The sequence below is a fragment of the Erpetoichthys calabaricus genome, chromosome 9 (assembly GCF_900747795.2).
Source record: "Erpetoichthys calabaricus chromosome 9, fErpCal1.3, whole genome shotgun sequence".
NCBI lineage: Eukaryota > Metazoa > Chordata > Cladistia > Polypteriformes > Polypteridae > Erpetoichthys > Erpetoichthys calabaricus.
In genome coordinates, this window is record NC_041402.2 from 119130848 (window position 1) to 119419205 (window position 288358).

At 39.1% G+C, this 288358-nt stretch overlaps 4 protein-coding genes, 1 long non-coding RNA gene and 1 other non-coding gene across 12 annotated transcripts in view; 1 reads left to right on the forward strand and 5 right to left on the reverse strand.

Moving 5' to 3' along the window:
• Positions 1 to 3721: 3721 nt before the first annotated feature.
• LOC114658070 (cocaine esterase-like) lies at positions 3722 to 32182 on the reverse strand. Its single transcript, XM_028810101.2, has 13 exons — positions 32020 to 32182; positions 31646 to 31850; positions 30959 to 31097; positions 28549 to 28682; positions 26329 to 26482; positions 20330 to 20434; positions 18625 to 18723; positions 15783 to 15926; positions 14734 to 14808; positions 9346 to 9493; positions 8930 to 9079; positions 4914 to 4986; positions 3722 to 3973 (listed from the first exon to the last, which is right to left on the reverse strand). The coding sequence occupies exons 1-13, from the start codon at positions 32078 to 32080 to the stop codon at positions 3787 to 3789; spliced, it is 1674 nt and encodes a 557-aa protein (XP_028665934.2). The 5' UTR covers positions 32081 to 32182; the 3' UTR covers positions 3722 to 3786.
• A 12365-nt stretch (positions 32183 to 44547) lies between these two features.
• On the reverse strand, positions 44548 to 213652 carry LOC114658069 (fatty acyl-CoA hydrolase precursor, medium chain-like). Of its 6 annotated transcripts, none has more exons than XM_051931461.1 (14): positions 213460 to 213650; positions 211675 to 211879; positions 206151 to 206286; positions 197603 to 197736; positions 196836 to 196989; positions 196526 to 196630; positions 195368 to 195469; positions 194269 to 194412; positions 193998 to 194081; positions 193432 to 193579; positions 193072 to 193221; positions 185623 to 185695; positions 45233 to 45474; positions 44548 to 45167 (listed from the first exon to the last, which is right to left on the reverse strand). In XM_051931461.1, the coding sequence occupies exons 1-13, from the start codon at positions 213533 to 213535 to the stop codon at positions 45288 to 45290; spliced, it is 1698 nt and encodes a 565-aa protein (XP_051787421.1). In that variant the 5' UTR covers positions 213536 to 213650; the 3' UTR covers positions 44548 to 45167; positions 45233 to 45287. The 6 variants fall into 6 exon arrangements, with proteins under 6 accessions (XP_051787421.1, XP_051787422.1, XP_051787423.1 ...); XM_051931462.1 differs by having other exon boundaries at positions 44548 to 45140; positions 45205 to 45474; XM_051931463.1 differs by lacking the exons at positions 185623 to 185695; positions 193072 to 193221; positions 193432 to 193579; ... (7 more) ...; positions 211675 to 211879; positions 213460 to 213650 and adding exons at positions 48962 to 49034; positions 49924 to 50073; positions 58636 to 58783; ... (7 more) ...; positions 98320 to 98524; positions 98808 to 99032 and having other exon boundaries at positions 44548 to 45474.
• On the forward strand, positions 104625 to 104836 carry LOC114658286 (small nucleolar RNA U3). The gene has a single exon (XR_003717336.1). It is a non-coding gene; the product is annotated as a small nucleolar RNA U3 (small nucleolar RNA).
• Positions 113987 to 156906, reverse strand: LOC114658074 (cocaine esterase-like). The gene is made up of 13 exons (XM_028810104.2): positions 156692 to 156906; positions 141928 to 142132; positions 140053 to 140188; positions 135052 to 135185; positions 134238 to 134391; positions 133939 to 134043; positions 131104 to 131205; positions 127196 to 127339; positions 126916 to 126996; positions 126270 to 126417; positions 125906 to 126055; positions 114440 to 114512; positions 113987 to 114320 (listed from the first exon to the last, which is right to left on the reverse strand). Exons 1-13 carry the CDS (start codon positions 156765 to 156767, stop codon positions 114149 to 114151), a joined length of 1680 nt encoding a protein of 559 aa, XP_028665937.1. The 5' UTR covers positions 156768 to 156906; the 3' UTR covers positions 113987 to 114148.
• Positions 162619 to 164505, reverse strand: LOC127529072 (uncharacterized). The gene is made up of 2 exons (XR_007935738.1): positions 163228 to 164505; positions 162619 to 163191 (listed from the first exon to the last, which is right to left on the reverse strand). It is a non-coding gene; the product is annotated as an uncharacterized LOC127529072 (long non-coding RNA).
• A 43153-nt stretch (positions 213653 to 256805) lies between the features above and the next one.
• fbxo31 (F-box protein 31) overlaps positions 256806 to 288358 on the reverse strand; it is a 124174-nt gene continuing 92621 nt past the window's right edge. For both annotated transcript variants that reach the window (XM_028810107.2, XM_028810108.2), the window contains 3 exons: positions 287142 to 287295; positions 268180 to 268568; positions 256806 to 257282 (listed from right to left, as the gene is read on the reverse strand). In XM_028810107.2, the coding sequence (XP_028665940.2) occupies positions 257060 to 257282; positions 268180 to 268568; positions 287142 to 287295 (766 nt within the window). In that variant the 3' untranslated portion in view covers positions 256806 to 257059. The remainder of the gene's footprint in view (positions 257283 to 268179; positions 268569 to 287141; positions 287296 to 288358) is intronic.

Genomic DNA, 288358 nt, shown 5'->3' on the forward strand with positions numbered 1-288358 from the left:
ATTTTTAATATTTTTAATAAATCATATATCCAAACCCTGACACCATCAACTCTTCAAACAAAACCCAGCTCCCTGGATGCACTAAGTTCTTAGTAAACACTAAAAGGAAAACCTGCGTAGACTGAGATGTGAGGAGCTGCACCATGGCCAGCTCTGCCAACAACTGTGTAAAATTATATAGAAGAGATCTAATGCTAGGCCATTACTTGAGAGGGTGTGAGAGTGGTAGCACTAATACTTTTTTTGATTGGGGGGGGGGCAGTACTCATTTTAATAATTACTAATGTAAATCTGAATGACAGTGGAAATGTTGACCAAGATGCTAAATCTTTTTGACCAGCAAACTTGTGTCTCAGCCTGTCTGTGTCGGGTTTATGGAAAGCTGTACGCGTCCTGGTGGTTCACAATACATTATCAAGAAGTGTATTCAGCAAAGGTATGCAAATGTGCATATAAGAAAATGCAATTTGCATTTACAGATCAGCTGAATACATTTTTGGTGTTCAATATGCTGCATGAAAAGACTAATTAAGTATTGGATAAAAAAATCAAAACTCTAATAATAATATAGCCACTTCATGCATGTTGTTTGCTGCAATAAAACATATTCATCTAAATTGAGTGTAACAGTACAAAGTTACTGCGGTGGGTTGGCACCCTGCCCTGGATTGGTTCCTGCCTTGTGCCCTGTGTTGGCTGGGATTGGCTCCAGCAGACCCCCGTGACCCTGTGTTCGGATTCAGCGGGTTGGAAAATGGATGGAGTACAAAGTTAGAATTAGCATAAGCTGCCTTAATTTGGGGTGTTCATAGGAAATGTAAAGATTTTCTTAATTAGGTAAAAGTACATAATAAACAAGAATAGTCTCGAATATTTGAAAAATTAAAGGGCGCGCTTCAATGTAAGTGTTTTAGAGTCCTAATATTCTCAACTGTAATAAAAATGTGTAATTGTGATGACATTGCTTAGGAGTGGAGAAATGTCTATAGGCTAGAGGATTTTATGGGTGAAGGTGCAACATTTACAGTTGGAATGTAGAGCAAGGAGTGCTGATTTTGACATATTTGCTATCCAGAGAGATGCTTATTGGTATCATACAATTTTAGAAATTCGAGGGACCTCTCCATTGGCTTTGCCAAGGAAAAGCAAATTTAATCGACATATAGCTATAACTTAAAGGAATACTTCCTCCCAATATTTTTTCAAGTGTAACTTACCAAATGTAGTTTGTAGTGATGGCCAAAAATTTTTTTTTATCTCATGTGTTCATGGAGAATGGAGATAACAAATTTTCTGATAGACTGGGCAACAATATAGACCAACACTGGACCACAGCAAATAATTCATTGATTCATTCATTTATGCCCATATCTCGTAAGGTCCTGCCATAGCATTTCAACTGATTTGAGGTGTGGAGTTTGACTGAGCCATTGCGACACACTCATTTTTTTTCTTTTTTTGCCATTCTATTGTAGATTTGTTGGTGTGCTTGGGATCATTGTCCTGTTACATTACCCAATTTCGGCCAAGCTTTAGCTGTCGGATAGATGGCCTCACATTTGACTCTAGAGTACTTTGGTACACAGAGGAGTTAATGGTCAAATCAATGACTGCAAGGTGCCAAAGTCCTGCGGCTGCAAAACAAGGCCAAATCATCACCCCTTCACCACCGTGTTTGCCAATTGGTATAAGGTGTTTGTGTTCGTATGCTATGTTTAATTTTTGCCAAATGTGCATTATGCCAAACATTTGCACTTTTGTCTCGTCTGTCCAAAGGACATTGTTCCTGAGGTCTTGTGGTTGATTCAGATGCAACTTTGCAAACCTAAGCCATGCTGCCATGTTCTTTTTAGAGACAAGAGTCTTCCTCCTGGCAACCCTTCGAAACAAGTCATACTTGTTCAGTCTTTTTCTAATTGTACTATTATGAACTTTAACATTTAACACCCTGAGACCTGTAGAGTCTGAGATGTAACTCTTGATTTTTTTTGTAATTTCTCAGAGCATTGCATGGTTTGACCTTGAGGTGAATTTGTAGGAATGTCCACTCCTGGGAAGATTGGTGTTTTCCACTTGAGAATGATCTTTCTCACTGTGGATTGAAGGATTTCAAATTGTTTGGAAATGGTCTTATAACCCTTCATAAACTGATGGGCAGTGACAAATGCTTTTCTAAGATCATTTCTGATGTCATTTCTCCTTGGCATTGTGTTAACACACACCTGAATGCTCCAGACCAGCACACCTCCTAAACTTCTACTTTTAGAGAGGTGGTCACACTTGCTGATCAATTCATCCTTTTAATTCCTATGGAAGCAATAAGGGTGTGCTTAATTTTTCGCATCTTGCTTCTGAATTTTGGCTTAGTTTTTGTTAAATAAATAATGACAAGATGTAATATGTCATGTGTTGTTGTTCATCTGAGGTTGTACAGGGAGATTCACTCGAAAGAAGTGCTGAATATTCTGTTGTAACTCACATTAGGATGAAGCAATCTGAACCAAAAAAAATACGCTATATACCTTGACGTATTTGTAATTGATTGCATTACATGCAGTGCTGGAAGTGGTTTCCTTTTTCTGCCAGACACATTTCGACGCGGCGCTCCATGTTCCTGTACGTATTGGCATGCATCTCAGGAGGAATAGCAGCAATTCCATGTTGGATGTCTTCCTTCAAATGTTCTACAGTGCGAGGCTTGTTCTGATAGACTTTTACTTTGAGCATACCCCAAAGGAAGAAATCTGGTGGTGTCAGATCCAGCGACCGTGGTGACCAAAGCCCCTTTGAAATTACCCTGTTGCAGAAGAAGAACTTAGTTTCTGCCATGCTCCTTGCCGATGTGTAACAAGTTGCTCCATCTTGCTGGAAGTAACCTTCCGTTAACGCACGATCATCCAGTTGATTCTGACATCGCTTAAACGAATTGGTGACCCAATAGGTTCACACCATGAAGACATGCTGCTCAATACTGTACACCACCATCATGATGAGAAGTCGAGTGACTGAGTGAAGGGGTACAAGTGGTATGCACCCAGACGTTGCAAACGGAGGCTAAACATTGCAACGGCTGTCCAGCGCCTACCTCATTGCTCCTATGCAGGGTCATTCCGGCTTGTTCAAAGCTTCTTATACTGAGGAGCACATTGTACGTTGTTTCATTCAGATTGTTTCATCCTAGCAAGAGTTAAGATAGAATATTCGGGACCACTTTCGAGTGAATCTCCATGTATCTTCCTAAGTCCAGCTAAGGACCAGATTATTTTTTTTATGTCCTGATACATAAAACCTTAGAACTGAAAGAGAGTGTTCTTTCTTTTTCACATGACTATATATTGCACTGTGGTCCTAGGGAATGTTGTTTTGTACTACTTTATGCTGATATACGTTGTACGGATGGTATGACAATAGAGACACTTAACTTTCTGGAAGCTATGGATACACAACGTGATAGTATTTGTTATACAGCCTTGACACATCACCTTCCAGTCTCTTGCAGGGAAGCAACATGTACTTTTTATACCACATCTAATTAAGTACATCTTCTTTTTTAACATTTGAACCAAAACCCTACACATTCCATTAGGCAACAGATTAGCCATCTTTAAAAAACAACAGGGGATTAATAACTTTACTTTACTTTAAAGGAACCTGAGTTAAGCAGAAGCACATAAAGAGCCACATACATACAAACAAGAAAAAAAAACTCACAGATTCTTACTTTGTGTAATACAGTAGTATTTATTGAAAAAATATCCAAAAATGTAGTCTGGAAGAGCAGAACATCTACAGTTCACCATGGCCTTCATTTGGAAGTTTTAGCTTTTCCAACTTTTCAGGCAAAGTTTTTGTCAGAAACTCCATTCGTGTTTCCTTTAGCTTTCTTCCAATGCTTTGCTTTAAGTTCAGAACCATGTACTTTTCACTGGTGTCATATACTGGCCATTGGAGCAATCCTGCTCCATTTGGATCCCTGGTGATCAAAAACTAAAGTTAGAATTGTGCATGTTGTCACATAATTTAATTGTAAGCTAAATGCATATAAAAGTCATTATTTTATGTTGTACTCCTTTCATTTAAATGAATTGAATTATTTTTAATGAATAAACAAAAACAAGGAACACAGTGTGTAGTGGGCTATATGTTCATTTTCTAATTTAGTTTACTGTTGCGTTGCTTACAAAGTGAATAACTCTGTCTAGTTCATAATTTTTAAAAAGTCTTGCATTTTAATTGTTACAATTTAAATCTAGTTCATTCACACACCACTGTACTTGTGCTGGACTAGAATGACTGACGGACATACTATGTTCTGAGAATGTGCAAAGATCCCATAGTATGTAGCTCAACTAGGTGTTGTACCCATTTGCAATAAAACTACTTATTTTGGAAACTCTGTGGTATTTAGACTTTTAATATGCCCCCTATTGTAACCTTCATGGTCAGATTAGCATATGTTTCACCTTGTGGTTGACAGATTTCATTTCATCCAGTGTGCACAGTGCTTACAGCAGAACAAAACTTGTTCCGTGTGGATCCATAAATTAATTGAATTCTTAATCAAATAATGTAATAGGCCTAATCTGTATCCAACTAATTGTTTGGATTCAGTAATATTTGCAAGGGCAATTACTTTCAACAAGATGATTAAAAATATAATATATAATATTTAAGTAATTATATGATATATCTATTTACAGAAAATAGTCACTGCACGTAACAGAAAAAAAAGAGAGCCGACATACGTCAGATGAGTAAGAAGTTACAAACACAAATACATGTTAATATTATCCATAATGAATGTTTAAGTTAGTAGGCTGCATTTATATCTTTTTTAATCTCTTTCCTTATCATGTAGGTGTAAAGGTATTTAAGAGTTATTAAAAGTTATTATTTAAGAGTTTAAGCCTTACCCATTCCGAGCAAAATTGGCCCAGTACGACATCACAGTCCTACAAAGCTGGTTTTCTTCCTCCATTAATGATCCTGTCAAAGACATAGCTATTTATTTCTAAGCAGCATATTAAATAAAGTCCAAAAACAAAACATATTACTGCTGCAGTCAAAAATACTGACTAAAACACATTTTTCATTTTCAGAAGATTTAACTTTTTATATATACAGTAAACTTTCAAAGATCAATGTCGCAAAGAAAACATTACAAAACCCATTAGCCAATACATAAAAAAAGAGAGTTTAAATATATTTTATATATATTCCCCATATAGTCTTTTCTCTGTATTTGTGGGATCTGTAGTCATGGATTTGAATATTCGTGGAAGACAGCTGATGAGTTGACATCAACTTTCTCAGCCTTCAGACGATGAATTCCAAACCAAATGAAACCAAAAGAACAAGCCAGGTATAGAACATGGAACACAAATCCATAAAAAAATAATCATTTAAGGTAGTGGTAATTGTAATCCAAATGATAATCCAAATGAATGAGTTTCTGCAGCTGTGAAGCAAAATAGTAACAGATACACAAATGATCACAGTTCTCCCAGCTTCTTACAGCTTCTGTTTTAATTCTAGCATCTCATCTTCCATCTCCCAGCAGCCTCAGAGTGAACAATTGAAGCTACCTGGTGGTGCAGTGAGCCCAAGGCTGCTGGAAATTGAAGTCCTCTTGAATTAAAAAAAAAAAGTTATCTTTTTATCACAATGTTTCTGCAACATAAAAATACACCAATCCCGCAAGTAGAAGTTTCGGTCTTGACTGATCTTCATATACTGGAAAAGAATCTCCTACAGCAAGCAATTAAACTCGTATGGAACATTTTTTCCTACAATATTTAAATTGTATATGTGTAATTTTTCCACAAGTGTTAACTTGCATTTTTTATTTTTTTTTGTTTTGTAAAATGTATCCATGTATGTAAATTTATAAAGCCTATTAAAAATATTACTTTAGATGTAACTATTAATTACAAATCTAAATCTTTTTTACATATTATTAAATATCTTGTTTATCTCTTTTAAATACTCCATTATTTGGATTCTCTTAGGTGAAAAACAGTGAAAATTACATGTTGAACCCCTTATACATAAGGTGGTTTTGGCATTATATTGAGCCTAAATTCCATCCCCACAAATAAAAGGCTATTACTCTGTTTATGTAATAAAGGAGTTGCAAATGGCCGAAAAGTTGCAAGTACAACACATAAAAGTTTTAAAATAAAGTATATAACTAAAAGCTTTTTTTACACCCCATTTGGAAACATTTAGTCTCTTGTATTTTTTTATTTATTAGAAAAGATACACAAATATACAAACACTTTTTTCACTCTGAAGCAACAGTTTGTAACTGTATATGTATAACTATGTGCTCATCCAAACCTTACTTTCAAAATAATTTTTCATGCCAGTCCTCGGGAGCTTATATTTTGTACATTAGACTGAGGTTTTGGTTTATCAATTCACCCATCTTCTCCTGCCTTCTCCTGCTGTTGCCCAACAAAGGTTTATATATTTATTTTTCTTGATGTTGCTTTTTTTCTTGCATTTCACATCTGAAATAAACTAAGTACATACATACACTTTCATAGTAGCTCCTTTTAGTGATGGATTATGGTGAGGGGACAATGCCTTTGCTGCTAGCCCTGGGCACAGGGCAGGAAACAGGCAGTCTTGAACAAAGCTAGTCATAGAGACACATACTCCTAAACCAGAGTTTCTCAGCCTCTTTAAGGTCGCAGGTGGGGGCTGCTGTATTGTGAGCACATAAGACTTGTTCACAGTATAATCTGTGCCCCACGTTTTCCCTAAGATGCTATCAAAAGGATCGATATGGCCTTGTGAGACTTTTTAACCTGTGATACAGCAACATTTGGCATCATGCTTGAACAGTAAAACTTTATGCTGCGATGCTTTGAAGTCAGTCAGTCATTATCCAACCAACTACTGTATATCCTAACACAGGGTCACGGGGGTCTGCTGGAGCCAATCCCAGCCAACACAGGGCGCAAGGCAGGAACAGATCCCGGGCAGGGTGCCAGCCCACCGCAGGACACCCACACACCAAGCACACACTAGGGACAATTTAGGATTGCCAATGCACCTAACCTGCATGTCTTTGGACTGTGGGAGGAAACCCACGCACACAAGGGGAGAACATGCAAACTCCACGCAGGGAGGACCCGGGAAGCGAACCCAGGTCTCCTTACTGTGCTACCACTGCGCCACCATACCACCCTGATTTGAAGTCATATTAAGCAATACTTATAAATCAAGTGTAGCCTTGAGTCCTTCATCAAACATGTCATTCTCAATACTGTAAAGACAATTTTGCTCAGAATCGGAGCAAGCTTTGTGTGTAATGATGTGCAAAGATGAGCTGTTACATACACAATATATTTGCTGTCATTTATGTACAACTGTGACATGTAGTACAAATGACCACTTTTCTCTAAAACTGTGTTTTGCAATTACCATCCACAAAAGTAAGTCACTAGGAAAAGCAGGAATTCATCTATTGCAGGAATGATTTCTTCATTGACAATTATATATAGCTTGCTCAAGAGTTAATATTATTGTTACTTATATAACTAACAACTTTATACAAGGCAATTTACAACTTAGATACAATTGATTGCATTTGTTTTGTTTTTCTAGTTGGAGTACAGGCAGGTTAACTAACTTGCTCATCACACAATGACAGCAACAGGATTTGAGCCCACAACCTCAGGGTTTCAAGTCATACGTCCAGAGCCTTAATCACTAGCACATACTGCCTGCCGATAATATTAGCCATTGGTTTAAAAAAGAAAACAAACAAATATTATATACAGAAAATCACCTAATTACATAATATTTCTACTACACCTGACCAATACTACACCTGATTAACCAACAGCACTATAATTAATGCCTTCTGTCTAAGGAACTTTCCAGGGTGAAGCTGGCTAACACAGCTAGTGTTCTTAATAAATGTGAACAGGTTTGTGCATACTTGAGCAGTTTTATTAGTATTAAAACTGAAAACCGTGACATGTTCATTAAACTCTCTTTTTTTATATTCCAAGATTAGATGCTCAGTGATTTTCTCTGCTATACGCTCAACAACTGCTCTTAAGTTAAAAAGACTGGGGACATGACTGCGTACTGTTGTCTTTACTTTGAAAGAGTGCCAAGGACTGGTACTAACTGCGTGGCACTAGTTAAGTATTCTTCCCAAATTATAGAGCTGGCAGTACCTACACTTACACTTCCTTTAAAGATTTTTTCATGACTTAGATGAGAGAGGTACTGTGTTCATCTATTTAGGGCTGTACTTGCTGTACTATAGGGCTTTCCATTTTTCAATTCCATACTTTTATTACTTCAATAGTGTTAGGTTTTTGCAATTAACCATCCAATTTGTAATATTTCTGTCTATAACCCAATTCATAGTGTTTTTGCTTGGTAAGAAGAGAGGTACACAGGCTAGCTAACTACTCCGCCTCCAGATCAGTGACCTTGAGCCTCCTGAAAGCAAACCTCCCAAAAGCCCTCAGATGACTCTTTTAGTTTGTTTTAGCTCTGGGCTGTGAAAGAAGAATAACACTGTGAACAGTTCCTGCACTATATTATTGGACTCACTTTCAGTGGCAGGAGGAGGAGCTTTGCAGTACAGGAGGACTTTCTTGTACAACTGCTGCTTCTCTGGATTTACAGAAGTCAGGTGTAGTGATTTTGGCATTCAGCGAGTATCTCCCACATGAGGCTTATCAGTCATGGCCACTGAAGAACAACCCAGGATACACTTAAGGGATTATATCTCTTGAGTGACCTGTGAGCACTTCTGGAGTGTGACCTAATCTATCCAGCATTGATAAGGAGATGGATGGAAAGAAAAATGTACTGAAGGATTTTATTCTACATGAAGAATTATAATGAATTTTTTAAATAACTGACACGTTATCCACATTTTCTCTGAAACTGTGTTTACCATTGAATTTCAGGTGACCATCCCAAAAGCAGCCTCCAAACACAAATCCAATTTCATCAGCATGATCTGCTTTCACAAAGTTTGGTCTTGAATCCCCATACACACTTGGACGATGGCTAAATTCGTACAAGTACACTGGCAAACCAGCATCTAAATAAAGAGAAAGAAGACCAAGAAATTTAGAATTAAACTTATTTTTAAAAGAGCCATATATTTCCTTCTTTATAACAACACATCATTTTAAAGCAGTGTCAACTGATTTAATATTTTCACTACTGAAATTCTTTTTTCTTTTTAGCTCAACAAGTCTATGACCCAATGAGAACTGATGATAGATATCATTAATAGGCAATTTTCACAATAGAGCAATCACAAATTAGAAAACATAAAAGCAAAATTTTAAAAATGTGAAGCACCTCTGTGTAAACTGGCTGCGAATAGAGTTGGTTTAACAATCACTACATCACCAAACATTTCAGTGAGTCCATCTCTGATGGTCTCAGGATCCTCTGTATCTCCAAAGTACTCATCAGCAATAAAAATATTTTTCTTTTGATCTCCCACCTAAAAGATAAACTACATTAACAATTACTCCTGTAATAGTGAGAACAGCATTTCAGAAGTCCAGTTTATGTGACATTGAATACATTGTTCCTAAAGTTTCCATGTTCTGTTACAATAAAAAAAATACCTTTAGTATAGGTCTCTGGTTATCATTTACTACAATATCACCACATTCATGCAGTCTCTTAGCAGTATGCTCTTATTGAGTATCATTTTGCATTTTATTGTTATTTGATACTACATGTTTTATAAAACCTCCACCTTTCAGAGTGTTAAAGAAACTTGACCCTACCTTGGCAACAAATGGATGAAGTGGGTCTTCAATGAAGGTCCAGTTTGAACAATAGCAAACAACATCAAAACATCCATTAAAATACTTGGGTCACATAATCCAAATCCGTCATTTGTTTGTTGTTAAGCAACAAATGCATTCTTTGCAGGTTTTTCTTCAGCAGTTTGTGGACCCTTGAAATAACCTTCCTTTTGCTAAAGTACATGAGATATGCACCAGTACAAGGCAGACTTTTCACCTGGTAATGCTTTCATTCCATTTTTTCTAATCCATAATATTAAGGCTTTCTCAGATCTCACTTTGGAATGTTGAATCATGTGAGGCACTAAGGTAGCCAATGAATGAGCTATTACTGGGCAGAACTCCTGGAGATTGAATTTTGGGATTGGCATTCTTTGAAAGCTCAGTCTCGTTGGAACCTGCTTCTCTGCTGTGCACAAAAACATTCTCCAAAAGTTCACAATATTTTAACCAAAAATACTGTACATGGATTTGTTGAGCATACCTGTAATTTTGATTACAAGATAGGAGTAATTAGAGATTTTTGTTATGGATGTTTTGATATGGTTTGCTATTATTATATAGATGGATCTCCTTTGAGGTCCACATAAGCATGAGATTAAATGTTTTTCTTGGCCATCATCACAAACAACACAGCTTAATTAAGGATTAAAAAACTACCTTTTTGAGTTGAGCATTCCATTAAGAATTATCAGTACTGTCTTGCCCTTTGCAGGGTTAAATTCAGATTTCAATTACAAGAAGACCTGAAATATCATGACATCAACTGACATTACACACCAGAACCCGTGCAACACATGGCAACAGAAACAGCTGTGTTAAAGTGATTGAAGACCATGGTCAAGGAACAAAATCAAAACAAAACAGTAAATAAAATTAGTCTTTCATTTGAAGAAAGAGGAATACAATAATATAAGTACAAAAATCCAAAACTTAAAGGTTGTTGCCAGATGTAATCTGAATGGATGCCACCTGCAACTGTACAAAGGGATAAAAGTGTACAATAATAAAAATAATTCATGCGCCAAGAAATTTGCCTGGCAGTCCAAATAAATTTTTAAATCAGTGTTATATGACCATTCAAGTCCAAAAGTTGCTTTTAAATGAGTTAGCATGATGACTTGGCAATTACCTGTATGAGCTATGAATGTATCTGCTCAGCAACTCATGTGAAAGGTAAAATGATTTCTTTATAAAGGTTGCATTTAAGATAAGGCTGAAATTCCTAAATTATCATTTTCTCAAAAAGTTAAAAAGAAATGATACATATGAAATCCAACTAGAATTCATATATTCAAATCTATTTTTGTTTTATTTTTTATTTTTTAGGGGCTTACTGTGCTAGTCAATTAAGTACTACAAATGTTCAATAGATGCTGTGAAGCTGCCAATTAGCTTTTTAAAACTCATTGGAACTGGGACTAAGGGCCAAGTGGTAGGTTTCATTTTGGACACAGATAAGGGAAAAAACATAAGCATGTTTAATAAAAGATCCATCCATCAATTTTCTGAAGATGTGTCTTCCGTTATAGGGTGGCACAGAGCTGGAGTGGAGCCTAGATGAGAGAACACACTCAAGAACACAAGTATTTGTTCTACCAGACTTTTTGGTACTTGTCAAGTCAAATACCCTAGCATTCATGACTTTCTAGTGTGTAAGAAACCACATTACACTGAGAAATCCCTCACAGACATTGAGAAAATGTGCAAATTCTATACTTACCGTTTGTAGGAAGGGAACTGAAACTGAGACATTGGAGCTGCAAGACAGTTGTACAATTCTTTGCTCAACTGTGTCTCATTACTAAACATTCAGACCATACAGTTGCCTCAAATAATGTACTTGTAAATTGATTATTAATATTAAAATGTATATTCACTCACCGGCTACACTATTAGGTACACCTTGCTAGTACCTGGTTGGACATCCTTTTGCCTTCAGAACTGCTATAATTCTTCGTGGCATAGATTCAGCAAGGTGCTGGGAACATTTCTCAGGGATTTATATCATATAGATATGATAACATCATGCGGTTACCGCAGATTTGCTGGCTGCACATCCATGATGTGAATCTCCAAATCTACCACATCCCAAAGGTGCTCTATTGGATTGAAATCTGGTGACTGTATAGGCCATTTGAGTACAGTAAACTCATTGTCATGTTCAAAAAACCAGTTTGAGATAAATTGAGCTTTGTGACATAGCAGGTTATCCTGCTGGAAGTAGCCATCAGAAGATGGGTACACTGTGGTCATAAAGGGATGAACATGGTCAGCAAAAATGCTAAGGTAGGCTGTGTCATTTAAGGGATGCTCAATTGGTACTAAGTGGCCCAAAGTGTGCCAAGAAAATATCCCTGATATCATTATACCACCACCACCTGTCTGAACTGTTGATACCAGGCAGGACAGATCCATACTTTCACTTTGTTGACGCCAAATTCTGACCCTACCATTCGAATGTCGCAACAGAAATTAAGACTTATTAGACTAGGCCATGCTTTTCCAATCTTCTTGCTTTTTCCAATTGGACAATCTTCTATTGTCCAATTTTGGTGAGACTGTGTAAATTGTAGTGTGAGTTGCCTGTTCTTAGCTGAAAGTGATGGCACCTTCTGTGGTCTCCTGCTTCAAGGTTCGACATGTTCTGCATTCAGAGAAGCTCTTCTGCATACCTCAGTTGTAACAAGTGGTTATTTGAGTAACTGTTGCCTTTCTATCAACTCAAACCAGTCTTGCCATTCTATTCTGGCCTCTGGCATCAACAAGGCATTTTCACCCAGAGAACTGACGCTTACTGGATATTTTCCCTTTTTCAGACCATTCTCTGTAAACCCTAGAGTTGGTTGTGCGTGATAATCCCAGTAGATATGCAGTTTCTGAAATATTCAGATCAGCCAGTCTGGCACCAACAACCATGTTATGTTGAAAGTCACTTAAATCACCTTTGTTCCTCACTCTGTTATTTGATTTGAACTTCAGCAGGTCATCTTGACAATGTCTACATGCCTAATTGCATTGAGTTGTTGCTAGGTGATTGGCTGATTAGATATGTGCTTTAACAAGCAGTTGAATAGGTGTACGTAATGAAGTGGCCGGTGAGTGTATATAGTATTTATTAAAAACTTAATGTGACCAGTCAGTGTTTCATTATATTACACTTCCCTAATAGAATGGTGCAGTGACGTGGTAATTTGTGCTCCTGCCTACCCAGGAGACTGAGCTCAAATCTGAGTCCGGTTACTGTTTGTTTGGAGTTTGCACATTCTGTGTCTACATGGATTTCGCTCTAGGTATTTTATCATATATCTCCAAAGATGTGCAGGTTAGACGGACTGGCGACTTTAATTTTGCCTTGTAAAAATAAATATGGACATGTGTGAGCGCTCCTTGTCACAATCAGATCGATGTAATGTTCAAGGTTGATTCCTGCTTTGCATTAGATGGACAAGTTTTAGCTCTTTGCAACTCTAAATTTGTCTAAGAAATAGATAAATGGGTGGACTTTTTCTAGTAAAGACCCTTAAATACTTTGCAAAACATGCTACCATAATTCAATACAATGTGGCACGCGGCTGGGGGTGGTGCCCAGCCGGGACGCCCAGGAGGACAGGAGGAGGAATCATACCTCCTCCAGACCACAAGAGGGCGACCGCCCTGGTTCCTTTAGGGGCCACGGGTGCAGGGCTTGGAAGCCCAACCCTGTAGGGGCCCGTGGTCTCCACCAGGGGGAGCCCCTATGCCTGAAAACCCGGAACCCCAACACTTCCGCCACACCAGGAAGTGCTGGGGGGAAGAAGATTGGGAGCACCCGGAGGGCTTCCGGGAATACAGCCGGCACTTCTGCCAATAGGGGAGTGTCTAGGGAGTGTTGGGGATCACCTGGAGCCCATCCAGGCACTTATAAAAGGGGCCGCCTCCCTGCAAAGAAGGACTGGAGTCAGGTGAGGAGAGGACAAGGTTTTGGAGGCAGGAGAGAGGAGGCGGCCTGACGAGCAGGCAGAGAGAGTGAGAGCCTGGACTTTGGGGGAGATTGGTGCTGGAGGCACTGGGGTTGTGCACTTTATTGAACTGTATATACTGTAAATAAACGTGTGGTGGACTGTACAATGGTGTCCGTCTGTCTGTGTCCGGGCAGCTTATCACAACAATATATGCTAATTAATCACCAAGCTCTTTACCCACTGGTACTATGACTTAAATTTTATCCTAGCAGTAGAAAAATGCAAGACTTCTCAAGGATTCTCTTCTCAAGAACTCTGTAACAAGTTTGCAGGTAAAATGCACTTAGAACATTGTATTGTATTATCATCTTAATTACTACAGTTGTTAATGATTTGTTAACAACATATGAATGTGCTCATTACACACCCACATTGACTATGAGCATGGCATTGTAAATAAACATTCCAAAGCATTCTATAACTTAAATTCATAATTTTATATTTTGATGACTTTATCTCTTTGGGCACTTTTAGCACTGTAACACTTTAGGATAAGCAACAAACATTTCTAAAATTATAAATATATGTACCTTCTTTCAGAAAAATGTACACCACATGATCCTAGTAACTCAGAGAATCTGCAATATTAATCTCTATTAAAAAGAATGTGCATTCTGTAAGTCAATTTTTCTTCCTGTCCTCCTGGTTGGGTTTTTTATAGTATATGCAACTCCAAGTGGTTCAAATCTGGCACCAAAATAGGTAAAAACCCAACCAATTGTAAACATTCTGTGGTGGTGTACCAAGATAAGAATACATCTCCTTATTCCAAACCAGACAATGGTGACCTTCCTTCTACGGCCAGAAATCCAAAAGTTAAGGTTAAGTCTCCAGTGCTTTCCCTAATGGAAATACCCAAAATCCCTATTTGACTTTCCATATGAAACAGGACAATTTAACACTAATGTTAGGCCCTACATTACCTGGGGTATTGAGCTTAGAATGTTCGTGACTGTTTCTCGATCAATCCCTTCATGCCATCCAGGTGGAAATGCAAACTACAATGAAAACAAATTCTGTATGTTAATTTAGAACCTTAAATAGACTTAAACTGAAAATGATTGCTTATTCTGATATCCAATGTACTTTCATTACATATTAATAATTCCACATCTTAAAGGATTTATACTTACTGATCATAACCACAGTAATTTGGAAGTGTTTAATTGTCAGGATTACTGCAAATGCAGGGTGGAATATCATACAAGTTGCTGGGGGCTTTTTCAGTTTATGAATATTAATCTTTGCAAATATTGATGTAAGTGATGGAACCTTACGAAATTAGTTTCTTATATTAGTTTTGTTTCAAAATGATTTAGCTTTGTAGTCCGAATTGGAAAAAATTCTGACAAAAAGTATCCTAGTATATAATACATGGCATAAAATGGAATCATGTAAATGCATACATCAATTTTACATATTTTTTTTTTGTTTTAAGTATTAAACTAAATAAAAACTTTATGAGCAATCACCTTTCCACTAAAAACATATTTTTTGAAATTTACTAAAGCTCGCTATTCAAGAAACTATGCTAGCTGTAATTTGCCAGTACTACACCTCTAAGCAAGTAGCATTCTGTAAATAAAGCTGGTGCAAGACAACTGTAATTCTGTAATCAAAAATCTAAATCTTAGGCTGCTGCTGTTGTATGATAATATTTATTTTAAAAGGATGTACTGTATAGAAATTAAAGTTAATATTTGCAAACAAACCTTGAATGCTTATACTAACATCTTATATAAAAGAGTAGTTAAATGTGAGTATAGTCTGTAAAGAATGGTTGTCTAAAGTATTCTGCCTTGATTTATGGTTTTTGATAGATTCCCAAAGTTGTATGTACCTTGTGTAATTCATGATTACTTAAAGAGTTTTCAGCACCTCAGGCATCAACCTGATACTCTTAATAAGCCGGATGCATTTATCAGGAAAGAAAAACACTCATAAATAATCCCATTAAAGATTTTTTACTCACGTTTGCAAGGAGCCAGCCAAATTCATTATTGGTGACACCTAACAGATAGGGAATTTGTTGAAACTGTTTTTCTTTTATAAGCTCTTCAATTGGTCTTGGCAAAACAGTCCCATCAATTGTGATTAAAGTGTGGTGAAAATGCAACTGAAAGAGATCAACAAATTCAAGAGGTGAACTTTGTAAATGCATTATTCCCTGCCATTTCATGATACAGGCTTTGTACACATAACAACCTAACTGAAGACATGTGGCTTGGAGGAGATGATTCTGCTCACAACAGCACCTCTTACAGTGTTTCTCAGTTTGGTATCTGTTCTTCTCTCTTGAGATCATGACACATTCATATTCATGCCAACAATCGTAACAAAATAGTTGTCTGTTCAATATCACTATAAAATTATTGTGCCTCATATTTTATCAACTGTTGCATTACATGCGTTTATTTAAAACCTTTGATAAGAGTACATTGCAAATATTTACCAAAGTGGGACTTTACTCAAAGTGTAACATACCGAGATTTTCTTGAAATAGAATGGAATAATGACAGTAGAAATGGTATGAGATGACAAATAGAAACATTTTCATTTGCTTTAAAAAATAAACAAGTCCTTTTTTCATTTTATATCATAGCATAAATAAACAATATTTTCTAGATACACTGAGCATTCAATACATCTCTGCACAGGTCAGGTTAGGGAGCATGCACTGGTACAGCGCGTTGCTGCACCCACCACACGACGAAACAGCTTGGGATACTGGTTGGCAACCCCCCAGGCAGACACGCGGTCCAGTCCCACCTTCCGGAAATGACCATCTATCTGCTGCAGCCAGGTGTTACATGGGCATCCCCTTGGCCTGGTCCAGCCACTCGGGTCCTCAACAATGAGGATCCTGTGAGCTGGATCACTCAGGGTGGAATCGCACCACATGGCCGTAGTGCCATAACTGACACCCCCTCACAATGTGGGTAATATGCCTTATTCAAGTCTCTGTGAGCAACCGCTGGACCTCATGGCCTTGCCCAACACACAGTCCATGCAAGCATTGAACAGAGTAGGAGCATGAACACACCCCTGGCAAACCCCAGAATCTGCTGGGAAAAATGCAGAGGTTCTGTCTCCACCCTGCACAGCACTCACAGTACTGGTGTACAGGCTGGTTATGATATCCAGCAACCTTGAGGGGATCCCGCAAAGTCTCAGGATGTCCCACAGGGCAGCTTGATGAACTGAGTTGAACACTTTACAAAAGTCGACTAAGGCTGCAAAGAAACTCTGCCAATATTCACGTTTGTGCTCTATAGGAACCCTCAGTGCCAGGATGCGGTCGATGGTGGACTTCTTAGATGTAAACCAGACTGCTCCGGTCTCTGGAAGGTGAGCACGTGATCACGGATCCTATTTAGGATGACCCTAGCAAGGACCTTACACGGCACTGAGACCAGGGATGCCATCAAGCCGTGTGCTGCAACTCCTCTCAATGATATCCAGAGTGCCCTGCAAGATGAAACACCTCCTTCTGGGAACACTGGTAACACAAACACCAACACATCTGCATGACTAACAGAAATATCTTAAGATGATCCCATACAAGCTCATCATTGCCAAAGCCACAACTTTCAAGAACTGTCACGATTCATCTTTTGAAAATGTTCAGTTGCGTTTAGGCTGTTTTTAGATATTCTAGTTTAGCTCTCACTTTGCACTACCCTATCTCTAACCTTCGTGAATATAGTCATAAACTTTAAAATGGGTATCTTTTAAAAAGTTATTACTGCCATTGATACAAACAGGTAACTAATTTATATTTATAAAATAATGTAACATAATATTATTAGACCCACTTAATCCAGTTTAGTGCATCGAAGGGTTGGGTCCAATCCTGGCAGCCCTGGAAGCAGGGCAAGAAACTGCCCTACTCTCATTCATGCACAAACTCGCACTCACTCACTCAAGCAGAGACAATTTGGAATCACAAATTAATAGTCCTATTATAAATTAAACATTGTTTATGTTTTCATAATCAGGTTGCAAAATACATGGACATAGGTTGTAAGGAATTTCAAATCATTACTTAAACCAGCAGGCCCAATTAAAATTAAACTATGTACATAGAGAGCCATTTTCCTTCTGACTAAGTTAATCTTTTTTATATTTTGATCAATATATTGTTGGATGTGTTTGGCCTGGTGTGAGGAAGTATAGGCTTGCACATGAATGTGCCCTGTGATTAGCTCGCTTCATGTCCCAGGTTGGACCCTACCTTGTTCCAGTGCTGTTTGATTCAACTGTCTGTATCTGGATAATGTAGATTTAGTAATAACACGAATGTGTTATTCCATGGTCATCACCTATTCTATTTTCAACTTTGAAAAAGGTTCTGTATTTACAGTAAGAAGAACGCATTCATCCTATGGCAGATTAAAATCCATTAATAGCATAAAGACAGGTGAGCATCTACCTGAACAGAAGTGTTCATGTACATACCATAGATACTGGCAAGATATTTTCTTTAACAGAAATATTTTAAAAAGTGAGTAAAAAATAAATCACACATTAGCAGCCTATATGTTAGTGGGGTTTTTACTTGGTAGATTTTTTCCAAGGTTTTGTGAGGTGTTCACTGTATGGATTCCTTTAAGAAAAATAAAACAATACAAACTGATATTGTTTTGTTTTCTCCCTTCTTCATGCCAAAATGGCAAAAAATATATTGATGAAAATTCTCCTGAAGCAGAAGATGTAGAGAGACTTGAATAACTGCCATGCAAACTTTGCAGAATATAACTTCAGGGGTCCTGTGAAAAGCTTTGGTCTCGAAAAGACCAATGATCAGTACTTACTGTTGACAGTTCGTTAATGGCATTTCCTGTCTTTTGCCTCATGCAAGCAACAAACAATGCAGAGTCCGTGTCATCACATGCCGTGACATTAGCAAGCACCTGAAAGTATAAAGAATACATTTTTCATTTGAGTGTCTGCTCCATAGATAATGGTTCGAATCACACCCTGTGTACTGTCTGTGTTTAGTCTGCATGTGCCTTCCATGTCTGTTTGAATGTTCTCCTACTTTCCAAAAACATTGGGTTTTGTCTGGATATTGTGTATTGCCCTGGCATGAGTGAGGGATGGTATGTTTGTGAATTTCTTCTGAGATGGACTAGCTCTCCATCTAGAGTTGTTTCCTGCCTGGTGCTCAGTGCTGTTGGGATAAGCACTAGTCCTCTGTGACCTTGAATTGGACTACATAGGTTTAAAAAATGGATTGATTTATTCAGCACTTACACATCTGATATATTACAAGAGAATTCTAGAATTTCAGATTTCTAAAATCAGCTTTATTAAATGACAAACTTGCATTACACCATAAAGATGCACATTAATTCTGACTGAATATTTTATAATAAAAAGTAGAATAAATTATACTTCTGATTTGTTTGATCTAAGTGATTTTACATGTACAATACAGACTTTACCTGATTAAAAAAACATTTTCTAAGGGAAATCTACTGTATGTATATAAAGGCAGTACCTACAAAACCTCTTCCTGGAATAATATCTGGAATACGATCACTGTAATATGGTGACTGTCAAGGTGACATCACTTGGCATAAATAAGAATTCCTCTCTATGTCCATTAGTTTTCTGATCCTCTCCCAGGCACATTAAGGCCCAAGTCAGAAAACAACACTGCACATGATGCTGACCAACTATTGAGTACTTGTACACGCTGTTGAGTACTTATGTCACATATGCAAACTGCATGAGTCGCTGCCAGGCTTTCAAATAATAGGTACAGGAAAGGAAGATGGGTTTGTAGTGTCCTTAACCAATATCCTTTTTATACCCTTCAGCTCGGAGGACTGGTACAGCAGTGAACAATGACAACACTGCCAGCCCTATGATTTTGGCCCCATCCCTTCTGCCCTGGGACCAATTTAGCAGACAAGGCGAGTGAATGCCTGTCATCACTACCAACCTGGCCCTCAAAGAAAATGATACCTGCAAAAAGCAAGCCATAAAAAAGTAAGCCATGTAAAGAGAATAGCTCAAGTGGGCCATAAGTCCTATATTTTTGTTCTGTTTAGCTCCCAAGTGGGGCCAAAGTCTGATATATATTAACATGGGACTACCAATCACCCCAAACTTCTAACACTGTCCCTTGATTGTTCTCTACAACACACACTCACAGTGAGACAATTTGAGAAAGGAATCTAAGGAATCTAATCTGAGGAAGGCCTAGCTAAAACTGGCACCTCACAAATAGTACACTACAGTATAGGTATGAAACTTTGTAGACATTAAGCAACTTATCACATTATTAATTGCTCAATATTATATTGTAAACACTAATTTTGTTTCACAGAAACAATTTATTAACTTTTCATTTAGAAAATATTAAAAGTATTCTGCAGATCAACTGTCACTACAGCCATTTAACTACATACTCTGTCCAGGATGTATTGGTGACAATGATTCCCTGAAGATGAAAGAAACACTTTTATAATTGACTGGTTATTTACAATAAAATAATTGCTGTGTTGTGACCTTATTGTTTTGTTTGACGTCTTTTGTAAGAACTCCAGGGAAGAACAGGACTCCACTTTCAGATATTGCCTTGTGGAATAAACCCCTGGACAAGGGAGAAAAAATCTGAAAAAAATCAGAATACATAATTTTGATTAAAATTAACCAATGTATTAGTTAAAATGTATTTACTGAATCATGGTATGTTGCTTCTCATTTGTTGATTTCAAAACCAAAAATCTCCCTCTCTTCCCCAACTTTTAAAAAACTGTTTTTAAATAAATCAACAATTTATTAAAACTTCCTCAAAAGCATTCTTTATACATCCAAAAAAAACTGAAAACATTTGTTCAGAAATAATGCACAGTACCTTAGTTGTAGTTTATTTCAAGAATAACAAGTGTCACGCATGCATGCATGCACGTCGGAGGATCACCTTCTGGGTTTATTAAAGATAAATAAAACCAGAAGGTGCAGCTGCTAACATCTTTGTTTCTTCTGTCATTTTCAGCAGCGAGAAGAGGCCCTCCGACGCCAATTAACCCTGGCCGTAATGACTGGCAGGCAATAAAAGAACAGACGCCCAGGAGAATGCCATCGCAGATCGGACCTGCATTACGATTAACAAGAATGACTTCCGTCACAAGAAGACTAAAAGTTCTATTGAGATTCCTGTTTAGCTGAGTGTTGTTTTTGTTTAAAGTTATTGTGTTGGATTAAAGGGGTGACCCAGCTGGCACCCCAACACTTTCTATACATGATGAGTGCCCTTCCAAATTCTCCACTCAACATTAAACACAAAGAGACTGTCATGTTTATGTTGCTGTTGACATTTTTACAACATTTCCAGAAAACCAAAGTCAAACCACCTAAAATGTCATGGAGGCCAACTATAATGTCATTAACATGGTGCTAATAATAATTAGCAGTGTCTAGCTTGTCAAATTGTAAAAGCATTGCAATTAATAATGTGTTTTGTGCACTGATCAATAAGCAATTTTATATAAAAAAAATAATTAGCTTGTTATGAAATGCAAGTATGGTTGGAAGCTCTGAAAAACAGTCTGATGAAGTTCCCGTTCTGCCACCCAAAGGTACAAACAGGTAATTTTTTTTAATTAAAAATATTGTGAATTGAAACAGTAAAAAAAAAATCAGTAAACCGTGATTTTTAAACCCCAAACACTAAATCAAAATTCTTAGTCAAACTGTATACAGAGAATTGTTAATAAGGAAAGCAAGTACAGAGAAAAAAATGCACTAACAAGTGTTTTGAAATTGTATCTGCAATCTCGGACAACCAGGCAGTGCATGATGCTCACCTTTATGCATTTGACCTTGTGATGTCACCAGTCACACACATTTCCAGGTGACTTGGCCTAACAATGGCACAGCAACTGTTAACAACAATTCTTCAAAATTACGGCACCGGAGAATACAAAAAAATGTTTTACGTTATAAAAATTAATCTAAAACAAATGTCAGGAATAGATCATTTGGGCTTCAGAAACCATGTCTACACATAGAAGTTTTGATTAAAACCTAAGGAAAAATTAAACAAAACAGCTAAATATAACAGTTCCCTGAAAACCACAAGGCTGAAACAGATTAAGTGGGCCTGTAAATAGAAGTGCTTTTAAGTCATATGGGAAAAGAAAATTGATACTTTTACAAACTGAATGTAAGTTTCCGCAGGTTAGTATTTCTTTTTTGAACATATGTATTCAACTCATGGCCAATTTGATTGAGAAAATTAACTTCGGAAGCTATAGAAAGTATCAACATACTTTGACAGGTTTAATACTGGAATGCCTTCTGATGTCCTGAAGAGACAATCATTTGTTCATGAGCTTGTTAGCTGTAGTTTCTGACCATCAGTATTAAAAATTCTGGGGATATTATTTTGATTACCCTGTCACTAATAGATAAGGAGATGCCACTACAGGAAAGAAAAATACTTGGAGCTGGTAGGCAGCATGAGCTACAACTAGAGAGTTTGCACAGTTTGACATTTGCTTGTCAATGATGTCACCCTGAATGTTCTAACCAGTCAGTGTTTTAAATGTATAATTGTGTACTGTAACACTGGAAGATTCTAAACACCCTCTTTAAAATAAGTACAAAAAAAGTGTGACAAGTCAAGCTTGATTATATATTGTATGTTTCACAGTGAGTGCTATAGTAAAGTGACAAATGTTCTTTTACATAAGGAATGAAGAAGGGCATCGAATGTCCACAGCAGCGGACTGAGACAGCAAAACTCAGAGTAGTGAATTGAAAAGGTATTACATCCATCCATCCATTTTCCAACCTGCTGAATCTGAACACAGGGGTCTGCTGGAGCCAATCCCAGCCAACAAGGCAGGAACCAATCCCGGGCAGGATGCCAACCCACCGCAGGACACACACAAACACACCAAGCACACACTAGGGCCAATTTAGAATTGCCAATCCACCTAACCAGCATGTCTTTGGACTGTGGGAGGAAACCCACGCAGACACAGGGAGAACATGCAAACTCCACACAGGGAGGACCCGGGAAGCGAACCCGGGTCCCCAGGTCTCCCAACTGCGAGGCAGCAGCGCTACCCACTACGCCACCGTGCCGCCAAAGGTATTACAATAATGTGTAAATATACAATTTTTGAGGAAAAAAGTCAGTTTCATATTACTACAAGAAAGCTAGAGGTTCATAATCTAAATCTGGGAATAAAAGAGCTTTACAGAAATGTAGATATGGAAAGTGGGTTCCAAAAAGCTTCCTAAGCATTTATATAGGTTTAAGTAGTATTACACTTCCTGGGCTGTAGCAGTATGAACCACGACTCTAGATTGAGGCAAACCACACGAAAACTTCATCCTGCCCAATATCATGAAAATTACTAGCCAAAATGAGCAGAGCTTTTCACAATCATTGATAACAATTCATGAAAAATACAGGCTTAGAGTCCTTGGTTGAAATGTGGCAGATAATAAAATATGCTTTACTTGTTGTCAGCATTTAAGACCAAACACTGAAGTTGCTCTCAAGGATGATTCTGAGGTTTGTTGTGGTGTGTGTTTGAAAGTAGGTATGCATAATATCAAGAGGATTAGTGATTTTTCTTGAACTGTGCATAAAATGCCATAATGTAAGTACATAATAGGTTTACTCTGTTTGTGTATTTCTAACCCCAGTTTTGCCTAAGCTGTACCATTTTAAAAGCTGCATCGATAACTATACCCATTCTGCACAGGCGCAACGTACATCCCTATCTTGACAGTGTAATTTAAAGTATCCATGTTTATAGACCTGTGCTTGTATGCTATGTTCTTCTCTAATTTTTGAAGTGGATTTTTTTCCATCAGACTTGTGTTCCTGACCTCCAGTGTTGTGTTTGTTAACCCATTATGCTCTGAAGGGTTTTTGGTATTATTGCATCTAAATTACATACCCAAAAATAAATGGCTATTATTCTGTGACAGTGAGTAGTGAGTGCAACTCTCCAGATTTTTAAAAGAAAGTATTTATATGATTAAAAGCCCTTGTTTACACCAATATCAAAAAAATAAAACACATATAAAATTACTCTTTAGGGATTTTACAGTGCATAACTGCAAGACATTTTATGATGCACAACCCTGGAATCTGTCAAATTTCAGTGTACTAAGTTCAGATATCATGTCCCATAGTTTTCCAAAGTACTGTTTTGCATAAGGTGTCTGCCTTTTTGGAAACATTTAGCCTCTTGGACCTAAACAATCTTTCAAAACAAATATTGTAGCTGTATTTTTTAGAAAACAAATATATATATATATATATATATATATATATATATATATATATATATATATATATATATATATATATATATATATATATATATATATACACACACACACTATACTGTATATCACTCTGAAGCAACATTTAACAATTTGTAACTATGTACTGTAGGTGCCCAAGAGGACGGAGGAGCATCCTGCCCAGGATGGAAGAGGATTCCTTACCTACCCGGGATGCCATAACAGAAGGATGGAATAAGTGGAGGCAATATCCAGCTAAGACATCTTAATATTCCTGTCCTAATTGGGGTGCCCAAAGTCTGCAGAAACCAACATGGGAGCAGTTCATCCGACACCATTCTAGGTGGCAGTGTCCCTCATGTAGAGTTTCAGTCTGAACACCCGCAGAGCTGCATGGGAGTTGGAGTCTGGAAGTGTAGCACTGTTAGGATCCCTGGGGGACGATAGAGGGCGCTGCCGGGGGAGGACCTCACTGGCTTTTGTATAACCCGGAAGTACTTCCAACCAGCCAAGTCACATCACCAGAAGAGTGCCCAGGTCCACTTTAAAAGGAGCCCACTGCCGCAGCTCTAGGAGTCAGAGTCAGGAGGCAGTGGGCAAAACTCAGCAAAGGTGGAGAAAGAGGAACAATTGTTGGTTTACTATGCTTTATTTGTGGCTTATACCTTTGAGGTGATTGTAAAATGGGCTTTGGTGGAATAAAAATCCTTTGTTTTATTCACTCATCATCTGTTTTGTTACTGTGTCAGTGGTGTGGGTCTGTCTGGCACCCCCTTGTAGTCACAGTATGTATAATTATGTACTTATCCAAAACTTTACTTTCAATGTGATTTTTCATGCCAGTCCTTGAAACAATGTCTGTTTACCACTATACACACAGAAACTTTGCATTTTTTACAATAAATTGGAGTTTTTGTGCTGCAATCAACCCATTGTCTCCTGTCTTTTGTCGTAGTGGGTGGGTATGCAAAAAAGTTAAAAGTGGAAGAGCACTGCTCACAAGGCATTGAGAGAATGTGAAATAGACAGCGTTTGGATATGGTAATTTAACCTATGATGTTTGAATTTTTAAAATGCACACTGCAATGCTTCAAAGTTATACTAAACAGTACTTAAAAATTGAGCATAGCATTGACTCTTTCAGAAAACAGGATCTTCATATTTGTATCACTAGCACTGTGTAACTTTTATAGGACTTCCTCAACTGTATGTTTTCTTTTTTGAAGAAAAAGACATTTCCCTAACACAAACATCAAGACTTACTGCACATCAACCAAACAATCTGTATATATTCTCACTGATGCTTGCATTTAACAATGCATAAAAATGCGTAAGGACAAGCTGTTGCATAAGCAATATATTACCTATTTTGTACGCATGGCTGTGACACAAGAGCCAAGATATCAAAGGAGTGGCTTCAGGACAACTCTGTGAATGTCCTTGAGTGGCCCAACCAGAGCCCAGACTTGAATCCGATTGAACATCTCTGGAGAGATCTTAAAATGGCTGTGCACCGACACTTCCCATCCAACCTGATGGAGCTTGAGAGGTGCTGCAAACAGGAATGGGCGAAACTGGCCAAGGATAGGTGTGCCAAGCTTGTGGCATCATATTCAAAAAGACTTGAGGCTGTAATTGCTGCCAAATGTGCATCGACAAAGTATTGAGCAAAGGCTGTGAATACTTATGTACATGTGCTTTCTCAATTTTTTTATTTTTAATAAATTTGCAAAAACCTCAAGTAAACTTTTTTCACGTTGTCATTATGGGGTGTTGTGTGTAGAATTCTGAGAAAAATAAATAAATTTAGACCATTTTAGAATAAGGCTGTAACATATAACAAAATGTGGAAAAAGTGATGCGCTGTGAATACTTTCCGGATGCACTGTATATTATATATACACAGTAGCAGTCACACTAGTAGTATTATTGCAGGTACATAATGCAGTGAAATTCTGACTTGCATGTCCAGCCAACATGCAGCAGCTATTTGTTAGAAAAGGGTTTCAAGATGGAGTATTTCAAAGCTGTTGTGAGACTGAAAGGATTAAAAAATAAGGTTATCCTTTACATTTTAGGTGAGTGGAAACTAAATAAAGAATTAAACTATTTTACAATTGGTGTTACAAAATAGGTGGACACAACCCATTAAATTAAACAGTGACGAAAGGAGCAGCATGGATATTAGGTTAACCTCTGCTTTTACCTAGAAATATTAACATGTCACTACATACCAGAGCTGAAACACTGCATCCTCCAGCTGACTCTCCAAAAATAGTGACAGAGTTTGGGTCACCTCCAAAATTATTAATATTTTCTTGAATCCACTGTAGTGAAGCCAATTGATCAAGTAAGCCCCAGTTACCAGGTGAATGGTCATCTCCAGTGCTGTAAATAATACATGATCATTAGAAAATAAGGGGTATACAATATTTCTATAATTTTTTTTCTATAAACTTAATCATACTTTGTTAAAAACAGGAATACTGGGACATGCTTCTAGGGCAGATCTGCCAGGTGAATCATGTAGAATGGTTAGAAATAGACTGAAGGAACATGCAGCCACAGTTTGGGTTGACCTCATTTTAAGTGAACTGTATGTTTGGGTATGATGCCATTAGGTGCCCTTCCTACCTCATTAACTGATCTCTAATGCACAGAAGATTGGTGATTGAATTAAGAGGGTGTGATGGTGCAGCTTAGCTCCATGCTTCCACTTCTGTTTGGGAGCCTCTTGAACCCGCCACCATCAATAACATAACCAAGGAAAATGAGGACACTCATATAGCAAGGGTTAGGTATAACAGTGCTCAGTGCTTTAATTTAAAACAAGCAAAACAAAATCAAGCAGTGTTCAAAGTGCAGTCCTCAAAAAGTCTTCAATAAATAAATCTATAAAACAAAGTGCTTGTGGAGGTTAAAACTCAATCAAATGAATAAAAATATGGTTAAATATGTCCCCATTCCACCAAAATGCTCAGTGACAGTGATTCTCTTCAGCCCAAAGTGTTGGCCACACACTCTCCCAAGGGCTCTCAACCTGGTTTCCTGTCTGTCACTAGCTCTCCCACATTCTTGTCTTCTTCTCTCCCATCTTTTAACCTCTGTTCTTTCTCTACTTTTGTTTTCTTTGCTTCCCCTTCAACCATGCCAGCACCTCAATTGCCAACCGCAGAAAGCCAATGGAACAGTGAAGACAGACCACACCCTCACATGCAGGTGTGCTCCGTCTCAATCACCCTACCAACCTCCTGCAGCCACATGAACATGCACACCATTGGAGATTGAGCTGGCTAGTTATTTATTTATTTATTTAAAAATGGACCTCTCCTGCTAAGCCGCGGACCCACTATTCCACAGAGGGAAGTAGCTGCAAGAGGGGTGTAGCTGCCCATGTAGACAAGTTCAGTTATCTTGGGGTCCTGTGGATAAGTATCAGGATGGTTAGGCAATGGCAGTACTCCTCTCATTGGACTGGATCATAATATTGAAAAAGGAGCCAAAGTCTTATTGAGTGGTTAGCCCAGAAGTGACTCAGAGTTTGAGACTGTGGGTACGTGATGTGGAAGTTGAATATTTTTGGTCTCAACCTCTGTAAATAGGGTGAGGAGATCAACAATTGGGGAGTGAACTACAGAGCTGCTGCTATTGTGGATCAAGTAGAGCCACTTTGGGGGCCGGCTAGGAGCACCTGAATATGTGGTGAGTGCTGCTCTGGATTGGGAACATTAGGTCTCACTAACTCTACCTATTTCTACCATTAGTCTCATTGAGACATGTATGTACAGAAAATGGCAATACAAATCACATATTGAGCTGAACTTAAACGTGATTTTTTCTAGCCAGTTTATCATTTTGCTTGAGTGTTAAAATGTCTAGTTTATGTTAACAGTAAAATATGTCAGGTATCATATTTGAAACAATTAACATTACCATACACAATTAAGTCAATAATATACATAGAACAGAAATATACAGCAAAATGAACATAAAAAGTAAAATTTAATAAAGTCTAATAAATGAAGTATCCTAGATGAATTGGCATAAATGGAATAGAGTCTAGATTTAGATGCAGAAATTAAAGAAGTGTTACAGACACTGGGAGAGAATTCTAATAAAGGACAAAGAGAAAATTCTTTATGCCTAGGTGTGTGAATTTCCAGAATGAACAAACTTAACTAAATTGCCCAAAAACAGGCATATATGGGATCCATACTGTAGAATGACATGCAGGTCAAATAGCAATACCAGAATGGCTTTTAAAGTTTTGTAAGTTTTAATTTTATTTTAATACAAATAATCTTAGATTAGCTGCCATCAAAAGTAAACTCCAGTGTAAAAGTAAACCTGTAATTTTTGCATGAAGGTCATAATGAACATTATTTAAAGTGAATGTGAAGCTTATATCAGAATTTTTATTCTAGCAGCAAGCATAAGAGGAATTGATGTCTTACCTGAAAAATCCCATAATGCCCAGTCTGTATTGTATCACCACCACCACCACATTCTCATAGGCAGCAAGGGCTGATCCGTCATATTGAACAGCCCCACCAAATATGAAACCTCCTCCATGAATCCATATCATGACCTGACAATTTAGAAAGCATTCAAAACATTATGCTACTACAAACTGTACATTCTGATTTTCAATGCAATAAAAATATTGCTGACCTCTTTACTGTGAAATGAACACATTGAACATAAATACTGTATATTAATTTTCACATGATTGCTGACCTCAGCTGCATGCACAGGCTGTGGCATGGTCAAAGCATGGCAGGCTATGCTCAGACAGTGTGTTGTAAATGTGATGACTGTGAGGCACAGTTTGAATAATAGGTAAGGAGCAGACTTTAGACTTAGTTACAGCAGCAGCTTATCCTTCAGTAAACCTGACACCTTCTATCTCCCCTTCCCAAATCTCATTTTGTCTCAGCGGAGAAGCTTGTATTGTATGTCCATTAATTCAGAAATTTGATTAATAAATTAATTCAGGAATTTATACACGAATATGTATCAGCACCTAGTGGAACAGCAAACAGGATATGAGTGAAAAACGTAAAACTTTATTGACAAAAAAACATACATATTTGGTAACAACAGACTAACAGTGCCAAAACAGAAAACAGAAATGCCTGAAGGACTTCTAAATTTTTATAGATTTAGTATTATTTACATAAAATTACATCTCAAACGTAAGCAACAAAAAAAACAACACCTGTCTGAAATTAAAACCTTGCTCTCTTTCCCACTAACAGGTTTATAGCTTTATAGCTTTATATATCACTTACCAGCATGTCACATGCACTGTTTGTGCAAGTATAAAAGCATAATGCTTGGATTTGTAGAGCCTACCAGGTCCATAAATTAACTGTCAAATCAGCTGTTTTCATTGAGTCTTGTTTTAAAAATACCAGTGAAAGAAGTAGTAAATAGCTACAGAAACAAAATGACATATTTTTTGGATATGGATAACTAGATCAAATTACCTATTACTCAGATACCCACTGTTTGTAATAACATGCATATAGACCCAGAAGCAATCAATTTTCTCCAGAAATCAAATACTTTGTTAAAAGTATATATAATTAATTTGCGCTCATGGTAAATACACTGTAAATCTTTGTAGAACAGTCCATTATTCAATTCTATTACAGATAAATCTAATGCATGTGGCACTGTGAATCACATAACACAACTGTGTTATTGCAGTGAACGTTTCACAGCACACATAACGTTGTAAGCACCATCCACTATCACGCAACACAGTGACAGCTGAAGCTTTGTGCCATGGAATTACCTCTCAGTACTTAGGATAAATACTGGAGAAAACCTTAAAACCAATGTCACATTACACGGCTTTTTGTTGTGGGGTGTGTCAGATTTGCTGATTGCAGTTGCTGATCTCATCACTGCACCATGTCAAATTACATGACTGAAAATCGCAGCCCATGTCACATTTACTGACTGAGCGCCGATTCTTCAATGCAGTCGTCCTCACCTCTTTTTATGATAGCCTATAGTGTGTTGCTTGAAGGAGCTTTGCTTTATGAAGGGTTAGCAGCAGTAGTGAGTACAGCTGCAGTCTCTGCCCTTTAACTCTTTTTTCCATTCTGTTATGACATGTTAGACCGATGAGCTTCTCTTTCTGCTTGTGAGGTTCAAATCATACAGTATGTGTTCCTTATTCCTTGTTGCTACATTCTGCGCATTGTACTTCCGGATGAATATTGATTGGTTCATTTGGTTGTCAGCTGTCCTGTGTACACAGCCCACCCCACCTGATTGATTTCGTCCTAGCCAGTTGCAGACTAGTTTGTCACAGTCGTTAGATATGTCACATTAAACTATCAGCTTCACATGAGCATGCTGCATACGGCCTCAGATTGTCTAAGATTATATAAATGAAGGCAAGACTGAAAATCACTGAAAAAGTCGGCTAATGTGACATAGGTTAACAGGAGTGTGTAAGAGACAGAAAAGTAACAATAGACAGATCATACAATAGGTCAATGACTGAGTTCATTGAACCCATCTAATTACAGGGAGATACTAATCTTGACAGGAATAATTAGCAGAGAACACATTTTCTGTTTATATTTAAATAAGGAATATATATATATTAATATATGTGGTGATCAATGAAAAATAATTCAAATTACACACTTAAATGATTTAGAGTGACAGGTCAGTTTTTTACAACTACTGTGCGTTGCCTTTGTCTTTCAGCACTCAAATTCAGCACCTTTTAGGTAGCAGAAAATGTAACAGTTGACAATGGTGTATACAGATCAACAAAACTGATTTACCACTGTGCCCATATGCCAGTGTTGAGAAGAACTATAGTAATTTTTTCATACTTACAGGTAATCTTGATTCCCTTCCTGCTTCCGCTGGGGTGTAGATATTTAAGTACAAGCAGTCCTCAGAAACAGCTGGCTTTGGGGATGTTATTTTTAAATCTTCTATTAACTTAAGCATGATATCCACATTTTGTAAACATCTGGAGAAAGGAAATAAATATTTTCAATTAAGACCTTCTTTGTAAGTTTACTGTGTTTGTGGTGAGGATAATAGTTGCAATAAACTGAACAGGATTACCCAGATTTCCCTTTTTTGTAACTCTGAGTAGAGCATCACTATATCAGTATTTTAGGTCACTCTGCCTAAACGGTAGTTGTTCAGTGACCAATAGGTACTACTCAGGAATTGGACCAGGCAGTCGGTGCTACTTACAACTTTTTACATCCTGGTCCCATGCAGGGGTCCCAAGGTGTACCATAACTCAGTTATTCCCAACTCCTCCGCTGCAGAATGGCAGATGAATCTCTTAAATTGGTCTTCATGATTTATTTCCTTCTGATTTTTTGTCACTAATCCCCCTTCTAAGCTGTTCAACAGGCTAGTCCACTACACCATTTTATTTCCTGGTATTTGGGTACTGCAAAGAATACTGCATCCCCTTCATGAAGCCCTTTAACCCCGACGAGACTACAATCGTGTTCGGCAAGCTCGTTTAACGGTGTGAAAAAACACCCTGTTATTTCTCACACGGCAGGCTGCTGAGTCGCATCTTGGACTCCAGTCCACGGCTCGGGAGGCTGCGGAGCGGAGAACCTCAACGGTCCAAGCGGTGGTTTGGCAAATGGGATTCCGAGGTACTGGTGAATTAGTCGCTCAGTTCCTTTCACCCGGGTCACACTGCCCATTAAGAGACCGAAGCGTGTAGACACCACTGGGTTACCAGAGTCGCCATCTAGGAGACAGACAATCAATAAAGGCGCTTGAAGAGTTTATAAACACATCTGACTTCTACAACATGAGAACACACATCGCTATGAGACAGATCACAAAATTCGACCTTTTTCATTGTTATTTTTAAACATTCCCGTAAGTATTAAATATTCTAAAATGGTCCCCCTTACCTACAAGATTAAATGCAAATGCTGTCCAAAAAATAGTTAAAAGCAAAATAGTTCTGTCCATTGTTCACTTTCCAATTAGTCTCCAGTTGCGCGAGAAAGGACAAGAAGCTTTTAGTTGCGGTCGGACACGCCCACCTGGGTTGAGCTCCGTGCGCGTTAAATTTTAATCCTCAAATACTTGGAGAGTGGTGGCAGTACAGAAAAAGCGTCAGACGGCTGCCGCGCTAGTCATGTCCACAGAGCAGAGAGTTCGTCAACGTAATAGCGCCTCTGCGTTAAAAGTATGGACGAACACAATAAAATTTGTAAGGACAAAAAGCAGATGTTTGAGAAATGCATGCAGTATTTTATTGGTATCAATGCGTTTATATATTAAATTGAATTAAGTCGATTCGCTTAGTCTAATATTTGGAGTCTTATTTGGCGGAACTCAACGTGCATCCTGGGTTTTATTCCATCAGTGACGAATCACATAGCACTTTTATGAAGCTCGTAGGATACTGGACAAACGTTTTACAATTTTGCCAGTAATTTAACAGTTATGGTAAATGGGTTATCATATATTCACATTCAAGTATGTATTTTTCAGTTTTAAAGTTTGCCATTGAACATAAAGTCAAAGGCCAGGCCTTCGGGATCAATGTGCCCTGGACAGATGACTTAAAGAAAGTTATCTGACCATAGTAACAGAATACATGTTTACCACAAACCAGAGACAGGATTTCAGGAAAACAATCTCATAGCAGCTGCAAAGCTTGATGGTGGAAATGTTATGGTTTGAGGTTGCTTTACTGCAGTCATCGAGTTAATATGAATTCAAGTGTACTTGAACAGAACGTGAAGCCCTCTGTGAGAAAGTTGAAGATGAACCTCAAGTGGACCTTTTAGTATAATAATGATCAGAATGACGCTTGCAAATCCACCAGCGCACAGTAAAAAAAAAAAAGAAATGGAGGGTTATGGACTGGCCTTGTCTAAGCCCTGATTTGAATCCCATTGAAATGTTGTGGGAGAATTTGAAATTGCCAGTACATGCTAGAAAACCCACAAACATCTTATAGATGAAGGAATTTTGCATGGAGGAGTGGTCAAAAATATCACCGATGATGTCAGAGACTGGTGAACAGTTATTCAAAATGCCTACCAGAAGCTATTTCTATTAAACGAATCAATAACAGCTTATGAGGCCAAGGGTACAGTTATTTCTTCTCTAGTAGACCATTACATACTGTATGTTGATATTTTTGTTAAATAAATGATTGAAAAGGCACATTTACCTTGTGTTTTTATTCAAGTATATATTCATTTGCAGGCATTGTCTGCCTGCAAATCTACAGTTTGGCTGTTCAAATGTGTTGAAAAAAAAAAGTTTTATATGAGGTATACTAACTTTTTTTACATTACATTTATAATGCAGGTGCCAGGAAGGAAGGACACGCAGCATAGGCTACGATAAAGGATAGGGTCATATCCGGCCAGGAGTCCATAATGGTTAGGCTAGGCGAACAGGTTTACCAGGAGCAAATCATTTCAGCACATGACAGGTGGTAGTGTTTCTCAAGGCTGGATCAGATTAAGTCACCTGCAGGGTGGCATTGGACTCGGAGTCCGGAAACTTAGCCCTGTCTGGGTCTTTGGATACCGCTGCCTGGCGAGGACTGCCCTGGATTCCACATGACCCAGAAATGCTCTTGATGACCTGGACAGGAGACCAAATGCTCTTCCTGGGTCTAGTTTAAAAGAATGCCCACTGCCTCACTTTAATTGAGTCAGAGTCAGGAGGTTGTGGGCTACACTCTTGGAGGAGGTAGGCGGAATTGTGAATGGTTTATTTTGCTGTTGATTGTATGTGGAAGGCATTTTGTTCAATACAGATCATTTATTTGAACCTAGAATTATTTTGGGTTTTACTGAGTCTGTCGTTTGGGGCAAAGTGGTGCCTCCTAGTGGGTTCAATATATATAATGCAAAGTTCTGCTAAGGAAGGACATTTCAATATATACAGTATATCAATATTTAGGGGTAAAAAAGCCTTTTATAGAAAAATTAAATAATCCAAAATTTCAAAAATTCCTTGACAGATTTGATTGAAATTTGGTAACATTATAGAAAAACAAAATTAGTTGAAACACATCTTTTTATTTGTTGATCTTTATTAATATTATGTTAACTTACGTGTTCTTTGCAGTGCTGAAGGATGCAGCAGAAGTGACTAATGGGCAATACTAATACCACTACTAAATAACAGGGTGGATGGATAGGAAAAAAGACACATGATCATGTTGTAAAACTCAAGGAAGATGCAAAACTCAAGTGTTAGAAAGCATCTATCATACTGGCTCTCATCTTGGTGGCCTGTTCCACTTTCTTCAATTGTAATGCAGCAATCTCCAAGGGAGAAACTTAGATAATGGTACTTGAATTTTTAATGCTCCTCACTCATGTTAATACATCAGTGTAACACATAAGGTATTGGCACATCTGTATATTCATTTGAAGCACTGCTTGGCATATACATTCACATCTGTGAACTTTAAATGGGAACCACATACAACCGATCAAGAAATGATCTAAAACAGGGACGTTTTCCTCATGGACAGTTCTGTATAGCATGTTCAAGACTAAACAGCTCCAACATTACAACATTTGAGATACGATTGTTTACAGTTTTCCAATTCTAGCACAGACAGGTGAAATGACTTGCTCACAAGTCACAGTAGCAGAATTTGAATCCGCAATCTCAGGGTTTGAAATCCAAAGACTTAACCACTGAAACACACTGCCTGACAATAATATTAGCAAGCGGTGTTAAAAAAATGTATAAAGAAAACAACTTAGTCAATTACATATTACTACTGACACACCTCAAAATGACAGTTGGTTCTTCAATGGCCTAAATCGTTGTCTCGTTACTGTGCCCCCAATGTATTGTTGCCTCTATCTTCCGGGGCTCCTTCCTTGCAGCTCTATGCTCTCTTGGCTGCCTCGCACACTGCCTGCACATTTATGCCTCTGGCTGTCTCTAACACTCAGACCACCTGGAGTCAGATACAGCACAATCTGCCCCATTTTCCTCAGTTCCATGAAATGATCAAATGCCAGGATCCTGGACCAAGGTCAATGGATTTTTAGCAGAGATGAAGCACCTCCAAATTGCTTGTAAATAAGTGATTTCTCTCTCTGCCCCCTCAACAGTCTGCACTGGCTCATTTTATATTGGCTTCTGCTGTTCTGATATACCACAGATACCTGAACATCTTGTCTCTGTCAAGTCTGAAAAGCAAACATTACACTACGACACTGTGAAAACTATTAAGAAAAAGGATATATTTATACATTAAATAAGTAAACTGATTAATGCAGATTTTTTTTAATCAAAACGTTTTTTTTAAACCATGTAGTTGAATAAGATTTCTAATTAAGGATTCTGAAATGGAAAAAAATGTTTTTGCAGAATTTGAATATATTTTAATATGCAATTTTCTGTGTTGGAATTCAGAAGCTGCTTAGATTTGTATAACTGGCTGCATGGAATAGTCGTCATAAACATTATCATGGATTATGTTGATTATTTAAGTAAATTATGATTTAGCACTTTGCTGATTGAAAAAAGACTGGAAATGATATGTTTGGGACAGGCCTGAAGAATTTTCAACCATCCAAGAAATAAATGAAAAAAAAGATAATTTAACCAGTAAAGTACTTCATTTTGTAAAGCTTTTTCTAATGTGGATTCAATTAGTTCCTCTCAAAATCATAGCAGTGACATTGTACAGTTTGTATGACCCGGGCAAGCAAAGTCTAGAGATAAGAGATAATGCAAAAACAGAGAGAACAGGAGGTTCAGAGACATAGATTTAGATTGACATTTACGAAGATCTCACCCACAGGGAGCTGTGCACAAAAGGTGGCAGATGCCTGACATAGTGGCATACCTTGGAGCCGTTGGTGTAGTAATTGTCTTGTAATATTAGTAAAAGGGTATCTAGATTTAACTGGAAGGGACAGAAAAGTCAAAAAGGTGACTTCTGTGGCAATAGCCAGTGAAGATCCATGTGTGAAAGGTATTCGGTACATCAATAGACAAAGAAGTTTGGGTGACTCCAGAGGATTTCTGGGAAATCATTTGGTATAAAAAGAAAGGATGGGGGCATTACTAAGGCTGGTCTCAGTAAGAGTTGTGTGCCTGCTGATTATGCCTTCAGAGCTGGAGATAATATTAGAAGCATTAAGTCGGAATAGGTCCTTTTCTGTTGTAGTGTTAATGGTAAAGAATGGATGAGATCTGGAGGAAAATATTTAAAACACTGCATATTATAGGGGTTAACACGGTTCTTCAGTATTCTGCGGAAGGCAAGTTCAGTGTTCCAGGATTGTCATTCTGGAGTGCTCCTGAAGAATGTGTGAGTGTTCAAATTTTAATTCATAGGTTGTTAGAGAGACAGCGCTTATGTCAGCGTTAAAAATTTGGCAGAAAGTTGAACCTCAGATCCAGGTGGAGCACAATGAATTCTGCCCTGGCTCTGATTACAGGATAAGAGTAGTCAAAGTAGTGAATTCATCCATTCATCCATCCATTTTGAAACCTATTTAATTCATTTGAACTATATATAGTCTGGCACATACAGATACAGTATATAACCATCACAAGAAAAGTACAAAGTAATTACAAATGATATATTACCAAACTTCATCACATCTAAATTTGATGCATCAAATCCCCGTTATTAGTATTACAGAGCTTCTTTGTATACAGTATTCTTGTTTTTTCCTTGTGGCACACAGAACCTCCAATAACTATAAATAAACAATATGGCCCCACTTGGGGAGGCTTGGGGCCATCATAAAATAGTGAAAGGAAATGCTTGATTAAAGAAAAAGTGAAATGTAATAGGTAGGTATCAAACTTGGATTTATTTGGTTAAAACGCAAGTAGACTAACCATCACACCACTATCACAACATGTATAATATTGATCACACAGTATAGTATTTTTTGACACTTGCCTTGAATCCGAGCCATCTGTGCCACCTCAGGGTGTTGGCAAGGCCAAATGTTGTGTTTCTGTATTAGAAAGCTGACTTATGGTGAGAAGTACTGTATGTAAGTGCTAAACATAAAGTAAGTGACATTTAAAACAAGAATGAAAACTTTGACCTGTAGGGGGCGTATCGGGGCCCAAAACCCTAGACACAACTAGACCAGACATTCTCAGATTCAAAAATACTTTTTTTTATTAAGCTCTATGCCTTTACAATAAAGAATTGTCCTTCTACTCCTTATTTTTCTTATTCTCTATGTTGTTCTTTTTCTTTGTCCTTCACAGCTCCTAGGTAAGCTTTACCCAGCTCCACTCCAGACTCTGACTCTACGAGCAACTCTGTACAGGGTAAGCAACTATGTACAGCAACTAAGTAACTCTGTACAGGGTAGCAGTCCATGTCAGGACCCCCACTTGCTCCCACCCACAGTCTAAAGTCAAATGGTGCAAACTAATTAGACACGAGTTGGGAACATGTGTTTATATATATTGTGTAGTGCATTAGAAAGTAAAGATATAACAAAAGAACTGAATGCATTAAAATTGTTATTGAGAATACAGAGGAAAATACAAAATAAGCTTAAAAATAAGGAAATAATAAAGTTTCTTTTCAGTTAGAAAATGCAAAATGGTGACATACATTAATTACATCATAGTGAGGTAAAAGCTTTCCTGAATGAGAACTTGTACAGATGACCTGGCCTTGCAAATCAAAAAGGGGTTGCATCTTAACGAATACATTTAGGAGTGACTCATGTTGATTTTTATATTGTTTATTTTATTCACAATAAAAAGCTGAATATTTTGATTCATTTTAGATACCATTGGTTAAACTATATGCTACACTTGTATAATAAAATTAAGTATAATGTTCTATGCAGTATATTCCTGTAAACTATAACATAATACTATTTCTGCAAAGACTAAACCTTACATCTGCTTCACACAGAATTAAATATACTAATATAAAAACTGTATTTGACATTGAAAATAAACATTTTTGCCAAAATATTTGTGATTGCAAGCCCATCTGCACATTCTGGAGATTCAAAGTCCAATCAGCATTCATTTTATTGGTGGTTTTTCACCTTTATCTCTTCTGCCTCACCTAACAGTTGTATTCTTGGAAGTAAAGTTAAAATTGTTAAGTAAAACAAATGTCTTTTGGTGGAAAAACTGAAGCCTGAAATAATAAGGAATTTCCCTGTGCAGAAGCTTTTGACAGTTATACACATGGGTTTCATCTCATGTTAGTGCATTTGATAGATCTTTCTGTTTGTATTTTTCTTTGAACATTCTGTCTATTCCATATCAAATAATTAGAAAGGTTAAGTATATTTAACAGATTAAACAAGTTCTGTAAACATACAGTATATAAGGATGGACAGACTTATAAATGGTTGTTGTATCTTTCTGGTTAACACTTAACATTCTTCACAATTTAATAAATCGGATTTGTCAGTAACTTCTAAATTACAGTGAAATGTCTCTATTTATTACACACCAGTCAGTTTTCTACAACTGCTTTTTCTACATTTTAATGGAAACCACTTAGACTTAAATCCATCCATTTACCAACCCGCTGAATCCAAACACAGGGTCACGGGGGTCTGCTGGAGCCAATCCCAGCCAACACAGGGCACAAGGCAGGAACCAATCCCGGGCAGGGTGTCAACCCACCGCAGGACATACACAAACACACCCACACACCAAGCACACACTAGGGCCAATTTAGAATCGCCAATCCACCTAACCTGCATGTCTTTGGACTGTGGGAGGAAACCGGAGCGCCCGGAGGAAACCCACGCAGACACGGGGAGAACACGCAAACTCCACGCAGGGAGGACCTGGGAACCACTGCGCCACCGTGCCACACTTAGACTTATATATATTGTGAAAAGGACATCTCTGGATTAATCAACCAACCAGATATCTCCTATTGTGAACTACTTTTTACAAAGTACCCATTCACAAGGTGTTTCCTGGAACTGATAGAAAACAATGCTAGACAGTGCTCTATTGGTTCTGCTTCAGCCTCACTACAAACCAAGAGTGAGGGAGCTACCTACAACCACACGCTCATTCAGAAAGTGGTCCCCTGAGGCAGAGCAGGCTCTGAGAGACTGTTTTGGAACTACAGACTGGGATATCCTGCAGGAATCATATAGTGAGAACATTGAGGAGGTTGTTGACTGCACTACTGACTACATCAACTTCTGTATGGACATTGTAGTTCCAGTAAGAACTGTATGCTGCTATGCTAACAACAAGCCATGGATTACAAGTGACATCAAGGGCCTTGAACCAGAAGAAAAAGGCTTTTAAAGGCGGTGATTAGTATGAGCTCAAGCGCGTGCAGAAGGAACTCAGAGTCTAGCTCAGGGCGGCAAAGGAGCAGTACAGGAGAAAGCTGGAGCAGAAGTTGCAGAATAACAGCATGAAGGAAGTGTGGGATGGGATGAAGATCATCACTGGCTGCAGCTCGAAGCGGGGTGCCACCATCGAGAGAGACGTGAAGAAAGCAAACCAAATGAACAACTTCTTTAACAGGTTTGACCACCCTAACCCACTCTCACCTCGGAGTACTGCACCCTCCACCCATCCTTCTGCTGATACCAGCATAGGAGATACTGCTGATACCAGCATAGTTTCCCACCCACAATTACAGCAGCGCAGGTGAGCAGAGAGCTGAAGAAACTTCGTGCCAGCAAAGCAGCGGGTCCAGGTGGAGTATCGCTACGACTGCTGAAGGTCTGTGCGTCGGAGCTGGGGGGTCCTCTACAGCGCATCTTCAACCTGAGCCTGGAACAGGGGAGAGTCCCGAGGCTTTGGAAAACATCTTGCATCACCAAAGTCCCAAAGGTATCACGTTCTAGTGAGCTGAACGACTTCCGGCCTGTCGCTCTGACGTCACATGTGATGAAGACCATGGAGAGGCTGCTGCTTCACCACCTGAGGTCACAGGTCCAACACACCCTCAACCCTCTGCAGTTCGCATACCAGAAGGTGGGAGCGGAGGATGCCATCATCTATATGCTACACCGATCCCTCTCCCACTTGGACAGAGGCAGTGGTACTGTAAGAATTATGTTTCTAGACTTCTCTAGCACCTTCAACACCATCCAACCTCTGCTCCTTAGGGACAAGCTGACAGAGATGGGAGTAGATTCATACCTAGTGGCATGGATCGTGGACTATCTTACAAACAGACCTCAGTATGTGCGTCTCGGGAACTGCAGGTCTGATATTGTGGTCAGCAACACAGGAGCGCCACAGGGGACTGTACTTTCTTTGGTCCTGTTCAGCCTATATACATCAGACATCCAATACAACAGGAGGAGGAGTATAGGAACCTAATCAAGGCCTTTGTTTATTGGTGCGACTCAAACCACCTACAACTGAACACCAGCAAAACCAAGTAGCTGGTGGTGGATTTTAGGAGGCCCAGGCCCCTCATGGATCCCGTGATCATCAAAGGTGACTGTGTGCAGAGGGTGCAGACCTATAAATACCTGGGAGTGCAGCTGGATGATAAATTGGACTGGACTGCCAATACTGATTCTCTGTGCAAGAGAGGACAGAGCCGGCTATACTTCTGTAGAAGACTGGCATCCTTCAACATCTGCAATAAGATGCTGCGGATGTTCTATCAGACGGTTGTGACGAGCGCCCTCTTCTAAGCGGAGGTGTGCTGGGGAGGAAACATTAAGAAGAAGGACGCCTCACACCTGGACAAACTGGTGCGGAAAGCAGGCTCTATTGTAGGCATGGAGCTGGACAGTTTGACATCTGTGGCAGAGCGACGGGCGCTGAGCAGGCTCCTGTCAATCTTAGAGAATCCACTGCATCCACTGAACAGTATCATCTTCAAACAGAGGAGCAGCTTCAGCGACAGACTGCTGTCACTGTCCTTCTCCACTGACAGACTGAGGAGATCGTTCCTCCCCCAAACTATGCGACTCTTCAATTCCACCCAGGGGGGTAAACGTTAACATTATTCAAAGTTATTTTCTGTTTTTACCTACGTTTTTATTACTCTTTAATTTAATATTGTTTCTTTATCATTATGCTGCGCTGGAGTATGTGAATTTCCCCTTGGGATTAATAAAGTATCTATCTATCTATCTATCTATCTATCTATCTATCTATCTATCTATCTATCTATCTATCTATCTATCTATCTATCTATCTATCTATCTATCTATCTATCTATCTATCTATCTATTAAACCACACTATTTACTGTATATATTTTAATTAAATCAATAGGAGTAGTTGTAATATTACTATTTTCATGTGTGCAGAATATTATAAAATTCTTACTCGTATGTCAGACCACCATGAACATATCACCATGCTACTCATAAAAAAGAATACCAAAACACGTAACTTAATTTTAATTAATAGAAAACAAATCAATTACCTGACTGGCCTGTTTATTCTCATTTTGCTAGGACACATTATGACAAAGACAAACTCCCAACAACAGCTTATTTGCATATTAGAAAACTGGATATTGATTAAGAGAGTACTAATAGTAAATAACATGTTAATATGGCACAACACAGCCTTGCTTACCCTTTGTGTGCCTCACTCTACATGGCTGACACTGTTCCCGCTGTCAGGTCTTACCCTACTTTTTAACAAAGCAACATAACTACTCCTTCATCTGTACCCTTGTGTTCTTTCTCTTCTGTGCAAATGTCTACTGTTGGCTCGGCAAGTGCTGTCCTTCTCTTACTGACTTCACCTACATCTGCCAGGAAGTAGACATTTATACCCCTATCTAGGTGTTAGATTTCATATTACTGCTTTTGGGACTATTTTAAAGAGTACACAGGGGAATGATATGGGTATCACTTATCCATCTTCCATTTCTGCTCTCAGACCCAAGGAAGATGACCTTGATTTAGAGCAGTGATCATGCCTCTTCAGTCTTCCAGTTCAAAGGCTTGGTGCAACCTAAAGTTCTTGTCATTCTTTGTTCCAATGCACAGGAAGGCACAGTGGTGTTGTTCTACACAGTTATTTTTTCTCTAAAAACAAAAAACCCATATTATTGACAATTAAGTGGGGTTACCCCAGCTCTATAATGTAGTTTTTGCTTACTTTATTTGACTTAACTGGGTATTTGATCACCATGAGACAGCAGAGACGCAAATGAAGAAGAAGAAGAAGCCGTGGCAATGCCAGTATTGGGCCCGTGGCAATGCCAGTATTGGGCCCAGGCATATGTTCACCCACTTTCCTCATTGGCCAACCCTATAGCTTAGCATTTTCATTTTTTTCCTCAAATGAAAATTTGCTTATACTGAATATGGGCATTTCAATGCACATCTGTCTTCATTAAAATATTAGTTGATTTATGATTTACACGGCAACATCACCAGTGTTAACTTTATCACTAGAGAAGTTCATTAAACTCGTAAAAAACTATTTGGAAAGAGCATATAGATGGTGATTATAAAGCTTACGTCTGCATAACTAGGTTTATAAATGAAGACTGACTTAGATTATTGCCAATCACAGTTACACAAAGCACATAACTTTAACAGGGGCTATTTATCAACTACTGAAGTTACTTTAGCACCCCCTGTGAGCGTCACTGAATCGATATGTATTGTTAATGACCCGATAGCAAGGAAGACTTTCTTTATTGTAGGCCCAGCTGGATGCTAAATCACCATCTCGAACTCCCGTTGTATAGCTATAGGAGATGCCACTCTTCAGCAGTGCAGACCCAGTCACTTAATCTCTCTTTCACAGACGCTCTTCAAGGGTTCACTCCAGGTAGCTGTGCTGGTCCCCTTTTATGTCACTGATCGGTCACAACTCTGCCCCCTTCCTCAGCTGTTGTACGAACCTTACCTGTGTAGTTTCCTCGGAAATCCGGCATTACACTATGCTCCACTGAAAAGAGTCATTTAAAAAGAACAAATCATTTGCAAATCACCCATCATTAACGCTTGATGCTCGGCTTTGTCTTGTTCTAGAACAGGGGTCCTCAATCACGGTCCTGGAGGGCCGCAGTGGCTACAGGTTTTCATTCTAGCCAGTGTCCTGATTAGAACTCAGTCCTTGCTGATAATGAAAGTTGATGTTTAACTCTATGCCTTGTTAGTGTCTTCATTCATCAAAGACAAATTTTAGTTACTTTGTAGATCAGAGGTCCTCAATTACAGTCCTGGAGGTCTGCTATGGCTGCAGGGTTTCACTTGAACCAATTTCTTAATTAGAACCCTTTTATTTACTACTAAAACAAAATGTTTTTTGGGCTTAATTTTAGTTTTCTTGCTTGTTACCATTCAGAACCCTTAATTGCCTATTCTAGATTTTAGCAGCTGCATTTAAGTTTTAATTGTTTTCTTAATCAGACATTAGTTAATAATGAGATGCAATAAACCAACAGCTCTCCAGCTAACGCGCTTACCATGAAGTATCTGTGATAACAATGTTTAGAAATGAATGAGAGGGGAATTGGAAGGACGGTTAAGTTTAAATCTATTCTATCCACAAAACACATGGATAATGTTCCCACAGAAGGAAACTCTACAGTGCAATTCAAATTGCTCTTGGATGAATGCAAGCATTAACAAGCTAAATTGTTCAACACTGAGTTTCATTATCAGCAAGGATTGCTTTCTAATTAGGAAACTAGTTGGAATAAAAACCTGCAGCCACTGTGGCCATCCAGGACTGTGATTGAGGACCCCTGCTCTACCTTGTTAGTTTAACTTTGACTACAATTAACATTGGGATTTGGTTATTTTGGTTTTGGTTTATTTTCCCAGTTTTGACCTTGGTCTGTTTTCCGACAAACATCAATATTTCATATTTTTATTTTCTTTCTGTCCTTTCTAATGCAGAAGTATAACGTGAGGACTGTTGAGATACTTGAAATCCATCCATCCATCCATTTTCCAACCCCCTGTATCCAAACACAGGGTCACGGGGGTCTGCTGGAGCCAATCCCAGCCAACACAGGGCATAAGGCTGGAACCAATCCCGGGCAGGATGCCAACCCACCGCAGGACTACTTGAAATCCTTTCCCCTATTTAAAACACATACAAGTGGAATGATGTAACTGAAATATTTTTCTTATGTGGTGTAACATATTGACATTTTGCCCATTAGGATATTGTGTCAACTTTGGTCCAATATAAAGGGAAAATTGCTGAACTGAACAGAATACTTAATTTTACAAAATATGAAGAATGAACGAAATACCCAGGGGTTTAGGAGTTGGTATTGCCTCTTATCACTGTCACCTGAAAGTTTTTTATTTCCCTCTGTTCCAATATGCTGTCTTGCCAATTTGCTTCATAGCCAGTATTTAAAAGTAAATGTTGCAATGTTAGCTTAAGAAAAAAAATTCTTTACACATCTCCCTTTATATACTGTTTGTTGGGTATTGCAGCCTGTGTTTGGAGCCTAATTGTTTTTATAAGCAGAGTATTGTGCTAAGAAAAGAGCATTAAACATTAATAAAAATTCTTTCAATTAATAGACACTATTTAATTGTAAAAATAAACAAATTCTTCAGAGTATTGCTAAACAGGGGGGCATCTTTTATGCACTTTTTTGATAAATGGGGGAATTATTGTGAAATGGAAATGACAGTGTTTTTGGAAGACATTTTACTTCAGTTGTCAAGTTAACATTTTTTGTGTCAGTAACCCCTACCTTAATTGTTTTATTTACAAAGCCAGCATACCCTTTGGACAACAGTGCCTTTTTTCATAATGCATATTTCTTTATTGCAACCCAGTCCCATTCTGTTATCAGCCTCCGTTCAATCTGTAGCCTTTTACCTGGGATGTTCAGTTATATATTTTTTTTTATTTTAGATGCCTTAAACTTTTTAATTCATGCATAACTACAATATGTGACTGGCTGGAGACATTTTCTGAGAACTAGACTGAGCAAGCTAGAATCTGACATTAGCATACTCATTCTGCTGAAGGCCTTAGTACCAAGGCATACAGAATGAAAATAACTATGAATAGCAGAAACATGATAGACAATAAAAATTTAGTCTGTTTTAAAATCCCAAATGTAATAAAAATTATACTTTCAAAAAGTTACTATATGAAAATTGCATTTGTAACTTTTTTGAAATGTAATAAAAATTATACTTTCAAAATGTTACTATATGAAAATTGCATTTTTAACTTTTTTTCTCTCCCAATATTTAGTGATATCGAAGTGCACCCTGCTTTTCTCTTCATTAAAGATCCATGTGAACTTCGGTGTTTTTCTTGTGTTCTTTCATTAATTCAGGCAGTTTTTCTATCAAGAAAGTCATTTTTTCTTTCTTCAGTCCTCTTCCGCTACTCTGTTTTAAGTTGAGAGCCATGTACTGTTCACCATCATTATACAGTGGCCATGATTCCAGCCCATCTCCATTAGGATTCCTGCACATTCAAAGAGAAGCATTTTTGCGTCATGAGTAACTCTATATAGTATTATAGAACATCTTACTTTACATCTACAATGTCCACAGTAGTACAGACCCATTTGTGTAAAATGTAACTAAAAACAGAATGCAATGATTTGCAAATTATTTAAACCCATATTTATTTGAAAATAGAACAAAGACAACTTATCAGATATTGACACTTAGTACTTTCATAATCTCTAACCTGCTCTGCATGTGGTATCGCGCCCACGTTTTTGAACCTCTTTACGACGTTCTACTTTGTCTTCTACTCTTTGTCTTTTATTTCCAACCCCGCTAGGAGCTGAGAGTGCAGGAACTGTGTCTGACTATAGCATTCACACGAATGAAAAGTGATTGGACCATGGGCATGGTTGTAAATGTTTGAGAGGAGTGCGGGACTTGAAAAAAATCTCTTGGCAAAAAGTCTTGTCTTGTGGGATCTGAAATTATCTCTCGCCGGAGTTGAAATTATCTCTGAGAAAGTCTCGTCCCAGGATTTCCTTTTATAATAGAGATAAATATATGCTCATTTTGAAATTGATACCAGCAACACTTTTCAAAAAAGTTGTGACGGGGCAACAAAAGACTGGACAAGCTGTATAATGCTAAAATAAAACACCTGGTGGAACATCTCACAACTGTTGAGCAGCTAAAATCCTATAACCAGTTGGAACTGTACAACATTTGACTTTCAACACAACAGCAATTGGTCTCCTCAGTTCCCAAATGTTTACAGAGTGTTGCTAAAAGTGGTAAACAGGCCCCTGTCCTAACTTTTTTAAAAATGTGCTGCTAGCATTAAATTCAAAATGAGCATTTATTTCTCAAAAACAGTAAATTAATACATTTCTCAGTTTCAATATCTGATATGCTGTCTTAGTTCTATTTTCAATGGATTTAAATGACTTGCAAATCATTGTACTCAGTTTTTATTTACATTTTACATAGCGTCACAACTTTTGTGGGAACAGAGTTGTATGCTTTAATTTAAAACTGGCAATTTTAAATAAAAAAAGATCCCCAATCCACACTAGCGTTTTCACAGCATTTACAAAAGTATCTTCACTCACACTAGAATGGCCGAAAATACAGGGTGTTTGTAATTTGTGGGGCCCCCGAGTTATAATGTATTACTGTCTTAATAATGATGCAATCCAAACGAAATAAAGATCACAGTATTCCTGGACAAATGTACAAACAAGTGAGTCTTCTGTCGAGACTGTTGGCAGGCAGCAGGACATCAGTGTTTGTCTGCCCGACTGTCACCTACAGCGAGCTCCTGTGTACACAAAGTTAATGCATTGGCAGTTCCCCTCTAAATTTAGTACAGGGAAGGATGGCATACACAGAATGTGATTGGATTGTTTACACATCTATCAAGGTATGCACTGTATTTATTTAGTTTCTATCACTTCATTATTATGTGAGTAGCAGATCATAACTCTGGGCCCATTAGAATCTCCCTGTACATATGATTTAGCCATTTGGTTATACTGGGCATGCACACAACAAATCCTTAAAAGGAAGGTAATCGTTCCAGCCATGAGATTATCGCAAAACTGGTAAATTATTTGCCTTTTGTGTCAATGAACTGTACATCGTACAAATTAGATGCATACAGGAATGCAACACGCAAAGCATGTAAAGCACCTTCCATGTGTCTGTGATGTTGGAATATGCTTTTCTTCCATGAAGGGTGACCAGTCAGGGAATGAGATACCGTAATGAGCAGAATTCACTCAGGGTGAGGTATGTAATAAGCACAAACAAATCAGAACGAGATTAAAGTGTGCATTTTCATCCATCCACACTCCAACACTGAGCCACAATTTTTATAAGAGTACGGCTCTGAAGGGCATTTTCAAAAGTCTCTGTTTTGGAGGTTTAAAACACCTGGGTTGTGTGGACAAAAGGCAAAAACAGAGACTAATATCCACATTTTCAAACAAAAATGTGTTAGTGTTGGACATAGCCCAAGTTATTTGTCCTTTACTCAATTGACTGGTTTAAGGTAGAACACTGTAGATGTTTAAGATTCTTACAGTATACAACAATAAAGTGAAGCAAGTTATGCAAGGCAAACGTCAGGGGATGGATTTAGTGTTAGGCAACCTGGACATGTTAATGCTTGGTAATGGAAACGTGATCTCCAGACATGGAACATAACTTCTTAGCATTAGCTCTTTAGCCAAACTTGTCACTTGTCTCTTCAAAGTGATCACTGTCTCTCTTATCTGTCTCCTCTGCACTCTTGTTCCACCATAGGAGAACCACAAACTGGTTTCTGTACAGATGGGGTTTGCACTGGTGGATAACAAGTGCCTCTATGAAACTTTTAAGTGCAGTGAAGAAAGTATTGACGACGTGTATGTGTCTAACAACTACTGTATAAATAGTACTCTGCCTTCACACAGACAGTGGGCTTGGTACCCTAAACGATACTGCCACTGATTCTCCAATTTTAATTACAATTTTTGAGGTCATTTGAAAAATGATATAGCTGCCTAGAGGGGTGTTGCTGGGAGAAATGGCCTACTTAATTCAGTTTGGAAAGCTAAATCACTGTTGAACTTTTGTGCTAGGTATTAAATGTCTGTGATAACATATCTAAACGTAAGTGCAGTTGGAGTCATACTAATACCATCGGTTAATGATCAACTTTGTAGTTGTGCTATATGATTTGATGCCATTTATTCTGAACATTTAGGTTAAGGCAGGTGCTGAGCTAGAACAACCTTTCGAAAAAAGATGAAGTGAGAAGCCACTGTCATGAGCATAATGCCACATAAACATACATGTCTTTCATGCCCAGATGAAGGAACTGGATATCTGGACATCTTTGTAATTGGTTTCTTTGGTGTCCTTCATAGTTATCTTCTGAACATTGACTTTATGTTTGTATTGTAGTTAAATATTAGCTTCTGTTTACAATTTACTTTAATGATAAAAAGTGTACGGACAATATCTTTGTTACATTGTTGTTCTGGTTAGTCAGAATAACATCAAAACAGAGATGCTCTATTGGTCAAAATAACTATTCTGTTATAATGAATTATTAATTTAACTCTGTAGCACCTCAGTAGTGGACGGGAGCAATGTCAGTTTGATGAGCAGAATGCAATCACTTGGCAGAATCATGCATGCCCACCTGTTATCCAATACCTGTTTATGTTTGTACTATTAAGCAAAGTGCTGACACCTATAGCCAACTTTACCTTTTTATGCAACTGCAAGAGGAGCTATGACAGAACTTGGGAACATGCAGTGGGGGACTGAAGGATCCGATGTCTAGTAGGAACAATCTGTCCCATTGTACATTGTGGATGTGAAGAGCAAGTGTGCAGTCCCCTGATAGTACAAGATAGAGGCCATCCATTTGGACAGTTTGTGGTGGGTGACCTTTAACTCCATTTAAAGCCATGAGATTTTTTATGTTGTTACAGAAAAAAGATTTTTCTTACCCATTTCGAGCAAAATTAGCCCAGTATGCCATAATTGTTCGACATAGTTGATTCTCTTCTTCAGTTAGATTACCTGTGACACATTTATTGTACATTATGTAGGATTGTTGTTTTTGTTATAGTTAATTAATTTATTTATGATAATGTTATGTTCAAATGAAATGATTAACAAAAACAAAATAAACTAACCAGAACAAAACAAAACAGTTCCTAGTATTTGGTCAGACTCACTCAATATACCCCATTACTACATTACTAAAACTTAATTTTACCATGTTAGACATTAATGACCACATTTATGTTCTCTGTAGTGAGCGGTTATAGCAAACGTCACTAGTGTTACTTGTCTGGTAGCCACATATGCACTAAATATACAAAACACTGAAAATTATTTAGTGACTAAGTAGAGTAAAATTCATATTTACATGACCGACCACATTTTGACAACATGATCAGTGAATATTACCAATCAAGTTTGGACTGTCCCTTGAAATATCTAGATATTTCTTACCCCCAAAAAGATTTTTAAAAATTACTGACATTTTTAGTAACATTTACCATAAATTATTATTATTTAGAGTAATAATTCATTAAAAAATCATTACATTCTAAAACTTACAACTTGCTTAATCCAATTTATGGTCACAGGGAGCTAGAGCCTATCCCAGCAGCACTGGATGCAAGGCAAAAAACAGCCCTAAACAGGACACCAGTGATCACAATAATCATAATTTTTGGCAATAGCATGTAATTAAAATTAATAATGATCAATTACATATTCAAACTTAGCAATGGTAAGACTTGCACTTACTGCTGCCACTATCATAAGGTCTCCCATATTAATAATTAAGTAATTAAATATTACAGTAATTTGCATTTTTACTATATTGACTCTAAACTTTGTCTATAGAACTTAAAGATATATTCTTTAAACCATGTACAGTGAAAAGGTTTCAAATTACCAAGCAGTTTAATGTGTCCATTCCAGAAGCAAGCACCAAAAACGAATCCAATGTCATCAGCATGATCAGATTTCACAAAACTGGGTCTTATATCTCCATACAAGCTTGGCCGATGCTGAAACTCATACAAGTATACTGGTGAACCAGCATCTTGGGAAAAAAGAGAGATAATGTTGTATGTTTTCTTCATCACTTATAACACTTTTTTGACTGTTTATTTGACAACAAATGATTTAACTTACATATGATCTTGGACATTCATATGCATAACACATATGCTTGGAGACAACCATGAGTGAATTTGGCTTAAAAGTGGATGGGAACAATAAGTCGTTTAATGACTGTGACATTTCCAAAAAAAATCCAATGCCCCATGAAAGTGGTGCTCAAAGTAAGTGTTAATATTTTAAGAAGCAAAGTGCAACCGTGTTCTTATTAACATGACTCGACCAACGGCAGGCCTATGGTTACACTTGCTAAGCCTTCCATGACTGAACAGTCTCCTAAAAAGGCCACAGTTAAACATGTAAATGCGTGTGCACAGGACATATTATATATGTTAAAAATAACCCTAACCGTTTGCAAGGGGAAAACATTATGCAAAACTAGGTAATCCTTCAGCATTTGAAGACTTTACTGAGTGAGCTAGTGGCAAAGTGAATGATGCATTCCAGCCAGTTAGATGTGGTCTGTGTTGCTCTCAGTTACAACAGTAAAATCAAAGACAATGTGCGACTGAAAGAATTGGCAGCTATATTTATGAAAAGATGAACTGTAAATTCAACATTAGAACACTGGGCTTTGGATCTGACACCCAATGAAAAGGAGGTGAAAAGAACTGCCGGGATGATAACAAGGAGCTACAGGAGATGCAGTTTTTGGTACTCAGTAAACCCAAAACAGGAAACGTACCTAACAAATCTGATACCATCAGAACCATGGACGAGGCTGCATAGCATTCAAGTTCTGACTGCACATCTAAATGAATAACTAAAGGAAATTAACATATTGTCTAACTGTAAATGCCAAACATGCCTTATCAGAAAGAAGACCACAATGATTCACTAAACTATGTGCTGTTGTTATGCTATAAAGTTATATGATAGTCAAAACGTCAGCAAGACATTAAAGCAGCCAGAAGACAAATGGATTTCTCATTGTGTGGGGCAAAGTACCTGCAGTGTTACTGCAAGGTGATGACGCTTAGAGATGATATGGAGCTTCCTGATTGACAGCAAACTCTCTAGCAGTGTCCTCTCTGTTAATAAGCTTTCTAGGGAGGCCTGTCCAGGGTCTTTACACCCAGTGGTACAAAGGTCAAGAGGTTAGAGTGTTCTAGTGGCAGAAGGTAATGGATGGGAAAGCACAGCCTACATGAGGTAGACCTCCATGTGGATGATAGGAGCTGAATGGAGTAGCTGAAATGCTGTGTATGGAAGAGTGGACGAGGAGGCAGAAGTAAGGAGTGTTGATGATTCATGCACAGGGAAAGTCATCATGAGGAGGCAGGCTGCTCAACTACGTAAATAATGATCTGGCTATCATCATTGTGGGTGGCAAGAATCTTTGTTGTTTAGAGTGGCATTCCCCATGCCCCCTAACAAAAAGAAGGCTTTCACTGGCATGCTAGGGTTTAGCAATCTGCCTGTTCTGTTATGTTGTTATAAATACACCTTACTGTCTGAGGTATCAAACTTGTATATCCTGTATGGTCTCTCTGCATATGTGTGTCTATCTCTTCCATCATTGTACTCATTACAATATATAAATTACAATATATTCATTAAGTATCAGTTAACTTATGTTACTGAGCTGTTGAATTGATAACAGCAATTTGTGCAGTTTTCAACATTGTGGTGTGCATAGCTGGTAACATCACTTCAAAGGAGGCCCACTGAATTGTGATGGGTGTCCTGTCCCACCTTCCAGAAATGACCATCTATGTGCTGCAGCCAGGTGTTACATGGGTGTCCCCTTGGCCTGGTCCAGCCCCTCTGGTCTTCAACAATGAGGGTCCTGTGAGCCAGATAACCCTTGGGGAATCGCACCACATGGCTGTAGTGCCATAACAGATGCTCCCTCACAATGCAGGTAATGCGGGACTCCATTAGCAACTGCTCATTCAATACACAAACCAACGGTACCCAAGGATTCTGTGAAAAGACACAATACTGAAGTAGTCCAGTCTTTGTCTCAGGTCACTAGATAGTGTCCAGTATATATAGAAAAACAGGAAGCACCAGGACTCTAAAAACTTGGACATTCATCCTTTTGCAAAGGTATCAGGAGCGCCACACATCCCTTTCCAGAGACCTCATAACCCCCCATTAATCTACTGACTTCATAGAAAGAGTCACCAGAGACATGAATGTTGCTGCAGAGGTAAGTAAGCCTCTCAATGCAGTCGGCACTCTCTCTGCAGACAGACACACTGTTAATGGCTGTGCCCAAGAGGTCATTAAAAGCCTGGATCTTATTTTTTATCCACTACACTCAAAAGCCAAGACACTCAGACTCCTCACTCAGTCTCTTGAGAACCCCGATTAGAGCCTCCATTGACTCTGTGAAGATCACAGCATCATTAGTAAAGTCAAGATCAGTGAGTCCTTCTTCACCAACAGATGCTCTACAGCCACTGGACCCCACAACCCTGCCCAACACCCAGTCAATGCAAGCATTGAACAAGGTAGGAGCAAGAACACACCTCTGACGATCCCCAGCATCAACTGGGAAAAATGCAGAGGTTCTGCTTCCTTTCTCCAAAGCACTCACAGTACTGGTGTACAGGAAAGGCCATGACATCCAGCAACTTTGGGGGAATCCTATGAAGTCTTAGGATGTTCCACAGGGCAGTTCAATCAGCTGAGAGAAATGCTTTATGAAAATCAACAAAGGCTGCAAAGAAACTCTGGCAATAATCGTGTTTGTGCTTGATGAGAACCCTCAGTGCCAGGATGCAGTCGATGGTAGGTGTAAAACCAGACTACTCCGATCGCTGGTAGGTAAGCAAATGATCACGGATCCTAATGAGGATGACCCTAGAAAGGACCTTACCTGGCACCGAGACCAATGTTATCCCCCTGTAGTTTCCGCAATCCAGACAACCACCCCTCCCTTTCCAGATAGGGACAAGAAGTCCCGTTTTTCCAGTCACTTGGGATGACGCCCACCTCCCATATTGAACAAATGATTGCTTGCAATGCCAGGAGGACAGCCTTACCACCAGCCTGGAGAAGTTCACCCCAAATACCACAGATCCCTGCAGCCTTCCCTACCTTCAGCTGGTTGACCAACTGTGTAATCTCAATGAGATTGGGTGATTCACAGCTAATTGGATGATCAGCCTAAAAAAAAAATGTTTAATGATCTTGCTTGAATTCAGAAAGCACAGCTGCCAAAAATGCTTCAAATGGGAAAAAATGTCAAAAAATCCTGTCTAGGAACCCAAAGGTCCAAGACAAAGCTTTATACAAATAGCTGGTTTATTTTAGCAAAAAGGCTGTGCAAGCCCCATAGCTCCAAAGAGCACAAACGAGATGCCTGAAAAGGTAAGGCAATAAACAGTAAACAAAGTCCCAACCCAGAATCCAAAAATCTTAGTCGAAAACAGAGCACAGGTTTAACAAATAATAAGAAAACAGTCCCAAAACAAAATCCAAAGAAGAAGTTGAAAAACAAAGCACAGAGTAGAAAATCCAGAAAAAAATCCCTACCTTAAATAGGGTGAAGGGCTGTTCCTGGTGGTGATTGGCATGTGGCCCCACCCCTTGGGGAGCCACCCACAAAACACAAGGATTATAACCTAGGCAACACCCCTTTCCCAACACACACACAGTAAAATGTACTAAAGAAACATTAATATAAATAAATGATACAAAATTAAACAAAATAGACAAGAAACACAACTATGAACACCATCCAGGGTGAAAATGCTGGCTGAAACATGACATTGTGGACTCAGAGATGTCCAATGTCCTAGCAGGAAGATCAGGAGGACCCGACTATGCCACCCAGTTTTATCAAGAATCTGGGAACTCTTGAAATTTAAAGATAATAGTATACAGGTTTATTTCAATCAGGTCATGAATAAACACAATGAAAGACATGGCAGTAATTTAAAAAAACAACAGTAACTTTTATTACACCAGACAATATAAAATCCACCAAGAAGATAAAAGTAGATAAGAGTTTAAAAATATCAGGACCGAAAACCTTTTAAAAAGAAAGCGCACAGTCAACACTCATTAGCCCATTGTGGCACTTCTTGTATGATTATGGGCTATACAAAAATAAATTGTATTGTATTGTAACACTCTAAAAGTCTGTTGAAACATAACAGTGCAGGATACAAACTTTGGTGGTGTGAAGTCCAAGTTGCACACTGTGTTAACACAATAACTAGTCTTCCAACTGTCTCCACTGAAACAATCTGTTCATCTTATGCTTATTTCCCAACAGAAGTCTTGCTATCTTGTCGAGTCCCTGTCGGCATCTCTCCCTTGTGGAGTGAGTGTTCTTTTTCACTTCTGGGTTACACATGTTGCTACAACTACCTAAGCACACCTCACTTCGTGTCCGCCAGCTTCAATCAGTCCTCTCATGAGTCTTCCCTCTTTTGTTGGACCTACAACCGGCAACTCTTTGGAGAAACTGTCTCTTCCTCTCTAGAGTTATGTGTCACTGTCTGTGTACCTTGTGTCTTGTCAGCCACATACTCTTGTCAGCCTGTAAATCTCTGCAATCTGTGTGAGCAATGCTATCTCCCTTGCTTCACACAGTCCTCTGGTCTTGCTCTGTCCCTTCTGCTTGCGCTCTTACTTTTCACATCATCCGACAACATTCCACTGCCCAGAAGTATATAAATGCTTCACTCCCTATCTAGATCAACATAACGATTAATTAAACAATGGTACATACCAATTTCCATTGCTTGACAATAGTGTAAACACATCTTCATTGGTTAAACAATAGTATTGTTGCCTGCTATCAAGAAGTACCTATACCACTGTATGCTCATTAGAAACCAATGTACCCAGAACACGTTAAATTTCAAAGGGAACAGGCAGTTCTGCACCACAATATTGCATGTTGATGAGATACCAATCAAAGCAGTCTGATCTTCAAAGGAAGTTACTCTTTTGCAAGACAAGTAAATAGCTATGTCCTGTTGACACACCCATCAGCAATAACCTGAAACAGAATTATTCAGGATATTTGCCTTTTCACTTACTGTAACATCCAAATCTCAAACAAAGGGTGCCTATTGCCCCTTCATCTATTAGCTTTTACATTCATTATTTACATGTTTTTTACCAAAGGGAAAGTGAGCAAAAATGTTCCCCTATGACAGAATCAACAAGCTAATTAAAAGGGCAGGCTCAGTTATTGGACAGACTTTCAGCTTGCTGGAGGTAATAGTTGTAGACAGAATTAAAACAATACTGAGTGCTATTATGAACAATGCAGCACATCCTCTATCTAACATAATAACACTGAGTACATTGAATTATTTAGCAGGAAGTTTGTCAAGAAATGCTACTGGGCTCCTTTATACCAAAAGCAGTATGCCTTTAAAATGCCTCTCTGTGGCTTTTTTATTGTTAGCCAAGTGAAAAGTATTATTTTTTTTAGTTTTTTGTCTTTTTATTCAATTCAGTGTGTATTTGAGAGAGGGGGTTATTGTTTGTTAAAATATAATATTTATTACAGAGCTTATGTCAAAAGCCAAATTTCCACTTCAGAAGAAATGAAGTGTGTGCTATCTATCTATCTATCTATCTATCTATCTATCTATCTATCTATCTATCTATCTATCTATCTATCTCGGTATCCCTAGGCCAGTAAAAAGACAGTAAAATGGCTCAGGATAATAGCATTCACAGGATAACAGAATGTCACAGGTGTTCAAGATTTTTACTGTCACTATGATGTCCCATTGTGATATTTAATTTTCGACAAGAAGAAGTAAGCTGTGAAGGATACGTAAAAATGGCATACATTAAATAGTCGGGGACAGAAAGGAACTCCTGTTAAAGTGCTGGAAGTCCCCCATTTTAGTAGGTAGTTGTGTGGAGCCATACCTCACCACAGAGGTATGAGAGTGTTACAGAGTTCTTCTAGTTGGACAACATTGGGGAAGAGGCTACCAATGAAACTCAAGGCTATATTACATACCCTTTTATTAGGATGGGTGTTGTGCTGTGGATGACTCCTTAATCTGTACTTTGGGACAATTTAATTGTAGTATCGTTGTAAATAAAGCAGATCTTTTTAAAAAGAAACATATTTTTCAGGTTACTGAAATCTTTGCCTGTATACCACATTTGCCTATAGCTTTGTTTTTGTTTGATGTTTGACTTCTGGAATTATGACTTTGCCTAGTGTTTAGTTATTGCTTGAATCCATTTTCAGACCTCTTGCCTGTTTTTGGGATATGGTTGCTTAACCTGTCCGTCATCCTCTGTATGACTATCTGCCTGTGGCCACTTGGGTTTTGCCTTTGTCATGAGGCATTGTAAGCATGCTAGTCTGACACATACCTCATAGTGTTACATGTCAAGTGCAGGGAATTTCAGTTAAGAAGGAAATGCATATTCTATTTTTAAGAGTGCATTTAATTATACAGACATAAGGACAATGCTACATGCAGTAGTATCAGATTCTTAATAAAATATAAACCACTAAATATTTGCTATAGCTAGATGATTTTGTCAGTAATAGGACATTCACAGTAAGTGTATGCAGGGATTTAACAATGGCAGATATTCTCTTCATAGCCATTTATGCTAGTTGTTGCTGAAATACATGTAGCTTACACCAGATATTGCACTGGCTAAGCACTAACTAATTCCAGAGAGTTCAAAGTCATCCATCCATTATCCAACCCACTATATCCTAACTACAGGGTCACGGGGGTCTGCTGGAGCCAATCCCAACCAACACAGGGCACATGGCAAGAAACAAACCCCGGGTAGGGCGCCAGCCCACCACAGGGTGCGCGCACACACATACACCAAGCCCACACTAGGGACAATTTGTAATAGCCAATGCACCTAACCTGCGTGTCTTTGGACTGTGGGAGGAAACCGGAGCACCCAGAGGAAACCCATGCAGACACTGGGAGAACATGCAAACTCCATGCAAGGAGGACCCGGGAAGCGCTATCCACTGCGCCACCTTGCCGCCCAAGTTCAAAGTCAGGCATTGCTAATCCTCTATTTTAAATCAATACAGCAGCAATTTTGTCTAGTAAGGATGAGAATATCATGGCATCCAGCTTCTGAAAGAGGTATATAAATAGCAATATGAGAACAACTTCAAATGAGCACATAAAAGATGTTCTTTTCAGAAAGATTTTGATTCATTTTCATTTACTTCCATTTTTTATAAACTTGTGATTTAAGACTTGTGCAAAACTGCAGCCAATCCCTCTTATATTAAAGAACTATCTGTCTAGAAGTGTTTCATCTCTGTAATTGAATCTACTCTAAAAATTGAGAGTACAGGTTTAGCTACAGGGAAAGCACACTTTCAGACAGATACTGGATTAATAAATACAGAATCAACTGTGGTTTCGCACAATTCTCATATCTCATGGTAGGAAAAACCTTTAGATCTGGTTATTTGCCAATTCTAGCATTTCACTGCCTGGCTGACTTTCCGGTCTTACAGGCTGTCCACAGAGCTTGTGGTGCCACACTTCTGCAGCTCGATAGCACTGAAGAAGACACCATTGAATTGTTTTAATTCCAGGATCTCACGACTGGAGTCAAATGAGTTGAAGAAGTTTATTATGTTTTCTGGATGCCTTTAATGATTCCAGTATTGTTCCTTCAAGTTCAAGAATAAAGTATGCTTAAATTGACTTTTCTGAGAGTTATTTGCGTAACTCTGAGCCTAATATGCAGCGATATGTATGGAAAAGGCTGATCTAAAATGTAATTTGTGAAAAAGCTTAAAATTTACAGTTTTTGAGTGTATATCCAAGTTCATAATAAATGTGTTTTGCAAATGCTGCTGGACTATAACAGGCCCTAATAATTGTGTAGCAAATTTTGAAAAGACCTTATTTTTCTGTGCTGACGATGTCAGGAATGTGATTGTTGATTGCTCCAGTATGCAAGAATGGGTCAAGGGAACACTGAGCAACTGTGCCACTGTGAAAAGCACAACTGACGACATTTACTAAAATTACGTTGTAGATCTGGGAGAGCCAGTAAACATATTGGTTAAAGAAAAAAATGTGATTAATTTAGATTCAATATGCAGAACAAAAACAGGTAGGTGATCATACACAAATAAGCAGATAGGAATTTCAACAAATCCTGAATACATTTCAAAAAAGGGAAATCTGAAGAAGGCGGCTAGACAAAATGCTAAATTCAAAGTCAAAGGTCACAAGTGAACTTAGAGATAGAGAACACACAAACTGGTAAATAACTGTAGGCTGTTCCAGTGATGTGAAACACAAAGCTCTAGCATAGGTCCATCTTAGCTGTCCTGGTTTAGGCCTGCTCTCCTAACATCAAAAATACTGCTTCATAATGAAGACTACCAGGCAACAGACGCAAACAGGGGTGGCCAGGGGTTAAAGACAGGTATAGGGAAAGAATAGGAGAAGAGAACTGGCCTATCCTTTACAGTGATGATAATAACACTGTCTATACAGGAATACTCTGATAATCCTTACATTTGACTCTTACTTTTACTTACCTCTGTGAGCATTAGCTGCAATAATAGTCGGCTTCACCATTAACATATCTCCACTTATTTCTGTGAGCAGGTCTCGAATTAATGTAGGATCAGTGATGTTGCCAACATATTCATTAAAAATATATTCATTTGCATTTTTAATTCCAGCCTGTAAAACACAGCATACTCTTAAAACAGTGCTAAGCAAACACCACAGTCTTCCACAAAAGTAAATCTGCCAAACAATGGGAGTGAATGTATAAAATGTAGGCAAACATTTCTATGTAGTCAATGATTGGTGGCAGTAGATCAGTCACTGTTGACTATTTCAAATTGTATTTTTAATCAAAGTTTTTAAAATGCAATCTGTATTGTTGTATAAGGCAGTACTTTTTATAAGGGAAAGCAATGCAAAAATATGGCAGCAGTGTGATTTAAATTTAATCTCTTAGTGCTGCTTCTGATAGCCAGTACCTTTAAAATTGTTGCATATGATGAAGCAAACAGGAGCAAATTTATGAATTAATTCGAAAGCTAAATCCCACCAACTAAAACAAGAAACTCATAGGACTCTTGTTATAAAAGTGGAGTTTTGGAGGTAACCTCAAAGGTAAAAGTGTTGACATAGCTTGCATCTTAGTTGCCATAGACCAACGGCTGTGTGTCACTTCTTCTATCATGGCTTCCACAGAGGATATGTCCTAATTGAGGAGTAATTCTTACATTAGTCCATTGTCTCAAAAGCCACCAACTTTCATAAAAAAGCAAATGTTATTATTTTTGTGAACATCTTTTATAGACGTATTTCACCAGATCATTCACTTAATGAGGAGAGTCAGTGTCATAGTCATTTTTAACAAAAACAAACTGGGTGTCTCTAGAGTTTTAACATCAGGTATAAACTTCCAACAACAAACAGCTTCTCTGAGTAGGTATGTGATCTTAGAAACCTACAAATTGTGTTTTTTGAATAGAGAATGTCTAAAAATATCTTACAACAGCTTGTCTACTTCATTTCTGAAGCAGAGTACAGGCAAGGCTAGATTAAGACTCTATGGGCTCTAGAGTGACCCGAAAAAAGGATCAAGACCCCCCTTGGAGATTTGAGTGAAATGTTATCTGTCCATTTCATTAAGCTATTGTGAGTCTAGAATTTTGGGTTTCAATCACTCAGTCATAGTCTGTGGAATCTGTACAGTCTGTCCATGTATGCATGGAGGAACGTCTGCAACACAAACACCTCTGTGTTAGGTTAACCACCAGTTCTAAATTGATCCTGTGTAACTGAGTGGATGTGTGCATTGAAGAGTGGAAACTAAAACATACCAATGGAGGGAGCATAGCCCTTCGCAGGAAGGTCCAAGGACAGAAGTGACCTATCCCTTCCTCTCACACCATTATTTTGGACATACAAAAGAATGTGAAAGGTTTTGTGTGTGAAGAAACAGACAGAGGTGTTTTGGACATGTGACATAAATGGCAAAGGATGATTGGGTGAATAGGTTCACCAAGGTGAAGTCCAGAGGTGTGAGATTATATGAAAAGAATGGGTCTTAGCCCAAAGGATACCCAGAACTGCAGTGATTGAAGGAAAAAGATTTGGGGTGCAACTGGGTAAACATGGAAAGTCGCTGTTGAACTACTGATAAAAAGAGACAGCCAGCCAGTAGCATCAGTTTGCTTACATTCCTTCAAAATGTGAGGAATTTTGCTTGCGAGATTTCACCAAGCATCCTAAAAAGTACTATAGTGCCAAAGACCTGACTTAAAGGATATTTTTCAAGTTGAAGTCATTTCTTTACAGTCGTGGTATATATTAATTTAACACATAAAACTGTGTTCTAAATTGAAGTGTTTTTGAATTTTTTTTTTAAAATATACCTTGTCTGCTTGTACAGCTACAATAAAAGTAACGGCTATATGGGTTCATAGGTGAATAAAAAAAATCTTAAAACTTACCAAATAAGTCTACTTTTGAAGCAACAAAGGTTTTAATTTAAGAAAATATTCCTTTCACATTTATGAGGTATCTTTGTGATAAGAAAAGGAAACAGATTCATGGAACTATTTTTCTCGATGTAAGATTACATTTTCTTGTCTTTTATCTGCTCATAGACTCCATCATGGGTGAAGTTATGACAACCCAACAAGCCCCCAGCGCCAAGCTATATTCTTCTTATAATGCTAATTTTGCCTCTGCAGTTCTGTTTTTTCAACAGTTATGTCCTGCCATCATACAATTATTTTTGCGTAAATGGTGCCTACCTTTTATTCATTACATTCTGTGCTGTGATTTTATATAGCCTACAGAACAAGATTCACAGTGAGTGGCAGTGCAGTGAAAAGAGCACATATGAGTTTCATTGCACTTTGTGTATTGTTCGGTGTCCTTGAGTGATTAGAAAGGTGCCTACAAATAAATAAAATGTATTATTATTATTATTAAATAACAATTAGTCTGTAAATACATGGGGAGAACATGCAAAACTCATGGAGACCCTGAGACAGGAATGACAGCTCTGAGCTATCTGCAGAAGCTGGCAGGAAAGAAGCTCCCCAAGCAGTGACAGCAGCAGCACCGAGGGTCAGGGGGCAAAAATGCAGAGTGCAGACACAGCACTTACTGAGCTTATAAACTATCACCTTGTTTGAAGGCTCTGTTGACCGTACCTCATGTGACAGATTACTAGTACAGTTCACATGTTTGGTAGAAAAAGGCCATCTGAGATTGTGCTCCTGATACATAGCTGCATAGGGTAGCCATGTGAAAGAGTGGCATACAGGGGGGTGAGCAGAATGAGGTGGGAATGCATGTCGCCACATGATGAAAGAGGCCTCCTGGTACAGTAAAAGAATATAAGCAATTGTAAATGTTCCTTTTTCAGTTATTACTGCCTCAATGTCTACAGAAAACAGACAGCAATTCACATCACGGTATCAATATTCAGTGTCAATAGCAGTGCTTGGTGCTGACTTTTTGAGGTAAATCCATGGCCCTGGCCCTGAAATATGCCACAGAAGATGATGAGCAACGGAGCAAAGCCTGCTTTTAAAATAGCTGAATCTCGCAACAATGGGTTGCTGTTTGCTTTTTTACCTTCTTTAAATTACATAGATACGCTGTTTTGCAATATGTGCGCAATCTGAAAACTTGGATCGATACTCAGTAACATTTTTCACTCAAAGAATTATTCAGTTTTAAGGTTTTTTTATTTACCAATGGACCCGTGTATCTATTAGCCCCATTGCAAGCTGCAAGAATGTCAAAGAATTTTAAAAATATAGAAAAAATGCTTCACTTTAGAACACAATTTTTTGTGGCAAATTAATACTGTATGTAGCATAATTGTGAAGAAATAACTGACTCGAAAAAAAAAAAGAACTTTAAGATGCAGTACTAATACATAACAGTATGGCTAGAATTATTCCATTATAGAGTCCCTTGTTTTAGCATCCATCACAGCAGTCTTACCAGCTGAACTCACATTATTGGATGGTTTTTTGATTACAGAAAGGAGCCAAATTGACTCACAGGAACACAGGGAGAACATATACACTATATCTAAGCAGACATCATTGCCATCCATTATAATGATTACATTTAGAATACAATGTGGCTAAAATAAAATGATTTACACATTATAGCTATTTCAATAGGAAACCTTTCTTGAATATACAAAATGACTCACTTCAGGTGGGAAAATTTTATTCAGGAGTGAAACTGCCACATCTTTCTCAATTCCCTCTTGCCAGCCAGGAGGAAAAAGGGTCTGCAAAAGAAATGAAAATTAGTTTATTCTTTAAGTGTTGTTGGTTGGGAGAGGACAATAAGTAGGCACAACATCCACAATGTATAAGAATGATATTTTCTTGAGCTGAGTCACTGGATGAATATCTGAATACCTGAAGTTATGTTACAATGTGATAAACAAGAACAGTTAACTAGAATAATGTGTAATTAATAGTTGGTGAAGGCAACTGTGAAAAGATGAGATGTACTACTGTACAAGGACTAAGGCAGATTGTTGTAAAGAAAGGTAAGCACTAAGTGTAAAAGCACAGGGGACAGAAGAAACATAAAAGGCTGGATAACAGAGTGTAGACTCATTTCAAGACTGAAAAACAGATGAGAATCAAAACCTTATTTAAATATTCTCACATAGTAATAGTTCGCACTCTGCTCCGCTGGGACAGGACAAAGGAATCTGGTAAGAGCAGGGAAGGGGGGCTCTGTATTTACATGCATGAGAACTGGTGCAACAACGGGACAATTATAGACAAACACTGTTCCCCTGACCTCGAGTACATGTCTGTAAGATGCCGGCCTTTTTTTCTACTGAGAGAGCTAACAGTAATGATTGTCATGGCTGTGTACATTCCACCCGATGCCAATATAAACATGGCGCTCTCTCTCCTGCTGACACCATTAATGAACAGCAGCGAGCCCACCCTGATGGTGCTCACATAATTGCAGGAGACTTTAACAAGGCCAACTTGAAGACTGTACTCCCGAAATTTTATCAACATATTAAGTGTTCTACTAGAGGGGAGAACACTCTGGATCATGTTTATTCCAACATCAAGCATGCGTACAGAGCCATACCCCTCCCCAAACTCGGCCAGTCTGACCATCTTTCTCTCCGGGTCTCCCCAGCCTACACCCCCCTCAGACACAGTGCCAGGCCCACCATAAAGACTGTTACAACCTGGCCTGAAAATGCACTCTCCAAACTACAGGACTGCTTTGAACAGACAGACTGGGACATATTTGAACACAAAGAGCTGATAACATTCACAGGAACGGTACTGGACTATATCAGGTTCTGCATCGGAAATGTGACTGTGGACAAAAACATTCGCGTTTTCCCAAACCAGAAACCCTGGATGACCAGCCAGGTCCGTATACTTCTCAGAGCCTGCGACGTTGCCTTCAGGTCAGGTGACACAGCTCTGTACAGGACTGCCCAAGCCGCTCTGAAAAGTGGAATTAAAAAAGTCAAGATGGACCATAAGAGGAGCATAGGGTTCCACCTGTCCAGCCACAATACATGGGAGGTGTGGCAGGAAATACAAAACATCACAAACTACAGAGGCTGTGATGCAACAACAGGAGAGCTGAGTGCACAGCTAGCAGAGGAGCTAAACTGCTTCTTTGCTCACTTTGAATCATCACAACAGCAGCACTCACCTGCTCCAGCCCTGCTCCCACCCTCATTCCTGCACCACTCCACTCACTGTAAAGGGGCACAATGTCAGATGGGTGCTCCTGGCAGTGAACCCCAAGAAGGCTGCCAGCCCAGATGGAGTACCTGGTAGAGTGCTCAGAGCGTGTGCCCACCAGCTCACCCTTATCTTCACCAAAATCTTCAACATCTCCCTAGCCCAGGCAGTCATTCCGTCCTGCCTAAAATCAGCCACAATCATTCCAGTGCCAAAGAAGTCTCCCATCACCAGCCTAAATGATTATCGCCCTGTGGCCCTCACTCCAGTAATCATGAAGTGCTTCAAGAGACTGGTTCTCCAGCACATCAAGGACTATCTCCCTCAAGACTTTGATCCCTACCAATTCGCATATCGTGCGAACAGATCCACAGAAGACGCCATCGCTGCAGCTCTCCACTCTGTGCTGAACCATCTAGAGCAGCAGCAGAGCTACGTCCGGATGCTCTTTGTGGATTACAGCTCAGCTTTTAATACAATCATTCCTGACATTCTCATCACCAAACTGGTCACTCTTGGCCTCCCCCCTTTCACATGTGTCTGGATAAAAGACTTTCTTACCAACCGGCTCCAATGGTTGGACTCATCTAAAAGGGAGATGAGGCAGCTTACAGAGAGGAGGTCCTGAAGTTGGCAGCCTGGTGTTCAAAGAACAGTCTGGCTCTGAACACCAGCAAAACCAAGGAGATCATTGTCGACTTCAGGAGGCACAGAACCGACTTAGCTCCACTTTACATCAACGGCGAGTGTGTGGAGAGGGTCCATACCTTCCGGTTTCTCTGTGTCCTTATCTCCGCTGACATATCCTGGACAGACAACATCACAGCAGTCATCAAAAAGGCTCAGAGGGTCCTCAGAAAGCACAACCTGGACTCCAACCTGCTACTGACCTTCTACCGCTCGTCCATCGAGAGCCTGCTGACGCACTGTATCACAGTATGGTACGGCAGCTGCACCATAGCAGACAGGGAGAGGCTTCAGAGAGTAGCAAAGGCAGCACAGATGATCATCGGCTGCCCTCTCCCTTCCATGATGGACATTTACACCTCCCGCTGCCTCAGCATTGCAAAAAACATCATCAAGGACAGCTCCCACCGTGGCTCTGATCTGTTTGACCTGTTGCCCTCAGGGAGGCGTTACAATTGCATCACAACAAGGACAAACAGACTCGAGAACATTTTTTTCCCAAAAGCAATAACCATTCTAAACTCACACATGCACTGACTACACAGTCTAACCCCCAAACCCCTGGACTTCCTTCTGTACATCAACTGTGCAATATCCAATATCTAAATGGTACTGATAATAACTGTGCAATATCTGTATACTGTACAATATCATTACTCTCAGGATCCAACATCCACTACACACTGCACATGATCACCATTATTGTGCAATATTTTTTTACATTATTTAAATAATGTGCAATAGTTATTTATTCTTTCCATACAGGGTATGTATATAGCGTTGCAGATCTTTTTTTTGCAACTTTTTGCACCATTTGTTTATTTATTTGTTGTGTTCTACATATATGTCTGCACTGGAGGAGCTGCTTTTAATCTCATTGTACATGTGTATAGTGACAATAAAAGGCATTCTATTCTATTCTAATGGATTTTACAAGCTTATCAAGACAGTGTGAAATTTTAGCCTAGCACCTAAACATGAGCACAGTAAGGGTACATTCAATTTGACTTGCTTATTATTTGGGTCACATCAGAACTGTACTTGTGGAATTCTGGAGCATGGTCATTAAAAGTGGGTCAGATTACTAATTTGTGTAACTCCGGAATTTGTAAGAAGGGGTCAACCATAGCAGATTACATAATGATTAGATACTGATGGATGGTTATAAAGCTGCAGCTCTGCTGATCAGCCGAGAGTCAGACATCTATGAAAGGTGCGATGTTACAAAGAAAAGTGCCAAGAGTTTTAAAGTAAGAAAGCGATTGAGAATCTCCTCTGAAACTTAGCCATGAAGCTATAGATTGTGACTAAACAGGTCTCTCAATATGTTTCTCTTTATAAATTGAATTTACTTTAAAAAACTGTGTTCAAATTCTTAGTTTTTCCAAAATGTTGACTTTCCATATTAGTTGCTAGGAGAGGTAAGTAAAACTCCCATTAGTTTTGATTAAATGTTAATCCTTTTAAAAAATCAGTTCTGGAAATTAATTTTTTAGATGAAATATTTGCTAAACAGGAAACAGTATCATGATATTGTTTTCAATATAGTGCAACATTATTTTTTATTAATTCAGGTATTTTGCTGTGTAAGTGTAATTGGTTCACGGTAGTGAATGGACATCATACAATTAGGGGAACAGTAAGAAAAGAATATGCATAGTTAAATAGAGGATTAACCTAAAAACAATTTAGAAGAACAGCTCCTGTATATGAATGATATGACCTAAAACTAAATTCCCTTAGAGTCCCATATTGGTGAGGTGGCATGGGAGACTGGGATGCTGTCTTTACTCATTCAGTTCACTAAATGGAAGTAGAAAGCATCGGGAATTCTGACTTCCATGCAGGCAAGAAGACTGTCCAGGATCAGATTAGAAAGTGTGGTGCTTTACCAGTAAGACAGACATCAACAGTGCATAAAAAGCAGGCTGATCATGGCTCTTTGGTCTAGTAGCCTCTGTGAAAAGAGTTACCTTAGAACTAGCAATCAACACATAGAATAACTCCCCAAAGGAGCTCTCTCAGCCTAAGTTAACAAAGCAGAATTGATGAAAGCCTTGTGAGTAGACGGTTATTATGGCCAAACAATAAATAAGGAGAATGTGCAGTAAAAACAAAGTGTTTGAGATTTTCCTGTTTGTAAAATACTCTACCTCATTAGCTAAGGGATAAGTTTACATTGTAATTAGGTTCAGTGGGATAAATAAGAATCATGTGTTTTTATTTGACATTTTATAATACTCCCTGTGTTCATCCAGCTCCTCCTCCTCATGGTATTGAACAAAATTACATATTCTGATATTTGTGAGCTCAGTTTGGTGAATTGCCAAGAAAGCCCTTTATTGCACAAGTATAATTTTTAGGTAGATGTAACTCAGAGGAAATAAAATAAATCAGGAACTACTTTGCCTGTTCTGACAGGTGAATCACCTTTGTTTACATTTACTTCAAAACTTTTTCATGAGGGTCGAGAAGGTTGGATCTACAGCCAGCTTTGTCTTCATCTCTGATGTTCTTTATTGATTTAGAAAGGAGAGTCAAACATCACAATCTTTTATACATACAATAATGGTAGATTTATTGATTTGTTTATTTTTTAATCTTAGCAAATAATAGACAGAGAAAATAAAAAGCTAAAATTGCTGTTCAGGAGCTCAGTAGCACAATGTAACTTAAGGTTATGAGCACTACAACAGTTGAGGACATACAGACAGACACACACGCACACACACATAGACCACCGCAGCTACACATGTTAGAGAAGTGATTCTGTGTACTATGATATCTTTCTGCCATTTTAACTAATACAACACTATATGACATAACAAAAGCAAATAGAGTTTAAATTAACATTGCTGTCTATGGATATACAACATGTTAAAACACGGTGGCTATTTCGTCATGGCATGTTTGCATTTCCAATTAGGCAGTAATGTTAAATTTATTTATTCATTCATTTAGACATGAAGATTGATGGTGCACAGCCTCATTTATGCACTTACTGGTGTTGTTAGGCAGATACGGGTATTTTGAGTACTGCATCTCCTGGGGCTCTTTGTTATCAAATCTTTTAACAGCAGTCCTTTTGATGGGGTGTGACACCCTGTTTACTTCAAATGCATATTTTACAGTTCGTATTTTCAGAAGAATAGCTGCAAATACTTTCAATTTTTCATTGACTTCTACACTAACATTGTAACGGTGAACAACAGAGAACACCCGTAGTACCTATGTCAACATACAGTATCGTTCATTTTTATCTCTCATCCTTTGATGCCACTGAATGCCAATGTAACAGGTTATGTTTATTTTTAGAATAGGTTATGTTTATTTTTAAAATGTGTGATGTGTTCCTTGCACACACAACACACATTTACTGTATATGTCTAATAGGGTTTTTTTGTTTAGAAAACTTTTCGACTGTAGACATTTGTCATAAACTGAAGCTTGTCATCTGTCAAACCAGGTTAACGAGAACACCTCTGATCTTTGCAGTTCAAAATCACCTTACCTTTTTTGAGTGCATCCTACATGAGGCTTTGGATTGGTTTAGGATAGTGACACTCAGTGAGCTGTCTAATTGTTCCAATCTAGTTTTAAGTGAATTTCACTCATGGTTGTCTCCAAGTGTATACAGCGCTGGTGCCACCATTAAAGGTGAATTAGACACTCGCCTAGAGTGCAGATCATAAGGGATGTTAGCTACAGAACAGTCGGTTGGTGCACTAATAAGCTTGACTTAAGGCACAAAATAACCTTGCACCAGCACTGAGTGTGTATTTAATATATCAGGCTTCAGCAAGACTAGTGCAACCATAGCAAAGCACAGTAAAGTACATTATATTAGGACAATATTAAACCCATCTCCCAGGGAATCATGTGACATCTGAGGGTGATTGCTGTGTTTTAAGTTTGCCCTCTGCCTAAACTCCATAAAAAACATCAGAACTTTATCACCTCTTCAAAATCAGATTAAAATAATAACTCTGACACTTACTTGAACTCAAATGTCCCTGCTATGAGTGCTTCGAGAAGGTCTCATAACAAAAACGGTCACATGTTGCCATGTAGAGAAACTCAAAGTATATGAGCCAAGATCACTACTCTCACAGTTATGTTCACTGAAGCTGAATACAGGGATATTTTCCATATTTTTGGTCTAATGAAGTCACACTATCCTTTTTGAAAAAATGATGGTTGACTATCTTTCCAGACTTAAATGACTTTGATTCAAAGATAGAGAGATGCCAGAGGATGTACACCAGGCAAGACACCTCACGTACATCCATGGTCTTTTATTTTAAATTTTCTGAATTACAAAGACCGGACTAATTTGTGAAGATTGGTCTTTGTGCTTTCACCTATCTTTCATTCAAGACTTCAGTAGAATCACTGCAAATACGAGATGAGCAGTGAATGTGCCAAGTCAGAAAGAGAGGGAGTTAGGCATTAAATTCTTTCTAATATTTCCATCCTATTTGAAATTATCTCATGGGAAAAACCATGTTATTTACAACTTCTAAGCTTACCAGCGTTTGTATGATTTCCAGACATCTGGAGTATTTCCCTTATAGTGCGGTCTTGTCAGTGTGTGTGATTTTTATGCACCAATCAGCCTTCAGATGCCAGGCGCCACTTTAGATCACCACCCTCCCCATTATGTTCCTTTTACTTTCTCGTGCAACAGTCGGTTTCTGGATTATGCTTCCCAGATTTCCCTGCACTATCACCTAACTTCATATTTGTGAGACAGGGTTAGGAAGGATGAGTGTTTCAGTCACTGATGTGCATTTTGAAAGGTGTGATTTTATATTTTTAATGTTAGTGGAATGGTTAGTAAATGGAGCACATATTTTTTATAATTTTCAAAGGGTTTTCAGGATGACAGTAGGAGCCCTGACAGGTTGGAGACAGAACGTAAGAGGGCAGTGTCTGCGGACTATGATTATAGTTTGGAAGAGATTTTATCTACCTTGTTCTCTCACTTACTTGCTTCTTCTCTTTGCATTTTTTATTTTCCCTCTGAATATGGCTAATCTGACCATTGCACATGGAACATTCAGTCCATTACCACAACACAGAAATACATAGCTGACTTTCTGTTTACAGTACAGTAGAAAGAAACTAGAAATTATATTTCTGCAAGAAACACACTTACTACATCCTATCATTCAGCATGCTGCTTCCAGATAATACACTGTGGTTACTGTATCTTCAGCTCATATTAATAGATGTGCGGTTATTATTCTTGTAATAAGGTCCTTACAGCTGAAAATTAGATGATGCAAGAAGATTTGTTGAGACTGGAGGGAAAAATCGCTTTAATTGTAATGTATGGCCCTACACTGTTTCAAGGTTCACTTTATCATACCCAATCAAAATCTTAAGTTTCAGGGCAATGTTTAGATTGCTAGTGCTGATACTAAATCTGTATTAGACTCTCTGTTGGACAGATCTCCTCCATTCTTTGGGGCATCATAACTACCGTTCTACGTCGGCACTCTGCAAATTCACTGCTGATCTTATCTTAATTGAGTAATTTGGATTAATGAATTTAATGGCTAGAGGTCACTGATTGTTTTTCTCCAGATACCAGTCTCAACCAAACTATATATTTTTTTCCCAATCAATGGCACCCTGTGTAACCAATGCTGACCTCCTCCTTTCTTCCTTGTTGGGTCATAGATCTATCATTTTAGAATTACACCTGCCTTCTCTGTACCCACAAGCACCACAATGGAAGTTTAATAGATTCCTCTGCAGAATTCGAAGTTTCATGACTACTTAGAGCCTAAATTAGAGGAGTTTATCTCAATTAAGACTGGAAATATCCAGCACTTGGCATTTGTGTGGCTTGCCAACAAGGGGTTCCTTTGTGATGCCACAATTGCTTTTAGTTGTGACTTGGCGCACAAGTCCTGTCAACTTGCTTTTTCATTTAGAGAGTTCCTACCGTAATGTGGTGGATTGGATGTATGAGACTCTCATTGACAGTGCCAGAGCAGTGAACTGTTTGTCGTTGTGCTGTGCAAAGTTTATGGTCCATCACAACTGGGCCTATTATTACATTTCTTGTTCTAAACCAAGTACATGTTTGGCTCTTAGACTGAAAAACTGTGACACTTTCTTTTCAGTTTCGACCATCAAAACCAGGATGGGACTCCTTTCTAAATAACCCTAGTGAAATAAGCAATTGTCTCTTTCAATTTTTTTTTTATTTATATACATGAAATTCTACGCTGTCTCCAGTTATTGACTCCTTCCTAAAGGGTCTTTACTCCTTGGACCTCACTGACAATGAAGCTATCTCCCTTGACGCCAGTAGTATAAGGTGAAGTGCAGGGGGCTTTGCACTTGATGAGCTCTCTGAGGTCTTCAGGTCCTGATGTGTTTCTACAAGAAATGTTTTCAGCGGATGACACAGTGGCGCAGTGGTAGCGCTGCTGCCTCGCACTTAGGAGACCCGGGTTCGCTTTCCGGGTCCTCCCTGTGTGGAGTTTGCATGTACTCCCCGTGTCTGTGTGGGTTTCCTCCGGCTGCTCCGGTTTCCTCCCACAGTCCAAACACATGCAGGTTAGGTGCACTGGCGATTCTAAATTGTCCCTAGTGTGTGCTTGGTGTGTGTGTGTGTGTGCCTTGCCTGGGGTTTGTTTCTTGCCTTGCGATTGGCTCCAGCAGAACCCTGTGACCCTGTAGTTAGGATATAGAGGGTTGGATGATGGATGGATGATTTCTGCTTTTTGGAAGCACCTGTCCACTGCCCTCTTCCGTGTGCTGAATTCTGCCATCTCTCTCTCTCACCCTAACCCTTGCAAACAGCAGAGAACAAAATCAGGAGTTTTTAGAAGTAATCGGTGACTGTTTTTTAACACAGTATGTTAAAACACCAACATGGGGGGGGAGGGGTTGGGGGTGTCTAGATTTAGTATTTTGTAATAATCAGGACAGAATTGAGGGAGTAGTGGCAATTGAACCATTAGGGTCAAGTGATCATAATATAATAAACTTTTCTGTGTTTTTGAAGAGTGCAGAAGACTAAAAATGTTTAAGTTTAGTAGGGCAAATGTTGAGGAGATGCGGCAAAGTGTAATGAGGATGGACTGCAATAAGCTTTTTTATTTGTGAAGATAGTCAAGGAGCAGTGTTACAGGTTTAAAAAGGTTTTATAATGCAGGAGAGGTGCATACCTAAATTTGAAATTAGTACAAAATTTAAAAAAAAACTGTTAAGTGGTTTAATAAATAGTTCAAAAAGAAGATGCAAAGGAAAAAAACATCTGTATAAAGTTTATTAAGATTAATAACTTCAATGTGAATCATAAGGCATATGAGAACATGAGGGCAATCATTAAAAAGTATATTAGGGAAGCTAAAAGCCAGTTAGAGAGGAATAATATAGCAGATAAGGTGAAAGATGACCCAAAGAGATTATTTCAATATTTTACTAGTAAAAGAACAGTCAAGGAGGAGGTGAATCAGGAATAGGGGATTTAAAAAAATACGGACAGTGAAATAACAGATGCTCTAAACTTGCATTTTTCTGAGGTCTTTACATGTGATGAAGTAGATAACCTCCCAGCGGTAAAAAGGGCTACTAAGGAGGTACTGAGTGATTTGGAAAATGTAGAGAAAGAAGTACTGCATAGATTAAATAGGCTGAAATTAAACAAATCACCAGGACCAGATAATATTTACCCTTGAGTTCTTAAGGAGGTACCTTGACACATATATTTAGGAAATCATAGCGCTGGGGAAATTCTAAAGGACTGGAAATTGTCAAATATTATCCCGTTATTTAAAAAGAGTGACTGAGATGATCCACGTAAATATAGGCCAGTACATTTAACAAGAATCACAGGAAAAGTAATGGAAAGAATTATTAAGGAACAGATTGAGCAACACATAGCAAGAACAGGTGTTTTACTGAACAGTCAGCATGGGTTCAGAAGAGGGAGGTCATGTTTTACCAGCATGCCAGAATTCTACTACGAAGCAACAGTTATATGATCAAATTGAAGCATATGATATTATTTATCTTGATTTTCAGAAAGTATTTGATAGGGTGCCACGTGAGAGGTTGGTCATCAAACTAAAAGAAGTGGGAGTTCATACTTTTGTTTATAAATGGGTGCAAAAATGGCTCAGATACAGCAAATAGAGGGTCATAGTGTGAGGAACCCTATTGGAATTGGCTGATGTTATGAATGGGGTTTCACAGGGGTCAATGCTAGGGCCGCTGCTATTTTTAATATATATGCTCAAGCTTTATAATGTACTGCCTCATCTGGAATACTGTGTGCAGTTTGGTCTCCAGGCTACAATAGAGACATAGCAGCACTAGAAAAGGTCTAGAGAAGAGTGACTAGGCTAATTCCAGGGCTACAGGGGATGAATTATGAGGAAAGATTAAAAGAGATGAGCCTTTTTGGTTTAAGCAAAAGAAAATCAAGATGAGACATCATTGAAGTGTTTAAAATTATGAAGGGAATTAGTACAAAGAACTGAGGCTGTTATTTTAAAACGAGTACATCAAGAACAAGGGGATGAAGTTAGGAATTTGTTAAGGGTAAATTTCGCTCAAACATTAGGAAGTATTTATAGAACCATAGGCACACGGAATAAGCTACCAAGTAGCATGGCAGACAGTAGGACTTTAGGGACTTTTAAAACTACATTTGATGGTATTTTACAAGAATTAAGTGGATAGAACTGGAGAGCTTTGTTGGGCTGAATCATCTGTTCTCATCTAGATTGTTCTAATATTCTAATGTTAACCAGTCTATTAGGATGATCATGATCTCTCTTCTGCTCAAACAAAGTAAAGACACAACAGAATGTGAAAATTATCAGTCAATTTCATTAATGAACTCAGACAAACTATTGGGTAAAGTACTTGCTTGTCAGATGTAGTTGGTGATGCATAAATTCATTCATCTTCACCCAACAGGTTTTATTAATTCCTGACATGCAACTGACAACACACGCCACCTTTCCCATGTCATTCACACTGCACGATCTTTTTCACTACCACCTGCAATACTTTCTTTAGATGCAGAGAAGGCATTTGATAGAATGAATCATAGCTTCCTGTAGTGGGTCTTGAGTAAAATGGGTTTTGGGGACAACCTCGTTAAAACCATCTATTCATCCATGTCTTCTGTGAAATTTCCCTGCCTTTTTGTATTTTCAAAGAAGCCAAAGAAGGCCCCCTTCTTTTCAGTCTCTATCTGGAGCTTCTTGCTGCAGCTGTCCGTAACTCTAAAAATATCATCCCCATACAGTGTATACTGTATACAAAGAATTACCAAAAAAGATTATTTATATGCAAATAATGTTTTGTTATATTTTGGAAATATACCACCTGACATATCCTATGTAGTGTACTTAACCTATTTCATACCTATGAAGCCCTGTCTGGCTACAAAATCAACTAGAATAAGATAGATAGATAGATAGATAGATAGATAGATAGATAGATAGATAGATAGATAGATAGATAGATAGATAGATAGATAGATAGATAGATAGATAGATAGATAGATAGATAGATAGATACTTTAATAATCCCAAGGGGAAATTCACATTCTCCAGCAGCAGCATACTGATACAATAACAATATTAAATTAAAGATTGATAATAATGCAGGTAAAAAAACAGACAATAACTTTGTATTTAATAGATAGATAGATAGATAGATAGATAGATAGATAGATAGATAGATAGATAGATAGATAGATAGATAGATAGATAGATAGATAGATAGATAGATAGATAGATAGATAGATAATCCCAAGGGGAAATTCACATTCTCCAGCAGCAGCATACTGATACAATAACAATATTAAATTAAAGAGTGATAATAATGCAGGTAAAAAACAGACAATAACTTTGTATAATGTTAAATGTTAACGTTTACCCCCCCTACCCCCCCGGATGGAACTGAAGAGTCGCATAGTTTGGGGGAGGAACGATCTCCTCAATCTGTCAGTGGAGCAGGACAGTGACAGCAATTTGTCGCTGAAGCTGCTCTTCTGTCTTGAGATGATACTATTTAGTGGATGCAGTGGATTCTCCATAATTGATAGGAGCCTGCTGAGCGCCCGTCGCTCTGCCACAGATGTTAAACTGTCCAGCTCCATGCCAACAATAGAGCCTGCCTTCCTCACCAGTTTGTCCAGGCGTGAGGCGTCTTTCTTCTTAATGCTGCCTCCCCAGCACACCACCGCATAGAAGAGGGCGCTCGCCACAACCGTCTGATAGAACATCTGCAGCATCTTATTGCAGATGTTGAAGGACACCAGCCTTCTAAGGAAGTATAACCGGCTCTGTCCTTTCTTGAGTCCTCCCTCCTTCCCCTTAATCAACTATACTGCTTCTTTCTCCTTCTATACCTCGGGCAGGGACTTTCAGATATCTGGAAATTAACATCTCTGTCTCTCTGTATAATCTTACTGCCTCTAACTATTGCTGCATTTTGAAGGGCATTAAAGTCTCCATAACCTCATGGCCTTCCCTTTCCCTATGTTTTCATTTTAAACCTTTATTAATGATAACAAAAATATTGCCCCATGTTAACTTTATAAGTTCCATGCTCCCTTTATTTCCATGTTCCAAGTTCTGGTCTGAAATACAGCCTATGATTGCTTTTTTTATGGAACTCCAGAAGGCTCTCTGTAAAATATTCCTCCTTGCTCTGTGACATATTGGACAGAAGGATCTCTTATCCTGATTTTGAATTTTATCACTGAATCAACTCTCTGTCAAATCCCCCATCCTTGCTACAAAACAAGCAAAACTGTGTCTTCTATAACCCTGTTTCTTAACTCCCTTATGACATGCAGATTAAAATCTTTGCCCCACAAAACAGCCCCCCTTAATTCCAGTTCTCTTCAGCTATGGCATCATGTTGAGACAATATTGGGACCACTTCCATGATGGCATCTCCATACACCTCCATTTAATAACCCAGCATTAAATATAGGTGACAAGCCAATTCTCTTTCCTGGTTGGTCTAGAAGTGGTATTTGCAGATTAGAAGACATCTTCAATGACTCAGGACTCAAATTGTTCCATCTCTTGAAAGCTGAGGTCTGTGCTTAGAAGGTATGAAATCTCTCTCACTTCTTTCCTATCCGTCATCCACTTTACACTTTTGCAGTTTTCATAATCTCTAAAACTAAATCTGTAGCCTCTATCTACTCTTTGCAGTACAAAGCTTCTTATAAAGCCCCAACACTTTCCAGTGTATCGTCTCATGATTGTCCTTCCCATACAACAGTGTGCTGGAATTATGTATTTGGCATAGTTATAAAGCCATTCAATAACTCCAGAGACCAACACACTGAGATCAAAATTACACATATATTATATCTAACCCCCCGCATGAGCCATTTAATTGGCTTGGCTCCAGACCCACTTTGTCATCTCTGTTCCTGAAATGCCTCTGACACTTTCTTCTAAGGTTCTGGCACCTAGTTGCCACGAAGGACGGAAAGGTGGGTGTAAAGGGGTTGAATATTTGTTTTTTTTCGCTTTTCTTTCTCTTTGTTGTTAAAAAAATTAAAATAAAGTTTTCATATTATTTTGCTATGAATCTATTGAACATGTTTAATAAAAATTTCATTGGAAAAAAAAATAACATAGATCCAACGGCACTAAATCCACTGGCCTGAGTTCCCACACCTAGCCTATAAACAGAGATAGCCTTGGGGTGGAAGGCACAATATATTAAGTCAGAAGCAAAGAAGAAGGCAAAAAAAATTTAAATGTTGAGAACGCCATTAATCTATGCTGCAGATAATTTAAATAATACATGATTAAAAAAGTGGCTTGCCATAAAGTAAAGGATAGCAACTAGGAGATTTCCAGAATAGGCTAAAGTCAATTTAGCAGCAATTGTGCTTGGACCTTTGCTGAAAAGGAGATAGAGAGACAGCAAAAAAAGTTAAAGAGGAGAAAAATATGAGGCGGGGTGGGGGATATTGTGGCAGCACATGAAAGAAACCTTTAGACATTACACTTGAAAGGCCATAACTGTGGGACATTCCAAGAAAGGTACCTATAAGGACTTAGATAAACAGAGAGTGCAATGGGTCAGCAGAAATGTCCATAGCAAAGTGCCAGGATATCAAATATAAGTGGTACTGTATACAAATTTAAACTGTTTATTTTGATAATTGGGGTTCTTAGATACTGCGGTGGGTTTGCACCCTGCCCGGGATTGGTTCCTGCCTTGTGCCCTGTGTTGGCTGGGATTGGCTCCAGCAGACCCCCGTGACCCTGTGTTCGGATTCAGCGGGTTGGAAAATGGATGGATGGATGGATGGGTTCTTAGATACTAAAGTATTCCAATAAAGAACAGTGAAAGACAGAAAATCGCACTCATTAATCAGTCAGCCATTGTCCAACCCGCTATATCCTAACACAGGGTCACAAGGTCTTCTGGAGCCAATCCCACCTAACTTGTATGTCTTTGGACTGTGGGAGGAAACCCACACAGACACGGGGAGAACATGCAAACTCCACGCAGGGAGGACCCAGGAAGCGAACCCAGGTCTCCTTACTGCGAGGCAGCAGTGCTACCACTGCACCAACATGCCGCCCTACTCATTAATCAATAAGAATATTTTAATAGTGGCTTTTCGCAGGGTCGCATTTAATACAGAGACAATCTTTATTTTAGAGGATGGAGAACAAATAAAGGATAGCAAAGCATGAAATTACACAGAAGGCAACACATAAAACACAGTGAGCCCTAAGAACAGACCTAATTTGAGGATAAATGAAAACAGAAGAGGAAGAAATAGAAAACTCAGACATTAGCAATTGGAACATCTGAAACCCTGGGTCATCAAAAATGTTGTCAAGTGTGGTAATACCAAATACCATCCAATCTGGAAAAGAAATAGGACTGCCCTTTATAAACAAGGCTGGATTATGAAATATGGAAGTAAAGGAATGTAGGCATTGACAAAGGCCTAAATGTTTCTCCATATTATGCCATATTTTTAGCAAAGTTGTTATTAATGAACCCAATTTAAGAGAAAACTGTTTCAGTCTCATAAAAGTTAAAAAAAAAACTGGTTGCCTCCAATGCCAATGTTAAGAGACACATAATCTGGTGTAAGTAACACCAAACATGGACCCAGGGTGTTTCTAGCTTCAGCACGTATTGGGGGCTTAGCCCCTGCTCCCTTGGAGTTTTTGCTCTGTCAGCGGTCATTATCAGGCAACCCCCCCCCCAACAATCCCACTGCCTGAATTCCTAAGAAAAGATAAAAATTATAATATATATATTATTATCCCTGCGGTGGGCTGTCGCCCTGCCCGGGGTTTGTTTCCTGCCTTGCGCCCTGTGTTGGCTGGGTTTGGCTCCAGCAGTCCCCCATGACCCTGTAGTTAGGATATAGTGGGTTGGATAATGGATGGATGGATGGATATTACTATCCCATTATCCCATTTGCAGGGCTGCACAGTAAAATGGTACTGGAAAAATACTGAAAACCCCAACTTTTAAAACATTACGGTACCAGCTTTTCAGGAACGTCTGTACTGAAAGTAAACATTACCTTTCCACTCAAACACCTTGTTCCTTCAACACTCACCGTTGGATTTAATGAAACTACATGCTTCAAAGTGAACTTCATGGAGACCCCAAAGACCTTATTGCTTCAATGCAAATGGAAATTCACAGCTATCAAGAGCAAAGTGGTGCATAGAGTGGCAGGATGACGAGGCTGGATTAAGATTTAGGGATTTGGCGTATTGATACCGATGTCAGAATTTTAGTACTGATTTACAACACTACTCATGAGTGATCTTTAATCACATTTTCCACATCTGGATGGGTTTATGTTTGGAAAAAGCCAAAAATTATACCTTCAGCCTACAATGTCTCTTTATGTAAAGGTACAGCCAATCATTTTATGGGAGTCATTAGGTCCGGCAGTTACTTTGCATGGTTTAATAATGACCCAAAAGTATAAGGCCATTTTACATGACCATGTGCTCCCTATGATGGAAAAATGGTTCCCTCATGATAGTTCCCTATTCCAGGTTAGTAATGCCTACATAAAAACTGGTAAACTACCTCAAGAGCACCTGCTGGTACCCCCAACCCTCTTTTAGCATAACTTTTCTTATGTTCTGTATTTACAGTATATACTAAGAAATTAAAGGTGGAAATATGTTAAACTACTGAAATGCTCACCTAAAATGGCAAATGTGGCATTACTGCCCCTTTTTTCTTGTTGGAATGTTATTGTAGTTCTTTAAGTTAAATATCCTCATCTGAATTTTGGGATTGCTAAAATATAAAGTGCAATATAAATAAAATTTATTATTATTATTATTATTATTGAATACTCACGTTTGCAAGCAGCCAGCCAACTTCATTATTGGTGATTCCTAAAAGGTATGGAACTTGATGAAAACTCTTGGATTTCAGCATCTCAGAAAGTGGTTTTGGCAGAAAAACACCATCGACTGTCATTGGAATTATCATAGTTGTAAACTGAAAAACATTGGCAAATTGTCCAAAAATGCATTACACAAGTTGAATTACCTGCACTTATTTGTCTTAAATATATACAAGACATCACTCCAACATGCAGCCTACTAAAAATCCAATGAGAGTAAAATTAACGGTACCGTATATTTCAAAGTTTTAAAGCAAGTTCAATGCAAGTAGTTTGATTTAAATAAACTTTACAAAATGGTAGCAGTTTTTCTTTAGTTAGCAAGTGAAAATGAAAAACACAAAAATCTGTAATGAAATATTGATGAATGCGCATGGATATGTTTATTTACGATGAAGTATTTATAAAACAAAATAGTAATAATGAAGAAGTAGTACTTTTTAAATAGAAGTTCAATCATAATGCTAACCTGATTAGCATCTGTCTTAATGAAGAGGAGGAGGAGGAGGGGGTTGGGAGCATGCACAGATAACAGTATGTTACAGTGGAATAATAAATATATAACAATTATAATAAAAATAAAGGAAGGAGATCTGTTTGTAGAGTATGTGCTTTGTAAGTGTAAAGTCTCCATTGGTTAGGTGATAAAGTGTGGTGATAATCTGGCACCTATGTGTAGGCAGTGTGGTGCAGTGGTAAAGTACATATAACATCAATCAAATAAATGATAAGAAGGTTTATTTAATTTGTTATGTTATATTCAAACATTTTGTAATACGAACAATATCAATATAAGCAATGGCAATAATATCAATGCTCTTATTGTTATTAGGACCTACCTTTTTTGTTATTTCTAAAAGGTCTTCTTCAGTCTTCTCTCGCATGCATTTCACAAACAACCGTGAGTCTGCATCATCACATGCAGTCATGTTAGCAACTGCCTACATAGTAAAAAATATAATGTTAATTCTAAGCATGCTTTTTTGTCTAGAAACCAATGCAAGATAAAGAAATTAAATTTATTTAATCCTGAATAATACTGAGAGTGCATTTAGTAACCTAGCATGTGAAAAACTGATGGTTCATAAATATGATTCAAGCCAAAAAATGCATAATGGTATCACATTGACCATGCCAACAAAAATGGAGTGCCAGGAAGTGTGTTAGTTTACAGTATTTAATAAAAAAAATAACTCACTGAAAGATCTCTTGTAATTTTTATGAATATCTTGGAAAAATATAGTACTTTTTACAGACAAAGTATTTCTAAAGAAGGCTAGTGCCTTGTTTCATTAATTATGTGAACTGACAATAATAAATCCTCTGACACATTTAATACAAATAACAAAGGTTTAAAATCTGATGAATACAAATTAAAATATGGGTTTGAAATGCCATATTTTACCTTTTTTACTGGATCTATATTTTCATTTAAAATTCCTAATACCATTGCAGTTCCACTCTGAGATATTGCCTTATGGAATAAACCAGAAGATAATGGGGAAAATATCTGCAATAGAAAAGGACAGACATGAAGTTAACAAAAAGAAAAATGAAAAACACAACGGAGGTTTGTCTACCTGGCCAGAGGTTACTAAAAGCACAAGTGGAATGGAACAGGGTAAGGAATAAGCAAAAAACAGGGTCCAGTCTCAAAGAAAGAGAGAAAGAATGAGAAACACACAATAGCAGTGACAGACCAACTGTTTATTAGTCTTGATGGTAAGTCTTCCTGTGGTGGTAGGTCCAGTTATGACAAGAGAGACCCCTGGAGAGAGGGAGGTTATGACAGTCAGTATATGACTATCTAATGGAGAAAGGCCTGGGACATAATCCTCTAGAGGCTCCTAACTCTGCCTGGGTAAACACTGGAAGCCTGGCTATTGAAAAGCAGATTGGAACTCAAGGATGTCACAGGAGCAGCCAGTAGATAACTTGACCTGGCATCCTGGCAGTGTTGAGATTTTGTATAATTCCAAACTCTTAAAGTAAATAAGAAACTTGACATGGAACTGCCTTAGAGGTTAAATGTTACTCTGTACCACACCCTGATGAGTCTAGAACAAACAAGTGAATTAGGCAAATGCTGACTGGTAGAAACGTCAGAGCAGAAAGAGAGATAGAAGTTGATTTATATTTACACATACAGTACATACTGTAAATGTGAGAGTGGTGATGTGTTGCATGTTGATTAGCACATGCAAGCAAGCATTTGACAGTAAATATATATATTTGCTCTCTTTGCATTATTTTGAGTTTGAGAGATGCTCAGGGGTTTTCTCTCATTGCAAATGTTGAATAGATTTTATCAAGTTTTGGGAAGTCTCAGTACATCAGAATGTGAGCAAATAAATCTCATCACACTACATGTACTCCTGATGCACTTACACTTTTAGGGGGAAACCTTCCAAGTTATAATCCATCCAGAGAAGTGGAGGGGGTGCATGGAGTCAATGACAAGAAAGCTGGTTCTAGTAGTGATATGAAATCATACTGGCCAGTACAGGTGTGTGGTATGTAATACATTTAAAACACTGAGAAGTGATTTCAAACAGAGGCAATCAGGGAGGTGAGGCCTCATGTATAAACAGTCCGTACGCACACAAATGCTGAGTACACCCGTTTCCACAATCACATTGCAATGTATAAAAACTAAACTTGGCATAAAGCCACACACAGTCTCATGCTAGCTCAAACCATAGTATACCCAAGTTTTCGGCTCGGTTTTGCAAACTGGCAGCTTCCAGCGTCAATGCAGTGCTATTGTTCCTTGGTGGCTTCCCTTTATTTTTTAGATTCACATCCTTGATGTGACTTTATCAAACACACTGACATTAATCACATATTGTTTTTTAGTTTAAGGCATCTGATTGTAACCAACCCGTAACCATATAATGGTGCACGGAATGGCCAAACTATTCCAAATACAATTGCTGCTTTAGTGTTGTTACCCTCAGTGAATCACGCAGAGTATTTTAACCCACTGCATTTGAGTGTGGAATCACAGCTCTACAGCAGCTGATCAGAAACCTCTACCACAGATTGTGTCAAGAGCGGAGAGAATTATCGGGATACAGCTTCTAGTACATGCTGCCTCAGCCATGGGCACAATCTATTTGAACTTCTCCCATTTGGCAAACACATCAGAGCCTTTCCTGCATAAAGGCTATAAATGCACTCAATCAGTCCATCAAGTGCTCACGGTAGAACTGTTTGTACTTACAAGTACAATTACCTCACTGTAAACATGCATTACTGTTGTAATATTGCACAACCTGAACCACTTATGCTTTCATATTGTATATTTTTTCATTTTTTTATCGTATTACATTTATTATTATTATTATTATTATTGTTTTGTTATTTTACCATTTTATAGGAAAATAAGTTTATGGAGAATGTGCTTATTGAATCTCAATGTACCATACAACAACAATAAAGGAACTAAATTCAATAGAAGACAGCACATATTTACAGACGATGATGATTGGCTTCTAAGTCGATTTAGATTTCCAGGCGCTATCTTCTTGGAGCTCTTGACATAATTTTTCAAATGAAATGCAGTAAAGTATATATATATTACATTTTACAGATACTTTTTTAACTTCATTTAAATAATGTATACTGTTATTAAACATGTGGACATGGTGGACAGCGGTAGCAATGAACTGGTGCCCTGTTCAGGGATTGTTCCTGCCTCGCACTGTATGCTTCCTGGGACAGGCACGAACCCTGGATGGATAGATGAATGGAATGATTAAACATGTACTACAAATATATTTCAATGTTCCTTAAATGTTTTGAAGAATTTCTTTAAAGAGCTGACTGTGTGGCGATTGGTTACTTGGAGAAAGAAAAGGAAGGACAGGAATGGGGAGTTAGTACGTTTGAAAGAGACAGTACTGCTGCAATAAATTATTTCATCGATGACATCACTTCCGGCTCCGGGGATTCTGATGATGTCACTTCCGGTTCTGGACTAGATGACATCATTTCCTCCCCAGCCCTTAAAACTGCCATCTTATCTCCAAATATTCAGTTCTGTTTTGGACTCTGTCTTGTGGATATCTCTGTTCACCTATTTCAAAACTTTATGGGTGGCTGCCCCAAACCTTTATGATGTCTGAAGACTAATTCTTATCACAAGTACATAGAAGAACACATAGAATACGAAGCATTTAACATGCTACTTTAGCTACGATGGGATTTGAAAAACTAGTAAATTCAAATATTTTAAGATTAAGTTTATTATGTTCTATTTTAATGAAAAAATAAACTACATGATTAAAGAGGAAATTTCAAGATTAAAGTTGACATTTTGAGCTTTTTTCCACTGTATTCCTATTTTTTCTTTTCTCTGTACCCTAATAAGCTTCCATATGATACCCAGATGATGGGCTACTACTCGCCTTTTCACAGCGACTTTGATATCTGACTACTTCTTTTTTATTTCAGGCACTGACTGACTTTCTGAACTTGAACTTTCAATCAATTTCCTTTTGTTGTTTATACAACTGCTTAAACCAACAAATAGTACTTTTTCATTGCCTCCACTTGGCATTCACTGATATTCGTCTTTTTTCCCCGTGCTTTTGCCATTGTCTTTTCACAGAACGCTGAACTTAAGGGAATATTTATATTGATTTGCATATTCAAAGAGGCGTAATTCTGGGAGGAGTCTGGGAGGGATGGCAGGCGCGTGCACATGCATTACATTTCACGCAGACCAGGAAATGGAAGTGCATGGAAGTTGGCTTACCCACGGTTTTCTGCATCTGAATTTTTTTGTGCGTACAGACATTTCAACTTTTGTCGGTATGCCATGTTTTAGTATGAATTCTACGCACGGCGTTATGCATGAGGCCTCTGGTGTTTCAAAATATAGTCTATAAATTTGAGACACAAACCATAACAGGACAGCAAGAAGTAAATGCCCTAGTCGGTAGCTGCTGTATATTCAGGACAATGTTGCAAGACTACATCTTAACTAGCATGGGATGTGATATTTACCCGACTGCTATCAGTCAAGTGTGCAGTCACTTAAATGCATCCCTTCACTGGTTAAATAATAGTCCACAGCTGTCAGAAAAGGACTTTCTGGTAATACTGAAACCTGTTTCAATGGTGGTATTTATTTGTCATCACTGATCCATCAGCATCAAGTTACTTTTGTAAAATGTGAACTAATTTAAGTCACTTGTGCATCCTTACTCTAATCCCCAAGCGCTTGTAGGGGCGTCATTTACACAGAAATGGTTTGAGTGCAAAATTAATTCGGTCTTGTCTGTTTGTCAGGGAGGGATGCTTGAAGAACTCTCTTTTAGCAATTCTTCAGTTAGCTGAGATATCCTATACTCTGGTATTCCTGGTGAGATTTTTACTGCATACAGTATATTAGTTTCAAAAAACTACATGTTCTTAAAGAACTGCCAAAGAAAAAAAAAGTGAAGTGAAGTAATGAAAGTTGCTATAGGCCAATGTGGATAAAGAGTAGACAGGCACAGATCTCGTTGCCGGCTCTGATATGCCTGGCACATGCAGTTGCAGTAGGAACCCACCATAATAATAATTCATTACATTTATATAGCGCTTTTCTCAGTACTCAAAGCGCTATCCACACAGGGAGGAACCAGGAAGCGAACCCACAATCTTCCAGTGTCTCCTTACTGCAAAGCAGCAGCACTACCACTGCGCCACCTGTGTGGCACACCATGTGTGCTCTTCATCTGGCAGTGGATGAACTCCTAGTCCAGCTGCTAGTGAGGCCAATTGGAAATATTCCTTGCCTTCACTGCATTAAACAAAAATGGAGACTATTTTGTCATCCCCATCTAAAACTGCTATATAAGCACCAACTATAAAGTATCACCCGAGAGCTGTGCAAAATACAGAAAATTGGTCCTAGTTTGAAGAAGCTGATAATTAAACTTGAAATGGATACATAAGAAATGAATGAATGAATGAATGAATACAAAAGAGCATGAATGATACAGAGTAAATAATAAAGGATCAAGTGAAATGCTTATTCATATATATTAAACATATGGTAGAAAAAAACAAAGTCAAATTGAGAGTAAAATTAACATGACTGGAGCACAACTGTATGGCATAAAACACATCTTCACACCTTGCATTAAACAGCTGGAACAAATGGCAACAGCCTGACAAAAGCATGAACACCTTTTAAAATTAAATTAAAATTCTTCAGAATATACTAACAGATTTGGAAAACAGAGGAAGAAGAAAAAAAAATGTTAAAATATTTGGAATCGCTGAAGAGCAGGTGTGTAGTATCTTACAAAAAGAAAATCCATGAATTGAAAAACCACATTGTTTACTTGGTAAACCTTCCCTAGTGTTTTTTTTTAATTGTATATGTCATGTAAATGTCTTTAATCCGATTTATTTAAAATATGTGTTTTTCTGTAATTGATATGACCATTTTTTAATGTTATATATACTGTATATATATATATATATAATATATATATATATATATATATATATATATATATATATATATATATATATATTATACCGTTGGTGTTACCTTTTTTGATGTTTTGCTATTTTGGTCATTATTTAGTCTTAAACCATCATTCTGCATCTTTATATTGCACTATTGCTCATCTGTTTAACATTATTATATTTAGTGATAATACATAATAATATCTAGTTTAACTTTCATTTTTCTTTTCCCCATATTTTTCTTCCTACTTTCTTCTCTCTTGTTTAACCACATGTTAAGGTATAGTTTGAATGGTTATTACACAGAACTGTGGTTTAATTCCATCTATCTAGTAAGACAATATTTGGCCTTTTTTTTTTTCCTTTTTTCATAATTTTATTTACAATTCTAAAAACTTCCAGATGTTGGGATAGGATGGGAAATGTTAATAGAAACAAAGAGGAGTGATTTGTAAATTGTATTCGACATTTACTGTCCTGAGAACAAATCATTGGGTGTTTAACCTTGTGAATTTAATTGTTATTTTGAAAATATGCACTTATGCCAAGTCTGATGACTACAACATACTTGAACAAGTCGAAACAGTCAAGTGTTTATCATTGTGAAACATCGCAATTCTTTTAAAATTTGGACACTGAAGATACTACTTGGTTAAGTTTAGCATGCAGAGTTTTTCGGCACTCATTCATTACGCAGATCTTCAACTGCACAATTCCTGCACAAGGTCTTCATTGACGCATTTTATTCTTCATAATGCACTACACCTTCTCAGTCAAAGACAGATTATGACTGCAGGCAAGCCGATCTAGTAACTGCACTGTCTGTTAACTAAAGCCTTGCATTCGAGACCTGAGCTGAATGTGGTTTAGTGTTGTCCTTCTGAAAAATGCAGGAAACACAGCGTGTAGATGGAGGCATATATTGGTCCAAAGTTTGTACATATCTTTCTGCATTAATGGTGCCCTCATAGATGTACAAGCTACCCATGCCATTAGCACTGACACAACCCCATACCATGACAGATGTTGGCTTTTGGACCTGAAGCTGGTAATATTTTGGATGATCCTTTTTCTCTTTGGCCTAGAGAACACAACTGCTGTTTTTCCAAAAACAATTTCAGATGGTGACTCATCAGACCCCAAAACATGATTTTTCTGTGCTACTTTCCATCTCAGATAAGACCAAGCCTAGAGAAGATGGCGACGCTTCTAAATGGTTTTAATGTATGACTTATTTTTGCATGTTAAAGCCTTAATTACACCTGTGGAGGCAGAGGTGAATGGTGTTGACTAACAAAGGTTACCGCAATATTCTTAACACTGTGTCGTAATATTCATGACAGTTTTTATGACAGTGGCATCTGAAGGATCCGAGATCATACATATTAAGAAGTGGTTTTTGGCTTTGCCCTTTATGCATTGAGTTCTGACTGTATTTTTTGAATCTTTTAATTATACTGTGCATCAGAGAGCATGAAATGCCCCAAATTCTACTGATCTATCCTTGGGAATGTAGTCAAAGTGCTAGAGTAATTGCTGTTGAATCTGATGGCAGATTGGCAAGCCTTGGCCCATCATTGCTCTCAAAGGACTAGGCCTTTTTTGGAGGCTCCTTATGTACTGTAACACAATTGCCTGACCTGTTTAACATCACCATTAACTTGCTATTTCAACTTGTGACACTGTTATTAGTATTAAGTAACCCATGCCCCATCTTTTCTGGAATGTGTTGCAGGCATAGATTTTAGGATAAACATACATCTTCAAAACAATGCTGTTGATTAGGTAAACCATGAAATACTCGATCAAGGTCAATGTAAACTTACAAATCAACTGGCTTTGTTTTTATTAGCATTTTCCATACTGTCACAACCTTTCTGAAGTGGGGGTTGTATTATTTTATTTTATCCTTTGATTGTCTAGTCAATAATTAGTTGACTGTTTTAGAATAATTAGTCATCTTTATATATAATACACTACCGTGGCTGTTCGTTTGTCTGTCCAGGATTTTAAGTCACCTGTAGCACGTAAACCCTTTGACCTATTGACCTGAAATTTGGTACACATACACTATGTGACGTCTGCTATCCGCTTTTGGGGTGATGATTGACCTCCAAGGTTATTCATCTTTTTATTTTTATTTTATTTTATTGTAGAATCAATGTGCCGTTCTCATCCCTACCACCTTCGCCGTCACTTCCCCTAACTCTTCATATCTTAAATCATTCTTGAAGTGGATTGGAGACTTAAGTACCAGCTTAAGTGAAAAATTAAAGAAAACATACTAAGTAATTGCAACACAAACACTGACTTAATCAGTTTTAATGTGAAAAGATGCCGACAAAAGAAGAGAAGAAGCGGGCCGCTAGGGTGGAGAAAAGAAGAGCTGCTCAGGAAGCAGCAAGCGCATCAACCTCTGAGCAAACGAATGCTAAACATACAGAGAAAGAGTATGAAAACTATGAATACTCAAGTCAAGTGTATTCACTGCACGTTATCATGCAGTGTGCCGTTACTGGTTATTTATATTCTAGCCATATATTAGTAACTGTTTTCAGGAGGAGTCTATGTGTTTTTGGGAGTGCCATGCTTTTTCGTGGTTGTCAGAAGACAAACATTTTGCTGTGGTTGATCTTAGCCTAATGTAGGAAGACGTGATGGGTGGATGTAAGGAGGGAAGAGGGAGACAGCAAATCATATCCAGATTATTTCCAAAATACATTTCTCAGATTTTATTGCAAGCATTACTGGTGGCAGTCTTCCAGTGGAGAATTTGAATATTTGCTGCAAGTAAAAAATTCAAATAGATGTTATTTCTCTCTTTATCTTGAAAGACTTACTCTAAAATTAAAAAAAATCTGTAAAATTATTAAATAAAATATGAGCTCATTATATTTTCTAAAGTGGAACATTTAAGGTCTTAGATAAGAACTTAACAGAATGAGAGTGCTTTCACATCTCAGCTCCTTCAAGTCAGATATAATATTTTTGTAGGAATACCACTTGTGGTGGATTGCCGGTTTTCCATTCCGGCCCTCACCCCCAGACTGCCAGGAGGAGCTCTCCCGACAGCATGATCGTGCCCCGAGTTCCAGCAGGGCCTCACTGATTACCCTGACCCGGAAGGAATAAAGACTTGTGGGGTTTGAACAGGAACCACTTCCGGGTCAGGGGGTATAAAGGACTCCAGGGAAAGCCCAGACATTGAGCTGAGCTGGGAGGTAGGAGGGCAAAGTGTCTGGGTGAGGAGGAGAGTATTGAGTAATTGTGAGAGTTTATTGTATGAGTAGTGTGGTGTATAGGGTGCTTGGTGCACAGTTAAAGTATAAAATAAATAGTTGTTATACTTTCACCTGGAGTTCAGAGTGGTACCTGAGGGTGTTAGAGGTGGCTCCACGCCTCTACTGTTACACACTTTAATAATAAGGTTCAATCGTTTTTCAAAAGAGATCAGCGAAACTTTTCATTCTGTGTATCATAGGAATTTGAATTCAAAATTCAATCTCTTTTGTAGTTAGTAACATAATACCAAAGCTTGAAAGGCACAACACTATAGTGGCTGAGAGCCATACAAAGTTTAATTATAGCCAATATATATGCACTGATGTTGGATAAATAAGAATTCATGGTTAGAATCTCATACTCTTATAATGATGGGATATTTTACTTGTCTATTAAACCTCAATTTAGGTAGATCACTAACAACTGCTACTACATTATCTAAAACCACTGTGGTAATTTGACCACTGTCACATCCAGATTTCTTTACTAACTCTACATCAGTTACTCACAAATATTGATAATGACTTAATATCCTCTCTCTTAATATGCAGTGTGCTATCTCTGGCTATGCTTCGCTTATTCTAGAACTCAAATCATTATGTTTCACTAATAGAACTCGCTACTGTAAACTCAACCCACTAAAAATTCTGGACAAAAGGTTTATTGTAATGATTTTTACACAGGCTGATATTTTCAAATGTATTTCCAGAAACCTATGGGAGCACTCTGGAAAACATCCATCCATCCATCCATTTTTCCAACCCGCTGAATCCGAACACAGGGTCACGGGGGTCTGCTGGAGCCAATCCCAGCCAACACAGGGCACAAGGCAGGGAACCAATCCCTGGCAGGGCGCCAACCCACCGCAGGACACACACACACCCACACATCAAGCACACACTAGGGCCAATTTAGAATCGCCAACCGACCAAAGACTGCATGTCTTTGGACTGTGGGAGGATACTTAAAAGTGTATTTCTGGGGGCAGATCTGCTACACAGAAGACTAAACCTGCAGGTGTCCTGCTATGTAGGGAATTTTATCATCTTGGATTTCAGACAGCTTCAGTGTTTTGCTTGCTCCTTTACAGTGTATTGTACTCTAGTATTTGTATGTTATTAAAGACTTTATTAGTATAAGCCTTACTCTTGTTACACTCTAATGCATATGCAGACTTAAAATATTCCTTAAATATGTTAGTATTTCAAGAAACATCTGTGGGAATACTCAGGAAAATTCCTAAAGTATACTTGATGGGACAGATCATTTCCTATATTGTGCTTAAAAATAAAGTGAAAACTAGAAGGGCATCTAAATGAATTACTGTGATTTAGGCAAATGATCTAGAATATGCAAGATCAGCCAGTAATCAAAATGTAAAATTTTGACTAAAGGAGATAAAAGACAACTAATTTTTAAGGCATGTCATTCCACTTATGAGCATTGAGAAAAGGCAGATAAGAATTTTATTTCAACATAAAAGAGGATTTAGAATACAATTATCAATATTATATAGTCAGAACTAAAACGAGCAAACACATAGAAATTCCTTAATATACTGGGTCTGTTCATGCATCTCTCTCTGAACAGGGTTGGGTCAGGTTGTTGAATGACTTTGTTTATTTATATCATGATGTTTGGAAAGTTGTATCGAGTGTATTTATGACTAAACTGTGTTTTATATACATGTGCCTTACATGTGTTTGTTAAGCTCAATTACATTAATACAAAAGTAAACTTAATAATGTAAAATATCACATATAGTTAGAATTATATATGTACATACAAGAGCCGATACACTGCATCCTCCAGCCGATTCTCCAAAAATGGTCACAGAGTCTGGGTCTCCTCCAAAAGTCTTAATATTCCTTTGAACCCACTGTAGAGCTGCTATTTGGTCTAGGAGGCCCCAGTTTCCACGACAATGGTCATCACCAGTGCTAGATATTAACAAAAGGTATAAAAGATAAATAGATAATGAAAAGTGATGAACACTACTTGTTATTCTTGAATTCTATAATATCAATTACAAATGCACAATTAAATATTTAGAAAATCTACCTCAAAAATCCTAAAATTCCCAACCTATACTGGATCACCACCACCACCACATTCTCATAAGCAGCAAGTGCTGAGCCATCATAATGGGAGGCTGCGCCCATCATTAATCCTCCTCCATGAATCCACACCATTACCTGGAAAAGTGAAACATTTCAGTAGTATTTCAGCATAAATAGAAAGAAAAAACAAGCTTTTTAAGGCTGAACATAATAATGCAGGAGCACTGTTTTTCAATTGTGGTCATTAGATCCTGAATGAAGACATCTTATACACCTGGAAATGTTACTTCACAGAAAAAAAAATGCATTTTTAAACTTTTCACCCTGAAAGGGAGATTTTATGAGTATGGCAAAATAAAGAAGATGACAGTGGCTTTCAGAAGGTCCAAAGCTTCTCTGTTATCTGTAACGATGGGGAGATTGTGAAGGTGGTGCAAGCATACAATCAGCAGGAGTTCATCTGGGCCACATGCTGGAGTGAACTACAAACACTAAAGCTGTGTACAAGAAGGAACAGTCACTTCTATGTTTTGCAGGCCTCTGTTATAGATGCTTTATTAATCTATCATCGCAAGTCCAGTATTCTTTTGTGGTAAACAACATTAATACAAGTAAGGCAGGTAAACTCAATAAATTGATAAGGAAGACTGGAACTCTTTTTTAGAACACTCTAGACGAGAACAGGCCATTCAGCCCAACAAAGTTTGCCAATCCTATCCACTTATTTCTTCCAAAAAAACATCAAGTCTAGTTTTGAAAGTCCCTAACATCTTACTGTCTACCACACTACTTGGTAGCTTATTCCAAGTGTCTATCGTTCTTTGTGTAAAGAAAAACTTCCTAATGTTTGTGCAAACTTTACACTTAACAAGTTTCCAACTGTGTCCCCATGTTGATGAATTCATTTTAAAATAATAGTCTTAATCCACTGTACTAATTCCCTTCATAATTTTAAACACTTCAATCATGTCACCTCTTAATCTTCTTTTGCTTAAACTATATAGGCTCAGCTCTTTTAATCTTTCCTCATAATTCAACCCCTGTAGCCCTGGAATCAGCCTAGTTGCTCTTCTCTGGACCTTTTCTAGCGCTGCTATGTCCTTTTTGTAGCCTGGAGACCAAAACTGCACACAGTACTCAAGATGTGGCCTCACAAGTTCATTATAAAGGTTGAGCATAACCTCCTTGGACTTGTACTCCACACATCTTACTATATAACCTGACATTCTGTTAACCTTCTTAATTAAACTCTTAATAAACTACTAACAATTACTGACAATTACACCCATCGTCTGCATGCCATTCTGGTTAAATGGAGGAGCACCTTCAGCGATGGACTGATCCAGGTGCTCTGCTACAGCAAGTGCTATATGAGATCATTTTTGACAACAGTCATTATAGTGTATAACGAGTCCGCTTACTGCCAGACTGGTGTTGACCTCTCAGTGTCTGAAAAGGATTACATTGTTTCATGCACCAAGATGAAGCTTTTACATGCTGGACAGGCTATGGATTCATGTAAACCTGTTTCTTTTTTTTAGTATTATTATTAATTTTATTTGAAAAAAATAATGTTCCATACAGCCAAGTCTAACTTAACTAAACAAAGTTCAACACCCACCCAAGAGAAAGAGAGAAGAGCCAACAGCTACAGCAAACCTTTAAAAAACTACAAAGAAAAAATGTCCTTTACCTTGGTATAAAATGCTTATTCTAAAATGTTATTAATTAGGTCTTGCCATACTTTAAAAAAGTTTGAACAGACCCTCAACGCGAGAATTTGATTTTTTCATCTCAAATAGAATAGAACATCTGTTACCCACTGACTTATAACAGGGTGGGCTGGGATTCTTCCAGTTAAGCAGGATACGTCTACGCGCTAGAAGTGTGGTAAAGGCAATTACAATCAATTTGTCCTTCTCCACTTTAAGCCCATCTGGGAGTACACCAAACACAGCTGTTAATGAGTTAAGAGTGATTGTTGTCTAAAGTGATGTTAATTTGGTGCACGTCCAAAACATGTGGCTCAGTGAGACTGGAGCTAAATTGCAACGTTCACAGGTTGAATCTTGCCCTGGATATGTTTTGGACAATTTTAAACGAGTGATCAATAAAAGATTTTAAGTTGAATGATTGAATGCTTTGTGCATATGGAGCTAGAGTGTATTCTATGCATGGTTGCCTTCCACTCATTTTCTTAAGATATTAAGTGAAAGATCCTTTCCCTACCTCCCCCTGGGATCTTTGAAAGGAAGAGATTTTAATATGTAAACCTGATTCACAGTTCTTTTGCCCCACCTTCAGTGAAGTAAGATGCTGTTTGATTTCTAATCTGTATTAGTTAAAGTTAAGACAGTGATACAGGGTTTTAGAGTTGGTGTATCTGTTACTGTAGAGATTTTATACCCCCCAAGCTTATTTCCAGGTACTCCACTTGTTTCCCCACAAACGACATAAGTGTTCAACTAGGTCAACTGGCCTGTAATGAGTGAGTGTGAATGTGTAGCTGTGACTGTGCCCCATAATAGACTAGCACCTGGTACAGAGATGGTTACTTTCAGGTTATGCTATGGCTCCTCTTAAGTGCAATAAGCAGGATTATAAAAGAGAGAAATATATTAATTAAAGATGGCAAAGTGGTGTGATTATTAGAGCAGCCAGTTGGAATCTTGAAGTAGCCACAGTTGGTTTAGACTTCTCCCATGTTCCTTTCCTCCCTGTGCCCAAAGGTTCATATGTTAGTTTAACTGGTATATCTGCATTGTCCCTGTTTGTGTTAAAGTGTGACTCCCCGTGCCTCAAATGGTGCTAGCATGGTGGCCCTGTATTGGACAAACTGGGTTCAGAAAAGGAAAGAACAAACTAAGGAATTTATTGTGTAAAGCATAAACAAAATGAGATTGTGCAGTGATATCACACAATAAAAAAGTGCAGAGCGAGGCAGATACCTGTAGTGGTATGTGACATATGAGAGCCTGCACAGACTTTACACAAGCCCTAAATATTAAAAAGAAAAACAGACAGTGGGTAACTGAGTTTGAATCCTTTACACTTACAGGTAATCTTGACTCCTTGTTGAATTCTGCAGGGGTGTAGATGTTTAAATACAAACAATCTTCAGAAACAACAGGGATCTGGAATGTTAGCTTCACCTCCTCCAATAACTTTTCTATGAAGTCCACATTTTGGATACAACTATAATAAAATTAAAACCAAGATTCAAGATTATACTTTGAATTAAAAAGGAAAGTACATAAGTAAAAAGAACAAGGTAATGGATTATAGAAAGAACATTGTATTATACAAAAAATGAAATGTGCAAAGACTCAATCGGTTTAATGGCAGCCAACACATAAACAAATCAGAAAGCTAATGCTGACAACATAACGGTTTAGACATTCATTATACTACACATACGCTTACATTTAATCAAACTACTCTTTTTTTACAAATATTTCCAGATTTATCAGCATTAACTGAATATAATTTTTCACCAGGTGTCCATTCACCCATTTCTACTTGTTTCACATCTCTGTACTGTCTGTTTGTTTGGAATCAGTAGCGTTAGCATCAGCAGAAAGTTGCATTTAAAGTAGCTGCCAGGGTCACTTCAAAAACCCCTTCACTAGCAACACAAAGTAGAAAAAGTTTAAAATCATGAAAGGTGGCAGGTTAGGGAGTACCTAAGAGTCCTGGGTTCAAATCCCAATGAATGCTATGAGTAGATTAGAAACATGCTACATAAATATTATTAATCTAAAAATTATCTGTGCACACTCTTATTGAGTGTTTTACAATGGGATGGTAATATAATGGTTATTGTTACCACCAGTGTCCTATGATATCCTAGGCTAAATTTATTGCCTTTGGGAATTCTGCATGCTCTCCCTGTGTCTGCACTGGTCTTTTGTCCAGATTCTCCATTACTTTCTCACAATTTCAACAGCCTGAAGGTTAGCTGATGTGGCAGCATTCCAAAATGGCTTTGTATCTGAGTCTGCAGTGAACTGCCACCATATTCAGGAATTCTTTTTGCCTTGATCCCAATACTGCTGTTAAATGTTCAACCCCAGTCCATCCAGTCCATCACAGGAGACAGCCCATCATGGTTAACTCAGACCCTCAATCAATGAAACAGCATATATCAAGACTATTGGAGGAAACCACACATGCACTGAAGGTTCATGCAAACAGCACCCAGAAAACAGTCTGGTGAGGACTTGAACTGGGTTTCAGCAATGCCACCCAGTGTGCCACCATGCCACTTTAGATATGTGAAACATGTTCCTCCACCATGCTGTTTCGTTACAGACAAATACAGTAAACATAGAAATCTTCTTCTTGAACAAACTCAATTTGGAGAATATTGATAGATTTTGTTACATAAAACAGGCATTAACTGTTTAGAAATAACTCAGTAAAGTGATGCCTTCAGAAGAAATCATCCCACACAGCATGAAACTGACAGAAAGCACAAGGGCAGACATTCCAAAAAAGATAAGCAATCCTTGGCATCGTTCGTTTAACCCATAGTTAGGCATGGCTCACATTTTCTAAATTTAGAAATTTAAATTTCACCAAAGTCAAAAAGACAAAATATCAAGGTAAGATAACTAGCAATCATGGAACTGTTGCCCCAGATATTGGTCACCCAGAAATGCAAAACCTAGTTATAGATTATGTGGTTAATTTCTTATTTTACCCACCTATCCTTCCATTGTCAAAACCACCAAATCTCATCCATGGACCAGTATTCTGGAGTCTATACTGGTAGTGTTGAGTGCTAAGCAGAAATCAGCTCATGATGATATGCCAGTTCTCTTACTTTATAAATGCATATTGTAAATAAGCAGTAAAGTTTGTCCAGCCTACTAATTATCAGCACCTGTCAAGCACTATAAATACCATGAGGTTCATAAATATTTCTGCACTCAACGTGTCATCTTTAGACCTTACAGTGTTGGTTTTACATGATACTTTACACAAACAGACGTTCCAGTTACTCACTTAATTAATTGTAAAAATAATCGGCCCATCTAGTTGGCAATAATTTACAAGAATAATTTTAAAGGCATTTTTTTTGTAAAAATGCATGCTACACATGACATACTCCTCTGGTTGCACTTGACTGCCATTTACTAGCACTTCATAATAATCACTGATAATCAGTCAGATTTGGGGATTTGGGTTCATTTCTCACTCTGATTATCTTTTACTGGAATTTGTATGTTCTGTTTATGTTGTGCTTTTCTCAAGAACCTGGTTGTTACAAATGTCCCCAAATACATATGGTTAAGTTAATACCTTCACTGGACCCCTTACAGTTTGTGTATCATACCAATCGAACCACAGATGACGTGATCACACTTGTCCTCCACGCCATATTATCCCACCTGGAGGAACAGTATAGTTATTGCAGGATTTTGTTTATTGACTTACAGTTCAGCCTTTAATGCAATCATCCCACAACAGCTAATAGTGAAAGTTTCTATGCTCAGATTGAACACTTTACCTTGTAACTGGATCTTGGACCTCTTGTCAGAAAGACAACAGACAGTATGTGTTGGCACTAAAACATTGTACACCATCAAACTGAGGACAGGGGCCCCTCAGGGCTGCATGCTCGATTCATTGCTCTTTACTCTGCTAACACATGACTGTTCTGCCAAATGCAGCAAAAATCAACTCATTAAGTTTGCTGATGATACAACAGTACTAGGACTCATCAGTAATGAAGATGAAACAAAGGCTGAATATCCCCCACTACATATTAGTGGTTCTCCTCTGGAAAGGGTAAGCAGCACAAAATTCTTGGACGTCTGCATCATTGAGGCTCTCTCCTGGACTCTTAATGCCACACACCAGGTCAAGATAGTTCAGCAGATGTTGCCGTTCCTTAGGAGGCTTAAGTGAGTGAGAATCCCTCCTCCCATCCTCACAACCTTCTACAGGGGCACTACTGAGAGTGTCCCGATTCAGAAACTGCAGTGTTTCTGAGAGAAAGACTCTGCAACGTGTGGGAAGGATGGCTGTGAGGGTTATCAGGGTCACTCTCCCTTCCATTGAGGACATTTTTAAGGACTGATACAAGAAGAAAGATTCCTGTATTGTGAGAGACTCCTCACACCCTTCTCATGAACTGTTCGATCTTTTGACAACTGGTAGGAGATATCGCTCCAGAAAATCAAGAATAGCCAGAATGTGCAATAGCCTCTTTCCACAGGCAAAATGACTGCTAAACTCTCTGTAATATGCACATAACAAGCCAGTTTTTATACACATAATTATTTTTTTAGCTGTAGTATTTAATTGACTAATTTACATAAGTATTGATTGAACTTTGTCTTGATTTACTTTTTTGTGGGTTTTCCCTTTTTCTGGTATAGAATAACACAGTTTCATTCCACTGTATTTTAGATATGGCTGGAATGACAAATAAAAACTGGAACTTATCTTTAAAATGTCCCAGTGTGAAGCTAGGGACTGGGTTACTCATTAGGATAAGCCCCTTCCTTGTCCTTGAACTGCAGAGTTTAGGCTGCACAAACATAAAGGTTTGCTGAAACACTGAAGGGTTTAAAGGGGCTGTCCAAGAAATCCAAACACTGGCTAGCAGTGCCAGGCACAAAGAAAATTTCCCAAACTCCAAACATAAATATCTGTTCAGATAAGAAATTGCATTGTGCTTATCGTGGTAACTGACTAAAACAGATTATGACAGGTAAGTTGAATTTTCTAATAAAAAAATGCAATAATATACTGAGACAAGTTGCTTACTTATTCAATTTTTGCAAAACAGTCTAATCTGCTGGGAATGGGGGCAGTGCCACACTTTTCCCAAATATAGAGACACTACTGCGCATGGTATATGCAACTGCAAAGCATCTCTAGTTTCACAGCTATGGATATTTGGGCAGATAGATAGATAGATAGATAGATAGATAGATAGATAGATAGATAGATAGATAGATAGATAGATAGATAGATAGATAGATAGATAGATAGATAGATAGATAGAACGTCATTGGCAATCAGAACTTATATAAATTAAAGAAAAAAAAGAACTAAGTGCAAATGAAAACAGAGTTTCTCTAAAAGGGTGAGAAAAAATATTGGAAAAAAAGATTCAGAATTTTCATGTCTATACCCTACTGCCTTTTCTATACACAATTTTAGGAAAGCTATGCTCTGCGAAGAATTAGCGCTCACAATATGCTTGATCCCCGCCTTGAGCTTTCGTCTGCAATGTTCTTGATTCCCTTCCAGGGTTGGTTCCAGCCTTGAGACTGATGGTACGCGGGTAAGGCGAGCCTGAATTGGGCCAAATGAACTGGAGCATTGGATGAGTGTTGATATTTTACTATTAAACATTACAGTGTCTTAGTGTACGCAATACAATAGCGATTAATTGTAAAGTTAACGTTAAAAGTAAACATTGTTTTATACCCCCCAGCTCCTTTTTTCTACGTAGCAATTATTAATTTATTCGATAGGCTATGCAAGATCAACTCAAATTCATTAACAGCTACACAGAACTCATAAAGTGCCCCCCTAGTCAGTATACGTGCTCACATGGCAGGGTGACGAGTGGCATCTCGGACTCCAGTCCACGGCTCCGGGGGCTCCGGGGCGATTAGCCTCAGCGATCCCAGCGGGGGTTTGGCAAAGGGGATCCCGAGGTATTCGTGAACAAGCCGCTCAGTCCCCTTCACTCGCGACACGCTGCCTTTTAAGCGGCCGTTTTCTACGGACACAACTGGGTTAACATGATCGTCTCCTAGAGAAAAAGAAAGAAGGAGAGACAAACATTTGTCAAGTCAGTAAATGCATGTATTTGGCGACACGTCCCTCCGTTTTTTAAATCCTCTACTAGAAATTACATATAACGCAGATGCCAAGCCCTGGTTAGAAGCCAGAAAGTCTCACAATCTTTCTCACTCTTTTCTGATTGGGACAATACCCTCTCCGAGCACGCTGAGTCTTTCGATTAAACGGGACAATTAGGGTTTTTAAAAGGTAGTACCGAGTATTACCTTGTCTCAAAATTTTCAAAATAATACCTGTTGACTGTGATGCCAGTCCGATCCATATTATAAAAGAAATAAAAATAAAAAACTGAGTAGTCTCTCCCATCGTTCGTGTTAAACTTGCGCCTAATTCCTTGTAGAATGTAGAGAAAGATATCTTGGCACTGTGTCAGTCTCTGACTGTGGGCTCAGTTCAAAGTTCATCGAACAACCGGCAATCTGCGGCAAAGTGCTGAGATAAGAGCTTGTGGTCCCAGTCGGGCAAAGGCGGAAATTTAAGGGCAAAAGGTAATTGAGCAAGAGCTCCCTGTTCAAGGAAGCATTCTGCAATTTCCCCGGATGTTCTAGCTCAACTGATATTAAGTGCAACTAAGGCATTGGGTGATTTCTTAATATAAAGTAAAAGGAAAGATGAGATTAAATTATATAAAACACGATCATTATTCACAGAGCACAGCAATTAACAGAATAGTTTATATACTGTGTTTCACAACAAAAAACACACACACACACACAGCCGACATCTGCTTTAGGTAAACAGCTTGGGTGTGCATAGTTACATGTAACAGGAGATTCTTGAAGCACGGCACCTGTCAGACCAATGTGCGGAAAAATCAGAAGCAATACGGTAATATGCTTGTCTCTCCCTGAATGTAAATAGCAATAATATGGAAAAGGGTCTGGCTGCAGGTAGTGTTGATAATATTGTATGTAGGAGGACTGGGAGGAGCTAAACAGCAAAGTGCGTGTTTACACTCCGAAAACCATGTGAAGGGTCAAAATAAACGTGACCTGCAGATTTTGAGAACATCTATCTATCTATCTATCTATCTATCTATCTATCTATCTATCTATCTATCTATCTATCTATCTATCTATGCAGGATATGCTGTATGTGGGTATGCAGTATATTGGTTTCTGACGTTACAGTATATTGAACCGTCATTAAAGTTTCAAAAATGCTGATCATCACTGTGTGTGTCCAACAATACATTTAACATTCCATAGCACTTGAGCATTTATTCTGCGTGGATGAGGGGATTGCAGGGCAGTCTTAAATTATGGGCACATTGGGCACTAGCCGGGGTCTCCAGGAGCATAGGGGCCCACAATATTTCTGATGTCTATGTATGTTTCTGTTTTCCTTTCAAAACAGGGGCCCCAGTGCACTAGTTTGCCCGTGGGTCTATGATGTTGCTAATGCAGCCCTGGAATATCATTGATTGAATTCGGCAAAGCCCGGGGGCGGCGAAAATGTGTATTGCCCTGAGTAGTAGAATGGTGTGCGCTGCCTCTGAACTGGTAACATACTGTAGGATTTGACTCAGTGTTAAAGCCACAGACAGAAACACGGCATGACCAACAGCACAACATGCAATATATGAAATCATCACAACAATATTTATTCAGGGTCGTCTTAACGTATGCACCATGGGCACTTTATTGTGATGTCCTGCACTCACTTTGTCTTATCTCACTTAATGCTTCAGGTCTTTTCTGTGATTCCTCCAGTAAAACTCCACACCTTTATTTGGCAGCTATCACTTCAGCTTTGACATTGCTTATTTGATTTTTTTTCTTCTTTGGTGTGGCGCCTTCCTGCATGCTTTTTGCCTCTATCACACTTAATACTCTGTACTCCACAACACAGCGGACAATATTGCAGTCGTCATTTTGAATGGACTGAGACAGGCAACAATTATATGTGGGGAGAAAGGCTTGCAATTGGGATTACATTGAGTGTGGATTTAGGCAGAGACAGAATCAGCTCAGCAAGAGGAGGCATCAAATAAATGACTCCAGCCATCCATTTTCTGAACCACCTTCTCCATTACAGGGTAGTGGTGAGCTGACAGCAGAAATCAGGAACCCAACTCTGATTGGGGTGCCAGTTCATAGCAAGCCACAAGTGACATAGCTCTCATTGTCTCATCTCCTTTTGTAAGGAACATTTCTATTTTTATGTAATTTTTTTTAGTCTGATCAATTTCTTCACTTTTCTTTTCTTTTAATATAAATACATTTGCTGTTCCAACACCTTTTCTTGGTTTTTGTCTTTTTCTTTTTTATATCCCAGTTTATGCTTCATAGGGTATGATCAGCGCCACAAATTCAACGAGCATCTGACAGTGAACTGGAATTTTAACCTGGTTCTTAGTTTGACGCACATTTGTAAAAAGCATTTCTTAATAAGTAGACAGATGAAAATGACAGTGATATCCTTTGCGTTACACCAAAGTAGAAGAAGTGAATGAAAGCCTAGCTATTTATAGCCGGCATATCCTTTTGTAAATAGTTAAACGGTTCACTTACTTTTTTTAATTTATTTATGTTTTTAATTTCATCATAGGTGAGAGCACGACACGCGCAGGAAGCATAATCGTCAACCCCGCAGACAGCCTGTCCGGGAAGCGCGTGTTTCTGCGTGGCCAGCCTTAACGTAAGGCACCAGGGTTGCAGTACTGTAGTCACCACGGCAACGTGACGCGAGTAAAACTGAGACGCCGCTCCGGGAAGAGCAGGGGCCCACTGGAGAAACAAGCCGCTACTCTACGAGCACGGAGGTAGTGCTGCAATTGTCGCGGAAGCGCACAAGACTAACTTTCAGAGTATTTTTTTGAGAGATCGACAAAATGTAGATGCAGCTAGCCTATGCTAAGCAGGGTGATGTTTTAGAGCAGGGGTAGGCAACGTTAGTCTTGCCGCAGTGTCTGTAGGATTTCGTTCCATCCCAATTGCTTCATTAGAATGAATTTACACAGGTTCCACATTAAACATGGCAGCACAGATATTTCTGTAGCGGCCCACCTCAACAGCCATGGACGCTGTGAGAGGGACTTTAAAGTCACAGTGCTTATGGGCAACTTCAAAACACAGCAAGAGAGAAAAGAATGGGAAGTTAAACTCATGCTAAAATTTAATACATTACAACATGGCTTGACTAGAGACAAGAGTTTTATGGCCAGATATGAGGATTGTTTACATCTCTCAGAATGACAGACAACCTGTCTACAGATCCACATTGTTTTGAAAAAACTCACTTCAAAAGACTTTGTTGGACAGTTATCTTATCCAGAGATCTTGACAATACATTGTTCTTTTCTCTCTTGTTAAATTAACCCTAGCCTGAATGAATCTATTAATTTTTTACATTTAAAATTTTTCATTTAAAGATTTCCCAATGTTGTTTCTTGTCCTAGAGTGTGTATATAAACATAGGGAACTCCAGTTTCTGTATTACATCTTGCCTGAAGAAGGGGCCTGAGTTACCTCGAAAGCTTGCATATTGTAATCTTTTTAGTTAGCCAATAAAAGGCGTCATTTTTGCTTGGCTTTTCTCTACAACTGTAACTACAGTTACTATTGAAATCAAGTGGCTGTGTATCAGGGTCCTTGTCCTTTGCCCTGAAGAGTAAGTTCTAACTCCTTCATGAACACAAATTAGGGTTAGGGTTAGGGTCAGGGTGCTGATTGTCTAGAGATACTTTTGCTATTGAAGATTGCATAATATGTTGATGAAAAAAAGAAATGGAACACTTGTTGTTGGACAGAAATATCGACTTTCAATGCTGAAATAATAATAAATAAATGAGAATAATTGAAAAAACAAAACAGTACAAAAACAAAAAAAGAATAAAACAGGAACAACTGTGACCATTAACAGCAGTGTGGTTGTGATCCTTCAAGGTCTTATGTGACAGCCTCTTGCAGCCCACCACTGCTTCACACCTCTGGTTCATATAGTCAATGACCTCTTATTGAGGGATGTTATCCTATTCCTGAAGAATGGCCTGATGAAGTCGCTGGTTATTTTCATGCTGAGGGTGACTTCTGTAGATGCTGAGATATCCAGGGTATCATCCCAAAGATGCTCTATTGTGCTTACGGTCAGATGAGAAGACATTCCTCAAGACAGTTAAGACCCACAGCCTCTATTTGTAGCCAGAAATTGTACTGCTAAGGGGTCTCACATTTTAGTAATAATAATAATAATAATTCATTATATTTATATAGCGCTTTTTCAGTACTCAAAGCGCTATCCACACAGGGAGGAACCAAACCCACAATTTTCCACAGTCTTCTTACTGCAAAGCAGCAGGACTACCACTGCGCCACCTGTGTAGTAGTGACCAGAGGACCTACTCTACACAGCTTGTAGAGCATGTCTTGCTCTCCCTGATCTTGGTGGGTAAAAGTACATGTACCGAGCTTTTGGATATTTAGTAAATTTTAGTGCCCTACGGCACAAGATGTATCTTCTTCTTCACCAACCATGACGTGCCAATTTGTCTGATTTGTATAATTCTTTGATTTGGTAGGCAAGTTTTTATATACCAAATATGCTGATATTTTGCAATGCATTTTTTTTCTTATCCTGAAGCCCATTTAATCACTTAATTTATTTCAATGGCCATGTTGTAAATGTTTATGTATCTTTTCAAATCAGCAAATTCCATTAAATATCTTTCACTGCTATCTCTAGTTCTTGGATGACTCAATTTTTAGGATGCATCAGCAATATAGATAAGTGGTGGCTCTGAGGCTAGGGATCTGCACTGGTTGCTGGTTCAAATCCCATTACTGCCAGAAGATATCCTATTCCATTGAGCCCTTGAGCTATGCCCTTAATCTGAAAATTGTTCCAGGGCACTGTACAATAGCTGACCCTGTGCTGTGGCCTCCAATGGTCTGTGAAAAGACAGGGTTTACTACAGTGTACCAAATACCAAAAAAGTGGAGGAGGACTTCACCATGGGCTGCAAGGATAACCAACTACAACCAAACATTACCAAGATGAAGGTGCTGGAGTGGACATCTAATGTGCTATAGCCTCCTCAGATGAGTCTCCATATTGAGGGCTGGGGAAAGTAGTGCAGCCTTATTAACATCTGAGGAGGTCCATTGAACACTAGATGGAGTTAGGTGGACAGCAAAGACATGCTGCAGAAAATGAACCAGTTTTGAGTGCTACGTCATGTTTAATGTGTGAAATAAGATGGAGAAGCTAGGGGAGTTCTACAAGTCAAATGTGCCACTGTGCTACAACACCAGTTTAGGGTATGCCAGGCTCCTGAATAAACCAATGAAGAAGGTCAGTTGTCATGCAGGACTCATACTGGATTTACTGGAACAGAGGTAGATTAAGGAATGAGGGGAAACTGCCACATCAAAGTATCATGACTAATGCTACCCCTCTGCTTCATAATGTGATGTCCACCCTGGTGTGTTAGGAAGCACTGCTGAGGCTGTCTTTTTGCTCCCAGCCATCAGAGGGTATAATAGCTCCTTCCACCATATCCATTTTCACCTTTGTCAGTTTTAAGAGACTCACTGAAAATGCACAATATTTCTTTAGGGCACTACACATTAAATGTGCACTGTGTATACTATGCTCACTGGTTTGGGCTTTGCATTTAGATAATATCTTGCACTTTGGTTTTTACTGATTTTATGTACACTACAGTTGTGCTTGAAAGTTTCTGAACCCTTTAGAATTTTCTCTGTTTCTTCATAAATATGACCTAAAACATCATCAGATTTTCACTCAAGTCCTAAAAGTAGATAAAGAGAAACCAGTTAAACAAATGAGACAGAAATATTATACTTGGTCATTTATTTATTGAGGAAAATGATCGAATATTACATATCAATCAATCAAATAGCATCTTCCTTTATCTATCTATCTATCTATAAGGCGATTACATCTTGCCTGAAGAAGGGGGCCTGAGTTGCCTCGAAAGCTTGCATATTGTAATCTTTTTAGTTAGCCAATAAAAGGTGTCATTTTGCATGGCTTTTCTCTACATTCATAATGGCTAACACGGTACAACACCCTAGTACTATATCTATAAGGCTATATTTTTGGGGATCATTTCTATAGTTTGTTCCTAGAGAAATGTGTTTCTAAAGTGATTGGTCTCGCTACCAATGATGAAGATTTACTTTGTTTTCTTCTGAGCGTGATGATCAGTAGTAAGGGTTTGTTTGTAAGACTACTTGCTAAGTTTGATGATAGTTTCTCTTCTTGAGAAGTCGAAAGAAGGAAACATGTTCTGAGTGGTATCTATCTATCTATCTATCTATCTATCTATCTATCTATCTATCTATCTATCTATCTATCTATCTATCTATCTATCTATCTATCTATCTATCTATCTATCTATCTATCTATCTATCTATCTATCTATCTATCTATCTATCTATCTATCTATCTATCTATCTATCATATAGTACACTTTGTTATCTACGTAGAATGCACCTTTATTGGTAATCATCTGGCTTTTTCTGGTCATTAGGTTATTATTAACTAACACCCCATCCAGCTCTGAAAGTTTCACTTGGTTGTGTTAACTGAGGGCCAGAATTTTCCAACAGTTACAGAGGCCAGGAATGGGGAGAAATATTTGAGTAAGCACCAGACCTGCATGAATCTAACAAACAATATGATCCATTGTGTTTGGTGATACAACCAATTTTGGAAAGAGCAACATAAAAAAATACAAAAATGTACTAATGATGGGATGTTTGATCTGAATGTGTGAGAAACTGTGGATGGTGTACAGATACATAGCTTTAGCTGCAAGCATTCTTTTAAAACATGGCTGATAAGCAAGAGGACTGTTTCAGTGACCCTAAAACCTTCTATTAAACAAAAGAAAAAAAATTGCCATACCACTTTATATTTACATTGTATTAAGTGTAGCCTAGTATACTGGGGTTCATTAATTGTTTCATTGTTGATCAAATCCTGCAATAAATCCACTTGTTACAACCACTCTTTCCCATCTAAGGACCATTCTAGACTTATTATCTTTGAAATGTATTTAAAAACAAAAACACTGTGACTAAATAATTGGAATGCACTACTTCTAAATCTGTCACTCATTTTATTATTGAACATCACTTTTTATAGTGTCTTAGCAAATGTGACACATGTTCAGAACTTAATTCTAATACTCATCACACATATTCCCACTGGCAGGTCATTGAAGGCACTTTCACTCTAGCACTCTAAGCACAGTTGTTCCTCACTTTTTCCAGCTCTGTTAAATTCAGACCACTTTTGATACAGCATACTAAATTAGATTAGATTAGATAAACTTTATTAATCCCATGGGGAAATTCAGATGAATGTGGCAAACGAAACATAAAAAAACAAGGATACCGACTCATAGGTCAGATGATACAGAAAATCGATCAATCAATAAATCAACTGATAAGTAAACAAATAAATAAAAATAAACCTAAAGAGTACATTGGGTGGAGGCATTGAGTTGCTTGATAGAAGTGGGCAAAAAAGATCCCCAGAGATGTTTGTAAGTACATTCGTGGTTGAATGAGACTGTGGCTAAAAGCGCTGCAAGAGAGCACCTCCAAGAGGAGAAGGAGGTGATTTTTATGACAGGATTCAAGTTTGCCATCATCCTCTTTTTCACAAAAGCTTCTAATCCAGATAAGCAATACTAAAAATGCTGGTTTCAGAAGACCCTTAACCTGAGAGAACATTAACATGGTGCACTTGGTAGCCCCTTCTGCTGCCAGTCATTGTATTTTTGTGCCTCACTGATCGTTGAAGCTAATGTTGATTTGCTAATAGTGTAAGCCATGGCAAATTGTCTTTTTCTGGCCCTTTGGATCAATCTTAAAACAAAACTCCCATGATATCGCTAACTAAATTAAATTACGCCTGGTCCAATACAGGAATAGTGAGAGTCATTTTTGGGGCCAGGCTGTGCATTTGCTTTGTAGACACTTGGCGTTCAGGGTTTCTAATGAAGTTAACTCAAGATAATGAAGATAGCTCAAGCTCAGCCTGAAAAATCTCTGTGGTGACCTTTGGGGTAGGTCACATGTGAAGACAGTCACTTTGCTGACATGAGTAGGACCTGCCCAGGACATATTTGGGGCTTGGCATTTGAAATTGGCACTTGGTTCAATGAATTCAAATTCTGTGCTAGAGAAGTAGCTGCAGATCCCATGCAAATTCAATAAATACTGGGTAGCTATAATCCAGCTCCTCCATGCATAGCATCTAATGGACAGAACCAGCCTAGGTGGATGGTGAGGATCTACTGGGAATGATCAGAAGATGCCCCTCATTAGGCTTCAACTCCATCTCCTGGGCCCTAGGGCAGGGCAACTGCAAGAATCTGGAGCCAAAAAGAGACCTGTTACTTTGTTGGAGCAACATTAAGACATGTAGGTAGACAACAATGGTAAGAAAAGTTATTAAGCAGAAGAAGCTTTTGGTCCAAAGTGAGGAGGGTGGAGGTAGGTGCTAGCTGATCATAAATGAAGCAGTTCAGTGAGACCATTTGAGACTGATTTCCGAATGGCCTTAAAAAAGGTTTTGGCAATCCATTTCATGGATTAGGAAGAGTAAGTAAGGTTAGTGTTGAGGGGATGGGGGTGGGATTGGTCTTTTTTGGTCTCTTTTGGGCCAGTGTTAAAAGATAAAACCAGTGGATACCTTCAGGTGATGGAGGCCGATGTCTGAGGCTGCTACAGGGACTAAAAAGTTCTGCAATGGCAAAGGCCACAGATTTGAATGAGATCTGGATAGAAGTGCTAAAACACTGGTTATTGCAGTAATATTCTAGTTAAAACATCTCTTCAAAGTTAACAGTGCCTAAAGAATGGCAGTCAGACTATAGTGTTCATTTAATAAAATTGTAGTGGTGCTACTAGAAGTTAAAACTGAAACTCCCAGCAGTCCCTGCAGTGGCTCTGATTGGTCTTCTGTCAAGGGTGCAGGGGCTGTTGGGGTCAAAAGAGGTCAGCGTAGCTTTTAAAAGGGGGTCAGTGATCATAAGAAGGAGAGGTGTTTTTTTGATCTGTGTTCCAAGTTCCTGTCTGTCTGCCTTCTAGTACCTGTACTTAATTGTTTTGTCCTAGATCGTTTTGTTGTTGGGGTCTGTATTGTCTGCTGTCTGTCTGTACACATGGCCATCCTGTAAGGAAAGGAGCGCTCCTGAACCCATCCACCTGTCTTCACCCATTCAGGAACTACCGGTAGGACTAGGTTTACATTCCCAATCAACGTGCGGATCTCTGGACTATCTATCTTCATCATTACATTTCATCCGTTGCCGTTTTTCATGGACTTTGCTGTGTGTGTTTTGTTTGTGCTTTGTGTATTTAATGTAATAGAGCCAATAGGGGAACACGGGGCAGTATTGTTGCTTTCATTTATTTCATTTGTTTTCATTACATTCATTAATTGTTGTTTGATAACCAGTTTGCTTTGTTTTGTCTCTGTTTGTGAGTGCGTGTGGGTCCAGCCAAGGCTGGGTGCGTCCCTGGAATCTCCACCATAGAAATAAATAAATCACCATCTTCTCAATGGTGTGAATCTTAGCGGCACTGGAGCACTACAGATTAATACAGAGAACATACTGTATGTCAATATCCAAATCTTTGTCCTTGCATAGATATTTGAAGTATCAACCTGTACACTGTGAACTTTATGTCTTATGATTCTGTGCACCATCTCATGCAAGGTGCTACAAGTATACGGGGTCATTGCTACATGCTTTTCAGTCCTTGGATTTGGGGATTAAGACTTGTGTTTGTATACCTACTGGTATTACTTTTTAATTGGGATGAAGCATTCTGGAAAGGATAATCTGATTTCTCTGCAGTTCATTGTTTTCATGGGCAGGACATCAAGGCACAGTAAAAATTAGACAAGTATTCAACTTGAGTTTCTAAGTGTTGAATCTTTGAAGTTTTGTGCATGATGTCTTCCTGGCTTCAGACTGATTAGCAGCACAAGTATGATGCATTCAAGTCCTGGTTTGTTCCTAGTAAGACTGGCTGTTTGTTTCTGTGGTAGACAGGGCTGGGCTGTACCAGAATTCAAGTACCGGAATTACATATTCAGAGGATTCAGCTCAGGGTAAGTTTATAAATGTGCACTCAAGAATACAGTTACTTTATGAAATGTAATTCTAAATAGTTTTAAACTGCATCTCCTATTCAAATCATGTACAGTCATCTCTCCTTTTCCATTTATTCAATCAACCGAGGATTGAAAATAAAAAAAAAAAATTAAAAATCCATAAAGTTTCAAAAAGTAAAACTTGAATTTGTCATGCCCCGAGCACAACACTGAACCCACGTGAATGAAGTGAGGTGTAGGCAATGGCACACCCAAGTATAGCCACCTGGCACAGACCCTCAGTCTCCAGCACTGGTTGTTTGAGCGTCAGTTTTATGTGAGATTCAAGTCAGGGCCATTCAATCCATTAGGTGACATAGGTGGCCACCTAAGGCACTGTCATCTGAGGGACACCATTTATGAAAGTTAAGGAGTGTGAGCTCCTGTCTCTGATGATACTGAGTAGGCGCTGTTACCCACTGGGTGCTGTTTATGAATGTAAAAGTGCACAGACTTCGTACACCAAGGGGCACTCGCTCCTTAAGACTGTGCTATATACACAAAGGACACAAAGGGGCATGCACTCTGGATGCCAAGGCTTAGGCCCCCATAGTCATCGAAGTCTAATACCTACTACCCTGCCTAGGGCTCCAAATGGATGTCGACCAGCACTGTGCATTTTCTGGTCACAATATAATTTAAATATGTTTAACTTGTTATACCATTTTTATGAACTAGGCCTAGGGTCCTCAATCATGGTTCTGGAGGGCTGCAGTGGCTACAGGTTTTCATTCCAGCCTGTTTTCTAATTAGAACTTAGTCCTTGCTGATAATGAAACTTGGTATTTAAATATATGTCTTGTTAGCACTTTCATTTGTCAAAGACAAATTTTAGTTACATTGTAGATCAGAGGTCCTCAATTACAGTCTTGGAGGTCTGCGGTGGCGGCAGGATTTTACTTCAACCAATTTCTAATTTAGAACCCATTTATTTACTACTTAAACAAAATGATTTTTGGGCTTCTTTTTAGTTATCTTGCCTGCTACAGTTCAGAACCCTTAATTGCCTATTTTATAGCAGCTGTATTTAATTTTCAATTGTTGCCTTTTTTCTTAACAAGACATTAGTTAATAATGAACTGCAGATAACCAGTATACCAGCAGCTCTCCAGCTAACGTGCTTCCTTTTAAACCTGAGCATATGCACAATGAAGTATCAATTACGTATATACTCGCGTATAAGTCTTGAAACTTGAATAATCAATCATAAAATCAGACCCAGACTTATACGCCCATTCAAAATTACGATACTTACATTTTTTTTTTTTACATCTTCTTGCTTCCTCCAATCTTGCACCAGTTTCTCAGACACATCGAATTTTGTTGCAGCAGCACAGTTACCAATTTCTTTCGCCACTTCAACAACTTTTAATTTAAAACCAGCTCCATATGTTCTTCTGATCGAACATTTCATCGTAGATAAGGGATGCTCTTACGCTAAAGGTGTATGAGGGTGTGAGATACAAAAAATACAACTCAGTGCAAACGTCGCTTCGGAATAGTTTGGGTATTACCTTGTTGTCATGTAGGCACAGTAGAGAGAGAGGGGTTAGGAGCACACGCTGATACAGCACATTACCACACCCATACAGGAAAAAAAAGGCAGTGTTCTCCATGGTTACTCTCTCAGGTGGGCGTTACCATATCATAATCTCGTGGACCAATAGCATGAGTTTTCCGCATTCGACTTATACGACCGACATTACAAAATACCAGAAATTATACCGTAAAATCAAGCCCCGACTTATCCGCGAGTATGTATGATAAGTTTAAATCTGTTCTGGTCCACAAATCACATGGATAATGTTCTCAGAGAAGGAAATTCTACAGTACAATTAAAGTTTCTCTTGGATGAATGAAAGCACTAACAAGCCAAATAGTTAAATATCAAGTTTCATTATCAGGAAAGACTGTCTTCTAATTATTAAACTAGTTAGAAAGAAAACCTGCAGTTGTACAGGACATGTATGAGGGAAGTGTGACCGTGGTGAGGTCTGCGGTAGGAGTGATGGATGCATTCAAGGTGGAGGTGAGATTACATCAGGGATCAGCTCTGAGCCCTTTCTTATTTGCAATGGTGATGGACAGGTTGACAGATGAGATTAGACAGGAGTCCCCGTGGACTGTGATGTTTGCTGATGACATTGTGATCCATAGCGATAGTAGGGAGCAGGTTGAGGAGACCCTGGGGAGGTGGAGATATGCTCTAGAGAGGAGAGAAATGAAGGTCAGTAAGGTCAAAACAGAATACTGTACATGTGTGTAAATGAGAGGGAGGTCAGTGGAATGGTGAGGATGCAAGGAGTAGAGTTGGTGAAGGTGGATGAGTTTAAATACTTGGGATCAACAGTACAGAGTAATGGGGATTGTGGAAGAGAGGTGGAAAAGAGAGTGCAGGCAGGTTGGAATGGGTGGAGAAGAGTGTCAGGAGTGATTTGTGACAGACGGATATCACCAAGAGTGAAAGGGAGGGTCTACAGGACACTAGTGAGACCAGCTATGTTATATGGGTTGGAGACGGTGGCACTGACCAGAAAGCAGGAGACAGAGCTGGAGCTAGCAGAGTTAAAGATTTGCACTGGGTGTGATGAGGATGGAAAGGATTAGAAATGACTAGTGAGACCAGCTATGTTATATGGGTTGGAGACAGTGGCACTGACCAGAAAGCAAGAGACAGAGGTGGAGGTAGCAGAGTTAACAATGCTAAGATTTGCATTGGGCGTGACAAGGATGGATAGGATTAGAAATGAGTACATTAGAGGGTCAGCTCAAGTTGGACGGTTGGGAGACAAAGTCAAACAGGCGAGATTGCGTTGGTTTGGACATGTGCAGAGGAGAGATGCTGGGTATATTAGGAGAAGGATGCTAAGGATAGAGCTGCCAGGGAAGAGAAAAAGAGGAAGGCCTAAGAGAAGATTTATGGATGTGGTGAGAGAGGACATGTAGGTGATGCATGTAACAGAAGATGCAGAAGACAGAAAGATATGGAAGAAGATGATCCACTGTGGCGACCCCTAATGGGAGCAGCTGAAAGAAGAAGAAAAAGAAAGAAAACCTGCAGCCACTGCACCCTTCCAGGACCGTGATTGAGGACCTCTGAACTAGGCTATATATCGGTTCCTCAAAGTGTTCAAAAAGTATTCATAAAGTATTCAGAATAAGTTGTACATTTTGAGCATTCAATCAGAATACAAAGCTGAATACATTAAGGACTGTATATGCCATATTTAGTATCTAAATACTTGATAAAGAGTATTCTTCCAAACACTGGTGATAGCTGGGAAAGCCTCAACTCTAGTGAAGACAGAGTCTTCATTCCAGCCACTTTGACTAGTAGCCTGTTACTGCTGCTAATGGATTAGACTTCTTTTGGCTTAATTTAAGATTCAGAACTCTTGCTTCTTTTTTGAATGAAAAGAAGCGAAGGTCTGAGAAATAAAGACCTGTTCAGTTTCACAAATCATTTTGATAGTGTACTCTGAAAAAAGAAAATCAGTGTAGTAATGTCTAGTGTAGCAGAATAATAATAATAAAAAAGTGGATTTCAGTAAAAATGAGAATTGACTTCTAATTGAGAAATTGTTTGGGAAAAAAAAAGTAGCCCACTTGGAACTGAGACCGAGATTCATGAATTAGCTGGTTATGGGCTCACTTTGCATCTCATTATTTGGCTGCTGGTTAAGAAAAAAGAAACAATTACTAAATCTTAAAAAGCATGTAAATTTAAGGCAAAGAAAGTCTGTTTCTTTAGCAGAAGTCATTGGTTCCCAATTTAATGGATAAAATGAAAATCTGCTGCCACTGCAGACTTCCAAGATCTAAGTTCCACACCTCTGCCTTAAGGTCTTGGGTCATAAGTGGAAACAGTTGAGATTGTACACTCTTAAAAATAATGCTTCTTTATAAATGGCACTAGATGGTTCTTTACTGGGTTGTGTGGAATCTCATAGAGCCATTGTTTGACAATGAATAAGTATATTCTGGGAGAGGAACTTTGCATATAAAGATGGTTCTTTGTGCATGGAAAACGTCCTGATATGTAGAACAAGAAAAAAAAAAATCTTTAATGTATGGTAGGCAACCTTGCAGGTTATGAAAATCTGGACTTAACCTGTGTTGCTGTACATATGCAGTAAGAGTCCTTTGGTATTTGCATTATTGGTATTTCACAAATCTGTTCACATCTGTTTATGGTTATTTACTGTATGCAGCCTGTTATGGATCTAAATAAAGGTTCTTTCTGGAACCTTCATGTAGATGGGTCTTTTGGGAACCAAAAATGGTTTCTCTATGGCATCGATCTGAAGAACCACTCTGGCAATTTTATTTTGAAGAGTGTACGACTCAGATCTGTGCAGTGATGCAGTATTTGCCAGCTTTTTATTACATTTTGGTGGTAAAGCAAGAGCTGTGCCATTGTCTTGAACCCTCATCTGTGGTCATGGGCTCTGGGTAGCAACCTCAAAAGTGTGACTGTGAACATTGCAGGCCATTTTCCTCTTTTCTTCAGCGTGACATGACTTGCAGCTGCAAACGTGAGTTGTGGCCCCCTGTTATTTACAGCTAACACTTAATTTCAGACAGTGTGCAAGTTCTCTGCTACAACAGCCTTGCTTTTGGTATGCAGCAACTAGATATTTGTCTGGTAAGTCATTATTAATCAAAGTTGAATTCAATTGTGCTTGTATATCAATAAAATCATACATTTATCTGTCTTGTATAGTTTATCACTTTGGTCAGAGACAAAATGAGTAGAATTCAGCCTTTCCCAGTCTTGATGAAAAAAGCTTTGCACAAATAATTTGCCTAAATGTTGGGCTTATATGCACCCAAGAAACCAGTGGCAGAATGTCCCCTCCTTCCTTAATAACCCATTGTCAGCATTAGCTCCGCCACAGCACTAAAGCCTTGGGTTTAACTTCAGCTTCAAAGCAGAAGCTCTGTTGCCTACAGCAGTGCTTCGCAAACTCAGGCCTGGAGGCCCCTGGGACTGCAGCTTCTTGTCCCAATCCATTTCAACATTTGAGCGTCACTTTATCTTGAATTGATCTCATTATGTAATTAGCTATTTTCTTTTCTTATTCTGCATTTAGAAAAGACCATTGGTGTGAGATTACCCACCTTAGAGCCACTTCCACCTCCACCTCCATACTGTGGATTCCATTAATAAAGCAAGGGGATAAAAGTAAACACCTACAATATAATTATGAGTCATCTTAGGAAAAACTAAGACACACAACTAATACAAACTACAAAAAGTGCCAAAAAAGACTTCTGGTGAGGAATATTAATTTTATTTAAATTTACTTTGTTTAAATTTTAAGTCAAAACTAATCTTTCACAAATGCATAAACCCTTAAAGCTTAAGCTGTTGAACCTTGACATCATTTTTTTCAAAGGTATTACTGTAGAATGGTATTTACATTTCCAGAACTTAATGGTCATTGTCTTTCAGGTGTTTAATTTTTTGGGGTAGAGTGTGGAGTAAGAATTTCAATTTGTCTCCCATTAATTTCTGATGAACACTTTGGGTTAAATTCAGTACCATGTAGCTTTCAGAATCATCATAGAGAGGCCAATGCAGCAGCCCTTCTCCATTTGGATTTCTAATGGTTAAAATACATAAATTAGCATTTCAGTATACATTACATTATATGTAACTTTGATAAATATTTAATACGCTTAAAAGGGAAACACAAGTAGCATCTAAAGTGTAGGCTCTTACCCATTTCGAGCAAAATTAGCCCAGTATGCCATTAACACTTTGCAAAGCTGATCATCCTCTGCACTTGATGGCTCTGGTGAGACAAATGGCATATATCAGTTACTTTGTGATCTTTTACTGGTGTAAGCTATGCAGATATATTTTAATTTACCACAGAACAAAATGAATATCCCCTCAAAAATATGCATTTTAAAGCTGTTCTGAAATTCTGAATTAAAAATAATGCAATCCTTAAAAACTGTGAAATGACCAATTGAGCACTAGTGGCAGTGCAGTATCCTGGTTTGTGTATCAGTACACAAATATTCATGCATCCAAAGTGCTGTGCCTCCTTGAGGATTTAGCTGCTAGCTGACCCCATGTCTTGTTACTTTCAGTTCCCATTAGACGTGTAGTAAAAAAAGAGGAAACATGCTGGGGGCTTGTCTTCAAAAATAAACAGGAACAGCACAATATTTTATTTAAAAAAAAAAAACTAACCAATTGCTTCAAAACTTAAAAAATTCCTGAAATACATTAACTGTAGTTTAGCCAGTCTGTGAGACCCCACTATGCTTCTATTTAGTTACCAGAAATGTCAAAGAATGCTGCAATAGAATTTGGATCCAAACAGCATACGAAGTTACAGAAATGATAAAATGCTTGATGCAGCTCTTAAACATTAATCATGTAACCTTGTTCTTATTTCGTGAATTGGGGCACGTGCATTTTGAATTATTTTTAAACATATATAACAATGATCAAAACATCTTTTTTATCTTGGAAACCCAGTTAAATTTTACTGAGGGTGGAATGGAAATTGTATGTAAAATGTGCACATTTGATATTTGCTTTGGCAGATATGCTGTGGTCTCTCCTGAAAGTAGTGGTGGAGATATTTTTGTAGCATAATTGGTGTCATTTTCTGTTTAATCTTCACAGTTTATTATTTTTAACTCTGAGAGAACATTTGTGATACAATAGCAATCCATGTTGTCTGAAAAGACAAACGTGTAGACACAGTTATGTGCAGCATGTTATGTGCATCCTCAAATTTAATTTTCTTTACACTAGTTTTTCAGTCAGACTACCTCAACTCAAATATTCTGGATGAGATTTTCTCTTATGTAGATTTTGTTAATTTTTTTTAAGGTAATGCACTGCAATTGAATATAACTGAGTGTGTTAAGTTCTAACATCTCACTCTGTGCACAGTGCTTTTTAAAGTATAACATACTTAGGAATTTGCATGGTCTACATGAGTTTTCATGGGTCATCACCAGGCATGTTTGCATGGTATCTGAAGTGGCCATTCATTTTGGAAGTTGTGTTGCCATGCTTGGGTAAAGAACTATTTACCATCTAATACTGTCCAACAGACATCAGTCTAATCCCTCTTCCACTTAGACAGAGGCAGTGGTGCTGTAAGAAATTATGTTTCTAGACTTCTCTACCGCCTTCAACACAATCCAACCTCTGCTCCTTAGGGACAAGCTGACAGAGATGGGAGTTGATTCATACCTGGTGGCATGGATCGTGGACTATCTTAAAGACAGACCTCAGTATGTGCGTCTTGGGAACTGCATGTCTGACATTGTAGTCAGCAACACAGGAGTGCCACAGGGGACTGTACTTGTCTCCGGTCCTGTTCAGCCTATATACATCGGACTTCCAATACAACTCAGAGTCCTGCCACGTGCAAAAGTTCGCTGATGACACTGCTATTGTGGGCTGCATCAGGAGTGGCCTGGAGGAGGAGTATAGGGACCTATTCAATGACTATGTTAAATGGTGCGACTCAAACCACCTACACCTGAACACCAGCAAAACCAAGGAGCTGGTGGTGGATTTTAGGAGGCCCAGACCCCTCATGGACCCCGTGATCATCAAAGGTGACTCTGTGCAGATGGTGCAGACCTATAAATACCTGGGAGTGCAGCTGGATGATAAATTAGACTGGACTGCCAATACTGATGCTCTGTGCAAGAAAGGACAGAGCCGACTATACTTCCTTAAATGGCTGGTGTCCTTCAACATCTGCAATAAGATGCTGCAGATATTCTATCATACAGTAGTGGCGAGCGCCCTCTTCTACGAGGTGGTGTGCTGGGGAGGCAGCATTAAGAAGAAAGACGCTTCATGCCTGGACAAACTGGTGAGGAAGGCAGGCTCTGTTGTTGGCATGGAGCTGGACAGTTTAACATCTGTGGCAGAGCGACGGGCGCTCAGCAGGCTCCTATCAATTATGGAGAATCCACTGCATCCACTAAATAGTATCATCTCCAGACAGAAGAGCAGCTTCAGCGACAGATTGCTGTCACTGTCCTGCTCCACTGACAGATTGAGGAGATCGTTCCTCCCCCAAACTATGCGACTCTTCAATTCCACCCTGGGGGGTAAACGTTAACATTTAACATTATACAAAGTTATTGTCTGTTTTTTTTTACCTGCATTATTATCAATCTTTAATTTAATATTATTTATTGTATCATTATGCTGCTGCTGGAGAATGTGAATTTCCCATTGGGATTAATAAAGTATCTATCTATCTATCTATCTATCTATCTATCTATCTATCTATCTATCTATCTATCTATCTATCTATCTATCTATCTATCTATCTATCTATCTATCTATCTAATCATACGTGACAAATGCCACTATAATAAAGCATATTAGATTCATTAGTTACCTCCCCAAAAGTAATATTTTCTAAACTAAAAGTATTTAATGCAGATTGTCTGGGATGGACTGAAACAAAATTACATGACATGACATGAAAATTGATTAGCTCTAGACTTAAACTAGCAAAAGAGTAGCCTTTCCTGCCAAATCAAGAAATTCAAAATATACTGATTGTTAATATTTACATAGCCATTCTGCATAATACATTGCCAGAATTTATCTACCTAGGTGGATTGGCGGATAATCTAGACTTCATTGAATCATTACAGAGGGAATTGGACAGGATACAGGTTTAGGCAGATATGTGGCAAATTAAATTTAATGTAAAGAAATGTAAAATATTAAACATAGGAAGTACAAATGTTAGGTTTGAATACACAACAGAATGTGTGAAAATCAAAAGTACACTTTGTAAGAAGAATTTAGGAGTTATAGCAGACTCGACACTATCAGCTGCTACAGTGTTCAGAAGCCATTAAAAATGCTAACTGAATGTTAGGTTATATAGCACAGTGTGTACAGTACAAGACCAAGGAGATTCTGCTCAACCTTTATAATGCACTGGCGAGGCCTTATCTGGAGTACTGTGTGCAGTTTTGGTCTCCAGGCTACAACAAGAACATAGCAGTGCTAGAAAAGGTCCAGAGAAGAGTAACTAGGCTGATTCCAGGGCACAGGAGATGAATTATGAGGAAAGACTAAAAGGGTCTGAGTCTTTTCAGCAAAAGATGATTAAGAGGAGATATGATTGAAGTGTTTAAAATTATGAAGGGAATTACTACAGTGGATCAAGACTGTTTTTTTTAAAAACAGTTCATCAACATGGGGACATAGTTGGAAATGTATTAAGGGTAAATTTCACAGAAACATGAGGAAGTTCCATAGACACATGAAATAAGTTACCAAGAAGTGTGGTTGACAGTAGAACTTTAGGGACTTTCAAAACTAGACTTGATGTTTTTTTATGGATAGGACTGGTGAACTTTGTTGAGTTGAATGGTTTGTTCTCGTGTAGATTGTTCTAATGTTCTAAAGTTTTTACTTTAGATTCACTAAAACTGAAAATTTCACGTGGTTCAACTGCAAAAAAACAAAAAAATAAAGGGAGACTAGAGTGTATGGATACATGTCTAAGTCAGCAGTTCTCAAACTGTGAAGTAACAAAAAAGGGGGGGCGAATGTTGCCATATGTGGCGTAATTTCACTATTTGTAGGGAAATTTTAAACTTGTAGCGGTGTATCAGCAACAAAAAATATAAGAATAAATTTTATTAGGGTTTCAAAAAAACGATTGGCGTGATTAAAACTGTTATGAAAACTCGGGTCGCAAATACTTAAAGGTTGAGAAACCCTGGTCTAAGTTAAGGGATCTATACAGCACCATCTACTGAGGCACGATAGAAATATAATGTATTTATTCCTTGGTTAGTCAGGCTTGGCACCAAACTGGAGAACTTCAACAGGTCCAAGGAGGCAAACCTAGAAATGTACAGTTCAGGCAAGAAAAAGTAGCAAATACTATCAATCCATAAAAGTAACTGCTCTTTGTGTGTAGCTCGTGAATGAGACTGGATGTCTTCATTGGGGAAACACTGCACAAGACTAATGGAAGAATGGAAATACTACATTTGACAAATAGTTAGCATTTTAAATCAACATTTTTCTACTTCTACTAATTAGGATTAAACATTTTTAGTTTATTAAATAAGACTCATAATATTTAATATGAGTGCTTTATTTAGATAATATGTAGCTTTTAAGTGAATAAACTCTGTGTCCAAGACTATAACTAAAGTATTGAGCTTACGAAGGAAAACTAGCATAACTTTTAATTGTGTGTGTTTGAAATGGAGTTTAGTATAAAGGTTTGGAAATGCAGGCACAGGACAAAGAAGAGCTGGCAGGCAGGCACTTTATCTCAAAGATTCCATCTTAGTGTTTGGGGCAGCAGGGGTGAGGGGGGTTTGGGAGCAGACAAGTACTTGAAGGGCTAGCAAGACAAGTAAAAGGTTTAGAGGACATTGTGGGCCAAGTTTGAGACTACTTTAGAAAACAGATCCACTAGATATATTCTGCTTTTGAACCATCAGCTGAAGACATTGCCAGGGTCAAACTATGTATTTGAAAAGAGTAGAGAATTCTTGGATAGAAAATAAATATGCAAACTAGAAGAGAAATCTGGGAAATATGCAAATGTTAGGAAGAAGTGTATTATCTATGTTTAAGCTCAGACAAACTAACAAGTGTGTATCTGCTTATAAGAAGATGTGAAATTAGTGGTTTTAGAGACTAATTATTTGCTTGAAATAACTTTAGGTTGACAGGTAGCAAGAACTAAGGGAAATTCTCAATTGTTATTTTTCGACTGAAATAACTTAATAAAAATAGCTATTAAGCCATGGTATAAAAAAGCACAGCTATTGAGAGGGGCAGACACAACTGCATTTGAGGGAGGCATATGTGAAATAGATGAAATGGAAGGCTGTCAAAACAGCATTGATATAAGAGAGGGGATCATAAGCAGTTCTGTAGCAGCACCGAACCATTGTCCTATTTGAGAAGAAAAGTGCAGCGCCCCAGCGAACAAGAAATGGACCAAGGCTGTGCAATGAAGAGGCATACTTTTAAAGAATGCCTTAGCTGGATTAAGAAGAATGAACTCTTTAAATTACGTGGACATCCTTCTCTTGGTTATATTGAAGCAAAGCTTGATGTTTGGACTTTGATTTGAATCACTCAGGTTGTATTTTTAATGCTACTTTTGACTTCTAGCATTTAATGACTGGTTTCTCTGCAAATAAACATAAGTATTAATTAAATTAAAGTCTGAATATTTACTCACTGAAACTTGCCTCGTTTATTGATATCATCTGCCCCAGTGTGCTTGTTTGAGTGGTTTGTTATTTGTTTAGCTTTATCAGAGGGTGTGACCGGGCCTTGTTGGAGTATGTCTGTTCAAGTGCAAGCTGTGCTTGTTCTGTTAGAATTCTGCAGCCTTTTCCGGGTAATGATGAGGCAGCTAGTTTCTGGCCCCTGCTAAGATTTTGGAGCTGAGGTCACCAGCCTTGGCCATATTGCTCTGTTTGGTTTGTGCAGTCTTTCAATGGTAGCTTATCTGGTAAGTCCAAGTAGGAGTGCAGCTTTTGAAGCAGGAAGGTATTCTGAAGTGTAGTCCTATCAGGGTAAGTCACCTAGGAGCAGCAGTAGGCCCTTGGCCTCTGTTAAGATATTCTTGCTTTGTATGTGATCTGTAGCCTGACAAGGGAAGTGATAGGCCCTTAGGCACCATTTGTGTTTGAGATATGAGTGATGAGTGAATCTTACATATATGGTAAGTAGTATGAGGTGTTCATGTAAATCAAAATTAATAATTTAGGAATTTCCAGTATTAATTTGTCCACCATATAAGAGGGGTTAAAGTTTATCTTGTGAACACTTTTAAATGACAAAATAAAACCCACTTTTTAATCCTTAATATGACAATTCGCTCAGTAAATGAAAATTGTTGTTCTTACAATTAAAAGGCAGGATATGTTTTTTATTTATATATATATACATATGAACACAGCTGAATGAGCGTATGGAAATAGAAATAACAAATTTATCAGGAATGAGGGTTTGTGTTTTGTATTAATAAAACTGAAATTCTGTATTTTAACACGTTCTTTTTTATCATTGTGCTGAAGAGTGGCTGTGTGTTGCATACTTGTCAGACATGCAAGTAGAAAATTTTCATTTTACTTTGTACAGAACACTACTACTACTACTACCACCACACTTTTAGTGCCCTGTTCACAGTTCTGTTCTATAATGCATGTTTTGGTTTTTTTTTCAGCAACCAGACACAATTTTGTATCATCAATTCATCCTGAATCTATAGGCCAAAGAAATTTAGTTTCTTCAACATGCAAATATTATTATACAGAATGTAGTAAACCTAAGGTTAAAAGAAAAGAATCCAGGAGGTTTATTGAAGAAGCAAAACCCACATGCAGGACCACTGACAGAAAGTGAAGGATAGTGCAGCTGAGATATTAATAGGTAGCAATTCTTTACGAATAGTGAGGGTTTCCGGATGAATACCACATTTTCTGACTTCTAAGATTGCTCCAAAGCAATAAATGATTTGCTCTATTTAAGAATTTGAGTAATCTGTATAATGTGCCACTTAATTGTTAATTAAAATCTAGAAGAGTAGGGTAAATGAAACATACCCCTTCTGCTTGCTTTATGATTCAATACACCAATCAGACACAACATTAAAACCACCTGCCTAATATTGTGTAGGTCCTTCTTGTGCCCCCAAAACAGCTCTACAATATTGAGGTGTGGACCCCAAAAGACCTCTGAAGGTGTGCTGTGGTATCTGGTACCAAGATCTTTTAAGTCCTATAAGTTGCGAGGTGGGGCCTTAATGGATTAGACTTGTTTTTCCAGCACATCCCACAAATGCTCAATCACATTGAGATTTGGGAAATCTGGAGGCCAAGTCAACAACTTGACCTTTTTGTGATGTTTCTCAAACCATTCTTAAAGACTTTTTGCAGTGTGGCAGGGTGCACTATTCTGCAGAAAGAGGCCATTTCCATCAGGTAATACTGTTGCCATGAACAACAGCAACAACAACAACATTTATTTATATAGCACATGAAGGGTGTATGTGGTCTGCAACAATCTTTAGGTAGGTGGTACATGTTAAAGTACCATCCACATGAATGCCAGGACCCAAGATTGCCTCTGCTGGCTTTCCTTCGTTCCACAGTGTATCCTGCTGCACTAAAACAGAAATTCTGTTAAACTTTTATTTGAATGTCAAGAAGACATTAAAACATGGACGTCACTAAATTTTCTTAGTCTAAATGACAAAAAAACAGAGATTGTGTGTTTTGGACCTTCCGATCATTCTTCTGCTAAAGAAATTAATCTTGGCAACCTACTAAAAACCCTTTGCAAAAAATCTTGGTGTAATTTGATAAACAAATTAACTCCATTGTTAAGGCCAGTTACTATCAGCTTATGGTATTGGTTAAGGTCAAGCCCTTTCTTCTGTACATGATTTTGAAACATCCATTCATGCATTTGTCTCTTTTCAGCTTGACTGTTGCAACTCATTATACAGTTCAAAATAATAGCAGTCCGACATCACTAACCTGATCAGTCACTTGCTTTTGGCAGAAATTAAATTTCTACATGGCAAATAATTTACTAGTGGGTGTAGTAGAGTAATCGAAAACCAACAGACCCAAGAATCATGACACGCATGCTGCTGATTCTGTGTAATTGAATCATTAATTGATAGGTTTGTGTTCAAAATAATAGCAGTGTGGAGTTCAATTACTGAGGTCATTCATTCTGTGAAAATACAGGTGTCAATTACGGGCCTTATTTATGGAAGGAAGGCAGCAAATGTTGTATATGCTGGTTATAGTGCATTTCTCTCTGAAAACCTGAGTTAAATGGGTCGTTCCAGACATTGTGCAGAAGAACAGCATACTTTGATTAAAAAGTTGATTGGAGATGGGAAACATATAAAGAAGTGCAGAAAATGATATGCTACTCAGCTAAAATGATCGAAAATGCTTTAAAATGGCAACCAAAACCTGAAAGACGTGGAAGAAAATAGAAAAGTACCATTCAATGGATCAAAGAATAGCCAAAATGGCAAAAACTCAGCAATGATCAGCTCCAGGAAGATCAAATAAGGTCTAAAGTTACCTGTGAGTACTGTTACAATTAGAAGACGCCTATGTGAAGCCAAGCTATTGGCAAGAAATCCCCAAAAATTCCCATTTTTCAAAAAAAGAAATGTGCCAAAGAGGTTCCAGTTTGCCAAAGAATACATTGACTGGCCTAAAGAGAAATGGTGCAACGTTTTGTGGACTGATGAAAGCAAGATTGTTCTTTTTGGGTCTAGGGGACGCAGACAGTTTGTCAGACGACACCCTAACATTGAAATCAAGCCACAGTACATTGTGAAGACAGTGAAGCAAGCATCATGATATGGGGATGTTTCTCATACTATGGTGTCGGGCCTATTTATCACATACCAGGGATCATGGATCATTTTGAATACCTCAAAATACTTGAAGAGGTCATGTTGCTTTATGCCGAAGAGGAAATGCCCTTGAAATGGGTGTTTCAACAAGACAATGACCCCAAACACACCAGTAAACAAGCAACATCTTGGTTACAGACCAACAAGATTGACCTTATGGAGAGACCAGCCCAATCCCCGGACCTTAATCCAATAGAAAACTTGTGGGGTGACATCAAAAGTGTTGTTTCTGAGGCAAAACAAAGAAGTGCAGAAGAATTGTGGAATGAAGTCCAATCATCCTGGGCTGGAATACTTGTTCACAGGTGCCAGAAGTTGGTCGACTCCATGCAAGACAGATGTGCAGCAGACAGTTCTCAGAAACAGCGGTTATACAACTAAATATTAGTTCAGTGATTCAAAGGTAAACAAAATATTGAAACATTTTTCAGTTTATACAGGACCCCTGTGATCCTGTGTTAGGATATAGTGGGTTGAATAATGACATGACATGACAGTGAATGTTTGAGTTTGTAAAGAAAAATGCAGACGCTGCTATTTTTGAACAGCCTAATATTCCCTTTTCTTCACTTTCTGTAATGGAATAACACAAATTCGATCATTTTTTCTTCATGTTTTGATTTGGAATAGAATGTGCAGTGTTCTCAATTCATTTGAATGTATGGAAATAAAAGCTGCTATAAGGATTTTTAGCTTTATTCACTTTTTTAAAAACACTGCTATTATTCTGAACACAACTTTATATTGGAGTTAATCAGTCATCTCTTGCTTGTCTTCAGCTCAACCAGAACGCTGCTGCCGGGCTTCTAACAGGCACACAAAAAAAGAATCACATCACACCAGTCTTACTTTCTCTTCACTGGGTTCCTGTTTGCTACAGGATTGAGTTTGAAATTTTACTGTTTATTTTTAAAGTCCCTGAATGTCTTATCCACCTTTTATCTCACTGACTTCTTACACCCTTACTCTCCTTCACAATCACTAAGGTCCTCTGACCAGAAGTTATTGGTCCTGCTAAATTTTAGACTTAAGCTTACTGGGGACCATGCTTTTGCAGTAGCTGTCCCTAAGGTTTGGAATAGTCTACCTTTTTATATTAAGTTATCACCAACTTTGGTCACTTTTAAATCCCATCTGAAAGCCTATCTTTTTATATCTATCTATCTATCTATCTATCTATCTATCTATCTATCTATCTATCTATCTATCTATCTATCTATCTATCTATCTATCTATCTATCTATCTATCTATCTATCTATCTATCTATCTATCTATCGAATATACTTCATGAATTTATGGAAGCTGTACAGCACTTTGGTCGACTTCTGTTGTTTTCAGATAGATAGATAATTTATTAATCCCCAAGGGGAAATTCACATACTCCAGCAGCAGCATACTGATAAAAACAATATTAATTAAAGAGTGATAAAAAACACAGTGCAAGTTAAAAAGTGCAAGGTGGAGAGTGCGAGGCAGGCATAACAGTCAATAACATTGTATAATGTTACCGTTTACCCCCCCAACCCCCCTCCCCCGTGGAATTGAAGAGTCGCATAGTCCAGGAACATAATTCTTATTGCACCACTGCCTCTGTCCAAGTGGGAGAGGGATCGGTGTAGCATGTAGATGATGGCATCCTCCGCTCCCACCTTCTTCTGGTATGCGAACTGCAGAGGGTCGAGAGCGTGGTGGACCTGTGGCCTCAGGTGGTGAAGCAGCAGCCGCTCCATGGTCTTCATCACATGTGACGTCAGGGCGATAGGCCTGAAGTCATTCAGCTCACTAGGACGTGATACCTTTGGGACGGGGGTGATGCAAGATGTTTTCCAAAGCCTTGGGACTCTCCCCTGTTCCAGGCTCAGGTTAAAGATGCGCTGTAGAGTACTCCCCAGCTCCAACACACAGGCCTTCAACAGTCGTGGTGATACTCCATCTGGACCCACTGCTTTGCTGGCACGAAGCCTCTTCAGCTCTCTGTTGTAATTGTGGGTGGGGGAAACCTCTCTCCTATGCTGGTATCAGCAGAAGGATGGGTGGAGGATGCAGTAGTCTGAGGTGAGAGTGAAAGTGGGTTAGGGTGGTCAAACCTGCTAAAAACGTTGTTCATCAGGTTTGCTTTCTCCCTGTCTCTCTCGATGAAGGCACCCTGCTTCGAGCTGCAGCCAGTGATGATCTTCATCCCATCACACACTTCCTTCATGCTGTTATTCTGCAACTTCTGCTCCAGCATTCTCCTGTACTGCTCCTTTGCCGCCCTGAGCTGGACTTGGGAGTTCCTTCTGCATGCGCTTGAGCTCATGCTGATCACTGCCTTTAAAAGCCCTTTTCTTCTGGTTCAAAAAGCCCTAGATGTCACTTGCAATCCATGGCTTGTTGTTAGCATAGCAGTGTACTGTTCTTACTGGAACTACAATGTCCTTACAGAAGTTGATGTAGTCAGTAGAAATGTGCTCTATAAATAAAATTTGACTTGATTTTGTAGCTAAATATGCAAATAAGTGGCCCACTTTCCCCACCCAAGTCCATGTCAAAAAAACAGGAGGAGTAAGCAAGCGCTGTATCATCTTAGTTTTCAGACAAAAGAAGAAAAACAGTACACTAAAAGCCCTGCAAAGAAAGTCTACTGTCAACCAAGTGAAGTTTCTGTTTAGACTTCATCAGTTTGTTCTTGTTTGGAATGATAAGAAAAAAATGTTTCTAAAAAGATTTCAATTACAAATCTGATTTTGACTCAAAATGTTATTACCTTTGAACTGAAGTGTGCCATTCCAGAAGCATGCTCCAAAAACAAACCTAATCTCATCAGCATGATCAGCTTTCACAAAGTTGGGTCTTCTATTATTATAAATTTTTGATCGATGCTGAAACTCATACAAGTACACTGGCAGACCGGCATCTAAAAAAAAGTTGTATGAACAGAAATGTGGATAACAATTTCAATAAAGGCATAGAAAATGGATGGATATCTGGAGCCTGAGTCTCTTATAACTTAGTTCATGATGGAATACACAGTCATTCAAAAATGTTCTTCAGTGAGGAATACATACAGTATACACATACATCAAAAAGTTTTGGGGAAGAAACCTTGACTTGAAACTGGCATTACTTACCTCTGTGACTGTTAGCCATCATTATAGATGGCTTCACCACAAACAGTTCACCAGCCATTTTAGTTGAAAGATCTCGGATATTTACAGGATCTGTGACATTTCCAACATATTTCTCATAAACATATTCATGTGCCTTCTTGACTCCACCCTACAAAAGAGAACATTGTCTTAATCATTGCAAACCAGAGGACTAAAACATTCAGAGAACATACAAAATTTAAAACAGAAAGGCTCCAGCATAGAAAAGGTAATCTGTACATGGTGCACTGAAAAAAGTGGTAAGAGTCCTCCTGCTGTAGTGTTTCACAAGCCATAATGTCTTTGGGTAGGTTGTTTAGTACTGTGCATAGACAGCTCCAGTGTTAACACATCAATTGTAAGCACTCTCTTACATGGGTATTAAATCCTACCAACAGTTTCCTAAATCTTTTTAGTGGAAGGCCAACCATGTCAACAGGTTTTCAGTGACTAGGAACGCAACAAATTGAAGGAAATCAAGTGAGGTGGTAAGAACAATTGGTCATAACAACTTTACTCTTTTTAAAGTTCCTGTCTTTTTAATGCAATTCAAAATGAACTAAAGCTTTTTCCACCCAAAATTATCATTCTCCTATAAAGTATCTCTATTTGAGAAACTTAGTCTTACTTCAGGTGGGATTGCATGATTCAAGAAAGTAATTGCCATTTCTTTATTCATTCCATTGCTCCACCCAGTAGGGAAGTAAGCCTAAAATACAAAAAGAGCAATTCTTGGTCACTTGCATGTAGCAGAGAATTAAGATCATCTGCAAATAGACACTTTACAAAACCCCTCTGAAGTGAAATTGAAATATCTTACTGTTTGCTGTAAATAAGTAGACATTTATAAACACAAACACAGATATACATGTACACTCATGAAATTTCACCTTTAGGAAAACACTCACATTTGCAAGCAGCCACCCAAACTCATCATTGGTAACTCCTATAAGATATGGAACTTGTTGAAACTCTTGAGCTTTTATCAACTCTTCAACTGGTTTTGGAAGAACAACGCCATCAATTGTCATTGGAGAAATTCCAAAACTGAACTAAAGGAAATCGGAAATACCAGAGAATTACGTCTAAGAAAGTCATCAAGGTTAATCCTGCTATTCTTCATAAACAGTCATCATTGCTCAGTAAGAAACAAATGAAGATTTTATGGTTTAGCCAATCAGACAACATCCATCCATCCATTATCCAACCAGCTATATTCTAACTACAGGCAGACAACATTTATTGGCTTAAATTTGTTCTTTCAACTAAGGTTCTTGTTATTTTTCTGATCTTTCAGCAACATAACTTGTATGTTTTCATCCATGCATTCAGCATGTTATGAGCAGGCAGTCCTTATGGTTTGCTCAGTCACAAAAATATTAACTTAAATTGTTTAATTAAGTTTGTCTACATCAACCTCACACAGAAGTGGAAAAGATAAAGAAGGAGAAGAAGAAGCTTAATGAGGTTTCTCTCAGTTAAAATTACATCAAAGAAAATTTGTTGCATTTATTGCAATTATTTTAAAAAACTGAATGCCACACATTTCTACATAGAACAGTTGAAGATATTTCCATCTTAAATTGAACTGGAATATTTTGTGGATGGTCATTTGTGCTATCCAATCACTCCAAATATTCTGGGAAAAAGGACATTCCATTAATTAAAAATAAATAAAAACTCATCTCTGAACATCAGTGGAGCATGGGGAGCACAAGGTGAAAAAAAATCAATGATTTTAGGGAAAGGGTCAGTAAAGCAGCACAAAAATTAGCCTCACCATAAAATGTGTAGACAGAAGGTTATTATAATCCAGTAATTAAACTTTGCTGTTTCAGTGGCAGATGAAGAAAGTCATGAATACATTCAGAAGCATGAAATAAAAATAGATTTTCACTTGGAAAATTCTAAGAAACTTTGATTAAATTTCTACTCAGCCATATCTGGGGCCTCATGCATAACGCCGTGCGTAGAATTCGCACTATAACATGATGTAAGCACAAAAGCCGAAATGTGCTTACGCACAGAAAAATCCAGATGCAGGAATTTGTGCGTACGCAAACTTCCACGTTCTTCCGCTACATAAATCCTGATCGGCGTGAAAGTAACGCTTGTGCGCGCACCTGGTGTCCTGCCCCAACTCCTCCCAGAATTACGTCTCTTTGAATATGCAAACAATATAAATAGCCCTTAAGCTCAGCGTTCTGTGAAAAGGCAATGGCAAAAGGAAAAATAGAAGAATTTCAGCGAATACCAAATGGAGGCAAAGAAAATCGTACTATTTGTTGGTTTAAACAGTTATATAAGCAACAAAAGGAAGATGATCGAGTGACATAGCGTGTCAGAGAAACTCGAAAGCTCAAGTTCACAAAGTCGCACAGTGCGCGAAATAAAAAAGAAGTTGTCACATATCAAAGTCGGCGTGAAGAGGCAACTCGTATCCCACCGTCTGAGTGTCATATGAAAGCTTATTAGGGTACAGTGAAAAAAAAAAGGCACACAGTGTGAAAAAAACACGAAATGTCAACTTTAATCTCGAAATTTCCACTTTAATCACGTAGTTTATTTTGTCATTAAAGTAGAACATCATAAACTTCATCTTAAAATCTTTTAATTTACTAGTTTCTCAAATCCTATCGTAACTAACGTAGCACGTTAAATGCTTTGTTGTGTATTTGATCTTACAGTATATGTGCTCTATGTGCCTGAATCACTACGTGCTCTTCCTCGGACAGGACACAGAATCCATTACATTCGTAATATTACAGCTCTCTGAATAATTAAAATACAGAGAAGTATACGTGATATCATTTTCATGATGATATGAGGTAAAGCATGTTATTAAACAATGGAACATGGTGGCGCAGTGATTGTTCATGTCTTATGCAAGATGATTGCTGCGCCATGCACGACCTTCGATGAAGTGCTTTATTACAGAAGTACTGTCTTTTTCAAACGTATTAACCGCCAATTCCTGTCCTTACTTTTCTTTCTCCAAATACCCAATCGCCACACAATCAGCTCTGTAATAGACGTTAAGCCATCTGTAAGCTTAGAACGGCAATTCTTCAAAACATTTAAGGAACATCGAAATATCTTCGTAATGTTTAATTATTTTATCCATCTATCCTTCCAGTGTCGCGCCAGCCACAGCATGAATACAGCGCGAAGCAGGAACAAACCGTGAACGAAGCTCAAGCTCGCTAGCGCTGCGGCACTGTGTAGTCAAAGTTAAAGTTTTATCTGTATAATATAGTAAACATATTTTGCTGCATTTCATCTTAAAAATGATATCAGCATCATATGTCAATACGCGCTTTATAAAATGGCTCAGGTTGTGCAATATTATAACTGTATCATAAGTACAATTACCTCACGGTAACTTGCAAGTACAAACAGTTCTACAAGGAGCACTTGATGGACTGATTGAGTGCATGTATAGTTCTTGGGATGAAACTGTCTGTGAACCGCGAGGTCTGAACAGGAAAGGCTCTGAAGTGTTGGTCGGATGAAAGCAGTTCAAATAGCGAATGGCTGAGGCAGCGAGTGCTTGATGGTGTATACCAATAATTCTCTTTCCAATCGCTGTAGATCTGTGATTCACACTCAGATACAGTGATATAAATACTCCGAGTGGTGCAGTGAGAGTAATATGGAAAAAGATGATCCGCATTGGCAACCCCTAACGGGAGCAGCTGACAGAAGAAGAGGAAGGTGCAGTGAGAGTAACAACGCTAAAGCAGTTATGGTATTTAGAATAGTTTGACCATTCTGTGGACCATTATATTGTTACAGGTTAATTACAATCAGAGGCATTAAACTTATAAACAATATGCGGTTAATTTCAGTGTATTTATAAAGCCGTGTCAGGGATGTGGATCTAAAAAAGAAAGGGTAATCACACAGGAACAGTAGCACTGCTTTAACGCTGGGTGCCGCCAGTCTGCAAAACTAAGCAGAGAACTTGCGTACGACAAGGTATGAGCTACCATGGAAATGTGCGTGGCTTTATGCCAAGTTTAGGTTTTATACATCGCGATTTGAACGTGGAAACGTTCTTACGCAACATTTCTGTGCGTACACACCGTTTATACATTTGGCCCCTGGAGATTAGATTTTGCAGCAAAAGTGTTGAAGAATGTGCTGGAAGGCAAGAGAGCCATTTTTCATAATGGGGAAAAGGACTTCTGTAATGTTTTGTCCATTTATGATTAAATATAGCTAAATTTAAACATCATGAAACAGAGTCTTATCCCATGCTTATATAAAGGGCTGCAAAATACAGACCAGAACAATGGTGAGAACACCACTAAGATGTCACTCTTCCTTCACAGCCATCATCTAAGTTGTTAATTGTATTGTAGACTCAAAATATTTGCTAGTGTTTAAACTTTTAAAAATCAGATCAGGATTCTTGCATAATAAAACAAATACTATTGCAGTTCATACTTCTGCCTCAGTTTCATATAATTGCAAGTGTTTATGGATTCATCTTGTAAATTAAGTTCTCACTGTTTATTTGGATAATTCAGAAATGTATTATTCTTTAGAAATGTATTATGTCACTTGTTGTTTCAAAAGTAATGCATAGCAGACAATGCCAATTACAAGTGTAATTAGAACTGTGTACAGTTTCAGAAGTTAAGTCTCATGCAAACACAAACAAGTTCAAATAGTTAAACGTAATGGAAAACAAATATAAAGAGTTATACAAAACAGTTACCCAAAAATCTACTTTTACCACATTGGCTTTGAACATGCTGTGCGCTTGCACCAAGAATTGCAGTATTGTATGAAATCAGTTCTCAGAACTAACCGATCTGGCTACATTTAAATGGTCCTCTTCAGTCTTCTGTCGCAAACACTGGACAAACAAGCCAGAGTCTGAATCATCACAGGAGGTCAGGTTAGCAACTTTCTGCATGCAGAAAACATTTTACTTTCTCTTAGTCTTTCAGAATGATTACATCATGTATGCAAAAATCAATAAAACAATATTTAAGGCAAGCCAATCCTATTCATTTGTTAACCATCACCAATATAGTTAACTGTACAAATGCTATTTAATCTGATAATACAATTTCCTTAAACACATAGTTACCAATCTACTCTCTATATATAAAACCCTAAGATTTTGTGCAACAAGTTTATGTGATGTTTTCTGTCACGCTTTAAATCTGGCTTATTTTAAAACCTACATATATATGTTTGGTATCATTCTTTTCAGAATTTATCGAACTTTAATGTGATGTTGATAGATTTTCAGATTCTTATTCCATTTTTAAATTATAAACTAAAATATCAAGAAAGTTGTGTATTGAGCATAATGGACCTCAGTTTAACGGGAATGCTCCAATCGGTAAGAGAGTAAATATTTTATTCTCATTTCATCATTTTTACTCTGTTAATTAATAATTAATTTTTCTTTTATGTATTTGTAGAATTTCGTGATGCTGACTCCAATAAAAAATAAATTTTCTTTGGTACATTTACAGATTTTACTAATTTTCTAGCTGCAACTGGGGGTTGGGCGCAGAAGGCGCCAGGGCGCTTGGCCCCCCTAGTTCCACTATACATGTTAAAATAACAGCTCCTCATCCAAACAGTGTTGTCCATTACCTCATTTGTTATATCAAACAGATGTAACAAATGATTATTTAATTTGGAATTCAATTAAACTAACACTGCTTTCTTGCAAGAAATTGATTATTTTTGCTTTAAAACAAGTAAACTACTTTCAAATATGTAAAAACTGACAACAGTTAGTGTAATGAGCTGCAAAAATTAGTTTCTGGGATTACAAGAACTTAAAAAATCAGTACCATATGGAGAAGTGGGCCCCAAGAGACAGAGACCCCGCATATGCAATTGAAGAGATTGTTGACAATTGAGAACCAAATTGTGATTAGTCCCATCTCTACTGAAGGTGTCCTGGAAGGAACTTGGGAATTGCCAGAAAACTGAATGAGCAATAGATTAGTGACATAAACCTTACATTATAACTCTAATCAAAATGGTTAAACCCTGCTGCTTATTATGGAAAGCAAGTGGCCCAGCAACTGCTAAGACCATGTCACCCTTTGCAGGAGACCCTTTCTTCTAGTTCAAAGACCCCCAAAGCCATCAGATGGAACTTTGACAGGATGCCTCATATATAAGGTATAATCTTGAAAGTCAATCGGGCATCATTTTGCATTTTTGTGGTTAATCTATCCCACTAGATAGCTGGGACGACTGTTTCAATAGATGCTCAGTGGGACATTAGGATTTACTTGTTCTGAAAACCCTTTGTCTTCTGTTCTTCCTATAACCACTCCTAAGAATTCTCTTGTTTTAGCAAATTCAATCTATTTTGAATCCTCTACAGTATATCCTGGGAGGTTTGTTGTTAGAGTGGTCCTCTGCATTGCACTAGTAAACTACAGTACAAAAGTACTTTAAAAACTAAAAGCAGTAAAGAAATAGGATGCTTACTATCATAAGAGGAGTTTATGGCTTTGGGTAATTTAATAAAATAAATACATAAAGCAGCCCTTCAGACTTATGTGGCTACAAGTGTGTGTGTGTGTGTGTGGTAGAATGGAAGAGTGACTCCGGGTTGTAAATTGCGATGACTGGCTGAGCGTGCATTCACATGAAGATGCACATGGTTCAGTTAATTACCTCATTAAACCTCTGGCATCTCTAATTAGTGCCAGCGCACCAACATCCTGAGAAGTATAAGAGGAGACTGAGCAGAGAGAAAAGGGGGAAATCACAATGGAAAGAGTAAGCTACTTTGATGGATGGATGGATGGATGGATGGATGGATGGATGGATGGATGGATGGATGGATGGATGGATGGATGGATGGATGGATGGGTGGCAGAGACAGAGTGACCTAATGAGGAAGCAAGGAAAATGGCACTTGAAGTGCTGATCACTCCTGCTGATCATAGACGTAGTGGAGTGATCGAGTTCTCCAAGGTCCCGCAGATGCCGATGTTGGCAGCAGGAAAAGTGAAAGTTTGGCTTTGAACATACCAGCAGACTATGAAGAAGGCATTGGGAACTGTAGCTGTCGGTGTCTCTGCAAGCAGCAACATGGGAAGAGAAAGATGTGCTGGGCTGACGGGTGATTGAAAGGAAAGGAACTGATGTCTGCAAAGCTTTACTTTTGTTGTTTAATGGATTATTTATTGCAGATTTTATCTTCCACAAGCAGTGGATTGTATTATGATTCATTTATTGAAGGAGCTCTGCACTTTTATTTAAGAATAAAACCACTAATCTTTTCACCATACTCTTGCTGACTGTTTGTGTCCACATACAGTATAACCGGCTCATCCTCGGTTACTTTTTCAGTGGTTCTGGGTTTAAGCTGCCAAAGGAGATGAAGCCAACCTGGACCATCACACTTACTTTAATATAATTTACTGTATTAAATGAGATTTTTGTGTCATAGAAAACAATTAAGAGACAATTTAATTAAGTGCTTGTCACTGAAATTTAAAATTTATGATAAACTGTATATAGGAACTTTCAACATTTTCTCCCCATAAATGCATACTGTACGTTACTGAACTAAACTGAAATTCAAAATCCTGTTAAATGACTGTACATAATTCTTCAAGTGTAATGTGACCTACAACACAACCTGAAAGTCTGTTACCTTTTTTATTGGATCTATATTTTCTGTGACTACACCTGGTAATAAGATAACTCCACTCTCAGAAATGGCTTTATGAAACAAACCAGATGATAAGGGGGATAAAACCTGAAACAAAGTTAACACATTCAAGTTAGCATTGACAATACAGAAAAAAACACATACACAGTACAAGGAATTGTTTGTTAGATGTAATTGTAGGAGAAAACACCATGTGTCAAAATATGCTATACAAAGCTTCTGCCTTTGAGTACAACATAGTTTTCAGGATATAAAACCCTCAAGATGAGGCAAATACATACGAGAGCAGACACACTACATCCACCAGATGATTCTCCAAAAATAGTAACAGAGTCTGGGTCACCACCAAAGTTTTTAATATGCTTTTGAACCCACTGCAGTGCTGCCACTTGATCCAGAAGACCCCAGTTTCCAGAGCAGTTTTCATCAAAAGTACTGAAAGTAAATAAAGGAGAAGACAAATAGGTTTTTAGAGTAGGGTAAAGAGAAAATGTTTATTTTAGAACTGTCAATTGCATTTATACTCGGCTTGACAAAATATTTGAAAATTGAGGATGTAATGAGGAGTGGGAGGTTATTAGGAATGCCAAGAATGCAATTTAAATGAAATACTACTGGATGTGAATAAATGGTGAATCTGAAGGCAAGATTTCAAACCTTCTTGGAAACATTTAGGTTGAAAGACATTGGATAAAAATTAAATATGGCTACCGAAAAAACCTAGACATTAAAACCAACAAAAATATAAATGACCTGGTTGAACAAGGCAGGTGTAAAAGAAGAATGCCAAGTGAATTACAAATCAAGTGCAGGACTAAAGGGGAAGGTCATGGTCATGGTTAAAAGACAACATTGAAACCAAAGTAAGGTGTAAATGACATGCTTATTGAACTCTTCAGTTACATAGTGATTTAGTGGGCTTGAGTCTGTTACAGTGGAATGGCAATATGATCTGCATATGCTCCTACTTAAGATATAAAGCACTTTGGTTATCATGAAAGATAATGTATAGGTTACAAACATAACTATAAACAACTTTCAAAAAGAATACAATCATAAGGCATTTAATATAATATAAAAGAGCAAAAGGCTTACCTTAAAAACCCCAAATATCCCAGCCTATACTGAATCACCACCACCACCACATTCTCATAAGCAGCAAGGGCCGAGCCATCATACTGGGAGGCCGAACCCATTATTAATGCTCCTCCATGAATCCATACCATTACCTGGAAAAGAAAAAAAAAACACCATACTCAATGGTTATCAGAAGCATCTCAAACTGACTTGCTGCCAAAAATTCCAAAAAAGTGCATTTAATCACTTGTAAAAATACTATTAACAATATTTTTCCAGTAGTATATCTGAATGAAGATGTTTTCAAAGCAGCATAAGTGGAATTCCTTATATACAGCATAACAATTTAAATTTAATTTTATGGCACTGCAAAAGTTCCAAACACTCTACATTTCCACAGCACTCCATGATATGGTTAGACACATTTAATTTTATGCTCTTGTTTCTTTGCAGTAAACCAAAATGCAATAATTCGGCCATGGTGTGAGGTTAAATTAAATGACCAGTTGAACTAAGACAGAAATATAATGGAGACTCTCAATAGCAGTATAAAAGGGAAGTTAGGGTGGGGGCACCCAGTTGACCTGACAATAACCCAATATAAAGTGGTGTTAAAAGGAAGCTCTTAAATGTAGGATAGGGCAGAAAAATAGTTATAGAGACAAACCCACTTCTGACTTATATCCAGTCCTAAAAGCCTATGGACAGACAGACAGACATGGCTATTGCAATAGGTGCTTCATGTATTATATGCAAGCGCACCTGAAAAGGTTAGGGAAAGGCAGGAGGTGACAGAGGTCCTTTAAGTACAGTAGGCTAAATCTATAGAGTCAAACAGAAAGTAGTCTAGTACCTAAAGTGTGAAGTGGTAGATTCATACACAGAATTAGTATGTGCGTCTAAATCAATACTGTGGTGACAGGATTTACTAAGTTGTGGTGCTGGCATGAACAGAACTAAAACAAATGCATGTAGTCAAGAGGACAGTGAAAGTGCTTTGGAAGCCAAATATTGGGTTTCGAGAGTATGGGTAGAATGTTCAAGATAGTTGGACATCTGTAAAATGATTTTCAATGATTGAATACAGAACAACATTTCAAATTTGCTTTTCTTTTTTAATTAATTTAATTTCAAATGAGAGTTTATTAAAAAGACTGGAGTCTGGAAATGGTGCTTTGGGAGAGACATTGGAAGCAGTGTGTAGAATTAAAAAACCCTGTCAGCTGAAGTTGCTCATCCTACAGTTTGGCAAAGCATAAATAACGATGAGTAATGAGTGAAAGATCAGAAAATTGCAGTCTTTTTGGCAAGCATAGACTTAAGTCAAAAAAGTAGGAGCAAAAATACCTAGTCAATTGACAATAGATTTCAGTATTTGGGAAAAGATCCATCATTGCTTGACAAATTTAAGAATGTTGACAGTTGTTAGCAACCATTGATAATGGAAACATATACACACCATGATACCAACTTCATTTTTTCATAGCACATAGTGTACATGCCTTTATAAATAAGAATCGTGTTGATTTTCTTTTAGGCAAAAGGAGTTGAAGTAACTTGGGGTCAATACAGAGAATGCATAAAAAGTTGGACTGCAGCCACCTAGAAATGATTTTTTTTGCCAAGAGTGTAGTAGGGCAAAATATTACGAGATATGAAAGTGAGCCAGAAGTAATACAAAGAGGTGAAGCACTTGTACAATACGTTAAGCCCCTCTTATATATTCTCTCTTGGGAATGGATTTTATTGCACAGCTAAATTCATAGCTGCCATTTTAAAAAGGACATGTTACTAGTAACTTAGTCTTTTTGCAAAATGTTTATAGAAAAATGTGAAGTTACTCCATAGGAAAAAAAACTGTCGCTTTGTTAATGTTAGCAAACAGCCAATGAATGAATAAACTGGCTTTAATGATAACCCTCTTCTGCATCAGAAGCACTATCCAAGCCCTAGGTGGAATTAAATCTGCAGTAGCACAAATGGAGAAAGATGATACCCACCATATAATAACTCTATATAACCAGTCCCAAAATCCAATGGTTGGAGGTTAACTATAGATTACTAAGGTTTGAATAAACAGGTATATGTATGTTAATACCACTAGTGGCTGATCCTTCCACTTTGAAATCTCAGAACGTTCTGTTTTTGGTAATCTATAAGTCTAATGGTTTTTGTTTTACATACGATGAGCAACACTGAAATACAGTATGTGACCTTTGAGAAATATTTAACGATTTAAGCTAATGAAACACTGTCATCATCTAGGTGAAAGCAATTAAAAGGCAAAAAAAATAATGCTATATTGCAAAAGCTGTTAAATACCAATCAACGGATGTAATGCTCAAACTGCAGAATGTACTAATGAGATTGAATCTGGAGTACCGTGTGCAGTTCTGGCCATCACACAAAACAAGACATAGCAGCGCTAGAAGACTGAAGGGCATCTCCTACTATGATAGGTTCAGGGAGTTAAACCTCTTTAAACCCAATATTTCTAAGCTGGAAAAAACACATTTTAGAAAGCACAGAAATCAAATTTAAGGTAACATGTTTCAAAAGAACAACTACATTTTGGATGGATTTAACTGAACTTATTCCATCTTTTTGAATTAAGAGACCTACTAAAACCTTTTTCAGAATTCAAAAACAAATCATTATTTATTTATTTTTACCTCAACAAGTAGTTAACACTTTTAAAATCCATCATTATCTGATAAATAACAAAGCACAATGGAGTTCCACCAGCACTGTTTTAAAAAAATGTTAAATTTCCCAATTGCAACATACTATATATACAATGAAAAGAGAATTGGTTCTAAGGGATACCATGTTGGAGAGCAAGAATGAGAGGTGTAGTCTTCAGAGTTCCGAACATGTTTAGGCCTGTGCTTCTTAGGAATATCTCATTTATTTTTTGCATTACTTTTAAATTTTTATATTATTTGTGTCACAATTCTAATTCAGTATGGGCCCCACTATTTGTTTACTGTTTCCACAAGCAGTTGCCAGTTGCCAGATGGTATGTGTCATTTTGCTTCATCTACATAAGATTGTGGTGCATCAAAGTTTTTGGATTCAGTTACTTAAACTGAGCCCGGCGTTTTTCTTGTTAATTTATACTACAAGTCTTAACGTCCAGTTAATGTTATTTAGGCTTTGATTGGTCTGACCTCCTGGTTTGACCTTAATATCCTTCAGACCAGGGGTGGGCAAAGTCATTCCTGGAGGGCCGCAGTGGCCGCGGGTTTTTGTTCCAACCCATTTGCTTAATTAGAAAACAATCCTTGCCAATAATTACATTTCTGGCTTGTTAGTGCTTTAACTCTGCTATGTCAAGTCATTCTCATATCCTAGATTTTTTTTCCCATTCTAAGGATATCATCCAAATACTTTGAAGTGTAAAACGGATGGGTAATTCTCAATCCTTCACTTTTTTCTCTTCTCTTTCCTTTGAAGTATTTAATTAAACCAAATAGTGCACGATAAATACACGTGTAAAGGGTAACAAGCAAAATGGATAACTGCTGGTTTCTTTTGTCATTTGCATCTTATTGCTAATAAGGAGCAATTAAAAACCAAGAATACAGCTGTTTAAGACAATAAGCAATAAGGGTTCAAAATCTTAATGAGGGAGATAACTAAAATGAAGCAGAAGTGTTTCTAGAGCAATAAGTGCTTCTTATTAAGCAATTGGGTTGGAACAAAAACCTGCAGCCACTGCGGCCCTCCAGGAATGACTTTGCCCACCCCTGCTTCAGACTATTTTAATATTTTTCTCTGATTTTTATCTCCTGTTCCTTTTTAATTATAAGTCTGTTTTTTCACCAGTGCATATGAAATAAACAGACTAAAGCACTTGATGGGCCAGCTCAGTTCTCAGTAGAATATTGTAATCAATAATTATGAAAAGCAGCACATAAGTGTTAAAGAATAAATAAGGTTTCCTTTCTTTCATAGAGGTATATTAATATTAGAATATAATGCTGATGAAGAGTCTTTACACAATATACTCCATACTGTAGTGCAGTCATTTTTAGAGTTATTTGTTTTCTTTTAATTGTTGGATTAGCATAGCTGATAGATTTTTTTTTTTGCAAATGTAAAAAACAAAAAATCTTTTAAAACATTTTCTAACAAGTTAATGGGTGTCTTCTCATTAGTAACTGCTCTAATTTCAAAATACAAGTGGGGTACACTCAGAGATCGGGTCCCATTAATTATCTTTTGGCGTCAAGTCAAGTCAAGTGATATTGTTGTCATACCATCCATACCAAGTATTGCAGCATAAAGTAGCATGAAATAACATTCCCTAGGACCATGGTGCAACATATACATAAACACAGGACAAGACAGATAAAGAACTATACTATACCCTTCTATAAATAGATACATAAATAAATAAATTACAGGTAAATTAATAGATAGTAATAAATAAATAATAAAAACAACAACTAATAAACTACTAGGAGTATATCTGAGGGGAGAATGGCATCACATAGTTTAGAGACCAGACAGGCAAGAAGTAGAAGTTGTTAAGTTAACAGATTCATTTCAAGTTCTTAAAGTTATAATTATTGAAGCGGATGATGTGAATTTCCATAGCTTCTATTTAAATGAAGTCAATTTTATGTTTTAACTAATAACTAGCCCAATCACTAAACAGATAACACATACTTTTACATGCACATGTGCAACACTGTCTTAGACCGAAATTCAGGAGACCAATTGCATACGTATGCCAGACACTTCTATAAGAGGCAATGCAGGATTAGCTACATATTAGTGAAGTTTAGTCTGATTTGTTGTCAATTGTTCACTCACAAATCTTTGTCCCATTCTAGTTATCTCCAGCTTAGTAGTTTTGCCAAGATTGTTATGAGCGTAGACAAGCTGAAAGACTTGCTTATTATGATCCATTAATACCCTACTGCAAATAAGCATTGTTCATACACTTCAATTATTAAATCAAGACTTTCCTCTACAAAAAAGTAAATAATAATAATAATCTTTTTTACTTACTGGTAATTTTGATTCTTGTTTAGGCACTGCTGGAGTGTAAATGTTTAAATATAGACAGTCTTCTGAGACAATTGGCTTTTGGGGATCTGCAATTTCAGAGAATGATGCGAAATACTGTTCCACATTTTGTAGACAACTGGAAATTAAATAAAGAAAAGACATGGTATTCTGACTGCAAAAACATTTAATAGATGCACAAAAAGTTCATGAGAATGGTGTACAGCTGATGTGGAGCTGAAAATTGAAGAAACAAATGCTCTCTAACAAATATTTCTTTTTTTAATCAAGATTCATGTTTAAACAAAGAGCGGAATGCTAACTGACAAATTAGATTAATAATTTTCATTTGAAATTTGAATGAGACACCTGCAAGGTAGGCTGAACTGATTAAAACTTAGAAGGAAGTTTCAGATTTAATAAAAACTTTAATACAATGAGAATACAATTTAAAAGACATTAAGCTAATCATCATATGTATTAAAAAATAATGGAAACAATGAATAAAAGTTCTGCAAATGTGAGACTAGGTGGGTTAGGAGGTGCAGCAAATCGAAGAGACCACTTTGTCAATTTCAGATTCCCCATAAATTGTCAGTTATTTAAAGTGGGTCTCATACCCAGTCAAGAACATTTAGAAACACATTTTATAAATATGGAACTCACTCCTATGGCAATTCATTAAATCAACTGCCACATAATTGACAAGCACCTCAGTTTTGAACTTTTCTGAAGTGCTCTAGTTGATGCAAAACTCTGAACATGCTAAAATGTCATCATTTTCAAAAGTTAATCATTAGAAAAATTCAATTTAAATAACAGTCCATATCAACATTCTAATATATCCAAGATGGATGTCCTTTATTGTAACAAACGTAAGGGAGTCCTGCATTAGAACAATGCAGTTCTCTATGACAACACTGAATAAGGTTGGAAAAGCATTCAGCATTCAGTTTATAAAGCCTGTATACTCTGTTAAACATCCACTTGAAAGACATCAGTTTACACCAATTAACATACAGATAAATAATAATATCCATAACACACTCTATATCTTTGTAGATCTAAAGGCCCCGAAATAATTAGATGGATTAAGTCTTTGGCAAGCATCTCATCATTAAATACAAGGTTTAAATGTCATATGATCTCATCATATCTATGGTAAATGTGCTCGAAATGCATGATGCAGAAAGTGTTAGTTTGATGGGAAATGCACACTCAAAATCCTTCACAAAAATCATACAGATGGTTTTCACCAATATTAATACAGAAAATTAATTTTGCATAGAAAAATAAACCTGTTTTTGTAGATAAGACTTGTATCCATCAAATAGCCCAAGGCTGTTGTCTATCTTGAGACCTACAGTTTGTTGTCTACTTTCCACCCCCTGCATACAGCTGATAAACCTCAGTATGTGAAATTTGTTCCAAATCTAGGTATAAATTTCTGGTTAACACTATTATATTAGTCAAATTTCAGTCCTTAATCCAAACAGTTGTGAGCAGGCAGCGTGACCTAAAGGACAAGGCATTTCAGTTCAAGACAGACCTTTGCCAACACATTATGTAGATAATTTACAACACAACACAAGTAGATCATTTACAGAATCATGCAAACATGTTTATAACCTTAGCAGCTTTGATAAATGTCTACAAATCAATTTGCAGAGTTAAGTCCAACCATGTACTTCAAATTAAGAGACTGGTTGCAGTGATACCTGCCATTATGATATGAGCTGAATGCTGATTTAACACAAAATGATTCAGAAGTTACTCTTCGTAGCATATGTAACCAGATGGAAGTTCTTAACACTCTCAAGAAACAAATAAGCATGCCTATTGCAGGGCTTCATCTTTCTCAACCAGTGATGTACTTACATGGCAGGTGAATGAGTTGCATCCCGAACTTCTGTCCACGGCTCAGGTGGCTGAGGGGCAGAGAACCTCAGAGGCCCCAGAGGTGGTTTGGCAAAAGGAACCCCAAGATATTCACGAATCGCCCGTTCACTTCCTTTCACTTGAGACACTGTGCCTTTCAAATCACCAAGTACTGTTGACACAACTGGACTTGCAAAATCATTTGCTAGTTAAAAAAAGAAAGCATTAATTTGCCAAAATCCAACTCTATTCTTAAATTCCAATTTTTTTACTATAATATATACTATAATGTATGTTACAGACAACCAGGGCATGGCACTTGAATTAAAAATCAATATGTGAGGAGAACCAAGTTGGGGCACGTATATTAAAATGCCCAGATGGCACCTAACACAGTAATTAACACTTGTTCCAAGCACTCTGTTGTGTCCTCATGCTAAATTTGTCTTGTATACTGGTATTTTGGCATTTAGTTTAACATGGCAGCGCGCATAGACACAGCGGCTCCTCAAAGTATGTAAAGAGGTGCATGTTGTCGTTATTGTTGTGTTCAACCTGAGTGTCTCATATTAAGGTATGATTGCGAGATGCTGCTGACTATAAACAATCTTGAAAAGCTTGTGATAGATTACAGACTTTCCATATTGAAAGAGGAGCTTTACAGCATTGGACTGCTCTGAAGATCTCTGGAGTCGTCTGATAGAGCTGCCCGGTGTAGGACAAGCAGGAAGCGGTGGGTGCAGAGACAAAAATGGAGGAAGTGGGCTTGTGTCCATGTGAGGTCAAAAGCAAATCTGAACAGACCGACCATCCTATCATTTTTATTTGCTAACGTTTACTCCTTGGAAAATCAACTGGAATATCTATGGCTGCAACTACATGTGCAGCACGAAGTGAGAGGCTGTTGTGCTGTTTTGAATGAAACCTGACACCACAACAACATCTTCGACACAGCAATCCAGCTGGACGAGCTAACATCCTTTTGTGCTGATAGTCATGTAGAGAGCTTCAGTAAGACTCAAAGTAGAGAACTGTGTGTATATCAACAATGTATGGTGCAGTAATAGTGCAATTGTTAAAACTCACTGTTCATATCTGATGGGATATTTGATTGTGAATAGCTGGCTCTTTTTCCTAATACAAGAAATTGTATAAGGCGAAATAAAGAACAAAAAAATATACAATGATTTTCACATTGCTGTCAAGAATTATACTGATTCTGTTCTTGCCAATATAATGAAGTGCACAGTTGTCAAAACCTTCACAACTCAGGCAAATCAGGAGTCTGGAGAAGGTTGAGAATCAGGCATGCTTCCTTCAGATCGGAGGACAAAGTAGCCCTCTGGCTGGTAAGAACTGACCTCCCCTGAGCCATTAAGAAGGCTAAGCTGGAGTACACAGGAAAAATGAAGGGAAAATTTTGTAACAGGCGATTCAGGCCATAACGGACTACAAAATAATACCAAAGGCTAAAGTCATCAATGGCTCCCTCCCTGTCAGACTAAATGAGTTCTATGGCAGGTTTGAGGCACTGAAATATATACCAGGGAAGAAAACCACCCCACCCCCACCCCACCCCCTGATGGTGAGCAGGTGCTTAGACTGTGTACAGCTATTGTGAGGAGGAAACTGAGCAGCATCAATTCACATAAAACTGTGGGACCTGATAACATACTGAGTCGGGTGTAAGAAGACTGTTCTGCTGAGTTAGCAGGTGTTTTTACAGACATCTGTAAAAATCTCCCTCCAGCAGTCTGTCATATCTACACAGATTAAGACTACCACCATTGTTCCTGTGCCTAAGAAAACAACTGTAACCTGCCTCAATGACTACCAGCCTGTGGCACTGACCTTTGTCATAATGAAATGCTTTGAACAACAAGTCATGCGTCACATTAAAGCTAGCCTTCCACCTTCGCTGGACCCCTTACATTTCATGTATTGTGCCAATCAGTCCACAGGTGGCACAATCAAACTTGTCCTACTCTCCATACTATCCCACCTGGACTTCAGTTCAGCCTTTAATACAATCATCCCACATCAGCTAACAATGAAACTTTCTATGTTCTGATTGAACACTTCACTCTGTAACTGGATCTTAGACTTCTTGTCAGAAACACAAAAGAAAATATGTGTTGGCACTAAGACATTATGCACCATCAAACTGAGCATAGGGACCCCTCAGGGCTGTGTGCTCAATCCATTGCTCTTCAATCTGCTAACACATGACTGTACTGCTAAATACAGCACAAATCAACTCATTAAGTTTGCTAATGATAGAACAGTAGTAGGACTCATCAGTAATGAAGATGAAACATCTTACAGAGCAGAGGTGGAACACTTAGTGAGCTGGTGTGGGGACAACAATCTGTCCCTTAATGTCAAAAAGACACAAGAGTTGATTGTGGGCTTCAGAACAAAGGCTAAACATCTCCCACTGTATATCAAAGGCTGTGTTGTGGAGAGGATCCACAGCACAAAATTCTTGGCTGTCTACATCACTGAGGATCTCTCCTGGACTCTCCATACCACACACCAGGTCAAGATAGCTCAGCAGAGGTTGTACTTACTTAGGAGGCATAAGTGAGCGAGAATCTCTCATGCCATCCTCACCACCTTCTACAGGGGCACTACTGAGAGTGTTCTGGCAAGCTGCATCAAATCCTGGTTCGGAAACTGTACTGTATTTGACAGGAAGACTCTGCAACATGTGGTGAGGATGGCTGAAATGGTTATCACGGTTACTCTCCCCTCCACTGAAGACACTTTAAAGGATAGGTACAAGATGAAAACTCTCTGCATTATGAGACACATTCCTCTCATGAACTGTTTGGTCTCTTGACATCTGGTAGGAGATATTGCTGCATAAAATCAAGAATAGCCAGAATGTGCAATAGTTTCTTTCTATGGGTAATGAGACTGCTAAACTCTCTGCAACATGCACATAACAAGCCAGTTTTTATACACATAATTATTTATTTTTAGCCATAGTATTTAATTGACTATTTTACATAAGTATTGGTTGAACTTTGTGCATATTAGCACCGTTGTTGTTTACTTTTTTATGTTTTTTCCCCTTTCCCTTTTTGCATATTTTCTGATCTTGAGTAACGCAATTTCACCCCACTATATTTTCATATAGGTGGTGTGAAGGACAGCCGGGTCCCATGCCCGGCTGGGACGCCCCTGCTGCATCTGTTCCGGGGGAGCCACCATGGGCAGCTCAATACCTCCCCCGGGACGCTTGGTGGCAGCCTCCCTGGTGGACGATGATTCCCCAACCTGGCGCAGGGCTCCATGGGAGATGGAGTCCTCCACAGACTGGTTGGGGGCTTGGATGGCCGCCAGGGGGAGCTGCATGGACTTTCCAGCCCAGCTGGTCGACTCGTCAGCCCCACCCGGAAGGTCAATTAGGACCAGGTAATCAAGCACCTGGAACGCTTCCGGGTGGGGCATAAAAAAGGCCAGCCACCACCACTCGAGAGAGCCAGAGTCGGGAGGAGGAGGAGGACTAAGCCTGAGGAGGAGTGGTGGTGCTGAGGTGGATAGATAGATAGAGAGAGAGAGAGAGAGAGAGAGAGAGTGTGTTAGTTGTGATATATTCAAGAAGTGCTTTTGGGACTGTGTTGGGCCTGTGGGACACGGGGAAGGCATGCCCCATGGCTGAAGAGAAATAAAAAAGTATTTATTTAAGTATGTGCCTCTGCCTGAGTCTGTGCCGGGTCGGGCGCTATAAAGCGCCTTTTACAGTGGAATGACAAATAAACCTGTACTAAACATCCATCCATCCATTATCCAACCCGCTATATCCTAACTACAGGGTCACAGGGGTCTGCTGGAGCCAATCCCAGCCAACACAGGGCGCAAAGCAGGAAACAAACCCTGGGCAGGGCGCCAGCCCACCGCAGTGTACTAAACATCTTCCGTGAAAACCACATTTACAAGAAAGACTTAATACTTTTAGTAAAGTGTCTCAGACAGGTTCAGATTCATTGTGAAGTTTGATTAGGAATTATTGTAGATCATTTCAAGAACAGCGTATTGAGTCCCATATTGTAAAAGTTGAGAAATTTGTGAAATCTATTCATCCATTACTTTATTTCTGAGCCCACTTCACAGCTACCTAGGGCTCATCCAGTTAGCACAGAGCTAATGGAACTAACTGTAGAGGCATTAAACAGATGTAATGCATACAAGTCCCATAATGAAAACTATACAAATTTACAGAAGAGAGAAACCAATTCTGTTGAAAATGTGAAAGCACAGAATGATTATAACAGAAAGACAGATAACAGGTTGTGTACTGGATTTCCTCTTCCACAAAAAAAAATGATCAGATCAGGTGCATTTTAAGATTGGCATGGGCTTAGATATTAACAAGTGAACATGTAGGTTTGCTATATTAACAAAACTACACTCTGTTAAATAACTTGTTAGCCAAATACCTCATGCTTCGCAATAAATTCAGGTTCTTCTGGTCCCCCTCCCAGTTTTAATTAAGTACATTTACAGAGAAAATACCAATGTCATGTGGAGTTATAGAAGTTACAGGATACTCTTTAAAGAGCAGAGTTTGAAATATGGATGAATGATCACAGTCATAACCTATGTGTTTAATAAAATACAAAAACAAAATGACATTTTAAGACTTTTTAAAACACCTTTTGTCATAATGGGTTACAGAGTTCTTAGATGTACAGTATGGCATGCAATAGTGCTGGAGGTGACAAGATGATTACCTCATGATGGCTCAAATTCATATCTCGTTGTATATACACAGTATGTAAAAGGACCAAATTGGGCCTGCCTAGTATTCTGTAATAATCAAAATAGAACTGAACCATTCTTTGCCATAATATAATAGATTTTACAGAGTTTTGGAAGAGTACACATTCTAAAACAAAAGCAGTAAAACTTTGAAAAGATGTGGCAAAGCCAAAGTAAGATAATTGGGTCAGGGTTTTAAGTATGGAGAAAGTTGAGAAGATACAGGATATCTTTAAAAGTGTTTAGTGTATAATGCTGGACAGGTTCGTCCCATAATTTAGAAGCAGTAAGAAATTAAAGAAACTCTTAGATGGATAAACAAGAGGCTAAAAAGGATGTCACAAAGGAAAAACAGCTGAATAAGGCATGTATGACTAGTAACTCCACCTCTAGCTGGAGAACATATGAGAGCATGAAAGAACTTTTAAAAGAGCTATTAGGAAAGCTAAAAGACAGTTGAAGAGAAATATTGCAGAAAAGGAGAAAAATGAATGAAAGTGATATCTATATATATAATTCACTAAGCCACCGACAAGTAGACACCCATGGAAAGCACACAAGATAGCCACGCCCACCAACTCTAAGACCATTGGATACAACGACAACTCGCAGAGCCACGCCCACCAACTCAGACGCAGCAACTCACAGAGCGGGGCGTCATTCGCGTTTGTCTCTGTTACACTCCACATGCACCTCTGAAGAAGTATGTTTGTCGCAGATGTGAATCGCTGTATGCGGCGTGTAGAACAGTTTGCAAGGGGTATCCCATGGTCTTACAGTTGGTGGGCGGGTCTCTGTTGCTCTTGCGAGGTTAAGTCTCTCCCTGTGCATTTCCTGTGCGACACACACACACACAGGCAGCGCCAGAGAGAGACAGAGGTACACACACAGGCAGCGCAAGAGAGAGATAGACGCACACACAGGCAGCGCCAGAGAGAGAGAGCCGCACACACACACAGGCAGCGCCAGAGAGAGAGAGCCACGCACACACACAGGCAGCACCAGAGAGAGAGCCGCGCACACACACAGGCAGCGCGACAGAGAGACAGAGGCACACACACAGGCAGCACGAGAGAGAGACAGAGGCACACACACAGGCAGTGAGAGAGAGAGCCGCGCACACACACAGGCAGCACCAGAGAGAGAGAGAGAGAGGGCTGGACTCATAAGGTAGGAAGGCAGTAAAAGAATGCACTGGGCTTGATTTTGTTTTCACTTCTGTTTACAGCGATCGGTTCGTAGTATGCATTTTTGAAATGTTACTTTTCTTGGTGGTTTATTAAATTACGGATTTTTTCAAATGTTCATTTTTTGTTGCTATAGCGCAAACTATTGCAGTGTTAGTTTTCTCTGTTGTTCAAGGTTTTCTCAGTGTTATTTAATGTTTTTACATCCATCCATCCATCCATTTTCAAACCCGCTGAATCCGAACACAGGGTCACGGGGGTCTGCTGGAGCCAATCCCAGCCAACACAGGGCACAAGGCAGGAACCAATCCCGGGCAGGGTGCCAACCCACCGCAGGACCCACACACCAAGCACACACTAGGGCCAATTTAGAATCACCAATCCACCTAACCTGCATGTCTTTGGACTGTGGGAGGAAACCGGGAAGCGAACCCAGGTCCCTAGGTCTCCCAACTGCGAGGCAGTAGCGCTTCCCACTGCGCCACCGTGCCACCCATGTTTTTACATTTAGTTTACTATTACGCAGTGCATTCTATGGTTTAATTAACTATATTTGTGCTTAAAAACTTACAAAAATATATATTTACATACAGTTTGTATGGTCTGGAACAGATTAATTGTATTTCCATACAATCCTTTGGGAGAAATTGCTTCGGAGTTTTGGAACGAATTATGGTCATGAACCGAGGTTCCACTGCATTCTTTTCGGTTTTGACGCACAACTGTGTCCACCATCTCAAACTGTTTTACACGCCATGGTCTTAGAGTTGGTGGGCGGGTCTCCGTGAGTTGCTCTTGCGAGCGGGCACATGACCAGGCGGTGTGTATGCTTCGAGAACGAGGGTGGACGCTGCAGGACCATCTAAGAAGAGACATGTTTGTCGCAGATGTGATTCGCTGTATGCGGCGTGTGAAACAGTTTGTTTGTCGTGGATGTGAATTGCTGTATACAGCGTGTCAAATAGTTTGCGAGGGGTATCCCATGGTCTTAGAGTTGGTGGGCAGGTCTCTGTTAGTTGCTCTTGCGAGCGGGCACATGACCAGGCAGTGTGTTTGCTTCGAGAGCAAGGGTGGACGCGACAGCACCATCTAAGAAGAATCATATTTGTCGTGGATGTGAATCGCTGTATGCAGCGTTTAAAACTGTTTGCGAGGGGTATCCCATGGTCTTAGCAGTGTCTATGCTTCGATGTGAATCGCTGTATGCAGTGTGTAAAACGCTGTATTGTATGTTACCTTCTCCAGAGTAACATCTTTTCATTCACCTACAGTTGTATCCTCAAAACCAACCCCATTTGGACAACTGTGTCTTTCAGGAAGTGTTCACCCATCAATACATAATTATGCGGTGTATGCTACGCCGCGGGTTGACTAGTTTTTCATATATTAATTGCAATAGAATGGTCAACGAGGTAGTGAAAAGTATTAGTAATGGTAAAGGTTAGCTATAATATATGATAAAATAGCAAATGCATTGAACATGCACTTTATTCAAGTTTATACATCTAAAGAAGTCTTAAATCTCCCAAAAGTAACAGGGACTACTAAGAAGGTAATTAGTGACTTGGAAATTGTAGAGGGAGAAGTACATCTTGAATTAAATAAGCTAAAATCTAAATCACCAGGAGTACAGTAGGTGGCATTTATCCTCGAGTGCTTAAGGAAGTTATTGTATATATACAGTATATATAATCTCATGACACATTTTTCTAAAATCTCTGTGCACTGGGGAAATTCAAAAACACTGGAAAGTAGCAAATATTATTCTATTGTATGAAAAGGGTTATTGGGGTAATCCAAGTAATATTAGGCCAGTGAGTTTAACGTGCATCAAAGGGAAATTAATGCAAACAATTATTAAGGAAACGATTGAGCAGCACATGTCTAGACAAAGAGTACTGTATTAGCAAATACTGTAGTCAACATAGGTTCAGCTGAGGAAGGCTGTGTTTCACTAATATGCTCTAACTCAATGAGGATGCAACAAAAGCATATAATAACAGAGGTGCATAGATATTATTCATCTTGATTTTTAAAAGTCTTTTGATAAGGTACCTTATGAAAAGTTAGTGATTAGTCTAAAATAAGTGGGAATTCAGGGCATGGTTTCAAACACAGGAAGCAAAGGGTAATGGTGAGGGGAATATGTTCACAATTAGGCAATGTTAAAAGCAATGTCTTTCAGGGATGAGTGCTGGGGCTGCTGCATTTTTTATTGTAAATGCAAGAAATGATTGAGACCAGAATATAATCAATAAGCTGGTTACGACTGCAGATAACACCAAACATGGTGGAAGGGCAGATAATGCAAAATCACCTAAATTGTTACAGAGGAACGTGGACAGATAGACGCTTGGGCAGATTTGTGGCAGATGAAATTTAATGTAAGCAAATATTAAATATTACGTGTAGGTAGTAAAAATGTTAGATTTGAATACACAACAGGAGGTCTGAAACTTCCAAGTACACTTTTTGAGAAAGACCTAGGAGTCAGAGTGAACTCATACTATCTACAGCCAGGCAGTGTATAGAAGTGATCAAGAAAGCTAATAGGTTAGGTTATATATGAAAAGGTGTATAAATCAAACCAAGGTTATACTCAAGTTATATACCACACTAGTGAAGCCTCACCTGGAGTACAATGTTCAGTTTCTGGTCTCCATATTACAAAAAAGACATAGCAGTGCTAGAGAAAGTCCAGAAAACTTTACACCTTAATGCACCTGCACTAAATTAAAGCTGGCACTAAATTCCACGATACATTGACATTGTTATAACACCTCCTCATCCCACTTGAGCAAATGGGGAAAATGTTGTGCAGAAAAATTAATGTGTGGGCTTACCATTTTTTATGGATCAGTGTAATTCCAAAATACTGTTGTAAAATTTCTTGTCTTTGCAAATGGGCCACCTTAAGCAATAAACACGTGCACATACGTCTACACTGCTCCTTGCCTGATCTAGTATATAAAGCATTAGTAAATGCATGATCTTTTCCAATATACATTGTTCATTATATGTACAAATTATGAAACAGATATGCATTTGAAATTTTGAATACAATAATGCATTTTATGACTTCTAAAATGTTTTTGTTGGTTGATTAGTTCTAAAGCCTGAGGCATGCAGATTTCCATTTAGAAATAAATTACCCCAATTGGATGTGACAAGATGACTCACTTGTCATGTTCCAAATTTAGATCTGCTCACCACACTATACATCTGTTTTTCACATGTCAGTATCAGTGCTTTATGATTATATAATATCATTAAAATACCTCTTATCATTTTCATAATAATTCTTTGCCAGCAAATATGCCAGAAACTGGTAAAATTGATTGGTAGACCATCATCTTTCCATTATTTGATGCACTGAAATTAATTGATATATGCTTCAGGACATTTTTGACCTTACATAATATGACAAGCAAGTCTGGATTTGGAGACCAAAACTGGAAGGTATATCATCCAATTTGCTCCCATGGGTGCTGAGTTCATCATAATAACACATTTGCACACACCCACACTTCAACACAATGGACTAGTTCTGAATTGCCTGTCAACAAGAGTCACACTTCCTTGGGATGAAAATCAATGTATCTTGGTAAATTATGTCTTTTGCCAAATCATACATTAACATTTTGCAGTAATGTATTAATTATTTGTGAGTCGAACCCTCTAATACTAAACATGCTATTGTTTAAGTTTTTTTCTTCATCCATTCTTCAAACTTCAGAGGATGGCCAAATATGACAACTTGACTGGTAATTTTGGTCACCCATTTATTCTCTGTTTAGACCAAAAATCAGAGCACATTTTGTTTTTATGAAAGGAAAAAATATCAAACATGTTTGAACTGTTAAAAACATAACAAAACCTCACAACAAATCAATTGGAATGCACTGGTTTACACTCCAAGTGCCCATGAACTTGCTATGATCCTGGAGATCCTCTGTGTGTGTGTGAGTCACAGTGAGGTTCCCTTCCAACCAGTGTTTTTTCTCAAATCAAGACCAGTCTTCTCCTGCTCTCCATACTAACGTCACATGAGAAAAAGAAAAGATGAAGCTGCACTCGAGCAACATCACCTTACTTCACGCATAAATCCAGGAAGTACCACTCACAACCAGCATAGTACACACATAGCCGTAAAGTATTTCCACATAACACCTAATATAAGACTAATATTCATTAATTGTTCTGCCGTGGTTTTCCTAAAGAAATAATTGTTTTCAGAACATTTTTGGAACATTTTTAACTGAAGTTATCAAGGAATCAATATGTAATTTTCTCAGCTAAAATTTGCAGAATACTGAATTAAAGTCTTTGTACTGACCAACCAATGCACCAATGAACCAGTGTCTCCATTAAAAAATATACAGCTTTTACTATACAAATGTAAGTGCCATTAAAAATAGCATGAGTTTAACCACTATTTAACCCCAAAAAGATGAATTTGGGGTTAGTGTTCTTCTTACCAATGAGAGGGTGATGTGGGGAAAACAGATTTTAGTGGTTATATGGCAGCAGCCTTTGTTAATTTATGATTAACTGTGTTGAATGTTCATGTAATATAATGGTCTGATTAAACAAATTTATTTATTTGATCAGGTTTCAGCACTGAGTTCCACTGGTGGGTGTGATGTTTCTGCTGGGGTGAGAGGTATGGTGAGGAATGTGTCAGACAACACCTTTTGAGAGTTGTTTAGTATTCATGGTTAAAAAGGGAAGGTTTTCCTAAAGATGATTTATAAAGCGATTGTTAGTAAGTGTGCCTTATTTTAATTCATCACTGCCTATTTATTGTTAAATGAAAGATACCAAAGGTAAAAGAATGATTTTCAAGGTGTAAAGCTAGTGTTTAATTGTTATAATTAGAGAAGCATGCCTAATGGCCTACAATAAAAATAAATTGGGAAGATGAAAACAATGAGGTTGCAATTTTTTCGAATGGTGGATCCAAGTGCAAACTATTAGCAGGACCAGCTCTGGCTCTAGCAGTAGGATGGTAATAACAACAACAAAATATTTCATGTTTGAATGGTGGTGTTTCAGAAATCTTCCCATTTACATGTATTTTGTATTGCATTCTGTTGCAGAAGCTCCAAAAGACTAAGCATTTGGAATGTTGTGACACAAGCAACACAGACTAATCTTTTCACTCAGGGATGTGGCTTTCCAGGTTTTCCTGAATGAATACACATTTGTTTGTTTGTTTTTGTCCAATTAATTTTTGATTTGTTTACTTTTTATAAATAAATTTAGGAAAACATTATGTTTATTTCTGGTGTTATATGTGTGTTACTTGGAGACATAATAAATGTTCAACAGTTGAATTTAACTTTTTTGTTGTCTGTATAATTTTTGGCTCAAAATGATTAATAAAGGGTAGAGGCAATAAACTTTAGAAATTGTCTTTGAACAGTACAGTAACATTGTGGTGCAACATTCATAAGTAACATTCAAGGAACTCAAAGAAAGCCATACACCCTAATGTTCCATTAATAATATAATTTTAAGTTGTAACATACATGGAGCATTCGAATAACATTTTTGATGTTCACATGTTAACTGTGTTGAGGCTGCACATTTTACATTACAGTACAATGTCCATTTAATCAAGCCTGCTGCATTCTTTCTTTCTCCCTGATTTTCAAGCCTTGTTGCAGTAAATTAGCACCTTGACAGGCTGAATCTTTGCATGTATCATTTTTGCCTAAATTTGTACTTTCTACATTGTTATTTATGTCTACTTTAGTTGTTCATAGCTTTGCTGAAGAAAATGCAATTTAGATTCACGACTGACTAGTTCACATTTTCATTTTTATTTGCTCTGCTATTGTTCTCCATGTTTGTTGGAAAGTAAGTTCTCATTAATTAAATGTCACAACAAAATGATGCTCACATTATAGCATACCAACTTTGGGTAGGAAATTACGAGACATCGCAAGGTTATTGCAATTATAAAATGATTCTCGATGCATCTCAATTTTCGACTTACATATGTGATTGTTTTTTTTCTTACTGTCACCAATGCTGTGTTAAAAACAAAATTATAATTCATCTTGAAAAATAATATTATGGATTTAATCCCATTATTTTTTTTTTTATCACAATAAAATAACACCTGAAAGGGAGGTAGCGACAGAAATGGGCTTAGGGGGGCCCTTGGCTTGAACCAATGTTTGGGCCCCATGTAGGTGAAAAAAACAGAAAAATTGATATGTAACGTCAAAGCTTAAGAGCTGCCTAAACTTGAAGAGGCACTACATAAGAGTAGCAAGTACAGTAAAAGTATGCTTTTGGTTATAGATAGCAGCAAAAACCACAATGGTAGTATGCAATGCCTATGCTTAGAATTATATTTGCATCATCAGAACACAATATGGCATATCAAATATTTAAAATGTTCATCTCACCATTTCATCTATCTATTCTGAGAGAGAACATTTGCACCATATTGGGTATTGTCAGCTGTTAAGGTAAAACTAAGAAAAATGACTCCTTTCTCTCTTTACTACTCTGAATTGTTTTACTCTAGCTTTTGGCCTTCCTCTCTTTCTCATGGGTGGGGGTTGATTTGAATCTAGTTTTGTTAAGTTTTGACTTGAGTTTATGGAATGTTATATGTTTATAATAAATTCAATAAAAGAATATACATAGAAAAAACTAAGAAGAACGAAAGCAAAAATGAAAGTGAGTAAAAAATATTAAAAATTAAAATAAAATGAAAAACCTATCAGCAATAGTTTGACACTTTTGTTCAGTTATACCGATAAACTTTACTTCTTCTTTAGCAGTGATATGGCCAGCTTTGAATTTGCACGTGGCAGTTTGTGTCACTTCATTGTCAGACAACCTTTCCGAACATTGTCAACAAGGGCATTCTGATCAAGTACAGTATATAAAATGCAGAGAACGGTTTTATTTTCAATTAGGATTTCTCATTACTGAACAAAGTGGCAGGTAATTGTTGTCAGCAATCTGACAAGTAAGCTGAAGTGTTTTTCACTCATGATGCATATCCAGAATGGCTCAAATAAAGGTTTTGGTAATCAGTAGTCTTCAGCGCTCATGTTGCATCAGCACATTCAGAAGTAGCTAAAGTGTTTACCGGTTAATCGTCACCTTCGTATGCTTCACTATCACTGTCACTAGAATCTATAATGCTGCCACTGGTCATTGCAGAGGAACTGTCACTATTATAACATGACTAATCGTTCTCTTCTGCACGCCCTTTCCTTTCCGACAGACAGTATTCAACTCTCTGGCTGCCGGCCGCTCTCGATCGCTACCTGCAGTTCACAAGAAGACGCGTAAATTCGGGGATGACAGTGTGCGTGGCTAGCGGTAGACAACAGATCTCAAGGATAACCGTAATGGCATTAAAGAGGACGGGATTGCCAGTCTGTATTTCAATTTTTTTTTCAATTTCAATTTCAATTCTTTATTGTCATGTGTACAAGTACAAGTACCATGTATAATGAAATGCTTGCTTGCATGTGCCCCTGCAGACAGTGAACATAGACAACAAAAAAAACACACACACACACAATAAATAAATAAATATAAATAAGTAAATAAATAAAACCAGAGTCCTAGGAATTAAACCAGAATCCTAGGAATAAATAATTTTAAGAATAATTTTTCTTTGAGAAATAAAAAAACATCGAATTTTTAAAACATCTTGATTAACTTCGGGGCCCCAGTAGCCCGCTAGACCGTAGACCGGGTTAGTCCGTGCACAAATCCGGCAGTGGAGAGAGAGCAGGACGTTGGGGACCACCAAAACTCAACTTTATATCATTTTGCTGAAGTGAGTTGAATTAAATTGATGATTTTTGTTGGGATGAAAAGTACATTCTCTTCAGAATTGCTCTAATGTTCTTATGTGTGCCTATGTGGCAGAATTTTTACATTAAATTAACATATTTCATCATGCCCTCAGCCGCTTCATCTGAGAATCGAATACTTAATGTATATTAATGTACCCTTCTGAACTTATTATATATATATATATATATATATATATATATATATATATATATATATATATATATATATATATATATATATATATATATATAAGAATAAGAATATATTATTCTTAAAAATTATTTATTCCTAGGACTCTAGTTTTATTTATTTACTTATTTATATTCATTTATTTATTGTGTGTGTGTGGTTTGTTTTTCTTTTGTCAATATTCACTGTCTGCAGGGGCACATGCAGGCAAGCATTTCATTATACATGGCACTTATACTTGTACACATGACAATAAAGAATTGAAATCGAAATTGAAAAAAAAATTGAAATATAGACTGGCAATCCCGTCCTCTTTAAAGCCATTACGGTTATCCTTGAGATCTGTTGTCTACCGCTAGCCACGCACACTGTCATATAATATATATATATATATAAAATGCAGAAGATTACAGATATTTAAACAGGCGGGGAAGACGTTTCTGGCTAGAAAGCAACAAGACTGAACATAATGATATTTAGGTTGTGTGGAAATTTTTTGCAGCGTATGCGTAAAAGCAATGACAAATGTAAACAAAATGACATATAGACAGAGATGTAGAAAGTTCACTAGTATAAAAACAAGGGTAATTCATACATAAATCTGTCATATTGACACACGAAACACTCAGTTAATATAATTCTTAAATATGATACCGATAGCAAACTCTTAAAACCCAAAAGTGTGCACATTCAAACCAACATAAACATTTAAACTAACGGGTATCACTGGGCACTTCAGCTTGCCCACTGTGAATGCACGGCGTTGTTTACGAGCAGCACTTTACCTTTCGACTCATCTGCCGTTTCGATCCCTGTCAGTATTGACACTAAAATGAAAACTGTCACCTTCATGACTTGCATTCCAAGCCACAAGATTATTGATTTTGAAAAAAAATAAAATATATATATTGTAGCACAATATATATATATATATATATATATATATATATATTGCAATCGTGCCACCTTTTCAAAGACTCCACAGAGTGTAACTGTGTAGTGGTCACTAGCGCGGGAATTTAAACGATGCGTGCGTTACCCAATCAGCTGGTTGCCGCCCCGTTTCCCTGGACTAGCGGCTGTTACACTTGTTACCACCGTGCCTGCGGCGGTGCTTTATCCCGGAGCTGTACTTTACACTTACAGGTTTCACTCATAATTTAATCATTTTAAAAATATTGTTTCGTGGTTTTATACACGAAGTCCACTATCTTGTGCTCGTGCGCTCTGTTTTCGTGTGAAATCTGAAGGTTGCCACGGCTGGTGAGTGTCAGCCCCATTAATGCCTTCCTTTACATCCTTGCTATAGCTGTCCAAGTAAAATTCCTGTCAGATTACTGTATTGGGATGGAGCAGTGGGAGGGATCTTACAAGTGGAGGGGTCATAACTTTACAGTTAGAAGGGGCCAGCATAAAATATCGTGGAACATCCCATTTCATTAAGACGGTTATTATGGAAAAAGTATTCAAGCCCGAAACATTTATTACATTTTGATCAAATGTTACATTAAATAGAATGTGTAAAAAAAAATTACTTGACGTCTCACCTGGCCCTAACATAAATGAATCACCTTAATCTCTAAGGTTTCCCAGTTTAATTTGGAGTTTCAGAAAAAAGATTCAAGGTCGAAAAAGTACACCATAGATCTGACTGTCTCTCAAATGTATTTGCTGGACAACAAGGACACTTCTTGAGAACTTAGTGCAGGGCCAAAAGTAACACTGAAGGAAAGTTATACAGCATTAATATTATGTTTAATTAAAGCCAACAGTCAGGAATCAATAGTTTCCAGGACACTGCACAAAATTGGTTAATGCATTCTTTCATTTGTTCTTTGATGAAGAATTGATTTTACAAGTTTAATGCATCAAAATCCCAAGCTTGACAACGAGAAGAAAGTGTAATTTACACTTCACAGTCTTTCGTATCATCCTTAAATTCATGAAGGTGTTTTAGTTTTGTCACTAGATATGTAAAAGTACAGTCATTGACAATTTAAATCATCTATCAACTCCTTGAGGATCAAGAATCATAGCATCTGGCCAACCATAATGTTCTCTTTATTAGATTGCTTCTTTTGGTAAAGCTAAATATATGTGCGATATAACCTTATAAAGTTTGAAAAGAAATGGCCAGCTAAAACCTGGCTGTGAAAGCAGTTTTTGGCTACAGATGATACATGACTTAAGGACATCCATTCAATAGTGCCTAAAAGACAACATCTATAACATTATAAAGACTTTGAATTCAATGTCCCTTACACTTCATTTAGAACGGCAAGTAGCACTGGCTCAGTAAGTCTGTGCTTCTAGAACCATTTATCATTTACATTGACTTTATTTCTTGCCCCCTTGACCAGCCAAATGGGGAGCACTTGAAAGGTTGAAATAAAACGTTACACTTTAATGTGCAGCATGTTCTGTGTAAAATGGTTCCATGGCGGTTAAATTTTTCCTCAACTCTGCTTCTCCTACACAGAAATATGTGTCTCCAGAGCCACCCCTTCTGATATGCACATCACATCTCTACAATTAGAGCCTGCGATCAAAGGACTGATGAGGTGAAGGGCCCACCTACCAGTGTTATTGCTGTTTCCTAAATCGTCAAATCAATACCGTTGAAATTCACCAGTTGTAATAAATTTCCATTAACAAGCAGAGAGATGGTTTCAAGTCAACACCAGTCAGCAGCACAGAAAAGAAATAAAATGAAAGCACGAAGAAGCAACTTGTGGTGCACTTGCAGGTGTGTTTAGAAATCTAAATGTGTCCAACTTCCAGGTAGCTAATGTGACATCTGTTTCCACTACACTAAAGTTAGCAGTTTACTGAAGTAACAATGGGGCAACAATAGCATTGTGTGTAAAAATTTTGATAGTGGGTGATTAACAGATATTATCTGATGTTACAGTACCTAGTTGACACATGGCGGAGCATTATTTATTACCACCATATAGACCTCTAAACAATGTTAAAGGTTGCTAACGTTAGTCGATGTATGAAGTGCTCCGAGTGTTGTTGCATTAATGACAGGTTTGTAAATTTCACCAACACACAGGCTCTCTTGTTTACTAATGGCTAAATTGTGGGAAAGTATCATGCAAGCAATTTTGATATACATAAAGAGTTATTAATTCAGGTTAACTTTATTGGCAGCTGATATTACTAATTCAGTTAATGCAGTATTGCTATCTGCTGTCATTGGAAGGACAACATGAAGTTTAAATAAATTTGTTAAATCTAGGTAATACATTCACGTGTTTATTTTTTTAAATATCTAAATATTCAGCTTCACTTTGACTCTGTACATACTGCTTTAAGTAAGTTTATTATGCTCATTCAGTAGTCGTTTTTATTTTATTATTATTCCTATATTAGTAATGTTTTTTCATTATTATTGCTAATTGGGTCTTCACTTACAGAGGAACAAATCAAAATGTTACATTTAAGGTTATGAAGTGTACTTCTTTGTTTATTTATTGTTGACATTAAAGTTGTTGGAAGAAATATTAATGTAGTGGATTCATGGAGGTGCAGGTTGGCTCCATGCTTCCTCTTCCATTTTGGGAGCCTCTTGAACCCAATACCATTGATAGTCATGACCGAGATGAGCTGAGCAGATGAGGACAAACACACCAAGTAAGGGAATGGTGAAAAGTGGTAAAGTACTTTTATTACAATGCAGTGCTCAAAAATGAAATAAATAACACCATAAAAGCAGGTGAGATGTGGAGGTTAAGATCCCATCATAAAAATAATCCATTAAAACACAGGCAGGAGGCAATCTTTAAAAGCCATGGGTCCTGGTGCAGTCCTTAAAATTGACGTCTCCGTGGCTTAGCTCAATATAGGCTCTTGCAGCCAAGGAGGTGCCTGTCTAACAGGCTAGCCCACCTTCAGTGATGCTTCTAGGCTCAGGGCCCTTATAGCCCTTTCTGGCTCTAGGTAGGACACCCCATTGAGCCTCCAATTCCTGCTACCACACTTGCATTTCTGTGGTCCATGGAACCACCCACAGAACGTCTCTCATCCCCCTGCAGCCATGCTGCCACTCTCTGGTGAGAGAGCACTGAGAAGTGAGAACTGAGAAGTGCTTTGGCCACTTCAGATCCCAGGTCACTCAGCTGGAGTGGCCACCAGCCCCTTCTGGCTGTCTGCCTTCTCCATCTTTTATGCGTTCAATTGCACCAGATCTCACCCTTGCTCCTGCCTCTCTCTCTCTCTCTCTCCGTCCGTCCGTCCATCCATCTTTCTTTCTTTCTTTCTTTCTTTCTTTCTTTCTTTCTTTCTTTCTTTCTTTCTTTCTTTCTTTCTTTCTTTCTTTCTTCCAAGCTGACTTTTTCTTTTGATTCTTTTCCCATTCCTACACTTCTGATTCCCTTTTAAAGCAGGAATGTGACACAGCGGCTCACGGGAACCACTCTTGCCGCGATACCACGCCCCCACCTGAAAATACAAGTCTGGCGATTATTTATTTAAAACATGCAAATCAGCCACAGACCTCACTTTGCCAAAAGCAATTGAGGAGAGGAGTCCAAAAAGAAGGTTCCACTTAATGCCCCAGTTTAGCTGGTGGTGGCACTGGTTGTCCATCAGTAACAAAAACAACAACATTTACTAAGCACATTTTCAGACATGACATTAACTCCAAGTGCTGTACAATGATAATAAAAAAGCAGTTACAAAACAATACAATACATAAATGTGATATTCTTCTTCCCAGTATTGCAGGTGGCTGCAGCAAACTTAGGTCAGAGAGCAAAATATCAAGTGTGACTGTCCTTGTATTTTCTTTGGGGCTCTGCTACTGAAGAGATGTCAAAACTGACATATGTATAACTAGTCCTGCACTAGGTCCTATCTAATTGTCTGACCAGTCAACATCTCTTTCATCTTGTTCAACTTTAGGCCTGGACAGCTGCAGGTGGGATAACTGCTCCCTCTGAACTATCATCCAGTATGGCATAAGCCTCAATGTAATACCAAGCATTATGGAGTAGTATCTTCATAACATGTGTGATGACCTTATGACGCCCAGCTTGCTGATCAAAGCTTGTAATTTCTGGGTCAACTACTGTCATCAGAATACTGATTCACACAGCACTCTGGTAAGATGAGGCTCTTTGTAAATGCTGCAGAGCCTTCTTTAAGTTACAAATATCAGGTTTATTCAAATGTGCACAGCTTTCTTCTTAATCCACTTCATAATCCTGCCTATATTTAACTTGTTGAATTCTACCTGAGCCATTAAGGTAATATTTATTACAATCAAAGTACGGTGACACCTTGAATTTACTCCTTGTCTGTGAATAATATACTGCTGCTTGAGCTGAAGTAGAAGGTCGTTCTTCCAGAGCTGATTATCATTTCTTTTCTCTGAATTTGTGACCTTCCCTGAGTAAGGAAAAGTAGTTCAACCAAAGATTCATTTTGTTTGTGACTTGGTCTGTAATTCGATGGAGAGGTCATGCAGTACAGTAGTAGAAGTAGCAGTTGTCACACATAAGCATTTAGGAGGCAATCAAAAGGCCTAAAGATGAGTGAAACATCACGAGACAAGGGGTTGTCACATGGTACTTACCCAAATCTCTCAATTTCTCAGCAGGAAAACCGAGGAAAAATAAAACGACTCACTTTCGGGTTCCAAAATGGTCTCCGAGACGTCACTTAATGATAATAATAATAATAATTCTTTACATTTATATAGCGCTTTTCTCACTACTCAAAGCGCTCTCCACACATGGATGACCCGGGAAGCAAACCCACAATCTCCTTACTGGAAATCAGCAGCACTACCACTGCGCCACCTGTGAGGATCTATCCAGCGCTATCCATGACGTTACTTCCAGCCACTACTGATGACATCACTTCTGGTTTCCGTCAAGATGACGTCACTTCAGTCTCCCTGTTTCAATGTCACATTCTGCCAACCACTTCCTGTCTTCAATATCATTTACTGTATATAAACGCCATTTTGATCACTGTACTTTGTCAACTGCCAAATAATACTTGCTTTTGATCATTCAATGTTTTCTTTTTTGTGTTTTTCTTTTGTCCGGTGGACAATATACGGGGACGGTCCCCAAAGCTTCTTTCTGGTGAAGCTTATTTTTTATTACGAAGAAAATTTTCTACACAGTACAATTAAAGTAAATCAAGGTTGAAATTTTTCCATCCATTTAAAAGCAAAATAATCTTTGGACAATGAGCACAAATCTCTGCTTTTTAAGTGATTTTTTCCATGGAGGAATCTGAACTTTTTAAGAAAAGTGGAGCACAAAGCAAGATCCAACTCTGATAGGGAGCCAATTGATTGTAATTATAGAAGTACAGAGTATGGTGAGATGCTTACTTATGTGTCCAACCAACATGCAACATGTCACCAGCTCCATAATAAACAGGAATGTATTAAAATATGTAACATAATTTCATTTAATTTTATTTACACCTGCTTCAATATGTCCCTTCCCAGCGAGTTTCCAGGAAGTCAATATGCATGCCAATAGCCTGCCTTTATGCTGGGGTGCAATTTAGTTCTTCTTCTGGCTGAAATAATGTATGCTGAGCAGTTACTTTTCAGTGGGAATAAGGAATACCAAAGTCTCTTCATTCAGTCCTGTATTTAAATCAGGCAAACAAGTATCAAGTGAAAAATCAGTACTTAATAAAAATGGTAAAAAAAACTTCAGAAAATTTCATTTTTGTAGAAGTGTAAAGAACTTAATTTCACTGGTTGGATATGCTGTTTGTTATTAGTGGACCAAATAGATGTTTTCATTAGACCCACAGGAATGAGGTAGAAATTGAATTACAATTTGTAACATTTCATCTTCTCAGTTCTTGTTGTTGTGGAACATTTTCGATTGCAGTTGTAGTAGAGATGTGATATTGTTGTTGATTTACTGCTTGATCTGCACTAAAAGCAATTAAAAGTTTTACTTTAAATTCTTATTGCAAATAAAGACAAACAAAACATGTTAAGCAGGCATTACATTGCCTTAAATACAAACTGACCCAAAATGCTGATTGTTTAGTTTTTTTATTGAGGTGAGAAGGCATTTTTCTATTCAAAATAAATACATTCCATATGCTCCCTCTGGCACCTACAACATTTAAAATTCTTGTGAAAATTTCCATCACATTTAACATATTTCCAAATACATGTGAGTACAGTACATGTCTCAGCTCAATCTGTTACAAGATTTAGAAATTCTTTATCACATATGTATTAAGAATTGATGGATGTGGTAAACACAGCAGAATAATTGTAATCTTTGTTTTTGCACTGAGCTACAGGATTCAAAATTATTTATTTCGGGACTACCTCTTACCCAGCCTTAGACCTAACCAAAATACAAAGTGCACTCCTTTTCTTAAGATGCAGTTCACTTTAGCGAGATCCTCAATAGCTATACCCATAAAACAAGAAACAATATGAACTGAACGAATAACATTGCCAAAGATTTATATAATGTGTATAACTACAAATATACCAAGAAGGCAGAAGGTATACAAATATAGCATTATTATTAGTAACCATAACCACAGGTAAGAATGAACACAGGGGCAAAGCAAAGTACAAAACAAACCTGCTGCCTCACTGGTCCTGAATATACACATCTTGAAACTCTGCCTGTTTGGTGGCGTGCTTTGCCCACCTCAGTACTACAACAAGGCATTTCCTCCTTCAGCTCTTCAGCCATACTCTCTCCAGACCCTGTCCTCTTTTCCTCACTCGTGTTTGCTCAGTCTCTTTCCAATTCTTCTCTCAAAGGACCTCTGGCAGTGAGACAGCCTTAAACCACATGTAGGTCTCTAAGGTGACCTCCCAACTCAGGCCCAGGTATGTTTCTCTGAGATTGTGGGGGCTCTAGCAGCCCTGCAATGTTTCCACATGTAATATCTACTCCTTGGCTTCACTGTCTCTCTCTGGTCAGATGTCCAGATGGCCCTGCCAATTGCTATGTAGCCTTCTCTCCTAAGTGCTTGGGCTGCATTGTGTGCTTTGGCCTAGGCCATTTCTCTTTCACACCTCCTGTCTAATGGCCATTATAAACATACAGCACAACATACAAGGCATCTTCAACTGCCGTTGTGGTTCTCTGTCTTTTTTCTTGGACATCGACTGTGGAACTCAACCTCACCTAGTACCATCCTTATAGTGCCTGTACCCTTGGCAACCTCATGACAGTGAGACACCCCATTACAACTGACTCCACAAATACTTTAAATTACACTATTACACATTTTAGAAAAGGAAACTAGAGTAAGAAGTACTTTCCAAGGTAGCATAATGGTACTGGAAATTCATGAATCCATACTTGCTACTTTCTGTGAAGTGGTACATATTCTCTAGATGCTTTTGAGGTATTTCTATCTGTTTCTGAAAGAAAACTGCATGTTGGATTAGGTGAATGTAAACTGGCCCAGTATTAGTGCAATTCATGCCAACCATCCAGGGTCAGTTTCTCTTCCTACCTCTCAATGATGCTGTAATAGGCTACAACAATAACTGGCCTTAACCATACAAGCGGATACAGAAAATAGGTTATTTTCAAAGTAAATGTCATAAGTTTGTTAATTAGTATGTAGAACTCACTGATTGCCATCTGCAACTTAGGGAAAAACATTACTCTTTCTGGCAGAAGAGTTTAGATGCTGAAGTTTCCTTCTTGACATGATGGCTGCTTCTCAGCCTTGAGAGTGGTTCACTGTTTAGCTTGTCAAATTGGATTTTTGACAAAATTGAAAACCGTTTATGGTCTTACCTTTATTTGTAAATGAAGTCTATGTGCCTATACTTCTCCACGAAAATCTCTGTCGCTCTCTTGTAAAAGTCCTCCTTATATTCCTTTAGTTTTAAAAGTCTTAATCTTTCATTGTGGCAGTCAGTCTGAACAAAAAATTAAAATAAATGGACTGCTGCAGTGCACTTGACTTTCTGATATTGACAACTTATTGGCGCCTACAGCCTCTGCGCAGAAGAACAGCAGCAATGAGCACCTGTTGGGCTCACATCCACCCCCTTCTCTGTGGCATAGTACTATCAGCCTCACCTTGTGCCTTTTCACTGCGGTTTTATGTTCGATCAGCAAAAGTAAATATGTCACACACATTCATTAAAGATATTAGCCAAACTGTGTATAATCAGGGTGTATAATAAATGTGTGTGCAAACATCAACAGCCACACGCCAATTGCATCCATCAACCCCAGTGTGTGAGGGACAGCACAGTCCGAGGTGAGGCTCTGCTTGTTACTGAAGTACCTCATGTTTCTCCCCTGTATTTGAACAGGAACTGTGCAAATTCAGCGATTTTGTCTATAAAATGATAAAAATTTCTGGAATCATACAGAAGACAAATTTATAGCACAGACCAATGGACAAATTTATTTCATGTTATGATTATTAGTTTTTTTACTTTTCATAATAACAGGTGAGGCTCTTCCTCACCTGCCTCCCCTGACCGCATGTCCCTGATTTTCACAGCAGCCTCACATTGTGCATATGCAAGTTTCTGGTCGGCTTTGCAAACTAGAGGCACCCAGCGTCAAAACAGTGCTACTGTTTGTGTGTGGTCTCCCTTTCTTTATCAAATACACCGAAATTAATTGCACATCATTTACAAATTTAATTTAGTCAGTCAGTCATTGTCCAACCCGCTATATCCTAACTACAGGGTCACGGGGGTCTGCTGGAGCCAATCCCAGCCAACACAGGGCACAAGGCAGGAAACAAACCCCGTGGCATGGTGCCAGCCCACCGCAGGGCCAAATTGAATTCACCTGATTGTAATAATTTTGTGACAATGGAATGGTGCATGAAATGGCCAAACTATTCCAAATACAATAGCTGCTTTAGTGTTGTTAGAAGACATTGCAAATGGAAGAATTAGAAGAAAGCAATGATGACTGGCTTTTAAGTTGATTTCGATTTCCAAGAGCTAGCCTCTTGGAGCTGTGTGCTGAACTGGTGCTGGCTTTACAAAGGCAGATTTTGAGGAATTGTGCTCTCCCTGCTCCTTTGCAAGTTCTGTCCACCCTCGGGTTTTTAGCCACAGGAGCTTTTCAACATGAAATTGCTGATGACTGGGTATTTCAAAAATATCACTGAGGTGTGCTATGCTAGCTGTATAGGTTGGTATTATCCGTTTGTCATCCAGATAGATAAGATTTCCTTACACTGTGGTTGATATGGCAAACATAAAAGCGCAATATCGCAGCAAGGTCCAGTTTTCCAAATGTAATCGGAGTGGTCTGCTGCATGCACATTTCTATTGCAATGGCACTTGACAAGTTACATCAGCCGGAAATGAATCACTGAAAGAATGAGCTGTCATTACATCATTTATAGCAGGAGAACCTATAAAAACAGCAGTTCCACACAGTTTTTCCAACTAGTGCGGCAAAGATGAGCAGTCCTTTTAAAGATAGCGTCACCTCAAAGAGCCATGTAAAGAGCAGAAAATCGATCCATTGTGGCACTTGGTCCCAATGCTATACTATAAAGGCGCCTTCAGATAATTAATTTGTTTGTATACACAGCAAGCATTTCCACTTTATTAATGTGCTGCTCTATAGTCCACAGAAAATGTTTCACATTGTGTAGGCATGAAGCGTGCTGCATAATGTGGCACACAGTCATGGCTGGCAATACCTGAAGAGATGCAGTATGATGGACCTGACCCTCACCCACAAAATGATCAGCCAAATCAGACGGCATTACAACTTCGTTGGAATATAATTAACACAATGTAAAAACAGGTAATGCAGCATTTATATTTTAACCAATTCATTTAAACTGTAGTCAATATCACATAGTACAACCCTTATATTCCTTCATTCATTGGCCATATCTCCTACAGCATCCACTGTTGCATTTTGTGACTCCAGCACAGTGTCCACCAGAGGCAGAACTGTGAGTGCAGCCAGATTCCAAATATGTGCTGGGCACAGCAGCACCATCATTGTGTTCTCGGCATGGGGGTCAGCTTTTGTAATATTGTCTGAAAAAGAATATGCAGAAGGTGGGCTGAGACTTGCCTTTTAACGGCGACTTTGATATCTGACCACTACTTTTTTATTTTGGGTTCTGTGCGACTTTCTGAACTTTAACTTTCGAGTGTCTTTGCCACTCTGTATCATTCCATCACTTTCCTTTTATTTCTTATACCACTGCTTAAGCCAACAGATAGTACATTTTTACTTGCTTCTATTTCGCATTCACTGAAATTCTTCTTTTTTCCATGTGTTTTTACCATTGTCTTTTAACAAAGCACTGAAAGGAAGGGGTTATTTATATTGATTTGCATATTCAACCAGTCAGGGTGGGCTGTATGTGCGTTAAATTTCACGTTCATTGGGAATTATAAAGGGGAAGTGTGGGCAACTTAGCATACACACAGTTTTATGCATCTGGATTTTTTTGAGCATGCGCACATTTCCAGTTTTGTCCATACACCATGTTTTAGTGTGAATTCTATGCATGCCATTATACATGAAGCCCCTGGTATGCCACAAAAGACTAGCAGAATGGACAATGTCCACTTTGTCCTACAGCATTCACCACTCAGTGACTCTGTGCATCTTATAAACAATATAAATTCATATTTATAAAGAATTTGCTTTGAATTAAAAATGTTTTCCATTGACTGTGAATAAACAGTTACTGTTTGAGCACAATATTACTTTTTGCCTTTAATATCAGCATGTATTTAATAAACAGAAAAGTGCAAATGCAGTGTTTACACAGGCTTGTGCTGAGGATCACTAGAGAACTGTGAAGTTAGGCAGATTAGTAAAAATCCTTGTAATACTGAACTAGGCCATCAGGATGACAACTGGGTCATATCATATAGTGAGTCATTGTCTCATCATTTAAGGTCAAAATTATTTGTAAGATTGCCTTTAGAGCAATGGTTTGTAATCTCAGTTCTGGAAAAGCCCTGCAGCTACAGGTTTTTGTTCTAAATAGTTTATTGATTAGCGAGTCATTTTCTTTCGAAAATCCCATGGGAGGAAGCCATCGATGAGGCATTCGAAAGGAAAAAGCTGCGATATACAAACTTGGCAGATGAAGCGGAGGACCGGGGCTGGAAAGTGTCTGTGCATCCAGTGGAGGTGGGCTGCAGGGGTTTCGTAGCTAGTTCCACCACAAGGCTACTGAAGGAGGTAGGAATCAGTGGGCAGACTCAGCGGAAGATCATAAAGGAGCTGGCAGATACCGCCATAAGAAGCAGCCATTGGTTGTGGCTGAAGCAGAATGAGACCATATGGGCTGCTCATGGAGCCTCCAGCGCAGCACACACCCAGGTCTGATCAGCCTGTGGTGGACCATCCTCGGCCGAGGGTGTATTGTGATAAAGGCTGAAACACCCAATGACCCCGGGGTATACAACTGATGATGTGTTGTACTGGAGGCAGTAACACTGCCAGATGAAAACCCATGAGGACACCTCCAGTCCTACCTAAGAAATCAATGCTGTCCAGATTACAAAGGGATTAAAACACCTAGTCCTAGTAGACACACATTATTTTCTTAGAAGATACTTTTATCCAAAGCAAATTAAAAAACAGGAGAACATAATTGAGTAACATCAGTCTGGAATAATTTAGGAACACGTTTTACACGCCTCTCTAGTAAGTTGCTTTGGATAAAAGCTTCTTCTAAGAAAATAAATGTAAAGCTTAAAATGAATGGGCAAAAAATGTGAAGAGACACAGGAGAGAGAGAGATGGACAACCCATACTGGATAGAATTGAGAAAGGCGGTTGGGAATGGAGCCTCAGAGCAAGGAGCATGAAGCTCAAGGAAGGATGATCCAGTGGAATGAATGTCAGGTAGTGTGAGCAGAGGTAAAGGCATGTGTGACTCGATGGATTGCCCTGCGCAAGCCGATGGAAGGGCAGCAGGGAACAGAACATAGGTAGGATGATTGACTACACCTGTCAGATGGGCATCTCCTCAGTTGCTAGATCCCGTGCAGGGTAAGCTGAGGAGACATTGGCTGTTAGAAGGCAGCATTGGGACATGTGAGTTTTAAGGAACAGTGGACTGTCTCTGGTTTAATCTCCAGTTTTAATGGATATTTATAGAATTTTGACCTTCTCTTTCATCTTGTTTTTATCGATTATTTATTTATTGACTGTTGGAACTCTTGCATGACTCTTTTGAACATTTTGTTTTTGAATTGCTAATTGTTAATAAAAGCACAGAAGCATTTTTGCACCAGCACCTTGCAATGTTTGTGTATTATGTTCTCATTCGCAGGCTCATCTCTGGGGTATGTTATCAGTGGTAGTTGGTTGTAGAGGCTCCCTGGAAGGACCCAATAGTATGGGGCCAACCTATACTATCACAGGTACAAAACTGATTACCACAAGTGAAGAGCTCAACAAAAAAATTAAAGCAAATTACAATTCCCAAACATAAATTCATCAGAAAGGGAATCTTCAAACACTCCTTAAGCACATTGAGGGAGTCAGAGCTCATTCCACCAGCCTGAAGCTACACATGAGATGGTCTGAGATTTAATATGACGTAGAGATGACATCACCAGATGCAGTTCAACAAAAGACCTGAGTGGTTGAGAAGAAGCATAGGGCCTCACAAGTGTCTATATATATATATATATATATATATATATATATATATATAGGTTCTGATCCACTTACCACTCTGTAGGCAAGCATTAAGGATTTGAACTTAATACATACCACTACATGAAGCCAGTGTAGTGACTTCTGTTTTTCCTAAATTATCTCTTTGTTTAATTAGCTTGTCTTTTTTCTCCTCTGAATCTGCATTAGGAAAACAATAGTAGGGTGAGATTTACTTTCAAAAGAAATTTAGAAATTTTTGGATTTTGCCATAGTCTAAAATTCTTCACTCTTTTATCTTTTTTTGACTAGTTTGCCTAGTAGGAATAGACTAAATGCTGAAAGGCTGCAGCTACTTCAACGTCAGTAGGAAATAACAGCTTAAATTACCAGAATACAGTATTTGGAAACGCAGACCAATCTTAATGGAAATCTTAACAACCAAGACAAAAAAAACACTACATGATCCCCATTCAACATATATAAATGTTTGTTTTGTTACTCATTCACTCATAAGAAAAAGATGGATTATTAGTGAGTTAAAATCTTAAAACTTGGTAAAAATATATAGATTTCCAAATTTCTTTTAAATGTAAATTTAATTCTACTGTTTTTTTCTAAATGCACAATGAAAAAAAGATGTAATTAAACAATGAGATGAAATTAGAGATAAAATAACTCAATGGTCATCAAACTGTTTGGAACAAAAACCTGCAGCCACAGGGGTCCTCCAGACTGGGACTGGCAAGCTCTGAAGACACACAGGCAGACTGGTGGGAAGTGACTCAATGTGAATTAGAATTGATTTGTGGCTTTATTATTGGATTTAATATATGAGCTGAGACAATGTTATAATAGTGTAGGTGGAGGAGTCAAGCAAATAAGAATCTAAAGACTTTGAACTGAAGAACTATGTTGATTACCCTGTCCGAATGTGCCAAAAAATCAGCGCTGCCGACTTTGGACTGTACATTTCTGTGTTGACTTTTAGCTTAGCCTTTTTTGTGAAATGTTTCACAGACTTCACAATAGAAAGAAACCAGGGAGATGAAAATTTTTTAAAAAATCAAGCATGAATTGGTTTGTAGCTAACTAGACACAATTTGTACCTTTTTCATGGTGACGTCTGTTGCTTTTGCATCATTAGCTTTATACCTATGTAGGTGGTGTAATGGTTGAGCTGCTACCTTGCAATAAGGAGATCAAGGGTTTGTATTCTGGTTCCTCCCATCATGGAATTTGCAAAGCGGTTTGAGTAGTGAGTAAAGTGCAATATAAATGTAAAGAATTATTATTATTACTGGTTGCTTTTAGCTCAGTGTGGGGCCATGATGAAGACCTATATCACCTGTTGCATTGGAAAAGTTGAGGTGTGTAACTGGAGGCTTAAGTGGGGAGGTATGTGAATTGGTGGGTCCGCAGCTTGACAATCAGGAGCCTGTTTTAAATAAACAAGTAAGTGAATGGCCAGCTCAACCTCTGTGGGTGTACATCCTCATGCAGATGCAGGAGGTTGGTGAGGTAATTGGAGTGAGACGTACCTGCACATGAAAATGTGGTCTGTCTCAATTGCTTATTGGTTTTCTGAGGTGCGCAAGTGAGATGTTGTGCTCACATTGGCAAAGGAAGGCTGATCGGGGAGAAAAAGGAAAAGAAAAAAAAAAGAAAGAAAAGAGGTTAAAGAAGAGAGAGAGAAGCAGGCAGGAAAATGGGAGAGTGTTGGTGCAAGTGAGCAAGAGAGAAAAGGCAGGCAGCCGGAAGGATGTCCCAAATGGAGCAGAAGGAAGTCACACCAGCTGAGCAATCTTGGAGTTGAAGTGGTTGATATGCTGATTGGTTGAAGTGACTCCGCATAAGGCTGGGAGAGAAGCAGTGGGAGTTGGAGGCTCAGCGTAGTGCCCTGCTGGAGCCATAGAAGGCTGCAGGGGTCTGAGCCTAGGAGAAAGCGCAGAAGGGGTTCTGAACTGTGATTTAGTCATCTCCTCAGATGAAATGACCCACTTTGGATTAGCTGAGGAGACATACGCTTTCAAAGGGATGCATCCGGGCAGACTCCATTTTTAAAACTAAGATGCCTGACATGTTTTTTTTAACCTTGCTTTTAAAAGATTATTTATTTGACTTTGATTTTATGGATTATTTATTTATTGACTGATGACGCACTGCACCTTTTGAACACAGCGTGTTTTTTGCTGGTTTTAATAAAAAGACTGTAGCACTTTATGCACCTATCAATTGCTTTGTGTGAGTGTTCTCATTTGATAGGCTCATCCCTTGGGTACATTTTTGGTGATTGCAGGTTCAAGGGGCTCCCTAGAAGAACTGGGAGTGTGGAGCTAATCCACACCATCACAGAGAGAAAATAAACCAAACACTAGATGATTGTAATAATAGTAAGCCAGCCAGCCAAAACTCAGGGGGGTGGTATGTTTGGACATTCCCTGAAAAGTGATGGGTGTGCCTAACATGTAATACCCTTGGCTCTGGTGTAGTCAGTAGCAGACCTGCATTTTTGTGGCCCTGAAGTTTGAACTGTCGTGGAGGCCCCTTTGCAGCCAGCAGTTATCTTCTTCAAAGGGGCTGTTCCACTACCGATCACCTGTTTTTTTTTTTAATGTAACCATTACGTCTTAGATTCTGATTAAAATTCCTGTACTGGAATATCTCACACGTCAAAGTCACTACTGTGAAAAAAAAATTGAGTTATGGGGGGATGAAAGTTTAAGTCGCTTCTGTGGCCCCTCCAAAATTAAGGGCCCTGAAGTTTAAAACCTTCATTAGTTGCATAGTAGATTGGCCCTGGGTGTAGTGATGTTTAAGTAAGAGATGTGCTTTTGACAGATCTAGGAAGACAAGACCATGGCAACTAGCTGCTGGGAAAGTAGAGCATCACGTCATGGCTGAGGCCTCTAAGCTTAGAAGTAGCTCAGATATTACTTGGTTAACTCCTTTATCCAAAGCATTCCTTTTGTTTTTCCAGTTGAAGTGCAGGCAGTGAAGTGACTTGCTCATGGTCACATGGAGTCAGCAGCAGAATTTGAACTCACTGACTCAGGGTTTGAAGTCCAAATGCTTAACCAGTACACCACACTGGCTGCCAGACATGGAGCTGAAGATCAGATCTGTCCAGGGCTGAAGTTAAACCAGTAAGACAGTGATGAGAAGTGATTTTTCTTCTTTTGCCCCCAAGATAGACTTGGCTTCAAAGACGGTAATTACAGCTAGCTAGCTAGATACTTGCACTAGGAGAGAAGTTTAGCTTTTAGAAAAGTTCAAGAATTATTATAACAACCTCCCTGAAACAATCGCAAAAACAAAAAACTTCGGAAAATTCTAAAGATAACAGAACTGTCACATTAAGACATTATAAAGGTGAATTGCAATTAGTATAAAGCAGTCCCAGTTAACATCTCTTGACAACCTTTTACTGAATAATTTATCTGAAAATTTTCAGTGGTGGTGTGTCAGAGAGAGGATTTGCAGCATCGTTCATTAATTCCAGCCGTTTTGTTTTCATTATCACATTCTCTACTACAGCACCTAAAGCAGGAGTACAGTGTATCCCCTAACTGAGCCTGCTTTCTTAATTAGCTTGTGGATTTGGTGGGCTTCTTCTGAAGTGATGCTACCAGGCCCAGCACACACAGCATTGAAAATTGCACCGGCCATCACAGAGTTGTTGATGATGTTAAAGATGTCACCACCTAAATCAAAAGTTCTCTCTGCTCTGTCCCTTCCTATAGAGCACCTCAGAGTTATTAGACCTGACTGGCTTATCACTGACGTGGACCTCGATGTACCAAGTATCTCCGGATCCACTCTCTAAACAGTAACTGGGCATTGAAGTTCTTTGGTGCCGCAAAAGTCGACAACCAGTTTTTTTGGTTTTGCTGATGTTTAGCTGCAGACAATTCTCCTTGCACCAAGAAACAATTCTCTCCATCTGAGTCCTTAAACTCTGTCCCATCATCAGAGAATTTCTGCAAGTGACATGCACTTGTGTTGTATATATAGTTTGAGATGGACAGGGTAAACAGAAAAAGGAGACAGGCCTAGTTTCACAAACTACGGCCTGTCCAACATCTAGTCAGTTATCAAGGATACCTTAGACTCATTGACCAGCAAATACCTGAGCTTACGCCCAACAAAGATGGATGTATCGAGTCTCAGGGGCCTGGATGTATGAGCTACACATGGTATCATTGATATTGGTACTGCAAAACAATGCCTGATATTTAAACATACATCTGGAGACAACCATGAATGAACTTCGGCTTAAGAGTGGGCAGGAAGAATTAGACAGTTTAGTGACTGCAACATTTCTAAACCAATCCAACACATCATGAAGGTAGAGAGCAATGCAGGGGCAATCATTTCAAAGGCAAAGAATATTGGTGATCTTGTTAACAAGACCTGACCAACATTAAGTGTGTAGTTTGGTTGGATAAACCTTCTATGGATGGAAATTCTCCTAAAAAAGAAAAGAGTTAAAACATATAAATGGTTGTTGCTTGTGCAGAAGACACATTACATTTGCTATAATAAATCTGACCCATTGCCAGGAAAAAAACATTCTGCATAAAAAAATGAATACTGTAGTTCAGCATTTATAGACATCACTGGACTGGTGAGAAAAAGGAACTGTGCATCTCTGCTGGCTGCATGGGCTCTCCGTCACAATACAGTTAGAGACAATATAAGGCTGAAAAACTGGCAGTTGTGCTACTGTAAAATACGTTTTTGAAATAACCGCCATCACTCCCAGGGAAAATAAAGGGAAAAGAACCGACGAGCTGATTATAAAGAACCCCAGGAGATGCCGCTTTTGATACTCAATACACCTGAGACAGTAAACTCCACTGACACAACTCCTGCAGGAAAACAGACAAGGCTATACAACATCCCAGTTCTGACTTCACAAATAAATAAATAAATAAATAGAGCCAGTAAACATTAACGTCTAATTGTAAATACCAAACATATAGTTGGAAAGTTTCAGCATGTGGTGTATATATAGACTGCAATGCTTCTCTAGTCACCATTTACTGGTGTTATATAGTTATACACCAGTCATAATGATAGCAAGAACCTGTAGCAGCCAGCAGACAAAAGCATTTCTTAAATATGTGGGGCCATTAGGAATCTGCACTGTTATTGCAGGGGGACAGCATTTATAGATGATATGGAACCTCCAGATTGACAGAGAACTCTCCAGAAGCATCTCCACTTTGTCTCTTGACTTTCTAGGCAGTACTGGCCTATTTAAACAACAGGGCTGCATGTCCCAACAGAGGTCCAAAAGTTTTAGCAGCAAGACTGCAGCGGTATGGATGAGGAGGCATGAGCTTGTGGGAAAAGGCATCACAAAGAAATTGCTTGACTAAAAAAATAGCCTGGCAATTGTCCCAACCATGCTTGTAGGACGAGACAATGCACAGGTGATTCACAGCATTTCTTGTTGTGTACCAGCAGGTTTCTTGTTTTGGGTGACATTCTTTGTGTCACCTAAGACTTTAGAAGTTTGAAAGGGCACACTAGGGTTTAGTAATCTGCCTGTTCTATGTTCTGATGTCAAACAAATACGCCTGACTGCCTGAGGGATAAAACTTGCACATCCTCTGTGGTCGCATTGTGTGTCTGTCTCTTCCATCATATGCTCATAACAATATAGAAAATAGCATTAGTCATTTAATGTAACTGAGCTCTTGAATTGATAACAGCAAATCTCACATTCTGTTTTTTTTCCAGTGACAAATCAATAATTTTCTTCTCTCTCTGGTTATTTTATGTATTTGCCAAATACATGAGGAGAAATGGGACACTGCAACCTTGGCTGTTTACAGTGCATGGACTGGAGGACACTGGGGACAGGATTTGAAGAAGTAACCCTATTAGTGGAGCCTTTTCAATAGAGGATTTTGCGGCTATTCACATCCATAGATGTGTGTTCTCATTCGAAACAAACACTATATTAGGAAAGCAGCACGTGGTAAAGATGACAAAAGGAGGAGGATTACAAGCCACAGATTTTGGGGGCATTTTCCGTACGTCGCTTAAATCATCCGAAATCAGATGCCTCATCTTGGATGAGTTAATGCCGGTGAAACTCATCCGGGATAAGTCGGTTTTTCAAACGCAGCCATGTAGTAGATTAGTCTAACTGGATCTAATCATCCGAGATGAATGCGCGCGCCCGCGCTGATTGAAAAGCCCATAATATACGTTGTCATTATGGGGTGTTGTGTGTAGAATTCTGAGGAAAAAAATGAATTTAATCCATTTTGGAATACGGCTGTAACATAACAAAATGTGGAAAAAGTGATGCGCTGTGAATACTTTCCGGATGCACTGCATATTGAGTCTAGAAAACATGATCAGCAAGTCTTTGATAGGCTGTAACAAAATGCCGAAAGAACGGGTACATTTTTTTTTCCCCACACAAGTGGAGCAGGACCTTTTATTCGAAGGACATGAAGAATTTCAAGATTTAATATGCACAAGGGGTAACACTGCAATAGCAGCCCAAACCAGAAAAGACCGCTGGCAAAAAGTGGCCGACAAATTAAACGCTAAGTAGTGTGCATTGTACTTACTGAATGCAGCGTTTCATTTCATATGTGTCAGATGAATTATTATTTAATATGTCATAATTCCAGATCAAACGTGAGCACAAGGAGAACATGGGAACAGGTTAAAGTGAAGTTAAAGAATATACTTCAAACTGGTAAATACTGGTATATATAACTATTTAAAGAATTGTTGACATAAATAATCATATATAATATAAAAAACACTAATTTTTAAAGCTAATAAGAAGGCAGACGAGCAAAAAACAGGCGGAGGTCCATGAGGTCCAGACCTAACCCCTGCAGAAGAGTTGGCTAACCAGCAAAATGCCCATCGCCCTGTTTCTGAGGGCATTCCAGGGGTAAGCTCTTACCCAGAACCAGTGGCAGGATGCAGTGGTCACTTCATTTCAGGTAAAGGATGGTCATTGCATATGTTTGTCCTCCATGTGTGCCACAGGTATGTTCCATATAGCCCTCTTTTTTTTGTTGGGTCAGTTTGCAGGGAATGTCATATCCCTAGAACTTTGCCAATATCTCGTAGGTCAGACACAAGGTCAAATATCTGATGAAGACACACTGTGTCTGATTATTCATCAGGAGGAGAGGTACATTTTCCAAATAATGTTTGATCAAACTCCACTCTGATCAGTCCCATGTGGCCCAATCACATTTGGAAATCCTGGTAATGAGAATGTTAGGCTGATTGTGAGATTCTTCATGGAACTGTGGGTGTTTTTGCCTGTGTATTACCTACCTGCAATGGCATGAAACACCTCTTTTATTGTCTGCACACGCAGGTGTCCAGGAAACACAATGAAAACCCGAAGGAAATATTTCAGAGCCAGACAGACTTTACGAATTGCCTGGCAAACTGCACTTTTAGATAAATGTTCTGCATTGCCTACAGTATATAAAAAAAGTGCCACTTTCAAAAAACCTGAAAGCAATGCATACTGTCTGTGTGGTTGTGAGAGCCTGACTTCGAATATAAGGTGCTAATAAATCTTTGAGGTACAATATTCCCCCTCAGCTAAAGTGGTATCTTTCGAAAAGAATTTCCTCCGGGAGCAATAAAGGATCTTGCCGATCGCGCAAAACCCTCTCTATATGAAATTCTCTTCTTATAATTTGTGTACTGATATCAATTGGTCGCTCATTCATGAACGGCAAAGCCATGACTGAGCGAATTCCATGCACGGACACTGATTAAGTGTGTGAGCTAATCCTTGTTTACACAGAACATACCTGCTCCGAGCAGGTTTGAGGATTAGGATGTGTTGCTATGACAACACATCCAGCAAGAGTTTCGAAAAACCGACAGATCCAGGATCACGCCAAATCGTCAACAATTACATCCGGCTAATCGAGTAATCCACCTATGAAAAATACCCCCATGGACTGTCAATGACACTGTCAAGATAAAAATAGATCTTGGCCAGTTTAAAAGAAACAAAACAGTTTATAGAATCATTTTTTTAAAATGACTACCTCCCACATTATCACAATTTCATCAATAAGTGTCACTATATTGGAAAATAATCTACAAGCATTAAATTCCAGATCTCACAATATACCTATGGGGAACTGGTGATATCATTCATTACAAATAGATCACTGTTTAGCAAGAATTTGTTGGAAAAGAAGATAGTCAGTGACACATTTTCTAGCTAGAATAGAGAAAACCTTGCGCTATATGAAGATTCCTATTTAAAATGTAATACATCATTTGACCATAAAGACCTTAACAATGTCACTAATGCAATTCTTCAGTCAACAGTACTGATAGCCTATAAGGCATTACAAAATGTTTTATGTTCATGTCTTTCTAAACATTTAGTGGATGTTCATTCTTCAAATTTCCAAACAATTAGATAGAAAAACTTTTTGAAAAGGCAATCTATGCCAGCTTTTTCTTTTGAGAAACTGAATTTCTAAGGGCAAATCAACATTTCTAGTAACACCAAAAGCAAAGGAAATCCATTTCAAAATTCTTATGGAGATTAAAGAATTTTTAAGACAGATTTGGGCAGGATTCTGTGGTTTGTACCTTATGTGAAGAAGATATTGAAATAACATATCTATTAGCCAAGACATCTTGTTTATTTCCATATATTTTTGGACTGAAAGAATTCAACAAAGAATATCAAATTGGTATTATGAACAACAATGCACTCAAATTAGTAATTACAATACATTTTAGGAAAATTGTCTTTTTACATAAAGCTATGATAAAGAAAGCTAACCCATCCATTACGGCCTTTCATAAGGAACCACATCAGTGCTGTTTATCCCTGCAATACATGAAGAAAAAGGTAAAATGCTTAATGAACTTTAATATATTCTTTGATTTCTACATTTCATGTTCTGCCTGATGCTTCTAGCTATTTTATTTTCTTTTTTCTCTTTGCAAATAACCTGTACTATTTTAACAATACAATAATAATAATAAAAAAAAAAACAACTGACCTTGTTTGAGAATCATCATGTCGGGTCCCACAAAACCAGCATAATCACAGCATTGGATGGCGGTCATAGTGTGTAATAGCCTTAAGTTGCCCAAATCATTAGCAGGGTTTTGATTTTCTTTGACCATGAACTGGAAGAATCAAGGATTTAAAAGGAAACAAAACCTACTCAATACGCAGATCACAACGCATTGCTGCACCCACCATGAGGCGAACCACCGCAATAGGACCCGAAGTAGAACTGTGCAACAGGTGACAATTCAGCACCACACTGGAACAGTGTGAAGGTTTTTTTTTTTTTTTTTTAAAAAAAAGCGTCTTAAAACCAGCGGTTATCAAATATGGCAGATACAGAGTAAGCCAGTTTACCTGAGTTACTGTACATGCAAAGAGAACTTTAATCAACCAAACCTCATTTTATTTACTTTGCAGCTGTCTGCATAAAATCTTTAGGGCCTGCTAAACCTGCACTCTGTTCAGGATTCACCTTTCTCCCAAACTCTGGAATATGGAATGCAGTACCAAAGAGAGAGATGAAAAAGCAGTGAAGAAGGATGACAGCCTTTCCAGAGATTCCACTATTACACATGTCCTTATTCTGTGGTTGAGAACCAAACCTCTCACTCCGGGGGAGCTTCATTTTTTTATTTGCCTTGTCAGAAGATCATTTCTTTACACTGCTATCATTGTAAATTTACTTAGACATTTATCCAAAGCAATTTACATTTGAGAGATAAATGAACTTGACCAACTGTGTTTTTTCAGTATTGGCACAGCCAGATAAAGTAACTTGCTCATGGCCCCACAGGTTTAGAAGTCATGTCTTTGTCTATAAGCATCTGTAGCCACTGGTTCTAGATGGAAAGCAGACTGAATATTGCAGGGCATTTTTAATCTCTTCTTTCACATGACAAAACTTGCAGCTGCAATCCCAAGTTGTATGCCCCAGTTACTAACATCTAACACAACTTCACACAAAGTGAATTGTCTCAGCAACAGCAGCCTCTCTTGGTATGCAGCATAGAGCTCTCTATGGGCCAAGACAATTTTAATCAAAGTTGAATTCAACTATACTGATATATCAAGGCTTGGAAAACTCCTGGTTTTGTATTGTTTAAAATCGCTTTGGTCAATGATAAAAATGACCATAGCTCAACCTCTCAGCCTTAACAGGAAACATTTGCAGAAATAATCACAGGGCCAGCACAAGCGCCTACAATTTGTAAATGACATCAAAGATAGGATTTCCCCACTTTAGAGATCTCTGTGCTCATGGCTGCAAGGAAACTCAATGAACAATCACCCTGCCCCCATTAGAGCGGCACATCTTTGAGGTAAGATGGGGTGTTTGGAAGATTTTCGCCCACCATGGTCATGGTGCCGCTAGCCCGGGGTGTTTTGGGTGCTCCGTTTCATAACAAGCTCTGCTGCCTACAGCAATGACTCAAATTTAGATCTGAATCGGCAGATTTTTTACCCCCAACTCATTTCAGAATTGAGACATTTACCTCAAAACAGATGTCAGTTTTAATTTATAAAATAAGTTAAGGTTTATCCTGAATTTAGAAAAATGTGGTAGGAGATTAGTGATGGGATATATGGAGCTGGATGTGAAAGTGACATAGTAAAGCAACAGAACAAAAAGGTACAGACAAATGCATCATTAATAGTAGCTTTTTATGGGAAAATGCATATGTAATGCGAACTACAGAAAAAAAACAAAACACTGGTTAGAGGAAAATCCTTTTAATTTGATTACATTTAGCAGACACTTATCCAAAGTGACATACAAAGTGGTTAACAATCAAGTAACATTAGGCTAGGGTCTGTTTGTTCAACAAGTATAATAGAACAAGTGACAAAAACTGATTGCTACAAGTGAAAAGATATAATAACTCATACTGTACATTTACAATCCGATTACAATCAAAGCAATTAAAACAAATTAAAGAATATAAAAAGTACTGCAAAGTTGCCCCCCCCCCCCACCAATCAATTTCACAGATATTCTCAGAACAGATGGGTCTTCAATCGCTTATAAAAATATATAGATAGATACTTTATTAATCCCAAGGGGAGATTCACATACTCCAGCAGCACCTTACTGATACAAAAAATAATATTAAAGATTGATAATAATGCAGGTAAAAAAAACAGACAATATCTTTGTATAATGTTAATGTTTACCCCCCTGGGTGGAATTGAAGAGTCGCATAGTTATGGGGAGGAACGATCTTCTCAGTCTATCAGTGGAGCAGGACAGTGACAGCAGTCTGTCGCTGAAGCTGCTCTTCTGTCTAGAGATGACACTGTTTAGTGGATGCAGTGGATTTTCCATAATTGATAGGCGCCTGCTGAGCGCTCGTCGCCCTGCCACAGATGTCAAACTGTCCAGCTCCATGCCAACAATAGAGTCTGCCTTCTTCACCAGTTTGTCCAGGCGTGAAGCGTCTTTCTTCTTAATGCTGCCTCCCCAGCACACCACCGCGTAGAAGAGGGCGCTCACCACAACTGTCTGATAGAACATCTGCAGCATCTTATTGCAGATGTTGAAGGACACCAGCCTTCTAAGGAAGTATAGTCGGCTCTGTCCTTTCTTACACAGAGCATCAGTATTGGCAGTCCAGTCTAATTTATCATCCAGCTGCACTCCCAGGTATTTATAGGTCTGCACCATCTGCACACAGTCACCTCTGATGATCACGGGGTCCATGAGGGGTCTGGGCCTCCTAAAATCCACCAGCAGCTCCTTAGTTTTGCTGGTGTTCAGGTGTAGGTGGTTTGAGTCACACCATTTAACAAACTCATTGATTAGGTCCCTATACTCCTCCTCCTGCCCACTCCTGATGCAGCCCACGATAGCAGTGTCATCAGCGAACTTTTGCACGTGGCAGGACTCCAAGTTGTATTGGAAGTCCGATGTATATAGGCTGAACAGGATCTGAGAAAGTACAGTCCCTTGTGGTGCTCCTGTGTTGCTGACCACAATGTCAGACGTGCAGTTTCCAAGACGCACATACTGATGTCTGTCTTTAAGATAGTCCACGATCCAAGCCACTAGGTATGAATCTACTCCCATCTCTGTCAGCTTGTCCCTAAGGAACAGAGGTTGGATTGGATTGAGTCAACAGTATGGATGGAAGTGGGCAGCCCATTCCACCAACCAGGATCTACACATGAAGAGTCTAGACTGAGACTTAATGCCCCACAGAGGTAGCATCAGACGCTGCTCCCCAGTAGACCTGAGTGAGTGAGAAGGAGTACAACACTTCAGGCTCTCCATATTGTTGTGCACTGACCCATTTAATTTGTGCTGCTACATGGAGCCAATGTAGAGACATGTGCCCGTTTCCGCTGGTTAAATACAAGATGGATTGCTGCATTACAGACCATCTATAGCAGCTTGATAGCACATTTGGGTACTCCTGCCAGCAAAGCATTCCAATAGTCCAGACGTGACAAAACTAAAGCCTGGACCTGAATTTGTGCAGCATACTGTCATATAAGGTATGATCTTGCAGATGTTGTACAGCATAAACGAGAAACAGCAGAAATGTGGTCAGAAAAAGCTGCTCATTACCAACCCAAGGTAGCATACCAATGTGGCAGGTGTTAGCAACAGTTGGCCAAGCTATATAGGCATGGGGAGATGAGCAGACTGGCTGGCCAGGATCACAAGAGGCTCAGTTTTTGCCAGTTTGAGCTGTAGCTGGTAGTTCGTCACTCAGATTGAGAGATCAGTATGACAGGCAGAGACTCTAGTTAATATTGTATTGTCCTCAGGAGGGAATGACAAGTACAGCTGTGTATCAGCACAGCAGAGATAAGAGAACCCATGTGATCGGGCGATGGGAGTCCAACAAGGTGGAGTAGAGCGAGAGAGAATAAAGCACCCAGCACTGATCCTTGGGATACACTAGTACATGTCTGGTGTGCCTCTGACAACTCCTCCCACCAGGACACACTGTAGGACCTGCCTGAGATGTACAACTCTGTGCAGTCCCAGTGATGCTAAGGTCAGAGAGGGTGGGAAAGAGGATGGCAATGGTTGACCATATAAAAAGGCAAAACAGAGCTCTAGCTACGCCATGCTAGAGCTACCAACATGACATCAGTCCCGATTCTGCTAGTCTACCAGTCAGTACAGTCATCCCAGTCGGGTGGTTCCTCTTGAAGCCAGACTGGTTGGTATTCAACAATTCATTCTTTAGGGAAGGAAAAAAAGATATGGTTTGAAACTGCATGTTCAAGTAGATTTGGAAAGAAAAGGAAAGAGAGTCAGGCCTGTAGTTAACTTGGATGGATTGAGTGGTTTTTTTTTTTTTTTTTGGAGAAGTGGGGTTATCCAAGAATGTTTGAAGATGTTAGGGAATGTTCCTGAGCAGAGTGAGATGTTAATGATGACGGAATAGGATCAAGAAGACAGGTAGATGGGTGACTGGAGAGGAGGTTGGAAACTGTGGCAGACAATGGAGAGAATGTTGGGTCTTGCTTGGAAGGGGACATAATGGGTTCTATTCAATAAGGGCGCGAACTAAAAGGCGACCTTCAAAAGGGCGACCTCAATTGAGCGCCGAATAAATACGCGCACAAATAAAGGAGCTCTTCAAAAAGGTGACCTCAATTGAGCACGGCAAATAAAGGCGTTCGTAGATAATTTACTTGAAATGGCTCTGGAATATGTGAAGAGCAACAAAGGTGCAGATCTACTCGTAGTCGAAGGATATACATTCAGAAAGGAGAAAACTATCAACGGGAAACACATCTGGAAATGCACTGAATATAGGATTGGAAAATGTTCGTCTCGCTGTCATACCAAAAATGTCATTGCCTTAATCTAATTTTCTGTAATTTTGAAAACAACAAAATATAGAGAGCTTTAGAAATAGTTCGTTAGAAGTTCATGCATTAATTAATTGGATGTTTTAATATTCTTGCTTTCACCTTTTTATACGTTCAATCATTGCCTTTATCTAATAAATTTTCTGTAATAATTTTGTTTGCCTTTATTCGCTGCGCCCAATTGACGTCACCTTTTTGAAGCACTCCTTTATTTATGCGCGCATTTATTCAGCGCTCAATTGAGGTTGCCCTTTTGAAGCTCGCTTTTATTTATGTGCGCTTTTATTCGCCGCGCCCAATTGAGGTCGCCCTTTTGAAGGTCGCCTTTTTGTGCGCGCCCTTATTGACGGATACCGACATAATGGGTAGCAGAGAGGATGAGAACTGACTGCTGATGGCAGCCCCCCATATCTTGGAAATGCAGCAGTCATCAGCAGACAGAGAGGTCAGGGAAGGAGGTAGAGAAGAGAAGTTAAAGCAGAGAACAGAGTATGTGTCAGTGGTGAGGTTAATTCTAATCTGCTAGAACGTTACCTTGGCAGAAGAAAATGATGCAAGAAGGGACTGATACTTAGGGCAGCCAAAAGGAAATGAACGAAGTCCAATGCTCACACCTGGCTGAGCTTGTTGGTTCATTGATTGTAGAGTGCTTTGGAAAGCCAGAGACAGGAGGGTCTTTTGCATGCAGGCCTGGGTGAGAGAGGACAAACACCATCAAGTCAGGAAGATGGAGTCAAGCATAAGATGCTCTGTAGCAGTGTTTGTGTCAAGACAGAAGAAGTGGTCGGGGTGAGAAAGAAGAGCAGAGAAGACTATGGAAGAGAAATGGGTGGGAGAGACAGCAAAGGTGATGGCAGAAGGATGCAGTGGAGGGAGAAGAGAGAAGGAAGCAGCAGAGAGAACTGAATGAAAAAAGTGGTCAGACATGTGTAGAGGAGTGACAGTTGCATTGGTGGGAGTGCAGTTGCAAGACAGAACAAGGTAAAGCTGATTGCCAGCCTTGTTAGTGGGTGAGGTGTGGAGCTGAACGAGGAAAGAGTGAAGTCAGATGCAGGACTGTCCAGGTAGATATTCATGTCCAAGTCTTAGAAGTGGGCTGTCATCATCTGGGAGGGAAGAGAACAGTTCATCCAGCTTGTCAAGGAAGATCCCAAGCAAACAATGGCCATGTTAATTGGGAGACAGTAATAGCATGGAATGCAAAAGGTAGTGAAATTGCATAACTTATCCATAGGGGTAAGTCTCCAGCACTTCAAAGTAAGAATACCTATTGCAAACCCACCCCCAGGAGTGGAGTGGGATACATTGAAGGCTGTCTCACACAGACACACACACACACACAGACAGACACACACACACACACACAGAGAGACGGAGACCTTGTGTTAAAAGGACATGAATGAATTGTTGACACATGCTTAAAAGGTATTTAAAGCAAAGAAAAAAGGTACCTTAGTCAACTGGCAGTGTCCGTTGCCTTGCCTTGTTCGGTGGACTCACAGGCAGACTTGCGGTCTCACCGCTCTTTACAGGAGGAGGGCTGCACGAGGACAGACTTGATGCTTACGCAACAGCATGCAAAGTTTCCTTAAGTAGGGAGCCCAGCTGCCAGTGACCAAGCAATTAGCAAGAAAAAGCATAGGGGTGGCACTCGTTAAAACAGAACACCACTAGGCAGTAACCTGGCAACAAACCAATTTTATTTCAAAATAGATCCTCGAGAACCCTTAGTACCACTTTTATTGCATGGTTTCACAGTGAACCGTAGTTACATTACTGGTACTTGTGTTTAATTTTTCAGGTAGAGTGTGGAGCAAGAACTTCATTTTGTCTCCCATGAGTTTCTGCTGAACGCTTTGTGTTAAATTCAGTGCCATGTAGTTTTCACAATCATCATAAAGAGGCCAATGCAGCAGCCCTTCTCCGTCTGGATCTCTATTTTAAAAAAGCAGGAACAGTTCAGTTTATTTCTATTACTGTTCTTCACTAGATGCAGGCACAGACCACAGGTAAACTCAAACAGAGGACTTTAAACAAACCATCCTTGTGTAATCATTATGAAATTTGTAAATGGACAGAAAAACAAAGCAGTTTCAAATGGATTAACATAAATGGAGACTAGCAATATCTGGAAATTGAAATCTGAGCTATGGTAACTTAATTGAGGAATACAGAATTGTATAAAATGTCTTTTTTTTTTTTTTTAATAAATACAAAAAAAAAACAAAGTATAGGTACTTACCCATTTCGAGCAAAATTAGCCCAGTATGCCATTAACACCTTGCAAAGCTGATCATCCTCTGTGTTTGATGGCTCTGGTAAGATAAATTACATATACACTCTTATTTTCTTGTCTGCGTTTTTGTATGCCTTTGAATATCCACTGTTCACAGAAGAATCATTTTTAAAAAAGCTGTTCTGAATTAACAAAATCTAACGCCTCCAAACTTGCTCAATTTGTCACTTGACAAGAATGACAGTGTAGTATCCTGGTTTATGCAACAGTACGCACATCCCACATGTTGTGGCTTCAATTAAGAATTTAGCTGCTAGGTGACCCCATACCTAGTTACTTCCAGTTTCCATTAGATGTGTAGTATTAAAACCATTAAGTACAGGGGCCTTATGTATAACGCAGTGCGCAGAATTCACACTAAAACATGTCATACGGTCAAAAGTGTAAATGTGCGTATGCATAAAATTCAGATGCATAACAATGCGTAAGCCAACTTCCATGCACTTCAGCTCCATAAATCCCAGTCAGTGTGAAAGTAATGCACATGCATGCGCCCGCTGCCCCACCCAGTCTCCTCCCGGAATTACGCCCTTTAAATCTGCAAATCAATATAAATAGCCCATTACGTTCAGAGTTTTGTGAAAAAAACAATGGCAAAAGCCAAAAGGGGAAGAAAAAAAAAAAAAGTTGAAATGTAGACTTTAATCTCAAAATTTACACTTTAAGCTTATAGTGTGTTATTGAAAGCAGAACGGTGTGAACTATCTTAAAATCAATGTTTAATTTAGTAGTTTCTCAAATCCCATCCTAAAGTAGCAAGTGTCCCCGACCCAGTAATTAATCACTATGTGCAGATTTTCACTAAATTATGAAATATCTGCTCTTTACCAACAATGAAAACTGAGACTACCCATCCAGAACCCAAAATGAATTTGGGAGATACCAGGCTATTGTAGCCAAATTTCAGAGTCTCATGGCTTATAAGGGCAGACTGTCATGGATACAGTACATTGCGTTAAATAGAGCAGGATTTGCTATAAGGTTTTACGAGCTCTGTGAATCTAAAAATAGGATACAATTTGAATTTGGTTCTGTACATAGGGAAAGGGACAATGTTTGATCTGAAATGCAATCAACATGGCATTGCTACATCATTGGTGCAGACTTGGATAGATGCTCTGCTGGATCAAGATTACTATGTAACCATGGACAATTTTTATACTTCTCCAGAGCTATCCGACATCTTGCTGCAAAGAAAGACTGACACATATGGAACAGTGTGTCTCAACAGTCATGGCAGGCCTAAAGACTTTGTCAGGGCTAAATTACAGCAAGGGGCACTAGTAGCTTGGCAAAAGGTAAAGTGCTTACGCTGAAATGGAAGAAGAAAGATTGGTCTTAGCACTGTACATAATGCAGTTAGTCACAGTAAAAGGCAACATGCAAGTTACAAAGCCTTGTGCGGAGGTCGACTACAATAGCACAATGGGAGGTGTAGCTTGTGCAGATCAAGAACCAACTTTCTATCCCATTATGCAGAGGCAATGCTACAAAAAGATATTTTGTCATCTGGTGGAACAATGCATTTGGAATGCATTCGTGTTATACAAAAAAGAAGCCTAGCGAAACTCTCTCATGCAAACTTTACATGCCAGCTTATAGAACAAATTGCCGCACATCCACTGTCGACACTACTGCTAAAGATGCAACTGACATATCACATGGTGGATCAAATCGGCAATGTCTTATTGGTGGCCAATTTGATACCAACTGGGGGTATTTAATATTTTTTATTCATCATTACAATTTGTATTATAATTTTTAGATTTAATATTTTATGCCAAAAAAGCAAAACTTTTTTATATATAAAGTGTTTTTGGAATAAAATGCAAATATAAGGGAGGTTAAGGAGGCATTTTTATAGCACAACTAATGTCATTTTCTACCTATGATACAACATCACTGCACTGATGTTGAACATTCAACGTCAGAAAAATCACCTGTGCAGACAGTTATGTACAGTATGTTGTGTGGGAAAAATTACACCAAAATGCAACTTACGGTTTTGTTCAATTTAATTGTAATGCATTGCAATTAAGTTGAGGTGAATGTTAAGATCCAAGGTCTCACTCTGTGTAGGGTGATGCTTAAAGTGCAGCATAACTGCAGGATGCCATGGTTTGCATTCATTTTTCTGGGTCTGATCTGCTACACAAAGCAAGTTGGCATGGTACCTGAAGTGTTTTTTTGAGGTTATACTGTCATGCTTGGTGTAAACAGTTTTAATACCACCTAACACTTTTGAACAGAAACTGATATAATTGCAAGTGACAAATTCTACTATAGAAATGTGTATTATATTCATTAGTTAGCCATCATATCCACAAAATTAACCTTTCTAAACTAAAAGGTATTTGATGGAAGTTATCCGAGATGGACTGAAACAAGTCAGAAATGGACTATTTGGAGCACAAACCTTAGGAAAATGTTCAACTTGAATTACCAAAGGAGTGGCTTTCAGTCAAGTAATGAAAGTCAAACTATATTGATTGTTAATATTGACATTGCTGTGCTGCATATTATATTGCCAGCAGTTCATAGTCACACCAAAAATAAAAAATAAAAAAGGGGGGGGGGGGGGCAACAGTGTATGGACACTTCTTAGGTGAAGGGGTCTATATAATGCGATCTACTAGGGTACCATGGAAATTTAATGCCTTTACTCCTCAGATAGGCAGGGTTGGTACCAAACAGAAGAACTTGAGGTCCAAGAAGCAGACAATTCTGACAAGAAAAATACTACAAAACCAAGAGTAAACAGCACTGATGCAGGAGCTATGTACAAAGACTGGATGTATTAACAGTGCACAAGGCTTACAGAAAAATGGAAATACTTGGCTTTGATGTAGCACACACATTTGAGCTAAATTCTGTTTAAAGCATTTTTCTACTTCTGGATTACATTTCCATCCACTTCTTGATTCTCGATATAAAAACTGCCTAGTTAACGAAACTGGTGATCTCTCTCAGATATACAATGACAAATGATATTAATCCATATGTATAGTTTTGTTTGTATATGTGCATAAGGTTTCAGGAACTGGACATATAGCTGAAAAGATGGTATGGAAAATGGGGGTAAATTTATCATGAAAGGGGGTGTGTGTTTTCTATTACTTATACCGAAGTTTTCCACTTTAAAACATTATGGCGCTAAAGAGTGATGCATTGTACAGTGCATCATAGGCTGTGGCCATTACGCATTCTCCCCACCCATTAAGCTTTTTTTTTTTTTTTTTTTTTAAATATAAAAGCTCATCCCCCAAATTCTACAGAAGCCAGCAATAAAGAAAGTGTAGATTTGAATAACAGGCCCCTTGATAACCAATTAAAATAGTTAAGTGAGACTTCACTGTTGTGCTGGTTTCCAGAAGCCAGAAAAGAGGAGAGTTTTGGGGAGAGGAACACATCCCCCAAAGAAGATGTCATGAAGAACTCTGATTTTGCTAAATTTGACATACAGAAGGTAAGCCAAGCACCATTGTTGTAACCTTTTTACTGTACTTCTATATTCCAAAGAAGCTATAATTAATCACAGCTTCCAGTGGCCTACTTGTTGTGCACTCCAATGATGAATAAAGCAAGCTTGGAATTATGCATGGATGACATGGAATAGTAGCTTATATTAGAAATGAAGACTCCAGAGAACTAAGTAATTATCAGTACAAATTGTAAATGAACAGCCGTGTCTCATGAATAGGAAACCCATGCAGGGTTGGAATTCCGTTGGTTGTGTGGCTCCCCAGCACCCCTTAAAAGGTGCATCTCTAATCAATGTTATTTATTTATATTGCACCACATCTTTTAAATTACATTATCTGATGTTACAGTACCTATTTGACACATGGTTATGGACTATTACTACCATAAAGACTGTAGAACCTCTACATAGTGTTACGAGCTGCCAATGTTAATCAACATTTTAAGTTGAGTGTTCTTACATTAAGGACATGTTTGTAAACAGCAAACACACAAATGCGCTTACTTGGCTAGTTATTGGCTGAACTGTAGGAAGTTCCATGCAAGAAACTGATGTACAAAAAGATCAATTAGCTCAGATTAACTTCAATTGTTGGTTAATTTCATTTGCAGCTAAACTTTACTGATTTAGTTAATACCTTCATGTTAGCTGTTATTTAAAGGACAAAATGAAGTTTAGATAAATCTGTAAGCGTAGGCAATATATTCATATTTTTTAAATATCTAAATATTCAGCTTCATTTTGACCCTATATTTACTGCATTAACGAAGTTTAAGCACATTCAGTAGCAGTGGTTATTTTATTAGTAATACTATCAAAATTGCTTTTATTGTATCACATTACATGTAATACAAGGAGATTCAGCATAGGGCCCCAGTTTGGCTACGGGCAGCACTGGGTGTGAAACTGTTGGCGGCTCTGCAGTGGACTAGATAACTTCAACCTCATAGCAGAGGCAGCTGGAAATTGCTTCTCAATAAGTAATAAAGATGCATGAATGAAACTAGTGCAGTTTATCCAACTATACCCTTCGCTCGAGGTTGCTACACCAGATGAGGCAATAAAAGAAAAAGAAGATCTAGGCAATAAATCAACCATAACAGAAGCTTGCTGCCTTTGCTTGCTTTCATTGATTGTTCAAGTGAGCATGAAGTATGAATGTGCTGTCTAATGCATTAATCTGAAATTAGTCTGGCCAGTCATTCTGCCAGTCATTTTCATAAATTTGCTACAGCAAAGCCATCAGCTTCTTCAGTAGCGGTGTGGGGGGGGTGGAATAGGTGCATGTACAGGAAAGGGGGTAACACTAGCAATCTCGTGAACCACAAGTACAACAGAACATAAATGTGAATCAGTGCAGAGTGTTTGGCTGCTCCAACTTACTTGAACTTCAGCCTCCAGCTTCAATGCTGCTGGAATTAACCAAACAGAAGATTTAAACTGTTTAGTCATCATTAAGTCAAGGTAACACTTGTCATTGTTTTAATAAAAAGTTAAGTTATTCACTCAGGACATACAAAGTGAGCACTGGTTTTTGACTGTCCGTGAAGCAGCAGCTGCAGCTTCGTCAGTGGATACCAGAATTCAGACACCCACATTCACCCTGTTCTCAGTTGCTTGACGGGGAAAAAGCCAAAACAATGAAGGAAAAAAAACAAGAATGCCACAGGGTCTGCGGTGGGTTGGCACCCTGCCCAGGATTGGTTCCTGCCTTGTGCCCTGTGTTGGCTGGGATTGGCTCCAGCAGAGCCCCGTGACCCTGTGTTCAGATTCAGCGGGTTGGAAAATGGATGGATGGATGCCACAGGGTTGTGGCAAAGTTTGTGAAAGATTTAAAGCCCTTCACCATATGGGAAGTTGGTTTAGGTATACATATACATAGCAGGCAGTTATCATAAGTTAACCGAGTTGTCCTGACAAAAAAGGATAAGTTAAATTTATAACCATAGTAAGTATAGCCCTTTAAAACGTGAGCTACGAGGTGGTAATAGCAATACTTGATATAATTAAAATTGGATTAAAACAATGTTTTTATCATGCATTTTGTTAAATGTAATTATATTTAGAATGTTTTAAACTTAAAAGTAAAAATGCTGGTATTTAGGTTAACTTATTTTATTGGTTTGGATAGTAACTAATGAGGGTGCAAGTCAGGGATGAAGAAAGGAAAAAAGGGAAGAGGGAAGTAATGATGTAGGTAAAATTGTGAACAAGATAACTATGAGTTATTACTGCGAGAAATTTGTTAAACTTCTACTTAAAGTTTACCATTGATATGAACAAAGAAGCAATTCCAGCACGTACTTAAATGTCGGGATAAAATATGTGGACGTGCTGGTCGTTGGATATACGGTGTAGAGAAAGCCAAATCTGAGCTGCGGAATGCCATCCATGAAAGATGGAACAAATGAGACATTGAAGTTAAGACATCAGTGTTGGATGTTGTTGCAGCCGACATGACACGAGTGTCGTCTTTCTTCTGCTGGGAACAAGCAATTTCCGTATGCTCTGTTAGAGTGAAGTCATCAGTCTCCAAGTAAATCGCAAGCAAGTACCAGGCCGGCAATGTTTGTGTGGTACCAGTTTTAGGATTTTTTTATTTTATTTTTTTTTTTTAAATCTAACAGTAAAAGCTGAAGGGTGATACATAAGTAACACAAAAAACAAAATTAGTTCTCCCCAACTGTGGGGTGATGGCAACATCCTTTGAGAAAAATAGCATTTTCCTCTGCAAACAATAAAGATGTCACCAGTTTACTGTAATTTTAACTCATTAGCCCTGAGTCCATAAGAGGTTTTGTACATTTCTCCATCTACTTTCCATAGTTATTGACTATTTCTGGATTCTGTGACAAGATTGTTTTGGTTTAGCCCTTTTTGAACTGGTTCAGCCACTTCCACTGAACTTTATGCATTTTTTTGTAAATGTTACAACATAGGGGTTTGGGTAAGGATTGATTTGCATTTTCATGGTTTATCACTGGTTGTATTTATTAATTTATCTTTAATACTCTATTTCCAAAACCTTTAGCTTGTTTATAGTACTTGCTAATTTTAGCAGTTTGTGTAGGTGAGGAGAGAGTTTTTTTGTTTGCAACAACAACAACAACAACATTTATTTAAATAGCACATTTTCATACAAAAAGTAGTTCAAAGTGCTTTACATAATGAAGAAAAAGAAAAAAGAAAATACAAAATTAAAATAAGACAAGATTAGTTAACATAGAAAAGGAGTAAGGTCCAATGGCCAGGGTGGACAGAAAAAACAAAAAAAAAACTCCAGAAAGCTGGAGAAAAAAATAAAATCTGTAGGGGTTCCAGGCCACGAGACCGCCCGGCCCCCTCTGGGCATTCTACCTAACATAAATGAAATAGTCCTCTTTGTAGTTAGGGTTCTCACGGAGTCACTTGAATGGTGATGGTCATACAGACTTCTGGCTTTTAATCCATCCATCATTGTTGGAACATCATGGTGTTTTGGGTAGATGGTGGTGGCGCAAGCAAGTGTTTAGGCAAGTATGGTTTGGCAGAGTCTGAACTCTGACAAACTGGAGTTTTGGTTGTGTTTTTTTCTTTTTTTTAAAATCCGAATATGCTTTTTATTACAGGATTGCATAGAGCCAAAAGAACATCCAAGGCAGCAACTACATCCACTGCTGAAGAGCCAGTTACTCCAACACTCCTCTCTTGGAAAGTGGGAAGAATAACATGCATCCAAAATGCAAGGATATGCTCCTATGAAATCATACACTAGAAAAATAATTCAGTCTTAATGGCTAAACAAAAATATAAAAAAAGGGCTAGTTCCTCCACCCAAGTCCAAATGGGGTGGGGGGAGAGAAAGAAGGGGGTAAAAGGAAAAAAAAAAAAAAAAAAAAAAAAAAAAAACACACCCACACATCAAACCACATTACCTTTGAACTGAAGTGTTCCATTCCAGAAGCATGCTCCAAAAACAAACCTAATCTCGTCAGTATGATCAGCTTTCACAAAACTGGGTCTTATATCATCATAAATTTTTGATCGATACTGAAATTCATAGAAGTACACAGGCAGACCAGCATCTAAGAAAAAGGTGAACAGGGGAAGGGAGAAAAATTTCAGCAACGACAAAGGGAATGGATATGCATTTGGAGGATAAGTCGGTCATGACTTAACTTATGAAAGGACAGATTAATTACATTCGTGTTTAATATTTTCTTCAAAGAAAACAGACATACAGTATACATCATAAAGCTTTAGGAAGGAACAAGTTAAATGCTAGCAATGCTTACTTCTGTGAATATTAGCAATCATTAAAGATGGCTTCACAAAGAACAGGTCACCAATCATCTTTAGTGAAAGATCTCGGATTCTAACAGGATCTGTGACATTTCCAACATATTCCTCATAAATGTATTCATATGCCTCCTTGACTCCACACTGTAAGAGAACATTCTGGTGATTGTTGCAAACCAGAGGTAACACACAAAACAAGACCCTCAAAATTTGGGACAGAAAAGCTGCAGTAAAGGAAAAAAGGACAATCTTAATGCTCTATACATGTTGTGCTGAAAAGAACTCAGAAGGTCCCGCATTTGTAGTGTTTCACAAGCCACCACATCTTTGGGAAGGTTTATCCAGTACCATGCGAACACAAGACTTCATGTGGGGATAAAAATCCTACGTGCAAATCCTACGTTTCTTAGACCACAGAAGAAGGCTAAACAGATTGTTCATTCAACTAACACTTTGCAGTGACTAGGAATGAAAGGATTTGAAGGGAATCAAATTCGAAAATATTGGTGCTGGCTTAAATAAAACTGGGTACATTTCCAAAATTTTAAACTGCACCACTTACTTCAGGTGGGATTATTATTTCATTCAAGACAGAAATTGCCATTTCTTTGGTCATTCCATCACTCCACCCAGGAGGACAATATGCCTGAAACACAGAGCAATCCATCACTTGCATAAAATGGAGGGAGGAAATTTTTTTTTATATAAATATGCATTTTACCAAACTGAAGTGAAATAGCAGCATTTAACAAAAAAAACAAACAAAAAACCCACAAACACATCACACACACACAGCGCTAGCTGTAAATGGCACCTTTAGATAAAATACTCACATTTGCAAGGAGGCCCCCAAACTCGTAATTGTTAACTCCTATAAGATATGGAACTTGTTGAAAACTTTGGGCTTTTATCAATTCTTCAATTGGTCTTGGAAGAACAACTCCATCAATCGTTATTGGTGAAATTCCAAATTTGAACTAAAGAAAAGAAATACCAAGGAATTGTTAAACTCTGGTATTCAGTCTTACTCATTTTATGCTTCATTAAGTCTTTACCACTAAATAAGAAAAAACGTTAGATTTTTACCTATTAGACAACATTTATTGACTTAGGTCTTAGATTTTCATTTACGTGTTCAGTATATTGTGATCAGGCACTCCTCAGATAGAAGATTTATCTTAAATAGAACCAGAAGGTTGCAGTGATGGGCATGTATGCTATCCATTAATCTCACCAATTAGATAAACTCATCTCTGGACATCAGTGGAGCATGGTGAGCACATGGCAAAGTAGACTGATTTTAGTGGAAGGGTGATTGAAGCAGCACAACAAAAAGCCTGCCCAGAATGGTTAGAGTCAGAGGACAACTGCAATGCAGTCACTTTTCCTGCTTTTTTCAGTGGCAGATCAAGCAACTCCCAATATTCTTTAGAAACTTTAAAAACCTTTCTCAAAAATGCTCAAACTTTAATCCAATTCCCATTCAACTACATCTGGACATTAAGTTTGGCAACAACACAAGATCTGTATTTTTGTGTAATGAAACCAATGTTGCTGCTCCCAACTCTGGTTCTATTTCTTATAATTACAACGGCTTTCAGGCACATCTTGTAAATTAAGCTTTTGCCATGTGTTTGATTTTTCAGAAACCAAATGCTTTTGAAATCTTTGGAATGTATCATTTGCTGTTCCAAAAGTAAACAAATCACAGGCAAACATAATTAGGAATTTTGCAGTTTCAGAAGTTTTTCACATAAACCCAAAGACTGTTGAAATAGTTAAATATATGACACAACACTGACACTGAAACAAAGTAAACAGAGATATGCAAGTCAATAACCTACTTATTTGTTTTTACCACATTGATCCTGAACATGCAGTACATTTGCTGGCAAGTACTGGTATTTTTACACAAAATTTTTTACAACTAACCGATCTGGCTACATTTAAAAGTTCCTCTTCAGTCTTCTGTCGCAAGCACTGGATGAACAAGCCGGAGTCAGAATCGTCACAGGTGGTCAGGTTAGCAACTTTCTGGATGTACAAAGCAATTTTCAGTTTCAGATTGGTTATATCACATTTGCAGGCATTCACAGAATGCTTAAGACCAGCATGTCCTATTCCAGTGTTAAATGATCACCAAGCTAGTTAAATATACAAAAGCTATTTAATCTGAGAATGTGATTTCCATAAAACAGTTACAAATGTCACTAAACATTTGGATGATGTACAGTTAATGTTTACAATGTATACAGATGTTACATTATTCCATTCATTAATCCTTTATATTAAACACAGGCATCACAAAAAAAAACAAAAAAAAACTATACATAAAAGGTTAACAGCGTGCAAAATTTGTTGGGACTACAAGAAAAAAGATCTGTACACCATATGGGGAAACTGCACCAAAATTTACATACTGTTGGATAGATATGGTTAGATATTGTTTAGATTTATGAGGCATTTGTGAAAGTTACAGAAGCCAACACCAACCCCCAAGGGTTTTTCCCCTGCAGGTTGGAGGGCCTACATACAGGGCTGGATGCAGATTAACGTCATAAATAGGACTGAGCAATTGCAGGTTAAGGGCTTTGCTTAAGGGCCCAACAAAGTTGAGTCACTTTTGAAGTTTATGGGATTTGAACCAGCCACATTCCAATTGCCAGTGCAGATCTCTAGACTCAGAGCCACCACTCCGCCCATCAGGATTACTTGACGTAAAATCTTTCTTCCGATATTATAACCACCTCTCAGAGGTTTTAGTAAAGTCAAACTGTTTTGAAACCTCCCTCTTAGGAGGTTTACTTCTGGACTTTATCAGAGCGGTGGTTCTCATTGCACTAGTAAATGACAGTACAAAAATGCTTATCAAAAATTAAAACCATAAATAAACCAGGTGCTTACTTCAATAATCTAAATGATCAACTGTGTGTCAAGGAAAACAGACAAGTGCTTATCACTAAAACTTAGAAAATGGTAAAAGTTCTTATATGTTAATTCCGTTTTGCATCATTTACCATCTCCCTATCCAGAATTTCATGTTACCAAACTGAAATTCATTATGTTTAACACAACCTGAAAGCTCGTTACCTTTTTAACTGGGTCTATATTTTCTGTGACTATGCCTGGTATTAAGATAACTCCACTCTCAGAAATGGCTTTATGAAATAATCCAGATGATAAAGGAGATAAAACCTGAAAAAAGTTAGCACATTAAAATGAAAAAGTTTACACAAAAAATACTGCACACAAACCACAGTGCAGGATATTTGTCAGATGAAACACTTGCAAATATAGAAGAAAATGCATCAAAACATGCTACACACTTTCCTTCATGTACAATGTAGTTTTGCCATAGTTTTCAGAATTTAAAACCCTCAAGATGAAGGCCAATACATACGAGAGCAGACACACTACATCCACCAGCTGATTCTCCAAAAATAGTAACAGAGTCTGGGTCACCACCAAAGTTTTTAATATGCTTTTGAATCCACTGCAGTGCTGCCACTTGATCCAGAAGACCCCAGTTTCCAGAGCAGTTTTCATCACCAGTACTGAAAGAATCAGATAAATAGGTTTTTTAATACAGAGTAAAAAGATTTAAATTTCAATTTTAGAACTGTCACTTTCATTTATACTCTGCTATAAAAAAAAAAAAAAGAAATAAAAAAGAAAATAGTTGTATAGGCTAAAAGACCCATACTACCCCGTCCCTTCATAGATGAAAAACGGTCAATGCAATGAGTGGGAGGTTATTAGGAGTGCCAAGGATGCAATTTGAATGACATACATTGAAAAGAGATGGGGGAGAGGGGAAAAAAAAAAAAAAAAAAGCTCTTTATTAACCTAGAAAAGGGCAACCAGCAGAGAAAAGAAAAATAAGTTAGTCAGACACGGCAGTTATAGATGAAGTGCAATACTGAACAGGATGATAGTGGTCAAGATCAAGACATTGTAAAGGACCAGAATGACGCATACAGCCTGCTAATTAAATTCTTCAGTTACATGATGCCTTATTCCACTGCAACAGGTGGAACCCCTACTGGCAATATAATTTGGATAGCTTACAAGTTTTGAACACTTTATAGACAAGTTATTGACTAAAAACATAAGGAACACAATCATAAGGCACTTTAATATAAATCAAACACAAAGTAAAAGGCTTACCTTAAAAAACCCATATATCCCACCCTGTACTGAATCACCACCACAACCACATTCTCATAAGCAGCAAGGGCTGAGCCATCATACTGGGATGCTCCACCTATCATTAATGCTCCACCATGAATCCACACCATTACCTGGAAGGGAGTTTGGGAAAGAGAAAAACACCACACCATGCTCAATGGATATGCATCAAATTCACCAACTGCCAAGAATTTCAAATACTGCAGTTATTCCTTGTAAACAAAAAAAAAAAAAATGGAATACTATTACATTTCTAAATTCTTATATACTCAAAAGTAATCAAATCAACACAAGCTGGGTTTCTTATATTCGTAAAAGATTAAATTAAAAAAAAAAACACAATTTTATGACAACTGAACAAAAAAAAATGTAAACAAAATTTAAAAGCCATCTTAGAGGTCATTAGGTATCAAACATTAAAATGTAAGAATTAAAACCTAGCCCTGCAGTTAGTGTTTATGATAATCTGGGCAAATAAGTGCTCTGCAGAGTTAACTCACATTGTTGGCCATTAACAATCCTAGTATTGCACGGACTGCAAGTGCATAACAATCCAAAAGGAATTCAGATCAAAGTATATTTCAGGTATTGAAGAGATCACAGTAAACATGACATTATCAGTCCAGTTCAAAATGTGTGGGTGGTTGAATAATCCTTTTTGAGCACATCAATCCTCACTAGGATCACCTTATTTAATCAAGTGACTAGATGTTCTTCAGATGCACAAGCTCTTAACAGGTCACTGCAATGCCTGTGAATGATGTTTAAGTCAACATCCTGAACCTTGTATGACATTGGCTCCTCCTATTCCATCTCAACTTCCAGAATCCCTCGTGATCCACCCTCTGTTGTGCTGCAGAGGTAAACTGACTCATTCACTACACGTCTTTGTAAAGAACTAAAAACAAACATGCTGGTGCTTGTCCCATTGCACAATGTGAAGTGGTTCAATACAGCAGCAAAAACAAGGACATTTTGTCCTCAGTGTCCAAGACTGGATAGGCCAATTTATGCTGGACTTAAAACTTTGTACATACCTCTTGGCCAATCCAATTGTTGCAGGCTGGCCAGTGTGACAGTAGGGGGCACTGTCACACCTCCAAACGCACAGACAACATGCCAAAACACCAGGTAAAAAGTCCCAGTAATAATTATAATAATGTGCACAAAGCACCTTCATAATACTCAAATAAAATCAATAATCAATACAATAATCAACAATAAATCCTCCTCTCCACCCAGCAGCTCCGTCACACTCACACCCAACTCCGGCTCAGTCAGCTGGGTTTCCCACAGTCCTTTTTAATAGTCGTCGACCCGGAAGTGCTTCTGTCCTTGCGATTCCATAGTACTTCCAGGTCAGATGAAAATTCTTTTCTTCAGCCCGGAAGTATTTCATTTCTTCCATCCCCGTGACGAGGTAGTACTTCTGGGCTATAATAGAAACACTCGTGCCTCCCTGCAGCATCCCCTGGTGGCCCCGACGGTATCCAGCAGGGCTGTGAAGCCGAACTCCATTGTCCATGATGCCCTGCGGAAATTCGGGGCACCTCCATGTTGCAGGGAGGACTCCATCTAGCGGCCTGGGGGTGCTGGCCGGGATAAACTGCCAGCCATCTCTCACACCAGGTACATTGGTAATGTGCAAGATGTCTCACAAAATTCTCGAATTCCATCAATGCACAAGTCATACCATTATTTAGGACCATCTGTTCAGGTAGTCCATAAGCAGCAAAACAGCCTTCTCAATTTCATGATGGGAGCTTGAGAAGTTATCTGTGAAACAGACCAGCAATGTCAACATTATTTCTTGTCCATCATTTGCCCAGGAATTTCCAAACGGTGCAACTGTACTTAGTTTGACATTTTCTTTTCAGCTTTACATTATCTTACACATATGCTCAATATCTACATTCAGATTTGGCCACCAACATGCCAGGCATGCCATTCCTTTTGTTTTTACAATTCCTAGGTGTCCATTGTGAATTTGTTTTCGCTCAGTTTCTTTGGAACAATAAACAGGTTCCCCAAAGGATATAACCCTTTTCTATGGATAGTACATTTCTCCTTTTGTGAAAAACGTTAAAGGATTCCTTAGCCTCATCTGGCCAACCCTCCATAATATTTGGAAAAACCCTGGCTAACACTGAATTTGTACACGAAACAGATGACTTGGAATGTCTGGAAGACATTGCAACATGACAGGAGAACATTGTGTTTAGACCATGCTTCCATTCCATACTTCCATCAGTTGTCTCTGGTAATCAAAAATGTGACAATCCATCTGCATTACCAAGGAATTCAGACTTGGTAAGCTATAGTATGCAATAAACATGAGCTGATAAAATGATAGTCCAGCATTGAATTCATGTAGCTGCCATTGTGGAAAATAATGGCAAAATATTTTACTAGTGGAAAAGCTTATAACCTTTTTTACCAGGGAGTTCAGAGCAGAAGGCACAAGGATTTAAACCTGAAGCAAGAACTGTATTTTTTATCCCAAGGTTGGCACAAAAGGCCTCCAAGAATAACTGGCTACACATTATGCATTTCATTCTCTTCTGCCTAGGAAATATAGATTAAGTGTATGGGAATGCTCTTTGCAAAATGGATTGTGCCATGCACAATTTGGCAAGAATGTAAAATCCCCTTTAAAAAAAAAATCAAAATGTGTTTTGATAAAAGTTGAAAACATTCTCTTTCGCTCCATGAGCTGTACACTAGTAAATTTAAAAAAAAAAATCCAAAACAAAACCACAATGTTGACATCATACATTACAAACAAGGTGGTTTAAGTCCAAATTCCTAAAAGGTCAACCACACTCACTTCATCTGGACAGAAATGCATGGACTCCTAGATAGGCCATGTGCCACTAAGATGACAGTAGTCAAATGAAATAAATATAAAATGCAAGCATCAATCTCAAACAAAGGTCATTGTGGAAGTTAAACATTTTAGACTATGTTAAAACAATATTTAACTTTGTCTATTAGAAATATTATAAAAAGCACTAGAAAGAAAGAATTTTATAATTTGTTAATTTTACTAGAGAAATTAACCCTTAAAAAAGGTTAAAGATCCTCATTTGTTAAATATTGTATCCTGTTCTGCCACATGGTAAAATAATGTGTCCAGTATTTAAACAAAGACTATTGCATATTGTTTTGCACTAAAAGTGCAATTATGAAACAAGACACTCACAAAGTTAATTTTGACTGGATGTCACATTGAACCAAGCATGGGGGAGAGGGAAAAAAAAAGTACAGAGAAGAAATTATTCCACACAAAAATGCACCATAGGTTTATAGTGCAATAGTCATGCAGAGAGAACAGAACCTTACTTGCATGTGCTAAACACACAGCACAGAACCACTCTTTGGTGTCATTAGATGGTAGTCTGACAAGCAGAACAGTTGAGCTGTACTTTTAATTTTTCATAGTAAGCTACTTGTCTTTGGTGTTAAGTACTGCATATCACCTGTTTCACTGCATTGTCATTACCACCAAAACATTACATTTCTGTTGCTGGCAGAAACCCACACCTCAACTATTGGCTTCTCACACTCTGGTGTGTGTATTTCAGAATCATTCAGTTTGACACTCTTCAAATTATACAGCTTGCAAAACAAACTTCCATAAGACAATCAAGAAAGTTGTAGACCTCCATTTTTCTGGCTTTGTTCATACCTACAGACCCAGGAGGGTGTCCGGAATTACAGTAGGCTATGACCCAAGGTTATTATAGTTAACGAAAACTAAAATCAAAACTGAAATAAAATTTAGTTTAGTTTTTCATTTCAGGTTTGTTAAAATAGCTGGGAAGACTGAAATAAAATAATTTAAATATTTTTAGTTTTCGTTTTTGAATTAATGTTCTTGCCGTTAGTCTTTAACACTTGTAGGTTTTAACTCTAAAACAAAGTCATCCACCACGAGCTGCCCGCACATATTCATCCTGTGAATGGCGGGTGTGATGGAGGGGGGGTGTTCACACAGCATTTGCGGTGACAGAGCGAGCTGAATGAGGGTGTGTAAAGCCTGTGAAATAGAAAGCGATTTACTTGCCGCATTTCTTTGCGCTTGTTGTATATCAAGATGCAATTCAAATGGTTGAAATCAGAATGTGCTGGTCAACAAAACGTTTACCATATGGACAGAAAAGTCACGAGTGAGTAATGTTTCAGTTTATTTCTCAGGTTACTACTTTTTGTTGACAGCAATTCGCCTGCCACTTCACACAGGAGAAATCGCTTTTACTTTCTCATATACCAAGTACAGTGGAACCTCGGTTCACGACCATAATTCGTTCCAAAACTCTGGTCGTAAACCGATTTGGTCGTGAACCGAAGCAATTTCCCCCATAGGATTGTATGTAAATACAATTAATCCATTCCAGACCATATGAACTGTATGTAAATATATATATTTTTTTAATTTTTAAGCACAAATATAGTTAATTACACCATAGAATGCACAGCATAATAGTAAACTAAATGTAAAAACATTGAATAACACTGAGAAAACCTTGAACAACAGAGAATACTAACACTGCAATAGTTCGTGCTATAGTGCTAGGAACTGCTCGCTAAAAACACTTTTTTTAATGAGTTTTAAGCACAGGGGAAAAAATGACCATTTGAAAAATCCGTAATTTAATAAACCACCAAGAAAAGTAACATTGCAACAATGCAGGCTATGAACCGATCACTGTAAACAGAACTGAAAACAAAAAGAAGCGTTCTCTACCTTATGCATCCAGTCCTCCCTCTCTCGCTCGCCCGCCTGCTCTCTCTCTCGCACCTGTGTGTGTGCGTGTGTTTCTCTTTTGCCAGCCTGGAGCGCCTGTGTGTGTGTGTGTGTCTGTCTCTCTCTCCCGCTCCTGTGTGTGTGTGCATCTGTCTCTCTCTCCCGCTTCTGTGTGTGTCGCGCTCTCTTGCTCGCTGCACAGGAAATACACAGGGAGAGACTGAACATGTACAAACCGAAAGGGAACCTGGCTTCTTTGTATACCAAGTGTGTGGTCGTGAACCGAGGCAAAAGTTTGGCGAACTTTTTGGTCGTAAACCGATTTGTACGTGTACCGAGACATTCGTGAACCGAGGTTCCACTGTATAGTAATCATGAAAAAATTCAACCTTGATATTTTGATGAATCTTATATTATCTTATATTATATTATAATATTATAGACCTCCCAGAGTCCAAAAATACCGTTTTTTTTTTTTTGTTTTTTTTTAATCGTGTGTGTGCACGCGCGTCTGTGTGTGTAAACACAGAAACTCAAAAACGCAACTAGGAAGATGGATGAAAATCTGCATGTGGTTGTAACACCACAATTGTAGATCTGTATTAACTTTTGGGCCAAATCCATCACCCAAAAGTAGTAGTATTTTTTTTTTTTTTATTTCATGCAGCTGCAGAGTGATTTATTCAACCTTACTTTTATAATACTTGTTCAATATATTAATTTGATTTGTTGTAGATGGTTCCTTGATGATCATAATATAAAAATAATCATTGTCTTGCGGTTTACTCCTCAAATATCCATCCCCATATCTGAGAAAATAAAACTGCACTGATTGTATAATGATTTCCTAGTCAGTCTCTCAATCACTTTCTCTTTAAAAACATCATTTAACAATGAAGCAATACAAACAAAGGCAGTTAGGCGAAGAGAGTCTGCCAAGTGATGAAAAAACTAAACATACCAATTGTTTTTTTTGTATTTATTCTATATTCATTAATTTATCTTTTTTAGTTCATATTCACAACTCAAAATACTGGATATCGTGAAAGTAACCCATTAGCAGAATTATATTTTAAAATATTTGTCTCCCTTTATTCAATGTTTCTCTCTCTCTCTCTCTCTCTCTCAAAATAGATTGATATTTCTACTTTCTTTTTGTTCTTAACATCAGCCTTATCATACATATTGCATACCTGGCATTTTTCCTGCCTTACATCCAAACCTGCTGGGGTAGGCTCCAGGTTTCCTGTGATCCTGCTCTGGATAAACAGGTTTAGATAATGTATACTGTATATTGTTCTTAATCACAGACGCTGTCTCTGTCATTTAATGCCTGTCCGTACTCCTATTACCTGCGCTTGCTCTGCTCATTATGGGTTTACTGTGCTTTATGTTGGGCTATTCAAGTCTCACTGCCCCCAACCTTGACACTACATGCTTGTTTTTCTTTGTTTCCCACAATACAGCTAGGTGGGGTCTGCGCACTGATTCAAGTCTAAGAGCCCTTTCTTCCTAAGCCCCAGTGATTTTCATGAGAAAATATTTTAAAATTGTGTAAAGTTGTTCATATTCAGTATCTAGTTTTGATTATGCTTATCAGACAAAAATAAAACCAGATAGTAAACCATGTAGTGTAGTAAGCTTCCACTAACATTAAACTTATCCAAATCTGTTACGTGTACAGTTCTGTCCGATTGTGACACAAAACCAAACTCTGCAGGAGCTCCATGCCATAATTACTAAGACTAAAACAAATAGAAATGTCTTTGTGAAATAAAAACTAAACTAAAAATACACGATGAAGGAAAACTAGACTGAATTTCCAAGATCAGAAAAAAACATAGAAAGGTAAAACTATAATAGCCTTGCTTTGACCTTTGAAATTGCCAAGCCCATAATTCTTGTCAGAAAATTCATGACAACTTATGTTAAATGAAACAAAAAAGAAATTGGCCCCTGCACAAAGTTTTGATGGACATATCAGATGACAAAGGGTATTAATGACAATTCAAGAATATTTTGTCTTATTGAATTTTGGCATGACGGTTATATTTTTAGAACATTATTCGTATTCAACATGGCAATTTAGGGTTTCCGAGAGCAGTTACCAGTCATGCCATGCAGGTCACATGGTGTCTGTCATCGTGCTTCATTTATAGGAGATGGTGGTGCATAATGTTTGACAACCAAGTAGTTGTGTTTGGTCACTTCAACTGAACTTAGCATATCTTTTGTTAGCTTAGATTAAGTTTTCTGCTAACATTAAGCTTTTTTTATTTATTTATTTTAAATTGATTTTGAAAAGGTCATCCATGCTTTTAGAACATCTCATTTGGACTATTCCATTTCTTTGTATGTAGGTGGTGATCAGCCCTTCTTACGACTAGTCCAGAACACTGCTGCGCACTTATTGACTGGATCTCTTAAGTGCGACTATTTCACCAATACGGACTTCTCTATTGGCTTCTAGTCCATTTCAAACTCTCTTAAAATTCTATTACTTATTTTTAAATATTTGAATAGAACTGCCCCATCTTGCCTCTCAGAATGCCACATGCTCTTAGTTGTGCCTAGATTGAGATATAGGCAAAGGGCAGGGAGGATCTTATGCATGGTTGAGGGTGTTTAGTTTTTCTGTTAGTGGATTATGCTTGCAGATTTGAGATATACAGGTTTACTTTAACTGCTTCTTTTACCATTCTTGGACAGCACTTTGCTTCAGTTTTGGCTGTTGTAAATGTGCTTTTGCCTTGCCCTTCCTCAGCTAATGTTCTTTAGACACCGATTGTTCCAATTTCTTGGTTTGACCTAAATATCCTTAAGGCTATTATCTTGCTTTTCTCCAGTTTTCATCTCCTGGTTCTTTCAAGGATAAGTCATTTACCCCCTAGCCAGTGACCAGTTATCAAAAAGCCGCACAATTCTAAAAGCATAATAGCGGCAAGATTTTTTTAACAAAGGAAGATTAGAGTATGTTGTTGCAGTGGCATGTTCAGAACACATCAGACTTTATGCAATTTACTCCATATGGAAGGAGCAATCAGTTTTAGGGATTTTTGCTTTAACTATCAGGACTGAATTTAAAATTTGCCAAAAATATCCAAAATCTTAAAATATTGGGCGTCTCCAAAACACTAATTGCTATTGTTTCTATCTAGAAGAGGGGAATAGTCAGATCTGGACTCAGATTTCTTCTGGTAGGTAGAGCAGACACAGACAACTTGTTACCTTGACAGCATCTATGTCAAGACATTTCAATTTAAAATTTCTTAATGCCTTAAACTTTCAGGCAGAAGATTTGAATATACATAGGTCCCTATTTCCAGGAGATCACTAATACTAGACAGATAAATGTTGCAAATGTGCAACATGATTTTCGATCAAAACTCAGGAGTCCAACTGCACATATCTGCCCAACTGTCTCTAAGATGCACTGTAGGATTAGCTGCAGTAGATTTTAATGAAATGTAGTCTAATTTGCTGTCCTGTTACAGTCATCTCAAGCTCAGTAGTCATGCTATGGTAGTTACAAATTTACATATACTGTAACTGAAGTCGACTGACTTACAACCCATTATCACTTTGAGATCTCTTTTCTCTAGCAAATAACCTACTATAAACAAGCATCATTCATATACTTCAATATTAGAGACTTTCCTTCGCAAAAAGGAAAATCGGTTCTCATATGAATGTTGCTTTAATTATCAAAGCCTAATTTTCTTTATTACGATACTTATAATGTTCTAAGCAGCTTTTCATGTATCAACCTTTTTAACTTACTGGTAATTGCAATTCTTGTTTAGGCTCTGCTGGAGTGTAGATGTTTAAATACAGACAGTCTTCAGAGATCAATGGATTTGGGGGAACTGCAAGTGCAGGGAACAATGCCATATACTGGTCCAAATTTTGAAGACAACTGGAAATAAGAAAAAAAAAAAGATATTGTACTTTGATGACATTTAGTTGTTGCAGTGTTAAAATGCACCAAAAATCTGGTGCCCAGTTGAGGTGAAGCTAAACATTGAAAGATGCACATGCTCACTACATCACTAAACAAAAATGTACCCATCTGGAAAACTGTACAGGACATGTGCAAGCTAGAATGAGAATGAAAAAAAACAACATGATTTCAATTTTTTTAAAAAGACAACTTAATTTAAGACATTAAATCATTCTACATATTAAAAAATAAAGCTCCACAAAATGTGACAAACTGAGTGGGTTAGAAGGAGCAGGGTATTGAAGACTCTCAATGATAGATTCCCCATAAGTGTCAGTTCCTGAAGTGGGTTACACAGTGTATATTCAAGAGTGTTCATAAACATTTTAGAAATTAAAACCCCCCATGGAAATTCATTAATTGGCACATAATTGACAAGCACCACAAATTTCCTACTTTCCTGAAAAAATGTCTAGTTGCTAAAACACCTTGAACATCCTAAATATCGTCAGTTTTCAAATATTGAAGCAGAACCATGAATATAAGAAAGAGAAATTGTCTGTGGTTAAGTCTTTTAGGCATCAACTAGCCAAACCCAAGACTGTTGCCCATCTTGAAGCCTACATTTGGGTTCCCACTTTCTACTCTCACCATACACCCAACTATTTGGAGCAAATTCTACATTTGTGGGGGAAGGGAAAAAAGAAAAAGAAAAAAAAAAAAAAAACATTTCATTTAGCACATTTAACAGACCTCTGTCCAAAAACCCTGCCACAGGGGATGCACAAACCAGTGTGTTTTTTCGTGCCGGCCCCAAGCCCACATAAATATAAATGGGTTACATCAGGAAGGGCATCCAGTGTAAAATTTTGCCAGATCAATATGCGGACGATACAAATTTCCATACCACATCGGTCAAAGCCCGGGTTAATAACGGCCGCCACCAGTACTGTTAGCCAACAGGGTTCTGGCAGAAATTGGGCTACTGTTGGCCGAAGGAGAGGAGGGGGAGACTTGTCCAGAGGCAGAAGGACAGGAGAAAGGTAATGAGTGGAACGGAGGGTAGGAACTCAATGTTGGCAGTATGACTGGTAAGGGAAGAGAGCTAGCCGATATGATGGAAAGAAGGAAGGTTGATATATTGTGTGTGCAAGAGACTAAATGGAAGGGGAGCAAGGCCAGGTGGATCGGAGGTGGATTCAAATTGTTCCATCATGGTGTGGATGGGAGGAGAAATGGGGTAAGGATTATTCTAGAGGAGCAGTATGTCAAGAGTGTTTGAGGTGAAAAAAGAGTGTCAGACAGTAATAATTATGAAGCTGGAAACTGAAGGTGTGATGATGAATTGTCAGTGCATATGCCCCGCAAGCTGGGTGTTCGATGGATGAGAAAGGTTTCTGGAGTGAGTTGGATGAGGAGATGGACAGTGTACCCAAGGGACAGAAAGTGGTGATTGGAGTGGATTTCAATGGACATGTTGGTGAAAGGAACAGAGGACATGAGGAGGCGATGGGTAGGTATGGTGTCAAGGAGAGGAATGAAGAAGGTCAAAGGATAGAGGATTTTGCAAAAAGGATGGCCATGGCTGTTGTGAACATGTATTTTAAGAAAAGGGAAGAACTTAGGATGACGTACAAGAGTGGAGGAAGATGCACCCAGGTAGATTATATCCTATGCAGAAGAGAAAATCTGAAGCAAATTAAAGACTGCAAAGTGGTGGCAGGGGAAAGGGTAGTCAGGCAGCATAGGATGGTGGTCTGTAGGATGATGTTGGAGATCAAGGAGGAGGAGTGGGAGGGCAGAGCAAAGGATCAAACGGTGGAAGTTTGAAAAAAGACTGCAAAGTTGAGTTTAGGAAGGAGGTAAGATAGGCACTGTGTGGCAGTGAACAGATGCAAAACCAGCTAGGCAACTGCAGCAGAAGTGGTAAGAGTGACAGCAAGAAGGGTGCTTGGAGTGACATCTGGACAGAGGAAGGAGGAAAGGAAACTTGGTGGTGGAATGGGAAGTACAGGAGAGTATACAGAGGAAGAGGATGGCAAAGAAGTGGGATAGTCAGAGATGCTTAAAGTAGACAAGAGTACAAGGAGATAAGGTGCAAGGTGAAGAGAGGGGTGGTGAAGGCTAAAGAAAAGGCATATGATGAGTTGTACGAGAGTCTGGACACTAAAGAGGGAGAAAAGGACCTGTACCAACTGGCTAGACAGAGGGACCGAGAGGGAAAGATGTGCAGCAGGTTAGGGTGATAAAGGATAAAGATGGAAAAATACAAGCGAGGAGGGTGTGCTGAGCAGATGGAAAGAGTAATTACTGGAGAAGCTGATGAATGAAGAGATAGAACGTTGGATGATGTGGAGATAGTAAATCAAGAAGTACAACGGATTAGCAAGGAGGAAGTAAAGACAGCTATGAAAAGGTTGAAGAATGGAAAAGCCATTGGTCCAGATGATATACCTGTGAAAGCATGGAGGTGTTTAAGAGAGATGGCAGTGGAGTTTTTAACCAGATTGTTTAATGGAATCTTTGAAAGCGAGAGGATGCCCGAGGAGTGGAGAAGTAGTGTACTAGTACCAATTTTTAAGAATAAAATGTGCAGAGCTATAGTAACTATGGGGGAATAAAATTGATAAACCACAGCATAAAAGTTATGGGAAAGAGTACGGGAAGCTCGGTTAAGAAGGGAAGCAATTAGTGAGCAGCAGTATTGTTTCATACGAGGAAAGAGCACCACAGATGCAATGTTTGCTCTGAGGATGTTGATGGAGAAGTATAGAGAAGCCCAGGAGGAGTTGCATTGCGTCTTTGTGGACCTGTAGAAAGCATATGACAGGGTGCTTCGACAGGAGTTGTGGTATTGTATGAGGAAGTCGGGAGAGGCAGAGAAGTATGTAGGATATGTATGAGGGAAGTGCGACAGTGGTAAAAACTGTAGGAATGACTGTTGCATTCAACGTGGTGGTGGGATTACATTAGGGATCGGCTCTGAACCCTTTATTTGCAATGGTGATGGACAGGTTGACAGACGAGATTAGACAGGAGTTCCCGTGGACTATGTTTGCTCATGACATCTGTAGCAAAAGTAGGGAGAAGGCTGAGGAGACCCTGGAGAGGTGGAGATATGCTCTAGAGAGGAGAGGAATAAAGGTCAGTAAGAACAAGACAGAATACATGTGTGTGAATGAGAGGGAGGTCAGAGGAATGGGAGGATACAGGGAGTAGAGTTGGTGAAGGTGGATGAGTTTAAATACTTGGGATCAACAATTCAGGGTAATGGAGATTGTGGAAGAGAGGTGAAAGAGTGCAGGCAGGGTGGAATGGGTGGAGAGAAGAGAGTCAGGAGTGATTTGTGACTGACGGGTATCAGCAAAAGTGAAAGGCAAGGTCTACAGGACAGTACAGGTAGTCCCCGAGTTACGGACATCTGATATACGACTTACGAATGGGGCCACAGCTGCTCCATCTGTCTGGGGGATGCAACACAGGCTCCTCAGTAACTGCTGCTCCGTCATTTCCAGCATGGGGACGCTGTAAGCGGTGGCTGGACGGAGGTGGTTTCACTGCTCGTGTAGTGTAGTGTTGTGTCCCTCAGGCGGCTCCAGTTGATGAATGGGGCGGTGGGGGCCGCACCCCATGCGCTCGTGTGCAGAACGGAGGCTTGATGTGGCATTTCGCTGCCCGCCTACCACGCTGCTGCAGCTACTGCTCCTGACTGGACAGAGGCTGGATGGGGCAGAATGTCACTGCCTGTCCACCACATAGCCTTGTAGTGTCCCTCGAACGGCTGCCCAGTTTGTTCTCGGTGGGCAGCTGGCGATGCTGCAAGCAGTGACCTGGTTGTGGCTGAACGGAGGCCATTGAGGGTAAATGGGATGGCGGGGGGCAGCATTGTGTGCCTCGGGTGGCTGCCTGTTGAATGGGGCGGTGATGGGAGATTCACTACCCGCCTTTGGCTGCACACTGTTCGCTCTCAGTGGGCCGACGCTGCAGGCAGCATACTGTATGCAAGTGGAGGGCACTGTGTGGTGGCCAGGTGTTGAACCACCCCTTGCCACCTCCATTCATTCTCAATAGCAAGCCTGTTTGTACTGTTCTGTACATAGCAGGAAGTGGTCTCTCGTTCAGTACACCAGATGTGCTGACGAATGGAGCCTTTCTTCTGTGATAGCATGTACAGTGCTGTGAAGAAGAGCTCATCTTAACCTTTTCTCTTCACCCTTCAACAATGTCTCTGAAACACAAATCTGATGCAAGTGCTGGTGATACAGTAAAGAGGAGAAAAACCAATCACCATGGAAAATAAAGTGGAAATAATAAAAAGGTCGGAGAGGTGAAACTCCATTCACTGGCAGAGCACTTGGTTACAGTCGGTCAACAATAGCATTTATTAAAATAATGTACCTGTTCCGACTTGCATACAAATTCAACTTAAGAACAAACCTACAGTCCCTATCTCATACGTAACCCGGGGGCTGCCTATAGCAAGAACAGCTATGTTATATGGGTTAGAGACTGTGGCACTAACCAGAAAGCAGGAGACAGAGCTGGAGCTGGCAGAGTTAAAGGTGTTAAGATTTGCACTGGATGTGACGAGGATGGACAGGATTAGAAAGGAGTACATTAGAAGATCAGCTCAAGTTGGATGGTTGGGAGACAAAGTCAGAGAGGCAAGATTGTGTTGGTTTGGACATGTGCAGAGGAGAGATGCTGGGTATATTGGGAAAAGGATACAGCTGCCAGGCAAGAGGAAAAGAAGACCTAAGATGGTTTACGGATGGGGTGAGAGAGGACATGCAGGTAGTGTTTGTAACAGAGCAAGATGCAGAAGATGGGACAATATGGAAGAAGATGATCCGCTGTGGCAACCCCTAACAGGAGCAGCTGAAAGAACAGACCTCTGTCCAAACAGTTCTGAGCAGGCAGTGTGCCCTATAGGACAAGGCATTTGACTTCAAGGCAGGATCTTTGCCAATATGGAGAGAAGAAAAAAAAGAAAAAAAAAAAAACACACACACACACACACCACACAAGATTCCATTTATGCCATTTACAGGCTCAAGCAAACCAGACATACAGTAAACAGTAAGCTTACTATAAATATTAGCATCTTTGATATCTGATGGGAGGTTCTGTTTGCAAATTGTTTATCTAGGTCCAACCTAGAAACTTCCAAATAAAAGGCTAGTTACGATGAACACCAGTTATCAGTGCAGCCCAATAAGATGTGAACTGAATGCTGCTATAGCACTAAGCACTTCAGAAAGTCTTCAGTAGTATGTTTATCTGTATGGGAGGTCTTAATACTCAAGAAATAAAACCATGCAAGTGACAGGTTTGCTTATCATCTTAGTCCAATGATATGCTTACATAGCAGGTGGCTGACTTGCATCCCGAATTCCTGTCCACAACTCTGGTGGCTGCGGGGCAGAGAACCTCAGAGGTCCCAGAGGTGGTTTGGCAAAGGGAACTCCGAGGTATTCATAAATGATCTGCTCACTTCCTCTCACTTGGGACACTGTGCCTTCCAGATCGCCAAGTTCTGTTGTCACAACTGGGTTTGAAGAATGACTTCCTAGAAATAAGATAAAGCATTAAAATAAGAATAGTTGGACATTTTGTCAAACTCCAATTACATTTTAATAGAAATGTTCAAATGTAGCTGTATTATACACAACCAAGGAATGACACTTTAATTAGCAATCAGTCTGTTAGGAGAACAAAATTAAGGTAAGGTAGGGGCTTGTGTCAAGTTCGGGATGAAGCACGGTTGCCAAGCCCAAAATGAATAAACCAACCAAAATTTACTATAATGTGTATTGGCATTTTCCAGGAAAGGCACTGTACCAGAAAGACCGGAAACTTGGTAAGGGTCTTTTAGAGGCTCAGATTATTTGTGAAATCTTATCAAGAAACAGGATATAAAAATACCACCCTGAATATATTGGCAGCTTTCCAGTCCTCATTTTTTTTTTTTTTTTTTAACAAACACCCCAGCCACTTGTGAAATCCATTCATCCTTTTAATCTATTGTTCTGCACATTGCACAGCTGCCTAGGGCACATTATATTAGCCGATCGGGGGCACGTGTGTAAAATGAATCTGCGGATGTATAAAACAATTAATGAACACAATTCCATAGAGAAGGGAAACAAATTTTGATGAAATCATGAAAGCACAGAACATTTATGGTTGAAGGATAAGCTGCAGGTTGTGCATTAAATGTCCTTGCCAAACTAAAAAGTGAATCAGACCACGTAGATAAGGGTTCACACACAAACAAATGTAAAAAGCTTTCCTAGTTTTAAAAGGTTTTGCACCCAGAAATCAGTTCAGTATGTATTACATAAAAGGCAAAATATTGTTATACAGTGCATCCGGAAAGTATTCACAGCGCATCACTTTTCCACATTTTGTTATGTTACATACAGCCTTATTCCAAAATGGATTAAATTCATTTTTTCCTTAGAATTCTACACACAACACCCCATAATGACAACGTGAAAAAAGTTTACTTGTGTTTGTATTATGACAGATAAGAACACGTCTAAACGGTTAGATACATGAGAAAAAAAACTTCACACCAAATCACTTTGGCTGCACTGGTTAGCACTCCTAGTGCCCACACCTTACTAGGTTACAAGGTATATACAGTACGTGCTTTCATCGAGACATAATAAATGAAACGGAAGCGGTGCACACACAAGAAGCGCGGAGGTTGCGTCCCCTCCAGCTCTTTCTGCAGCCCCGTCACGGAGCGAAAATTGTTGAACCTCCACCCGAGCAGCACGACCACATAAATCCGATGAACGCCGCTGAAAAGCGACACCACACACAAAAAAATAAAAAAGTGGTGCAAGAGACGAGCCAAGCCGATACAGCGCATAAAAGTTATAACACATCAAGGATATAACACAAGTTACTATGAAACGAATATATTTCGTGTACAAACCAATCATATGTACTCACGAAACCTTCAACTAATATAGTTTTAACGTATAAAATTGATAAGTTATGAACCGACAACATATAAACCAATATATATTACGTGAAGACGTGCGATTTACAGTGTTTGACACTTTATTGGGACTTACAGCACCAACGGACACTTCAGTCTGAATACTGCACACCACCATTTTCGAGCAGCACTTTTACCTTGCCATTCAAATGCCATTGCGATCTCCGTCAATAATGACACTAAAAAGAAAACTGCCACCTTTATGACTTGCATCGCAAGTGGCTTGCGCTGATCAACTCCAATCGAAAATATGAAGAAAAAAAAACTGTTGACCAGCCCCCACGCAGCTGTTTAAAGTTAATTGTATCCGGCTGCAGGTCGCGAGAAGGGTCTAGCTGCAGACAGTGCACTCTCAGCCACATGCACGCTCAGCCACTGACGTCAGATGCACGCTCAGCCACAATAGGAAGTGCAACAGGGGAGTCGTTTCCTGATTGCTAAGTTGGTACGTTTGCTGGTTATAGTCTTACCATTTATGAACGATATGGAATATTCTTAATCATGTTAACTTGTGCATATTCACGTTGTTTGGCTGGCCTGTGTTGGTTTATTAACATGTTTACTATTTTAACAGATCAAGTTAACCAAGGTAAATGCTTGCCTGTTATTGTGATTACTAGCAGCATGGCCGTGGTAGCGTAGCGAGAGCGCTGATGTTTAGAGCGTGCTAGTTTAGTGTTCCCGCTGTTATCCCAAGGAAAAAACAATTATGCAACCATCATAACTTGCTAACATCATTTAAATTTAATGTATACAGTATTTACGTGTGAATAAAGAGTAAAATGAAAATAAAACAAATAGAACAATTCTGCGTTGTTAATAATCTTATATATCAGAACTGTAATACGTACTATACTTTACATGTCATGAGGTACCAAACTGTGATTAATAATTGGTGGAGGGAAAAGGACATTGGACACATCAGTAATCAAATGTTTATATATTTATTTATACATAAGACCCCCCCCCCCCCCTTCAAAAAAAAAACCCCAACAACAAAACACAAACCAATAAAAAACATTAATTTAGTTAAGGAGGCAGCAGTACATAGTGAACTTCCTGCAATTCATCATTTCATCTAAAAATCTGTGCATGTCTTGCACATGGCTAAACCCAAAACAAAATGGAGCCAGAACATCATCTCTATTAACTAGTGAATCTTCCTCTGCATTCATTGCTTCGTACTCCTGCAGAGCCTTCCCAGCATCTTCCTCTGTCATAGTCAGTATCTGGGGCAACTGGATCAGACCAATGAATTGGTGTTGGCTGTCATTGCACCACTGACTGGCTGTTTTTGCGTGTGCAAGGACAGATACCTTAGACAGGAATAAAAATTTGGCGTATGTATGTGTTTTATGCAATTATTATTGATATATAAAAAACTGATAAAAAAATTTACTTGTACTTCTGGCGGTATTGATGCATCCTCACATTCATCCTGTGCCTGCAAAACATAACACTTAGTTACAGTTATCTGGCTATGTGGTGGTTTCAGGACAGTACTACCTCTCTGGGAAAAAAATAACTGGACCACCTTGGATTACGTGCAGACATCCTACATTTTCTGTACTTCCAGATGTCCACTGCATTCTGATATAAGCGTCATGACTCCCTCAGACAACACAGAATATCTCAAATAGGTGGTTTTTGTGGGCAAGAGTCTGTATGAGACTGAGGGGGCATTCTGATTGGCCTCTCTTTGTGCTAAGTAAACCTACATGATTTTTCTGTACATGGGGCAAACAAACCTGAGGGTCCAATTTGGATTCATATAATTTGTGGCTACATCTCATAACTTTTATTTATGCTACCGTCCATTACGATCTTTTTATCACAAAGGAGTTTTCAATTTTCTAATGTGTTATACAAGTACCATAGTGGTTATCTCCCTGAATTGAGTTTTGCTGGGTTGGATATCTGCATTTTTGCCAGCTTTCAAAAAGATATGAATTAGGCAGATAAGTTGACAATGTTGGGCACATAAATACCCACTTGTATTGTTTGTGCATCTGCTGATTTAGATGGTCCAGTCTTGAAAAAGTCTCTATTAATTTGAAACAAGTGCCATTTACCAATGTTTTTGTGAGTACAGGATGTGCCATCAGTCGAATTATAACAGACCATGACTCTACCAAGACGGCTATAATAATGTATTGTAGGCTCATGTATGGATAGCGTAATCTGCTTATTGGAGCCACCAAATTCCACCAGAACAGAAAATGGGACACAAGCTGCCCGTGCTGCTTTTTGCCGTTTTAGGCAAACTGCCTTCTTTTCATTCCCAAAAAATTTAAGGGCCACCATTTCATCTAGCACAATGGGATTTAAGATATCTTCAAAAGCAGTGTCCTGGCAATAATCAAGTGAGCCGAGATGTTCACACTGACTAAAAGGCAATCCACTTCTCTGAGCCAAAAGGTGGAATTGGCAGCATTCCTCCAGTTCTCATTTAACATGTTGAATGTTGCCTGTTGTCTTCCTTTGTACATGGACCGGAACAGAAAAACCATGGGCAGTTCGTTGAACTACTGACACTCCATTAGATACATCAACACAAATGCTGGAAAGATGAGACATGAGTGTTACATCCTGGGATATGTCTGTATGTTTTCTTAAGATGTGTGTGTCCAAATTCTTTTTGAGCAAATCTAATGAGCAATGAGGGCACTTTCTTGTATTTCTTGTTTTAGAACTGTTTTCTGGACCCAGCTCATTAGCTTGGGAGGGCTCTTGTACTGGTAGCGGTATGGTATGGGAAGGTTTTTGTGCTGGAACAGGTAGGTTGTGGGAAGATTCTTGTGCTGGAAAAAGTAGGCTGTGGGAAGGCTCAGATGCAGATTTTGAGCATATTTTTAGATGACACTCCATACTGTTTCTTCTAAGTATTGTCTTTATGCAAAACGGACAATGGTAGTGACACTCAGACCTACATGGCAGATGGCAACGACATATTCTCTTATGTGTTAGAAATAAGAACAAGTAAAAGGTAACAAGTCAGTAAATAAATTAATCTTGAAACAAAGCATTCAGATGCTAAACAATGGGACTATTGTGGCTATTATGTGGGCTATATCATGGTCTGTGTCCAGTAAATTTACAAGCACCTTAAGTGATTTTTTTCCATGTCTGTACAATGCCTTAAAGTAGACTGAAAACAGACTCTGTTACATGGGGGACTCTTACCAAATTTTTAAAATAATATTTTTCTCATGTCTTGCTAAAGTTTCCAGGTTTTTTGTACTTTAACATGCAAGAGTTCAGTGTATTTTTGCACATTAATTATTCATTCACCCTAGTTATATTGTAATAATCCACCTTGCATTACCTTCAAAAATGATTGCATTTTTTAAATGTCCATTTAAATGTTGTTGGATTCTTGCCAACCTCATAGACTGTAGGGCAGGGCATAGTGAACAATGATACAAAGTGAAACAATTCGTGCACTGTTGTGGCACAATAGCTTCACATCTTATGGAGAGGTGCATCTGTAAAAGCACAAAGAAACGACACATCTTTGTTTTATTAATAAGCTTAATAAACATTTTTAAATCACTTTAATTCACACGAATTTAAATACGCTTCTGATATCTTAAGGTCGTAGACATGTGTCTATTTAACGGTAAGATAACGTGAGCTAACTGGCTAGTAGTCACCGTAACTGAAAACAAACTCACTCCAGTCATTAAAGAAAGAAGTTACTTAACGCACTTGACCAAAACATTTACACTGCAATAATGTGTGTATGGCATGAAATAAAATAAAACGTAACTATATAATTCGGTAAAAGAAATAATAAAACGTAACTATATAATTCGGTAAAAGAAAAAAATAAAACGTAACTTAACGTTCGCGTTGGCCTCAAAAACTAAGTTGGTGCTTGAGCGTCGGTTACACTTCCTATTGTGGCTGAGCGTGCATCTGACGTCAGTGGCTGAGCGTGCATGTGGCTGAGAGTGCACGGTCTGCAGCCAGACCCTTTTGCAGGTCGCAGACTCGGCCTTCCACGCCCCCGGCCTTCCACGCCTCCTGCCTTCCACACCACGCCCCCAGCATTCGCGTCCGTCCTCTGTCACATCGCTTTCGTTGAAAAACTAGTAACGTTGATTTACCATGTAACCCTAAAAGACGATATTAATATGACTTCCTGCAATCACGAGGCAAGAATCCGAGTTTCTCTTTATGGTATTACTGTCGTGTTTACTTTTAGAAACAAAAAACAGTTTTATAATTTATGAGTCAGGATTCGATAGTTAAAAGAAAGAGGGCATAACATATTTTTAGATTAAGGAAACCCCATACTAAATTTGAATGTGGATGCTCTAACTGCTATTATAGTGAATTCTATCATTCAAAATATTTGAAATTATTTTTATGGTACTTTTGTACTAAACGGCATGTCTGACATTATTTCTGGAACCTCGTTCAATAAAGGAAAATTCCGTTAATGACATTAATTTATTATGTTACAAAATAAATGATGATCAATAACACAACAAACCAATCAACAGGCATGAAAATGAAGGTCTCAACTTTTGAGTTTAAAAGAAACTTTTAAAATTGTTTATATTGAACAATTTTTTAAATGATCCAGCTTACTAATACAGTTCATACCTTCATTTCCATTGTTTGTCTTGAATTGTGTTTTCTTAATTTTGTTCTTCGCTGCTGCTATAATGTTGATAAATTTCAAGTGGAGTTATTAAACTTTCAAACGTTTACCTGGTTTTTAATTTTAATGCATAATTGTTCTCCCCGGGACCCTAACTTATAAATATGTACTTATCAAAAAAAGTGAAGCAAATCTCTCAAATTGCTTAATAGATATTATATCGTTTGTTTTTCTAAAGAAATGCAAACATTTGCATTATTGAAAGTTGCACTTCCATAAACCGTCGTTTTTATTTATTTTGGAACTGAACTAACAGATTTTAAACTTAACTTTAAAAATGTTTTGTTTATGTCGATACAATAATTACAAATCAATTTTTTAGTGATTTTAAATCATTTAATCGCCATATACCATTTCTTGTATTAGGAATTTGTCATTTGTTGCATACCCTAACTTACTCTCCAAACGGAGATTTACTTTTTTGTAAATAAGATTACCGTTATTTGGTCATCGGTTTCACTGCCTGCTCAGGATTCTTCCTATAGTGTGTTCAGCTGTCTTTGACCACTTTGTGCCTGCGTGTGTCATCGTCTCTGTTGTCTGATTTGGTGTAACGCCTGAATCCTACAAAGTGCCCCCTGGTCAGTGTCCCCTCTTGATTAGTTAAGGGGTTTTTTGATTCTGTCAGACCAAGTATTGTTACCTTAATAAATGCTAGCTTGATTTCTGATTGTGTTCCTGCTGCCTTGAAACACGCTGTGGTGCAGAAACGTATTCTAAAAAACAAAATAAGGACCCTCTAATGTGTCAAATTTCAGGCCAATTTCTAAACTGCCTTTTTTATCTAAAGTCTTTGAAAAAGTTGTCCTACCTCAAACATTTCTAGATGAAAATAGTATTCTGGAAAAATTCCAATCCAGATACAGATGTTCTTGCAGCACTGAAACATCCTTGTTAAAGGTTAACAGTGACCTCTTCCCAATTACTAATCCTGGAGATTCTGCCATTCTTGTACTGCTAGATCTTACCTCAGCTTTTGATGCTGTGGATCTTATGATTCTTATATCCTGCCTTGAACAGTATGTAGTCATCCAAGGTAATGCCCTGAAATGGTTTAAATCTTATCTAAGAAATAGGAATGTTTCTATTCATTTGGATGAGTTTTCATCCTCTGTAGCTCCTCTTACTTGTGGGGTTCCATCCTTGGACCAGCTATCTTTTTGATAGGTATGTTACCGTTAGGCTCCACTGTTAACAAGTATGGCTTCTCTATACTGATGACACTTAAATATATTTGCCACTAAAATCAAAGCGAGAAAATACAGACCCTGTGTGCTTGAATGATATTAAAACCTGGATGGCAATGAATCTTCAAAAACTTAATGATAATAAAACTGTGATCATGTTGTCCAAGAGTTAAGAAAGTTTGTCTCTGATATTGCTCTTGGACCCCTTTCCATATACGTATCATAAAGCTTCAGTTAGCCCAGGTGTGATCTGTGACAGCTCATTCAAACTTGACAGACAGATAAATTGTGAAGTTAAATGAAGCTTTTTCCAGCTGAGACTTTAAGGTAAAGGCTTTTCTTTCTTTCTGTGATCTTGAAAAGGCCATCCAAGCTTTTACAGCATCTCATTTGGACTACAGTATTGCAGTTCTTTGTATGTAGGTATTGGTCAGGCCCTGTTACGACGCCTACAACTATTCCACAACTTTGCTGTTCGCTTATTGAAGGCTCTCGTAAGTGTGGCCATATTTCACCAATACTGACCTCACTTCACTGGCTTCTGGTCCATTTCAGAATTGATTTTAAAATTCTATTTCTTGTTTTCAAATGTTTGAGTGGATCAGCCCCATCTTGCCTCTTGGAACCTCTTCACTTGTATGTGCCAACAAGATCCCTGTGGTCTACTAGCCCGATGCTCTTAGTTGTGCCGAGGTCGAGGCTGAAGCAAAGGAGGAATCAGGTGTTTGTGGTGGCTGCTCCTTTTCTCTGGAATGGCTCTCCTTATTATATTAGGTTTGCTCCATCACAGGCCATTTTTAAGTCATCATTAAAGACTTATTTCGTCTTGCTGCCATTTGACCCTGCAAGAGGTTGACATTGTTTGTATATGTTGGCTCATGTACATTCAGGATTATAAATATGTATATATGGGTATTTTTAGTTTATCTTTTATGTAATGGCTGGTTATTCTTGCAGTTTTGTGATGTGTACATACGGTATATTTGAACTGCTTCTTTTACCCTTTCTTGTACAGCACTTTGGTTCAGTTCTGGCTGCTGTTGTAAATGTGGTTTATAAATAAATATTGCCTTGCCCTGCTTTATAAAACATTATTTTAATACATAACACTAAGACAATGGACTGTAAAGATGAAGTTGGTTTGCAACATTTATTACAAAAAAGTTAAAAAATATATAAAATATAGAATAAGAATTGTAGGTTGTAACTGAACAATAAGGGACATGTATGTTTGTTACATTTTCTCACAAAACTCAGTCATTTTCCTTTTTCCTCTCACGTTAATCTAAAAACAGATGCATGTCTTCCATATGTGAAAAAAATATGTCTAAAGACATATTCCCTCTCCTCTTCTTCTGGAAATTCAGATAGCAAATCAAATTTCTGAAGGGGCTCCTCAGTGTTGTCTTTGTCCATTGACAGTAATGCAGGGAGTGAGATTCGCCCTCTGAACACAGAAATGTTCTCAGCACACCACTTCTGTGCCTCGGTGAAATGCTGAAGGATTCCATGCTGCTGTAATACATTATATTAAAAAAGAAAGAAACAAAATTCTTGAAATGGTCATCATAAAGCTCATAGCCTTTTCCTCCACATTTACAAGGAATGTAAGGAAAGTAAAAAAAAAAATGTACAGTAAATTTAATTTATTATACATTATTAACATGACTGCTTTCGATCACAGAAGCTACAAGTCTTCAATGTTTCTTACAATACACTATTATTAATACAGCACACAATGCATTTCAAATGTTTTAAGGCCTTTAAGAGTTGTACTAGTGCTACAGTTTGTCAGAAGATATAAAACACGCTTTTAGTCTTTTGGGCTTTGACTCCTACTGCTTAACGATTAACAGTCGGCATCTGAGACAAGCATTAAGTCTTTTTATACATTTTATTCACTACACCACAGGCATTGTAAGCCAGCATCAACAAAATGTAATTTATCTTTCTTATGGAAGTTTATAAAATGATGTGTCTGTACCTGCTCATCAGTGCCCTGTGCTGGATGTTGGAGAAGGGACGCTGACGTTTCTTCTGAAAGAAAAAATCTGAAATCTGCAGAATGCAGTGCTATGGAACAGAATAGCAAAACATTTGTTCATTTCAGATGTAGTGCCAAGTCTTTACTCTGTCTTCTCATTAATGGCTCAATACAGTCTAAACCTAAAAACATAGAAAACAATATTTACCTAAGGAAATGTTAAAAAAGAACCAAAAGAATAAGCACAAAAAATGACCCTGTCCTGGCTGTTCATTGTTTCTGTACCTTCTAATTTTTTGTTTGCTTCTTGGCCTTCATTTAGAAGGGCGTTTGCTTGCTCAGTCTGATGTGAGCAGTTACTTCAGTGATTTCAAAAAGAAGCACTAAGTTTATAATGGTAAACATTTGGACTATTTGTCTTTGATTTACAATATGGCTAAGTATATTTGCCATATTGCCGCAGAACTAAATTAGACTTATTAAAGGAAATTTAAATTTCATTTACCCCTTGGTGCTGGAGTTCTCAAGTAACATTCTACATCAGCTCTTCCACAAAGCCAGCATGTCATTCTAAAGAGGACTGAGCAGAGTCACGTTCTTAAAAGGAGTTTAATGTTACAAAAATATTTATGCAAACCATTATAAACATACATTTAAATGATCTGGATTTTGAAAGGTAAGGCGTTTCTGGAACTTCAAAACCACTATGGACAGTATGTTGAAATTAAAAAAAAAAACAAATATAATAAAATAAGTTAAACATAACACAAATTGTAGAAGGTGACAAAAATCGGAACCAGCAACCAGATATAATCCTCCCTCTACAAATACTACAATGAAAGAAGAGAGGACTAAAGTTGAGACACAACTCATTAAAACTGAAGGGGGCCTCGAGGATGAAATACAGAGACACCACAAAATGGTCCTTTGGAAACCTGGACACAACATTAAATACAGACATACAAAAAATGATAGTTACAATATGAAATGGTCATACCATCAACATGGAAATTCCACAGCCATGGCTATTCATCTGACTTGGAAGGCCCTAATACATCCATCCATCCTTCATCCAACCCGCTATATCCTAACTACAGTATCACGGGGGTCTGCTGGAGCCAATCCCAGCCAACAGAGGGCGCAAGGCAGGAAACAAAACCCGGGCAGGGCGCCACCCCACCGCAGGGCGCACACACACCAAGCACACACCAACACACCAAGCACACACTAGGGAGGCCCTAACACAAGGGGTAAAAAAAATTTAATCAAAGAAAAATATTAAATACTGACATACAATAAACTGTTGACAATGACTTTTAAACAAAAACAACAATAGAATTGGCCACTTGGGACACACCCTGTGTTACATCTGTAAATAGTAAAACCTGCCAAACAACGGAAAATGCTCAGCTTTTTAACCTGTATTTTAAAAAGTTCCAGTTCAGAAATCTAAACGTCAGTATTGTTTGCAAGCACACACTCTTTGCATACATATACTACCTGCATACTTGACAATGTGGCCTTCATGACTCTGAAGGTGACGTAGCAGGATGCTGTAGTCTCTGTGCTTTTTACAAAGAGGGCAGTTGGATTCATTTGGATATTTAATCAATGTTATCAAAGTTGTTTTTATATTCTCTGCCTTTATGGAGAAATGTGACTGTGGAAATCAAGACAAAAATAATATGTAATACTAATTTGGCAGAAAGCGCTAACGTGCTTTTATAAATAGCTAACTTAACTAAGTTAAGATATTTAACATACGTTAATGACGACGATAAACATAAATACCTTCCATATTGTACACTAACATTGCAGATACTCTACATAACATCTCATAAATAAGTGAAAAAGTTAATATAGATGAAATAATACGGCAAATATTAAAAAGAAATAATACAAGAGGTAAAAAATAATTAAAACGATATGCTTAAAAATAGGATATGTCAGTAATGACGATAAACAGAGAACACTTGGATTCGCTATACAGTATATAATCGTACATCTTATTAGTTTTGTTTAAAGGACCTAAAGTTTCTTTAAATATACTGAGCTTTTTATTCTGTGAGTCCATACCTGGTTCTTTTGTGCCATTGTTCCGTGTCAGAAATCGTTTTCAGCTCCTTTTCTTTTTCGAATTGGAAAAACTGTACAGCAGCTTTCCTTCTCTTTCTACGGACTATAGGCGGTTGTGGGGCGGACTGTGGAAGGCAGGAGGCGTGGAAGGCCGGGGGCGTGGAAGGCCAAGTCTGCGACCTGCAGCCGGACCCTTCTAGTTTAAAGGAGTGACTCTAGCAGCACGGCGACTGTCTGCGCGTGAGTTTGGAGGGTTCAGCCGGCTCTCCAATCAGCGGGTCACCGCCCCGTTTCACCTGTGCGTGGGCGGCGGTCTTCATGAAGGGAGCCTTGAGCACGACAGTTTTAGCGGCTAGACATTCTACTTCAACCGCAGGTGGCGCTATTTTATTCCGAGGTCGCACCTCACCCAAGCGTAGTTTTACTTATAATTTGATATTTTATTTTATGGTCGTCTAAATACAATTTTTGTCAGATTATTGGAATGGAGCAGTGTGGGAATTTCAAAAGTGGAGGGGTTATAACGGTGGATTACAGTGGCGGGGAAATACGGTGGAAATTCCCTTCCATGAAGTTGAAGTGAGACGTCAAGCTGCACCTATGGAGAGTCCGTGTAAAGTGAGCAGGTAGAATAAAATGATGTCAGGCTTAAAATACAGTTCTAGGAAAAAGTATTTAAGCTCCAACACATTATTTACCCAGTTTGAATTTGAAACAGAATCTGTAAGGATTTTTTTTCCTCTGTGGCTTTGCTCTAAGGTTACATTAAATGGAAGATGTCAAAAAATGTTGAAATGATAAATAAAATGAAAAAAGGAAGTAATTATATGAAAATGTGTTTCTTCTCCCCTTTTGTAAAAGTATGCCTAAATTTGCTCAAATACACTATGTTAACTGAGCAAGTCCCACAACTTGACATGGGTGCACCTGATTCAGAAAAGAGTGACTCACCTTAAGCTCTAGGGTTTCCCGGTTTGATATTAACTTTCAAAATAAAGCTTCAGGCTGAAGACAAAAAAACAGCCTTTGCTGGAGATTTAATTATAGAGCGGCAAGAGTCGTATATATGCTATATGGTAACTCCATTAGAAAGGCATTGAACATCCCTTGAAGTTCAGTGCAGAGATGGAAAAACTACTCCATAGTTCTGTCACTTTAAGTCATTTGCTGAACAGCAAAGACACATTTTGAGGTTGTATTGATATTATCTTTAATTAAAGGCAATATCAATCATTTTCTGGACACGGCATACAAGAGCATTTATAGTAGAGTGGAAAAGAACTTTATTATTCACTCTATTCTCTAATTTTGATCTTTGAAGAAGGATCATCTCACAAATATAATGTGCAATATTCCCAACTTGAAAACAAGAAGAAAGTATTCTTTACACTTCACAGTCTTTAATGTTATCCTTAATGTACTGACGGTGTGTTAGTCCTGTCACTTGACGTATAACGGTCACTGACCTCTGCCCGAGCAGTTCAAATTCATTCATCAGCTTCTTTAAATGTGTCAATGACTTTCTCTGTTAGTCGGTGGACTGTCGTAAATTAAGGGTCACCAATCATAGCATCATTCCAACCATAACACTATCACTTTCGGTGTGCCACTTCTGGCAAATCTCACAAAATTAGACTAGCAAAGGTCAGGGAAAAATCTTCCTATGAAAGCAGAATCTTTGGCTAATGAAGATGCATGAGTTCTAAGTATCCAGTCAGCAGCATATTAGGTGTCACTATGTCAGGGTCTAGAATGTTATCTAAAGGCTTTGAATTCAGTATCAGTTCCACTGCATTTAGCAAGTAACACTGGCTCAGTAAATCTGTTCTTCAAGCTCCACTCCTAAGGCTTTTACACTCACTTAATTTCTTGTTCTTATTCTTATGATCCATCAAAAGGTTGAAGAGCTGAAACAAAATTTTACATTTTGGTCCACACTTTGGTTCCATGGCAGTGAAACTTTGCCTCAACTCTACTTCTTGTACATGAAAACTGGTATATCTGTCTTAAAAGGCTATCTGGTAGCTTACATTCAAGAGCCTCAAACATTTGAAAGGCCATCAGTAACAACAACATTTGTTTATATAGAACATTTTCATACCTAAAAGTAGTACAAGGTGATTTACAATAATGGATAAATAGAAGTAAAGTAAAAGCAAATAGCATTTATAACAAGTTATATTCCACATTAGAAGTAAGACTCAAAATATCCAGATTAATTACAAAAACTACAGTCAGATGGCCAGGAAAATAAAAAGTTCTATGCAACAAAGAAAATAAACCTCCACAGGTTCCAAAGCCAAAAGACCACACTTCCCCATCTGGTCATTCTAAAATACATAAATGTGTCACCATTAACAAGGATGCTCTTGTGGAGCATTTTTCATCTTCCCAGTATTGCAGGTGATGGAGCAAACATATCGAACAGTGGCAGATAGAGAAAGGTGGCTGATGTTAAATCGATCAGCACAAGATCCTGTCTCAATGTCTGACCTGTCAGTGTTCCTTTCATCTCCTCACACTGGATTGGTAATGCCACATGCAGCTTGGCATGATGAGGCTCTTTGCAAGTGTTGCAGAGCTTCTTTAATATGCAACTTTTGGGTTTATGAAGATGTGCACATCTTTCTTTTTAATCCACTTCATAAATCAGCCTATATTTAACTTCTTAAACTCTACATGAGGTTTTAAGATAATATACTTTACAATAACAGTATGGAAAATGAGAAGGCCTTGAATTTACTTCTTCTCTGTGGAGGAAATACAGCTGTGTTAGCTAATTCTACTACAGCACTAGAAGGTCTTTCTTCCATAATAGATAATTTTCAGTTAATATGCAGACTTAATCACCTCAGCTGAGACAGACAAATGAGAGAAAATCAAGAGTGAAAGTTCATGGAGAAAAGGAGTGTGAGTCAGTTTTGTGGACTGGAGGCTATGGAGGAGGCCAGCAAGAGAAACGGCACCTGAAGGGTTTTGAGGGTCAACCTATGGATGTCTAAGAATGGCAGTGGGACATCGGAGCTGGGCTTTGGGCATTCCTACTGGTGATGGACTGAGGTGGCTGGGATGAAAGCCATATGAAGGATGATCAATTTTGCCTGAGCTACAGCACATTAAGCACATTGTAAGACCGCAGTAATTGATCATCAGTTGAATAGACTGCATGTTGACATAGCAGCACTGCAGGAAACAAGGCTACCAGACAGTGAATCCCTGGCAAGGGAAAGATGTGGAGGAAATCAGGGAACAAGGAGTTGTTTTTGCTGTCAGGAACACTCTGCTTCACATGATTTAACCTCCACTGGGTTGCACAGAAAAGTTCTCATCCTACGCCTCTTCACATCAGATGATATTGTAAACCTTATGTGCATCTATGCACCGACCCTAAAAGCCACTTCCGATGTCAAAGACCAGTTCTATGAACACCTAGATACAGTTGTTAACAGAATTCCAATGTCAGAGCACATTTACCTCTTGGGAGATTTCAATGCTAGGGTGGATGCAGAACGAGAATCCTGGCCAAGTATGTTAGGTCATCATGGCATAGGAAAAATGAAAGAGAATGGCCAGAGGTTACTTGAGTTCTGCTACCATCACAGTCTGTGTGTCGCAAATATTTATTTTCAGAACAAGGCATGTCGTAAAGCTTCCTGGAGACATCCAAGGTTAAAGCACTGGCATCAGATGGACTTGGTCATCACCAGACATGACTTCCTAAACAGCATATGCAATACCAGAGTTTACCACAGTGCAGACTGTGACACTGACCACTCCCTGATTGTCTCAAAGGTAAAGCTCAAACCAAAGAAATTCCATCATTCCAAGAAGAAATGTCAATGAAGAATTAACATCAGCAAGACCACCTACACAGACAAAAACAAGGAGCTCATAGGGAGGCTTGAAAAGTCCCTGGCTAGCAACCAACAGCAGTGCGAAGAAGCAAGATGGAATTTCCTCGGAAACAGCACCTACAGTGTTGCCATCATGACTTATGGCAAGAAAGGGAACCATAATGCAGACTGGTTTGAGGGTGGCATATTGGTGTTAGAGCCAGACATTGACGGTAAGTGAAATTCTCTTATCACTTACAAGCACAACCCAAGCCAGGAAAATCTACAGAAACTGAAAGATGCCCATCGCAAGGTTCAACTAACTGTTCATAGCTGTGGAAATGCCTATTGGCTTCAACTGTCAAGCAATATTCAGTTGGCATCTCACACTGGCAACATCAGGAGCATCTATGAAGGCATTAAATGAGCAATACAAGCAATAGGTAAACAAATGAAGAAGTATGCAACTCTGAAGTCTAATAAACACACACACCAACACTAAATGTACTGTATTAATTAATAATATAATAACCTATGAACACTTGTTTCAAACATACATAAAAAATGTATATTTTTTATACAAGAAATAAACAATACAGATCCTCTAGGTACAGATGGTTTATCATATTCCACAAGTAATATATCTGAATCAATAAACAACCAGTTATACATATACCATGAACCAAGACATATTAAACACAATAAATGTGACCAAAAAGATCACCTAGCAACTCACAAGAGTGAACATCAAATAAACATTGTGAGCCACTGATATAGGTCCATAGTAACTTGATTTCCCTTAAGTGAAAACTGCATACTGCGGTGGGTTGGCACCCTCCCCGGGATTGGTTCCTGCCTTGTGCCCTGTGTTGGCTGGGATTGGCTCCAGCAGACCCCCGTGACCCTGTGTTCGGATTCAGCGGGTTGGAAAATGGATGGATGGATGGAAAACTGCATAAAAATAAAATCAAATAAAAAATACATATAAACATGGTAATCAAAGATTCAACTGAAAAATAAACAAAAAAACCTCATCATGTTCAAAATACAAGTTGAAACACTCTTGTCCCAAATGCTTATTAATGACTCAAATAAAACTAAGAAAAGGGATAAAATACCATCCATCCATTATCCAATCTGCTATATCCTAACACAAGGTCATGGGGGTCTGCTGGAGCCAATCCCAGGCAACACAGGACGCAAGGATAACATATAATAAACCATAGCAAGTATAAGTACTAAAAAACTTAAAAAAGGAATTTATCTTAACCCATCATGTAACTCAAAAAGCCCAGCGACTATGTAAACGGGAGAGGTAAGTGGAAGAAAGCACAAGCTCAGGGTTATATTGCAAAAAACACACCCAGACAAGTGACTTGTTTAAGCCAGAGAGTTGTAAAGCTTTTAACTGGTAAATCCAAATGGTGTTCTAAACTTAATAAATGTTCTTTGGATTTAATGCTGTTATTGATTAAAACTTCTAATAATAAGATGGTTATCTTACGGAGTCAAATTGATGTATTGAAAACTGAATATATTAATACTTTAGATAATACTGATTATAATTCAGTATTGGATGATTGAAATAAAATATATTGTATCTTTTGAAATGGATTTGAAATCTTATAAACAAAACAAATTTGATAGAGATACGAAGGATTACACTGTGGGTTTTGTGTATAAGTGGTTGGCCTCGGGCAACACTTACCAGCAATCTTCAAAATTCAGGAAACAATTATATTCTCCACCTGATTTCTCATCTTCTTCTTTTCCCTCTTCTGAATCTAATGCAGATCCAACACCTACTCTTCGACTTTTTTAGAGTGATGTACCCTAAGGTCAGGGAGACCTTACTGAACATCCACCTCTCAGTATTTCGACAATTGCACAAGGAAGAAACAGGTCAGATTCCAAAAATTAATTTATCTTCCAAGTCTTTGACCACACATCAGATGTCTATTTTGTCTAAGGGTCTATCCTTTGTACCTTCATTAAAACACCAACCTTTTCACACATGTGTTGAATTATTCAGACTTTATAGAAATATTTGCCTTTGGGCTTTTTTAAAAGATCAAGACGTTACGCAACCATCAAGATTTTTTTCTAAATCCAAGTTTATACCCCCTGGACCTGTCAGTCCAGAAATTGATACTTTTTACCTTGCAGTTATAAGGGAAATGTAAATAATTGAGAATACTGTACAAAAACCATTTACTAATATTTCTAGAGAGGAATTCATTGCAGTAAATCAACTGAAAGATGATCCTAATATTATGATATTACCAACTGATAAAGGGGGTGCAATTTTGATGAAGTAAGTGTCTGCTTACTTGGTGTACACGTTTATTAGATGCCAAAGGTGCAAACTTCTTCATTTGTTTACCTATTGCTAGTTTAATGCCTTCCTGCATGCTCCTGATGTTGCCAGTGTCTGATGCCAGCAGAATATTGCCCAATAGTTGAAGCCAATAGTCATTTGTACAGCTATGAGCTGTTTGTTGGACCTTGCGATGGGCGTCTTTCGGTTTCTGTAGATTTCGCTGGCTTGGGTCGAGCTTGTAAGTGATAAGTGCATTTCTCTTAGTGTCAATAACTGGCTCTAGTGTCTGCTTAATAATAATAATAATAATAATTCATTACATTTATATAACTTGGTGTGTTTGTTATATTTGTTAGTAAACAGCTGTATTTAATGATTTATCAGTTTTTTTGGTATTTATACCTCTGAAGTCTAAGACAGGAGAGGTAATCACAGACAAAAAATGGATTGATGGGTCAAACACTATCTAGATCTGTACTCCACAGAATACTTTCACTCAAGAAGTGTTACATGTCATTGAAGACCTGCCTGTCCTAGAAGACCTAGGCGCAGAACCAACTGTGGCTGAACTTAGGAAAACCATCGATGCCCTAATATGTGGAAAGGCACCGGGAAAGGACGGCATACCACCACAGATCATTAAATGTGGAAAGCCAGCCTCATTAAAGCCACTTTATGAGCTCCTGTTCCTCTGCTGGAGGGAAGCCAAGGTACCACAGGACACGCTTAATGCCAAGATAGTCCATCCATCCATTATCCAACCCGCTATATCCTAACACAGGGTCATGAGGGTCTGCTGGAGCCAATCCAGCCAACACAGGGCACAAGGCAGGAAACAAACCCCAGGCAGGGTGCCAGCCCACCGCAGGGCGCACACACACACACACACCCACACACCAAGCACACACTAGGGACAATTTATAATAGCCAATGCACCTAAATGTCTTTGGACTGTGGGAGGAAACCATAGTACCCGGAGGAAACCCACGCAGACACAGGAAGAACGTGCAAACTCCACGCAGGGAGGACCCAGGAAGCGAACCCGGGTCTCCTAACAGTGAGGCAGCAGTGCTACCACTGCGCCACCATGCCGCCCCACCAAGATAGTCATCCTGTATAAAAGTAAGGGTGGTTGCAGTTACTGTAACAGTTACCAGGGCACCTCCTTGCTGAATATTGTGGGCAAGGTCTTTGCCCGTGTAGTTCGAACTTAATTGCAAGTCTTTGCCGATCGTATTTATCCAGAATCACAGTGCGGTTTTAGGGCTGAAAGATCCACAACTGATATTATTTACTCTATACATTAGCTCTAAGAGAAATGCTGAGAACAAGACAAACCATTATGCTCTACATTGCATTTATCGATCTCACCAAGGCTTTTGACCTCGTGAGTAGGACAGGTATGTTTGAGCTGCTAAGGAACATTGGCTGCCCCTCCCAATTGCTTAGTATTATAACCTCCTTTCACGAGGATACACAGGGTGTGCAGTCAGCTACGACAGGGACATTTCCAACCCCTTACCGATCAAGAGCGGTGTGAAACAAAGATGTGTCCTTGCACCAAGTCTGCATGGCATTTTCATCTCCATACTACTGAACTTCGCATTGAGCGGCATTGTCAAAGGCATCAACCTACATACCAGGAGTGAAGGGAAGTTGTTCAACTTAGCTCACCTAAGGGCAAAGACCAAGATTCACACAATCCTCATATGAGAATTGCTGTTCGCTGATGATGTGGCCCTGACTTCACATACTGAAGCAGCCCTCCAACAACTGATCAACTGTTTTGTATATGCCTGCAGGGAGTTTGGGCTGGCTATTAACATTAAGGGGACCAATGTCATGGGCCAGGACATCCCTGCTCCACTCTCGAGTAGCATTGACGGTACAGAGCTTGAAGTCACCAACCACTTTACTTACCTGGGTTCAATCATCAGCAGCAACCTATCACCCAATAGTGAAATCAACAGGAAGATGGCCAGAGTTGCCGGTGTGATGGCCAAATTGAGCAAGAAAGTGTGGACCAACAATCAGGTGACCCTGAACACCAAACTGAAGGTATACCAGGCATATGTCCTCTGCACCTTGCTGTATGAAAGCAAATCCTGGACTAGGTAGAAAATCGCCTTGAGAGCTTCCACCTTCACTGCCTGTGATGCGTCCTGGGCATCATGTGGCAAGACAAAGTTACCAACACTGCCATACTGGAGAAAGTTGACTCACTGAACAAGCATCTTCTCCTTAGCCAGAGATGACTGCGCTGGCTGGGACAAGTACATCGAATGGCAGATAGTTGCATTCCCAAGGATGTCATGTATGGCGAGCTGGCCACAGAACATTCACCAGTGGGCTGCTCAGCACTGCGGTATAAAGACATCTGCAAGAGTGACCTAAAACTGACAGGCATTGACCCAGAGAATTGGGAACAGCTTGCAGGCAACTGAAGTGGCTGGCGCTGGGTCATTCAAGAAGGTATCAAGAGAGGCAAAGAAAGACACAATCGGTAGCTAGAGGACAGAAGGCAACACAGGAAGCAGAAACTACAAACTTGGGCTTCAGTTTCAAAATCCAACCTTGTATGCAGTTCCTGCAGAAGGGACCTTCATGCAAGGATCAGATTGCTGAGCCACTTCAGATGTTGTACTCAGTGGCACTCAGATAGACTGACCATGGCGCAACTATCATTTTCCAAGATGGACAGATACCTACACTAAGAAGATTGATAAATGACAGTGTACTATTCTGTTTGGCCAAGATGTCCTGCTATGTCATCCAGACCCTTCTGAAAAATTGTCAAGGAGACTGCTTTAAATACAGTTAGGTCCATAAATATTTGAACAGAGACAACTTTTTTCTAATTTTGGTTCTGTACATTACCACAATGAATTTTAAATGAAACAACTCAGATGCAGTTGAAGTGCAGACTTTCAGCTTTAATTCAGTGGGGTGAACAAAACGATTGCATAAAAATGAGAGGCAACTAAAGCATTTTTTGAACACAATCCCTTCATTTCAGGGGATCAAAAGTAATTGGACAAATTAAATAACTGGAAATAAAATGTTCATTTCTAATACTTGGTTGAAAACCCTTTGCTGGCAATGACAGCCTGAATTCTTGAACTCATGGACATCACCAGATGCTGGGTTTCCTCCTTTTTAATGCTCTGCCAGGCCTTTACTGCAGCAGCTTTCAGTTGCTGATTGTTTGTGGGCCTTTCTGTCTGAAGTTTAGTCTTCAACAAGTGAAATGCATGCTCAATTGGGTTAAGATCAGGTGACTGACTTGGCCACTCAAGAATTTTCCACTTCTTTGCTTTAGTAAACTCCTGGGTTGCTTTGGCTGTATGTTTTGGGTCATTGTCCATCTGTATCATGAAACGCCACCCAATCAATTTGACTGCATTTAGCTGGATTTGAGCAGAGAGTATGTTTCTGAACACCTCAGAATTCATTCGGCTGCTTCTGTCCTGTGTCACATCATCAATAAATACTAGTGTCCCAGTGCCACTGGCAGCCATGCACGCCCAAGCCATCACGCTGCCTCCACCGCGTTTTACAGATGATGTGGTATGCTTTGGATAATGAGCTTTTTCCACGCCTTCTCCATACTTTTTTCTTGCCATCATTCTGGTAGAGTTTGATCTTGGTTTCATCTGTCCAAAGAATGTTTTTCCAGAACTGTGCTGGCTTTTTTAGATGTTCTTTAGCAAAGTCCAATCTAGCCTTTCTATTCTTGAGGCTTATGAGTGGCTTGCACCTTGCAGTGCACCCTCTGTATTTACTTTCATGCAGTCTTCTCTTTATGGTAGTGGATATCGATATGCCTACCCCCTGGAGAGTGTTGTTCACTTGGTTGGCTGTTGTGAAAGGGTTTCTCTTCACCATGGAAATGATTCTGCGATCATCCACCACTGTTGTCTTCCGTGGACGTCCAGGTCTTTTTGCGTTGCTGAGTTCACCAGTGCTTGCTTTCTTTCTCAGGATGTATCAAACTGTAGATTTTGCCACTCGTAATATTGTAGCAATTTCTCGGATGGGTTTTCTCGGTTTTCGCAGCTTAAGGATGGCTTCTTTCACCTGCATGGAGAGCTCCATTGACCGCATGTTGTCTGTTCACAGCAAAATCTTCCACATGCAAGCACCACACTTCAAATCAACTCCAGGCCTTTTATCTGCTTAATTCATAATGACATAACGACGGACTTGCCCACACCTGTCCATGAAATAGCCTTTGATTCAATTGTCCAATTACTTTTGAGCCCCTGAAATGAAGGAATTGTGTTCAAAAAATGCTTTAGTTGCCTCAATCGTTTTGTTCACCCCACTGAATTAAAGCTGAAAGTCTGCACTTCAACTGCATCTGAGTTGTTTCATTTAAAATTCATTGTGGTAATGTACAGAACCAAAATTAGAAAAAAGTTGTCTCTGTCCAAATATTTATGGACCTCACTGTAGATGACTCAACAGTTTGCTCCACTGATCAGTTACTAACTAAACACAAAATTGACGTTGGAGCAAACGTCACTACTTATTAATTGTTAAAACAACTTGTATTTGACTGTTATGACCAATTAATTTTAAACACTGTTAAATGTGCTAACTTATAGTTTGTTATTGCTGCTATGACACTATCAGGTGTACTATAAAATAAAATGAATGCCTGAGGATGTTTATTCATTGTGTTTGTTACATTTGGAAGACTAAATGGTAAACACTTAAGCATTTCCTTTTATTTATTTATTTTTTTCAAATGTTGTGATGTGATGTATGGAAGCGGGAGTGGCTAAGAAGGCAGAGAATATGCAAAATCAGAAATGGAATTGAGAGCCCAGCCAGTGAGAAGAAAAACACTCTTGTACTATGCACATCATATACATGGAATGGTAAAGCAGATATTAATTGTACACAATACAGTATGTTGCTCATTTTTATTCTTAACACTGTAAGCAGTGTAAATATGATTTAAAAAATTTTCTTTCATTTTTGTACCTTTTGTGTTGTAAAGCAAGTAAACTCTGTGAAATAAATATAAATAGTAACAACATTAAAAATCTAATTCAAAATGATTTTATTCATGAATCTCAATACCTGTTGTGACCACCAGGGAAGCTTCCTAAACTCCCGGCACAAAAGCACAGACACAAATCCCGATTAATATAAAGGATTTAATTCTTCAAATACCTTCACAATAATGGTTCAAAAAAGCACACAACACAATACAATACTTCAAGGGTTTTTTCTTCTCCTCCACTCTTCCAGGCAAGATTCGTCTGATTCCTTCCAACTCTGGTTCACCTGGATGAAGGAGACTGCTTCTTTTATGTAAAGCCCAGGAACACTTCCGGTGTTCTGATACTGTGGCTCAGGTGTATTTCCAGGTACGTTTTAAGCCTGGAAAAGCAGGGCTCGTAAATCCCCTCAGCACAACCCTGGTGGCACCCACAGGACCACACTGTGTTGCCCATAAGAACTGCAATTCCAGATATGCCCTTTGGGTCTTCATAGCAGTACTGAAGCCCAGAGGAAGGCTACTACCTAGGGTATTGGGGGAGACAATGCCTTGAATAAATCACCTTCCCCATCCTTCCACACTATTGGCATCCCTGCCAGGTAAGGATCCCAGTTCTGCTCTGGCCGGGATACCAGTCTCAGCATGTCATCTCTCACACTGTATTTCTCAGTAGAATTTAAACACTGCTACCTCAAAGTAACAAAGAAGATCAAGAGCAAGTGAGTACATACCAGACTGAAAGTAAAAACTTTTTTTAATGTTGTGTTCATTTGATCTAATTAGATCAGAGAACATCATCAAGATAAAAAAACAAATAAAGGAAATTAAACAAATGTAAGTTATTTCTTCCCAAGTAATTCCATATTATTCATTATAATCAAGTGTGATTAAAATTCTCATTTTAGGCTGAACATAAAGTTCAACAACCTGATTTATTGTACATCATTTGGTACTGTGAGTACAGTAGATGAGGACGTCAGTGTCACACAGATATTCTTTGAACAAACATTCTTTTTTTAGTATACATGTTCTGCTAAGGTGTCTATATGGGAGAGGAAGTCCAGTGCACCATATAATTGTGGAATCTCGTGCACAATGGGACCCTGGACTGTGAAATCGTCGAACCTGATGATAATTTCAAACAAGCTGAATATCAGCCAGCTGGAAAACAGGGGAGTATATTTTAATTACTATAGCATAACCACCTTACTTCTAGCAAATTCCACTTTGTATGAAATATCTTGAGATGTGAGCACTAATCATAGAGTTGTACATCTTGACTGTAATGTTCTTGTAACGAACAGAACTAATTCACAAACAGCAATAATTCATCAAAATCAGTAGAAAACAGTGTAAATAGTCACATTCATATAACATTGGTGACACACTGAATTTGTGAATTTCCCCTTGGGATTAGTAAAGTATCTATCTATCTATCTATTTTGAGACACAAAAGAAAATGGATTCCAGTGTTGTACATCATAAAATATTTTGGTTATGTACTGTAAAATCCAATTTTTTGGAGAGATATCCCTAAAGCACATTTTTGTGTATGTTTTTTTTTAGTAGAAATTGATGTAAGCAAAGGCTTTTAATCATATAAATACTTTCTTTTAAAAATGTGAAGTGTTGTACTTGTTCTTTTGCAGCTCCTTTATTACATAAGCAGAGTAACAGTTGTTTAGTTTTGGGTATGTAATTTAGGTGCAATAATGCCAAAAATCCATTAGTGCATAAGGGGTTAACACTAGAATTCCTGAAGCCTATAAAAAAACTTATAATCCCAACCCACCTTAAATCCCTTCTCACCTCTCCATCAGCATCTTTTGTGTAAATGTGTCAATCAGCACAAGCAGCAAGCAGCCTGCTGTCCCATCCCCTGCCAGAGCTCAGCTCAAAAAGCTGACGGCAAAATGTTCTCCCAGCTCAAGCCAAGGCTCCGTATCTGCATGCGATGTGCCTGGAGTTGTATTGGGTAAATAATGCAGTATATCGTTATTTGGAATACATGCATTTCATGTGTGTTCCGTGTCTACAAAGATCTGGGTAAGTGTAGGATGAAAGGAAATATGAGGCAAGAAATGCTGAATACATACCTAAAACAGAAACTTTTACCATGTTATACTAATAATGACGAGAAGTGTATAATGTGGGAAGACTTTAGACCAAATATCAAATAAACACGTGCGCTTTTATTCAAGAATATAACCAAAGAAAAACAAAAAGCATTCAATTTACATGTGGCTGTCAATGAGTTAAAAACTCAAGCTCAAATGTCAATCAACAGGGAGTTTACACGTATTCTTGAATGGTGCAGAGGTAAGAACTACTGCCTTATGACCCGGAGGTCCTAGGTTCAAGACTAGGCGCTCTGCGTTTTGAGTAGTGAGCTGCTGTAATTATTATTATTTCTACAATATAATAAAAACATATATTTGATTTGAGTGTGTAACACCCAGTGTAAATTTCTGGCTAGTTGCAAAAGTTAGCACTTGTTTTTTTATTTGTAGGGCCCAAAGGAGCAGATACCGGTCTTGCTGATGAGTTAAGGACCTTCTACAGCCCTGTCCAGCTCTCCTAGAGTAACCGCCTGTCTCCTGGAATCTCTTCCATGCTCCTGACACTGTGCTGGGAGACGCAGCAAACCTTTAGGCAATGGCACGTATTAATGTGCCATCTTGGAGAAGCTGGACATCCTGTGCAACCTCTGTAGGGTCCAGGTATTGCCTCATGCTAACAGTAGTGACACTGACCGTAGCCAAATGCAAAACTAGTGAAAAACAGTCAGAAAAGATGAGGAGGGAAAAATGTCAGTGGGCTCCACCTGTTAAACCATTCTTATTTTGGGGGTCGTCTCATTGTTGCCCCTCTAGTGCATCCATCCATCCATTATCCAACCCACTATATCCTAACTAAAGGGTCATGGGGGTCTGCTGGAGCCAATCCCAGCCAACACAGGGCGCAAGGCAGGAAACAAACACTGGGCCGGGTGCCAGCCTACCGCAGCACCTCTAGTGCACCTGTTGTTAATTTCATTAACAGCAAAGCAGCTGAAACTGATTAATAACCTCCTCTGCTACTTAACTGACCAAATCAATATCCCAGGCGTTTCAATGACTTGATACTATACTCCGATTAAAAAGTGTTCCTTTAATTTTTTTGAGCAGTATATTTAATCTGAGGATTTAAGACATGGGGTTAAGCCATTTACAAGAGCAATATTTCACTATCTTTGAGGCTAGCCTGACTAGAATCACCGTATGGATAATTTATAGAGGACTCATTTTAATTCTCCCAGATAAAAATCTCTTAAAATGCTTCACAAATGTATAGCTTTGCATGTTAACTGGTACATTATTTGTTATAATATTATACTTATTTATATATTGAACTTCTATAAAAAGCCAAAAGTCCCCTTTGGGACAAACAACATTCTATCTATATATCAGCTAACCAGGCCAACGTTGTCACTTGGCACTCATCAGGTTATTATACCAATTGAGTAAACTCAGTATATAACAAGCTTTTCAGCTACTGTTCAGAAACATTGCATGAAGCGTTACACAGAGTATGTATGCAAAATAATAAAGACTGAAAAATTGGGGTTCTCCATTTTATACCTGCCAAAATCTTAAGATTTGAATATGCACTTGCAATTGAAAAGCACAATATTTCAGGATGTTAGCAAAGGCCTCCAGATTCAACATGTTATATTGCATACATCATTCTCAGAGTGCAGGGACATTTGAACAAATGAATGGAATATAAAGAAGATGATGACCAAATTACGCTTAGATAAGGACGGCAGTAACCAGAAGCCTGACCATAAGGTTTAATGTCAATACAGCATGCCAAAAATAAGAGTATTTAGACCATTACCTTATGAAATTCTTATACACAGACCAATGATGCAAACCATCTAAGCTTTAGTGGTTGTTAAGCAAATAAATATCCATTTACTCTTGGAAGAAATGGTAGAGCATTGTATTGCTCTTATAAAGACTATAAATACATTTGCCACTTTAAGGTAACTCAATAATAGAAATGAGTTGCATAGAGCCTGCAATCAAGACACAATGGCATGTAAATGAGATGCCATCGAGCCAGGTTTAGAAGACACTAAAGATGAATGAACCATTAGTTGAATCAAGTGAGAGGGATTACAATGTGAATTGGCCATCAGATGTTGACAGATAATGAAACTGATGCATATGGCACTGTAGGATTGAACTACCGTGTTTTCCTGAAGGCTCACTGTGGTGCAAGTACATATGTGGCAAAAATGCAAAATGACTGTGATCAAGAAGAAAGACGGTAGCCCCATAAGCACTGTCATTTGTGTCAGGGAAAAATTGGAAGTCACTAAGCCTTATGCTGTGGTAGCCTACAAGAATACAAGAAGCATGTTGATCATGTAGAAAAGGCACCACCATTCTAACCTCTCATGCTCAAGCAACAGAAAAAAATCTAACTGTGCAAAGAAACACACTTCCACTGTCCCAGTTGTGACAGTGGGCTTTGTGTTGGTGACTGTTTCAAAACATGTCACACGCAAAACATGTACAAAATCTGCATCAGTACAGCAGTATACTAGACAAACCTTTCCTACTATATTTTTGTTAACATTTTAATATCTACAAGTTATTCCTCATGAGACTGATCATAATACATTTCCACAGCCACCCAGTTACAAAAGAAAATGGGTCATACAGATTCAAGTTCCAAAAGCAGAGCTTGTTGTTGACTGGGTACATGGTATAAGTATGGTTACACATGTCACATTTTTGCCAAATGGGTGACAAATAAATAAACTCACGTTCTTTAGGTTGTGGTAAATCTCAGTGCAGAAGCAGCTGATGAAATTTCAGTTGACTCTTGCTTTGCAAAACTGAATAACTGTTAAGTCCTGGTGAGTCAGGGAGACACCAGTGCAGTTATTGGAGCCCAATATTGTATTTACATTCCAGATGTGAGTTCTAACCTATCCTCTATCTCAGATCACATTCAACATATTTTACATAAATAAACTGATCAAAAGCTTTTAGGACGTTGAAAGGAAGACCTCTGTGGGCTTAAGAAAAGTGCATGCAAATTGATCACAAGGTGTGCTATTGTCAGCGACATTCCTGTTGTCATTGCCAGTATACCCATTAGCCTCTTTGCACATCTGTGAGTTAGGCAACCCAAGAAAAGTCATTGCAGTCCTGAGAATACAGTAACTGTATGCCCAACATATCGATGAGCTGCAGGGGAAATAAACAAATGTTAAAATGTGTGAGAATTAAAAAATAAGACAGGTGAATGACACTTCAGCGTGTGACTATATTGGTGCGCAGCTATGTGGTAGAAGAACGCTTCTCAAATTTGAGAATAGGTGGACAACTAATATTTTAAAGTAACAAGTTACAGATTTGGAGGTTCTCGGCAAATAATTTAGGAGCGTGTCATTAAAAGTATGCGTGGTAGAATGCTTGGCTAAAACTTCGATAAAGATGTGCGGATGAGAACTTCTGCAAAAAAAATGGAAAGCAGGAATGCTGCCCCTCTAGGAGTTTAAAGATCCTGGTAGGTTTTTAGAAAAACATACACAGGGAAAAGAGTTCTGCACGTGTTTCTTTTGTCACTCTATTTAGTTTTTAAAGAAACTCATTAAAAAAGTATGTTTTCAACTTATTTTCTTGACATGGATGTTTATTTTTATACATAAATGTTGTATGTTTTTATTCATGAAGCATGACATGGTTTCACACTTTTATAGTTTGCTGTGTAAAATCTCCCCTTTGGGTGAAACAAAGGCCTTTTCTTTTGATTTGGGTGACACTAAGGGTTTATGCTAACTGCTTATAAACAACATGATGGGTTACTCAGTCAACAGGGTGCAGCCAAAAAACAGCATGTCAAGAGCCAACTGGTAGTCAGCTTTGTCTTTACAAACCACAGCCATAATACACACACCTCAGCAGAGGTCATCCATCAGAACTTAAGCATGTTCGGCCCGGCTGGTGCTTGGATGGGAGATCATCTAGGACAGAGGTCGCCAACTCCAGTCCTCGAGGAACACCGTGGCTGCAGGTTTTCATTCTAACCCTTTTCTTAATGAGTGACCTGTTTTTGCTGCTAATTAACTTCTTTTGAACTAATTTGAATTTACTTGCTCTTGAAGACTCAGACCCCTTAATTGTTTCTTCTTCCTTAATTAGCCGCCAAACAATAATGAGATACAAAATGAGCCAAAACAACTGGTGTCCATCATACAATATCTGAAAGTAAAGAAAGATGAATGTCAATCTGCTCAGGTCCCCAAAACATTTTAACGGTGCGCTTAGAAAGAGAAAATCATCAATTTCGGAAATATCTGCTAATGCACCACAAGAGCAACAACAAAGCCACGAAATTAAAGAACAGGTTTAATTAACGACAAGAACTGGCACCTCATTAAGTAGCTGGTTGGAGTTTGAGGCCCTGACTTAGTTGGTCTTCTGTTGGCTCCCTCACTTTGGTTGCCATTTAAGGAAAGAAATGAAGCAATTCAGAGGAACGACAAAGAAATTCAGGGGAACAAATCTTAAAAAAGCAATTCAATTAAAATGAATTCACAAGAAGTTAATTAGCAGCACAAACAGGACACTCATTAAAAAAAGGGTTAGAATGAAAACCTGCAGCCACAGTGGTCCTCCAGGACCGGACTTGGCGACCCCTGATCTAGGAAAAGGTGCTACTGGAAGAGATGTTGGTGAGGCCAACAGGGGGTGGTTAAACTGTGGTATGAATGTGGAACCCAATGCCTCAGTGCTGCAACAGGGTCACCATCCTTCAGATGAGACCTAAAAACTAAGGTCTCGACTCTCTGGGGTCATAAAAGATCCCTGGGCATTCTCTGTAAACTGCAGCGTGTATCTTGATGTCCTGGCTAATTTGCCTTCAATGGCCTAATCATCCTGGTCTCTAATTAGCTCTTTCTCACCACTTCACCACTTGTGGCGAGCGTACTGGTGCAAAAATAGCTGGCACTGCATCATCTAGGTCAATGCTACACATTAGTGGTGGTTAAGGTGGCTCCTCACTCACTATGAAAAGCATTATATAATTGTAAACATTTTTTTACTGCCAGCTTTCATCTCATCTGTTAGTTAGAATAAAGCCTTCCACATGACTCTTATGCTCGACTTGATAATTGTATTCTGTTAATTTGTTCATTCTTCTTAATAAATCAAATGCAGTTTATGGATCAATTTTTGGAGGTTGTTGCATTTGACTGTAGCTAAATTTTTAATGATGCACTCAAAAGATAAACGTCCCAATTTGCTTAGCCTAGTCATGACTAGCACTTGTGTGTGAAGATGCAACTCCCGTTACAACAGTGTAGAGGTATATATGCCCTCACCAGCTTTCTGCAGGACAGTATAGTTTCTCCCAGGGGTGTCCTACTGACTATAATTAACTGCACCCTGTTTGTCGTCAGTATTGTAAAGATTAGCGAAATGGCATGTACCCGTACCCTTTCAGGTGCACATGAGGGGATGTCCAACGATGTCAACGGCCACAGGGTGACTCAGATTTTATGGATGTCTCTCCACGAAGGACCCTTGGGGAATTGTGTCGACCACTGCTCGTCTGCTCCTCCCTTGTTGCCACTGGTTTGAAAATGTTTATATAGGGACGAACGGGAACATGCATTTTGTTTTTGTGGCTTTTGTTGTCAGCTGAGGAGATGTGCTTGATTGGGCACTGGATGTAGTGCGCAGGAGTCGGGAGGCATACAGCAGCGTGAACCAACACCATCTTGTGAGCAGGTGAGTGTGCACGCATGTGCATGTTTAACTGACAGGGGCACAAGACGCGTGACAAGGGAAATGGGTGATCAAGTCCCTTGTTAGCCGATTGCAGGAGAAAAACTTATAAAAAGCCTGTCAGGAAGGTAGAGAGGGAAGGAAGAAAAAGCCGAGTTAAGCAATGGGATGTGCAGGGTGGCATATGGCCATGAGTTGGTTTTGGCTGTGGCAGATGAACTGGAATTCTGTTAGGACAGAAAGCTCACCCAATCTTTGAGGTTTAGGGAGTGGGATAGCAAAATGCAACCAAAAGAGGAATTAAAAGAGACTGAGCTTGTTAAGAGACTGAATGTGCTGGGAGTGAAGTGTCAGACAGAACGAAAATTGGGTAGCTACAATTCCACTTGCGATATTTATTGTTCATTTTTAATAGATTTTAAAAGCTACTTGATTTTTTTCACCTTTTTTGGAATGTGCACTGTTTGGAACTGTTTTTAGCTATTAATTGCATAATTTGCACCTATGTGTCCATCTCTCTTGCTCTTCCACTGGCCTCAGTCCATCTATCAAGGACCTGAGGTCTGCCAGATTTAACTGTTAAGGACTGTAAGGACTAGAGAGCCTGCCACTGTGTCTGCTGTTTTTATTAAAATCAGAAATAAAATTTTTAGCAAGTCTAAATGATTTGTCAAGTGCTGGGTTCTGCAGACTCTTGTCAGGAACTCAAATGACAAAGTTACAGTTTATCGTTTGCAAGTCAGTCATTTCCCACTTCTTCTTCTTCTTTCGGCTGCTCCCATTAGGGGTTGCCACAGTGGATCATCTTCTTCCATATCTTTCTGTCCTCTGCATCTTGCTCTGTTACACCCATCACCTGCATGTCCTCTCTCATCACATCCATAAACCTTCGCTTAGGCCTTCCTCTTTTCCTCTTCCCTGGCAGCTCTATCCTTAGCATCCTTCTCCCAGTATACCCATCATCTCTCCTCTGCACATGTCCAAACCAACGCAATCTCACCTCTCTGATTTTGTCTCCAAACCATCCAACTTGAGCTGACCCTCTAATGTACTCATTTCTAATCCTATCCATCCTCGTCACACCCAGTGCAAATCTTAGCATCTTTAACTCTGCTACCTCTGGCTCTGTCTCCTGCTTTCTGGTCAGTGCCACTGACTCCAACCCATAAACATACCTGGTCTCACTACCGTCCTGTAGACCTTCAAGATTCACTCTTGCTCATACCAGTCTGTCACAAATTACTCCTGACACTCTTCTCCACCCATTCCACCCTGCCTGCACTCTCTTTTTCACCTCACTTCCACAATCCCCATTACTCTGTACTGTTGATCCCAAGTATTTAAACTCATCCACCTTCACCAACTCTATTCCCTGCATCACCATTCCACTGACCTCCCTCTCATTTACACACATGCATTCTGTCTTGTTCCTACTGACTTTCATTCCTCTCCTTTCTAGAGCATATCTCCACCTCTCCAGGGTCTCTTCAACCTGCTCCCTACTATCGCTACAGATCACAATGTCATCAGCAAACAGCATAGTCCACGGGGACTCCTGTCTAATCTCGTCTGTCAACCTGTCCATCACTATTGCAAATAATAAAGGGCTCAGAGCCAATCCCTGATGTAGTCCCACCTCCACCTTGAATGCAACCGTCATTCCTACAGTTTTTATCACTGTCGCACTTCCCTCATACATATCCTATACAACTCTTACATACTTCTCTGCCACTCCCAACTTCCTTATACAATACCACAACTCCTGTCGAAGCACCCTGTCATATGCTTTCTACAGGTCCACAAAGACGCAATGCAACTCCTTCTGGTCTTCTCTAAACTTCTCCATCAACATCCTCAGAGCAAACATTGCATCTGAGGTGCCCTTTCTTGGCATGAAACCATACTGCTGCTCACTAATCATCACCTCATTTCTTAACCTAGCTTCCACTACTCTTTCCCATAACTTCATGTTGTGGCTCATCAGTTTTATTCCCCTGTAGTTACTGCAGTCCTGCACATCCCCCTTATTCTTAAATATCGGCACCAGTACACTTCTTCTCCATTCCTCTCACTTTCCAAGATTCCATTAAACAATCTGGTTAAAAACTCCACTGCCATGTCTCCTAAACACGTCCATGCTTCCATAGGTATGTCATCTGGAACAACGGCCTTTCCATTTTTCATCCTCTTCATAACTGTCCTTACTTCCTCCTTGCTAATCCGTTGCACTTCCTGATTCACTATCTCCACATCAACTTCTTCTCTCTTTCATTCTCTTCATTCCTCAGCCTCTTAAAGTACTCTTTCCATCTGCTCAGCACACTCTCCTCACTTGTGAGTACGCTTCCATCTTTATCCTTTATCACTCAAACCTGCTGCACATCTTTCCCAGCTCAGTCCCTCCATCTAGCCAATCGGTACAGGTCCTTTTCTCCCTCCTTAGTATCCAACCTCTCATACAACTCATCATACGCCTTTTCTTTAGCCTTCGCCACCTCTCTCTTCACCTTGTGCCTTATCTCCTTGTACTCGTCTACTTTCTGCATCTCTCCGACTATCCCACTTCTTCTTTGTCATCCTCTTCCTCTGTATACTCTCCTGTATTTCCCCATTCCACCACCAGGTTTCCTTTTCCTCCTTCCTCTTTCCAGATGTCACGCCAAGCACCCTTCTTGCTGTCACCCTTACTACATTTGCTGTTTCCCAGCTGTCTGGTAACTCTTCACTGCCACCCAGTGCCTGTCTCACCTCCTCCCTAAACTTAACCTTGCAGTCTTCTTTTTTCAACTTCCACCATTTGTTCTTTGGCTCTGCCCTCACTCTATTCCTCTTCTTGATCTGCAACGTCATCCTACAGACCACCATCCTATGCTGCTTAACTACACTTTCCCCTGCCACCACTTTGCAGTCTTCAATCTCCTTCAGATCAACTCTTCTCCACAGGATGTAATCTACCTGTGTGCATCTTCCTCCACTCTTGTACGTAACCCTATGTTCCTCCCTCTTCTGAAAATACGTATTCACTACAGCCATGTCCATTCTTTTGGCAAAATCCACTTTCCTCTGACTTTCTTCATTCCTCTCCTTAACACCATACCTACCCATCACCTCCTCGTCTCCTCTGTTCCCTTCACCAACATGCCAATTGAAATCCTCTCCAATCACCACTTTCTGTCCCTTGGGTATACTGTTCATCACTTCATCCAACTCACTCCAAAAATCTTCTCTCTCACCCACTGCACACCCAGCTTGCAGGGCATATGCACTAACAATATTCATCATCACACCTCCAATTTCCAGCTTCATAATCATTACTCTGTCTGACACTCTTTTCACCTCCAGAGCACTCTTGACATACTGCTCCTTTAGAATAACTCCTACCCCATTTCTCCTCCTATCCACACCATGATAGAACAATTTGAATCCACCTCCAATCCACCTGGCCTTACTCTCCTTCCATTTAGTCTTTTGCATGCACAATATATATCTATATCAACCTTCCTTCTCTCCATCATATCTGCTAACTCTCTCCCCTTACCAGTCATACTGCCAACATTCAAAGTTCCTACCCTCAGTTCCACTTTCTTTACTTTTCTCCTCTCCTTCAGCCTCCGGACACGTCTCCCCCACCTCTTCTTTGGCCAACAATAGCTCAATTTCCGCCAGCACCCTGTTGGCTAACAGTACTGGTGGCGGTCATGTTAACCCGGGGCTTGACCGATCCAGTATAGAAATTTATATTGTTGTCTGCATATTGATTTGGCAAAATTTTACACTGGATGCCCTTCCTGATGTAACCCTCCCGGGCTTGGGACCGGCATGAAGAAACACACTGGTTTGTGCATCCCCTGTGGCTGGGTTTCAGTCATTTCCCACTATTGTGCAAAATTAGAAAGTGTGCCTCGTGGGTTTGAATGGAAGCCTCTGGCTAGTCACTAATTAACTGATTCAAAGCATCAAAGTACTTCTTGTCTTTTATGTTTTCATATTTCATCCACTTCTGCTCTTTGTTATCAACTTAATTTTTTTTTTTCAAACTAACAACAGCATCTAAAGCGTGAAAGAGCTGATAATTTAACTTGAGCTCAAGTCCACTATTTTTTTCCTATAATGGTTGCAACATCCCTATGCTGCAAAATGCTACCAGATGAGTCTATTGTGAAAGATCAATTTCTGTTGAAAACAATGACCTGTCCCCTCAGGTGTGCTTACTAGCAAAGTCAACAGAACAGAAATACTGTAATTTCCAAGTTTGAGAGTTATATTCTAGCCATGAGAATACTTCTGTTTTTTTGCTGGAGTAGGTGCATTAGCTTTGTTGCAGTAAGTAACACATCAGCAGGCTGCAGCTTTACTTGTGTCATTTTTGCATTACTATTTTGGTAAACCGGAGTTGTGGAAAACAATGCTGATGAAAATGTATTTAGTTGCATGACAATTGTACATTTTTTTTTCTTTTCCCTGTTACTTTGTTATATTAATTGCAATAAATTGTCACTAACAAAACTTCACAATCAAATTGTGCTTGTGTCAAAGTGTTCCAATTAAGTGTAGTACAGAAGACCAAAACAAACAGGACAACAACTTGTAATGCTAGAAGACATCTGTCATCCTTCCTGGGAGATGAATGTCAAGTAAAAAGCAACAAAGCAAATTAAACATTCACATAGCAGAACATACTGAATATACACTATATTGCCAAAAGTACTGAGACACCGCTCCACATAATTGAATTCATGTGTTCCAATCACTTCCATGGCCACAGGTGTATAAATCAAGGTATGTAAATGGCTTCTACAAACATTTGTGACAGAATGGGTCGCTCTCAGCTCAGTGAATTCAAGACTGGTACCGTGATAGGATGCCACCTATGCAATAAGTCCATTCGTGAAATTTCCTCTCTACTGAATATTCCACTGTCAACTCTTAGTGGTATTATAACAAAGTGAAAGCAATTGGAAACAACAGCTACTCAGCCACAAAGTGGTAGGCCACGTAACATCACAGAGCGGGGAGAGTGAATGCTGAGGTGCACAGTGTGCAGAAGTTGCCAAGTTTTTGCAGAGTCTATAGCTACAGATCTCCAAAAACTCAAGAACAGTGCAGCATGCAACCAAGCCTTACATTACCAAGTGCAATGCAAAGTGTTGGATGCAGTGGTGTAAAGCACACCGCCACTGGACTCTAGAGCTGTGAAGACGTGTCCTCTGGAGTGACAAATCACACTTCTCTGTCTGGTAATCCGATGGATGAGTCTGGGTTTGGCGGTTGCCAGGAGAACGGTACTTACCTGACTGGACTGTGCCACGTGTAAAGTTGGGGGGGGGGGGGGGGGGGGGGGGGGGTTAATGGTTTGGGGTTGTTTTTCAGGGGTTGGGCTTGGCCTCTTAGGAACTCTTAATGCTTCAGTATAAGAAGCCATTTTGGACAACTTCATGCTCCCAACTTTGTGGGAACAGTTTGGGGATGGCCCTTTCATGTTTCAACATGACTGTGCACCAGTGCACAAAGCAAGGTCTATAAAGAAATGGATGAGCAAGTTTGGTGTAGAGGAACATGACTGGCCTGCACAGAGCCCTAACCTCAACCCGACAGAACACCTTTGGGATGAATTCGAATGGAGACTGCGAGTGAGCCAGGCATTCTCATCCAACATCAGTGCCTGACCTCACAAATGCTCTCCTGGAAGAATGGCCAAAAATTCCCATAAACACACTCCTACACCTTGTGGAAAGCCTTCCCAGAAAAGTTGAAGCTGTTAAAGCTGCAAAGGGTGGGCCAAGTCCATACTAAAGCTTAAGTATTAAAAATGGGATGTCATTAAATTTGATGTGTGTGTAAAGGCAGGTGTCCCAATACTTTTGGTAATATAGCATATGTAGCCTGTATAATGCTTTAATATTTTATGTGAGAGTTGTGGGTGCTTGGGATGCAAAATATACGGAGTACTTATCACTACAGACAGCTAGGTTTTAGGCAATGAGAAACACTTTCTGCAACTTTGGTTAGATGAGACTTCATACGCTGATTTGCTCACTAAAACTGTACTTTAAGCACGTCAGCTCTGTCCACATATTGTACAAGCACTCAAACACCCACCTAGTGGAGGAAGAAGAACCTAAAAAGGGTAACCGGAACTTGTGCTTTCACTGTGATTATAGTTATTTCACTAGCAGTGTCTTCAGATTTTCTTTACAATCTGACTAGGTCAGTAACACAAATACATATTTACTGCACTTGGAAATTTTTTTCACAAGTCTACACAAAGTGTCAACCTACAACAACATTATCCATCCATCCATTTTCCAACCCGCTGAATCCGAACACAGGGTCACGGGGGTCTGCTGGGACCAATCCCAACCAACACAGGACACAAGGCAGGAACCAATCCCGGGCATGGTGCCAACCCACCGCAGGACACACACAAACACACACTAGGGCCAATTTAGAATCGCCAATCCACCTAACCAGCATGTCTTTGGACTGTGGGAGGAAACTGGAGCGCCCGGAGGAAACCCACGCAGACACAGGGAGAACATGCAAACTCCACGCAGGGAGGACCCGGGAAGCGAACCCAGGTCCCCAGGTATCCCAACTGCGAGGCAGCAGCGCTACCCACTGCGCCATCGTGCCGCCCACAACAACATTATTTTATATGTAATTTTAAGATAAAAGAAAAATAATAGCTAAGTCATGACATTTTAGTTATCTCATCTTCCTCCTCTCTGGTAACTTATGTCATTCTGCTAGCCTACAGTGTCTTTTGCTTTGCTGTTGACAAAAAGGTTTGTTTTTTTTTTAACAGAAGGCAGAGCTCTAACTGTGAAAATCATCTCTCTAATTTCACTTGATTGTTTCTTTTGTAGTTCCTGAGCTACAAGAAAAGGAACAGTCACTTGCATGGATACACAAGAACATGAACAATACAATTGTTTTCAAGGCAAATGCACCTGGCAAATGTTTTTTTTTTTTATTATTGATAATTGACAGAAGCAAACTTAAATGATCCCTGAAATGTGATGTAAAGAGATTCTTTCATTATGTTTCCCAAAAACATACTTTAAGAGTTAACAAATAAATTTTTAAGAAATATTCAAAAACAGATGTCTTTGAAACCCAAAAGGTTGTTTTCTCATACATTTTAAATACATACACACACAAAAGCAGACCATTAGATTTAGTAAAAATAAAAACACGCACACACCCACTCACCTACCAACAACACTATTCAATAGCCTGAAAGAAAAACCATTACAATAAATAAATCTCTAAATAAATATTTTAATTAACATATATTACAATATATTTTTTACACTTTCCTGTTAATTTCTGTAAAAGTTATACAATGTCAGCAGTGTGGGAATTCAGTATACTATACATAAAATTTTATTCAAATTCAGTATACTATACATAAAATTTTATTCATTTGCAAAACAAAATAATAAATAAAAATAAATAAATAAAAATCTGCAGTCGTTTTTTAGGATCACATGGTTTATTTTTTAGAAGTCCGAGAGCAATGCTTAGACTGGTTGGTAACACTACAAACAGAAAGCCTATCAATGCAGTACCTTCAACTATTCAGTTTTGATTTTATATCACTGAGGTGAACAGGAAAGTTAGAAGGCAACGTTAGGAACATGGAAGGGTTAGGGCAGCACAAGTTACACTCTGATCCATATCCCTGTCTGACTGACCATGAAAACGTTGTTTGTTCATAACACTATGTATTCAAATAGTTCTCATTGTAAACTGGGTTGTAACTGTTACATAAAATACTTTTGATTGGCTCTTTTGCTATATTTGATTTAAATCTTGAATAAAGCACATTAAAGGCCTTATTCTTAAAAGGCTCTGTACACAAAGGCATCCAAATGTAAGAAAAACTGCTTGAGAATATAGTCCACTGTGTTCCATATTTTCTATCTCATTGTCAAATAGCACATGAACAACCTGATGGGTGCCAGATACTTCTGACATATTCTTGCTTGCCTTAATTTGTTAAGAAAAGACATCTGTAGTGAAAGAAAGAAAGAAAGAAAGAAAGAAAGAAAGAAAGAAAGAAAGAAAGAAAAAGTGTGGCTGGGAAAAGAAAGTTGAAGATGTTTGCACATTGGTCAATTTGGACTACCAATAATGAACTCACAAAAACCTGATCTTTTTATATTCTGTTATCGCATAACAATCCATACCACCTGTGTACTATAGATGATCTACAGTTGTGCTTGAAAGTTTGTGAACCCTTTAGAATTTTCTATATTTCTGTATAAATATGACCTAAAACATCATCAGATTTTCTCTCAAGTCCTAAAAGTAGATAAAGAGAAACCAGTTAAACAAATATGAGACAAAAATATTATACTTGGTCATTTATTTATTGAAGAAAATGATCGAAAATTACATATTTGTGAGTGGCAAAAGTATGTGAACCTCTAGGATTAGCAGTTAGTTTGAAGGTGAAATTAGAGTCAGGTGTTTTCAATCAATGGGATGACAATCAGGTGTGAGTGGGCACCCTGTGTTATTTAAAGAACATGGATCTATCAAAGTCTGCTCTTCACAACAGACGTTTGTGGAAGTGTATCATGGCACGAACAAAGGAGATTTCTGAGGAACTCAGAAAAAGAGTTGTTGGTGCTCATCAGGCTGGAAAAGGTTACAAAACCATCTCTAAAGAGTTTGGACTCCACCAATCCACAGTCAGACAGATTGTGTACAATTGGAGGAAATTCAAGACCATTGTTACCCTCCCCAGGAGTGGTCGACTAACAAGGATCACTCCAAGAGCAAGGCGTTTAATAGTCGGCAAAGTCACAAAGGACCCCAGGGTAACTTCTAAGCAACTGAAGGCCTCTCTCACATTGGCTAATGTTCATGTTCATGAGTCCACCATCAGGAGAACACTGAACAACAATGGTGTGCATGGCAGGGTTGCAAGGAGAAAGCCACTGCTCCCCAAAAAAAAACATTGCTGCTCATCTGCAGTTTGCTAAAGATCACGTGGACAAACCAGAAGGCTATTGGAAGAATGTTTTGTGGATGGATGAGACCAAAATAGAACTTTTTGGTTTAAATGAAAAGTGTTATGTTTGGAGAAAGGAAAATACTGCATTCCAGCACAAGAACCTTATCCCATCTGTGAAACATGGTGGTGGTAGTATCATGGTTTGGGCCTGTTTTGCTGCATCTGGGCCAGGACGGCTTGCCTTCATTGATGGAACAATGAATTCTGAATTATATCAGAGAATTCTAAAGGAAAATGTCAGGACATCTGTCCATGAACTGAATCTCAACAGAAGGTGGGTCATGTAGCAAGACAATGACCCTAAGCACACAAGTCGTTCTACCAAAGAATGGTTAAAGAAGAGTAAAGTTAATGTTTTGGAATGGCCAAGTCAAAGTCCTGACCTTAATCCAATCGAAATGTTGTGGAAGGACCCGAAGCAAGCATTTAATGTGAGGAAACCCACCAACTTCCCAGAGTTGAAGCTGTTCTGTACGGAGGAATGGGCTAAAATTCCTCCAAGCCGGTGTGCAGGACTGATCAACAGTTACCGGAAATGTTTAGTTGCAGTTATTGCTGCAAAAGGGGGGGTCACACCAGATACTGAAAGCAAAGGTTCACATACTTTTGCCACTCACAAATATGTAATATTCGATCATTTTCCTTAATAAATAAATGACCAAGTATAATATTTTTGTCTCATTTGTTTAACTGGTTTCTCTTTATCTACTTTTAGGACTTGAGTGAAAATCTGATGATGTTTTAGGTCATATTTATGCAGAAATATAGAAAATTCTAAAGGGTTCACAAACTTTCATGCACAACTGTACCAGACAAATAGTAATGATGATCTGTCTGTGCTACAGCTAATCTTAAACTTGTCTCATACAATGAGCTGTAAACAACTATTCATATCTTTTGTAACTATTTTATCATTCGACCCGTTACATTTCTCAGGCTTTGTTTAATCCTCTCACTTCTTAATTTGTTTGGTACATTCCATGTCAGGCACAGAGAATGAACGCTAAACAGCTAACACTTTCTTTTCATTCACTTGTGTGCAATTAACATGCCAATCTATGTACTGAATACATTATGTGGTAGCCTATGTAGATTACCAACAGCAATGTCTGTTAGGCATAAAATCATACATATTTTCATAATTAATATAACTTTGGCAAATGAAAAGTAATAAAATGTTGCATGGTGCACTGTGTATCACTATTTATTTTTAACCTGTCTGTTGATCAGACCTTTTCTCAACAAAACAATCTTTTGGACTAATTTTACTTTCTGGCTTGATATTGTACTATGCAACAAAAATCTAAAATTTATGACTCACATATTAAAAATCTTCCTCTTTTTTAAATTAATGAATTGCACAAAGATGAAGAAAAACACATAATCAAGAGCATAGTGGTAATCATTTGACTTCAAGAAAATTTAGTTTTTGGGTCATTATGTAGAAATTTGGAAACAGTGGAAACAGTAAACTTGGAATGTTAAGGAATAAGATAAACAGCAATCATGATGCTATAGATAACAGTTTACCATGACATCCTTTCTTGATACTGCATGAAAATGTTTAAACCATAGTTATTTGAGAAAACTTTTCAGTTGAGCAAACTTCATAAACCAACAAATAGCCAACAACCAAAACCAGTAAAATACAACATTGTAACAGTTACTTTCTAGCCTTCTGTCTGAACTGTTACTGCTAATTACCTGAAGATGCTCATAAAGCCTTACACAAGCAGCCAAATACATAACAGCCAAGAAGACATTGATATGACTTATATTAGACAAGTATGAACCAATGTATTAATGAAAGAGCTTAGGGGGTCAATTTAAATATTACGAAACAGTTGTTAATATCAGACTCCTGTCCTCCAGAACTGGTTTAATGAAATTCATACACAGAACAAACAAAGCAAATTAAAAAAAAAAACAACAATATGGAGCACAAAATCTCAAGTTCTAATATACAGTATGGGTGAGGTGAATTTTTAACAGGCTATGATATAAAACCATAATGCAATGTTTCATCGTGCTGTCATAAGAGAGTTACATAAAGTCTTATAAAATCTGTGTCTTAGCTTACGTGCAGGAAGGCAAAACTTTGAGGGCAACACATTTTTTAATCTAAAAGTAGAGGATGTATAATTATTAAAATAAAAATGTGATGTACAAATAATCTATAGTTGCTAGTGTTTTTTTTGCATAAATAGAATAAAACATGTACCATATCATTCATCCTTTTTCATAACCTGCTCATCCAGGGCAGGGCTGTGGGACAGATATGCCATATCAGTCTTCCTACAACAATTTACATTAATATTTCAATGCTGGTTTTCCTTTTCATTGTAATAGCAACCTATTATAACCCCTTGGTTTGAAGTGCATATGCATATCTGTGTGTGATCATAAGCATGACTGATAACATGATACCATATGTTTGGACTATGAGAAGAAATTATATCTGCTGAACTCAAAACTAAATGATCAATCGAATCAAAACATTCATCCATCATCCAACCTGCCACATCCTAACCACAGGGCCACGGGGGTCTGCCGGAGCCAATCCCAGCAAACACATAGCGCAAGGCAGGAAACAAACCCTGGGAAGGGCACATACACACACACACACCAAGCACACACTAGGGACAATTTAGGATAGCCAATGCACCTAACCTGCATGTCTTTGGACTGTGGGAGGAAACCGGAGTACCTGGAGGAAATCAACGCAGACATGGGGAGAACATGCAAACTCCACGCAGTGAGGACCCAGGAAGTGAACCCGGGTCTCCTAACTGCAAGGCAGCAGCGCTACCCACTGCGCCACCATGCTGCCCCAAAAACATTCATTCTTACTCAAACTGAAAATACAGTAAGTCATCAGGAACTGATACAATGTATCTATTTATTATCCTACAATGTACTAATCAAGCACTATTACATCAATACTACTTAACATTCTCAAGCCCAGTTATCCAATGTAGGGTGGTAAGGCCCAAAGCATAAGTACATCTAAAATTACTAGAGTGTAGGACTCTATAAAAGAACAGCCAATATCCTCTTGTTCATTCTGTATTTTAAACCTTACAACACCTAGCAGTGTCTACTGGTAAATGTACCAACTGCATACCATTACTATTAACATCTAGTTGTAGGAAATGCTATAATATTTGCACTTTTTATTGTTCATTTAAAACACTGGTAAGAAATATTTGAGTGCTTTTCTAAATGCAGTGGCACAGTAAAGTAACTTAACAATGGCTTACATCTTTATGTATAAATGTAATATATGTAATAAAATTCAACCAAATGCTCCTAAATTGGATTAATGCTACTTACTAAATTACTGACACCTCCATGTTTGAGGAATACTGTAAAGGTAAATAAACAAAGTAAAGATAGAACCCAGTCTTCACATTTAAATTTACCATAACATAAAATTCCATATTCAAACCTTCTTAACCCAATTCAGGCTTGTAAGGAACTGAATCCTATGCCAGCATCATTAAGTGCTAAGTAGGAACCAGATCTGTGCAGCACACCAGTCCTTCATAGGCCTAACTCATGCACACAACCATAGCTAAACAGGGGGAATTTGGAATCACCAATTAACCTAACATGCACATCTTTAGGGATGTAGAATGTACAATAATTTGTAATTTAAAATCTGCAGATGAAGATAGCATGATTAAATGAATTGGATTTTTAGCATATTATTGCTGCAATGTACAAAATGTAGTTATTTGAAATTAAAGATGGCAGGCACATTTTGCGTAAGATAGGCTCGGTGCAAGTTATAAACTAATTTTCCATGTAACACTATAATTACATAACACCCACAACTGTCCTTTATCACTTATTGTAAAATAAAAGCCTGCAAAAGTCCCTTATAGTGAGAACACTGCAGCTTAAGAAAATGAATTTGATATTATTACTGAGTAGCTTATAACATTAAAAAACAAACAACAAAAAAGAAAAAATATTTCCAACCTAGTACCATCATCTCAACGTATTCTGTAATCAGAGTTTATAGTTATGGAAAATAAATCTTTAACCCTTTGCGGTCGTTAGGCCAGAAAACTGGCCTTAGTAAAAAGTGCGCTATAGGTCGTCAGGCCACCGCTGGTGGCCCTGCAAGTTTCTGACCGATTTGCACAGTCGCCTGGTCGAGAAAAAATAACTGCTGTAATTATTGGCGTTTTTTCAATAATTAATTACGACTAATGTAGCGTGACGTTGAAAATTAAATACGACTGCAAAGGGTTAAAATAAAAATAATGTGATCATACCAACTGAGAAAAGTGTACTTTTTGAACTGAATTAATTTAGAAACGCTAGGAAGAAGCACAATACAAAAATACACTGATGCTGAGACAAGCATCAAAATAAGTACATTTGTGCAATTCAGTTTGACTGGAATTGCTTTCTGCACTGCACTCTAAACCATTATGTCAAAGCATGCATAGAATCAAAACAAAAAGAGCAGTCAGGTCTTAAGGAAATGGTCATGGTAATTTTGAATTTGCCCTTTTCAGTAGCGGGCCTATATACTTCTACTTTCATGTCATGTCTGATAGGTGTAAAATCAGTATCATTTGTATGTGTGTGAATACTATGCAAAACATTCAACAACAGTGACACACAGTCAACTAGTCAGTCCAGACAGTGCAAACAGCAGGTTTATTTCATATGTGCATGAATTTAGCACTGTATGGATTTACCTACTAGAACATTGTGGAGCAACAAACTAAGCATTATAAAATAACATGGAACTTCCAAGAAGCAAATAAACAAGTATTTAAACAAGATATAAGGAGACTACAAATTGCCTGAATGAACAGCCACATGTTGCGGTGGTACTGGTGGAATACTTTTAGATGTTAGAAGGAAATTAATAATAATAATAATAAGCAAAGAGCAAAACAAAAGTAACATGACTCCCTAAACAAGATGATATTTTTTTTATTTTGCTGTTAATGGTTCCAGATGCGTAATCATTGTTGAATTTAATATAAATTACAATACCCTTCCCTGACACTTTTATATTATTGGCCTTGCCAACTATGAATGAATTTGTTTAACTAAGTAAAAGTTTATACAGTCCTTTGTGGATATTTTCTCTGGAGAATTTTTGAAAACAATACATGAAATAGTAAAAACCTCACTTGAAAGACCGTGCTTTTTAATGATTGTAAACAGAAAGACATTAATAATAAGGATAAAAAGGTGACTATAACACAAGACATTACGTATCCTATAATGAATATGGTAGTGATTTTGCTAGACAAGACAGCAGCTGTGCTTATTGTGCTCGACATGAGATGTCTGATGTAGAACATTGTAAAGAGTCAAATGTACATATTGTCCTACACTATGCATGATGCCTGACACCTTAAAGAAAATGAATACATGTAATTATTTTGATATTGTGTGCTCCATATTTTGAATACCTAATTTACAGTTTGTTTTGAAGTTTAAATGAAGAACGTAGAGCTTCTGAATCTCTTACACAGCTAACATCAACACTTTTTAAGCAGTTTCTTCCTTAAATCAAATCTTGTTTTAACTCATTCATTACTGATTTTAACACAATCTTATTTTTTAACTTTGTGTACCTGCTCCATAATTACATTCTGTGACACATTAACTATTAGTCATTTTAATATTCTTTATAAATTATGGTAATTATTGTTTCTGTAGTAAACTGTAAAAAGCAGTGTATACATTTGCCATGTGTAAAAGTGCATGCTACTTGAGAGAGAAAGAGAGAGAGGTACCAAGGTCAGGCTTTAACCTTTTTTTTCCCCATGTAATATCCCTGTCATTCCGTGGTGGAAAAGCTGGCTTGTCAAGATGTCCAAGACTGCATGTTTTTGAGCATTTCTTCAAAAGCTTCTGCTGAAGGAGCTTCTGCATACTGTAGTGAATCTTTTACTCTGCTGTATAGGCTAAAGGACTTGAGCTCTAGCCAGATGAATCCGAAGCAATCATCATCAAACAGGATGAAGATTCCTGGAGTGCGTTCAGGACTGGTAAAGCCATGACCTGCAATCAGCCCTGTGCCGTAAAAACTGTAAAATATCAAACAGAGAGAGAGTATAGTTGGAAATAATTCACTCACCAGAGAGATTGCCAAAAACAAAGGAAAAAAGTGACTTTATTTCATCTATGCAGCATTTAACTGTGGATGTTTTGTTAGTAGTTATGCATTTACATTTAAGTTGACCATCTTTTAAAGAAAAGAACCAATGTACATGTTACCACTGACAGCTCATTCTATTTGCTTATTAATGACAATGTACTATAGTGTCTTTAAAACTGGTCTATTAACAGGTGCAATGGTTATAGATATGTTCTGATCACCATTTATTGCTTATGCACAGTAGAATGCAAAACAGTTAATTTAAAAAGTATACTTTAGGGATTGACAGCATTGTAGTATCTACTAAATATTCCAACTGTTTTACGTCTACCAATCCTTCCATCCACAAGAGCTTGGCATCAATAAGGGTAGCAGTAGTAAAAGGGAAGACCCAAACTTTCACGCGACTTCAGTCCAACACAAGCCACACTGGGCCAATTTACTGATGCCAATTAATCTAACATGCATGATGTAAGGATCTGAAAGGAAACAGAAGAAGACACTGGCAGAATATGGTAAAACAACACAAACAGTGGAACACTGGAAGGTGAAGCTGCACCCATGGAATTGTGAGAACAGTACTAACCTTACCTCAAGTGTCACTGGCATTACTGTTAGTAAGATGAAAAACAGCAATACAGAGTGGCTTTCATATCTTTAACAATGTGCAGCTCTACTCAGCTTTTATGAAACTATAAGAAGGTAACATTTAAGGGCCACTGAGCATTAACATTTTTTTTTTGTTTGTTTTACATCCTTTTCTACAAATAACGTATTCTCTGCTTAGGATAAATCTTCACATTAATTTAAATGATGAATACAAACCTTTGTTACATTTTACATGAGAGAAAAATGCTTTCATGCAATTTCTATTGAATTCTGTTTGACACTGGTATCATCATAATAACACATTAAGCAGATATAGCATGATATCAATACTATTGACCAAGCTGACATTACACATATACAATTAGTTTTAACTATGTTATACAGTACTAATGTTTGAACACGGGCAGTGTAACGGCATAAACTAAGAGTCTGTAACATAGCACCACAAGCTCAGTTTTGATTGCTAGCCTGGCAAGCATCTATATAGAGTCTGCAAGTTTTCCCCATATGTACATTAGCCGAGTGTATGTAACTGTACAAAATTACCCATTTTAAAACTGGCCATTGGAAGTGTGCTATTAAACACACTCAGGTCCCAGTATAGGTTTATTCTGGAACATGTCGTGAAATCAACTACATCAACCCAGTTTGGGGTCACAAGGAACGAACCTGGTGGTTGGAATGAAATTCCTTTATGGTGCTCAATCATGTACAAAAATCAATGCACAAAATGAGATTCAGTTAAGGGTTCTGTGAGAAATCCAAAAGGAGAACCTCGTATATAAAGTCATTTCCAATAGATAAGATTTTGAAACAGGGAGACCAATTGGTATAGTGCATAACATTTATACTTCAGAGCTTTAGGGGCTCAGGCTTTACTTTTAATTTGGTCATAACTGGTTTGTTTGTCATAGAAGGTACCTTCTGGGGACTCCCTCATACTCCTGGGAGACTTCAATGCAAACGTGGGCAATGACAGTGAGATCTGGAAGGGTGTGATTGGGAGGAATGGCCCCCCGATCTGAACCCAAGTGCTGTTTTGTTATTGGACTTATGTGCTCGTCACGGATTGTCCATAACAAACACCATGTTCAAGCATAGGGGTGTTCATATGTGCACTTGGCACCAGGACACCCTAGGCCTCAGTTCGATGATCGACTTTGTGGTCGTGTTGTCAGACTTGCGGCCACATGTCTTGGACACTCAGGTGAAGAGAGGGGCGGAGCTGTCAACTGATCACCACCTGGTGGTGAGTTGGCTTCGATGGAGGATGCCGGTCAGGCCTGGTAGGCCCAAACGTGTTGTGAGGGTCTGCTGGGAAAGTTTGGCAGAGCCCCCTGTCAGAAGTAGCTTCAACTCTCACCTCCGGCAGAACTTCGACCACGTCTCGAGGGAGGTGGGGGACATTGAGACCGAATGGGCCATGTTCCGTGCCTCTATTGTTGAGGTGGCTGACCGGAGCTTTGGCCGTAAGGTGGTCGGTGCCTGTCGTGGCGGCAATCCCCGAACCCGTTGGAGGACACCAGTGGTGAGGGATGCTGTCAAGCTGAAGAAGGAGTCTTACCGGTCCCTTTTGTCCTGTGGGACTCTGGAGGCAGCTAATAGGTACCAGCAGGCCAAGCGGAATGCGGCTTCGGTGGTTGCTGAGGCAAAAACTCGGGCATGGGAGGAGTTTGGGGAGGCCATGGAGAACGACTTTCGGACGGCTTCGAGGAGATTCTGGTCCACCGTCCGGCGTCTCAGGAGGGGGAAGCAGTACAGTGTCAACACTGTATATGGTGGGGATGGTGCACTGCTGACCTTGACTTGGGACGTTGTGGGTCGGTGGGGGGAGTACTTTCAAGACCTCCTCAATCCCACTAACATGCCTTCCAATGAGGAAGCAGAGCCTGGGGACTCGGTGGTGGGCTCCCCCATCTCTGGGACTGAGGTCACCGAGGTGGTCAAAAAACTCGTTGGTGGCAGGGCCCTGGGGGTGGATGAGATACGCCCGGAGTTCCTTAAGGCTCTGGATGTTGTAGGGCTGTCTTGGTTGACATGTCTCTGCAACATCGCATGGACATCAGGGACAGTGCCTCTGGATTGGCAGATCGGGGTGGTGGTCCCCCTCTTTAAGAAGGGGGACCGGAGGGTGTGTTCCAACTACAGAGGGATCACACTCCTCAGCCTCCCTGGAAAAGTCTATTCGGGGGTTCTGGAGAGGAGGGTCCGTTGGATAGTCGAACCTCGGATTCAGGAGGAACAGTGTGGTTTTCGACCTGGTCGCGGAACAGTGGACCAGCTCTACACCCTTAGCAGAGTCCTGGAGGGTGCATGGGAGTTCACCCAACAAGTCTACATGTGTTTTGTGGACTTGGAAAAGGCATTTGACTGTGTCCCTCGGGGAATCCAGTGGGGGGTGCTCCGGGAGTATGGGGTACCGGACCCCCTGATAAGGACTGTTTGGTCCCTGTACAACCGGTGTCAGAGCTTGGTCCGCATTGCCGGCAGTAAGCCGAACCCGTTTCCACTGAGAGTTGGACTCCGCCAGGGCTGCCCTTTGACACCGATTCTGTTCATAACTTTAATGGACAGAATTTCTAGGTGCAGCCAGGGTGTTGAGGGGGTCCGGTTTGGTGGACTCAGGATTGGGTCACTGCTTTTTGAAGATGATGTTGTCATGTTTGCTTCATCAAGCCGTGATCTTCAGCTCTCTATGGATCGATTCGCAGCTGAGTGTGAAGCGGCTGGGATGGGAATCAGCACCTCCAAATCCGAGACCATGGTCCTCAGCCGGAAAAGGGTGGAGTGCCCTCTCAGGGTTGGGAGCAAGATCCTGCCTCAAGTGAAGGAGTTCAAGTATCTCGGGGTCTTGTTCACGAGTGAGGGAAGAATGGCGCGTGAAATTGACAGGTGGATCGGTGCGGCATCCTCAGTGATGCAGGCTCTGCATCGGTCTGTCATCATGAAGAAGGAGCTGAGCCGTATGGCAAAGCTCTCAGTTTACCAGTCGATCTATGCTCCTACTCTCACCTATGGTCATGAGCTATGGATAGTGACCGAAAGAATGAGATCGCGAATACAAGCGGCTGAAATGAGTTTCCTCCGCAGGGTGTCTGGGCTCTCCCTTAAAGATAGGGTGAGAAGCTCAGTCATCCGGGAGGGGCTCAGAGTAGAGCCGTTGCTTCTCCGCATCGAGAGGAGTCAGATGAGGTGGCTCGGGCATCTGATCAGGATGCCTCCTGGACGCCTCCCTGGGAACGCCTCGGGATTCTCCCAGAAGAGCTAGAAGAAGTGGCCAGGGAGAGGGAAGTCTGGGCATCTCTGCTCAAGCTGCTGCTCCCGCGACCCGACCTCGGATAAGCGGAAGAGGATGGATTGATGGATGGATGGTTTGTTTGTTTGTGTGGGTGGGTGTACTGATTAATTAATGGTTAATGAGCGCTTTGTTTTTGTCCACAAGAAAAACACCAATACTAAATTAACATTTAAAGTGTACATATGGAAAAAAACAGATCCTTATACAATCAACTTGTTAATTTAACACTATAACCGTGAATTTAACAGTGGTGATTCACGTAACTGAATAATGAAAAGTATTTTATTTTTCACTCATGTTTAATGTCATTCTAAAAGTTGTTCTCTTTTTTAGTCAGTTTCTTTTCTATTGTAGAAACACTGTTTAATCCCTTGAACACCGCATGGTATGATGAACTTCCAGCTGCTGTACCCACTACATTTTTTTGAGTGAAGCACATGTGCTGCTTGTGTGCGCTCTCATCATAGAAAATACAGAGAAAAATATAACACAGTTTTTCATGCAGATAGATAAACTTGATGTTGACAGAAAAAAAGCACTTTTATATATTTCCCATATTAGTCCTGTAACAAAACCTTATTACAGCAAATCTTTTGAATAAAAATGATATTATGGAGGGCAATCTGTCTTTCTGTAAGTTATTTTAGAACATTTTTAGGAAGTAAAATATTCTGGGCACAATATATATAATACATTTGCACCATACCATTTTTATATATAGGATGTGTATCAGTATTTTTTGGTCACAGTTCATATGACTTATTCAGTTTCCTACCCATCTTTCTTTTATAAACATTAAGTTACAGTGAGTCAGTAGCTCAAAAGTGAAAGAACTCAACGATCTTTACAACAATCTGTGGTATTTTCTCCTTATTAGTGTGACAATACAGCTAGACTGTTAATATCTAAGTATGAACAATTATTCATTTATTATTTCAGTTTATGTGGAAGACATACCCTATGTGTCAGCTAAAGCATGTTCAATAAACAAGGAGCATTGTTTGTAACCTGCTGCATGTCTTTCATTTTATAATAATTTCATACATTCTACAATAACCCCATCTCTGCAATGCTATGTTAACATTATTTAGATGTGATACTTTTACTAAAGCAATTTACAAATACTCTATAAAAAAGTATATGTGTTTATTAAAGAATGATTAAGTTAATAATGCCTGTCAAAAGTTTAAAGTAAACCAAACAAAGCATTGTCTATAGTTAGTTCCATGGCTAAAATAAAGGATAAAAAAATTTGAAAAAACACATACTGCTGTTAGAAGACAGGGTCCTGGACTTGTCTATAACAGCAGTTATGTTGAGTACAATGTGTGGAAGTGGGTAGTCAAGGACTGACTCTCGAAACTAACAACCTGCACTTTTTCCTTTACAGCTGAATTAAAACAATATTACACCCAATTACTTTAGGCAATGCATATTAAGTGAACAGTAGATGTGCTGAAAACTGTGTGCAAAACTGCCTATTGGCACGGGAAACTAAAATGTGCACTGCCAAAAAGACTCTTTAAAAAGGTGATGCTTTAATAACAACATAAAAATCTGAAATACAGCAATTATTTCCTATTCTGTTTAAACAAACGGGAAAAAAATACCATGTTTGCATACTCAGCTGTTTTATGCTACAGCTGTTAAGCACCCATATTAGAGATCTTGAGCGCAACAGTGACCTGCTGCTATCCAAGAGTAGAGCACAGAGATTAGGAAAATCAGCTCCAAAAACCTGGTGAATTAACATGTTTAAGAGGCAGAATGCTGTCTGTTTTACAAATGATTGATTCAACAAGCTGACAACTGAGGCTTGTGAAGAGGGTCATATTCATTTTGCAGGGGATGTGCAAAAACAAAAAAAATATAAAAAATATAAAAAAAATAGCATGTCTAGAGCAGGGGTCATGAAGGGCTAGTTGTTTGATACAAACTTCCGGAATAACAAAGTCGCACGGTTCACCTTTAAAGATAATAACAACAATAATAATGAATATTCATATATCATGTCCCGTTTGTACTTACCGCTACCTTTGTAGCATTTTTGAACAAATCATGAACTCTGTCCCATTTTTGTACAAATTATCTGTTATGTAAGATTTTAAAAACATCAGTTCTTTCATATTTTTTAAATGAATCCTATCACATTTGTACGAATCACCAAATCTGTAGTATTTTAAACAAATCTCATCTGTTACACATTTTGAACAAATTATTTTTCACATTTTTGCACAATATTTAAGTTTAACATTGCCATTGTGTTTCAGTGAAAATATCTGTTATCTCTTTCTTTGTCTGTAAATGTCTGTTAGTGGGAAGCCTGGCATTGTGTACTGTAATCTGGGGTATACAGTAATTTGAAACTGCAGCTCTGAGTGAGTCTTGTAGATGTGCATCAATAAGGCGTGTTCTGTGTTTGTTTTTGATAAAGTTCATATCCGAAAAGGATGATTCACAGAGATAGATTGAACCAAAAAGGCAGGCAACTTTCATAGCTGCTGTGCATACACCTTTGTACTTTTCTGTGTCCATAAGACACCAAAGGCTTGGTGCACCCTGATGGGCTTTGAGGTGGAGGTCATTTTGCAACATTAGGATTTCTATCTCCACCTGTCCAGCATCCAAGTTGAATGTGGCACTGCTCTTCTGCCCAGGTTTGTAGGTTCCAAGTTTATAATGGAAGAGTCAAGTGTGGACCTCGTCACCACGAGGCAAAACATTTATTAAATCCAGAAACATAGTTGTTAATTTTTAAAAGGGAACCCGTTAACAACCAGTGTCGGTCACCAATAACATTGTTCTACAGGAATGACTGGTAATACTGGTTAAATATAATTTCATGTACAATTAGAACTGCCTACATAAAAGAATTACCATACAGCCAAATGTTTACTACTTACCTATCACTATGATGAGAACTATGTGGTCTCGGCTATCAGTGGTTTCATCAACTACAACATAAATGTTCTTGCCGCGAATCTTTTGAAGAACGGCATCCATATGTTGTTCAAAGACATGGGGCAAATGAGTTTGACGAACACTGCTCTTATTTTCTGGCAGTGCGCCTCCTTGTTTACAATGCTTAATAAAGAAAGGACGCATCTTCGTCATTTTTTCGAGCGCTATGTCTGACTTACATGACCACAAACTGGCGTCTTGTACTGTATCTGACGATTTTGTTATTTCCTCTATTGTTACCTGAAGGGGAACACTTTTTGATTTTAATTTCTCCTTGTTCTTTAGATGGGTTTTAGATTTGACGTGGTCATTCCAAGTATCTTTTCGTTTCTAGTCTATAGTATGCTAGCAAAACTTGTCCAGATTCGTAAAATTCGCCGGGTTACTGTTGTGCCCTCATTTTTGCAGTTAAGCTCATGTTTCTTAGTTTTTTTTCGAAGCAGTTAGGGTATCTGATCCTGCTCGCTTCGACATTTCTGTCTCCTGCAGCTAACTAATTTGCATGCATTTAACGAGAAAGCATACAGGAAACACGCGCACCAACAGATAGAGGCACGACTAAATTTCTACTAAGAATTGCGCTCGCTTGAAAAACAACAAACTGGAAAATAGAATCTGAACGATAGAGCTACAAATTATTCAATTGTTTAATTTATTGGGAAGTTTTGTAACACCCCACCTTCAGTCTCTAAATTCCATTTCCATTTTTAAATCTAAAATCTGTTATGTGTTAATTCCATGATTCCATCCGTACTTTCCGCATCGCGGAAATCATAGGGCCCTAAAAATGGTAAGTTTTCTTTTGCTCTTCTGCCATGTTTTTCTTTATTTTTAGGGGATAAAACCGAGTGTAGCTCCCCATCATAGCTGCGCTCATTTGCTTGTCTAAGCAAAGAGTGAGATGCAGGTTTGTGTTGCGCCCGTTACTGAACTTTGAAAAAGAACAGCAACACAACTAAATTATTTATTTTAATAAAAATTAATTTTTAGACAAAGCTCCAAGGTATCTAGTGCTATTGTTAGAACAAGCCCCGTGGGCGACCAGGTGCCCGCAGGCACTGTGTTGGCTACCTCTGGTCTAGAGTAATACAGTGTGGAAATAGTGTGAGGAGAAAACAATCAGCTGTTTGCTTACATTCTGTTATCCGTAGCATTCAAGCAACACTTTTTTTTTGTTACAATACATTCAAATTATTCAAAGAGTTGCATTCGACTTGAGAGCCCCAGTAGACATAGACAGTGTAGTGTCTAAACTGTGAAATGGCATGTCTATGACCTTAAGTGGCTGACTCAGCATTTGGTTTTGACACCAGACCGCTCATTGCTGAACCCACCACATGACAAACCAACTCAGGATCCTAGATTAGGACCTGAGTGCAGCCATGCAGTGGGTGACACATCAGCACCACACTAGTTCAGATGGAATTCTTCTTAAAGAAGGATAAACATAATTTTTAGTACAGTATTTCCGCAATCCACATTTCCTCTTTTCTCCTCTATCCACATGGAGAGTTGCTACAATAAATTTTTATATAGTTAAAGCTGTACGGAAAAGTGCAGATTCTATGCTTTGTGAATAAGTGTGTTATAAATATTTAATCTTTTTTTAAACTTGAATACTGACACATCTAGCATGTAATCTTTAATTTAGCAGGTTAGCACAGCAGACAGTCGATTGGGAGACTTTACCAGCCCCCTGAGAGCTTCTAAACTTGATACATCATTTTTGTCATTACAAAAAGGTCTGCATGTCACACTAGCACTCTATTCAATTGAGCAGGAGCGAATAAAGAAATCCTGTTTGCAAAGCTAATTGCTGAAAAACTAAAATTAAATACAAACGAAAAAATAAAATGAAAAAATTAACAAAAAAACAAAACACTGCCAGCCAGCAATGGAGAAGAGGTAAAAGAAAATTCCAGACTATATAAATTTCAAATGCCCTCAGCCAGAGCCCCCTGGCAAAACTTTCCTAGGTGGTCCCTGGTTTCTTCCCATAGTCAGAAAAATGTTAGATAAACTGAGCAGCTAAATAATATAGATACAGTATTTGAAAGGGTGTGTGCAGGGTAATGATGGTACATGTATAAGATGCGAGCATTGCCCCACTTCTTGTGGTGTCTGGGCACAACCAAAAGAAAAGCAGAAGATTAAAAAATAATGTGAGGATGATGTCGTCAAAATGTAAAGTCCCAAAAACCTGTGAGTACAAAGAAGAAAATTGAAAACCTGGAACATTTATTACCATATGAGGCCAGACCACACCTTCCATCACTGACTACAGAACATGAATATGAATATTTAGCTTTTATTAGAATAAGATTAAACATCTTTAATGTGTTTAAATGAGAGGGTCTTAGAAACTGTTAAAGTGGAAACACATAACAAATAAACCTCACTTCCCCATGAATTTGGCAAAAATCACGAAAATGTTTGTTAATTTTGCCGAAAACAGCAAAATACAGTGAAGTCAATGGGAAAGGTGGAACAGGACTAGTTTTGAGTGGATTATAATGATGCAAAGGTCTGTCAACTATGCTGGACTAATAATTGTGGCCAAAAATGTAACCTAAGCTTTGAAGCAGCAGTGCTAACCACTGTGCCATTGTACATCAAATCAACAAAACATGATGGAACTATTACTACTGATCAAATACAACCAATGGCCAGAACTTAGCAATAAATAAATAAAACATTGATCATTGCACTAACAGAGATCCAGTCTTGTAGCACACACTGGTTGTGCCATGACGTGGCAGTGTGGAACTAGCTCGGTCCATTGTTTGAAGTTGTGGCTCCTGGTCCAGCTGAAATGTCTTTTTTTGTTTCCCATGTCAGTGAACATGACTTGCACTTCTTTCTTCTATCAAGGAGAAAAAGCCTTGTAAATATTAATAAATCTTTCATCATTATTATTTCTTCACAGGGTCTCATTCTGATTGATGTGGGGGAGGGGCAGTGCTAATTTAAGGCTTTTTTTAGATTGTTTGAGATTGCACAGGTATCAGTGTTATATATCCCATGGCAGTACTCATTATGTACTCTATTGAAAATATTGAAACTTTTTTTTTTTTAAATGAATGCAGGATAGGAATCGAATTAGAGTACTAAATAGGTTGTGACATCATGCATGTAGGAAGCAGATTGGCAATGATCTTACAGTAGGTATGCATCAAAGTTCTATGCAAGGCTGCTACAACTCTGTGATGTCACGCAGGCAGGGCAAAGCATCTTGGGTGCTGGGAAAAAAATGTTCACCTAAGCCTAACCCGCATGCTAATTTCCAGGAAACATTTGGTGAACAAGGGTTATTGGCAAACACAGCATACCTGCTCTAAAGAACGCTTTGGCGAAGTTCGCCAATCAACACTAGGGGAAATTAAAGTGTAATGTGTGGATTCTATAATTATGATGAAAATGTAAACAATCGAATGCATTACTTTTATTTACTTCAACTAAAAGAGCTACTCTAATTCACATATTCCTTGTTTGCTGCACTTAGTAAACACTGAGTATTCATGTGTAAAACAAATGGCTTCAGCAGATGTAGTTTTCATCCTTAAATGTATTTTAGAAATTTGTCTAAAGGATTAATTCCTAAGAGTGGAATAAACCCAGTCTCCACTGCACTACAGTTTTCATAACCAAATAAATTCTTGTAACTTGAATTCTCTGCAAGCTGGACATTATAGATAACTTTAAAAAACAAAGTAGCTTATTGCAGGTAATGAAATGTGTTTTCTGACATTGTGAATAAATTACATTAATAATAAAATTTTCAAATCTACTTGTTGGTTTCTGTGCATTTACTTAAATTGTTCTGGAAAACTGAAAAGAAGCATTACATTAAGACAAGATATTCACAGGTGGACCCAATGTGAGAGCAACCATTATATACTTTTCAATTTTTATGTAAATTGTTTTACATATTTGGTTGAAGTAAAAGAACTTTAATTACCACATGCGGTAAGTTCGAGGATACACTTCATTTCGAGCCATTACTCCACCTGGCAAAACAAATGGTTGAGACTCTTGATGGTGAGCTGCTGCCTCTTCATGCAACGGTTGTTCCATCTCATTTTCTACATGGTCATCCTCCTCCACATCCTGACTCCCATTCATTAAAGGGATATTGGCAGATGCTAATGGTGCACGGCTATTTTCATTGCCAATATCAGCATCCTCTCTCTGGGCTAATTGTTGTTCTCTCTGCACTTGCTCATGTACTTCCATGACCAGTCGAGATAATTCATCTATACTGCGCTGCTTGTCTATGTCTGGAAGTTGGATGGTTCGGGAAAGATCAATGTCCAGTGTCAGCTGACCTGCTGGAACGTTGGGATCACCCTAAGAAGCAAAAAAATAAATTTACAGTTTTGTTTGATCTCTTATTAAATGTATAGGACTTTTTTAGTCAGCATAAAATAAATACTTTTTCTAAAAAGGTAAAAGTTTCTCATCAATGAATAAATATCTTCCATCAAAGATTAACCTCAAATCATTTGTATTTCATGACAGGAGATAGAGAACAAGACCACATGTCCAACACGTCGCCATTTTCTCATATGGTATAGTTCTAAATCTTGTTTGTATAGGAGAAGAACTAAACCACAGAAACAAACACTGGAACATGACATACCTTTGTCAAACACACTTAATCCAATTCAGGTCATGGGGGCCATATCCAATCTTGGCAGCACTGAGTGTAAGATAGGAAACAGGCTTAGACAGTGCACTAGTCCACAGTAGGCCCATTAACGCAGAGACTCTTATTCAAAAAGGGCAATTTGAAGCCATTAATTAACCCAAATAGAATGTTTTTGAGGATGTAGGAGGAACACTGGAGTATCCCAAGGATACCTACATAAGCATAGCAAGGACATGCAAACTGTATACAATCAATGACAGGACATGGGACTCAAATCCAGGATACAGGATCTGTGAGGCAGCAGCACTACCCACTGTAGGTGACCTTAAATACCAGGACAATAGACTATCATGTGTGTCTTTTTTTAGAACACATTTAGGTAGAGTGAATAGGAAGGACACAATTTAAGCTTTACCCTTCTATTTGGTATCTTCCTTTGGAGTCAAGAGGCCTGTACTAACATCAGGAAAGACAACTGACTATTACAGAAAAGCAAACAATGTGGCTATAATAAGAAAAGATAATTTAAATAAGGACAACACAGAACTAGGGCTCAAGAAAAGGAATGATATGGAATTTCATGGAAAAAAATAAAACCATTGGTATACAAAGAAATCAGCAATCATCAGGTAGCAAAACAGAAAAGGCTACTATTGATGGCAGGAAAAGGAAATTCAAGTAGCCTACTTGTCATTGAAACGACCAACAATTTCCAAAAGGCAGAGGTGAAGGTATCAGTCTACTTGGAAATATGTAAACAAACTATGGATGGAGAGGGGAGAGTTTACCACTGTATTCCATTGCACTCTCTCTCGTATGCCATATTTTTGAGCTGAAGACTTCCAACCGTATTCCCCTTAAAAAGTCTTTTTTTTAAACTCCCTATTCAGTATAACTTTAAATTATGACCAAATTAAACAAGCAGCACAAACATTTCTTATTAAAAGCAATTAAACCTTTAATTTTAAACAATTTTACAACCTCTGATGTAAAATCCCCTGGTGCTTTGCACTATTAGCAAGGCATTTTCTTATGGACGGTTATAAGGTGATGCTGCAGTGTATATTTCAGAATAATCAATAGCCAGAAAAGTTAAAAAATATTTAAGCAAGGGGAGTAAAAAAAGAAGAGAGAGTAAAAAAAGAAGAGAGGGGCGGAGCTATCAACTGATCACCACCTGGTGGTGAGTTGGCTTCGATGGTGGGGGAGGATGCCGGTCAGGCCTGGTAGGCCCAAGCGTGTTGTGAGGGTCTGCTGGGAACATCTGGCAGAGCCCCCTGTCAGAAGTAGCTTCAACTCCCACCTCCGGCAGAACTTTGACCATGTCCCGAGGGAGGTGGGGGACATTGAGTCCGAATGGGCCATGTTCCGTGCCTCTATTGTTGAGGCGGCTGACCAGAGCTGTGGCCGTAAGGTGGTCAGTGCCTGTCGTGGCGGCAATCCCCGAACCCGTTGGTGGACACTGCCGGTTAGGGATGCCGTCAAGCTGAAGAAGGAGTCCTACCGGCCCCTTTTGTCCTGTGGGACTCTGGAGGCAGCTAATAGGTACCGGCAGGCCAAGCGGAATGCAGCTTCGGTGGTTGCTGAGGCAAAAACTCGGGCATGGGAGGAGTTTGGGGAGGCCATGGAGAACGACTTTCGGACGGCTTCGAGGAGATTCTGGTCCACCGTCCGGCGTCTCAGGAGAGGGAAGCAGTGCAGTGTCAACACTGTATATGGTGGGGATGGTGCGCTGCTGACCTCGACTCGGGACGTTGTGGGTCGGTGGGGGGAGTACTTCGAAGACCTCCTCAATCCCAATAACATGCCTTCCAATGAGGAAGCAGAGCCTGGAGACTCGGAGGTGGGCTCCCCCATCTCTGGGACTGAGGTCACCGAGGTGGTCAAAAAACTCCTTGGTGGCAGGGCTCCAGGGGTGGATGAGATACGCCCGGAGTTCCTAAAGGCTCTGGATGTTGTAGGGCTGTCTTGGTTGACACATCTCTACAACATCGCATGGACATCAGGGACAGTGCCTCTGAATTGGCAGACCGGTGTGGTGGTCCCCCTCTTTAAGAAGGGGGACCGGAGGGTGTGTTCCAACTACAGAGGGATCACACTCCTCAGCCTTCCTGGAAAAGTCTATTCGGGGGTTCTGGAGAGGAGGGTCCGTCGGATAGTCGAACCTCGGATTCAGGAGTAACAGTGTGGTTTTCGTCCTGGTCGCGGAACAGTGGACCAGCTCTACACCCTTAGCAGGATCCTGGAGGGTGCATGGGAGTTCGCCCAACCAGTCTACATGTGTTTTGTGGACTTGGAAAAGGCGTTCGACCGTGTCCCTCGGGGAATCCTGTGGGGGGTGCTCCGGGAGTATGGAGTACCGGACCCCCTGATAAGGGCGGTTCGGTCCCTGTACAACTGGTGTCAGAGCTTGGTCCGCATTGCCGGCAGTAAGTCGAACCCATTTCCAGTGAGAGTTGGACTCCGCCAGGGCTGCCCATTGTCACCGATTCTGTTCATAACTTTTATGGACAGAATTTCTAGGCGCAGCCAGGGTGTTGAGGGGGTCCGGTTTGGTGGACTCAGGATTGGGTCACTGCTTTTTGCAGATGATGTTGTCCTGTTTGCTTCATCAGGCCGTGATCTTCAGCTCTCTCTGGATCGGTTCGCAGCTGAGTGTGAAGCGGCTGGGATGAGAATCAGCACCTCCAAATCCGAGACCATGGTCCTCAGCCAGAAAAGGGTGGAGTGCCCTCTCAGGGTTGGCAGCGAGATCCTGCCTCAAGTGGAGGAGTTCAAGTATCTTGGGGTCTTGTTCACGAGTGAGGGAAGAATGGAGCGTGAGATCGACAGGCGGATCGGTGCGGCGTCCGCAGTGATGCGGGCTCTGCATCGGTCTGTCGTGGTGAAAAAGGAGCTGAGCCATAAGGCAAAGCTCTCAATTTACCGGTTGATCTATGTTCCTACCCTCACCTATGGTCATGAGCTATGGGTAGTGACCGAAAGAACGAGATCGCGAATACAAGTGGCTGAAATGAGTTTCCTCCGCAGGGTGTCTGGGCTCTCCCTTAAAGATAGGGTGAGGAGCTCAGTCATCCAGGAGGGGCTCAGAGTAGAGCCACTGCTCCTCCGCATCGAGAGGAGTCAGATGAGGTGGCTTGGGCATCTGATCAGGATGCCTCCTGGACGCCTCCCTGGTGAGGTGTTCCGGGCACGTCCAACCGGGAGGAGGCCCCGGGGAAGACCTAGGACACACTGGAGGGACTATGTCTCCCGGCTGGCCTGGGAACACCTCGGGATTCTCCCAGAAGAGCTAGAAGAACTGGCCGGGGAGAGGGAAGTCTGGGCATCTCTGCTCAAGCTGCTGCCCCCGCGACCCGACCTCGGATAAGCGGAAGAGGATGGATGGATGGATGGGAGTAAAAAAAAGTCATAATCCCAGGCCACCTTAAAGTCCTTTGCACATCCTCAACAGTGTCTCTGTTTTGCAAATGTGTCAACAAGCACATGCAGCCTGCTATCCAGCCACCCAATATCCCAACCAACCAACCCCTCCCACTTAACCACCAATGCAGCTCAAGTCGGACAAAAAGTTCTCCCAGCTCAAGTCTGTTTATCTGGGTGTGAGGTAGGTCTGGAATTGTATAGGGTAAACAATATATCGTTATTTGGAACACATGCATTTCATGTGTGTTCTTTGCCTACAACGATCTGGGTAAATATAGGATGACAGGAAATGTGTGGCAAGAAATGTTGAACACATAGCTAGAACAGAAATTTTTTTCGTGTTATAGTACTAATGACAAAATTTTGACATGAAGTGTATAATGTATGAAGACTAAAGTCCAAATATCAAATGAACACTTTCACAAAACGTAAAAGTATAGCAAAACAAATGCGCTTTTATTCAAGAATATAACCGAAGAAAATCAGATTAGGGTATGATGCTAACAAGACTGCTTGGCTGGTGCAGAGGTAAGAACTGTTGTCTCATAATCAAGAGATTGCGGGTTTGATTCTGGGTCCTTCCCGCATTTACCGTTTTGAGTAGTGAGCTGCTCTTATTGTTACTATTATAGAATAAAAACATACATTTGATTCAAGTCTGTAATAGCCGGTGTAAATTTATGGTACTTGTAAAGGTTAGCGTTATTTTTTATTTTTAAATTATTCAGTTTTGTTCTCTCAATCACGTTCACGCTCCCCCTAATCTGACACTGTTAGTTTTCAAATAATGATGTGGTATAACAGAGGTGAACTCAGGTGAGGATGAGGGTTCTACATTGGAGAAAGAACAGAAGCCCTCCCCGCAAGAAATGTCCAGTCACACATAAGAACAGCGCAGCTGCACCATGCATAAAGGCGAAAGATGGCACCGTTTGGATGCAGCAAAACGTTGGGCATCATCCTGCCAGTGAATCTGCCACACACGTCTTTCAACGAAACCACAGGGGCTGCAGACCTTGCCAAGGTATCATGCAAAGTTCTGTTTGCAATTATGTTTTTTGATGGTCTTTATTCAAAAAAAAAAAAAAAAAAGAATATATGTTACTTACATAAAAGCCACATCAAATGTTGTTTACCTATATTTATTTTCTTATCTTATGTACATGTACTTTGTCAGCATGCCTATGTCGATCAAACACAGGAAGCCCTTCAGTCTACTTGTGCCTTTATGCTTTAGGAATATAAGTAAAATTGCAGGGGTCCCAAAATTAATCAAAATATATTAGTAAGAATTTCACATTTGGTTTTTGAATAAATACTCCTGCTGTTAGTCTTTAACCCTTATAGGTTTTAACTCTAAAACAAAGTCATCCACCACGAGCCAACCTCACGTATTCATCCAATGAATGGCAGCTGTTGACACAGCATTTGTAGTGACAGAGCAAGCCGAATACAGGCGTGTAAAGCATGTGATGAAGAAAGTGATTAACTGTGTGATATCAGTGACAGTTCTTCAGGAGCTGATAGTGACAGCATGATAAATTCTGGTCTAAGTGTTAGTGAAGCATACCAAGGTAATGATTTTGCTTTGAATGTACTTGGTAACTTTCAAAGCTGCCGTTCGCTGGATCTCAAAAGAGAAGTATTAGATACAGATAATCCTTTACATAATTTCACTTTGTTCATAAATTACGGCATGTTAGCTATAATTCTGCCTGAGCCCAGGATACAGTATGTACACAAAAATTATTACAGCAGTACACACTAAGCTAAATTCCAGGCTGCATGAGTCTGATGTCCATTACAAAGAGCTGCCGCATTTGTTTGCTCTTCTCGTATATCAAGATGTACTTCAAACTCCTGAAATCAGAATGTGCTGGTCAACAACACCTTTATAGTATGGATAGAAAAATCACAAGTGTGTAATGTTTCAGTTTATTTCTCCGGTGTCTGCGTTTTGTTGACAATAACTCACCTTCAGCTTCGCACAGGAGAAATCCTTTTTGAAAATAAAACGGCACTGATTGAGAGACTGACAAGGTCAAAATATGAGATCAACATATTGTTGCTGACCACTCAGTTTTGCTTTAAAATGTCATTTAACAGTGAAGAGATACAAACCTTGTAAAATTCCTGAGTTGGCAATATCTCTACTGAACAACAGGTAGTATAGGTGAAGACAGTCTGCCAACTGGTGAAAAACTAAACCTACTAATATGTTTTTGTATTTATTCTGTATTTATTAATTTAACTTGTTTAGCTTTACATTGACAGCTCAAAATAACTGATATTGTGAGAATAATCCGGTAGCAGATTTAAATTTTAAAATATTTATCTTCCTCTTTTCAATCTTTCTCTCTCTCAAAAATTAAAGTGAGTTGAAATATCATACTCTTTTTGTTCTTAACATCAGCCATGTCATACATATTGCATATACAGTATATAGTATTGCTTCAATAGGCTGACACTCTGTCCAGGGATTTTTCCTGCCTTGCTTCCAAAGCTGTTGGGATAGGCTCCAGTTCTCCTCCAGTCCTGCTCTGGATAAGCAAGTTTAGAATATATATATATATATATATATATATATATATATATATATATATATATATATATATATATATATATTGTCACACACATGCGCATGGGAGGCAGCTAAAGGGCTTGAGTAAGGGCAGTTCCGAGTCATACCGGAATGTGGCAGAGTGCACCGACTCTTTTTCTCCCTTTCTTGTAGATCATTCATGGGAGATTCCACCTGGTCCTCTTGACATCACTTCCGGGACTGAGCCTATGGAAGGAGTCCTCGCCGGCTCCAGCCCCTGTGATGTCACGTCCGGGCTCGAACCTATGGCTGAAGACCTTCATGAGCCCGGCCCCTTTGATCTCACTTCCTGTCTTCCCCTTTAAAAGCCTCCACCTTTTTCCTATTCCCTCAGTTCCGTTTTGGACTTGGTTTTGTGCACATCAGTGCTGTATCTACTTTACGACTTTGCAGCCAGGAAACAAATTATACGGGTGGCTGCCCCAAACCTTTCGATGACACCGAGTCGAGTTTGTGACATTGGCGTAGTTGGCAGGATGGAGAATCCTGGAAGAGAAGGGGACAGGACCTGCAAAGCACCCAGGTGGGAGCATACCGGGGCCGAGTTTCCAGGCGGGAAGGGTGTTCTGTGGTTCGGCGAGACCCGGTACAGGCTCTGCTCCTGGCACGCTTAACTAGGCAACCTAGACAGGCCAGGGAGTGTGCGGGAGGGGCTCACAGAGTTGGGTTGCTCCGGAGGGGGGGAGGCAAAAGGGGCTTATTATGCTCTCTCAGAGGAGAGTGCCTGCCACCCTGTGAGACCGGAACCCTGATTGCCACCTAGGGGTGCCCCAGGCTGGCAGGTGAGTAAAGTAAGAAACTGGAGGTTGGACCCAGAGCGGCCAATCCTCAAACAAGTCTGGTCCTTCTGGGCAATGGTTACGGCTGCATGAAAACAAGCCCTATCAAGTAATAGAGCAGGTAGTCTACTATCTGCTCCTGAAAGCGCTTCCCCGTGGCTTCACCCAGCTGGTCTGGGGTAAGCAGTTTAAGAACCTGGCAATGCTCATAGAGCTTCTGAAGACACAAAGGATGGCCTCACAATCTGAGGGAGCAGAACCGTCCCTTTGTCAAACTCAGCCGGAGTACGTCCCAAGACCTAGCACAGATCCCAGGCCCTAGTCTCAAGCTGCCTCCAAGCCATATAACCAGCCGGCAGAGAGAGACGAAGTGGCCTCCCTGAGTGACGTGGCAACTCCCGGAGACGCCGAGACGTAATGGGAGGAAACCACGCCCCTTGAGGTTGGCCGAGACTCTCTCTCCCTTTTGTGGTTTCAATTTAGAGAGACGCCGGCTTCTTTTAAAAGGCAGCAGTGGAATAATGATTCCCAAAAGTTTGCCAAAAATGCTGTGGTCCTAGTCAACGGCCAGCGCGCTAACCAGTCGATGCCACAGGGTCCTCACTTTGTGTTAGAAAATGATCTTCTGTATCGCGTAGCTGACCATGATGGGCAGGAGAGAAGGCTACTGTTAATCCCGTGGACCTTCCGGCGGCAGGTCTGTGAGTTAGCACACGCCCACCTCCTAGGTGGCCATTTGGGCACCGAGAAAACCCTAGAGGTTCGTCACTTTTGCACTTCCTGCCCAGAGTGTCAATTGCGACAAATTTCAAGGAAGGACCATGCTCCTCTCATTCCTATTCCCCGATTGATGTTCCTTTCCACAGAATTGTGGTCGATTTAGTCGGACCTCTACAGCCCTCAGCTTGAGGACACAAGTACATTTTAGTCCTCGTGGATTATGCTACCAAATACCCCAAAGCTATTCTGTTGGGCTCAGCTACTTCTAAAGCCATCGCACGGGAATTGCTAGGGGTCTTTGCGCGTGTCGGCATTCCTAAGGAATTCCCGATGGACCAAGGGACGCCCTTTACCTCGGAGACATTCAGGGAGACTGCCAAGTTACTTAAAATAAAGCATCTAAAGACCGCGGTATATCATCCTCAAACCGACGGTTTGGTAGAGAAGTTCAATCAGACTCTCAAACAAATGCTTCGTAAGGTGGTCAACGAGGATGGAAGGAACTGGGATCAGCTCCTCCACCTTGTCCTTTTTGCCTACCGGGAAGTCCCACAAACCTCCACGGGATTCTCCCATTTTGAATTATTGTATGGGCGACTATCCCGGGGCATTTTAGATATCCTAAAAGAAGGACGGGAAGAAGAGGCTCTTCCCTCTACAAACATATTGGAATATATCATGCAATTACGCAATAGATTTGGAAAGATTCGGCCCCTCCTTAAAAGTCACAAGGAAGAGGCACAAGTAGCACAGGTCCGATATTACGACCGTGGCACGGCTCTCCAGGAGTTCCACCCGGGAGATCGGGTCATGGTCCTAGTATCTAGCTCCCACTCTAAGTTGCTCGCCCACTGGCAAGGTCCCTATGAAGTTAAGGAGAGGAAAGGACTCGTCGACTATTTGGTGAGTCAACCCAATCATCTGCCGAGGGAGAGGGTTTATCATGTAAATCTGCTGAAACCGTGGAAGGACAGGGATCCCGATCCCTCCTCCAATCAGCCCCGCTCACTCTTTGCTCACATGGCTAGCCTTAACTTTGGTGCAGATTTAAGTCCCAGACAATGACGGGAGCTGGAAACAGTTATCCTCTGTCCTGGAGGTAGTGAGTGAAAAACCAGGAAAGTACCTCTCTGGTTGAGCACGACATTGTGACAGAGCCCGGGGTTATAGTCCGAGAACATCCGTATCGTCTTCCCGAGGCAAAAAGAGCTGAAGTGGAGCTTGAGATCAAGCACATGCTGGAACTAGGTGTAATCGAGGAAAGTCATAGTCCCTGGTCCAGTCCCATTGTATTGCTCGCTAAGCCTGACAGGAGTTGGAGGTTTTGCAATGACTTCCTTCGACTTAATCAAGTCTCCCAGTTTGATGCTTATCCAATGCCACGAGTGGATGACCTCCTCGAGAGGCTTGGACAGGCTCAATATTTGACCACACTGGACATGACAAAGGGGTACTGGCAGGTTCCTTTAACAGGCTCCGCGAAGGTTAAGACCACGCTTAGCACCCCTAGAGGACACTGGCAGTATCGTGTCCTTCCATTTGGGTTACACAGCTATTGGGGCTCCAGCTACCTTCCAGCGTCTGGTGGACAAAGTGCTCAGGCCTCATAACTCATACAGTGCTGCCTACCTGGATGACATGGTCATCTATTCCAGCACATGGATGGAACACCTACAGCAGGTAAAAGCGGTATTGCAGACACTTTGTGAGGCCGGGTTTCGGATTAATCCCAAGAAATGTTTCTTTGGATTAAGCGAAGCCAAGTATTTAGGCTACCTGGTGGGTTGGGGCACCGTGAAGCCACAGTGCTCTAAAGTAGATGCCATTTTGAAATGGCCCTGTCCATGAACCAAGCGGCAGGTCCAAGCCTTTCTTGTTGTGTCCCGGTTCTCAGAGAGAGCGATGCCCTTGACTGATTTGACAAAGAAGAGGGCCCCAAACATTGTGGCATGGACTGAAAAGACAGGTGCTGCATTTAGTGACTTGAAGCAGGCCCTTATGTCCGCACCTATTTTGAAAGCACCTAACTTTTCTTTACCTTTCACCCTCCAGATGGATGCTTCGGACACAGGCCTGGGAGCTGTACTGAGCCAAAGTGTCAATGGTGTGGAACACCCATCATGTTCCTGAGCCGGAAACTGTTGGACCGGGAGACCAGGGGCCTCATGCACAACGGCGTGCGTAGAATTCGTACTATAACATGACGTAAGCACAAAAGCTGAAATGTGCTGACGCACAGAAAAATCCAGATGCATAAATCTGTGCGTTCGCCAACTTCCACGTTCTTCCTCTCCATAAATCCCGGTCAGCATGAAAAGTAACGCACGTGCACGCGCCTGGTGTCCCACCCCAACTCCTCCCAGAATTATACCTCTTTGAAAACGCAAATCAATATAAATAGCCCTTAAGCTCAGCGTTCTGTGAAAAGGCAATGGCAAAAGTACGAGGAAAAATAGAAGAATTTCAGCGAATACCAAATGGAGGCAAAGAAAAACGTACTATTTGTTGGTTTAAACAGTTATATAAGCAACAAAAGGAAGCTGATCGAGTGACATAGCGTGTCGGAGAAACTCGAAAGCTCAAGTTCACAAAGTCGCACAGTGCCTGAAATAAAAAAAGAAGTTGTCACTTATCAAAGTCAGCGTGAAAAGGCGACTTGTAGCCCACCGTCTGAGTGTCATATGAAAGCTTATTTGGTTACAGTGAAAAAAAAAAAAAAGGCACAGAGTGCGAAAAAAGCACGAAATGTCAACTTTAATCTCAACATTTCCACTTTAATCACAGTTTATTTTGTCATTAAAGTAGAACATCATAAACTTCATCTTAAAATCATTTAATTTACTAGTTTTTCAAAGTAAAGTAGCATGTTAAATGCTTTGTTGTGTATTTGATCTTACAGCATATGTGCTCTGTGTGCCTGAATTACTAGGTGCTCTTCCTCCGACAGGACACAGAATCCATTACATTCGTAATATTACAGCTCTCTGAATAATTAAAATACTGAGAAGTATACGTGATATAATGTTCATGATGATATTAGTTAAAGCATGTTATTAAAAATGGGAACATTGTGGCGCAGTGATTGTTCATGTCTTACGCAAGATGCTTGCTGCGCCATGCGTGACCTTCGATGAAATACTTTACTACAGAAGTACTGTCTTTTTCAAATGTACTAATCCCCAATTCCTGTCCTTACTTTTCTTTCTCCAAATACCCAATCGCCACACAATCAGCTCTGTAAGACGTTAAGCCATCTGAAAGCTTAGAATGCCGATTCTTCAAAACTTAAGGAACATCAAAATATCTTCGTAACGTTTTATTATTCTATCCATCTATCCTTCCAGTGTCGCGCCAGCCACAGCATGAATACAGCGTGAGGCAGGAACAGTCCGTGAATGAAGCACCAGCTCCTCACTAAGCGCTGCGGCACCATGTAGTTAAAGTTAATGTTTTATCTGCATAATATAATAAACATATTTTGCTGCATTTCATCTTAAAAATGATATCGGCATCATATGTAAATACGCACTTTATAAAGTGGCTCAGGTTGTGCAATATTATAACTGTATCATAAGTACAATTACCTCACAGTAACTTGCAAGTACAAACAGTTCTACAAGGAGCACTTGATGGACTGATTGAGTGTGTGTATAGTTCTTGGGATGAAACTGTTTGTGAACCGCGAGGTCCGAACAGGAAAGGCTCTGAAGCGTTGGTCAGATGAGAGCAGTTCAAATAGCGAATGGCTGAGGCAGCGAGTGTTTGATGCTGTATACTGATAATTCTCTTTCCAATCGCTGTAGATCTGTGATTCACACTCAGATACAGTGATATAAATACTCCGAGTGGTGCAGTGAGAGTAACATGGAAAAAGATGATGCGCTGTGGCAACCCCCAACGGGAGCAGCTGACAGAAGAAGAAGAAGGTGCAGTGAGAGTAACAACGCTAAAGCAGTTATGGTATTTGGAATAGTTTGACCATTCTGTGGACCATTATATTGTTACAGGTTAATTACAATCAGATGCATTAAATTTATAAACAATATGCGGTTAATTTCAGTGTATTTATAAAGCCGCGTCAGGGATGTGGATCTAAAAAAGAAAGGGTACTCACACAGGAACAGTAGCGCTGATTTGACGCTGGGTGCCGCCAGTCTGCAAAACCAAGCAGAGAACTTGCGTAGGACAGGGTATGAGCTACCATGGAAATGTGTGTGGCTTTACGCCAAGTTTAGGTTTTATACATCACGATTTGAACGTGGAAACGTTCTTACACAACATTTCTGTGCGTACGCACTGTTTATACATGAGGCCCCAGGTATGTGGCGGTGGAGAGAGAGGCTTTGGCGATTAAATGGGCGATTACTCAGCTGAGGTACTACCTGTTGAGCCGGGAATTCACCCTTGTCATGGACCATGCACCTTTACAGTGGATGGCCCTGCACAAGGAGTTGAATCCGCGGGTCATCCGGTGGTTTCTTGACCTCCAACTGTACAAGTTTTCGCTTGTTCATCGTCAGGGTACTCTTCACGCCAACGCCGATGCTCTTTCTCCGGTTCACGACCTCTCGGTCAGGATAGCCCAACTCGACGGGACTGGGCTTGGGGGGGTTGCCTTGTCATACACATGCGCATGGGAGGCAGCTAAAAGGCTTGAGTAAGGGCAGTTCCGAGTCATACCGGGATGTGGCAGAGTGCACTGACTCTTTTTCTCCCTTTCCTGTAGGCCATTCACGGGAGATTCCACCTGGTCCTCTTGATGTCACTTCCAGGACCGAGCCTGTGGAAGGAGTCCTAGCCGGCTCCAGCCCCTGTGATGTCACGTCCGCGCTTGAACCTATGGCTGAAGACCTTCATGAGTCCGGCCCCTTTGATCTCACTTCCTGTCTTCCCCTTTGAAAACCTCCACCTTTTGCCTATTCCCTCAGTTCTGTTTTGAACTCGGTTTTGTGCACATCAGTGCTGTATCTACTTTACGACTTTGCAGCCAGGAAACCAATTATACAGGTGGCTGCCCCAAACCTTTCTATAACTCTGAGTCGAGTTTGTGACAATATATATATATTTATATATATATAGCACATCCGGATGGGCTATAAAAGGGGCCGCCTCCCTTCATTCAGGACTAGAGTCGGGTGGAAGAGGACAAGGTCTCTGGAGGAGGCAAGGAGGCGGCCTTTAGAGAGGAAAGGCATTGGGAAAGGGCCTGGACTTGTGGGGTGACTGGTGCTGCGGCACTGGGTTGTGCTTAAGTCACTTGAACTGTAAATAGTGTAAATAAACGTGTGCTGGGTGACATGAACGTGTCCGTCTGTCTGTGTCCGGGCCAGGTTCCACAGTGGCATAGTCGGCAGGATGCTCCGCCTGGTTCAAGGCGGGGACCCGTTTTAACAAATACATCTGTGGATAGCCCGGCACAGCAGGGGAGTCCACACACGTACCGCGGGAGCGGCATACGCTCAACCCCGCGGGAGCGACTCACCCCAAGGAGCGCCACCGGTTCGCAGAAGGGCCGTTTTCCCCTAGTGCGGAATGAAGACAGTGGGCGTAGCTGGAGTGCAGCGGGCTCCTGCGAGCGTGCTGCCGCAGAAGGCGCCTGGGACGGCATGTCGCCTAGCGGGAGGTAAGTTCCCTGCTTGCTGGCAACCAGCCCTGCGGGGCCACGTGTGTTTTATGTTTAGCAGGCAGGGGCTGCCCGGATCTGCATCGGTGGCAGGCGCATGTCGATCCGCAGCGCTTTGTTGATGCGGCGGCAGCAGGGAGAGCTGCCGAGAAGGAGACGCTTAAGCTCAAAAAGCCAGCACGCTGCCGCACCAGGAAGAAAGGAGCCAAAATGGCTGTGGACCGGAAGTCCCTCCCTGTGACAGGCACGGGATTGGATGGTGTGTCTTGTGTGCCCGCCAATGAGTGAATAGGGGCGGGACCAAGGAATGTCAGTCTCGTGCCAGGGAAGAACCCGATTGGGCCGGAAGAAAGGGCCCAAAGGAAGCAGCCAGCATGTGTAGCTGATGGACAGGTAAGCCCACCGCCGGCTGACTTCCTGTCTTTGCCTGGGGCCCTACGCGAGCTGGAGGAGTGCCTTCAGCCCGCAGGGCCTTTATCACAGGTGCTGAGTGCTCTCTGTGCAGAGCTGCAGAAGCTGGAGGGGAAGGTGATCGCGTCACTACCAACGCTACTTTCTTCGGCAGAACGGCGCGACACTTGATCCTTTGGCTGGAGCAGTACTGCGGGGACAGTGAGTAAAGCCGACCCCGTAAAGCATAAGGGAGATCCCACCGAAAGAGCCCGCGATATACGTGAACGGAACCAAATAGGGGGTCTCCAACAGTGGGGGCGGCGCTGAGGGCCGTGCGTGTGGCGAGGGGAGAAATATCGAGAGGGCAGGCAGGACAGGGGCTGATGATTGCCCCGGGTCCTAGCGCCCTACAACCCGAGCCTGCGGCGGTCTCACACCGCACGGTAGGGACGCAAACGGGACAGGATCTGCACGTTTCCCATCCCATCGCCCTATTATGACTGAGGCGCTGCCGCGAGTCGCAGCTATTCCAGCAGCTCCGTTTATTTTTCTACCTTTTTCTCTATTTCACTGTTAACTCCTACCACTTTATGTGGACTCATTCCCTGGACACTTTTTACTACTTGGACATGGATTTTTACACGTCGAGACTCGTCTATTCAAGTAGTCAACTTCAAGCGCTGAGAACAAATGCCCGCGCCAGTGTGGTTCCCTATTTACCTGATGAGGTAAGAAGACGGTATCGTGGCAGCAGAGCCGGTGCTAAGATAAAAGCCAAGCGTTTAGCGAGAAAGTGGCGCTACAAGCCTTCAGTGCCTTCTGTGATCCTGGGAAATTTGAACTCACTACCAAATAATATCGACGAACTGGCTGCGCTGGTGAAAAATGTTAGGACCTACAGAGAATGCAGTTTGTTGTGTTTTAGTGAAACGTGGCTAACAACTAACATTCCAGATGCTAACGTGGAGCTACCCAGGTTTAGCACAGTTAGAGCGGACAGAGACGCAAGTACCTGCGGAAAGCAGAAAGGAGGTGGACTTGCACTGTATGTCAATAAAAGATGGTGCAACTCTGGACATGCTAACATTAAAATCTCCACTTGCTGCAGGGACATCGAACTGTTGGCCGTAAGTCTGCATCCCTATTACTTGCCCAGAGAGTTTGCACACGTCATTGTTTTTATTGTTTACATCCCTCCTCGGGCGGACGTGGAGATAGCGGGTGACATCATCCATTCCGCAGTTGCTAAACTACAAACGCAGCACCCTGAGGCACTTGTGCTAATCGCTGGAGACTTTAACCATGTGACGCTGGACAAAACATTACCTGACTTCTCCCAGTATGTGGACTGTAACACCCGGGGAAATAGGACTATTGATCTACTGTATGCAAATGTTAAAGACGCATACAGCGCCACCCTGCTGCCTGCGCTTGGGAAAGCAGATCATAACCTGGTTCTGCTTCAGCCTCACTACAAACCAAGAGTGAGGGAGCTACCTACAACCACATGCTCATTCAGGAAGTGGTTCCCTGAGGCAGAGCAGGCTCTGAGAGACTGCTTTGGAACTACGGACTGGGATATCCTGCAGGGATCTTATAGTGAGAACATTGAGGAGGTTGTTGACTGCACTACTGACTACATCAACTTCTGTATGGACATTGTAGTTCCAGTAAGAACAGTACGCTGCTATGCTAACAACAAGCCATGGATTACAAGTGACATCAAGGGCCTTTTGAACCAGAAGAAAAGGGCTTTTAAAGGTGGTGATCAGCATGAGCTTAAGCACATGCAGAAGGAACTCCGAGTCCAGCTCAGGGCGGCGAAGGAGCAGTACAGGAGAAAGCTGGAGCAGAAGCTACAGAATAACAGCATGAAGGAAGTGTGGGATGGGATGAAGATCATCACTGACTGCAGCTCGAAGCGGGGTGGCACCATTGAGAAAGATGTTGAGAGAGCAGGTTTAACAGGTTTGACCACCCTATAGCATGTAATCACAATCTGATTGTAGTTGCTCTTGTAAAGAATGAACAAATATGCATTTTACAGTATATTATGGCCATCTATTGATACTTACCACAGATGATGCAGGCTAAATGTCTTTGAAGACCAATGAAAATGCTATTATCATCTTGCGTGAGTGTGAATGGCCTATAATCTGAGAACCAAAACATCTTGTGCCGATCGTAACTCCTTCCCACATCTGTACATGTACATCCATTTGTTTATGCTGTCATGTACAGTTTAGGCTCTCATCTTAAAAAAGCACCTACGCATTAGCTCTCTCCACCTTCAGAATGGGCATCGACTTAAGTACAGTAATCCCTCCTCGATCGTGGGGGTTGCGTTCCAGAACCCCCCGCGAAAGGTGAAAATCTGCGAAGTAGAAACCGTATGTTTATATGGTTATTTTTATATTGTCATGCTTGGGTCACAGATTTGCACAGAAACAGAGGAGGTTGTAGAGAGACAGTAAGTTTGTTCAAACACTGCAAACAAACATTTGTCTCTTTTTCAAGAGTTTAAACGTGCTCTATGACAAGACAGAGATGACAGTTCCGTCTCACAATTAAAAGAATGCAAACATATCTTCCTCTTCAAAGGAGTGTGCGTCATGGGCAGAGAATGAGAGAGAGAGAGAGAGAGAGAGAGAGAGAGAGAGAGAGAGAGAGAGAGAAAGAGAGAGAGAGAGAGAAAAGCAAACAATCAAAAACCGATATTTGACTTCGAGCTTTTAAGTTTGTGAAGCACTGTGCGGGAAGCATGTCACTTGACAAAGCAGCTGCAAGAAAGCCCAGCAAGGAAGGGAGCAATGTGAAGGTAGTCTTTCAGCATTTTTTAGACAAGCATCTGTATCCTCTAGGGGTGGGAACAGCCCCCCTGCTCACACCCCCTCCGTCAGGAGCAGAGAATGTCAGAGCAAGAGAGAGAGAAAAGCAAACAATCAAAAATCAATAGGGCTGTTTGAGCTTTTAAGTATGTGAAGCACCGTGTGGGAAGCATATCGCTTGACAAAACAGCCACAAGTAAGCACAGCAAGGATGAGAGCAATGTGAAGGTAGTCTTTCAGCGTTTTTTGAGGAGCAGCCGTATCCTCTAGGGGTGCGAACAGCCCCCGTTCTCACAATATATTGGAGGAATTTTATTTAATACGTAATACGTGCTCTGATTGGGTAGCTTCTCAGCCATCTGCCAATAGCGTCCCTTGTATGAAATGAACTGGGCAAACCAACTGAGGAAGCATGTACCATATCCACTGAAACCCACGAACCAGCGAAAAATCCGCGATATTTATTTAAATATGCTTACATATAAAATCCGCAATAGAGTGAAGCCGCGAAAGTCGAAGCGCGATATAGCGAGGGATTACTGTATAGCACAAGTCCACAAAAATATAAGTAGGCATCTTTGTGTTCCCCACATCCAAATGACCTTGCTATCTCTCTATCAGGAAGCATTTCATGAAAAAGGTCACCCACATCCTTGGCATGATTTGCATGAATTTTGCCCATCATATTTAAGAATCAGAAGTATCACTAGCACTATACTGCCAGCTAATCCACTGGCACTTGAACAAGCTCACTGGAGTGGCAGTCAGGTGTGACGATGACCTTGCAGTAGATCCAAAAAACTTAACAGAATTACCTGCTTGCTTGCTCTTCAGTTCACAAGGTTTACTTCCTTTCATATGATTTATCAAATTAAACTCACGTATTTTCCCAATGTCAAATTTCTCATACAGTAATGGCTCCCATGTTTATGATTATTTGATTGGTCTTGTTGAAGTCAACATTTATAGTCTGCATTTTTTAAACGCATACTTTCCTGGCATTTTGACTACTTGCTAACTCATAATGACACATCTAATATACAGAGTCCTGTTTAATGTAACTAATGAATACTTACTTGACTGATAATTCAATGTGCAGGCTCTGAGCAGTAATGGGTAATACATATCTATACCAGTTTGTGCATGCACACACAACAAAATGCAAGGTGATATTAATACACAAGGCCATTGAACAGGATATCAATGTGGGATGTGGGTGTTTCCTTAGTGAAAAGTCAATATATTCTACCTAAATTGTATGTGATTATTAGAATTCACTTTAATACTTTACATTTTTTTTGCAAACAAAAATGAATTATGGGTAAGTAGAACAATATTTACATACCACAGGTACATTTTTATTGATTTCGTGGTTACAGGATTAGTTTTGGTCTAAAGTAGACAACATTTCATTAGATATTCAATAACTGACCAATTAATCATGTCATGTTATAACCCTCTAAAGGGAGACACACAGCTTTAGTTCAGATAAGTTCCAAAAAATTCTTGAAAATGGAGTAATACACACTACATTGCTCTGTTAAGCCTCTAGTAAGCTCTCACACATGCCCAGCTGTATTCTAGGGGCAATTTACATTGACTCAATAGCAATATGAATATTCAAGAATGGAAGTTTAATTAGTTGTTTTTAACACCTTCTCTAATTGATATATAAGTCTAGTAAATAAGCATATGAAATGTATTCAGATTTTGCTTTTTAAACTGGCTGCTTATTTAAAAATATCGATTTTCTGCAAGGTAAAAAATGAGGATGGGACAGAAAGGCTAAATTAAGATTATTTCACACAACACAGTAAAACAACTTAAGTCCAATAATTTTCACATTATTACAGAAAAATACACCTATAAATAAAAACTGCCATTGGAAAAAAATCACTTACTGTGAGTTTAGTTCCTTTGGCTCGATTCACATGAAAGCTGAGCATTACAATTTCCAAACCATGACTTCCATAGGTGCCTTTAAACAGTCCAGGTTTCATCACATCTCCAGGATGGTGAGGAGGAAGATAAATGCGATGGTATGTGAGGCAATTACTTAAAAATAAACAATAAAAATAAGCATGATTACTCATAGAAAACCATGTGTTGAACAAAAGACCTAAATATTTAAAATAAAGGGAAATTGTGCCTTGATTAAACATTAAGGGGCAATTTGGCCTGGAACTGCTAAAAAATCACTTTCCTGAAATGGAAATTTTAAAATTTCTTACACAAACATTTTTGAAGTTGCTATCAAAAATTATTAAAACATAATACATTTGAACTGTAGATTTGTGCCTTCCCAACACTGAAATAATTTTGCTTGCCTTTATGCTTGCTCCACTGCCTTAAGGTGTAGTTGGTGCCAATCCAAACTGCTCTTACACCAAGGACTGGCGAGTGTGTGCAATTTGTTAAAACCTGGAAAACTTGCTTTTTCATTATCGGTACATAATTGACAAATAAGAAACCTTGTTTGGCAATATGTTGTTGCATGTTTTCAAATAGTATTTAAAATAAAAAGTACCATTTTTCAAAATTCAGGATATTGGAATTTAATGTTAAATGAGGAGAGGAAATAAACTATTAAAACTGCATAATAAAATGTACTGCACATTGAATGTTCTTTTCATTAAGCTCATTTGTTTAGTTATGTTGCTCTAATACAGTAAGAATTGTGACAGTTTTTAAAACTATGTATACATTCATTTCAACTACACGACTTTGTAGTTTTTTTTTAGACTGAGCAATCCTTTGTTTTAACTGCTTATTCTTTTTCCATACTGGACTTAGTTTCACTTAATTTCCCCCACTATTTTAGAGTAGAGCTGGTCCCAAGCCCAGCTGACAAAGAAGGGAACCCTGCGGCAACCTGAGGGGTGAATCTGCCTAATCATATTATGTAGTGACCCATCAAAATCTTGACCACTAATTCAGAGGAGAGTGTTTTTGTTGACTTGGAATAGATTCTGTAATATTTAAATAACAGTTTAAAAATTCTGTTAGGGGTGTACTGAACAGAAATGAAGAACATACATAGATCATATTTATTAAGACTAAAGAAATTTTCAGAATACCCAATGGAAAGAGGTGTTGAAGAATTTGGAAAGCTTTTGGA

Bases quoted from the DNA above. Each gene is read 5' to 3' on its own strand.
- LOC114658074 (XM_028810104.2), bottom strand. From the start codon at position 156,767: ATGCAAGTCATGAAGGTGACAGTTTTCATTTTAGTGTCAATACTGACA. The intron at 142,133-156,691 runs GTAAAGTGCTGC...TTTTTTAACTAG, and splicing joins AACGGCAGATGAGTCGAAAG to CAAATGATTTTGCAAGTCCA. The intron at 140,189-141,927 runs GTAAGTACATCA...TTTAATTTCCAG, and splicing joins GCAACTCATTCACCTGCCAT to TTGTCTACAAAATGTGGAAC.
- LOC114658069 (XM_028810106.2), bottom strand. From the start codon at position 213,535: ATGCAAGTCATAAAGGTGGCAGTTTTCTTTTTAGTGTCATTATTGACG. The intron at 211,880-213,459 runs GTAAAAGTGCTG...TCTTATTTCTAG, and splicing joins AATGGCATTTGAATGGCAAG to GAAGTCATTCTTCAAACCCA. The intron at 193,222-193,431 runs GTAAGCATTGCT...CCTTTTTCTTAG, and splicing joins GATTGCTAATATTCACAGAA to ATGCTGGTCTGCCTGTGTAC.
- LOC114658070 (XM_028810101.2), bottom strand. From the start codon at position 32,080: ATGGACAGAACTATTTTGCTTTTAACTATTTTTTGGACAGCATTTGCA. The intron at 31,851-32,019 runs GTAAGGGGGACC...TCTGTCTCCTAG, and splicing joins ATTTGCATTTAATCTTGTAG to ATGGCGACTCTGGTAACCCA. The intron at 3,974-4,913 runs GTAAGGCTTAAA...TTTGATCACCAG, and splicing joins GCCAATTTTGCTCGGAATGG to GGATCCAAATGGAGCAGGAT.